Source organism: Phyllostomus discolor, chromosome 9 (genome assembly GCF_004126475.2).
Source record: "Phyllostomus discolor isolate MPI-MPIP mPhyDis1 chromosome 9, mPhyDis1.pri.v3, whole genome shotgun sequence".
Lineage (NCBI taxonomy): Eukaryota > Metazoa > Chordata > Mammalia > Chiroptera > Phyllostomidae > Phyllostomus > Phyllostomus discolor.
The window spans coordinates 8299850-8540259 of record NC_040911.2 but is presented as its reverse complement, the minus strand read 5'-3'; the positions used below and the strand labels follow the sequence as shown (position 1 = coordinate 8540259).

At 46.6% G+C, this 240410-nt stretch overlaps 1 protein-coding gene across 1 annotated transcript; it reads left to right on the top strand.

Annotated features, from left to right (window-relative positions):
• The first annotated feature begins 62448 nt into the window (after positions 1-62448).
• PHLPP1 (PH domain and leucine rich repeat protein phosphatase 1) lies at positions 62449-237362 on the top strand. Its single transcript, XM_028524403.2, has 17 exons — positions 62449-64195; positions 147980-148176; positions 154620-154745; positions 171412-171578; positions 192990-193136; positions 193753-193983; positions 199471-199673; positions 201409-201469; positions 203694-203789; positions 207840-207995; positions 214976-215176; positions 217889-218051; positions 221639-221769; positions 226715-226819; positions 229574-229768; positions 232740-232968; positions 235387-237362. The coding sequence occupies exons 1-17, from the start codon at positions 62722-62724 to the stop codon at positions 236512-236514; spliced, it is 5010 nt and encodes a 1669-aa protein (XP_028380204.1). The 5' UTR covers positions 62449-62721; the 3' UTR covers positions 236515-237362.
• Positions 237363-240410: the final 3048 nt, after the last annotated feature.

Genomic DNA, 240410 nt, shown 5'->3' with positions numbered 1-240410 from the left:
CTGGACTAGCGAGCTGTGAGTGACCCTCGGGACTCCACTCAACAGAAAAGAGGGAAGGCCCATGGAAGAGACGGTAAACTTTTTGTAGACATGCCGAGAATCAGTAAAAGAATGGTCATTTCCCAGCTTGTTCATGAATGTATTGCCGGTCCAATAGATACTTTCTTTTTTACAAAAATCAACACGGTAACCAAAAATTCAGGTGCTCTGGGAAAGGGCAGGAGTTACGGAGGGACAACAGGGCTGTGTGACGTGTCGTCACCTGGGGACCCAGGCAGCGTCCACCCCGTGACCCTGACATCCTCGCTGTGTGGCCGCAGGCGGGGACGCCAGGGCGGATTACACAAGGGGAACTTCTTACGGGCCAGCCTTGGCCGACCTCACGTCAGGCTATACTCGGCGGAACACAGCCCCGCCCTCTGCAGGGGAGGCTGGGAAGCCTCTCTCCCTGTGCGCCCAGGAGAAGGGAAATGATTGCACTGTGTCTGCCGCGGTGCCCCCTGCTGGTCGCCGAACCGTCTCGTCCCTACTCCCACACTCAGACACACCCACCCCTTCTCTCGTGAGACAGCCCAGCGACGCCTCCAGGGTGTCCGGGCCTGTGCCTGCCTCCCGCCCGCTCTGCTCTGACCTCTGAGGACACACCCCTGCCCCGTCCTTTTCACTCCATGGCCCCAGGCTTCCTTCTCCTTTTCCCGTGCCTCCCCCTGGGGAGCCAGCCCTTCTCCTTGTCACTGTCCTGTTCCGGGAGCGTTCTTCCCACCACGGAACCCCAAGGGCTGTCTTAGGTCTGCCACAGTGAAAGATGTCTGGGGTGACTTCGTGAGGGTTCTAGCTGTAATGGTCTCAGAAAGCGAGCAAGTGGAGTGGAAGAGAGGAAATGCTGGGGCTGTGCAGGTTTGAGACGCCCGTGGGAAGTCTAGGTGGGCCCAGGAGCCGGGCCACTGGGGGGCCCTCCAGGCTGAGGGCATAGTTGTGGGGCACCACCACGTGACTGGCATTCATCAGGAGGCTCCCCCACAGAGACAGAGGAGAGAAGGGACCCAAAGGCCCAGCCCTGGGTCCCTGCAGCGGCCAGAGATGTGGGGGAGGCACAGGCCAGCAGACGGGAAGGAAGGGCTTTGGGAGGCAGGTAAAACCCCAAAGAGCAGGATGTCTGTGAGGCCAGAGAACGAGTGTCCGGGAGGAGGGTGTCCGCCCCTGATTCCGTGGTGCTGAGCACTAGGGAGGCAAGCACTGAGGACGGACAACCGAGTGAGGCCGCTGCTGCGACTTTGGCCAGAGCTGTTTCGCTGGAGGAGGGGAGCGAGTCCGACTGAGTGGTTTCGGTCACCAGGGGAGGCAGGAGGTGAGTGAACGTGACCGTGGACAGAAAGGTCTCACTGTGAAGGGGAGCAGACACAGGGGACCCCAGGCCCAAGTGGCGCAGGAGAGCTCACTCAGTGCACCCTGGGACAGAGCAGGGGACGTGGCCGGCGATGCTGGGAGACAAGAGGCCCAGCACAGAGGGAAGTGAAATGTGCAGAGTAAATCAGAGCCAGCTCAGCAGCTGAGAGGAGGCTAAAGAGGCAGTTTGGGGGGTGGGGGAGAGAGGTAGGCGTGGTTGGGGAGAGGGGAGGGGCCGGGGAGGGGCCGGGGAGGGGGCATGGTCCCTGGGCAGTGGGAAGGGCCCCCAGGGTGCTAGTGGTCACGTACTTAAGGAGAGACCACCCCATCCTGACCATGTGTCTTTCCTCAGCCAAGCACAGCCCGGTGAGCAGTGGAAGGAGCAGGCAGAGAACTGGACTTGGCCACGGCTGGAGTTTCTGCCGCCTTTGCCTCTCCTGGTTCTGGGGTCTTCAGGGTCGGACCGGAACAATGATACCCACTACCCGGGCCTCCGGGCGGCAGAGGGCAGATCATGGGACTTTTCAGCCTCTGCAGTGGCATGAGCCAACATCTCTGAATAAATCTCTCTGCGTGGCTACGTCTGTCCCATTGGCTCTGTTTCTCTGGAGAGCCCTGACTAATACAAGGCGTGTGGGGGGAGGGGAGGAGGGAGAGTTCTGGAAGTGCGAGGAGGAGCCGGGGGAAAGCTGGCCCCTGCTGGCCCAGAGGCAAGAGGACAGGCCTCACTGGGAGGCCCCGGGGTGGGGAGCGGGCAGTGCTGCCCCCAGGTGCGGGCTGGGCCAGGACGGTGCAGACAACTGTCAGAGAAGAGGCTGCGGATCCGGAAGCCTCGGGTCTGGGTGGGGTAGGAAATGCTCCCAGAAGCCTTCGGGCCTGTGGTGAAGGGGTTTGATCTTGGATATTTTGTGAGTGCATTTGTCCCTGCTTGGCCGATACGACACCCACCCAGAGCCGCAGGACGGCCAAGGGACGGGGCTCTCTCCTCTGACCCAGGCTGCTCAGGGGGAAACACAGGGACTGCCGCCCATCTCCCGTCCCAGCAGCAGTTCCTGGGTCTCCGGCCGCCTTTTCTTTCCTATCAAAAAGATGGTTTTTCACCCTTCTGGGCTCACTGATCTCTTCCAAATGCTGGATGAAATCTGTGGATTTTTTCCCAGAAAAACACACATGTCCACAGGGCGTCACCTGCCATTTCTAGGGGTCAGAGACTCTGAATCCCAGCCAGTGCCGTCAGGTCAACGCCCCTGCCCGAGGGCCTGCGCCTCTCTGGACAGGCAACCACGGAGAGCCAGCAGTCTGGCCCGAAACGGGAAACAGCAACAGGCCCTGGCGAGGCCACCATGACAGCACCCAGTTCTGAAGAGCCAGGGCCCCCCACCGCCCAAAGTGTTCCCACACCCCGCTGCCTGGTCAGCCGTCCCCTGGGCCGTTGCCTGGACAGCAGGACAAAGGAGGAGGCATTCGGAGGGCACCTGGGGGTGGGGGTGGGTTGGGGGTGGGGAAGGCTGGCCTCCTCAACAGGGAGCCTCTGCTGCGGCACCTCCAGGTGCGGCTCCTCCCCACTCAGGGCTCACACAGGTGCCTCCTGCTGCCGCTAAGTAGGCCACCTGGCCCGCTCAGGCGCCCCTCGGGGGTGTGCCGTCCATCTGCTGCTCAGCCCTGTCTGGAAGCCTCCAGGGGCTCCCCTTGCGTGGACACAAAACACAGCTCCAACGAACCAGGCCCCAGGGGTGGGGTGCTGCCGGGACCTCCTTGCTCCCCCAGCCCCTCAGGAGAGACCCGCCAAGCGCTGCCTCGCGCTCTTGCCCAGTCTCCAAAGGAACAGCCGTCTCTAGCTGCGGACGGTGTCTTAGTTAGGCCTGTGAGGAGGGCAGGAAGGGCGGCCTGCCCAGCGGCCCCGGGCTCCCAGGGCAGTGACTCTGCCAGGCAGTGGGGTATAGCCGAAGGGAACCTGCATGTTCCAGGAGGTGCTGGGGGCCTCCAAGAAGTCTGTGACACCCCGGGGAATTTGCAGAGCCTTGAATTAGTTCACTGGCCGGAAGCGCCCACTTCCCTGGAACCCCCCAGGGGGGCCTGAATCCTTCTGCATTTCCAGTGGGTGCCGGAGGGACCCAGCCCTGGCTCCAAGCTCGCTTCTTCCCCTGGGAAGGACACGAGCCGTTTGCTTCCTCCCTCTCTCCATTTTTCACGTTGGAACTATGGAAACCGTCCAAGCACAGCAGAAAGCAGCCCTCGGATGACCACTGGAATGAGGGCCGTCCACCGGAAGCAGTGCTTGTAGCCATGGGGGTGTTGCCAGGGACTCGGGGGGGGATGTCCTGAGAAAGCAGGACCCTTCGTGTCTGGGGGGCAGCAGGGAAGGCCCGACTTCTAGGCCCTTGCTGGCGACTTCTGTCCCCCACGCAGAGCAGGGCCATTTCCTGGACGACGGGGGCCCACACTATCTGCTCCGTCTGACAGTTGGGCTCTTTTCACGGTGAGAGTCTTACGTCACTGAAAAGAAACAAGAAGCGCGTGTTTCGGGGTCCCCCGTGCTGAGCGAGCATTGGCGAGGATGCTGGCGGGGTTGGAGGGCCCCGAGTGCCAGTCGGCAGTCCCCACCTCTCCAGAGTCTCCAGTGGGGACTCTCTGAGTCCCCACTTCTCCCCAGACACCCTCATGGCCATCCTCTCTCCGCTCCCCCAGCTTCCTCTGGGCTCCCGGGCCCTGCTTGCTCAGCAGGGAGCCCACCAGCCTCTCCAGACTGGTGCCCATCCCAGAGACTGCCTCCTTCTCGTCTCTTCACTCCGATTCCCAGCACAGAGATGGGGCCTGCCCTTGTGTCAGTTTGCAGGCCCTGCCATAACAGCACTCCACAGACTGGGCGGCTTACAAGAAGAGAAATGCCTTCTCTCCCGGCTGTGAAGCTGGGGGTCCAAGACCAGGGTGTCCCCAGAGTCGGTTCCCGCCGCGGGAGGCTCTGTCCCAGCCTCTCCCCACGCCTGGGGGCTTTGCTGGCACCTTTGCTGTTCACCTGCCTCCAAGTGCATCATCGCCCGGCCCTCTGACTCCAGCCTCTCGTGGTGTTCTCTCCGAGTCTCTGTCTCTGTGTCCGAGTTTCTACTTCTTACAGGGACGCCAGTCACAGTGGAGCGGGACCCGCCCTGCTCCAGTGTGACTGCACCGTAACTAGTGACCTCTTCATTGGCCCTGCTTCCAAATAAGGTCACGTTCTGAGGCCCTGGGGGTTAGGACTCCAGCGTGGGAATTTGGGGGGTACATGATTCAGCCTACATCGGTCTGGCTTCGTGTTGGGAGTCAGACCCCATCACAGGTGGGGGGCTACGTCATTTTCCAGGGCTGCTGCAACACATTCTTATGGACCAGGCGGCTTAACCCGCACAGGTTTATCGTGTCCCCGTATTAGAGCCTCGATGTCTACAGTCAGGTGCTGGCCGGGCTCTGCTCCCCCTGGGGCCCTGAGGGGGCTCCCTCCTCGGCTCGTCTAGCTCCTGGTGCTGGTGGCACTCGCTGGCGCTCCTTGGCTTGCAGCTGTGTGACTTCAAACTCTACCTCCATTGCCTGTGGCCTTTCCCCTTATGTGTCCCCCTGTGTCTCTCCGTCCAGCTTCCCCTCCTTTCATGAAGACACCAGTCATATTGGACACTGGCTCACCCCAAAGACCTCATGTTAATGTGTGACATCTGGGATGATGTCACACATTACTTCCAAATAAGGTCGTGTTCGCAGCCCTCGGAGGTTAGGACTTCAACATATGTGTTTGGGAAACACAATTCGACCTGTAACAGTAACCGCCTTGTGCCTGGGTCCCCTGTGGGTCTGGCTACTCTGAACCCTTTCCCTTCTTCCAAAAGGTTGGGGCCACTTCAGAACCACCCTGGTCATCACAGAGCCAGCCTCCCCCCTGGTTTTGTTGGGGTCTCTTCTGGGTGTCTCTCTCCACTCTGCAGTCCATGTAGCACTTGGTTATTGTCACCACAGCCAACGTAGGTTCTCTGTGACAGTGGAGCAGAAAGGTAACAATCACAGAGAGAAAACCACCTCCTGCACTTGGCCCTGGGCCCAGAAACCCTAGGGATGCAGGGGCAGCATCGTCATTGGGACTCATCTCCGATCCGTCCTGAGCCCTGCAGACACCATCACAGCATCATTGAGTTGAATCTCCACTATGAGATCGACCACCTGTGAGTGGTGGGGGAATTGGGGGGCCCTCGTGACCTCACTTATTTGCACTGAATGTGTTCTGGCTGTGGGACCTGACTTCCGGGGCTGCTGCCTGCTGGGAGGGTTGCACGGCCTTTCAGCTAACGCCTACATTGCGGGGAGATCTTCGTGGCTTTCCAGCCCTGTCTGAAGGTTTCCAGATTCACTGAGGGACCCAGTTCCCCACATCCTTTGTTTGAGTGAGGCACACCCCACACCCCTTTTTTTAGGCTGGGGTTTTTTTTATGATGTTGCCACTGGGCACTGCCCATCGATGTCCACTCTGCGGTCTCTCAGCACCCACACGAATGCTTTGGATCTCCATGCATTTGGATCGCCACGCCCTTTGGAGTGGCCAGCTCTCAGTAGCTCCAGGTGGGCCCCCAAGGCCAGTGGGCCAAGGCCTTCGTTGCTCGGCAAGGACTTGGGCTGGCCTCCTCCTGCTCCCTGGGGGAGGGGGAGATGAGAACCTCACAGCTGGGTCCTGTTCCTCCCGGATCTGACTTTGACCTTGTTGCACAGTCATGGGCTGGACAGCTTCGTCATGGAAGTAGTTGTGGGTGGGGTAGGCACTAAGCATGCACGCTGTGGATTCTCGTTACATTATACGAAATGTAACAACATTTCAAAATAACCTCAGTGGCTTCGGCAAGCTGCCCATGGGGTGGCATTTCCATGCACGGTCCCAGTCACCCCCCACCGAGGGCTCCTGGAGGAACACACATGGCTTCCGTGACCGGGATCTCACTCAGTCCTCCACACAACCCTCGAGTCCGGTTTTAGGAGTCCCCGTCTTCTCACTGGGGAAACCAAGGCAGAGACCATTTTAGTTGGTTCAGAGTCACAGGGTGAGGGAGAGAACCCTCGTTTCTTAACTCCCAACCCTACTCTTGGCCGGCAGCTCTGTGCAGGAGGGCTGTGTCACAAGACGTGGAAGATGACATCAATAAACGCATGACAAGGTCACCCTACTGATGCCTCCAGCCTCCCCGGCTGCCTACCTACCATGGCTTCCTCTTTATCACTTTGCTTTCTTCTGTGCTCGTTAGGCAACACTCCTCAGTGGGGCGCGGGAGGGGGGAGGAATAATGAAGTCCCGGGCACTTTGCATCCTCCCTGCCTCTCTCCTCCAGAGATCAGACTCTCATCCCTTTCCCTGTTTCCTCTGATGCACGCCTTTATGGCGTACGAGAGGATGTGCCTGTCGGTTCTGTTCCAAAGACTCAGAGGTCATTTCAGTCCCTGCTTCTGTAAGGAGGAGGAGGAGGGTGGAGGGAGGCAGCCCAGCAGCCTCCCCTGCGACCCCTCCGTCTGTTTACATGTTTGCATCGTCTGTTTTCAGCAGTCATTGTCCTATATATGGAAAGACGGGCCCTTATTTTGACAGCTGGCTGTGCCCCGGATCCTGGGAGCTGTTGTGTGGGAGAATGGGGGACCACAGCAGATGAGCAGCAGCTGGGCTGCGCGGCAGCCGCCCCTGAGTGCAGCTGTGGGTGGCTGGAGTGGGACTGGGGATTGGGGGCGGGGGCGTTTGTGTCTGGTTTGTGTTTTGCCCGGTTCCCTGGGCTGGATATCATTAGGCTGCGAGCACCACACTGTTTCATTAGAACCAGGGGAGACGGAAGGAGAGGGAGCAAAGAGGCGAGGAGAGGAAAAGAAAGGAGAGCAGCAGAGAGTGGCCCGGAGGAGGGACAGAGGGAAGGGGGGGCCTCATGTGGGGGAGAGAAATCCCGGGAGGGAAAGGGGAAACCCGAGGGCAATGGGGTGCTGGGTGCACAGCGGGGCGGGGGCCGATGGCCTGAGCTGAGCTCGGTCCCGGTCCGTTTTGACTGCTAGAAGAAAGCACCGCAAACTGGGTGACTTACAAACAACTGAAACGTATTTCTCACTGTCCAGAAGCTGAAGTGCGAGGTCAGGGTGTGGGTTGGTCGGGTTCTGGTGTGAGCCCTCTCCTGGGCCGCAGACAGCCGGCGTTTTGCTCTGTCCTCACGCCGTGGAAGGAAGGGGTGCAGGAGCTCTCTGGGTCTCTTCTTATGAGGACACTAATCCCACTCATGGGGGCTCCACCCTCATGGCCTAAGCAGACCCTAAAGCCGCCCACTCCTAGAAACATCCCATTGGGGGTTAGAATCTCAACGTCAGGTTCTGGGACCCTCTGGGTCCAGATCTCCACAGGGGACCCTGGCCGAGTATACACTCATTTGGTGTACACACTGAGCCCCGCCTCCGGCCACAGCAGCAAGACAGGTATGGCACCTGCGCCTGAGGAGAAAACTTCTACGAAGGGAGTTTTCAGGAGGAAGAGTTAGGATCCACTGCAAAACTTAGCACTTATAACTGGGCTCCAGGACCCTCCCCAAGCTAGTGATGTCATTCTAAATCCCGCTGGATTGTCCATCCATGATTTGCCTTTCCCGTAGCTGGCTCAGGGACAAGATGGGACTGTGCCTGTAGGTAGAAGTGTTTCTTTGGGTGCCGCTGAGAAAACTGGGAGCAGCCTCGAGTGGGTGCGCATGTGCTTGTGACACGGTTTCTCAGTGGTCCAAAGGGGGAAAGGACCCAAATGGCATCCATGGGTGGATGGAGAAACAAAATGCAGTCTCTACACAGACTGGAATATTCTTGAGCCTCAGAAAAAGAAGGAGGTTCTCACCCATGCTACAACGTGGGTGAAACGAGGGCGTCGTTCTAACTGGTAACATTAAGCTCGAAGTAGCTTCCCCAGCTGATCCCGTGCAGTGAGCTCTCTTTCCAGGGGGTACCAAACACCGCCTCAAGCCTGCTTCACGAGCCCAGGGGTTCCCAAAGTGTGGTCTGTGGGGCGGCAGCACCACCACCCGGGTCCTAGTTAGAGGACCAAGTCCTCAGGCCCCATCCAGGACCTGCTGCGTCAGCTGCTCCTGCTCCGGGGAGGGGCCCAGCCACCCGCTGTGACCAGCCCTCGGGGTGGTCTGACTCACGCCAGCAGGAAGTTTATGAATGAACCGACCTGGGCCGCGGGGCCCCAAGTGCCGGTCTGAACATTGCCAGTAGCAGGACCACCTGGGCTCTATCAGAAATAAACTCCGGAGTCCCGCTCCCGAGGGTCCTGATTTGCCACAGCTGGCCTTGCCCTGGCTCACGGGTGATTCCGGAACGCGAGCTCTGAGGATTACTAAACCAGGTATATCTGACATCCCTTCCCAATTCTACAGCCGTGACGAAGAGGATAGGGAGGTCGTTAGCTCCTAAAGGTTGGAAAAGGACGGAGGATGAAAGAATTTTCTCCTTCAGATGAGAAGTTTATAGTAATGTGTACTATGGGTGGTGGAGCAGCCACCTCCACCACAGGTGCCCCCCCCCCCCCCCCCCGTGGGCCATTTCAGGAGCTTCAGCTCTTGTCCAAGCATTTATCCAGGGGCACCAGGTCTGCAACATGGAACATAAGGAAGAAACTTGTACCAGACTGTATCTTTCTGTGGTTCTGACGTGGAGACACCGCTGGGGTTTGATGTCCAGGCCAAGTGCTAAGAAGGGATCTTTGAGCGAAGAGGATGGCAGGAAGGAAGTCACCGAACAAACACAGATAGGAATAGCAATGGCTCCACCCCGGTGCCTGTGAGGCACTGACCTGGGGCCTGGGCGGTGACTGGGGGCCAAGGAGGGACCCGGCTGGCGGTCCAGACCAGTGGAGACACAGCCATCCCTGCACGTAAAGGTCTCGCGAATTTCTGCTCCCGGAAAGACAGTCCTGGGGAGACCCTTGTAGTTTTTTCCCTCTCTGTGAGTTGGAGGCACAACCAAAGCTGGTGCGGAGTCATCCGGAAAGTTGTCAGACTCGCTGTGTCCCGGAGCACGTTTACCAAGTGCCGTCCAGCGGTGTAAAACGCTGGCCCTGATGAGCCCGGTGACTGGGATTAGAGCCGCCCTCTCCCACTGGGCCTCGGACACGTTTCTTGACGCTTCCAGGACTCAGTGTCCTTATGTGCAACATAAAGGCCATAGCCAGACCTCCCCGATGCCAGGCGGACACCTGGCACCAACTGTGACTAGGTTTCCAACATCCCTCGGCAAAATGGAAGGAATACAGACAACGACACGCTGGCGCGCGGGGGCGTTCGGCTGCGGATGCGTTTTCCTTGCGAGCGCACGTCCTTTGCTGCTGGAAACAATGTGCGTCTCAGCGGGTCTTTTTGGTTGCGTGCTCTCTGCCGGTTTAAGTTAGTGCTTGCTTTTTTGTTCCTGGTCCATGAAATCCAAGAATCTGAGAACGTTCTTCTAAAAGGGGTGGGGGAGGCAGGAAGAGGGTGGGCGGGGCTCTCACTCGGGGCAATCCTGCCTGATGCTGCAAGGGCAGGGGCTTGGAGCGGCGGTGCCTCCTTTGCTTCTGGTGCCAACACGAGCTTCTCCTCTTGCTTCTCATGGCCTTTTTTAAAAAAAGCCTGTTCCTTGGCTAATCTCTAAGTTTCTAACCTTATTCTCTCTATTGCTTTTGCTTCAGCCCTTGGAGGGTAGCAGACTTTGTCCTCTGCCCCCAAACTATGTCACTTTAGATAAGGATTATTTTGTGCCGAAAGCAACCGAGAAGACGTAGATACAAGAAAAGCCCCTACTCACCTAAAAGCAGGACGTGAATTTAAAAAGGTGTGCCCCCCCCCATCCCCTGCCCCCTGCCTTTCTACCAGGAAGGATGGAGCGGCTTGATGGAGATAACTCGAGACCCTTGTGAAGACCCGGTCATGGGAGCCTGCGTGGCCCACTTTGCTAACTGGCCCCGGTGTCATCCCCTGACTCACTCACGTGGCTCCACCCCAGAAACTCACAGACCTTTCCCGTCACCTTGTCACTGCCATAACAGTCTTTCTTTTGCTAAGATGCCATAGGAGTCCAAGTTCAAACTGCCCCTTGCACTGTCTGTCTCCGGGTGCTCCTGTGCGCTTGTGCAACATGCGTGTTGTCAGGCTCCTTTTCGTGTTCCTGCCATTGGATCTTTTCGTCAGTCCACCAAGGAACCTGAGAAAGCAGAGGGAGGGCCCTGGCTGGCGTAGCTCAGTGGATTGAGTGCAGGCTGCGAACCAAAGTGTCGCAGGTTCAATTCCCAGTCAGAGCACATGCCTGGGTTGCAGGCCATGACCCCCAGCAACCGCACATTGGTATTTCTCTCTCTCTCTCTCTTTCTCCCTCCCTTCCCTCTCTAAAAAATAAATAAAAATTAAAAATTAAAAAAAAAGAAAGCAGAAGGAGGAAAAGCAACGGCTCTCTCTTCACCCTTCAAGTTATTTTTTCCTGCCCCAACCCCCCCCCTCCACTTTTCCGTATTCTCTCCGCCCTGTTCCTCCTCCTCCACGCACACTTCATGTCTGTTCCTGCTTTGGGTCCTGATTTTCTTCTCTAGCCACAGGTGCTGCATCCCTACGTGTGCCCGCTCAGCCAGGTGACTTCGGTGGGGGGCACGCAGGGGCTGTGTGCAGTGGGGCAGATGCTGTGCCATGACCCTTCCAGGGGGAGGTCTGTGCAGGGGACAAGATCCATCTTCCGGTCCCCAGACAGTGGCGGGCCGTAAGTTGAGCAGCTTCCTCTGAGCACCAGAGTTTGGACCCCTGCCCAGGTCCCTTCCAACAACAGGGGCCCATTCTGGGCAACGAATGTGAGGGAGAGAGGCCGGGCTCTGCACAGACTCTGAGGGTCGGAGCCGAGGGGCAGACACGAGCCTGTGATTTTAGTGGTTCCCCTGAAATCTGGGGGTGACACACTTCTCTCTAGAGAGCCAGGTGGACCAGCGAATCCTGGTCTGCTGGGGACTTCCCTGGTCTCTTGTCTGAAACCCCCACATTCTGGGAAGCCCCTGGCACCCTGGGACAGTAGGTCCCCTTAGAGCCAGTAGTGACCAATCAACCCTCTACTGGACAGTTTGTCAGTCGCTAGGCGCGGGTGGGCCTAGTTCGGAGAATGAAACCAGGGAGAAGAGATTAGGATCGTTGAACCCCGAGAAGGGGAAGTGGGGGAGTGTGGTGGGGTGGGGCCGAGGCTATTTTTGGTGACAACCTTCACGTGTGTTCCCTGGGTAGGCCAGGAGGTGTGTCCAGATGCTGTCTGTCCATCCCCACCCAAGCTCAGAGCCTGAGGAAATGGGTGTGAGTGCAGCCCGAATTTACCTCGCCGCATTTCCTGACGGAGAGTATTCTTAGGCCCTAGAGTGAGTTTCTGGGACAGATGAGGCATTGTGCTCGGAGCTCCTCAGCAGGGCAGCTTCCTAAGGGCTTTCAGCGTCTGGGTGTGGCCCGGGAGCCCCCAGAGGGGGTGGGCGAACCACCTTTCCAAGGCTCCTTCCAACCCAGGTTTCTGTGTCCGCCTATCCTTCCTCGACCGTTGTGATTATTTCTCGTGTCCTCTGTGGCCTGTAGTTAAACCTTATGACAACGAGGAAAAAGTGCTTTGGTTCCAGTCCCCTAAGGAGGCAGTGAGGCTTCCCCAAAGCGTGATGGAAAGATGTTCGTTCGTTTCCCCCAAGGATGCTCAAATAGAAAAGGTCATTTCTTGGCCAAACAACTTCATGACAACATTAGGGACTTTTAAGGCAGGGATAACAATTCCCCCAGATCCCATTACTCTTCCAGACTGAGGGGCCCAGCTTCCGCTCCTGCTCCCTGTCCTGAGCTTTCTCCAGGTTTCACTCCTGTTTGACCCATGTCCGACCTTTACCCGCTTAGGGCTCTCACCCAGCACGGTGACTGGGCCCTGGTGCACGATGAAAGTGAGAATGCAAACCAAAACAGACGAAAAAAAGAAACGAAACCTTTGTGATCTGCACTATTGCTAACATTAAAGATGAGCTTATCTTCCTTTACGGAGGTGCCCCATGTTCTGGGACATCAGGCTGAGCCATGCGGCGGATCGTTGTGGTTACAAGCGAGAGGGCTTTGGGCTTGGTGGTGAGTTCTTGTTTGAAGGATGCTCTGCACTTCACGTAAACACTTGTGTTTGTTGGCATTTGGGCACCGCTTACACGAAACCTGAGAATCTCTCGCCAGGGTGCTGTTTGTTCTGTGGTCCCTGTTGCTTATCTCCGTTCCAGCTCGCCACCCCCAAAGTCAGGAGCTGATGGCATGAACTCTTTGGCTGACATTTTTCTCATCAGCCCCTTAGGGGTGTTCCTTGGCATATTAGGATTTTCTAGAGAAACGGAACCAAAAGCAGGTGAGTATTTGGAGAGAGAGATTTATTTCAAGGAATTGGCTGGCAAGTCCACAGTCTGCAGGGTGGGCCCTTGGACTGCAGAATTTTTCCTGCTCTCAGGGGCCAGTCCTTGTCCTGTTCTGGTCTTTGGCTGATTGGATGATGCCCACCCACATTATGGAGGGCAGTCTGCTGCACTCGGATGACTTCTATGTCAATCTCACCAAAAACCACTCTCCGGAAACATCCGGAATAACGTCTGACCAAACGCCCAGGCACCATGCCCCAGCCACACACTGACACATAAATCTAGCCATCCCACTGGATTCTGTCTGCCCACGTGCTCAGCACAGTCCCTCGTCGTAACCCTGACACTGACCCCTTGCAGTTGTACAGCTTCCTATTTCCTGCGATCTAATGGCTGTGAGACAGTATCTCATTTTTAATACAGTCTGCATTTCTCCGATTATTTATGAGTCTGAGAGTCTCTTCATAGCTTTCCTGGCCATCCTGGGTTTACTTCTGTTTCTCCCGTCACACCACCACCTTTGTATTGAATTTATTGGGCTGACACCAGTTCACAAAATTATACAGGTTTTAGATGCACTATTCCACAACACAACGTCTGTACGCTGTATTGTGTGTTCACCGCTCCAACTCAAGTCTCCCTCTATCACCATCTATGTCCCCTGTGCCCTCCCCCAAGTCCTCACACTGCCCCTCCCCCCAGCAATCACCACACTGTCTTATATTTGTTATTATATAATAATATAATGTCTGTGTCTGTGAGTTTTTTCTCTCTTTTTTTTTTTGCTCAATCACCCAACCCTCTCACCTTGTGAATTTCTTTTTCATATTTTTGCCATTTTTCTATTTTTTTCTTGTGGATATGCAAGAGTTTCTTAGATATTCTATGTTTTAATCTTCTGTTCTTTTTATGCAAAACACCTTCTTCCAGCATATCTCCTGTCTGTTACCTTCGTCTAGGGTGTCTTGTGTTAAAGGAAAAGGTTTACCTGTGACGTCGTTACATCCGTTCATTTTTTTTTATTATTTGCAGTTTGTACGCTCTGTGCCCCACTCTAGTCGGCGAGCTTCTGCTGTGTAACAAAACCCTCCAAAGCACATCGGCTTAAGCCAACAGTGATGAACCTGGGGGAGCTGGCGAGTGGTTCTGCTTCCTGGGGCCGGAAGGTGGAGGGTGGCCTCGTGCTATGGGGGCCTTAGCTGGGGAGGCTGGGCCTGTCACTCCACATGGCCCCCCATCCTCCAGGAGGCTGGCCCCGGCCCGGGCTTCCTCACTCAGCCAGCAGCAGGGGAGGGCAAGCCCCAGGGGGCATGTGCAATTTTTTTACCCTCTGCTTCTGCTTCTGCGTGCTGCTAATGTCCAGGTACCAAAACAAGTCACACAGCCAAGCCCAGATTGGGAAATGGGAAGAAAGATTCCATCTGCCTCCTGATGGGAGGCGGGAGGAGCTGCAAATTGAGTGTCTGCCTGTTTTAATATGCTGTTGTTTAAAGTAGGTTTAGGCTCAGAGCAAAACGGAGCAAAGGTACAAAGATTTCCCGTGTACTCCCTGCCCCTGGCATGAGGAGACTCCCCCACTCTCCCCATGCTCCTCCAGAGCGTCAGGCACATTTGTTTCGGCCGATGACCTTCCACCGACCCAGCCTGTCACCCTGAGTCCATGGTCTCACTTGAGGGTGTATTCTCGGTGATGTACACTCGGTGGGTTTGGACCAACATAGCATACCTGGACCCATCATTGTAGTTTCATTCAGAGTAATGTCAGCACCCTAAATGTTCTCTGGGCTCCCCTTGCTTCTTTTCCCAGCCTTCCTTGTTACTCCGGGCTTATAAAGGTATTCTCCTAGATTTCCTATGAGTAGGTTTATGGTCTTAAAACTACTTGGCATTTCTTTAATATATTTAAGTTATTTAAATTTTAATACATCTCATATATAATTATATTTGTTGTTATATAATATATTAATATGATTGTATATTATATAATTATTAAAAATAGATTTTTAAAAGAATGAGCCACATTTCCTAAGATCTATTATGACATGATTTTTATTTTTTCCTCTACTCTATAATGCCAGCTCTATTATATACCAATTCCCCATATATATATATATATATGTCTATTTCCAAACTTTCTATTCTATTTAAAAATATTGTGTTAAATCCTCACCTGAAGATATGTTTATTGCTTTTTTTTTTTTAAGAGAGGGAGAGAGCTAGGGAGAGAGAGAAAGAGAGAGAGAGAGAAGAGAGAGAAACATCAATGTGAGAGAGAAACATTGGTCAGTTACCTCCTATACTCATCCTGACCGGGGATCGAACCCGCAAACTTTTGGTGTACGGGGACAACGCTCCAACCAATTGAGCCTCCTAGCCAGGGCTCTTTCTGTCTATGTCCTATGTTCATGCTTTGTAGTATGGGTTACTATATAGTAGGTCTAGTCCTTCTTTGCTTTCCTTTCTCAGAATTCTCTTGGCTATTTGTGAAGCTTTACACTTCTTCATAAATTTTACAATTGTTTTGTCTAATCAAAAAGTCGCCTTGAACTCCTAAGTGCCAGGGCTCTGAGGCACAACGTGGTGACTGGAGTTAACAGCATTGTATTATATCCTCAAAACCTGCTCTGCGGGTAGATCTTTAATTTTCTAACCATAACAACAGTAAAATGGTGATTATGTGAGGTGAAAGGTATATTACCTAACCTTATTATGGTAATCACTTCACAATACATACATATGAGTATCAAATCATCACACTGTACTCCATGAGCCTACATAATGTAATGTGTCACATCTCAATAAAGCTGGAAAAGTCATCTGGAGGTTTTGATTAAAATTACATTGATTTGGAGATTAATTGAGGGAAAATTAACATCTGTGCTATGCTAAGTTGACCCATTCATAAATGTGGAACACTCTCTCTGTTTATTTAGGTGGGCTTCTGGGTCCTTTATTAGAATTTTAATTTTCCCCTATAACTCCATGTGATTTTTTTGGTTAGGTTAATTTATACACACTTGACAATTTTTGATACCTTTTCAACAAAATCCAACAATGTTGTCTTTTTCCCCTGCCTTTTACCACACTTCAAATGCTACAGGTGTGGCCTAATGGAATTGTTGAAATGCTGTGGTGAAGCTTTGAACCTGAGGGTTATAACAATATTAATATTTCAGGTGATATCATTCATCGCACCTTTTAAAATGCACCAAATGATCAGTTTCAAAAAAGAAATCAGCTTGTTGAAGTATTCGCCCGAGAGATTTTAATAGACTTTCCCTCCCAGTAATGCAGGAGGCCAGTTCTCAGCACAGCCCACAAGGGCACAAGGTCATGAACTGCTCTCTCTGAAATCTCCTTCATTTCAACAGCTCCTCAGCGCTGGAGAGAATTAATTGCTCGACTGTAAAATCTGGGTCTCGGAGAAGTTTCAAAGGCAGCCAGATGGGAGAGTTTATGGCACACGTGGTCTTCTACCCTAGCAACCAAAAACCAGAGGCCGGGGGAAAAGCTTACATTTCCACTGTCAGCACGATGCCTTTAGTTTTTCTTTTTCTGGGGGGCAAAAATGGAGAGAGACGAGGGACGAAACTTATATGCCTGAATTTTCATAGTGCTGGGTGCTAGAGAGGGTCATCACTTGCTCAGGAAAAAGATGATAACCGCTTGTTGTTTTTGCATAGAAAAAAAAAAAGGAATACAATGAACCTTTGTAGAAACATGTTTAGCTTGGGAGTGCTTTGTCCTATGGATGTGTAAATGTATCCAGCAGAACAACGATCTGGTCTAAGGAGAAAATGCCATACGCATTTTTGAAAGATTTTCCCCCTTAATTTTGCACTTTTTGTGTTGATTGCTTTTTATTACCTCTTTAATCCTTTATTGCATTCATTTTTTAACTATCTGAATCCAGTGTAAGTCCTCTGTCAAGGAGGAGGAGGCTGGGACAGCAGACCCCAGGAGGGTCGGTTCCAAGCGCCAACCTTCCGTGGATTGGACCGTCATAGGCAAGAGCCATTTCTCTGAGCCTCCTTGGACCCACTTGCCACAGCAGGGGCTCAGGGGGTTCCATGCGTCCTTTCAGACTCTAAGACTTCGGATACCTTCTTAGGCTCTTGGCCTTTGGAGACACTTCTTGATGTTTCTATAAATGAAAGTGGAAATCAGCTACTTCTTCAAAATGGGTGAGCAGCTTGGGGACACGGTCATCGCCGTGTGTCTGAAGTCCCCCCGGGACCGAGGCAGAACCCGCCAGGACGGCGATGACAAGGAGCGAAGTGTCGACTTCATGCATCTTTCCAAAGGCCGTGTTTCTTCTAGCAACCTCTGGTGTTGCCGGGAAAATTGGAGTGGGTGAGAACTTTGGTTTGTCAACAAGATAAAAGGCTCACAGATAAGTTATCTGCCTTTTGTTCTGACCAAAAGGGGGGTTTATAAGAAATTAGGCTGAGCATCTAAGGCATTAATCTGGATGAGTGAGCTCAGGCTGACATGAAGGTGCTCCGATGCCCTTCTTAGTAAAGATGCTGAAATGGCAACAGCCTCAGTTTGCTGAGGCCACCGCAGCTGCCAGGCAAAGAGAAAGATGAGAGAGAGAGAGAGAGCGAGAGAGAGAGACACTAGGAAATCAGTCATTCCAAAGGTATAAGGTAGCAATTAATAGGCTATCTTCTTGAAAGGCCTATTTAAGCGATCTACCAACCAATATCTATTGATTGCCTGTTGATGTCAGGTCAAGACATTACATCTTGCCCTGGCCAGTGCGGCTTAGTTGTTGGGGTGTCACCCCATAACCAAAAGGTTGCAGGTTCAATCCCCAGTCCGGGTGCATACAGGAGGCAACCAATAGATGCTTCTCTCCCACATTAATGCTTCTCTCCCTTCCTCTCTCTCTAAAAGCAATGAAACAATGTCCTAGGGTAAGGATTAAAAAAAATCCACATCTTCCATCCACCATCTCTCTGCCAGGCCAACGAAGCCTAGCACCTCACTGAGCTTGCTCGGATTCTCCCACGCCACTTAGAACTAGGGGCAGCCCCTAGCCCGTGTGTCTTGGCATCATGGGATCTTTGAGTTTTTAACCCCTTTCAGTCCTCAGGCCCCCACATTGGAATCCACCCACTTGGCTTTAATTTTCAGTAGTCTGGGTCCTGGCGTATTTCTGGCTAGCTTTTTCTCATTCTTCCACCCACCTCAGTTGCTGTTACGTTGACCTTTGCCACTTCATGTTATTGTTAGCACCTAGTTCTGCTGAACTCTGCAGCCCGAGACCTTTTCTCCATCCTTCCAGGGTGACGTGGGACTCAGGTGGTCCTGGCTTCCATTTCTGCATCCTAACTGCCCCGGCAGAGTCTCGTGTGTTGACTGGAGTCACCCTGCAGTCTGTGCTCTCCTGGAACCTGACTTGTCCTTGGACCTGCAAACTTGCCTACTCACAGCTGATGCGGTTCAGGTCTCTTCTTCTCTCCCTCACTCTGCCAGGCCATGCCATCCATCACTGGGCATGTCCACCGTGGTGTCCAGGGCTGGCTTGCCAGACTTTGAGCAGAACACACCAGGGCACCGCGCCTTGCTGTAGGAAGTGCGCTCCTTTAGAACTCCCACTGAGGACTCAGATTGAGACTTTTCTTGAGTTGGAGCTGCAGAGATAAAGTCATTAGAGATAAAAGGTTCCAGATGGAGAGGAACTGCCTTCCTCCGGGAGTGGGCCATTGTCTCTGAAAGATGAGGCGTGACGACAAGAACAAACATCCGTTCTTTGATGCCTAGCCAGCGAGAGGAGGCCATTCCCAAAAGCCAACATCTGGGCAGCCCTGGGGGTTACAAAGCTTAGCTCTGGTAGGTTATCGAGGCAAGCACAGTTCAACATCAACGTCATCTTCCTCTTCCCATCATCCTTTCTCCTCGTGCGGTTGCCAGATCTGAAAACCTCCTCCTCGCCCTGTGAGAAGGCTGCTGAGTGTGTCTGTGAAAGTGTCACCCCCTACCTGTCACCTAGTTCGGGCCCTCCCTACCTCCTCATCTCTCACCTAGATCCACGAGGGAAATTCTTCCCCCTGACATTTCCACCCCCACTCTTGCTGCGCCCCTTTTGTCACTGCAGGGTAATGGCTTCCCGTTGCCTTAAGAAAGGAAGTGCACATTTCCTAACGCAGCGGTCACAGTTCTGCACAAACGGCTCTCTCCCATCATCTGTCACCGTGCTCCCTGTGAAATAAGGTAAAGGAAGGCCAGACGTTATCCTTGACCTGATCTGATGCAGCAACTCTCAATTTCCGCTCTGGCACAATAAATGCCCCTGCGTTTCCCTCTCTGGCCAAAGCTCACGCCATGCTTTTGCTTGCAGTGCCCCCCGGCACTCCCACCGTTGCTCAGGCTGATCTCAAATATCCCTGCCATCCCGCAGAGCAGAACGATGCTCCTCTTCTTGGTGCTATTATGGCATGTGGCATCTTGGATCGTGTTCCGGGTACAGTTGCTTATATGTGTTTCTTTCCTACCCGCCTGTAAGCGTTTGGGTCTAGAGAAATGGATACTCCTCTTCACGCTCATCACTGTCATCGGTCGTTGTAGGTGCTCAAAGAATGTTTGTTAAAATGGATCTGCCCAGATATGTACCCAGATGCCTGGTTCCAAAGCTTGATACATACACACGAGCACACTGGCATAGACACAGCCATACACATTCATGTTCGGGCACACACATACACTTATATGTGCATGCATGTGCATATGCACACATGCACACCTACATTCACACAACATTTATTCATGGTTGCACTTTCCTGTGCTCACATGCAAACTCACAATCTGCACACGTGCACTGGCTTGCACCACAGGCAAAGCCACACACATGTTCATATACTCACACACAAGCAAACACACATGTATGCACATGCGGGAACACGTGTGCACACTCACACTTTGTCGTCCCTGTGAAGAGGACTTTTGTCCAGAGCATCTGGAAGAGTGTGAAATGCAGAGGGACCAGAGCCTGAGGCCCAGAGAAAAGCTGAGGCACTGTAGTTGCATTTGGGGGTACACTTACTTACTCTCCACATCTGGTGGCTCTTTCAGGAAGAGGGGGCTCTATTTCTGCAACACCTGGCCTGTCTCCCTCTGCTCAGAGGAGACAGAATGATGTGGCTGGTAGGAAATTTGTAGAGGACGTACCGATGTGATCACTCAGCCCTTCCATGATTTCCTCTGCGGGAGCTACCAGAGAGCATGAGCTGAGGGGTGGGCTGCAGAAGGGCGGGGCCAGAGAGGGGGGTTGCCACGTGCCAGCCAGGCTGCTGTGCCTGGAGTTCAGCATCAGAGAGTTTGTTTGCTCATTGCTGTACAAGCTGTACCTTTAATGTCAGCTCAAGAAAGGCGAGGTAGCCTCCTTCTTTATTGCTTTGTTTCTCGATGGCCCTTATCAGGCAGGGAGGAAGACTGTTGTCTTCTGGGACCCCTCAAAGACCCTAACAGATACCGGAAACCAGGGCAGAACTTGAATAATTCACCACCTCTCTGCTCTGACCATGTGCCTTCAAATTCCTGCAAGGAAACGGGGGTGAGAAAATGCCTCTTGTTAATCAACTGGTGTGTCCACTTTCTGCTCGTGATGCAGAAGACAGCACTGCAGGGATTGACCATGTGTCTTCACACAGGCTACTCCTGTGATCCGTGATACATGCATGAGGCTTCTCAGCGCTCCAGGGCTTCGTATCTCCTTGAACACAAGGACTCATTCATATTCAGCTTCCTTTGTTTACACCGGGCTTTGCTGGCAAAGACTCTCCTGCTCCGTTGGCCCATCTCCTCGAGAAGCTGGTCTCAAGCCCCCGGGATGTTCATCTTCCTCCCGGAGGATGACGTCACTGTGTTGGCTGAGCCCCGCAGGCTTATCCGCAGGAGCTGCGTTCGCTGCACTGTAATAAGATATTTCTGCAGATATGCACAACAGCCCTGCTTTGCACCACCTGAGTATGAAATTCTGCAGTCAGATGGCCCATGGCTCGTCCCACCGTGAGGTGACATTCAAGCTGATTTCGCTTCTGTCTCCTCTGGGGTGAGACCCATTTGGAGAAGATTCTGAGATGAGGGCCGGAGTTCAGTTTTCACTCAGGGCCAGCGAGGAAAGGTTACAGGGACAACGGTTATTGGAGGAAGAAGGCTGAGGAGCCAGTTAATAACCGTGGCATCCAGGACCTTGGGAGTAATTTTACAGACTGGGTGGCCAGCTAATGTCCACCTCCACTAAGGAATGGAGAGATCATAGCCTTAGGCGCAATAGACACACTGAGTCTTGGGATGGAGGACACAGGGCTCATGGAGAGCTTTCTCTTGACAGGCTGGACCATTTGGATGGACTTGAGTTTGCCCAGGGTGGCTGGCATTAAATACGTCTCAGAAAGACAGAGTAAACCCATCACACTAAAAACACTTCACCGATGCCGCCCTCACCACAAGATGGCTTGGTTGTTTATTTGGTCGGTTGGTTTTGGTCTGGGGGACCCAGCAATTACTGCAGGCTGCTGTCTCCCCAGAATCTCCTGAATACAAGCCATACTGTGGAGCACATTGATAGGAACGGGTGAACGGTACAGTCACCTGTGTCTCCTGGCAAGGAGTGCTCCCCATCTCAGAGGGAGGCCTGCGACCACCAGCTTTGGAGGACGACTGTAGACTATCTATTTATTTTAAAAATTATACCCAAGTAAGACAGATGTTTCTGGAATTATGTGCTATTTTTGAGACTTTGAAACTGGAACGAGAATCTGAAAACGTAAAGGATGGTACAGGTCCTGTGACATGGTCCTGGTCGACGCAGATGTACCTTCAGTACCATCCCGGAGGCGTCTCTGCGACCCTCCCATCCCCCCACCCAGGGAGGCGAAGCCCCTGCTGCTCACGCCAGCTCGGGGTTTCCGAACATGTGACATATGCCACTGCTGGTGTTCGGGACCATTGCGGTGACACGAGATGGCCTTTTCTTTCTTTCCTTCTTTCTTTTTTACTGTAATACTTCTGTTTGCATTTTCTTATACATTAAATAAAAATAACCAAAAGGCAGGCTTTTTTTCCCCCCAAAAATGAGGAGAGGCTGAGGATGACATACCAAAGGAACACGGCTCCTCGTGTGTTCGGTATTTGCAAACAAGAGGAGGAAGTTGAAAGACCAGGGTTGGGGGACCAAGTTACTATAGAGGGGGCGTTAGATCAGTAGAAAACATGGAGTCTGTCAGCGGGACCCTGAAAGCAGTAATGAAGACAACCAAAGGCGTGTTGGAAATAGCAAGAACACGAGCTGTGGAGAAAACAAGACGGAACTCTGAGGTCAAGTTGCTGAACTCTCTGAACTTGATGCAGCAACGACTCCATTTATTGCTGGGATACGGGTGATCTCTAGGTCATGGTAGCATCGCAATTAATGAGATTTTCTCTAGTGGTTGTCATGTTTCTGGCAACAGCTAAATAAGTTTTGTTTTTTTTTTACATCAAACTTGTTCCTGAAAACTAGAAAAGCTGGACTGAATATAAACACATTTTTTTAAGGCACTGGAGAACTACCAAGGTACCGAGAATTTGCAATACCAATTCCAGGGTATTTTCTCTGAACATAGTGCATTGAAAAGTTATCTAAAAATAAATTCTAAATTAAAGAGAAAATCCTTGTATGTTCAACGTTAAGCAATATACTTATAAGACCCATGGGTCAGAGAAGAAATCACAATGAAATTCGAAAATATTTTGAGCAATGATTAAATTCCTACACCTTAAAACTTGAAAGATACAGGTAAAGCCATGCTTAGAATGACATTTATAGCTTTATTATGTATATATTAGAAAAATTTTAAAGCTGAAAGACCAATGATCTAAGAATCTATCTAAAGAATTTTTAAAACAAGAGGAAAATCAAATCTAACAGTGAAAAGAAGGAAATAAAGAAAATAGAAATTATTAAAACAGAAAATAAATCTAATTTCACTAAAATCAACAATGTCAAAAGTTAGTACCGTGAATTTCCCCTAAGCACTGTGTTAGTTTCACTTTATGAATTTTGATACATTGTGTTTTAATTTTCATTCATTTCAAGGTATTTTAAAATATTTCTTGAGATTTCCTTATAGATATTAGGCTACATTAAAATCATTAAAATTAGGCATTTCCATGTGTATTTTCACAAGATACCATTAAAAGAGTAAAAATACAAACAAACCATAGAAGGGGAGAACTTGCTTATCACACATATAAATGACAGAAGTCTTGGATCCAGAATATATAAAGAGCTCCTACAAATCAATAAGAAAAAGATAACCTAATAGAAATGTGGGCAAAAGACTTCACAAGAGAGGATATGGAAATAAGTATTTGAAAAGCTGTTCAACCTCAGTGGACATCAAACATGTACACATTCAAACCACAAAACACCTCCATCTGTTCACGATGGTTAACTACCAATACGAGGTGTTGGAGAGAATGAGGGTCCACGGGAACTCATAAACCGCTGGTAGGAATGGAAGTTATTACCACTCTGGAAAGCCATTTTGCAGAATCTAAAGCTGAGTATATTCATACCGTACAACTCGGAGATTCCATTCTTAGGTATACACCCCCCCCAAAATGCAGAATGTACCCCCAAAGACATGTAGATGAATCCACACAGCAGATTTATTCATAACCCTCTGCGGTGGGCTACAGCCTCCCCCCACCAAGAGTTCCACAACCTAGTCCCTGGCACCAGTAAATAACAAGCTTCTGTGGCAAAGGGACTTTGCAGATGTGATAAAGTTAAGGAAAGTGAGACAATTCTGAATTATCCAGGTGGGCCCAACGTGATCCCAAGGATTCTTGTAAGAAGGATGAACAAAGAGGGACAAAATCATAGAGAAGATGTTAAGGATGGGAGCCTCAGCAGAGAGGAGACAGGATGCTATGTTACTAGCTTTGAACATGGACAAAGGGACCACAGTCCAAAGAAGATTGGTGCCTCTAGAAGCTATAAGACAAGGCAAGGAAATCGGCTCTCATCTAAAGGCTCACAAAGCAACACAACCCTGTGGGCCCATTTTAGATGTCTAACCTCCAGAACTACAAGATAATACATCCGTGTAGTTTTGAGCCATTGAATAAGTGGTCATTTGTTCCTATAGCAATAGAAAACACACATGCTCCAAAGTGGAGACAGCCCGAATGGCCACCGGGAGCAGAGCGGATAAATAACTGGTGGTATATTCCTATAACGGAGTGGAAATGATCACTTGCAGTCTCACACAGCAGCACGACACATTCTCATGAACGTGAGCTGGAGAAAAGAAGCCAGACACAGAAGAACACACATGGTACGGCTACATTTATGTGATGTTTAAAGTGACTGCCCCCGCGGCCTACTTGGATGTTCTGCGGATGGAGGTTCTTAAAGCGAATAAAATCACAGGAAGCCTCAGTCTCGATGGCCCACTGTCCTTCCGGAGCTTGGCGGCGCTAGCTGTGGGAGTAAGATCATTTGAGCAAGTCCTGTTGGGAAGTTCTTGTTTATACTGGGCTCTTGGCTTCTTTGACGACATCTATATTCAGAGGCGGTCCTCCATAAAACTGAACAATGGAATAATAGGAGGAAAGGCTTTCCCTTTGATTGCCTCTCAGAGGTGAATAATGGGCTACGAGAGCTCACTGCGCTGCCTTCTCTCTAAACTGCCCAGCAGGAAGCGGGCCCCTGGGTGGAGCTGGCACTTCCCCACATCAAGAGGTTAAGGGAGTTTTAGCTGTTTCACAAGACATTAAGTCCTAATAATCATTTCTTAGGGTTCTCTGACAGAAGCCTTTGCAAGGTAAGGGTCCTGGAACAGATCCACCCAGGAGGAGACCCGGGCACTGCTCCTGACCACGGGTGGGCAGCACCATCACGGCTCCCCTGGCTAGGAACATGCATGCCGCCTGAGTCACCACATCTGGGAGGACAAGGTGATTAAGAATCTGCATACTCAGCCCCCACTATTCCATAGAGAAGCAGGTTTGGAGAAGGGCAGTCACTGGGCAGCCAATCTACAGTTTCTCTCTCATGCACAGAAAGGGGCAGAGGGGGGGACCCACACACTCAGGTGACAGAGGGGTTCGGTTCCCACCAAGCGGTCTCACCCATTCACGACTGCCCCCAGCAGTGAGGAGAGCACTTCAGTGCACGTCTCAGGGGCTCCCCCTTCTGCTGCCCGTCTCTCTCGCAGGCCCGACAGCTTCTGGAGGGTTCGAGGTCCATCTGTGTGCAACGTTCTCTAAAGAGTGGCCTGGATGTTTGTCCTGGACGTCCACTCCCCTTCGCCCCCATTTCTGTAGTCATCTTGTGGAATGTCAGCTTGTTTTACATTTTATTTTACAGAAAGACTGTAGATTTACCTGCTTTTAAAGATTTGTTTGTTGATGTTTCTACAATGCTGACTGTAGACCCAATGGTGGTATGAGCGAGACTTTTCTCCGGAGGCCCCCAACCTGCCTCTGGAGTCCCTCCCCCATATTTTGGGTCTGAAGCTCTTTCCCAAGCAAAACGCCCCTTAAGACCAAATCTGAAACGGAGTCGTACCAAACGCCAACAAGAGTCAACCACTCTCACATCAGCTAGTTCACGTTTCTCATTTGGAAACAGGCCCGGGCCTGACAGCAGAGGCGCCACGCACCTCCGTGTCTTAGGGAACAGCAAACAAGGGACAGAGCGTGTTACTCAGAGAAGCTTTCCTGGTGCCCCCCAGATCATATGAGAAAAGCCAATGACAGTGTAGAACGTTCCCTGCATCCCTACTTTGATATCTCAGAACAGGAAAAGGGGGATTTAAAACAACAATGACCACTCATTTGTCAGCTGGTTCAGGTCCAGGTTCCAGACAGGATGCGGCCTCCCTCGGCCCTCACTAGGGCAGCGAGCCGTGTGTATGCACCACGTCCTCTGACCATCAGACTGCCCTTCCGACAAAAAGGTACATTAAAAAAAATGGAAATGAAAAATGTTTGATTCTTATTCAATCCTCCGAAGTGCCAACTGCAGCAAGCTGAGCATGGCAAGAATTCAGAGGCTGCTTATTGGATGAATATCAGAGTATTACCCCTGCAACGGACTGTCTGTGATTGACAGGATGTCTGCCTCGACCACGGGGGGATACCATCGCCTCAGCTGAAATCCCATACGTATTATCTCTAAGGAGAAGGGAATGTGTCAGAGAAAGATACTTACCATTCTTCACCGAAATTTTGCATGTTCTCAGGCAGCCGAAAATGCCTATGTGCTTGGACTGACCTCAACTGCAGCTCTTTTAGTACCAACTGGATGTAGTGATGCCCTGCTGCCCGCAATCACATTGAACTTGATTCTTAGATTGACCTTGACATCAGCGTCGCTTTCCAATTTATTTTTTTAGCAATGTTATCTTTCTCTTTCTTGCTGTTTTGGAAATGGTAATGGTAATTAATATCAGTAAATGTTTAGACTTGAACCTTCGTGCTTTATTTCTAGTTTTTAAAAAGTCTTCACGCATATTATGGATTCCACTTTCACATATGTCTGTGCAAGAGCAAGAGGGACAAAGAGCTGAGTGTTTATCGCACAGAACATGGCATCACACATCAGCTGCTTTCCCAAGGGACCCCATTTGTGGGCGGGGTGCGGTGGGGTGGAGGAGGGGGTGAAACACTGTTAGGGAGAGGCACAGTGTTTTCCGTTTTCCCCCAGTGGAGAGATTTTTAAAAATTAGATTGTTCCAGCCCTGGCTGGCATAGCTCAGTGGATTGAGCACGAGCTGTGAACCAAAAGTGTCGCAGGTTCGATTCCCAGTCAGGGTACATACCTGGGTTACAGGCCATGACCCCCAGCAACCGCACATTGATGTCTCTCTCTCTCTCTCTTTCTCCTTCCCTTCCCTCTCTAAAAATAAATAAATAAAATCTTTAAAAAATTAGATTGTTCCTTGTTAGTTCAGTACCCTTAAGCTTTTTGAGCCAAATCTGATGGTAAAAGAAAATGTTTAAAAGAAGAAGCAATCACAGGATGAAGAGTAGTGCTTCGTTGCATACTGAGCCTCCCTCATCCTCGCCAATCTCAGCAGCTCCGGTGGCTTTGAGCTTCTGTGGACTCTCAGCCTTCACCCCCTCCTTTAGGTCACATGCCTCCCTTTCCAGTGTTTTGGCCCTGGGTCAATGATAATGGAGACACATACAGATATGTCCAACAACACCAGTCTTTAAGGAAAAACATGACCATACAGTAGTTGGGGAGTTGCCAAGGAACAGATGACATGCTGTCATAGGTTTGCATAGATCATAGCTATCTATACCTCATGGTCATGAGTGGGTATGAGTGTGACAGCCCTCAGTGGATACTGGGGGTGTGGCCCTCGGAAAGTCCTGTCGGAAAACCCTGGCTTGCTGGACCACGTCCCGTGTTGTTATGGGGCGTCCTGACAAGGTGCTGTACAAACTTACCGCTGTGACTCATAACGTCCCTCAGGGCCGCTCTGGCCCTGTGGTATCAAGAACCACAGAAATGTTCATTTCTTTCCACACAGTAATTCCATTCGCTCCTGGAAATTGGTCTCAAGAATTATGTGGTTAATTTTGAAATATTTTCACTTAAAGATTTTTGGTGTTTTTGCAGTGGGATCTATAAGCAAGGATGGGTGTGAAACAGGGGACGTATAAATTATTCAATATTTGGAGAATAGCTGTATAAATTATCCAGTAGAATTTTATGCTGAAATTGAATGTTATAATTAGGCAACACCGCAGGAGAATGTTGATAGTATAATATTCATGGAAAACAACAGAATACAACATTGTTCATGCCCTATGATTAAGGTTACACTAAAAAAAACCCCTAATGTTTGAAGAACAGAGCTTGGAAGAGAATACAGAAAATCGGAACAGATATATTCAGATGCTAGAATTGAGGTAGGATTTTTTTCCTTTCAAAATCTGCTTTATGTTATTTTTAATAGAGGCTTTATAATAAGCAAAAATAAAAAGATAAAGTGCAATGTTGGAGCTACTCCAGGGAGAGTCCAAATAAGAAGACAACAGATTGTCAGTCGCACAATTTTTTGGCCTGAGTCAGTTCTGTGACATGATTGACTATAATGCTGTTCATGTGCCATTTGTCATACTGAGTTCTCCAAAGTGAGGGGGGGACGACATACGTAATTGCTCAGTGGATGGCGGGGGTGGGGAGGCATCACCAGCATTCCATGTCCTTTAAGAAAGACATGCCCACCATAATTCTTTCTCTCCAGACTCTTGCTGTGTACTAATGAGCTTTTCACTACCTCAGACTGGATTTGGGCACCATCTCACCCTTTTTAATCCTTTAACTCTGAAGGAGTTCAGAACATGCTGCCCCAAAGTACGCCACTTTGACATGTGGGTTATTTTGAGTTAAAGGCACTTGAGAAGTAGCAGGTACAAGAAGGGCACTCTGAGCCTCCTTTCCTTCTTGAAACCCAGAGATGAAAGTCCCATGTGAAGGGCACCATCCCTGTCCCAGGAGGAAGGTAGACCTTCTTATCACCAGAGACAGGGAACCCGGCTGAGAATCCGTGTGAACAAACCTTGTTAAACCAACCCTCATCTTCCTAGTTACTGCTCCACAACTTACTACCCCTAGTCCAACCCCCTTTGCCCTGTCCTACCCCTGTACATGTATCATTATTTACTGAAGATGTCAAAAAGCTGAGGCTCTCGACTGCCATTTGGAGCTACTTCTCCTTGAGGTTTCCCCCGTGTGATGCTGGCATGTGCCTTCATCACGAGTCCCAGCTGAAAAGCAACGGTGGGCAGAGCATGCGTGTTGCTTCCCTACAACCACAAACCAACCCTAGAGGAAGTGTTTCTCGGGGAACTTCCAGATGATAAATGCCATGTGAAGCCACCACACTATTGGGATGAATGACCACGGTGCATTTGATGGTAAAGGGGACAATGGCGTGCAGTGGGGAAGGGGAAAGGAGTGGGTATGAAGGAGGGGATTTTCGGAGCCTAAACCTTGACATTGGGCCAGGGCTTCCACCGAGCAAGGTGCACAGAGCTTCCTGGGAGGAAAAACCTCAGGGGAGACCCCAGCGGCAGGGGAGCACAGAGCAGGTACGACCACCAGATCGCTGCTTTGACAGGAAGGCGAGGCATCGTCTGGTTCCCTGTTTGTTCATGACCTGACAGGTCTCGAGTCCTGGATCATTGACACCGAGTGAATTAATGATCCGGAACACACACACACACAGGACGGGCTGGTCAAGAGCGAAAGCAGGAGTCCCGGGGAAGAGTTGCAAGGACCTGTCCTCGGGCAGCGGGGGTGGGAGAAGAGTGAAGAAAAGAGGGTCAAGGGCAACAGAGCTGGTCGAATGGGCGTGGGGGGTGGGACAGGAAAGTTATGGCTAAACTCGCCCTCGAAGCTGAGAAGTAGGTGTCCTCTCACGTCAGTCTCTTCACTTGTAAAATGAAATTAAAAAGTGTAAGCACACCAAAATTTATTACAAGGTATTATTATGGCCCCATGAGACCAAGAGAAAATGAGAAGACGGGAAGAAGCATCTCCAAGGTAAGTAGTTAAAGTTGTTCAGGAATAGGAGGGCGGGGTCATTTTATGGAAATGAAGGGATCCCAGGAGTCCCTGAACACCCATAAATTGTACTGAGACACAATCTACCAGGTAGAGCCGTACCGTTGTCCTCCTCGTCTGTCGTCATGGGCCACCAATCCTGGGAGACAAGTAGCTTTGAAACAACTGACCAGATGAATGTAATTAACTCGGAAAACATAAATGGGGCCTCAGGGACCTCTCTCTGTTCGGCCAGCTTTTAAGACACCGTCACGTGACCCTCCTGCCTTCTGCTCCGCCGGAGACTCCGGTTGCTGCACGCATTTCTTCTCAAGGTGTGTATCTGGTCCTCAGATACCTTCTTGTGTGCCTGGAGATGTCTCGGCCTAGGGGTGTTTCTTTTTAAAAAACACTGATGCAGCTGTAGAAAGCTCAAGGCCAGGCATGGTGCGTGCGGAAGGGAATCCTGCTTTACAGAGTGAGAATCGGTCCATTTTTCATTTGGACACACCCCGCTATTCTTTTCTGTGTCTTTACATTTGAACTCAGGTGGAGGCTGGCCGTTGAATAAGCAGGCAGAGACCTCAGCTGTGATCCGGGCCCGTGATTCTCAAAGCATGTGCCTGGGCCAGGAGCGTGAGTCTCCCCCGGGAATGGGATGGAAGGGTGCATGCTCCGGCCCCACACCAGACCCACCAAGTTAGGCTCTCTGCAGCCCGGGGAGCTCTCTCTTAGCCATCTCTGTTGTAACAAGCTCCCCGGGGATTCTGATCCAGGCTAAGGTTTGAGGAACACCAGGTTGCAGTCCAGATAACTGTATTAGTCATGGTTTTCCAGAGAAATAGGACCAATAGGCTATATATAGACAGACACAGGAAGAGATTTATTATAGAAATTGGCTCAGCAGTTATGGAGGCTGAGAATCCCACGATCTGCCTTCTGCAAGCTGGAGAACCAAGAGAGCTGTCAGTATAATCCCGTCAGAGTCCAAAGGCCTGAGAATCGGGGGGCTGGTGGTGTAAGTCCATGCCCGAGTCCAAAAGCCGGAGAACCAGGAGTGCCCAGGTCCAAGGGCAGGAGAAGATGGCCGTCTGGTGAGAGAGAGAGAGGGAAAGAGAGGGAGAGAGGCAGAGGATGGAATAGAGAGGCCAACAGGAGTCCAGTCACGTAGGCCTTAGCAGGCCAGAGTGGAAAGTGAAATTCATTCTCTCCTTAGAGAGTTTTTAAACACAGAGGACCCATAAGCCCGGCTCTGTGTTTGCAGATGAGACCCTCGCTTCTGCAGGGAGGATGGTTTGTAAAAGAGGCGAGGGTGGGGAGCAGGGAGGCCGGTCCTGGTGGGAGGGGCGTTTCCCTGATTCATGCTGTTGAGCATCTTTTCGCGTGCCTGCCAGCCATTCCAATGCCATCTTTGAGGAAGTGTCTATTTGAGGGCTTTGCCCATTTGAGATGTATAATTTTTAATCTTTAAGTCTTTTATTTCAATTACAGTTTACATTCATCATTGTTCGGTACCAGTTCCCGGTGTACACACCAGCAGAGTGGTTAGGCACTCATACATTTTACAAAGGGTTCCCCCTGATATTCCAAGTACCCAGCTGTCACCGTACGCAGTCATTACAACATGACTGACTGTACTCCCTACACTGAACTTGGCGTCCCTGTGACTGTTTTATAACCCCTCAATGTGCTTTTCTTAATCCCTTCGTTTTTTTCCACCCAGTAGGGATGGACCTAGAGAATATTATGCTAAGTGAAATAAATCAGAGAAAAAGACAAATGCTATATGATTTTTACATATATGTGGGTCCTAAAGAACAGAATAAATAAAATAAGGTTGAAACAGACTCATAGATATAGAGAACAGACTGATGCTTTGCCCATTGAAAACAATTTTTTTTGTTACCGAGGCATAGGAGCTCCCTATGTGTTTTAGATGCTAACCCATTATCAGACTTACAGTTTGCAAATATTGTCTATAGGTTGCCTTTTCATTCTGTGGCTTGTTTCCCTTGCTGCACAGAAGCTTTGCAGTTGATGTGGTGCCACTCGTCTATTTTTTGCTTTTGTCACTTGTGCTGTTGGTGTTGCATCCAAGAAATCATTGCCAAGACCATTTGGCTTCTTAACCATATTAAGAGCAAGTGTATGATTTTTCCCAGGGTGCCATATTCCGCCAAAAAGTGCATTTGCATTTTCCCTGCAAAATCAAATCGTTTTATTTTTCACGGTGACCTTTTCAACGGACTTTATAATAGAATTGGCGATAAGGTCAGACATTTCACCTTTAAGAGAAGGGAGCTCCCCAACTTTACCTTGACTCTATGAATTGTCCGAAACTCCTACAACAAATCAGAGCCATTCCCACCAGGCTGAACTGCCCTTCTTTTTGCAGCATCCAATGACATCACGTCAAGCCACCCACATGAGCCCCGTGACCATTCTGCTCTGGCTGCCACAGCCTGCCCAGCGATCCCCTCATTTCTTGTATCTGCGAGAACACCTGAAATCAAAAGGAGCAAAATTAGCTTAGGAGAAGAGTTATTTGACATAAACGAAAAGTCATGCTTCCCAGAGTGACATGTAAGTGACAGCCACACTCGGCAAGTTGTGGGAATAACTACCGAAAATAGGAGATGCTGATTCTCCTTCGGCAGGTTTGTGCCTTCTGGATTTTGTGGTCAGCGATCCAGGTACTGCCCCCACAGTGGATGGTAAATGTCAACATGTGCGACCAAGCCACTTACGGGACCCTCTTCCCGTGTTGCCATTGAGACCAGCGCTTCTCATTCTGGTCCCTGAGTTTCCCACCTGCTTGTTCTCACTGAAGGCTTTTAGAATTTTTAAAGATCTCTACATCTTAAATTTCTATGTCTTAAATGTGATGGCTTGCCGTGAGGTTTCTTTTATTCCAGGTGCTCAGTGGGCCCTTCAGAGGTGGGAAGCCACATCTTCTGGTTTGCGAGAAAATGTTTGTTTCTGCAGTTGAGATGGCTAATGGCCTGCCTAACACATCTTTTTTTTTTTCCCCTAAGAGTTTATTTATTTTTTTTTACTTTTAGAAAGAGGGGAAGGGAAGGAGAAAGAGAGGGAGGGAAACATTGATGTGTGAGACAAACATCAATCGATTGCCTCTGGCACACTGGCCCACAACCCAGGCATGTGCCCGGATGGGGACTCGAACCGGCGACCTTTTGGTTCGCAGGCCGGTACTCAATCCACTGAGCCACACCAGCCAAGACCTAATACATCTTTCTCATTAACAGAATGTCTGCACACAGGATGACAATGTGCCTGACTAGGGTGTCCCAGCCACTCTCGTCAGTAGCCCCAGTCATGTGACATAGCTCAGTCCAGTGAGATGTAAACTGGAATCACAGCTGACATAAATGATGTTACCTCTTCTCTTCCCACTAGAAACAGAGTTGCCAGGCTGGAGATGGGCAGAGGGTGGGCAGAAGCTAACCAGCTCCCCCCGGACCATCTCGTGACCTGGCTCCAGGGGGCACCGTTCACATCGTAGTCTGTGGAGGGATGGTGCCTGGTCCTCAATGCAGTGACAGCAGAGAAAGCCATGTCCCCGTTCACTGTCTCAGGGTGGGGGGGTGGGAGATGGGGGTAGCCTGTCATATACAACCCCTGGGAGCCTTACTCTTTTCTGTAAGTGTGTGTATTCCTGCCCTCTGCTCTGCGTCATGTCCCCTAGGTCAGAACGTCTCCGGTTCACCCTCTTCTGCCAGCAAACCTGTCATCTGCTGGATGATACAGGAGCCATAGCCCCCAGCCGTACGGGGCCAAGAACATCTGGGGCCCGCGCTCTGTCTCAGACAGACTTCCGGGTGAATGCTCTTATTTTCAGCCTCACTGCGACCCCTGCCTTCAGAGACATCCGGGGCTTCCAATCCCCAGCCTTCTGAGGGTTCACGGTGGATTCAATGTACGTTTTGTTGGCTTCGCCTAGACACATTGCAGAACGGAGAAAGCTGAAACCAAATTTGATTCCCTTTGTCCAAACACTTCACATCTTCCAACGTTTTGTTATTTTTGCATTTCCTCTCCCGCTTGCTTCCTTCTACGTTATTTCTTTATGGCTCTCTCTGTGGGCTTGGAGAGGGGGAGAGGCAAAGGCCCGCATCCCACCTGCAGAGCTGACCGCACGTTGACGGCTGCAGGTGAGAAGACAAGCCCAGGTGAGTTTTTAGTAGAATCTGTGCTAAGAAGCCTCAGGCTTTTGGTCTGCATCCATAGCCATGAAAAAGAATGGGAAGTTATGAAGACAAACACTGATCTACTTCACATTTATTTAGAGGTGCCTAAGCCTAAATAAACAAATGCCTAAAATAATGACCAAGTCTCTGTTGGAATGACCAACAAAGCAGCTGCTATGGTTACAGTAACAAGGACCACTCACTGTGCTCCCCACCATCGGACTCCCAGCCCCCACCATCAGACTCCCAGCCCGCTGTCTCTCCCACACCCCACCGTGCCTCTCCCAGACGCTGCTGCTGCTGCTGCTGCAGATGAGGGCGGCCAGGATGGCAGCAGACACTGACTTGACATTATTAGCCCGGGCCAAGCACTTTGAATGGTTTAATCCTCACAACCACCATTTCCTACAGTTCCTATGGCTATCCCCAGCGGGATGGTAAAGCGCAGTGCAGCTAAGTAACTGGCTACAACAGAGCAAATAGACTGAGTGGTCAATACTTCGGACACCGCGGGTCTTTAAATAACATTGTTTGGCTCAACGTCGTTTCATTGTAACATTGATGAGATGACGTAGGAACTTGACTTTTGTTTCTATCTGTTAGCCTGTGGTGCAGTGGGTTTTGATATATGCCATCTCACTTAATGTCACAAAACTTATTGACAATGTTGAAGTGAGGGCTCACTATGGAATAGAACGTTTCAAATCCAGGATGTGTACCGAGGAACGACTCTAGAGTCCCAGTTTGTACAAATGCACTGTGGATCAGAACATTTGAATTTATATATCACCCTACAGCTTCCAAAGCAATGTCGCCCGGTCCTGTTTGGTCCTTGCAGTCCCATTTCACAGACGAGAAAACTGACTCCAGATAGTAAGGTAACTGACTTTCACTGGTTCATCTCGACAATCATGAGCGTACTTTTCCACAGAACTCCGAGGAGAGGCATTACAAAGGCAATATAAGTATTCTGGTACAAGTTATAAATTGTTGATTTAAACCTCAGAAAGTATTTTCCCATAGAAATAACGTGAGTCATGGTGAGTAGGTGCGTAGGCGAACCCACAAATGCCAGAGATGCAGTAACTGTTACCACAGTAACCGCAGCACTCCGGGGCCTGGGGTGGGGAGCAGCCCGGGCAGGAAGAGGATCTGGGGACAGAGGCAGGGAAGAGGCACGGAGGTGGAGGGGTATCTTCGAGGGCCTAACTCAAAGGCCAGTGACAAGCTGAGTGTTGATACAGTGGGGCGTGCTTTCTACTTGGTCCGGCTCCCCACATAGCCACGCCACTTAAGCACAAGGAGATAACATTTACCGTTTAGTCAGAGAGCTTTCCTGGAACACCACGCACTCCCCATCTAAGGGACTTCGGAATCTCAGTTTCCAGGCCAGAAGAACCAAGGGGCGGAGAGAAGCCAGTGCCAGGCCCCAGGCCAGCCGAGAGCCCTCTGTAGAAGGTCCAAATAAGGCCGCTGTCATGTAAGAATTCTGCTTCTTTCCCTCTCATCTCGGGCTCCTAGTTTAACCTACAGACCTTGTATAGCAAGAGGCTCTTTTCATCCTGGGATGACATGAGAAGAATCTCATATTCTGAGCTAACACAATCCATCATCTTTAACGAAGCCTTCTGAGATTCACAGGCTGTTAAATGAGGCATCTTTCGGGGATAAAGCACTTGCTAGCTTGACCCAGGATAAGAGCTGGCATTATTGTGCTTTGATTGATTGATCATGATAATTATAACCAAAATAATCATTCATTCATTCAGTTATTCATCCATTTCCTTTGCTTATTCTAGAAAACGTGTGAGGTGACCCAATGTGATGATGGTAGTGATGGTGATGATGATGGTGATGATGGTGATGATGGTGATGATAATGGAGGTGATGATAATGATTTTATTCCACAAATTCCTTGGAGTTTTTCTGCAATTGTAGCAAAGTAAACATTGCTATGCAGGAAGTAGGTGGTTCTTGTTGCTGGCACTCAGAGATTGTTTTATTTTCCTTTCTTTTTTCTCCTGAGAGAAATTCAACAGTTCTTACAACCCCACCTAACTCCTGGCCACAAAGTGTCCCCCTTTATGATCAGAGGGGGTCTGGTAAGAGAGCAGCCATCTCACATTCTGGAAGCTTTGTGAGACTGGACCGGAAGCTAGGCCAGGGCCTGGGGGTCAGCAGAGCCGCAGGGCCCTGTGGCTGCAGTGTCGGGAGACTAGTACCTTCGAAGGCTGTAGAATAAGCAAAATCCACTTGTGATTTTTTAAATTTCTTTTTAGCTCAAAACAAACCACAGAACACAGTTGTGATTTGAATCATCTGACCCTTGCTCAGGAGCCAGACATGCTCAGTGATGAGTCACTACTGTGGTCTGTCCATCCGTCTGTTCTCACAACAACATCAAAGGGAGACGGAGTCTTTGTATTGCTTTGTTGAGGAAATTGAGGCCATTGTCCAAGGTTTTCCCCTTGAACTTCATACTCTTCCCAGCTAGGTAGTGTTCTACAACTATAACACGTCCTGTCTTCTCTTGTCGGTTCAAGGTCAACTTTTCCACCTATGTTCTGACCCTCTATTCTTTCAGCTCCTGCATGATTATTTTTAATTTAGGTGAAATTCAAATAACATAAAGTTAGCCACTTTTCAGTGAACAGTGTGTGGTATTTAGTGCCTTCACAATGTTGTGCAACCACCCCCTCTATCTGGGTCTAAGATACTTTCAGCACCCCAAAACAAAACCCCACACCCATTGAGAAGTTATTCCCTATTTCTATGTCCTCCCAGCCCCTGACAATCACCAATCTGCTTTTCTGGATATTTTATATAATTGAAATCATATTATAGGAGACTTTTTGGGTCTGGCTTCTTTCACTTGGCTTAATGTTTTTGAGATTCACCCACACGGTAACATGTATTAGTACTTCATTTTTTAAGGCTGAGTGATGCATATACCACAATATTTTATCCATTTATCCATTGATGAGCATTTGTGTTGTTTTACCTTTGGCTATTGAGCAGTGCTGTTAATGAACCTTCTTGTACAGTATTTGTTTAAGTGTTTGGGATACATACGTAAGAGTAGAATTGGTGCATGATATAATAATCCTGTTTAACTTTTTGAGGAACCACCGAAATGTTCTCTACAGCGGCTGAACCATTTTACATTTCCACCAGCGATGCACAGGTGTTGCGTTTTCCCCACATCCTCATCAATACTTGCTGGTTGGCAGTAATGTGCCCGCTTTCACTTCTAATTTTAGTTGTTTGCACTTTTTTTTTTTCTGGGTCAGTCTAGCCAAAGCTTTGTCAGTTTTGTTGATCTTTTTCATGAACAAACTTTTGGTTTCATGCGTTTTCTCTAGGGGTTTCCTATTTTTCTGTTCTAATGATCTCTACCCCAATCTTCTCATTTCCTTCCTTCTACTGGCTTTGGTTTTATTTTGCTCCTTTTTTTTTTTAGTTTCTTAAGGTATAAAGTTAGATTATTGCTTTAAGATTTTTTTAATGTAGGCATTTACAGCCGTACGTTTCCCTGTGAAACCATTTTCTCTGCATCCCACAAGTATTGGTATGTTATGTTTCTGTTTTCGTTCATTGTAAAGTATTTCCTAATTTCCCTTGTGATTTCTTCTTCAACCCCTTGCTTGTTTAAGAACATGCTGTTTAATTTACATATATTTGTGAATTTTCCAGGTTTACTTTGGTTGATTCTAACATTCAGTAGTGGTTTGAACAGCTACTTTGCATGATTTCAGTCTTTTAAAATGCACTGAGATTTTTTGTGTGTGGCCTGACATATGTTCTGTGTTGAAGAATGTGCCATGTTCACTTGGGAGGCATGTGCATGCTGCTATCACTGGTGGAGTGTCCTATAAACAAAACACCTGGGGCCAACTAAGTGAGCGTATCCTCTCCCAGTCTTTGCAGACTGGCTGAGGTACTTCTTCAGCTCTGCCTTAGCCTTCACCTCTTGCCAGCATGGAGCCCAAAGGTCAGCCAGAGGTACAAGTGTAGGGTCCATTCAGGTCTTTTCTGAGCACGCACCTGGCCCTGGGCATGTGTGTTTCATTCCAGATTCCTCAGTGTACGAGGTCTCCCTTTAAAGTTTTTATTTCTCTCCCTTCCCCCAAGAGTCTTTTGCCTCAGCCTCTTCCTTCCCAGGCTGTTGAGCCTGCCTTCCCCTTGCCTGGTCTGCCACCTCTTGCCCCAGGGATCTGTGAGCAGTGTATGCAGCTTTCCATGCCAACCAGCCACGTTTAGCCCCATCTCTTCATTTCTCTAATTTCCTCAATATTGCCCTCTCCTCTGGCGTCTTCCCTTAGACAGCAAACGAGTCTCGTCTCGCCCATCTGAAAGGAAAAGCAGCTGTCCGGTTTCTCTCTTCTCATAAGAGTTGTCTTCATTTTCCCTCTCGGCCTTCCCCTTGACCCACAAACCCCAGCATCGAGGTTTCTGTTAAACTTCTGCTCTGTAGAGACCACGTGTGACTCCCCAGTTGCTCTGAGTAGCGAGTGTCCTCAGTCCCCTTCTCGTGTCTCTCTGAGGCATCACTCACTGTTAACACACCCCTCCTTCCCAAAACGCTTGCCCCCCTTGACTTCCATGACACCCCTGGTTTGTGATGCCTGACATTTATGATAGTTCTTTCTCTTTCTCTTTTGTAGGTCTGACTTCTTTTACTCATTCCTTAAACTTGTGTCCCCCAAGGCTTTATGCTCCACTCACAGCCTCTGTTCCACTCTCTCCAGGTGACTTCATCCACAGTCACTGTGTCAAGGCCATCTGTGAATGGACAACGCCCAGATTTATTTCTGTAGCATTTTTGTTTCCCTTCTCAAGAAGAAGACTCAGCTGTCCCATTTCCTATTAGATGGATAGACAGATAAACATCTCACATATACCAAATCAGAACCTAAACCATCTCTTCCTACCTACATTCTGGACCACAGATGGGAGCATCCTCTGTCACTGGGTTAGAAACCCGAGTGTCCTTCTAAACACCTTCCTTCATCATCAACACTGACACAGTCACTCAGTATTTCTCAGGTTGGCTCAGTTTCCCCCACCCTCGGTACCCAAGTCCCAACCCAGACATGCATCATTCCCTCGTGGGTCATTGTGCCAGCATCCTCACCAGTCTCTCTGGCTCAGTCCTACCACCCCATAATTCTTCCCCTCAGCTGCCAAATGGATCGCCCTTAAAGGCAAATGTCATCACATCCCTCTGCTTTTGTTACTTTGGTGGCTGCCTATCTCACACGGCTTCTTCACCGATCAGCTCCCTACACACCTTGTCTGTTGGCACCTCCTGCCTCTGACTGCGTTAGAGCAACTTTGGACTTCAGCTGTCCCCCCTGCATGTGCCATGCCTTTTCTCACCCCCGCCTTCCTGCCCTCTCCCGCCCCCTGACTCCCACTCACACCATCCCTGGAGTCTTCCTGGGCCCCGGCGTCAAGGCCCCTGCTCTGAAGTCCTGGTATGAGCTGGGCGCTTTCCTGTGATTGCACCCTAGCAATGGTCTGCCGTGGTCTGTCTCCGTGTCTTTCTCTTTCACTGGCTTGGAAGCTCCTTCTGCCCATCGCCTGGCTCCACCCTTGCCACATTGTTGATCCTCAAAGTTAATGCAATGAATGAATGACACACAGACCTCCCGCTACTTCCTGTGGGAGAGGATTGGCAGGAGAGAAGTAAGAGGCAAACCCGAGAAACAATCATGAGAAATGTTGCAAGTAGGAAACATCACACTGCTGGTTAATCTGATTTTCTTTGAAGTCATGGTATTTAAAGTATTTTTAAATTTGGACTTTATGGAATACCAAATTGGGAGGGAGTATCAAAGGTCATCTGGCTTAATCTCCAGTTTCTAAAGCGCAATAATTAAAAAAACAAAGAGTCATTTTAAAAAACTGCCTTTAAAATTAGTTTTCTCTTCCTTAAACCATTCTCAGATGATGAGCCTTCCAGTGTCTGGACCTGCTGAACTACAACTGTAACCTGCAACACTAAAATAAACGCAAAGGATGGGAACGGAGAAGGTCTGACGTCAAGACGTGCCGTTGCCTAGTAACCGACCGGCAGCACCTGCCCCAGGCTCGCCCCTTCTGCCTGACCCGCCAGGTGGCCGGCGCAGAGAACCCGGCTTTCCCAGGTACTGATGTCTCCGTCCCCAGAAGGGCATCAAGGTCACTTGCCTTGCTCACCCATGCTGTTTAACTGACTGGGTTAATCATGACTTTAAAATGTGAGAGGTGCGGAGCACCCTCCTGGTTTTGTTCATCTGAGCCCATTTCCACAGGGCGGATGTACTCGGTAAGGACACTGGTACCTTGGTTCTCGTTGTTAAGTCGTCCCGGAACTTGTGACAAGAGCCCGAACGGACGAGCGCGGAACGATGAAGCACTTGCTCCCGCAGGGCGGCGGTGTGATTCCTGCGAGTTGGAGCCAGCGCCATGAGCCCCGAGCGAGCGCCACGTGCTGAAAGACTTTTTTTTTTCTCGTCCAAATGTGGCGAGTGCAGGGTTCGGTGAGTTCCGAAGCTGACGAGTACCGTGGTATGACTGCACTCTCCAATATCTAACACATCGGAAGGGCTCCTACATTGTTGGAGATAAAATTCTTTCGTTGCTTTTTTAAGCAGAGGGCAGAAAAGTAGAGAGATTAGAGACAGAGAAATCAAGTTGCTCCCTAGTCAAGTGACAGGGAAGGGAAGATTGATGTCTAATCTCCCAGGGATGACTAAGAAAGAAGGGCAAGGAAAGAGTGACTGGGAGAGAGAGAGGTGACCTTATGGCCCCCGGGACTGAAACACTAAGGGACCCATCTCAAAACCAGAGTCTGGGCCACTGAGCAGAGCAATAATAATAATAATAATAGTAACGGTGACCGGAGTACATAACAAACCAAGTCTGGCACACTAACCAGAAAGTCGTCTCCACGTTGAAGGAGAGCTGGTAGAGGAAAAAAGCTGTCAGTGCGTTGGATTGTGGGGCTGGAAGTAACGTGGCCCGAAGGGTGGATGTAAGAAAAGGGTCCCCTGAGGAACCAAAGAGGGCCGAAAAGTCAATGTAAGGCAGTGAGTCTTAACTGGGAGCAGTTTTGCCACCCAAGGGACATTTGGCAATGTATGGAGACATTTTTGGTCGTCACAATGGGGGTGGGGCGGTGGGCAAAAGGCGAGCAGAAGCGAGTGATGCTGCTCATCCTACAGTGCACGGGGCAAAGAGTTATCCCACACTGTGCTAAGGTTGTCCTGACCGGCGTGGCTCAGCTAGGCATCATCCCGCAAAGCAAAGGGCCACCAGTTCGAATCCCAGTCAGGGCACATCCTTGGGTTGTGGCCCTGTTCCGCAGTTGATGTTTCTCTCTCACATCGACGTTTAACTCCCTGTCTTTCTCCCTCTCTTCCCCTCTCTCTAAAAATAAATAAAGTCTTTAAAAAAACATTTACATACACTCGTGCTAAAGTTGAGAAACCCTGAAGGAAGGGAATTTTCAACCTGACAAACAGCCCCAGGGAGATCAAGTGTCCTTGCCAGGGCCACAGCACAGGTCCCGTCCTCCTGCACGTGGCCAAGGGGTGGAGGCCCCCACGCCAGCTTCCAAGATCCCTTGTCCACATTTCACAACTGCACATTGGTGGCTTGAGATAGGCTGCAGCGGCAGTATTCATACCACGGCAATTGGCACATATGACAAAGCAGGGCTTTGTGCCTCTCACGGTCTGCATCCTGGAAAACTGGTTTTGAACATTGACCACGATACCACTGCTGCTCAGTTACCAGAGGAACGAGGGCATTTCTCCCTTTTCCTCTAGCCTTCATCCCTCTCCCTCTCTCACCCTCCCTCTCTCCCTTCTCCTCCTCTCCATCTTCCTGTGTATCCAGAGCACTACCCTCCGACACACACAGGAAAGACACAAAGCCCTGCCCCCTTCCACTTCCAGCCCGAGGTCCTCAGACAGCATCAGGTTTCTGCATCACCACGGACTGCTGGGTCCCACTTCCAGAGCTTCTGACTCAGTAGGTCTGCAGGGCCCAAGACTCAGCCTTTCTCATAGGTGCCCCAGGTGATGTTGGTGCTGCTGGTCTGGGGACCAGGATTTGAGGATCACTGTCACATGCTGTCTCTGGACATGGCTTGGATGACTCGCATGACTCCGTCTTTGGGAAGCAATCCAGCGGAACTGAAGGTGACTCCCCATCTCTCAGACACTCACAGGAAGGTCACGTTGCGAGATGTGAACCATCCCCTTGTTTGGGCTGCTCGCATTTGCATTGGATTTCTGCAGCCGGGGCTCCTCTGAGGAAAGATCGTAGGACCAGTGGGCATGACAGTTGATGACGTCATCTCAAAGGTGGAGTGTGGAGCCAGAGGGCGCGTTTCCAGGCTCCTGCCAGCGACGCTCTGCGCACTGAAACCCGTGGTCTAAAAGCAGAGACGTTTTAACAAGAACATTTTCTAAAAAGCATTCTAAAGTGAAATAGTTGGAAAAAGGTTTGGAGAATGTTTACAACAGAAAAGACCGTACAAAGGTGAGTTTTCCAAGGGCCGAGGGGAAGCTTGGGGGCTTCCAGCACGCCCATGCCCGGACACGGCTCAGGACTCTGCCTTCCTTCTGTTCGCCGGCCAGGGCAGGCCAACCTGGGGCGGGGGCAAGCAATGTCAAGTTTACAGGTTGTGAGAGGGCTGACTGTGCAGGCCACTTGGCACTTCCCTCCGCAAATCCCTCCTTAGTCATCTGTTCCCAGGATTCTCTGATTGGCCTCTGGCTACGGTCTCGTCCCCCTGCCTGCCTCCTTCCTCATCGATTGTCCACACCTGCAGCCAAGTGGAGACCACGGCTGCCCTTTGCTTTGGGACACTGAACAGCTCAGCCCCGTCTCAGCTCCCTCGGGCCCAGCCACCAGCTGGCCCTGGCTCACAGATGAGCGCATTACCAAAATAGGCCACTTGCAGAGGGATTTTATCATCAGGGTCCCGGCAGGAGCAGATGGAACACTCCGAGGGGGTCAGGTGAGGGGAATTTGATGGAGGGTCCGTTTACGAAGGTGGAGGCGGGATTTCAGGAGAGCACCGTCAGGCTAGGGAGTGCGAGCTGACTTCCCACCGAGTGGCAGGCTGGATTCTAAGGTGACCTCCAAAGATGGGTCACAGCCTCGAAGAATCTCCCACCCCTGAATGTGCAGGGACCCTGTGGTTTGCTTCTAGCTGATGGACTATGACAGGTGTGATAGGCTACGTCAGTCACTCGTGTGACCGGTGTGCTGTGTGAGGGTCTGTTGTTGCAGGCTGCAGGGGAGGTTCTCCTGATGGCCGTGAGGAAGGGACCTGCAGTGCTGTGTAAGGGCCACCAGCAGGGACATGTGGGCGAGCTCCAAGGGCTGAGGGCAGCCCTCAGCTGACAGTCAGCAGGCAACCCCGCACCTCCATCCCACCACACAAGCAACTGAAGTCTGACAGTACCATGAGAGCTGAGAAAGCTCCTGGAGCTTTCCAGAACAGGGTGGAGAGGGGTGGGCAGCAGATTTCTAGGGGCACATGGATACCCATCCAGCACCAGGGGATCCCCAGGCCAGTTACAGGAAAAATAAGAGTGTTCCTTCATATTATTACCTGTACAAATGGACAGCACAAGACCAAACAAGGGAGAGTTCAGGTGTGGGTATTCCATGGTAGAATTAGTCAATAAAAGTATTCTAAGGACTAAAATGACTTAAATCCTGACATCATTAAGATAATGAGTGTAACTGGGAGTGGGTGGGGAGACTCTATTTATCTAGTTGTGCTCTCTCTGGAGTATTTGCTAAGCCATAGCTAAAAGGGGAAATCATATACAGGGTGGGGCAAAAATTGGTTTACAGTTATGAGGATGCAAAACATAGTTTATTTTTCTATTATTATTATTTTCTAAGTATTGTATTATTTCCCACACGAACAGCTGTAAACCTACTTTTGCCCCACCCTGCGTGCCACTACTGTATTTACTCTTCCTTCCAACGATGTTGGCTGCTGGGTAGGATGCTTATGTTACTATTTATGGATCTCTCTTTATTCTATTCTAATAATGTCTAGAGAGCTGAGAATAAGGTAAGCTTTTTTTTTTCTAAGTATATTACAATGGCCTCCTGGAAGGGATTCCTATAATGAAGCTATTGGTTGCTGTAGAAAGCAGGGGAGACTCCATTGACAGTATCTTGGAATTACGTGCAAGACCCCAAACATATCAGTCATTCATCTTCCCATTCTTCCCGTTGGGCCGTGGGGTCCCGGTTGCTGTTGGTACCCAGACAGCATGAGCTCTTTGTACTCAGGCTCTTCCGCCAAAGTGATGCTCTGACTTGCTTGGCCCTCCACAAGCATCCCTTTTGGGTAACTGTCTCCCCACCTCCTGCTCCTCATCACGTCTGGCTGGTCGGCCAAGCAGACCATCTAAACACATTCAGGCCTTTGCACGAAGCTGCTGTAGTGCGTTGATAGAGGATATATTTTTTAATTGGCTTGGGAGTAAAATAGGAGAAGGGGGTTCGTTATTTCCTCAAAAAATGTGTTTCTTTAATCCAGTACTTTCAAAATGAGATTTTTATTCACATTAATTGTAGCCAAAGGAGAGACTGCAAAGAGAAGCCCTCGTTAACGGCAAGGCTTCCTGCTGGTCCCCAGCAAGTCTGTTTCCAAAGCACAATGGACCCAGCCACATGAGGCTGCAGTCACATCTACTCGGAATTTTTAATCTGCTTAACGAGGAGCTGTCACACAATTCTTACATGCAGGTTCCCCCAAAGCAAAGATGCTGCGACTTTCAGAATTTGTAACTCTGTTTTCTCCCTCAGTTCAGGGAACATGAGAAAACGGAGGACAGCAGATGGGACCGCCTTATTAAGGCGGATGCTTCTAATACCTAGTTCAACAGCTTTCAGTGCCTTTGCATTTATGCCAAAATCAAACGCTCCTCAGAGAACGTCATTCTCTTCCTCCTGGCTTACCTCCCTCTCCCAGCTGTGTGACATTGAAACACGTCTCTCTCTGCGTTTGGTGGGACTGACTTCTTCAACTGAGAAGCTCTTTTCCATTTAAACAGTCACCGAATGAAGGATCGGACACTTTCCATTGCAGAAGGGACTGCATTTCAGGCCCCGTAACAGATGCACTCCAGCAAGTGACCTTGAACAAGAAGAGTCTGTGCTGAAAGAACCGGGATACCTGCTAAGGGAGGCTGTTCCTGCAGCACCTACAGAGCAAGGCTGGCCCCTTGGGTGGAAAGTAACCTCTTGTCTGACTCTCTGTCCACTGAAGACCCGAAGGGTCTGGTCATCCCTGAAAACCCTCTGATGACACTGGAATAGAACATGGCTAGATTCTAGGAAAGTCTCTCTTGTCTTTTGTTTCCAAAGCAGCCCTAGGACCAATCGAAGTCGATGGACTTGAATGCTCACCTCTCGTTTCAGGCGGGTCCTGTCGTTACACCTTTTGTCTGAAAGCATTGGAACCGATGAAAGGAGTATAGGCTGACATTATGAATGGACACCTTGCCCACAGACGAATCCTCATTTTATCTCCAGGACTGTCTACCAAGCCTCATCGGTATTTGCTAATTTCTAGTTCACGTGTGTCAACTTTATCACTCCCCCATTCATGTCCAAAATATGCATTTGTAATACTATTTCAGCTATGCTGGGCTTTACAGAAGTAAGCTCCTATGGTTTGTTTGGGAACACAGACTTGCACCGGGGGTGCTGTGGGGCATTCCGATGCTGTGCCCCAGCAACTCTGACCCTGGGGACTTGGGGACTGCTGCTCTGCCCCCAGACTATTCACTCAGTGGACACTTCATAGGGGAACTGCTAAATGCACTGGCACACACACACGCACAAATGTTTGCTAACCAGGCTGTGTGGGGGTGTTAATGGCTTCGTGTGAGTCTTAGATTTCCAAATCAATACCCTTCTTTTAACCATTTGTCCCTGTGTACGTCTGAGATGGGAGTGTCTGGACGGCAGCCACAACTGACACAAGCAAACTGGAAAATAAGCAGCAAGCACAGGGCCGCAGTGGCTTCTGAAACTCGCCAAACCACACTTCCAGTCCATCCCGCATCTGCTGGGGGCAGGGGATGGAAGTGTGTAGTGCGATCTACATGAGAAAGAGAAAATCATTCGTGGAGTGATGAGGTAACATTTGCTACCAATTATGCTGTGGGTCCCGTAGCCAAGTCCTGAATTCGATATGGCACAATAAAATAGTGAGAACTTTCACCACGTTGGCTTTCATCATAAGATGAGATTTAGGATCGGATTTGGGGTTTTGAACCTAGCCTTCGACATGCCAGCGAGGAAAAGCAGCCTCACGTGGCTTGTTTTCTTGTGCTCCCATCTTGTTTGGGGTGTCAATAACACCGTGGCCGATGACAGGCAGCTGACCGCCCGGAAAACGCAGCCAAGGAAGATGCCAGCCAAGCCATGAACTTTAGTTCAAATGCTCATCTCTGACCCAGACAATGCCTTCCCTTGTGTGGGGAAAAAAAAAGGAAAAGAAAGAAAAACAGGGTCAGAGCTTTGGATGGCCACGGTAAGGACAATATGCCCCAAGATTCACTTTCGTATTAATGCAGGGTTTGTGTGTCAGCGCCACGAAAGACAACTGTGTATTTACTGAAAACAGGGTCATGGCCATTGTGCAGTGTGCTGGAAAAATACAAGGTCATCCCCAGACCGAAAGCTTCTCTAAATTTAGGGCCCATGAAAGGGCGTGAACTTCATCCTTAGAGGAGAATACCCTCTTTAGAAATTTTTCGTTGTTTATTCTAATGGTCTGGGCCTCTCTGCGCAATCGACCTTGCTCATCCCCTCTTCCTCCCTCTGGTGGAAACTCCTGTATTCCTTGGGTTTTTTTTGATGGCTCATTTAGGGGACTCCCTTTCTCCCCCGACACTTTAAACAGCACTTACACGATGTCTGTCTTCGAGCCCTCTTCTCTTATTTCTCAACCCCATTTTTCCTATAGAGCTAATTCCCTTCCAATCTAAATAATCACCAAATCTCTGTTCCAAACCTCGTCCTGTGCTGTGGTCTTATTTCTGACCACCTGGATATCTTGCTTCTCCTGCAAAGGACACTTGGTTTTATCATCCTACCTTGCTTCCAACAAAAATTAGGACCCTTCAGATTTCTAAAATTAATTTTTGTTTTCGTCAGTGTCATACGTAATGAGTCAAACTGGCAGGTCCCCCTGCTCCTCCGCTTCCTTCTCCCTCAAGGCAAATGCATTCCATCCTTTTAGCTGTTTTGTTTGGTGTTTCCCCCTCGTCACAGAAATGCCCCGTCTGCCTGTGTCCGTTTTAGGCATCATCTCTCACACACCGCCCTGTTGCATTCTCCGTCCATGCCTTCTCCCAAAATAGTGCAGTCACAATTTTTGGCTAGATCATTTTGCAATTCTTCTTTAAAAAAAAAAAAAGATTTTATTTATTATTTTTGGACATGAGGGAAGGGAGAGAGAAGAGAGGGAGAGAAACGTCGATGTACGAGAGAAACATCCATGAGTTGCCTCCTGCAGGTGACCCCACCGCACCACCCCAGCAGAGGACTGGGCCCGTTGCCTAGGTGATGCCCTGACCGGGAGTCAGCCCGGTGACCTCTTGTTTTGCAGGACGATGTTCAGCTGAGAGCTCTGCTGCAACTTTCGACTCTGTAACTCTGTCCTGCTGAATAACATAGTATTTTTAAAACTGCTTTCCTTTCTTCTAAAACTTTGTCTTCCCTGGTGTTAATGATTGCCTTGGTTTTTTCTTTCACTTGGTTGTCTGTTTAATTATTATTAATTAAACCCCAGACTCTTCACTGGAAGAGCAAAATATCTTCTCATCGTGTCGGGCCCACGAGGCTTGTTTCCAGTTTCATCTTGTGGGAGCATCTCCCGTGGAGCCGTCTGAACTGCCCCACCAGGCAGGCTGCCCTCCCAGCCTGCCTGTCCCCCATCCTGGAGTCTTCCTTCACCATCAGCCTGGGGATTCTCCTCTCCTCTCTTGAACTGAGATCTGTTTCCTGGATCCCATGTAAGTTCCTCTCCTGTGGCCATTCATTCATTTCTCTGGAGCACATTCTCCAGGAGATGCTTGAGAAAGAGAAAGTGGTAGATAAAGTTGTCAGGACTTTGCATACCCGAGAAAGTATCTTAATCTTCCCTAACTCTTTTTTGTTCTGTGTATTCACTCATTCATTCATTCATTCATCCATTCATCCATCCATTTTGAGGAGAACATCTTTTTTTCTAGACAACATGTGTCAATTCTTACACTTTGGCTCCCTTCAGATCATAACAGTCCTTTTCTGAAAACATTCTTCTTTCAGACAGATTACTACATGTTTGCAAGACTGCAATACACTATAATCACTTTGATTGAACTTGGGTAGTTTTCAGGTTTCCATGGCAATATATTCAGATCTTACTTAGTGTGATCTATTACTACAAATATCTATTTCCAATGATTATTTATTTTAGGAGACATCATCATACTCAAATGTTGTGAGTGGGACCACCCAGTCAGTTCTGCTTGTATCCTGACGATGCTTGTCATTTGTCCACCCCAGTCCTGTTGGGAGAATCAGGGGATGTGATGTGTGGACATGAAGACTCTCCATCCATAGGAATGTGCTATAAAGATCCAAGGTATCATTTTTGTGATACATCCTGTTCTATTTATAGTCCAATGTGAAAAAAGTTTGATGGATTAGAAACTCACCTTAATCTAAAAAAATCTGTAATTTAACAGACCTTTAGCTATAAATGTAACGCAGGCTGTTTTATTACATGTAGAAGAAAACAAAAAACAGCTCGAGTTCTGTTAGTGTTCTTTCCTCCTTCCATTTTTTTTTGCAGTGGGTTTAAGATTTTTCATTTGAAAGGGACTATTTTTTTTCTCCTAATATTATTAATGAATCAAGCTTGTTTTTTGCCCAGGCCTATATAAAATTATATTTATTTTGCAACTATAATTTAAAGTAGAACTGATGTAGATTGCAGATACCATAACAAACTATCAATTAACCAATATTTAGTGTAGAGATTCTGAGTGGTTCTCAGAGTCTTTTCATTTTGTATTATGAGCCTCCAACTTAAAAAAATAAAATTTAAGTACATTAAGTAAAGCTTGTTTTATTTCTTCTTGTGTTTTCATATCACCATTAATTATAAATCTAATCAATCAACTTTGATTGTAATAATGTTTATGTACTTTCGTTTGGGAAAATACAAATACAAGCTTTCCCACACTATTATGCTTCAGTGCCACTTGTCAGACTTGTCCAACATGCATTCATTTCACAGTTAGGTGTTTGCACTTTTAAATGCAAAGTAGGTCACCATTCTAGCAAATGTATGTTAACATTAAGGTGTCAGCCTTCAAGATACAGAAAACGCATAATTAGGAAATGTTCATCCATTCTTCTCACTATTATGGGGGCAAAAAACCCTTTTGTAGTGTCAGATTTTGAGTTTTTCCTAGTTTTAATTTTTAAAAACTGTATATATAGCGTTCTAATCCAATGGAATAGTCAGCTCCTTCTTCCCTTCTTTTCTCCTTCTGCCCTGCTTTCACTGCCTCCACTCTCCTCCATCTTTCCAGATTATGTGATTCTAAAGGACAGAACTAAAGTCCAGTTTGAGACTCAAACTGGTGCAGAGTTGAGTCCATCTGTTCTTAAAGGAGCAATACTGGCTGGCAGGCAGGCATGTTCCCTTCCAAAGCTATCAGATCCAAGAGGAGAGGATCTGTGGATGATGTGGCTATCACTATATTCTTTCCTCTTGGCCAAGTGCCTGGCACATAGTAGATGCCCATTCAGACTTTTCTGGATGAGTTACTACTCAGCATAACTGGATCATCAGAATGTGGATTGTGATACTGCATTGGCCAAAGTCAATCAATACAACTCATTTTAAGTCCAGATCTCTAGGTTTACATGGAGCTCCAAGCAGAGGAAACAGGCCCTGGTTCATGTGCTTCTGCACAGAACATTCATTTCACAGGAAAAATTTAGAAATGAAGGTTCACGGACAGACAAAATTGTATGGTATACACCATTTTATTCCCTCTTCCAGATTTGGCTGCCCATTTGGCCTTGTCTGTGCATATTTGCCCCAACTTCGTCCTGCACTGGGCCTGTCTACCTGATCCAACATCCCACCTGTCTCCTACCTCACCAGCCCAGAGTTCTATGTGATGAATGTGCTAAATAAATCCAACGTTCCCTTGTCTTAATCAAAGGCAAAACCTCTTACTAAAGGATTATACATAAAGCACTCATATCACACAGATCTATGACCTTTCACACCTATAAACCACAATCCAGATTTTAAAAAATAGAATATTAACCAGAAGGCCAGAAGCCCCCTCCAGTTACGGCCCCAGGCCAAGGTTACTTTTTATTCTGACTTCCATCAGATTAGTTTTATCTATTTTTTAAAGAAATTGTATTAACATATACATAACATAAAATTTACCATCTTAACCATTTTTAAGTATATTTGCATTGTTGCATAACCAGTCTCCAGAACTCTTCATATCTCACAAAACTCAAAACTCTCTACCCATTAAACGGGTCCCTATTTCCCTTTCCCCTCAGCCCTTGGCAACCACAGTTGTTCTTCCTGTCTTTATACATTTGACTATTCTAGGTACCTCACATAAGTGAAATCACACGGCATTTGCCCTTTTGCGAATAGGTCATATCGCAGTGTTGCCCATCTTAAATTTCATCCGTATACACAGAGTCATATAATCTGTGCTGGCTGTGCCCTCGGCTCAACACAATGCCTTTAAGATTCAACTGTGTCACCACAGGCTTCAGGAGCATGTCCTTTTTATTGCTGTGTAGTATTCCATGGTGTGATTTTTTTTTTTTTTTCCTACCTCTTTCCCATTGATAGATATGTGGGTTGTTTTCCAGTTTTGACTATTTAGGAAAGAAGATGCTGTGCATATCTGTATTTCTGTGCCTATCTTTTGGTGGACACATTCATTCCCCTTGGTGACCATGCCTGGGGGTGGAACACAGCACACGTTGAGCTGTAATAGATACTGTCTGACAGTTTTCCGGAGCGGAATGTGGCAGAGTTCCAGTTGCTCTATAACTGTGCCACCCATTGCTTGGTATTGTCACTCTTAGTCTGAGCCTTTCTAAGGTACGTAGCGGTATCTTATGAAGCTTGAATTTGTATTTTCCTGATGAGTATAACAATGGTGAGCACCTTTTCCCATGCTAGCTGGCTCTTTGATATCTTCTTTTCTGAAGTGCCTGTTTAAGTGTATAACGGGCTTGCTTGTGATTTTTGAAAGGATTGCCGATTGCATTTTTCTTACTGATTTGTAGGAGTTCTTTACACATTCTAAACATAGTCCCTTTGTCTCTCTGTGGTCTGCAGCTTGCGTTTTCACGCTTAATGATGTCTTTGAAAGAGAAGTCCCCATTGTGAAAGAAGTCGAATTTACTAGTTTTCTGTTATGCTAGAGCTTTTGTGCCTTAAGGCTTTTACCTATCCCCAAGTGAATTTTAGAGGTTTTGTAATTTTACCTTTCACATCAAGAGCTAAGGTCCAGCTCGGATTAGTGTTTCTGATATGGCGTCCCATAGCATTTTAATCTTCGCTTAAGCATTGTGAGCTCTTCCTGTTACCTTCAAAGGCCTGGGTTCTCCTGTCTATTACTTTATACGAATGTGGTCATTTCAAGCCAAGCTAGGCTGGTGGAGAAGCCATGGAGGTATTTTGGGGAAGGAAAGCCTTTCTTCTCAAGACACATCTCTGAAGCGTTCACTTTTTGCAGCTTTGAACCTGTGTGTCCGATTCTGGCCTGGGACAACTCTAATGAACAAGCATGATGCAAACCTGATAACTTGTTTAAAAGTTAGGAAAATATCAGAAACTAGATTCTTCCTTCCAGAGTGAAGATGCACCAAAGTTAAACACTAGGCAAGGAAAACTTCCCTTAAGGCAATAGCAGTGAGGGAGAAGGACCAGAACTCGGTCTGACCTTAATCCCACCGCATTGGGAGCCGCAGGGTTTTTAAAGGCTGGAGTGAGCGAGTAGAAAAGTACTGGAGGATGTTAAGCCATCTGCGTTAGCTAACTGACTTTATCCAGAGGAAAAATACACTTCTCATATTTTTGGGATAGCAGGTAGTTTTACAGCTTGGATCAAGACACCCACTGACACGAGGCTCCTCATCGCCCATGGCATCTGGGAGATAGGCCCCTGTCTCCTTTTACAATGGCATTTCAAAGGGGTGGCCTCCAGGTCCTCGAAAAAGACATTGTTGGGTTAGAAAACTGGCAAGAGACTTAAAAAACTATGACACACATCTCAGAGCAGGTGGGCAATAGATGGTAATGAGTTTTCCAGAGAAAATGCTCCAAGCAGGGGAGGAGAAGGCCTGCAGTGAGGAGGCAGCCTGTCTGAAGCCGAGTCCAGCCCAGGGAATCCCTACGTCGTCTGGGTCACCTTCCCCTCTGAGACACGTAGTTAATAAGCTCCCGCGGGAGTTGCCACAGGCTTCCTGGCCAACCACCTTCTCTGCCTACGAGGTCGTTGAGCTTTGCAAGTGTGCCAGCTTGGCCTGGATGCCAGGACCCTGAACCACGTTGGGGCTGAGGGGACACAGGCTGGGTTCTGAGAACCTCAGAAGGGGAAGTGCAGCTGCAAGTTGCTGCCACGTGCTGGGTGTGAGCGGGACACCTGCTTCCCCCTGTGCGTAAGAGCGAGCCTCTGATCCCTTTGGTTCTTCTGCACTGATGTCATTGGCCAGACATGTTTTCCTGAAGTGAGGACTGGGGGCCTCCGTGGGCAGCGCTGTGGATGTCTGGGTCCTTCTCCAAAGCCCTACCACGTGCCTCACCTGGGCTGGTCACAGAGCCACGCCCACGTGGATCTCAGGAGCAGAGCCAGGGCTCGCTCATCTCTTCCTGTTTAAGTTTCGCTCAGTATCCTGCACGCACTCGCCTCCAACATCCACTCCCCTCCAACACCCACATCCACCTCTGACACCCACACCCCTCCGACAGTGCTCCCTCTGGCACCTCCTTATTTCAGGAGCGAGGGAAGTGTTGCCTTCTGCTCAAGAGAGGCAGTCAACGTCCGGCATCTGCCAAATGGCTTGTCTGGAAAGAATCCGCGTGGGGGAAAGGAAGCAGCGAGGCTGAGGAATTAATGAACAAAAGCAAGAGAGACCGTTCCCTTCATCCCGGGAGCCTGGCTGGCGCCACACTGTGTGTGTGTGTGTGTGTGTGTGTGCACGCATGCGTGTGTGTTTGAAAAACCCCATCAGCAAACAAACACACAAACACTCTCGGGGTTTCATTTGACTGTGATCAGAATGTGTGACGGGGTGAAGGGTTAGAGGGAAGGAGCCACAGCTCATTCTTGTTGCTCCGTATCAATGAGATGCCTCTTTTCTGGGCCTCCTTTTCGAATCGTGGTCAATACGTAGGTCCTGTCACCAGGGTAGAGTAGGCATTTTTACAAAATTTTTAAATTTTTATTAGTGCTTGTTTTTAACATACCCACGCTTAGGAGTGATGGGCAATTTTTAAAAAGAAACAGTGAGAGCCAGTGAAAACCTGAAACACGCTCTCTCACGGAGGGAGAGCCGGGTGCCTATTACTGAAGCAATAGGAAGGAGGTAGGGCACCAAATTGGGAGCACCGATTGCGGTGCCAGACAGCTTGAGCATCTACCCTTGCTTCGCCCCTTGCAAGCTCTGTGACTTTAGAAAAGATGCTGGACCTTTCTGAGGTCTTCTTTACAACGGGAATCGTCATGCTTAACTCTCAAAAGGGTCAAAGGGTTAAAGATAGAAGACATGCTTGATAACCATGGCAGTGCTCCTGGGGGGGGGTTGCCAGATAAAACGGAGGACACCGGGTTACATTCAAATCTCAGGGGAACAACACATGATTTTTTTCCCATATAAGTATGTCCAAATATTGCAATTACTGGGCGTCCTGTACTTTAATTTATTAAATCTGGCCACCCTACCCCGGCCTGTTAGAGGCATTTGGTAAATGTTTTCTCATTTTCACTTCCTCATAAGCTTGTCTAAATAGGACTCCAGACACTGCCCGATTTAAATGCTGCTAACTTGTGGTTGAAAGATGGGGAGATAAGGAAAGATGACTCTAGCAAAATTGACTATAACCATACTCTTATTTCCTCAAGTAGAATATTACAAAAATAGTATCTAAACACCGAGGGCCAGCATACTGTCCTACCTGATCAGTAATTCATAGCTTATGGAGAGCTTAAATAAATATGGCTCTCCCCAAATGGCCCGCTTTTATTTAGAGATCTGAAATTTTGTTTATGGTGAGTTTTTTAAAAAACATGGAAAATTGTTTATAGCATAGTTTTGGGTGAGAAAAAGGAAGATAGAAAACTGTAACTACAGGCTGATCTCAACTACATCAAAATATATAGAAAAAACGCGGGCTGTGAACCAAAGTGTCGCAGGTTCGATTTCCAGTCAGGGCACATGCCTGGGTTGCAGGCCACAGCCCCCAGCAACCGCACATTGATGTTTCTTTCTCTCTCTCTTTCTCCCTCCCTTCCCTCTCTAAAAATAAATAAAATCTTTTATATATATATATATATATATATATATATATATATATATAAACCTGGGAGGAAACGTGAAAATAACTGGGTTATTAGATTTTTGTTTTGTTTATATTTGCATCCTCAGAGTTTTCAGTATTGTCCAAGCTTTCTATAGTGAACTTATAACTCTTAGCATTAAGTTAATGTTTAAAGTTCTCTGTTAAATTACATTAATTCACCATTTATCTATGGTTTTAAATTAAAAATAAAATTCTAAATGAACTAAACAAGTGGTGGGAGACAACATCACTTTATTGGCAAAATACACAATTTGTTCAGATTGTAACAAAACCATACACTGATCTTGAAATAAAGAAACCCTTTGTTACAAAGCACAACACTAAAAGGAAAGTGTATAAAATACAGACGGACATTCTTTTTAAGACAAGACATGCAGGTGACCACCTAGGTCAAGAAGGCCCCGCATGCCCTTTCCCAGTTGGAGCCCACTCACATCTGCCTCGTTGATTTTGTGTAATTCACTTCCTTTTCTTTTCATTTCAGCTTTACCGCCTGAATCGCAACCCCCCAAAATACAGATTAGTTTGGCTTGTTCCTGAGCCTGATATAAACGGAATCGTAAGTAAGTGTTCATTGACTAAACATGCTTTTCAGAGTCATTCACGTTGCCTAGCATTGTAATCATTCATTCATTTTTGTTGCCGTGTGGGTATTTCCCCCTAGGACCACGCTCTCACTTATTTTCCATTCTGCTGTTGATGGGCATTTGGGGTGATTCCAGACGTTGGGGCATGTGGATTGTGGCCACTGTCAACCTCCCTGTCCCTGTCTCCTTGGACCACCTGTGCTGACTGGGGCTGGTGTCTTCGTTTCTGTGACTTTATGTCACACAAAGAGATTTCTGCCCATCTGTAGGCTAGAAGGGAAAACTGATGAAGACCCTGGAGTTTGGGGACCTGAAGCTGTGGATCTCGCTGTCATGGATGGGTTCTTACTCATGACAAATTCCTGTTTCAAAGGGCTGGAAACCCAGCAGTTCTCTTAAATGTCAGAATAAACCTGCTGTTATTTTCAATGCATCACAAATTCTTTTAAATGGCAAGAATCAGCCTGAGAAGCATTTTTATTTCCAATTAATAGCGTCTAAATGTGAAAGTCTCTGCTTTGTGACTAACAAAAACATTTGCCAGTATTCCAAATTAGGCAATTTTGCTCTTAGCCAGAATCAGAAAAAAAGTTTTTTGAGCTGGGAGAGATTTCAGAGACACTACCTAGCCCAGCCCCTTCACGTCTCGTAAACTAGCATGCAAAGCCTCCTTGAGGTCAGGTATTTTCCCGAGGTCATTCTTAACCAGTGTCACACCGTGACTAGAATGAGGATGTCTGACTTCCAACTTTTTGTATTATTCAACGCCCCCCAAACAGTACACAGAGCTGCCTTTTCAACGATGGAATGTGCAGAAGACTGAGAACGTTATTCTGCCGTTGTTACCATCATTACATCTGACTTATTAATACACCCGCTTAGCCTGAGCCCCCCCCCCCCCCTTGCAGGGTTTTCCCTGGCATCTCGTTTTTATCACACGTGTGTAAGATTACACATCCTCTACGGCACTGGTGCAGCGGTCATTTTTTTTTTTTTTTGTACTATGTTGATCCATATGGCAACAGACAGTGGTGGACTGTGAAGTTCTTGAAAGTCAGAGCTCTGTGTTCACCGTCACCGCTGAACGAAAAAGAGCCCCAGAGAAAGCAACTCTTTGCAGGCCCCAGTCCTGTGACTCCAAATGCCTGTCTGAGACCTGGGGCTGGTTTGGGATGGCATTGTTCTTGGTCTGTGGTTACACGGGAGGGAAAGAAAGGAAAGGACAAGGAAAGGAGTTTCTCATAAAAGTAATTTCGTTCATTTAAAGGGGCTACCTTTGATGCTGAGCCTTGTCTTTCCTACTTTTTTGTGTGTGTGTTAAAATGTACTTCTTTCTCTAACATTATTTTTTCAGGGTATTTATGGTTTAAAAATGTTTTTGAGGGCAATGCTTCCAACTGGTCTAGTCACTGTTATCTGTCCAGTCCCTTGCATTGTGACTGACATAGAACAGAGAATACATATTTAAATGAATGAGTAAAAAGTTAATCACTATAGTTTGGTCACCAATTTTTTTTTCGAGGGGTTAGGGGGTAGAATGTCACTAATCCCTGAAATGTAGAAGTCTGATACACTTCAGATTGTCCTCCTGAGGAGCACCACGGGACACTGGAGTGCCCCTGAAAACTCACATCTACCTGGAACCTCAGAATGGGACCTTATTTGGAAACAGGGTCTTTGTAGATGCAGTCAAGTTAAGATGGGATCATACTGCATCAGAAGACCCTGCTCCAAGACTGGTATCCTTATAAGAACAGGGATATTTGGAGACAGAGACACAGGGAAAAAGCCACGCGAGGACAGATACCAGAAGACCTGAACTGATGTGATGCAGCTCTAAGCCAAGGAATGCTGGCAACTGCCAGAAGCTGGATAAGGCCTGAAAAGATCCACCCCCACCCCCCATCCCCCAACCCCCCCACCCCCCCACCACCCCCACCACTGCCAGGAGCACTCAGAGGGAGCATGGTCCTGCCGACACCTTGACTTTTGGACCTCCAGCCTCCAGACCTATGAAAGAATATACATACTTCTGTTCTGAGCTACCCAGTTCATGGTACTTTGTTACAGCAGCCCTGAGAAGTGAGTAGAGTATATCCGGAAGCACAGACCAGCGGATGTCGTGGGAAGTAGAAGGAAAAAGGGCAAGAATTGTAGGGATTGGCTGTGTCTCCTATAATCGCTCTATTTGGGGGGGCCAAAAAGGAGAATACCCACGCTGCTTCTTCAGGGGATATTCAGCGGATCATTATCTGGAGGATACAGTTCCATTTTTAGCCAAGGAAGATTCAGGGAAAATGCTTTGGGATGATGTAGGAAGGATTTTTGTTAGGTATGAGTTTTGACTGAAAGAGGTATAAAGCACTTGTTAGACCCCAAAATGGGTTTCCAAAAATCTGGGTATAAGTCAATTTAAAAAAATTAATATATTTTAAATATAGTAACATTTTAGGAGCCCAGTATTTAAGGCAATTGTAGAACCAAGTCATATGTAAGAGAAATAATAAAGAATAGCTTGGGAAGAAATCTTCATATCCTGATATATAATTTACATATCTAGATGATCATATTTTCCATTTGCCTAAAACAAGAACTGTCTATACAAAAAGAAGAGGGTAGGTCAATTTAAACAAAAGATTAAAAGAAAATGACAGTTCCTATGTATAAGCTTTCTTAGGACAGGTATTTTTGTCCCTTCTATTTACTGGGGGTAAACGGCACCTGCACATAAAAGTTTACTACATACTTGCTAAATGAACATCCAGGTAATTTATATTGTTACTACCGGAAGTGCTGGCATCACATCATGTTTATGTGTTGTTGGTCTAACACTTCATTGTTGTGACGTGTTACACATGTTTATTTCTACAAGGCAGGGTAGAATGTGAGAAATAATAATAAAAAACCAACAAAGGATGATGGGATTAACAAGGGTATACTAACATCTGAAAAACTGTACAACTGTATCTATAAAATGGACAACCGAAGGTGACAGTGGCAACCTGAGCTGCCGGAGGGTCCTTAGAGGGAGGGGTAAGGCTTCAGAGTGCTCAGGAGGTCTCATCCTGCCAGTGAGCAGAAAACATATGAATTCAGTTTGGCCACCTGGGGCTCATTTAGTGCACTAGAGCAGTAATTTGCTAAATGGTTCCCTCCTAGTAAAAAAGAATGAGTAAATAGTGGGCAATTTAGTCATGGTAAACCACTAGTAGCTCAAGGGATATAAAAATGTGAAACTATAATTAGATTCCTTGTTCATAATGTACTAACTAAATGTATTACATTGTGTATTGCATCTCTCTCAGTTGATTCCTGGGCACAGCTGAGTCCTTCACAATTCAGACTGAAAGCATCCCAGCTATCAATTCATGCCTCCATTAAAATTCCAACTGCTTATACTAGAAAAAAAAATTCCAAAGATAGTTTCTTTTATCTTGGATCTGAGGATGCAGACAGGATTAACCCAGATGCAGAACACAGCAGGCCAGTAACCAATCACACAGCATAAAATAAACTGTGGCAGTACATTGAAAATTATGTTCTCTTTTTCTATACTTAACTGTGAAAATATCTTAACGAGTTGGGTTTGCAACTTTTGCATCTGTTATTTCTTTTCGGGATTATCTTTGACCATTCTAAGATGTGATTCTCTGAGAAGTGTAGCTAGTAGGAAATGTGGTATTAGATTGTACACTTGAAACACTTTAAAGGCTGGGGCGGTGTCATTCAGAGTCCCGTGGTTTTGGGATAGCGGCCTATTCCCCACTCTACTTAAAAAAAAAAAGATTTTATTTATTTATTTTTAGAGAGGGAAGGGAAGGAGAAAGAGAGAGAGAAAGAGAAACATCAATGTGCGGTTGCTGGGGGCCGTGGCCTGCAACCCAGGCATGTACCCTGACTAGGAATTGAACCTGCGATGCTTTGGTTCGCAGCCCGTGCTCCATCCACTGAGCTACGCCAGCCAGGGCTCCCCACTTTGCTTTTAAGTAGGAGAAGTTATTTCCTGGGTTTCTGAAACACTTTTGTCCTGTACTGAAATCCTTTTCTTATTCAGAGAGATTGTACCGTGTGTTGGCTCAGGTGGTGTGAATGACATTTTGCAATAGTAGTAAGCTCCAAGTACAGTGTCATGGCCCCGATCAACTCTGAGGTTTCAGACGATCTGGTGCTAAGGGCACAGCCTATTCTTGATGAACTCACATTTTCTTTCTCTCTCTCCTTTCACCCCCAAGTTGAGTTAACTTCATGGACAGTTTGGAGGTGGAACAAAGAGTGAATCACACTTGTGGACCCTTGCTCTTCTTTCCCCTCTACTCTGATTTTCATTATTCCAAGTACAAGGGCATAGGACGGTGTCTTTCAGATTATGAACACTATGCATGCAGTATGCAGTAGTTTCTTTTTGTCAAAATCATATTCTGCATTCTTTCCTTTGCCCAACGCCCCCAGCATGCTTTTTTTTTTAGGCTGGAATGTATTTCCTTTTTCATGTTGAGACACTTCAACATTACTCATTATTTCCTTTCTCCTCCCAATTTAATAATCCTTCATACCAAGTCTCACAGGTGTGTATGAGGAAATCTCCCTGCCCCCCAATACTTTGGATACTAAATTCTCTGAGCAATGCATTTTCTTTATTTTTTTTCCTCTTAGAGGAGGTGTTTGGGTTAAAATACCTTAAAAGAAGAAACAAAATTTCTAGAGAATAAAAAACCTATGTGGCTATGTAAAGCTAAATGACAAGAACCAGAGATAGATTAAGCACAGTCCTGTCATTTCTTTTTGTGGTTAGACAATCATATGCTTTATAAAGTGTTCCCCCCTGGTATTTCTAGGACCCGCCTGGCACCATACATAGTTATTCCAATAGTATTGCCTATATTCCCCACGCTGTGCTTTATATCTGTGACTGCTATGTGACTGCATATCTGTACTTCCTAATCCCTTCTCCTCTCTCACCCAGGCCCCCGACCACTTCCTCTCTGTATCTATGAGTCTGTTTCAATTTTGTGTGCTTGCGTATTTTTTCCTTTAGATTCCACCTATAGGTGAATTCATATGGTATTTGTCTTTCTCTGACTGATTTATTTCACTTAGCATAGTGCCCTCTAGGTCCATTCATTCCATTGCAAATGGTGAGGTTTCATATTTTTTTTTTTTATGACCAAGGAATATTCCATTGTATATATGTACCACAACTTTTTTTACCCACTCATCTATTGATGGGCACTTGCGTTGCTTCCTTATCTTGGCTATTGTAGACAACTCTGCAATGAACATGAGGGTGCATGTATTCTTTGGAATCAGTGTTTTGTGTTTCTTTGAATATATACCCAGAAGTGGAATTGATGGCTCATAAGGCAGTTCCATTTTTAATTTTTTGAGGAATCTCCATGCTGTTTATAACCTCTTAGAGAAGATGGCAATGGTCATTGGGTCCATGTTGATAGTATTTATGATTAGAACAAACCTTCCTTGAGTTTGTTGCATTAGCTACAGAAGCATAACTCTAGAAAGGAGATACATGGGAATTAATATACATTTCTTAATAAAGCAAAAATGAGAGGTTTGTAGGAAATCATCTAAGGAACTAAAAAATAGAAATAGTTTTAGTACTGAAATTTAACATGCTCGTTGTTTTTTAATCTTATTGAAGGAAGGCTACATTAAAATACCATTCTTTTTATTTTTAGAACTAATAGTTCCTGTTAGGGGCCGCTCCAGGCAACATATAGATTAATGTAGTTAAAATTTAACCTCAATATCATTACCTCTTTCTCTGCCTCTTGTCTTTCAGAGGTTCACTTTCCAGCAAAGTACTCAGTTTCAGTTGTTCCAGAAAATTTTATCCACATGTAGGTTTCTATTGTCTGATTTCCTGGACTAAGTCACTTCTCCTAGTTTTATTTTTGTCTTTTTCTATGGCATGTTATTTATTTTCCCCTCCCCCATATCCCTCTCATTTATTGGATATCTTTCCTTCTAATCTGTAAGCTCTGTGAGGGCAAGAACTGTGTCTGATTTATTCAAATGCTGAAACACAGTCACTGCTGGGATATAATTGTTTATAATTGCTTGTTAAATTAATTTACTTGACTATCTTTTCTCTTTGGGATAATTCACATTCTCTCTAATTTTAAAAATGAAACTCTGTGCTATCAGTCAAATTGAAATGGAATAAAATTAGTTTCATGAGGCCAGGAAGTAAGACTTCAAAAGAAAAATACAGAATGTCATTTTCAGGAATTTTAAGAGTCAAGAGAAATATTATATTTGTTCTGGTAGATTTCTTCAATTCCTTTTCAATGAGACTGTTCAGATAACCTAAGTACAACTTTCCTTGCTCTTATCAATTCCATCTTTTCAGCTACAAGTTTCAACCAATATCTCTCTGTAACCTTCCCCCGCTCGCATTCCCTACTCCCAGCTTTAGTAACTTTATTGAACTTCAGACCCTGAATAGTATACAGTCAAACAAGTCTCACACGTGAAAAACCAAGATTTATAAAGCAATCTGGGGGAGCGGTAATCCAATTAAAAAGGTTCACCAAATTCCTTTACATAGTACCTTCCTTTACATTCCTTTCCTTTACATTCCTTTTCCTTTCCTTTACTACCCTAGTCTAGTGTACAGTATTGTTTTAACTGACAAGAAAGCGCAACTTTTCAGACCACAGCTAAACACTGTACCAGAATTTTTTCCTGAATTTTTAAAGAAAAGTCAAGGAAAGATCTAAGAGTAAACACACAGAACCAGCCCATCTCATAAGCATCAAGGTCGACATTCCAATGTTGCTTCTTCCTTCCACTGCTTTCCATGTCATTAAGTGACTCCAAACATTAAGATCATTGGGAAAACAAATGAGACCCTTGCTCTAGGCCCTTTTCCTTCTCGGGTATACGCTCGAAGAGGATCGTCTCCAGGTTGCATTATTTCCACCAAGCACATTTAACAACTGTCCAAGTTAGAATAGCCAGACACTATCTCCCCTGGCCCTGAAAAAGTGGGGGAAAGTCAGCTTGCTTAGTTTGTAGATTTGTATCTCATATAATGGGACCTAGCACCGGGGACCTTTGTACCGTTTAGAGTCCCTCAAAGCCCTTACTTTCTATTAATAGGGAAAACAAGCCTTCTACGGAGCGGGAATGGGAGAGTTGTGTACACGTTAATGAACTGGAACACTCCGGGCACACAGAGTTCAACAACAGAGGGCACAATATCCACTGTCAATGACCAGCCGCGGGCTGCCAGGAGGGGCATAATGTATGGATCTCTGGGGCTTGTAGTTCGCCCGTTTCCCCCGAGCATGCCCGTCCCCACAATGGCACTACAACTCCCAGGGTGCACCGCGCAGCTCGGTTCTCCACCGCCCCCTCTCAGAGACAGGCGCAGAAGCCTCCGGAGAAACTGCCCCCGCCCCGCCCCCGTACGCACGCGTCACGGTTTGTTTACTCTGAAGCCCCGCCCCCCCTCCGTCCCCCAGCTCTCCCCACTCCTCCCAGGATTGCTGTCCAGCTAGTGATGCATATTCATGAGGCTCACGTGGAGCGCCCGCCCCGCCCGCCTCCCGCTCCCCCTGCGTGATTAATATTCAATGAGCCGAGCTCCGCGGCTGGGTCGCGGGCCTGAGGTGGGAGCGGGCGGGGCCTGCGAGCGGCGGCCTCGACCCGGGCGGGCGGGCGGGGAGGGCGTGTGTGTGTGTGTGAGGGGGGGGGCGGTGGCGGCGAGTCGGGCGGGCGCGCGGGATGGAACACCGAGACACCGTCGGAATGCTCCGAATTGCCACATAATCCCCTGGAACGGCCGCGCCGAACGCCATTGGCTTCCCCCTGCTCCCCGCGCCGCCGTCTCCCACCTCCGCCTCTCCGCTCCCTCTCTGCCCGCGGCTGCCTCCGGAGCTGGGGGGGAAGCGCGAAGCCCCACTGCAATGGAGCCCGCCGCCGCGGCCACGGCGCAGCGACTCCCAGAGACCGGCAGGGAGGACCGAGCTCCGGCTCCGGCGGCGGCGGCGGCGGCCGGGAGCGGCCGGAGCCCGGAGCCGGCGCTGACCCCCGCGGCCCCGAGCGGCGCGGCGCGGGAAGAGGCCCCCGGCCAGGCGCAGCCGGGGCCGCTGCCGGGCAGAGCGGGAGGCGCGGGTCGCAGGCGGCGGCGCGGCGCGCCCCAGCCCGCCGCCGGCGGGGCTGCTCCGGGGTCCGGGGCCGGCAGCGGCGCCAACTCCCTCCTGCTAAGGAGAGGGCGGCTAAAGCGGAATCTGTCGGCGACCGCCGCCGCCTCGTCGTCCTCGTCCTCGTCCTCGTCGTCGTCGTCGTCTTCGGCCGCTGCCGCCTCGCACTCCCCCGGCGCCGCCGGCCTGTCCGCCTCCAGCTCGGCCTCGGCGTCGCTGTGCACCCGGAGCCTGGACAGGAAGACGCTGCTCCTGAAGCACCGGCAGATGCTGCAGCTGCAGCCCTCCGACCGGGACTGGGTGAGGCACCAGCTCCAGCGGGGCTGCGTGCACGTCTTCGACCGCCACCTGGCCTCCGCCTACCTGCGCCCGGTGCTCTGCACGCTGGACACCACGGCCGGCGAGGTGGCCGCCCGCCTGCTGCAGGTGGGCCACAAAGGCGGCGGCGTGGTGAAGGTGCTGGGCAAGGGGCCCCCGGACGCCGGCCCCCGGCTCGCGCCCGCTGAGCCACCCCCCGGGAAGAGCGGGCCGGCTGCCGTCGGGGCCCCGCCGCGCGCGCCTCCCGCGGACCTGCCGCTGCCCGGGGCTCTAGGCGGGTGGGCGCCCGGCGCTTCCCGCGTCAGCCCGGCGCTCTCGGATTCCAGCCCCGGCGATCCCGGCACCCCGCTGGACTGCGCGGCCGCGGCCCGGGCCTCCGACACCGAGAGCTTCAGCCTGAGCCCGAGTGCCGAGAGCGTGTCGGACCGGCTGGACCCCTACAGCAGCGGCGGCGGCTCCTCGTCGTCGTCCGAGGAGCTCGAGGCCGACCCTGCCCCGACCCCGGCGGGAGCTCCGAGCCAGCCCTGCCCGCCCGACCGCTCCGCGCACACCCGTCCCGGAGCGGGCGCTCGGCCGCCTTCCCCGACGGCCTCCCCGCCTCCGCTGCAGCCAAAAGCCCCGACGGCCGTCGACTGCCCGGACGGGGCCACCCGGGATCCGCCCAGGGAGGAAAAGGCGACGGCAGCCTTGGCCCCTGGCCGTCCCCAGCCGATCGCGGGTGCGACCGCGGAGAAAGCGCCTTCTCCACCCACCCTTTACGTGCAGCTCCATGGAGAGACCACCCGGCGCCTGGAGGCGGATGAGAAGCCCTTGCAGATCCAAAATGACTACCTCTTTCAACTGGGATTTGGGGAGCTGTGGAGGGTGCAGGAGGAAGGCATGGACTCGGAGATTGGCTGCCTCATCCGCTTCTATGCAGGTAAGGAAACCACCTGCACTTGGACGTGTGGGGTGTCAACACTAACAGGTCCCGAACAAGGAGTCACGGCAGGGTCTGTTGACCCTCAAGTACACGCGCGACCTCGGCAGTCTTTGTTACGGCTTTACAGCTCGTCTGCTCGTCAGCTCGTTACTGCTTTACACGGGTTGTCTGTGTAATCCTCAGCCGAGCATTAATTGTTCGGTCCGCAGGTTGGGCCAGGCTTGCGGGCCCAAAGATGGGGGAGCCATGAGGAGGAGGTGGCTCCGCCACCTGGAGTCCAGGAAGCAGAGAGTCCCGAAAGAGGCGGTCGTACACTTAACCATGAACCTGCTGCCTCCAGGCCTCTCTTCCGGGGCGTGTTGGGGTTTGGGGGCAGTTTGGGCTTTCAGGTGAACTGTCACGTGCACGTCCTATCGGTAGAGGAGAAGAGCCAACAGAAATGCTGTGGGACACCCCCCGTGCGTCTGACTGCTCCCAGTTTGCCATTCCGGGCGTCGCGGACCCCCCAGGAGCTCCTTCCTGTTCACCTGCGCACCTTTAGCCCTCTGCCTTGCTCCTTTGCCCACCCAGTCTTCCTTGGAAACCTAAAAGGATGGGGTCCTTTTAGTAATACTTTCTCCCCGTTTTTTTCCTTTATCTCAGTTTTCTCTGCCAGTTTGATTCTTGCGAGAGTGATTTTTGCCTATTTCTTTCTCTCATTTCTTGCTGACAGCCTTTATGGCCAGAGCTGACCACTGCAATGTGACTGGCAGTAGGGATCACAGTAAGGCTTGTAAGTGGTTACTAGCTCTTGAGATGTTCTCTGAAATCCACCTCCTTTTTTGGTTCTGTATTTGATAGTTTTCTGTTCTTTATTTATTCCAGCTTTTTGATATAATTGGCATATAAAATTCTTAAGTAGGGGTGACTATTGTTTCTTTTTTGGTTGAAGACTTGGCCAGTAATATATTAGGGAATTGTAGAGTCTGGTTGTTACATTTGAGCTTTATAAGTTGCTTGCATTCTTTTCTCCTTCTGGTTTAAAGAATTACATTCTTACTGATAAGGAATTTTGTAAAGTTAGCATAACAAAATTAAATCAGGACAGTTAAATCCCCCCCCAACTTTATTATCCTGGATTGTGGGGGTGGGGGTGATAATCATACTTGTAACTAATCTGTAGCCATTCATAGTATTTGATATGCTTTCGGTTCAACTTGTGGCAGTTCAGTCAGTTTGAATGAAGAGATTTTTACTCCTGCATTGAAATATGTAAGACCAGTAGCATTTCTGTTGAGATCGTCCTCTGAGTTTGATTGAAGTTTTTCTTTAATTCAAGTGGATTTCTGATGGATTTTTGCCTTATAAGAAAATCACAACATAATAGTATTTGCAGTTTCTGAAGATAATATCCCAACGGAATGACATGATTTTAAAAGTTTATGGCCTAGAAAATAGGTGATTTTATTTTATATGTAGGAACAACAATTCCATCCTTTTTTTCCGGTAGCTCATCTAATTTGTAAATTACAAAAGTTAAATGGTAACCACACTTGGCATGAGAATATTTTGTTAACATGAAAATGATAAACACCAATATAACTACACTAATTACATTGAAGGAAATACACACACACACACACACACACAAGAAATATATTAGACAGTTTTGAACACATTTTGTATGGAAAGAGCTCTGCTTCCCTTGTTGTCTTCACGATTGGACATATTGATCATGATAAGTATTCATGAGAAGGTTTCGAGTGTCATGGTCATGGCATTTAAATCTTTGATTTCTTCCTTGATTGTCTCTTCAAGGATGTCTAAAATATTCGGAGTGAGTGATACACAGGCTTTGGGTTTTTTTTTTTTTAAACATCTCTAGTAAGCTGACAAATTATATTTCTGGTTAATTTTTGTGGTCTGCCTTTTTGTTCATGAAAAGCAGTACTTGTCACTTCCTTCTGAGCTTGCTTGCTTTATTTCTGTATACACACCATAGGTATGTGTGTACACCCCTGTGTATACACTCATAAAAATAGCTCATAGGAAGACACACACCGTATCCAACCTGTTCTAGAATGTGAGGCCAGTGTGCAGGTGTCCTGAACCGAAGACGCCTGATTGTTACAAAGATGTCTCATTGCTTATTTTTCTTACACAAAGTTGAGCTTATTTTAAGCCTGTGTTACGATACCAAACATCTCTGTGCTGGTAATCATTTGCAATGGAACAAAGTTTAAAATGAGTCCACTTGAACTTTTGCAAGACAGTTCAGTTATGGACAGACAAAAAGGCCTTGTTGTGAGGTGGTCTCACTTATTCTGTACGGGAACATTGTCGGAACTTTAGATGTAGCCAAGGTTCGCGCCAAGCCGGAGGCGATTCCTGGAAATTACTCTGGTGTTGCCGTGGAATGGAGGACACCCAGCTGGAAGAGTGTTAACATTTTGGGAGTAATTCTTTCCCTTAGGAAGAAGAGAATTCGCGTTTGTGTCAGATAACTCTCTTAAAGAGGGGGCTGTGTACCACATTTGCTTTTATAATTTCACCTGTAACTTACTCTTGAATGGAGTGCTGCCTGTCTTTTTGTTTACATTTGTACTTGGAATTAAGGATCGAGGAGGAAGCTACCTTTGAAGCCTTTTGAATACCTTCCTGTATTTAAATTGAGCTTGTTATCTGCTGTCTGTCTAGTTTACTTACTCAACTGTATTTTTTTTTGAGAAGTTCTTGTTTAGCAGAGTACTTTCATCCTCTTGAGGGTGACCTTTCAGTTACATTATAGTGTTTATTACCTGACGCAAGTTAGGTTTAAAAGGCCTTGAAAGCCATTTGTGGTTGCTTTGAATATTTAAATACTTATTTGGATAAAGTAATATGAAAGTCTTTAAGGAGCTAGGGGGAAGGTGTTGTACACACAAGTACCAACTACAAGGCTGTTAAGGAAACTTTAGTTTGACATTGTTACTGCATGCTATCAAGCTACATTTTTTTGTTGATTTAAAATAGGAAAAAATTTAAATGCCTTTATCTGAAGTTATTTGCCTTAAGTATGATAAGTACATGAACATTTAATTTCCTCTTAAAATCAGCCATCTTAAATTTTACCTTAAAGAGAGTCACTTTAGGTTAAAAAAATCCAGGCATTTAAGTCGCTTGAGATGAGTTATTACCTTCAAAACATTCACGAGCTTGTGTTTGGGCTCCCTGGGGGTTGTGAGTCACTGATAAGAAGCTCAGTGTTCAACTGTGTTTTTTTTTATGTTTTGGCCTTTCTACCACCTTTAAGATTTTAGCAGACTAGCTATTTTAGGTCAAATTTTCATAGTGGGAAGGATGTCCATAGAATGGGCAGCACGTCCACTGTGCAGGGTGCATCTCGGACAAGATATTTTTATGTGTGACTTCTTGGGATTGCTCAGAACGATCTCCTTACCCCTCTCATATTTCTTCTTTTTCTCTTCTGGGAATGATCAAACCTTACATGGTTTCCGACATGGAAACCAAGAAGGGGTGGCTCAGCATGAGGCCGTGATATTGACGAGCAGGCTCTTATTACTATAATTACAGCAGGATTGAGTAACGTGGTCCGAGCATGTGACACCAGCGTGTGCCCGAGCGGTCCTTTTAATTTTAAGAACAAAAGGTGTAACTTTCATTTTTTTTATGTTTAAGTTTTATGTTTGTTTTTATGTAAAGTGCCTGATGTCTTTTCCTTCACAACTGGTTTGACAATATCCATTGATATATCGGGTTTTATTTTCTTCAAACATCTTCAAGGGCTTTCACACAGATTATCTCATTTGTTCCTTCCAAAGCCATTGTCAGGGACGAGTCGGTGGCCACCCTTTTCCCACAGAGAGACTGATGCACAGAGAAATTCCACTGTTGCTTGTGGTTTTCGGTCCTGGGCAGAGCTGAGCACAGGGAGCTGGGTTACTCTGTTTTGCAATTCATATCACTTTCCATGAATCGATGCTGCATTTCATTTACACTTGAATTTTCACTTTGTTGAAAGCATTCAGGAAATACGCTGTTTTTTTGTTGGTGATGAGGTGGTATTACCCTCTAGTGCAAAGTGGCATTCATTGGGAAATGCAGAGGGCTCTATTTTTATCACACTGCCTTTAAAAAACATAAAGAACCCAAACTGGCAAATGAGTAGACACGGCAAAAAGAGTCCTAAAGTGTTCTCAATATCCAGGTTGCAAATAGTCATACTTGCGTTTAAGGTGACATGAAATAAAGCTTACCTAATGATTTTGTTTTTTTATTCAAGCGTGCCTCGTTTGTTAGACCTTAAGTCTTCATTGGGTATAGAGAATTAACACTTCATCTGGAAAGTGGGTAACTTGAGGCTGGAGGCGTGACAATGCAGTTCCTTATGAAGTATCGAAAAATAAAACCCGTTGTGAAAGATTTGCTTAAACCTTGTATTTTAAGATGGAATTATTTGTACATTAGTGATCAGTAGTACTGATCTAAGCACTCACTAAGTACTGCCTTGTTGGTGTTACTATGCTGCTGTACAGTTTTTATAATTTACACGTTGTACAGAGGTAGAGAGCAATGTTCCCTGAATTTCATAGTGATTCCTGAAACGGGGTGTCTTTTGTGCTCATTGCAGTAATTGTAGGAGAGGAGATGTGTGTGAATGAGTCTGGAAAGTGTCTACATTGAAAGGTGTATTGTTTTGTTGCTAAAAGATTGGTAAATCAACCTCCATAAATGACTGGTTATCCAAAGATTGCAGTTTTTAATAAAAGTGTAAGGTATTTTTGTTGTTTCTTACTCTCTTTCTTTTTAGAACCCTGAATTTGATTTATCAGTAACGTAACGTACATTGACATTGTGGATGACCCAAGCTTAGCATAATACTTGGCATTTTAGTGTAAACATTTGTTGAATTGAATTTGTGGAATTTTGTTAAGCAGCTGGTGGCGTGGGCCCTGACTCCTCAGCCCTCCACATTTGGGTCTCCAGGGACATGTTAAACACACACACACACACACACACACACACACACACACTCAGAGGCATTTCTCCCATGGCAGGAGATCTGAGATGTGCCACATACTATTAATATCTTCTATTGCACGTGAGTGAAGCTCTATGTGGATTTTGAGAGAGCAGTTCTCTCAAAATTTCCTCCCAGTTAACAGGTGTTCCCCACCTCCCCTTTTCAGAGGCATCTCTTCAACTTTGAGATGAATTCAATGAGGCATCTGTCAAATGAGGCGTCTTAGATTTAATGATTTTGTTATGTGCCGGGGTTGAACACAGTTCAGTCTCTCCGGACAAGAGAAGGGTTTAATTGTACTGCGAAAGTCGAGAGACCCTGAAGCCGCTCAATAGAAATGCTTTTCCTTGACAGAGACGCCTGACATTTTGAAAAAGAGAAAGAGATGTTATCAAAATGTCCAAAACAGTCTGGGAAAATGGAGCCTAAAAAAAAAAAAAATCGCCCCACCTTCTGAAAGCGACTCCACCCCTTGGATCCCAGGCATCTGGTACAACCCTGGTAATGAGGGGTTTGGAGTCTGGCCTCCTGTTCCTGGGCTCCTCGGGCGAACCTGCTTTTATTCTTACCTTTGGTTTTCTAAAGATAGTGTGATTAAAGCAAAACCAACAAATTGACGGTGTGGATTCTTTAGACATACAAAGCATTTATGACCCAAGTTTGTAGGAAATGTCAGCTCTGGTCTTTGGAATATTGCGATGAATTGAAACTCATGGATCTGGGAAGAACAGACTTGCGTGATACTTGGACTAAAGAACCTTAGGATACTTGTTTAACTATGAAGTAGCAGCTCTTTCAAATAGCATGATACTGTATCTTAGAATCAGTCATAGTAGCAGTTACTGGATTACTGAAGTGTCATACTTTGATTCAGAGAGGGGATAGTTTTGTTACATATTTTTTCTACATAGAGGGAGGGGCAAAAGCAGGTTTACAGTTGTGGGTACGCACAACACATTTTCTTCTTGTATTATTATTTATTAATCATCCCATACCAACAACTGCAAACCTGCTTTTGCCGTCACCCTGTGTAATACACCTGCCTGGTATATCTTTAAGTGTGTTAAATAAAACAAAGCATAATCATCCCAGAATGCCACAGTAATGCTTGAAGTAATCGTTTCCCTGTTGTTTGTTTACATTCAAGGTTGCTTTAATACACTGTAAAGTGCATTTTAATGATGAAGTGTGCTGTTGAGGTAGAAGTCCAGTGGCCTTTAAGTTTGGAACCTAGAAGTTATATTGGATATACTCTATTAGTAGGTTGTACACATTTTCTGAGTTTGTAAATAGCAATACTTTACCAAAAGCAAATTCAGAATTTTTTTCATATGCTTTTCCAGGTGAAGTTTATAAAAAAGTAAATTAGTCTCATTTCCAGGTACATGAAAGCATTCAGTTCATTGAAGATTGAATACAATTTGAAATATGGTATTTACTGAGCGAAATGAGTGGGACCCTGCAGTTCAAACCCTTGTTGTTCAGGGGTCAGTTGTAATTTGGTTTTGGACCATTTCAATAATGAGTGAAAAAGACTAATTAGATATTTGAACTTTGAAATAATTATAAGTTGGTTGGTTTTTCTTTTTTTTTCCTCCTGAATTCTTTTCAAGCATGGTTTCGCATTTATTGCTGTCTGTTTCTACTGACTGATAAAACTGATGAAGAGCAGTTAGAGGATGAATTTTCTCCTATATACCTGTCTTTGTTAATGATCCTAGAATGTTTGGGCTTTCTTTTCAAACATGAGGCATGTTTTTAAATACAGCAAAAGAGCATATGATCTGTCCTTGTTTTTAATGCCTATTTAATAATTATCTGGATGTTACAATCACTTCTCATTTGACACATAGACTAAAGAACATTTTATACACAGAACCAGTTTTTTACCTTTACTGTCAATTGTGAGAAGTGTATTCCTAAGAAATTCTTTGTTCCCATCCGCATATTTTGAGAGCTTGTCTGGCTGCCCTTCAGTGCTTGGATGGGAGCTACATTATGGTTCTTGACTTCAGCTGCTGTGTTCAGGGGTCAGGTGAAAGTAACCTTGTTCTCTTCAAAAACAACTTTGGGGAAAACAACTTTGTATGAGAGAAAATGGTCATGTAAAGGAACTAGTCTGAAAGTTGGGAAACTTGGTGTGACTGTGGGCGTTTGTTTTAACTTATCCTGGGCCTTGCTTTTCTCCTTAGTAAAATGGTCCGTTTGCCGTATCAGGAATCTAAGGTCTCTTCCAACTCTAAACATCCAGGGGCTCCATTAGATACCCTGCTCTTCCAGTTAGAAGAACTAAAAGCTGTAGTTTTAAGTTCTGTAAGGCCTGTCCACGGGTTTAAGACAGCCAAGTCTGCCTTTTCTCAGGAGAAAGGAGTGGCTTTGGACTGAACCTACACAAGACAGCCTGGGGTCGCCAGCCAAAGCAGACCACCTTTTGGTGTGGGTTGGGACTCATGACGGAGTAGATAATGTTTGCGTGACCTCTCCCTGCCAGCCCTTGCTCCTCAAAGTTGACCTTTGCATGCTAGAGATGCACTTAAGGAAGTACAGCCCTTTAAAAATTAAAGTAAGATTTTTAAGTTGACGTGTAAAGCAGGGTAGTTTCATAACCCAGTTTATGAAGCTGACTGTAGTGATAACGCTTGGAAGGCTCCAGATGTGCAGACCTTACCGGTTTGTTCACTTGAACTCACAGTGAGCGGTGTGCCTGGGTACGTGTGCCTAGAGTCGGTAGGAGAAAACGCACTGAAAAAAACCCCGATGTTTTTGTATTGTTATTTTGATTATGTTACCAAATTTAGGATCCCGTAGAGATTCTAAGATCTGCGTTTTGGTAGGGGGGGAAAGCTAACCCGTGGAATAAGTGTCTGGTTCAAGATCAAGTCAGTTCCAGAGCTGGGAACCACACCCAGGGTTTGGATCGTCTGTCCTGTGTTCTTCTTTCCCCTCCACGCTTGAACCTCTGTCCTTACTATCTTTGGGTCCTCCTTAGATTTAGCATTCAGAATGAAAGTTTAAAAAAATGGAACATGTTTCACACATTTCTGGTTTCTCTATGACTTCAGTGTGTTTCTAGGTTTTTTTTTTTTCATTTTAATCAGTACTTTTGAGAGGTTGCATGTCATTTTGACAGATTATAAAAGAGTGGAGCAGTTGGATATGTTAAAATAATGGAAATGTTGGAAAAAGAAATAACTGAATTTTAAAAAATATTTGGGAGAAAAATTGAAGAATAGCTTTTGAAAATTCCCATTCAGACACATGTTCATTAAAAAGATTAAGTATTCATTATATTTTTCATTTCATTTTTTATGTAAGGAAAATAATTTGTCTTCTTACAATGAAATGCACACAGATTATTCATGTACACATACACAGTTCTACTTCTGGGTGATATAAAAAATCAGAACAACCCAGTTCAGTAATCTTTGGGCTTTTGTTTGCTGGCTTTAGAAGTCTTTACCATGAAATATGCTATTGCTTTGAATATCTGTCCTCTCTCTAAAAAAAGATAGAGAAAAGGAGAAAGAAATAGCCTGCTCTTCTTAGGAAAAAGACAGTATGTAAGTATTTTTTAGGGGTGAGAGAAATTCCCCTTTTATTAAGTTCCGTTTTAATTGAATCATTTACCTGAAGCGAAAGTTTTAGCTTCCCTTTATCTACTGAGTCAATTCCTCAAAGATGACTGTTCATTTTTAAATTTAAGCATAGTTGGTATAAAATACTCTATTAGTTTTGGGTGTACAGTAGAGTGGTTCAACATTTATGTGCCTTACAATGTGATCACCACACTGAGTCACCGTGCAGATTTTTCTCAGTATTACTGACTCTATTCTCCTTCTCCGTTTTTACTCATCTCCTGAAACATACCCTTCCGGCAGCCATCAGTTTGATCTCTGTTTCTATGAATATATCTTTGTTTTGTTCTTTTTTTTTTTTAGATTCCACATATAAGTTAAACCATATAGTATTTGTATTGCCCTGACTTATTTCACTTAGCATAAAACCCTGTAGGTCCTTTCATGTTGTCACAGATGTTAAAATTTCATGCTGAGCCCTGGCTGGTGAGGCTCAGTGGATTGAGTGCAGGCCTGTGAACCAAAGGGTCTCTGGTTTGATTCCCAGTCTGGCACATGCCTGGGTTGCAGACCAGGTCCTCAGTAGTGGGCACATGAGAGGCAACCACACATTGATGTTTCTCTCCCTCTCTTTCTCCCTCCCTTTCCCTCTCTCTAAAAATAAATAGATAAAATCTTTTAAAAAAGATTTCATGCTGAATAATAGTCCATTTAATATATATATAACGCATGTTCTTATCCATTCACCTATCAGTGGGAACCTAGGTTGCTTCCATATCTTGGCTGTTGTAAATAATGCTGCAACGAACAGAGGGGTGCATGTATCTTTTCTTATTAATGTTTTTGTTTTTATGGGAAAACACCCAGAAGTGGAATCACTGGGTTGCATGCTAGTTCTATTTTTAGTTTTTGAGAAGTCTCTCTGTAGTCTTCCACAGTGGCTGCCCCAATTTGCATTCCCGCCAACAGTGCGCAAGCGTTCCCTTTCCTCCGGATCCTCCCCAACAGCCAACACGTTATTGGCTTTTGGATAATAGCTGTTCTCGTTGGTATGAGGTGGCGTCTCACTGTGGTTTTGATTTGCATTTCCCTCACGATTGTTGGTGTTGAGCATCTTTTCGTATGAGACGATCGTTCATTTTTCACACGAGGAAGGGAACTCTTTAAAGTGCAGGGCACAAAGGGTAACAATACATTGCATCTGGCACACAGAATATGTACTCCAGATGCCGCAGCCCAGGAGAACTTGATCTTAATGGTCTCTCGGAGAGGGGGTGTGGCTGGGGGCAGCTGACATTCAGTTTTATGTAATAAGAGTCTCTCATGGGGAGAGTAAACACTGTAATTGGAGCAGACTTGTTCCCTTCCTTATGCAGACCCCATTCACTTTATTGAGATGCCCGTTGTATTGCAGTGGTCTAGAACCGAACCTGCATTTCCTCCGAGGTAGATCTGTAATTGGTGTGCGTCCTTAGCCTTCTTAAGGCTTTTTTGTTGAGGGGGGGGGGGGGGGAAAGGGTGGTGAAACTATGTCAAAGAACTTTGTGAGGTTCAGATTTGGTGATAGATGTGGAAGTGCTTTGTAAACTGTCAGATGTTAAACAAATGTAGTGTGGTTTTATTATTTTTAGCAATAGTAAATTGCCACAAATGTTAATTAGAGTTAATTAGGGCTCATTAGGGAAGATGGGATATACCGTTGCTAAGTGACATGGGAGCCTATCCAGTTTCCCTCCCTCCCTCCCTTTTTTTCTCCTTCCCTCCCTCCCTTCCTCCCTTCTTTCCTCCCTCCCTCCTTCCCTCCAGTAATTACTGTATCTACTGTGTCAAAGGAGCTTTTGGTTTAAAGGTGACACATTTGAATTTTCTATGATCCCTTAAAATACTTGTAGATTTGAGGGCATGTTTGTGGAAACAAAGGAGCAAAGCCAACATTTACAGTACAAAGGTGAAGAGTGCTCCAATGCAGGCGAAACAGCCACAGAATTCAGCAGCAGCAAAGCCCAGAGGCTTCTGAGTCCACCGTGAGACTCCCTGGGAGGCCTCTGAAGCAAGCAAGCCTTGAAGAACCAGGAGTAACCAGGAGGAGTAGGCTGTTGCCATAATTCTGGCAAAAGAATTGTTTGAGGAGCAACCCTAAATTACTAGTTCAAAGTCTAGTCAGACGGAGTTTAAGGGCTGGTAATTCCAGCCGAAGGCTTTAAGGCTCACCACATAGGCATCTCGGCCTTTTCATCTCCTTGAATCATTTGGGCTCCGTTTGGTGTTGTAGTTTGTCAGGATCGGAGTTCTGGGTCAGCAGGTACTCATTTTGCTTTTTTGAAAAGAAAAATGCGAATGGCGCATGCATGCCCCAGGTTGCCCCGGATCCTGGCCAGGGGCCTAGCGTCTGCTTGGAAGGTATTCTCTCTTGCACCGGTCTTTAAGGCTGGGAGGGCTTCCCTTTCCATGAGTTTAGGAGATTGATGGGAAGAACATTGGTCTTCTGGAGGCAGGTGCTTTCTTTTAGTTTTGTGTCACATGTGAACCACGTTAGTGTGAAATTTGGAAGTTGATGAATTGGTAATAACTTGGGGGTATTATTTTTAACTTTGTCCATCTACTGTCTAGATTTTTGTCGCCAAAGGGAATTTTTTTAAACCTCTTGTGTGGACCGAGAGGGAACACAACTCTAAGTGTTCCTGTAAGCACAGAAACCTCTCCCACCTGTGGCTGTAAAACCTGCACTACACCCGTGGCAAGTTAAGTCTTGACTAATGGCCTGTTACAATGTTGTTGTTGTTTTAAGAGGAAAGTAAAATGTATCTGAAATATTGTCTTATGTAGTGATGTAACTGACAACGCTGGGGAAAAGATCTTCATTTTGCTTTTTATGTTAGTTTTTAAATTGTAACGAACATCGTGGTTAAAAATAAGTTATTCAGATCCCATCTGACTAAAAAAATAACTCATGCTTCTAATTCAAATGAAAATACTTCTAATTGAAACTCATCAACATTCAGGTTAATTACCTGTCAGTGTGTATTATCCACTGTCATCAGCACCTTTTTGCCCTCTGACAAATTTTTACAGAGACCTCAGCTAACTCACGAGCAATATACAGCACCGGAGAAGTTGATTTTCATGGGGGATATTAATAGAAATGCCACCATCAATGTAATAATACAGATAATAATTTCTGGCCCTTGTGCTTATAAAGTAGATGTTCAAAACCGATTGCTCTGTAACCAGGTCATAAGAAGGACTTGTTTTTTTTTTTTTAACCAAAATCTGAATGGTGTTATCTCACTGATAAATATATAATGTGATCACAAAAGTTCTGCAAACACATGAGTAAATCTTGGAGCAGCTTAGATAATGGCGTTTGGAAGCTACCACACAAAAGTCTATTTCTGAGAGTAGGGGTCATCTAGTGGTCCATACATTTGGGATGCTTTTACACCCCGAGTTTGCTTATAGCCCCTATTAGAGTTTGTTGCTGCCTGCTTCTGTGTACAAGGTTCCCCACCACCCCTCAACCAAACAAAACACAAACATCAAGAGTCCTTTTAGTTCTAAGAAACTGATAGATTAATCCAGATGGCACTAACCTTGAGATACTACGGATGGATAAAGGTAAGTAGTGGTGTTCGTTTATGTTTCAGGTTCTGTCAGAAGCACCCCTCTCCTTACCCCCTCGCGCCGTCACAGTGTCGGCACTGTCTTTTAAAAGCACGTGTATGATTGGAGTAGACTAAGGCACAGTTGTCTGTGGGAACCTGCTAAATGTAGTAATTGAAGAATACTTGGGAGGGTGTGGCTTTGCCATGCTTCATGGATGAAGAATTGGTGGGAAGGTCATGGATATCCCAGGGAGGGTATGGAATGTGAACACTGGAAGGGATCTGGGGGCATCTAGTCCAGTTCCTTACCTAGTGTAGGAATCTGTGCTCAGAGGATGTGTTTCTGATTGACAGCTCCTAGTGTAGAGATCCGTGCTTATACATTCCTGACCGATGGTCACCTGGCTGCTGGTTGTTGATTGCGTGCTAGGCGCACCTCATTCCAGGACAGCATCGCCGGCGTCTCCTGGGAGCATGTTGGAAAGGCAGAATCTCAGGCCCTGGCTGGCATAGCTCAGTGGATTGAGCGTGGGCTGCAAACCAGGCATTGCAGGTTCGATTCCCAGTCAGGGCACATGCCTAGGTTGCAGGCCACAGCCCCCAGCAACTGCACATTGATGTTTCTCTTTCTCTTTCTTTCTCTCTCTCTTTCTCCTTCCCTTCCCTCTCTAAAAATAAATAAAATCTTATAAAAAAAGGCAGAATCTCAGGCCCCACTCGGACTTACTGAATGGTGGGCATTTTTACAAGATCCCTAGGTGACTCATCTACACCATACAGTTTAAGAAGTTCTAGCGTTGGACTATCAGGAGTTGGGGCTGTTGGAACTGGTGGAAGGACACTTAAAGTAGGAGCTTGTGTGGTTCCGTGAGATGCCGAGGGCCTGAACTAGAGCAGTGCAGGGAAGAAAGGAGACAGATTAAATGTTATCCTAGGACTCAGTAGCTAATTGGCTGTTTTGGCAATAGAGGCTCAAAGATGGCAAGTTTGCAGTTTGAGTGATGGGAGAATTGTAGGTTCATGAAAGCAGGAAACAAGAGGTTGTGCAGGGGATATCACTAATTAACTCAGTCAAGCTTGGGGACCAGGCACTGGACTCAGGAGTTGGTGATGCAAGAATGAATGAAGGTGTGTCTCTTGCTTTTGATGGCTACAGTTATTGCGCAGCTGAGATGGCTTTACTTAGGTGAGTTGGAAATGGTAAGCCGTGTCACGCTGAGTGTGGTCCTCCCTTTGACTGGTAAATGGACCCTGCTCACCACCCAGCTCTCGGATCTCAGTGGCCCTTTTTGCTTTCCACTGCTTACCATATGTGCGGTTACTCTCAGGAAGGTGATAGAAACGTTATTTATTTACTTGGTTTTCTTATAAGAGCCTTTTTTTCACAGTCAGAATAAATGCTAGAAGAGGTCTAAAAAGAATGTTTATATTAAATTTATGAAGCTCTCAGGATGAATGCCTCTTGAATGTCAAGGCTTTCCTGTCTGCTATGTGTGTGTGGGAAATTTATATAAACAGTTATAATAAACCTTGAAGTGCCTTAATGAAGGCATTTATAGAGCGCCAGGCAAACCCAGAGAGCCCAGCAAACCCACTCTCCCCAAAAGTGGGATGGTTTGGAAAGGCCTCCTGGGAAGCAGAGACCCGACGACAGGGTTTTGTACGTCAGAGTGACTTGGGGGTTTCTGGTTGGTTGACTGTGACCCCGTTACCGACAGGCGGAGTGTAGGCAGAATGCAGAGTTGGCTTTAGGATGAGGGGAGAGCTGTGTTACATTTAAGGTGCCTGAAGGACATCCAGGTAGGTCTGAAGAGCTCAGGGACCATCCGTGCTTAGGTGGTGGGTGGAGTCCCTTGAGCAAATGAAACTGGCAGATAGAGTGGGCAGCGCGAAGCCGGGCCTCCGGGGACTGCCCTGGTCGTGGGTTACCATGAGTGAAAGAAGTCAGATATAAAGGAGACGGGCTCTGTGACCACATTCTTATGAAGGTCACTTACCAGGCAGAACGAATGTTTGGTGACTGCAGCCGTTGTTACCTTTCGGGGGTGTCTTGATGAGAGGGGCTCGAGCCCTCTGCGGGTGACAGTGTTCTGTGTAGTTTTCTGGGTTTCAGTTTCCTGGGTGTATGTATACGTGTATGGAAACATGTTGCATGCACCCTTAGGGTTTGGGTGCTTTACTGGATGTAAGTTATACCTCAGTAGAAGGAAGAAGACACATGGTCCTGAGGAACCTTGGACATTGTTTCTATCCTGAAGGGAAAGAGAGATGCTGGGTGGATGGAGAGGGAAAAATAAGCCAAGGAAGGCCCGGGAGGAAGGAAGAGGAGGTGGGATTACGAACTCCGTGGGGGAGTGTTCTGTGGGGGGGGGGGGGAAGAGAGGCATCCACTTCTCTGAGGACGGATTGGTAAAGATTCATTGAAGTGGTAATTCATGAGGTTGAGCCTCAGTTTTCATAGTGAATTAGAAGGTAAAAAGTGAAGTCCCAATAATTATTGTAATATGTATTTTCTTCCCTTTCTTATTTTTAAAAATATATTTGTAGTGAGAACAGAAGGAAGGGAGGAGAGGGAGAGAATCATTGATGTGTGAGAGATAAATTGACCAGTTGCTCTCACATACCCCCATCTGGGGACCTGGGACACAAGCCAGGCATGTGCCCCAACTGGGAATCGAACCAGCAACCTTTGGGTTTGTAGGCTGGCACTCCATCCACTGAGCCACACCAGTCAGGGCTACATTTTCTTGAGCAAACCAACTATCTAATCATAGTTTATATCTTCTTTTAGGAAGTTATGATTGTCACATCAGCCTGTGCTGAATTTTCTGTAGGGTGATCCTTTCTTGGGCTATTCTAAAGCGGAATAGGGTAGCGGAAGGGGGTGATGGATAGTCACCTGGAGGTGGAGAAATGATTATCGAAGTCCATTTTACGGGTTTGGCAGTGCTTGCATTGGGCAGGTTCGTGTCGCAGTTTCGATGGCACGGTTTTTGTTCCTTCCTGCCAGACTTTGCCTGGGTTTACTGTTTTTTTCTGGGTGGGAGGGCAGTACATACAGAGACATGAATGATGGTCAAAAAACCTTTGGAAAAGATGTAACTAGTAAATGACAAAGCTGGGATTGTACCTTCCATGATTTCTCGTCTGTTTATGAAATCACTTATGGATAATAAAACTTCTGAGATAGCTTGATTTTTTTTCCCCCCATGACCTCTTGATTTACCCTTGCAGAGATAAGAGCTGGTTCTGAAGAATGGGTTTCAATTCCTGGGTTGTTAAAAGTGACGTCGCTTGAGTCTGTTTATAAAGCGAATGTGAAGACATGATAAACTGTAAGTTGAGATAGATATAAACCAGATTGTATAGGGGGCAGTTTATTATTAAATAATAAGGACTGTTAAGAAACCACGTGAAACCTGCTGTTGTTGTTGTTCTTGTTAATTGTAATGAGCATTGGATTTCTGTTTTGTGCTCAGTCCTGGGCCAGATGCCTAGATTTCAGGTGCTGGTAATGGAAACGAATGAAAAGCTAGCATTTATGTTGTTCCTGAAGAGTATAGTTACCCAAGTATTCACTGAGGTGTCTATATTCCCTGGTTACTTTATAGTCCAGTTGCAGAGTTGTTTTCTGTGCATTTCTAATAAAGATGTTTTGGGGACCAGGGTAGAAAGTCTTGAGAAGGAATCACAGTCGGTCACTCTTCATATCCACAATGGTGAGTCGCCGAGCACCTGTACCATTCGGGGGTCGGAGGAAAGGACTGTCGCGTTCCATGTGCAGGGCCCGGTGGGGTGGCAGTGGAGTCGTTCTCATGTTTTTGTTGCTGCTGCTTTACTTGCTTAGGAACTTCATGCTGATTGGGCTGGCCGTGGTTGGCACAGCATTTTGTTGCTGTTCACACGTCACCGATCTCTGCAACAGAAATGGTTTTTATACAAGATACTGGCATTTCTCTTCTGCTCGGATGAGTCAGTCCAGGCAGGTGTGGTGTGCTTGCTTCCCAAGGTATGAGGTGCTTGGGAGCTCTGGGAGAAAGGATGAGTCAGACAGATCCTCTGCCTTTTCGGGAGCTTCAGCCAAATTGCAGGAGGAGAAAGACGGTGATAGAACAAGCGGAGGAGACGGTGCAGGGGAGTTCTCCCTAATTCCTTGCTAACAGCGTTCTTGACCTTGTGGCTGCCTCCTGCCAGTCTTGAACAAGACAGGCATGGGCCCTTGTCCCTTCACAGCAGGTAGGGAAAGACTTGTCAAACATGTAAATAATCATGTGATTGTCATTGTGGTATGTGCCACTAAGAGAAATACAGTATTTTTTTAACGGCAGTGAATCCTTGTCGTTTCAGCTGAGACCTGAGGGATAAATAGTGGGTTTGGGAGCTTGGAGTATAGGGGTACCTAGAAGGGTGGGTGTTCCAGTTGGGGGACAGTATGTGTGAAGGCCCTGAGGTGGGGGGCGCAGCATGCTTACGGACCCAGAGGAAGGACCACTGTGAGTGCAGTGTAGCAGTGAGTGACACTGAGAGCATCATGTTTCTCCGGCCGAGGCTGGAGACCCAGCCGTGGGTGTGTGTGGTCTGGGGCCATGTTCTGTTGTGTTCAGAGACCTTTGGTCTTCATTGTCCCCACCCCTTCTTAAATTGTATACAAAATAGGTAGATGGGCACTTTAGGTTATATAGGGCTGCAAGGGTCTTATAGGCCACAATTAGTGTTTGGAAATGATTTTTAGGAATAACAGGAAGCCATTCCATCGAGTTATAAAATGTCATTTAGATTTATTTCTTTCAAGGACAGGTGCCATGACTGTAATTTTATAATTTAGGAGGGATTCAGGGAAGATAAAAGTAACTTGTTTTTTCTGTATTTGCCAAGCCTCCTATTCTAGACACATGAAGAACAGCTCCTTTTCTGTCCTTCCTGTACACACGCCCCACATGTGCCTGCTGCGTCTTCCCGGTGTTCCCTGGCCACCTGCATCCCAGCCTGGCTCCATCCACTCTGCGCCGAGGACCCGGGATGCTCCCGAGTAACGTGGGCCATGGTCTGGCAGTAAAGGCACTGCCTTTTGAATGGCTTGCATTAATTTTTATAGAAAGCTTTATTTTACCCTCCCCATGCCAATCCACCCTTTTCCCCTTTCTTAGAAAAGAAACATCGGTACTTCTCATTGAGCGAGTATGAAAATACTCCCCATCGTACACCCCGTCTGCCCCTCACTCACCCCGGCAATAATAAGCAGTGCCGAACATCAAGCGTGTTTGATCAAGGAAATTAAAAAATACCAATCGGCGTGTTCTCTTGGCATTTTAGCAACCGACTTCCATTTTAATGAAACTGGAATGCGGCATTCCAGTTTTTATGTCCTGTTAGGGAGGCATTCGGTGAGATTATACCTGCTTAGGATTTCTTCTTTTGAATACTTTTTATCCGTAACCAAAAGAGGTCCCGGGGTCATTTGTGCGCAAAGTCAATTATTTTTCAGTTAAGGGCAGTTTAATTAGTTTCTTTATGGTTATTATTGAAGTGACTGTTCTCTGTTCTGCCTTCTCCCTTTCTTGGTCGTCTTTATTTTTTGAATCATTTTCCAACTTTTGATGAGATCCAGTGATAGGAGGTAGGAGACAGAGAGAAAGAATTTTTACTTAAGGATTTATTTTTAAAAAGTAGACAAAATGGTGTCCTGAATCCTGTGGACTCCTTGGTGAGCGTGAGCAACTGGCCGCTCGTGTTCGATCGCGAGCTGCTGCTTCTGCCTGGATGTTTTGAGCAAATCCTAGACGTGTAATTTCATGTATAAATTTCTCTGAACTTAAGTGTCTCTCAAATATAGGCACTGGTTTTTTCAAAAACCACCATGACAACATTATTTTTGTTAAAAAATTAACACTGATTCCTGTTTTTAACAAATATATAGTCTTCAAATTTCTAATTGTCTTAAGTTTGAATTATGATGCATATGTGGTCCATACCACGTGGTTGATTTTTCTGTGTTTTAAATTTCTTTTACTTTTAGGTTCGCCTTTCTCCCCCCTTCCACTTCTCCCCTTTCCGTGTCCACTCTCACGCTTGCCCTCTCTTTCCCTGGCAGTTTATTTGTTGAAGTAAAACATATGTTTTGTCCTGTAGGGTTTTCCCATAGTCTGGGGTTTTTTTGGTGACTACATCCGTGTGGTGTTAACAGGAGGACATTGAAAGTTGGGGTGTATAACTTTTGGAATTTCTTTTTCTTTGGAGTTTTGCTCGACTTTTCGCTGTCTGCATCCAGAGAGCTGGGCTGGATCCCCTTCTGGAGGAGTAGAACAGAACCCTGACACCAGAGCCCGCCCGCCACACGCAGCTCACGGGCCTCTTGTTTTGTGGGCACAGCCTGAGATGTTTTAAAATTAGTAAGTTAGACATCGTCAGTCTCCCCATAAAAATCAAGATTTACTTTTTTTTTTTCTTCTTTCTCTTTTGAAATCAAGATCTGGGCATAGTGGGTTTCTGTGCTGATGCCCACAGGTGTGGCTGCGAGGGGTGCCTGTCCTCCTGGGACCCCAGGGCTTCTCTGGTGGGTTTGGTGCCTGGTCCCCGAGGGTTGGTGGGTCTGCGAGCTCTGACTCAGTGCAGCAGAAACTGCCTCTATCTGTGTGGTGCCCCTTAAATTCGATGCATGGTCGTTTCCATCTCATTTTTTGCTGCATGTTTTACTCCAAGCTCGTGTTTGGGCTGTTTCACTGTCTAACAATTAATGTGTATTCACAGAAAGGTCAGAGGGCCAGCCGATGTTTCTAGGCTTTGTGTCTCTGTCATGAGGTTTATTCAGTGCATCGGAATGGGATCGATCAAGGAGTAAAACCTGAAGGTACCTCTGAATTTGACCTCTATGTAGAAATAATCTGTCCTTCTTAAGAAGGGTGGATTAAATTCTATCTAGCCAACTTCCTTCTGAAATGTTTGTGTAAGAGTAAGAACAACACCAGCTCAAGCAGGGAGATGGAGGCCATGTAGGGAGAGTCATCTGGCCTTGTTAGCGCGGCCCAGCTCCTTGGGAAAGGCTTTCGTTTGTGTGCCGCTTAATTATACTGTAAAATAAAGGACTGAATATATTAAAAAGCCAGGCCCTTTGTGTAGCTCCTGAATTCCTTTAATTTAGTGGCTGCATAGAAGCTTCATTCAGAGCGTTCAGAGTCCTGTACTATCTTTGCTGTCGAGATGCCAGGTCCTATTCATGGTGTTCTCGTTGCAGGAAGTTCTCACATTCATTTGGGGGTGGGTAGAGAGGGGAGGGGGGTGGGGGAGGGGGGAGGGCAAAGCGCTGTGTGGACCTCTCCCCCCCTCCCAGTTTCCTGCACTGCTCCTTAAAAACAAAACAAAGCCCAAAACAAAATGTAAACTTAAGAAGATAATTTATTATAAAGGACATTCTCAAGTGACTCAGTGAATTGCTAACTCCTGGAAAATCACAGAAAAGTTGTGTCTGCCTCTGGTGTCTAATTTCAAATAGTACTAAAACACCCAGAAAAAGCATTTCAGGTCAGATGAGGGTAGGAGGCACTGGAAGAATAGATGGTAATGTGTGCCAAAGGACTTACTTCTTTTGACAGAATGTATTTGAAAGGCCTCATTTTGGGGGTGGTGGATAAAGAATAGTTCTTCCCGTTGTGTGAGCAGTCCTGTCAGGTTGGGGGCTGGCAGGGAGAGCAGGAGAGGGGTTCAAGTGAACGTCTTCAAATCTAAACGGGTGTGGAACGAGGGCAGAAAGGCTTTTTATCCCCTCCTTCCCCAGAGTTTTTATTATTTTAGGTTTGGTTTTGAACCTGATAGATGCTGAACTGTTGCTTATATTTCCAACTTCTTTCATTGTGTGCCCATAAAGAAGGGAACCAGAACGGTCCGTGTTTTTCGTGTTGTTTGAGAGGCTGGTGGTGGTGGAAATAAAGGCACGATGAATATAGGGGGACTGGAGAGTAAAGAAGTAGCACACCAGTTGTGAATTGCCAGGATGCTGTCTTGATTGATGGTAGTTCTGTAACGCAAGGGAAGTTCGATCTTGTTGAGTTTTGTTTGCCTGGAAATCTTGGTGAGTGAAATGGGGAAGTTGTCAGGGGGTGGTGAAGGTTAGAGTCAATTCTTGTTCCATATTTAGTGTCTTTTTCAGGACTTTTGGGCATGTGGCATCATTTCAGTTTTCTGATCTCTTGTTTCAGTCAGTTCTTTTTGAAGCTGGCCATGCAATTTAATTAAACCAAATAAAATCAAACAACTCCTCATCTCTGTAAAGTCTTCAGTAGAAAACAGGAGTAAATAATTGGATGAAAACCAAAGGAAAGTGAAGAATGTAGTGTACTGTGAAGTACATCTTCAAATACTATAATTACAGAAACAAAACTAGCTCTTTACGTAACATGGTGAGAAGACTCCCTGTCATGTGGAACCTTCCCTGGACACATAGGGGACCAGGTAGTAGAATGGGGTGGAAACAACTGAATACTCGGTAGTTTTTATGGAGAGAGACATTGAAGGATTTTTTTTTTTTTTTTTTTGGTGAGGTGAGAATGATAATGTGGTGTAACCTTTTATTTCACTTAAACGTACAGTTAGGTAAAGTTGTCCTTTCCACTACGGGAAGCTGATACCAGGACTTCCCAGTTAAATTTGAAGTAAACGTTGCACCAGAGATTGTCCAGCAAGCATATCAGTATGCAGGTATTAAACTAATTTATGAAAGAGAAACAGGTGCTATTTTGTATATTCCCAAGCATTTTAGTTTTCATGCCTTGGGAAAATAATTTCTGAGATAAAACTGTAATGTTTAAATTAATGTCCCCCTTTGTTGTAATTAGCTTTTTCTTGATTATGTTACATTTGCTAATAAATGTTATGATTAATGAGAAACAAGATCTCAGCTAATATGTATATTCTTTATAGCTATTCATGATGTGACTTTCTTCTTCTTTTTTTGGTAGGATGTATGCTCGTATGAATGATGGTGTTTAAGTTTTAGGTTGCAACTCCGTGAAGTGTGGTTTTGCTGGCACCGATCTAGAGTGGGCATGGGACGACGAGCCCTTCTTGTCGGCTTTCCAGTCTGACGGTGATGGGACCCCATGCAGCCAGAAGCTCCGCCTGCCTCGCCCACGCTCGTACCCCCAGAGCCTGGCATAGGCATCCCGTTTACAGGGTGGAGACTTTGTTCTTATGCTCACTTTCACTTACCCCTTCCACCATGTCCCAGGCACTGTCAGGCACTGCGGAAAGGGTGCGGGCGTGTAAAAAGGCTGGGCCCCTGCTGCTCAGAACCTCCCACTGACGGTGCTCATGCAAGTGCTGTGACGGACGGAGGCACCAGGTGCCGCGAGAGCACAGAGAGGGGATGAATTGCCCAGTGTGGTATGAGATGAAGGGAATGGTGTGAAATGACACTTGGAGAGGCTGTCTGGAAGATAGTGGAATTTTGAGAGATGAAGGGAGTGCGGGTACCAGCATCGCTTTGGGGTGGAGGGGAAAACTCATGCCGTGGCCCTGAGACATCGAAAGAGAGTGTAGATTCTGTGGAAGGGGCTTAGTGTTGGGGAGGGAACGGAAGGAGATGAGGCTGGAGCCGGTTTGGTAGAAGGAGTACGTGAAGGACCCTGTCTGCCATGCTGCCGAGAGTGTGGACTTTGTTTTGCAGGCACGGGCAAGCCTTGCAGGGGGGTCTTCGTTTCTGAAGGCCCTGCCTTCACTTAGGGCAGGGTACGAGGGACAGGGGCAAGGAGACCTACCACTTAGAAGGCTGGCTGTTGCAGTTCAGTGGAGAGGGCAGGCAGTGGGGATGGACAGAGGGGATGAAGGCGATCAAGTTCACAGCCGCTCAGAGAAAGAACTGCAGGTTTTGGTAAAGATAGCGTGAGAACTTAAGAGAAAAGAAAAAAAAATGAGACTGGATTCTATTTCCTGTGGAAATGAAAGAATACAAAAGAAGCAGTTTGAGGAAGGGGGTGGAAAGGTTTAAGATACCCGTTTCCCCTTAACAGCTGAGGTCCAGAAAGGTCGAGCATCTTACTCGACACCGTCCAGGTAGGTTGGTGGCAGGGCAGGAAGGCAACCGTGGTCTTTTCCCGGAATGTGCTGCTGACTGTGTCTTTCCGGGCTGCCCACTGCTCAGCTGCAGGGGCGCCAGCCACACAGATGAGGATGTGGATTCCAGCATCGGGCAGCCCTACACTGCCGCCTCCCTGCGCCTAACACCGAAGAGGCAGAGGTGCTTTCAATGAAGTGACAACAGAATGCATTTACTTTGATGCTTTATAACATTATGTTTGGATGGGTGTAATGATTTTAAAGAAACTGAGGTCTTAGGAGTCAGTGAGTTCTGTTTTGGATACGTGGAGCTTGTTGACCACAGTAGTGTGTTCGGAGTTGATCTCTTACGCAAGAAGAGAACATACACCACTGGGGACTAGGCTACATGTTTTCTCATCTTAACTGATTCACATATTGTTTTGGATTAAGGAGGAGCCACTTGCAAATCTATTCTCAGATGAAGCAAACTTTGTTTTATGGCAGGAACTCCCTGTCTACTCTGTGGAACTCGGTTTCTCGAGAGTGTCGGAGGTGGGGGTGGGGGGGCTCTTTTCTGGTATGCCTGAACGGTCTTCCCCTGCCAGTTGAGTCGAATGTTACATCTGCTTCATGTCCGAGATGCGTCCAGGATTTGGCTCGTCTCCACTGCTGCCTCCTCAGTTCAAGTCCCGTCATCTCTCTCCTGGATTTATCATTGTAATAGCGTTTTAACATCCTGTCTCCCTGCTTCCACCCTCCCAACCCAAGGGAGCCCGGTAAAATTAGAGTCAGATCATGCCACTCTTTCTAGACCTCTCCAATGGTTTCTGTCTCTGACTAAAAGCCAGAGTCCTTACTAATTCCTAGAACAGTGCTTGGCTTGTAGTGGGCACTCAACATTTGTTGAACAAATGAACAGCTCCCACTTTAAAGAAACAAACCGAATGTTTTAGAGAATGCATTGTAAGTGTGGTTTATGCAAGAGCCATGAGTTCATGCTTGGCTCTGCATCAAAAGATTGATAAATGAATACACATTTATGCTTTATGTTAAAATGCAGTTGTTTAAGGTATTTGTGTTCACGTGATTCTAAACATTTTATTTAGTAGGCTTTTTTTGGCTATTAATCATCTGAGTCTATAGATGTCATATAAGAAGATTTTTACAATATGGTATTTACGGAATGTCTGATTAGAGGAAAATAACAGCGGGCTTTTTCTAATAATAGTAATTATAATAACTGTAATTCATTGAACACATGCAGTATTCTGTAGGCTGCATGGGCACTTTGTGTGCATTGTTGGCGTCTTGTTCTGTTCCCTGACAGATGTCTGGGTCCTCTATTCACTGCCACTAACAGTGGGGTTGGTTCTGTGTGAGGAGTGTGTGTAGCTACATTCAGGTGCCCTGCTGGGTTACTGATGGCAGTGTCAACTTCAAAACAGGACCGGCCACGCCCATGCTGTGGACCCTGATGGACGCCGCCTTACTCAGAATATGATGTGGTGTAACTGCTGTTTATATCTTTTCCAAACAATTAGATACATAAAAGAGTAGCTTCCTCAAGATAATGACCTTAAAAGTTTGGCTTTGTCCTATGCAACGATGCTTAGAGAAATTGGCTGCTTTGTAAAAATGGGCCAAAGAAAAAGACACCACAGTGATTTTTGATCCTATGGAATTGAGGCCTTTGCTTTTTCTTGAAGTCAGCTCTTTGGAGTTGAGGTAATTTCCTTGCTGTCTCCTCTGCTGACTCCCAATGAGGGTGGTGCAGTATAAAGCTTTTTGTCAGTCCTATAACTAGCCCTCGGCCTGTGGGTCCGAGCCCTCCTGCCCTAGCCCTGGCAGCTGCTCCGAGTACCTTCTCCAGGGGAGAGCGTGCCCCTTGCGCTCTGTCTTAGCTGCAGTCTCTCCCCTGTGCCCAAGCTGCTGGCGCAGCTGCCCCTGCTCTGCTGTGGAATTCCTTTCATCCCTGTGCCCCAGGCGTCCCCGTCGCTCGGCCGGCCGACGGTACGTGCTTGGGGCCAGGGCCAGGCACTTGTCGTGGGGTGTGCATGTTGGGGCGGCAGTAGGGTGTGTCTGTGCGCACGCAGGAATGTGTGCGAGGTCCCGTCGCAAGTTTGGCCCCTTTCAGAGCTGTGGAGGCTGCTGCCGCCATCCTCTCTTTTCTGAACTGTGTTCATGCCAGGGTGTCACAGTGGTAACGCGGCTGTCAAAGGAGGCTTTCTGGGAGGAGGGAGGAGCAGATTGAGGTTTGCAGGTGTGCGGAGAGTGGGGCATGGTGCTTCGGGGGGTCATGGTGGAATGGACTAAAAGACGTCTGAGAAACCTTCATCTGCTTGGTTGGGATGGACAGTGTCTAAAGGAGGCCCTCCGAATAGGTGTCAGAAGGCAGGGCTGTTGTATCCACCGGTAAGGGCCGTGGCCATTGCCCCTCTGACTTGTGAGGATACCTTAGTGACCTATGCAGTGTACCACCACAGCATTTTGAAGTAACTGATGTGGTCAAATGAACTAATCATAGCATTTTGTAGGCTACAGAAGTTAAGACCTTTTTTCTTGTCCTCTAGATAGATGATCATCGTTATAACCGTTTGATTGCATGTGCATATGGAAAAGTTAAAAGGTATTTTACTTCTAAAACTACCCAGAAGAATGTCCAAACCCTGGTCCAGTCATGCTCTGTCAGCCCACGGGCTCCTTCTGGTCCTCTCTTCAGACTCTTGCAGTCCCGGTCGTCTTCATAACAACTCCCTTTCCTCCAGTGACTTGCATGGGAAGTGGAGAAAGAGAAGTTTAGATAGAAAATTGCTGTATGTGGTGCTAGTAAGATACTTTGTAATCACTTTTGTTTTACTGAACTGGGCATTTACTGCTGGAGGTTTCTTAGAAAGTCTGCTTTTTCCAGGTGCAATTTTCTCTTAGTTTTCCTTAGCAACCTCCCCCCTTTTTTTACATCTTGGTAAGACAAATAAGCATGATTTGTAATAATACTTTTTCCTTCTATTTGTGCTAACTAGAAACTTGGATTAATGTTTCTTTCATGTGTTTTTATTTATTTATTAATAAAATGTGGGGGTGAGGGGGGTCTGCTCACCCGTATTCCTCAGGGATCCAGGCCAATGGAGCAAACGCTGTCTGGAACGTAGCTGGTTGCCATGGCAAAGGGAAAACAGAGAGTCCGAGAGGGCTGCATCTCCTGTGGCTGAAGTGACAAGGTCCCCCCCGCCCCCCCGACAGCAAGGGGGGGTCCTTTCTTTCTCTCAGCCCTGCCACCCTTGGCTGGAGCTTTGCTCTCGGTCAGAAGGTATCTGAGCAGGCTCAGGTAGTACTTCCAGAAATGATGGGAGTGCCAGAGAAGAAAAGGGCAGAGGAAGAAATGGATGCTCTTTCTTAGGAAACCTTTCCCAGAAGCCCTCATTCGATTTCTCCTGTTTTTTCTGGGAAGAATTGTCCCATGCCCGTCCTGAACCAGGTACCAAGACTGACTTAGAAACCACAGTCTGCTGTTGCAGCGAGGAGTAGGGTCAGCCTCCCCCGCAGCGCCCGCCTGCAGGCAGGAGAGGCAGGAGCTCACAGTTAAGACTGGGGACGGAGGGTGAGCCTCCTGCAGTGTCTGCCGCACGCTCTGCAGCACATGCGTGTGGTTGAGGCCTTTGTCTCTGGAGGTGATGAGAGAGATCTGTTTCTTACGGTGTGAGGTGGCGCATAGAAGGGAGACTTGAGGGGACCAGGGGTGACCCGAACTTTAAGACCTCTTTCTCAGGCAGCTCAGCAGGTACAGAGAACATGGTTGTGTTGACCCGCGTCAGCACCACGCACACAGCACTGCCGGAGGTGCCCGGCGCTGCTTTAGAGGAGAGGCGAGGCCGGGCTGTGTCAGGGTTCATGGAAGCCCTCCCTAAACAAACCGAAGCCCACCCGAAAGAAGCAAACCAGAAACAGGTTGTGGCTTTGCGTGTCTCTGAAACAGTTCGGTTTTCACTTGGATGAGAAAAAAAAACCTCTAGTGTGAATTTCATTAGTTTTCATTTCATTTCTTGCTCTCAATAGGAGATGCAATGATTCACCCTGCTGTTTTTCAAATCCGGCTTAAGTGTGTCTTTGAGGTTTTAAAAAGGTGTGTTCCACTTTCTCCTTATCTGTCAAGTGCAGGCTGGACTGGTGGTGTGTTTACCCATTTGTACGGAGTGGCCCCGTTTTAACTTCTGAGGCCCTTGTTTCCTTCTGTTCTCCCAGCGCTGAGCTTCCCTCTTCTGTCTGGTGCTGAGGTGCCTGGAAAGGGCACTGCTGATCCCTGGAACTGGCAGTGTGCTGGTGGAGATGGGCTCGCTCTCTCTATATCTTTGGAGTTTCTGTTTTTCCTTCTAATTCTTCAGCAGGACTCCTGGGGCCAGCCCCACCGTTCCTCTGCTGGCAGAGGATAGCCGGGTGCCCTGGCCCCGGCCCTGGGCCCCAGCCCTCCTCCCTGGCTTGCTCTCTCACCTGCTTGCAGACCTGTGGGAGCACTTCCTGCAGAGACAGACCTTTTTCCCATCTTGCCCCTTGGGCCTTGGGGCCTCCGGGTACTTGTTTTTATGCACGAGGCCCTTTTCATTGGTGTGTTTAGGGCTTGAAATAAATGCGTTCCATTAGTTTTCATCTGTGAAATTTTCGGATTATGGACACTTCTAAATAAAACCTCACAGATTACAGGATGGTAGAGACTGCTCACATTTGGGCCCGTGAGCTGGTTTCCATATGTATAAAATATCCCTTTCTTCAAGTACTTGAAAACTGTTCTACAAATGTGAAGTCTGTTGTTACTCCCAGAAAATCAGGAATCTTTTCCCCTTATTCAGAGAATATTTATTAAGCTTTGGATGGTAAATTTACTTGATTGCAGTGGTGAACATTTTTTTTTTTTTATCTTTTAGGGTATATTTACCGAAGTCAGTCATGCCCATGGCATCAAGGAATTAATAACATAGTTGTTTCTGTTGTTGTTGTTTTAAAGACAAAATAGAAGACCTCATTCGGGGCCAGTAAGCTGACATTTGGAAGGCGAGGAAATGGGCACGGGGAGGCGGAGGGACCCGATCCAGGCGACGCGCCGTCTGTGCCCAGCCCTGCTGTGAGACCGCGGTCGCTCTGCATTTTCCTTGGCTTCCCTTCTGTTCTTGTTGTTCTTCTGTCTTTTGACAACGGTTATCAAAACTTTGACCTTCCTCAAAGTTTTTGAGAGGAAGGTCAGAACTATATATTCCACCTTTTTGTTCCTTTAGGCTGGCGACCATTAGACCTTTTTTTAAAAAAAGATAAAACATCCCTGGCCAGTTGCTGAGGTGGTTGGAGCATTGTCCCTTACACCAGAAGGTCGCGGGTTCAATTCCTGGTCAGGGCACATACCTAGGTTGCAGGCTCAACCCCTGGTGGGGGTGCATAAGGGAGGCAGCTGACCAGTGTTCCTTTCTGTCTTGCATTGAAGTCTCTCTCTCTCTCTCTTTCTCCCTGCTTCCTTCTCTCTCTAAAATCAGTTTAAAAAACCCCAAAACACACACATATCCTCTAGTGAGGATTAAAAACAAACAAGCAAACAAACTGGAGCAAAACCTTTATGCCACAATGCATTTTGGGGTACTTACAGAAATCCATAATCGTTAAACAAAGAAAAAAACTTAGTGTTGTTGTTTTGCTCAGGTAAGGAACTTCTAGTATTTTAACTTTTTAGGTATTATTTAGTGAATTGGTCTAAGGCAGACATGAAATATCTTGTTATAACTTTATTATTTTCCTCAGTAAATCCATTGCAGAAAAGAAGATTTTGGTTAATGGCTACCTGCATTCCACATGCAAAAGCCCATGAACTATTTCCTTAAGAGTTTTTTAAAAATAAGATCTCTCAATCTGAAAAATTTTGCCTTTCAAGGATGATGAAACCTTGTTAGTTTTACATGAAACCATATGCAAATTAGTTCCTTTTCATGTGGCGCTTTCATCGATAGGAGGGTTGTAAGGTGAAATCCTTGTGCAGAATGGAGGCTCTTGTTGAACCCAAACCTTTTTAAACCAAGAAAAAGGAAAAATTTTGTTTGATGCCTATGTAATGTTTTTAGAGTTAGGCTGTTTGTGAGTTAAAAACAGGCTTTATATGGAAATGTTTACTGATTAAATTTGTGAGTCTCCTTTGTGGGAAATAGAGGGAGAGAACTATTCTTATAACTTAGAACTACTTTAAAAAATCATATAAATACGAACGATAGAAAGTGACTCAGCAGGAGTGGTGGGGCCCACCGCCATGGAGGGAGTGAGTGCTCGTCACGGTGCAGAGCGTGTCGGACGGCCATGCCGTGATCGCTGTGGAGCAGCGGGGTCAGACTCATGTTCACCGGGGGCCGCATCAGCCTCAGATTGCCTTCAAAGGGCCGAATGTAGTTTTAGGACCGTATGAATGTAACTGCTCCTTAACAGTTACGCGAGAGCTTGGCGCTGCAGCCAGGAAGGAACAAGGTGCCCGGCTGGATACAACACGGTGGAGGGCCGGATTTGGCCCGAGGGCCTTGTGTTTGCCACCCGTGTAGTAGAAGAAGCCTAGGTAACATGAACTGTCCTGGGACCGCAAATAGAATTTGGAGAAATGTTTTCTGTGGAAGCTTCAGAAATCGCCATTCACCTGTCAAATGAAAACACACTTCACCCTGAGGCCACTTTCTTCTTTCTGAGATTCTGTTGTGTTTGCAGCTAAGATGGTTTTACTTGATTCACAAAAATATCTCTTTGAAGATGCAACAGATTGAGAATACATCCCAAGATGGGACGACAAGTTACGTATATTGAGTACGTTCTCGTTTTTATCCTTGTCTCAATACTTGTGAAAGTCTCTTGAGCATGTCAAATATTTGTTTTAACGTCAAGATCTTGCTTAAAATGTAGCACACTGACATGCTTACTTCCCCTTGGCTCTGCTTCGTCGGCTAAGGTAAGAACTAATAAAAAATGACTAGACCTACCCTTTGTCGGCAAACCCACAATGCACTGCACTGGTTTGGAGGTCAGTGTCCCTCGCCCTTCTGTGTGGACCCCGTGGGTGATTGTTGCTCACTGGGTTGTTTGTGGCTTTGCCCCATGTATTTGTTTATAAACCCCGGACTGCTTTCCTCTGAAAGGTCCACAGGAACTAGTGATTTTCCCATTTTGGTTTTTTTAAAAAAAACAAACCACGTCAGGGACATGTGTTCAAAGTGAACAGCCTTCAGAATGGTGAAATAATTGGGAAATACATCAATGTAATTGGAAATTTTTCTACCCTTTTTTGATGTTTTACCCTGCCTGGTAATTAGTGTTTAGGTTATCAGCATTCTAGCCTACCAAATATCCAAATGCAAATTATAAAATAAAATTATTTTTCCCATACTGGGAATTTTGTCTTTAGCTTCCTATCTAATGACATGTTTGTTGTTGCTTCATGTCTACTGTGCATATATTTGTATGTATTTTTTCAGGAATGTCAGTCTAATTCTGAAACACGAGAAACTCACTGAGAAGGCAATATGAGCCTGGAATTGCCCACCACTACTGAAATTAATCTTCACTGAGTCAGCATTGGTGATATTCTAACAGGGTGCAGAGCAGGGATCCCCTAAAATACTCCCCAGAAACCTTGATTGGAGGAAGCGGGGAGAGCACTAATCTGCGTTTAAGATACTTTGCATAACAACGGCAAGTTAAAAGCTGTGCTGCTGCCCCAGGCGAAAGGCCTGTGTGACTTTCAGGGAGTACAGTGACTCATGACATAGCCGGGGGAGGCGGATGCATGCCCCTGTGTCACGGGGAACCTTGCCCTGACTCAAGACAGCAGCTGGAAGAAGGTGAAAGATGTGGGGGAACTGGCAAAAGTAGCTCATCCTAGGAGGGGCCACCAGATAGGAGGAGGTCACGTAGGAAGTTCCGGGCCAAACCTTTAAAACGTGGGTGGGCTGCAAGAGAAGGGGATTCCACCATGTGGCCTGGGTGGTAAGGAGAGAGGTCCTGCGGTTTGGTGTGGAGGGTTCCGCCGTGAGGTCTGAAAGAGAGGAGGAGGAAGCCATGCAGGAGGAGAGGGTGTGGGGGAGAGCTGATGCAGCTGCGCAGGCACCTGCCTCACCCAGCGCGGATTCGTGGGAGATGCTTGGAGCTGAACTGTGACCGGGAACGCAGATTTCTGCCCCTCTGAGGGACGTATGGAGCAGCCACTCTCTGGAGACACGTGTTTCCCTGGACTCCACCATGATCCAGTGTAACATGGTGCACGATTTCCTAAACCACTGCACGGAGGCTGAGGACAGCGTACCCCAGATCCTGGGGAGAGCTGCTGCGAGAGGGTGGCAACTCTGGAGCCCTCAAGAGCACATTCCAGAGGGCTGGAGACCTACTTCCACTGCCCGCTTAAGAACAGAAGGATATGGGGGACTTCTGGGTGTGGTTGTGGTTTATGCCACTCCCCTTTGGGGAGCAGGGGGAGTCCTGGGTCTTGTGGGAGGAAAGAGCTCTGAGCAGGAGTGCTCTCCCCGCCCCCAATGGGAATCCTGTGACTAAAAGCCTGTTTCCTTCAACGCTGATTACTGGGTCATGTATCACCGTGACACGTGGCCAAACCCTGGTTCTCTTGGTTATAATATCAGAGTTTCAAAACAGGTGGCTCAACTGACTCATCTGACAGTAGGTTTTTGCCTGGGCATTAAAATCATTACTATACAGTTTGTCTTCCTTCCCCCTCCCTCCCTCCCCTTTCGTTAACGTTGGGAAATTGAAAACCAGAATACTTGAGAATGTAACACATTGCTAATAGCAAATTTCAGCTTACGTCAAACAGATACAGTAATTCGTCTAACTTGATAGGCTTCCAGCTGTGTGAGGGCCCGTGCCTCCTTGCCCCTTGGGTCCCACGCTTGTCTGTTTCTGCTTCTGTTAGAAAGGACGGTAGGCCCCCAGGGACTAGTTGCTGTCTGTCACTTCAGGGACTGGATGCTAGTGGTCCACAGATTTGCATTGTTTGAGCAGCATAATGTTTAATTTTTAAAAGTTAGTTGTCAGTATTTTTTAAATGAGATTGTTTCCAGTGTCTCTTGGAAAGAACTGAGAGTGTGGCAACACCCGCGCACGAAGTGACTTTGTTTAGATGATGCAGCGTCTCCGGTTCCCCAGTTCCGTGGACTCCCCTTCATTTGCTGTTACTTGCCTGGCCCCAGGGGCATTTTCGACTTGCGGTCCTGCTCTAGAAGAATTTTAGCTACAGGTGCTTCCCCATCTTTATGGTGTTAGATTTTCTGCCTCGGTTGCTGCTGATTCTGTGCCTACTACAGCTTGTGAACTGGTGGGGGGAAAACGTATGATTTTGCAAGCCAAGTTTTGAATCCTGCTTTTACCACTTACTTAGCTGGGTATCTTTGGACCAGTTCTCCATCACCTTCCTACGCTCCAGGTTCCTCTTCTGTGTGTGTTGGGTACAATCCCCACCTCCAGGATGCACGGGAGCTCCCGGCTACGTAGGGCAGTGCCGGACTGTGTAGACGAACTGTTTGACTGAAGTGGTTGCAGTCACTTGTTTGCCACCCTCCTTCACTGCCCTGTACTGTGTGCTTCCTAAATAATTACAGCGTGTGGCCTGTAACCATGCTCTCTGACCTTCTTTGGCACTCAGGGGGAAGCAGGGTGCCACTAAGGAGAGGAGGAAGATCACGAGTGATTTCCATGCAGGCTATAAGTAGGGCCGTCCCTGGACACAAATGCCTGTCCCTAGCCACCGTTCTGCCCCTGGGTCGGGTGCAAGCATCTCGTCCACAGGAAATCACGGGCATGCTTCGTTCCACCTCGTGGAGTCTGGATAGAGCCAGTGCTGTGCACCCCATCCAGGAGCTGGGGCAGAAGGAGCACTGAGTCCACCACATAGGTGCCATTTCTGTCCCATTGCTCTCGGGTCTCCCTGGACTCTGCCGTGACTCCTGGAGTTTCTCCGTGGTCAGCCAGTCTGACCCTGCCACACGTGTGTGGCTGTGCTGAGCCATTCTCTCCTGCACGTCCTTTCCTACCTGCTCCCTGGTCTTCTGCTAGCATGCCTCTGCCTTCTCCACGTGTGGCTTTTCCCAGTGTCACAGGGTATTTTTCCCGTCGGGCAGACCTAAATTCTGTCTCAAGTTGATAAACACTTAAAGGCTCAAGTAGTCTCCATCTTAAAAAAAAAATCAAACAAAAAAGCCCCAAAATGAAAACAGTTTCCCCATTCCCTACTGTTCTGTCTTCTATCCCTCTGTGCTTTTACAAGCAAAACATTTTTTTAAACTCTTCTTTCTCAACTGTCATTCATTTGTTCTCAACCTCACCCAGTTTGGGTTTTGCCTCTACCTCGTTATGGAAGTAATTTTCTTAATGATCACCCAAATGGGGATGGTAGTAACACTAACCTCATAAGATTGGAAGGGTTAAGTGAATTAATGCTCCTAAAGCTCTCGGAACAGGGTGCCTGGCACAAGGTAAGCACTCAGATACTAGCTTTTGCTGTTGCTATTTGCCACAGCCCCTGTTGTCTTTGTCCCTTGTTTCCTTTAATTATTGGGGGTACTTGACACACGTCATACTTTTAAAATGCTTCTTCCTCCCCTTGGCTGCTATGACACTTGACTGTGCTTTTTTCTTCCCAGTGATTGACCTTTTTCAGCTGCTTCATTCATTTCTTTTTCACCTGCTTCATTCATTTCTTTTTCACTTGTCCTTTAAATGTAAATGTTTCTCAAGGATATCTCAGATCACCTAAGTGCCCTTCCCTTACCTCCCTCTCTCCCTCCCTTCTTTGGTTAATGCTCTTGCATTCTCTGAGTCACTCAGGATTTTTACCTTGAAATTCCTTTAAAATTGTGTCTTCTCCTTCACTTCCCTTCTCCAAACCATCCCCAGAACTAACCTTTTCCCCAATCCTGTGGCTCACACTTCCATCACTGCGCGCATAGCTGTGTCGTGTTCATTGCCTCTGTTCTATTTTAGGTCTTAGGTCTTTCAACCTCTTCCTCTCTATATTGCCACCAGAGTTCACGTTCTATAAAGCCTACCTCTGACGTCATTCCCCTTGCTTGAACTGAAGATCTTCAATGAGGGGTGCTGGTGTCATAGGGAATGTGCAAATAGATACAGTTGGATGTGGGAGGAAAATATGGAAACTGGTCTTTATGCTTAAATTTAGCCCTACCGATATGTGATGTGTGCATCAATACCTCCCTCGGATCTGTAAATCATTTCATCATTTGTCTTGCAGTATCCCCGGGAAAGAATGCAGGATGAGTTAATAGCCCCTTCCTTGCTTGTCACTTGTCAACATACTGTGATCTGTCACAGTTTACAGGTGCCTGCTGAAGTGGATTTATAGAGTACGTCACTTAGTTTTCCATTAAAAAAATGCTCTGTGACTTTTAAAGGTTCCCACAAAAAAGGAGGGTTGAAGACAATATTAATAATGCAAGATGGACAGGATTGAGATAGGGGAAGAGGAAAAGTGTTCCGGGGAGAACAGTGTGTGGGAACTGGGGAATGCTGTGCTGTGTTTGGGGGCAGTTTGTGGTCCCCCTGTTGCTGCGTGTTGGGTGAGACTCTCCTTCCCTCCAGTTTTGTGGTTGCTTGCCTGGGATGGGCATTCCCAAAGGTTCTGCTCCTCTCTAGGAACCCTCGCTCACTCTTCCCTAGGGCGGGAGAGGTGACTTACCGCTCTGGAGTTTGGAAAAAGGAGTCGGGCATGTCTAGTTCAGCTCACCATTTCCTGCAGGGAGCCTGCCTTCTGCCCCGCCCACTCACGCTGCGAGGTTTACAGGGGCAGGCGTCCAAGGGAGGCGTGTGGCCGGGGGAGCTGAGCCTGTGACTGGGCAGCTAAGTTGGCCTAACTCTGGGCTGAAAGATTAGCAAGACCGTTTGGCTCACTTACTTACGACACCTTTTCTAATTTAGGTTTAATTAGTAATAAAGCTGGTATTTTATCTGCATCTGTGTGGCTTCCCTGTATGTCTCTCACTGGTTTTGAAGTTGGGGGGGTGGGGATAGGGATGCTACGTACTAAGTCCTTTCCACCTCAATACAAAACCTTCATCTCTCAAATCAAGTTGCTGGTCTCCAAGTGTTAGGAGGATAAAAGATATAGAATGAAGTATTTGAAAAATAAACTATATGCAGTGTATACAATTATAAATGTTCCTGGGAATGGAAAGTAGGAACAAGCTGGGACCTGTTACTTTTATAATTAACTGCTGTCCGCAGATTAAGTCCTAGCTCCTGCCAGCCACTCCCTGCCAAATCCTTGGGTTTCACGCAGGAAGTGGAAGCGGTTCGCTGGGGTGGGGTGCGGTGAGTCAAAATAGCAAATGAAAAAGATTTTACTTCAAATATAACCTGGATATCGGGCTCTACATGATAATATTATGATATCAAGAATGTGAGAATGAGGAGATTTCAGATCAAGAAAATTAGTTTTCCAAGCAGGAATGGGGAGAGTTAAGCGATTCACAAGGAGAACACTAAAGCAGAGACGGGCTGCACTTGTCAGAAGTACCGCCACGGTGCTCGGCCCTGGAGCTGATGAACGGTGGGAAAGGTGCTTGTGTCGGATTATGGGAGCAGAAACGCAGCTTCTCCTCTGACCCGAGAAAAGTCCTAGAATTTGGAAGTACACACCTGCTACTATATTAGGGTAGAGGCCATTATTTGCAGTTTTTTTTGTCTGGGTTGATCCTTTCCCCTCTCCATGGCAAAACCCAATTCCAGTTTTGAGAGTTTTGCACGAAGTGATTTAATGGTGTGGAGCGTGATTGGTTTGAACACGGGTAAGTCATTCCCGTGGCATAGGCGTGCAGTCCTCAGTAATGACTCACGAGAATGGCTGCTACCACAGAGTCTTAGAACACAGGAGCTGAATCCTCTCTGAAAACACTTACATTTAATTACATTGCAGAGTAGGTAGGTGGGAAACAGCTGCTTGGGTCTGGTGGTAGCACTTGTCTGTGGGTCTGGAGGAGAAGGTAGAGCACACTGCTTTTATGTTAGAGACACTGTGCCCGCCCCCGGCCTGGTGTGATGGAGCACAGTAGCAAAAAACTGACCAGTGCAGGGAGTGGCCCATTTACATCTGGCCCTCGTGTCCACGGAGTGGTTTGGAAGGAAAGATGCTAAGATGCAGTGTTTGGTTGGCACTGGTTGGCCGCAGAGAGGGTAGTACAAAGAGAGTTGACGTGCGGCTCAGGTCACCTTGGGGCTCCAGGGGAGGGGTGAGAACCTGTCAGTGCCTCCCGTGTGGGCAGAGCAGAGTTGCCAAGAAGCTCTGTTTTGGAAGTTTGCTTAGTTTCTACTTTAGAGAAAGAAACTAGAGAGGGGTAAAGTTAAAAGTTTGAGAACCGCCTTATACTAGTAAAGAAACCACAGCTTGGATGAAAACATTTTTAGCTGCTGTGATTCAGGAAAAGCAAAGACGGAAAGAACTGACAAAAAGCCATCCTCCCCCGTTCCTCAAGCCCCGGATGCGTGCGTCGGAGCCTTGAGAACGGAAGAGACGGTGGAGTGCAGTGGGGAAGACCCTGGAGAAGAACCCCACATGACCCGCAGGGCAGGAAGTACCGCCGAGCCTCTGCCGAAAACGGCTCCGCGCCGATGACATTGGCTGGGGATGGAGGAGGCTGTTTTATAACTCTCTGGAAGACGAGTTTAATAACTGCATTGCTCTGTCAACAGCAGAAGCAGCACAACAATGAGAGGCTCTGGAACGCTCTCTCCTATTTGGAATATAGGCAAAACCAGGAAAATAGGCAGAAATTGTCTCTGAATGTCACGAATTGGTGGCACTAACTTGACTCAGATTTTATTTGTTTTTATTTTTTTTTAAAGATTTTATTAACCCTGGCTGGCGTAGCTCAGTGGATTGAGCGTGGGCTGCGAACCAAAGTGTCGCAGGTTCGATTCCCAGTCAGGGCACATTCCTGGATTGCAGGCCATAACCCCCAGCAACCGCACATTGATGTTTCTCTCTCTCTCTCTTCCTCCCTTCCCTCTCTAAGAATAAATAAATAAAAAAAATCTTAAAAAAAGATTTTATTCATTTATTTTTAGAGAGAAGGGAAGAGAGGGAGAGAAACATCCGGTTTTGGTTGCCTCTGGCGCACCCCCCACTGGGGACCTGGCCCACAAACCAGGCACATGCTCTGACTGGGAATCAAACTGGCAACCCTTTGATTCACAGGCTGGCACTCAGTCCACTGAGCCACACCAGCCAGGGTGAGATTTTATTATATTTAAATATGATTCTGCTAAACTTCGTGATGTGGCTATATTAGAAACACACAGTTGGAAAGGAGGCTATGCTAGACGTTGGAAGTGATGGTATCAAGCGAATGTATGTGGGTGAAGATAAAAAATTGTCATCACCTAACAGTAAAAAGGAGATAAAATAAAACTGTAGCAAGCAAATACAAGGATTTAAAATCTCCGAAGCTGTGTTCTAATTAGGATACAAGCAAACGATTTATATCTTAATAAGCCTGCAGGGATCCGAATTACAATTAAGTTGTTTAACAGACATCAAGACAACAGTTTGTAGGCTGGGGTCTCCAGGGGGCCGGGGGCTGGCGTCAGTGATGTGTGACACACTCAGCATCGTGGCTGAACAGGAGATGCACGTGAGCAAGTTTAATGTGTCACGGAGGAGAAGATTGCTAATACAATTAAGGATAATGATAACGGCTGAGTCCTTAGAAGGGCAACTCAGATGTGTAGAAAATTATTAAGAACTGCTCATTCTCTTAGTATTCTATATATGTGCAACGTTTCAGAGCTGATTATTTAGTTGAAAGAAACAAAGTAGTGAAGTGTGATTTGAAGTTGTGGATTAGAAATACACTTTAATGGACTTTTGGATATAGAGCTTGACTAAAATTTTTTTAGTATTTTGGCATCAGAAGTCTAGAAGTAGGAAGAGCTTAAACAGGATTTCATATAATCCCTGGTTTTTGCCAGGCTGTTTTTCAGTTTTAAGGCCTATCATGTTAAAGGTAAAAATTATTGATGTGTTGAAAACAATGATTTCTGATTTCAGAGTGAGTAGAATAATTATCTGTGATTGCTGGGGGAGAGAGGATAAACAACCATAATTTTAAGCAAGCTCTTGTTTAAACTTTTGTTTAGTCGTGGTAGGGTTCAAAAGTGTGTATTCTGTCTTTCCAAAAGGCATGTTTAAGACTTTCACAGGAATGTCTTGAAGCTGCTTTATCTTTCATACACTAGAAATAGTCATCACCACTTACTTGTGGGTTCGGTGACTCCTTAAAAACTCTGTGTGTGTGTGTGTGTGTGTGTGTGTAAGTCAGTTTACACATAATTTACAAGACAGTAAAGGGTTAGTGAGAAATAGCTTTATTAAGACTTTTAAAGGAAGAATTTAAAATAACAAATCCATATTCTTATTCCATGTTTTCTAGGTTCCTAAGGTATGTTCATCCAAAGAGGGTAACATTCTCTGAGTATGCTGCTTGTCAATTGTCATGGGTGAATCTAGAGATATCCAGATTTCAAATAGATATCTAATAGCTTATCATGACTCCTCTTGCCCTTGCATCATCAAGGGTCGTGCTCAAAGAATTTGTAAAGTCCTGGACAGTTCCTAGTTTTGTCGAAGAGAAGGAGGCCATCATCTTTGCCCCGTAACTGCAAGACATTTTTATCCCTGGGTTTGTGTGTGTCAGCTAGCATGGTCAGTCTGATTAATGCCTTTCATTTCCATATAGTCTTCGTTGCCCTGTCTTCAACGTGTCCATTTGCAACCCACCGATGAACTCTATGAAGTAAATTTTGATGTACAAACGTCGTAACAGACGAACAGATACTATCCCAGGCGCTTTAGCAAACTGTGTGGTGCACGTTTTTGTCAGGAAATACTGCATGTGGTACCCCTTCCCGCTGAATGGCTGTGGGGCGAGAGTAGCATCCTTTCTGTCCCTGGAAACACACTGCTTGTGCATCAGCTCTCTAATCTGGGAAAACCCATCCAGGCCATCCTCACTGGGAGACTCACAGCCTGAGGTTTTGCTTGTATGACTCGCTGCCGCCTGTTTCTTCGTGTTCATCTTCTGGTTCACCTCACGGTGCCGTGTCTTCAGTTGTCAGCTCTCTGCTCTTTGCCATTGTGGGTAGAAAGTAAAAAAATCCTGAATTCTCAACTGTGTTCCACGAATGCAAAAAGCAGACAACAAAGTGTCTTTAGTCTAAAATTTTCTTGAAAGAGCATGTAAGGCTTTGGGCAATGCAGTGAGAACACTGAAGGATGATACAGTAGTGACAGTTATTTCATTATATGATCCTTCTCTGGATGATTCAGCCGTTCTCCTGTTTTCTTATTTTAGTTGTTTTTTTTAAAGCATAGTTGGGAATAATTGATTAGTATTAAAATAATCTTAGGATGATTTGTGAGGATGAAGCATCTTGCAAAAAGCAAAGCGTTTCAAGACATAGGAAAAATAAGATCACTGAGATCTCATAATGTGTCTCAGATTTACCGAGTGGTCCATCGGACCCATCTTGTAATTCTAAGATACAATGAATTTTACTGTTTTTTTTTTAAAGATTTTATTTATTTTTAGAGAGGGAAGGGAGGGAGAAAGAGAGAGAGAAACATCAATGGGTGGTTGCTGGGGGTCATGGCCTGCAACCCAGGCATGTGCCCTGACTGAGAATTGAACCTGCGACACTTTGGTTCGCAGCCCACACTCAATCCACTGAGCTACGCCAGCCAGGGCTGAATTTTACTGTTTTTAAAAGTAATAAGTAGATTTTTTTGTTGTTCTTCAGAAGACCTCTTAGAAAGAATTAACTCATGAAATACAGTTCTTACAAAGACTTAGAACTGCTAGAAAAGGAGAGGAAAAAACAAAGTGGGTGCAGTGGACCCTGTTGGTATGATGAAGACCAGTGGAGATGGCAGGCAGTGTGCGCTGTTTTATGGAGGCGGAAGAGAAGGGATGGGTGCTGGAAAGGACGCAAGCAGGAACGGCCTGGATGCGGTCGTCTGGGTTCTGAGAGCACCTTTTCACCTTTCATTTCTGGGGTGGTGCTCGCTGGTGGATGTACTCTGGGATGCCTGTTTCACTGGTGCCTGTGTGTCAGAGGTGGTAGCTGCTGGGAGACTTCAAGAAATACAATAGGACATATGTGTCAGCTGGTCCAGGTCTCCGAGTCAGGTAGGAGGTGGGACATTGTCAGAGCCCTTCAAGGCCTGGAGCCTTGTACATCAGTGCATATAGGGTGGGGGGGGGGGTGCTTCCTATCTGTCTTGATTTAATTTGCCTTTATTTTCTCTCTGTGGCAAAGTGGTGAATTTCAGAGAACAGTATTGGCAAGAGCTTGGCTTTAGGTTAAGTTTCCTTGTTGTTCATTTATTGTGTGTCACTCTTTTATCACCACAAGTTGCCATATTTGGGGGAAGGACTTAAAATTTTTGTGGGAAGGAGGTCGGTATTCTTTTTGCTTGTTCTTAACCAAAACTAAGAGTATTTTAACTTTGAGGAAGGTCAAAGTAATGAAAAGTTGTGCCCGATGCTGCTGTGGATTTGGTAGAAAACGTCCTTGCCTTCTTGTGAAATCTGTGTTCATCCAATTGGCTGATTTTGCCTCTCTTGTCCAAAACAAATTTTGCTTGGCTAGTTTCAACGTCTTGTAAGGTGTGGTTCCAGCAGTCTTTTTTTTTTTTTTTTTTTTCCTACTGTGGGATTTGGAGAGCAGGAGTGACATCACCTGCTTTGTTTAAAAGGACAATTCTGGCCCTTTTGTGGAGAACAGCCTTGAGGAGGACGAGGCTTCCAGAGGAGAGGCCAGGGAGGGGGCTGCTGCAGCTGTCCAGCCGAGCGGAGCAGCGGTGGGGGCTGAGAGCAGCAGTCTCTCCCTTCCTACCCATCTGTCCGCTGCAGCCGAGTCCGCCGTCTTACTCCTGTGGCACTTCCACGTTCTCCGGCGCACCGTGTGCGTGGAGAAGTGCGAGGGTACTGGAGTCAGAGCAACTGCAGTTTGAGCCTTACTCTGCTGCCAAATAGATTTTTGACCTTGGGAAAGTCCGGTGATGTTTGCGATCCTCTCATTCATCTACACATGGATTGCAAAGTTGTGATGTGCACATGCCCGCAAATCTGCGAGTCTTTGACACAGGTCAGTTTGCATAGAGGCCTCTTCTTTAGCCTGACCGAGCTAATGTCATAATGGCCCCTGTCTTAAAAGGCATCACACATGCACACACTTAAAATTGCAGTAAATCTGAAAGATGCCTTGAGAATTTGTGGTATCAATTGAGATGACTATTTAAGGTAACCTTTCCTATTTGGAAACTTCCTCTTTTGTATCACCAATCCACCTACATCATGGGCTTAATTCTGACTATAAAAGCATTCAAGTTCTATTTCTATGTACAGGCAAAACAAAGTAATATGTCAGTTTGATAATAGCAAAAGCAAAATTTAAACAAAACAAAAATGCCTCCCCCCAAAAATAGAACCCTATTTATCAACCTTTCTTTCTCTAAATCGAGGTAGCTTCTTGAAAAAATAACACATAGCACTATAGTCACTTAAACATTTTTCCTTTCCTCTCCAAAACTGACTTAATTTAACTTTCCTCCTTCTGCTCCACCGAAACTGCTCTCCCTCAGCTAAGGTCACAGAGACCCAGCAGCATAATCCATGGGACACCAGGAGGCATTCGCTTCTCCACTGCCGTCTGGTTCTCATCCAGCCTGTCCCTCGTCGTTCCCACTACTTTTGTGCAGGTAACCCCCACCGCTGCATTCGGCTCAGATTTATCTCCGGAAGCCCAGACTCACATTCATTGGCTTTTCTGCGTTACCACAGAGCATCCCAGCACAACCACAGCTTAATGCGATTATAGCCGAATCCACTTCAGCATGTAGTTCTTATATTCTTAGTCTCAGCTACTGGCACCAACATTTACCCAGTGCCCAGGTGAGGGGTAATTTATTAAGGTGTGATTTAAATACTGTAATCTATACTCATTTAAGGTATGTAACTTAAGAATCTTGACATATAAACACCCATGAAACCATTTCTGTCACCCTGAAAAGTTCTCCCATAGCACTTTGCAGTCAGTTCATTGTTCCTCTGCCCTTGGCCCTAGGGAACCAGGGGTCTGTTTTCAGTCGCTATGGATTGCTTTGCATTTTCTGTACTTTATATAAATGGACTCGAGCTGTATCAATCAGGGTTCTCCAGATAAAGGGAACTAACGTTATATGTGTGTATGTATATGCTATAGATATATATATCTATAGCTATATAAAGAGATTTACTTTAAGACTTGGTTCACGTGATGGTGTAGGGGCCGTCAGGTCCCACATGCTCAGGTCGGCTGGCCGGCTGGAGACTCGCAGGACTTGGCGTTGCAGTCCCGAGTTTCACGTGTGCCAGCCAGGCCAGTCGCCAGGAAACTCAGGAGTCGATACTAGAGTCCTAAGTCTGAATTCTGCAGGCAGACTGCAAATTCAGGCAGGATTTCCATATTACAGTCTTTCGGCAGAATCCCTTCTTCTATGGGAAGCCTCCGTTTTCATTCTTATGATCTGCAACTGCCCAGAATTGGGTATCAGGTGTTGTATGTAGATCTCTCCTTCAGAAAGGCCCGCATCCCCCCGCCCCCTCCCACTGCCCCAACTACCAGCGCCCACCTTGGAGTGCAGACTGTTTTTCAAACTGTTGTCTGTGTTTAAGACTTCATTGTCTTTGACCTTCGCATTAAATGATCCTTCTCATTGATGTCCTGTGTGTGGTATCTTTCTTCTCCAATCCATTTTAATGCCATAAGTTGTCATTCTAAATCTCAATCTGTTCACGTGACTCGCAGCCGAGAAATCCTCCAGAGCTGCCCATTTCTCCCAAATTGCCTAAGTCCAGGCGACGTGACCCGGTGGGATTTTCCTGTGAGAGGAGACGGCAGATCAGCCAGTTTTTTATGGGAAGGAGTCGGGACTTGCAGGGTTTAGGCATGACTTCTGTTATTAGATTTATCACATTCTGTCATCATTATTTCTTTTATTAGCCTGCACTTTTTAATACACTGCCTTTGATGTTCTCTCTAACGCGTAACACAGACTATTGTGACATGAAAGGCTTTTTGTACCTATTTTTTTAAAAAAAACAGTATAATTAGAAAACCTTTGGGAATTTAAAATAACAGTGCAAGAGAAGTATAGACAGCCATTCATTTTTGGATGCTGTATTATTTTTTTTAAATCTTGTAGTTGTATATTTAGAAGCCCTAATTTAAAGAGAATAATCTGGAAGACTAAATATAGCCTTCAATTTAATCGGGAAGTCACTTTCGTTGAAGTGGCAGTGAAGATGTGTTGAAGAGAATAGAATGGTGAGTATCATTGATTCATTATTCCGAATTTTCTCCGACATATTGTGCACTGCGGCTTTTCTGTTAGGGTCTTGCTGTTTTGGTTTAGATAGAGATTTCTAAGCAACACGATTACATATTTTTAGACATATAGAAGCATGTGTTCAAATCGAGTTTGTTCTTTGGGGAAATGTTCTATGGAGTAACATTAGACTTCCACAGGTATGTCATGGAACTACGTCATGACTGCTATTCTAGTACATGGGCTATGAACCCAGAAGATAATTTGGCCCATGGAATAACTGTGTGTTAGTGTATTGATTTAATGTTTATAGCCTGATGGTATGGTATAGATTTTGAGTAATTTCTTAGCGTGTTTGTTCAAACTATGCTTTGGAAATATTTTAAATGAAATCTTCTGACTCTTATGGTCCAAATGAGGTTAGTTGTGGGTTTGTACGTTTTTAGTTCAGGGAATGAGAGTTGCTGGGGGTGATAAACTCCAAGGCGCGTTTAGAATTTAAAATGATTCTGTTCTATTCATAAGTAATCGGATCCTGTTGTCCTCCTATTAAAAACCTTCCAGGCGATTCCCATTGCACTTAGAATGAAATCCAAACAACCTACCAGGCCTGCAAGCTCAGGCTTGCCTGTCAGCCTTATCTCCTGTCCCTCCCCCCCTCATTAGCCTGCCTTCCTTACTCTGCCCTCCGAGCGTGCAAGTTCATTCCCTAGGCCTTTGGACTGGAGTCACCTCTGTCTGTCATCCTCTTCCTGTAGACCTTAACTGCCTTTTCAGGTCTCAGATCAAATGTCCCCTCCTCAGAGAGGTCTTCGCCCGCCCGCGTCTCCTCCTCCCCAGTCACCGTATTTGATTACACTATTTGTATTGTCTTCCTAATCCTTGTCACCTTCCCTCTAATTGGTCAGTAATCCTCAGGGGAGCCTGGCTCTGCTGTTGGGTTCCCTGCAGCCCTGTGATGGGGACAGGTAGTGCGTGCTTCCTCAGTGTGCAGAGGGATGAGTGTAATCCTTATAATCATCCTCGCTGAAATAAAGCAGTAGGTTAAAAACAACATGTGACTGAACAGGTACTAATTGGTAGGATTGTCTGTTTACTCAGTAATTGATCTTTTCATTACATAGTACAGAATTCAATTATGGTAGAAACAGATACTGTCTCTGGTGGATAGAGCTGGTATGCAGATACACGATCCTGTCTTTAATTTGTTGGGTCATGTTTTTTTCCAGTTCTTTACGAGAGATAGCTGAATAATAATTTTCTATTTTTAAGTTTATATTCTAGAGGCTTTTGGAAATTGCTGAAATGTCATTAGATCATGTGTTTTGTTTTTTTATGACATGGTGGGGTGGTGGGCTGAGCATTCTGGACTGAAGGTCAGGAGGCCCAGGCCCTGGTTTCAGTTCTGCCAGCAGCCAGCTCTCCCCATGAGTCTCTTGGCCCTCGGTTCCCTGATTTATAAAATAATAGGATTGAATGAAACGATCTTAAATGTCTGTCCTCTTTTAACAGTGTATAATTATGTAATTCCAGGCTTGAACAAGTCATTTTGTTCACCTCTGGGAATTTTTATAGGTTGTATGGGTGGGTATATGATATACATGATAGTTGTGTAGGCATCATTAGGTTTTTGCAAGAATGGAAAGTTAAATTTATTTGATTTAATGGAACGTTAAAACATCTGAAAGATTTAGAAGTGGTCTGGTTTATTTCACTTGTTTTTTAATCAGTTGTGGCAAGATACTGTACGTTGGAGGCATTGATTTTTAACTTGACAGTATTATTTAAGCGGATAATAAAGGTTTATCTTAGGATACTAATTTGGGCCTTATCACTGTTTCAGGGATCCTAGTCTTTGTCTTCTTTGGAAACCATTTAAGAATTTTACAGTTGACTTGGTTTAATGTATCTTTTTTTTTTTAAAGATTTTATTTATTTGTTTTTAGAGAGGGAAGGGGGGGGGAGAGAGAGACAGACAGACAGACAGACAGACAGACATCAATGTGCGGTTGCTGGGGTTATGGCCTGCAACCCAGGAATGTACCCTGGCTGGGAATCGAACCTGGGACACTTTGGTTCCCAGCCCGTGTTCAGTCCACTGAGCTATGCCAGCCAGGGCTGGTTTAATGTATCTTATGTCAGCATGTCAGCGTTACCTAGATTCACAGAAGTCTTCACTGACAGTAGAGACACGATCCACTTTGAGAATAGCTGTGGAACACTCTACAGCCCATTCTGCACTCTGTAGTTCACTGGTCCTCAGACTTGAGCGTGGCATCAAAACCGCCTCTCAGATTGTTGTTAGAACACACATTGCTACCCCATCCCGAGTTTCTGATTCAGCAGATCAGGGATGGGGCCTGAGAACTTGCATTTCTAACAAGTTGCCGCACGATGCCGATACTGCTGGTCTGAGACCCACACTTGGAGAACCACTGCTGTAGTTTGCCAAGTTCTTTATTTGCCCTTGCCAGCACCATCTTCATCCAGAGCATTCTAGATCCCTCCGTATTGTGTAGTGATGCATCTCAGCAGTACCAGGTGCCTCTCCCTCTTTACTTTGTGGTCACCGGGTTCCCTCGCAGTACATGGTGTCCGCAGTCCTTTGAAGACTCCCGGTAAGCATGAAACATAACAAAAGGTTAAATGCAGCTGGGACCCTTAACCACAGCATGCTGCCCGTAACTTAACCTTTTGGATTGTGTGTTTGGGAAAAATGGGAGAAACATGCGTTTAGAGGGGATGGGCAATTTATTCCTGTCTGTTTGATGACCTCCCTGGCTTTAGAATTAATAAGACCTTGGCTCAGAGATTAGCTGTACCACTTACTGGCTATTTTGAGTTTGGGAAAATTAAGTAACTTTTCTGAAGCTTTGTTTTCTTATTTCTAAAATGGGGTGGATAATATCTGCCTCACAGGATTTTTGTGAGGACCTGATTCAATTAGGCAAGTAAAGTACTTCGTAGGTACTTGATACTTGGTGGCTTTGTAAAAGGTCCTATGCCAGTCTAAGTGACCACAGCTTCCATGTAGTCTTAGACAGTGTTTGTCACTCTGAGACTCTTGTCACTGTTTGCCCTAATGTGTGTCGCTCACCTAACCTGCTTGCAGGAGCCCAGCCACGGGCAGTGTAGGCAGTTAGCTGTCCACTGTGTATACACAGAGCCCCCTTCCCTTGATTGGACGCACTCTGTCTTGTCCCCTTCTCATCTGACTCTGTGACCCTGGGCACTGAGCTCCGGCTCCTGGTGCCTGTGTCGGGTCCTTCCTGCTCTGAGGGCTGGTTGCGGCGTGTTTCTCTGACTCAGCTCCTCACTGTTCTGGGGCGATTATGCTCCTTTTTCTGGCTCCACGTGAAAACCAGTGTATTTAGAGGCACGCAGCTCTATCCCCGACCTGGAATGGGATTTGTGTGTGTGTGTCACAATATTAACCATTCTTATCTTTCAATGTCTCTCAAATGTGCGCAGATTTAAAGAAGAAACCTTTTGCATGCTTTTTAAGCCCCAGTTTTCATACTGGATGTTCATTAGATACATAACCCAATGAGAAGAACTTGGGTTTACTTGGTATCCTCTTAAAAAGAACCTACATTCACCAGATTTCGGTTAGCTTGGAGTGCATTGAGGAGATTTCCGACTATGAATTCCGTGGATCGGGACGGAGCCCCCTAAGACCCCGTTTTGGCCGCCGACCAGTGTTTGTGAGGGAGTGCCAGTCGCTCCCGTCACAGCCTACGCTCGGTGGCAGTGCTGGAGGGGTTCAGTGACTTTTCATTGTTGTTTTACATCCTTTTTTTGGATGACCATGAATTCCCTGTTGTCCCGAGGCCTATTGTAATGATGTATTTTCAGCCACATTGATGATTTCATGCTTTTCAGAAACAGAAGAGGTTTGTCTTCATTGCATATTTACACTTTGCTTCCTGTTTCCTTTCCATTGTACCGATACTCAGCTGGCCCAGTTGTGTATGTGGGGGGTGAGGGGTGCCTCGGCCAATATATATGATCCTGACTGAGCAGTTGTCTTGTAAGCATGATTTTTGCTTGCATTGGTGAGCCCGTGGCAAGCTTCGTGCACTGGACCAAGGGAGTGAGACTCATGGAGAGAGAACAGAAGCACCAGAGAGAGACCACCGTGTATTCACAGAATTAGGAAACTATATGATAGATGAATGAGACGTGTTAGTGTTACTTGTTTGAATTAGGATATTTGAATACTGGCAGAAGAATTCAGGGAGGGTACACTATATTACTGCCTAAACGGTGTGACTTAGTATGAAGGATTTAGTAATGAATACATAATGGAGCTCTCTCTGCTATTTATATATTCTTGCTTAAGACTGTTTTTAGTGCAGACATATATATGAGTTTAATTTACATGGATTCAGCCATATGCTCTCTGTCTTTTGCATAAACTCTAAGTGTTGCACACGTGAATTTATAAATGAAAGAACTTACAAGGATAACTTCCATATATGTGATATTTATCCTGTTCTTTACTAACTTTAATATCAATTCTTGACTAAGATGCAACTGAGAATGGAGGTAACAAAAATAATGACTTTCAGTGTTGTTAAATGTGGTATAGCAAAGAGCAAGATACTGGATTCTTGGCAGACTAAAATCAGATGTTTAGGGAGCTAAGTGCTGTTTGTCTTTTGACTTCCAGTGGTCTGTGTTTTTGTTTTGTTTTGTTTTGTTTTTGTATCTGTGCTGGAGGAAAAATGGATTTATTTGCTTTTATAATGTTTTGAATACTTAACATGGTTTGGTTGGTTTCAGCTCTCCTAAGTAAGTAGCTTCGGTGAAAGTTTATGAGAATCTCTTAAATGGTTTCGGGACCAATAAAACGTTATTCTTACCAGAAGATGGAGATTGTTGGAAATAGTACCCATCAAAGATACTCATGTTAAAACTTGATGAGTTAGAATATTTAAGAGTAAAAAAAAAAGTAAAGGTAAAGTGAGTCACTTCTAGTTACTATAGTTTGACACTTCGCCCCACAAGCCTTTAGGTAAGTGCTGGATTATAATGCATAATGCAGCCAGAAGCTGCTGTCCTGCACTCGGGAAGTGAGCATCTTTTCTGATCCACGAATACTAGCATTATCAAGGGGACACTTGAAGCCTGAAGAAAAGCTTTTCTTTAGTCCTTTCTTCTTGATGCATTTTTTCCTCTTAGAGCAGCTACCAATTTGTGTAGAGAGTAGATTATTAAGCAATAGTACACTCCACAGAACATGGGAGCAGGCCAGTTCCAAGCAGACATGGACTCTCAGTGACTGGAGGGACTCTGTCCTTATAGGGCCCGCATTTCCTGACTGGTTTTGGCGGGCTTTTATTGTGCACGTGCGAGTAGTTATGTTGCTTTCACGCTACTGCACATGTGGTCTCCCATGAGTTTCCTTGATTGGCCACCAGGACAGGCGGTCGCGCAGTGCTCATTTATTGTGTTTTAGAATACAGCTGAATAACTTGCCTTAAACCTAATTGTCTTTCAGATAGTGTGACGTGAGTGGCTATAGGCATGACTGTTCCTGCAATGGAAGGAAAAAGGGAATGTTTGTACTTGTCTTTTAGGAAACCCATGCTTCTCAGAATTTAGGTCTGACCTCCCTCTCAAGGGCCTGAGAGTAAGAAAGGGCGGGAGGGGGGGCCTCCTGTCTGCCTCCCAGCTCATCAGAGTCTGAGCCACCAGTACAGTAGTAACTCCAGAGCCAGGTTCATGGTCTTCAAGGTTTTTAACTTTGAAAATGTGAGATTATGGGAAGAGTCTTGAAGTTATTCTCATTCTCTGTTTATACTTCCTAATCCTAGACTTTATATAGACACAGACAATAGTGAGATATCTCTAAAGCAGCAGTTCTCGTTTGGGGCACTTTTGCCATCCAGGGGACATTTGGGGACATCTGGAGACATTTTTGGTTGTCGCACTAGGGGGATTGCTCCTGACATCTCTCATCAATGGACAGTGAAACATCCTGCAGTACACAGAACAGCCCCTCCAGAGAGAATTACCTAGCCCCAAATGCCAGTAGTTCCATGGCTGAGAAACCTACCATTAAACATTATTTCACTGGGAGAAAAGTTTCTACGGTAGTATGCACACCCCGGAGGGGAGTTCTAGGAAAGAGAGCAGGCACAGAACGCTAGTTTTAGCTCCTGCGTTAGGATGAGTATCATAGAAATTGGTGTCCTAGGGTGAGTCATGACACCGGTGTTGTGGCCTCCCCGCCAGCCCCAGTCCTCATCTTTAGAAGTGACGTTTACAGACTAAGTTAGTTCCAATTCAGGTCATGTTGCATTTGAGGGAGTAGTGCGAATTCAGAGATGACTGCAGCCACAGGTTTGTCCGTGTGCTCCAGAAATGGGGAAGCCATCACCGAGTAACCGCACGTGGCGGACAGGATGGTACACAGCTGGAGTCAGTGTGCGGCACGTTTCGGGCCTGCACGTCGCTGTCATCTCTTGCGGTCCCAGTTTGACTTTTTCAGGGCAAGCCAGAGCAGGGCGCAGATCCACTTTCACTGACACTCAAGTCAACAGAAGATTATAGGGATCTTTTTTTGGAATTTAGTAATTGTGGTTTCTTTTTTGACGTAGTTGCCACCATCGAAAAATTGAAGCGTGGCTTGCGCAGGGTAAAATGAGTCATGAAGGCAGAAAATACACAGACGTGTGTGGAAAAAGATGCGTGTGACCCAAGTGCCAGAGGAGGGGGGAGTCATGTAAAAACGCATTATTTATAACTGGAGGCAAATTAATTGCAGCTCCAAAATTGTGTTGTTATAAAACATGGAAAACCAGATAATTGGTACGTTTTCCTGTTTGACTCTCAATTTTAAAGGCCTCTAATTGGTGTGTTGTTTCTCTTGTTCGCTAAATACAGCGTTGGAGTGACGGGGGGGAGGGGGACGCGTGTGACAGCAGCACAGAGATGGGCAGTATTTCTCCCCCGAGCAGTTGCAGCGCGGCGGCTGCCAACAGTGATGTCACAGCAGATAAAGAGCCGCTTCACACTCTTTATAACTGTCATCCTTACCAGGACAGGGGGAGTTTGTGCAAAGTCCGGAGCAGCGTTAAGGTTCCTGCTGTGTTCCTTTGTTTTGTTGCCTTAAATGATGATGTTCCCAACGTTTGATTACTTATATAATTTAAAAATTATATTTAGCATCACCCAAGAAAAGGAACAGTTCCGTTTATAGGGAGCAAAACAGTAGCTCTGTGTAAGCAGAAGCAGAAACTCAAAGCAGTACTTTGGCACTGCGATAGAGAAAACAATGTTGGTTTTTAACTTGGTAATGTGGCTGTTACAGGTGGCATTGGGTAGGACTGACCTACGTAGATTGTAAAGTTTAATGCTGTTTATAGATAAGTGACGTCCCTTTGGGGAGTGGACAATGGCAATAGGCTTCAACTGTGTGGGATAAAAAACAAAGACTTTGCACAGCTAGGAAGAGCCTCACTTAAAACTAATTTTCCAAATGCCAAAGGCCTTTGCCATCAGCCGTACACTGTGCTGTTTTTGCAAGATTTTTGCTTGTCTTTTTCCTGGAGTATTACCACTCGCGTTGGACTTAGAGTTACATTAGAAAGGAGCACACCGTCTAACACTTACGCTTTAGAGATGAGGGGACTGTGCGTAGTGGGAGCAGGCAGTGTGGGGGGAGGACGGGGAGGGATGAGTCTGGAGAACTAGGGGAGTGAGTCCTTGAATTTCATGCCTGTATTTTCGTTCCATAGCTTAGTGCCTGAACTGTACGTGCTTACTCAGTAACTATGGTAATTTATAGGTAATAATGGATAAACACTTCTATACGGAGATTTCTACTTCCTAGGTATATCTCTTATCACCCTCTTTTCTCTGACTTTCTGTTCCCCATCTTAGTTCAGACCATCAGTTTGAGAGGGAGAGACAGAGAGAGAGAAATAGAGACAGGGAAGAGATAGAAAGAGAGAGGAAAAATGAGTATGAAGAGAGCAGTAAGAAAACTAAAACACCATGGGCTACCTACTTTATTTCACTTAATCCTCACAACACTTTGTGGTTTACTGGTACTACTCACAACTGATGGATGAGAAAAACTCAGGTTCGCAGATGTTGCTTCATTTATAGCAAATAACATACCTGGGATTTCACCCCAAGGAGGGAGGATTTCGAAGCAGTCCTCTTTTTTACAGTATTCTGTACCTAGTGGTGTTCAGGAATTCTACTAACAACAAGGGCTGTTATGCATCTGTGTAACTCCATAACTTACGTTTAGCTGTAGAGAAATGCAAAGAAAGTGTTAAAGGACCTGTTTTAGTCTACAAACTTGAATTTTCTTTGGAGGAACAGATAAAAAAAAAAGAAGAGTTAGCATTACACTGAAAGAGAAGTTAGCTTTGGTGGTACGTCCAGTAAGTACCTGGTAGTGGTGAGGCCCCGTGAGGAGGCAACCAGGAATTTAAGATTTTGGCCATGAGAAGGCAGGGCCATTGCATACAGACGGCGTGCCCCTGTGCACTGCACAATGACTTGGGGTGCCCCTCTCGTGTGCAGTCTGCAATGGGGCTGCTCCTGGAGCTGTGCCTTGTGGAGGGGGTGCGCTGACCTGCATGGCGAACATCCAGGTGTGTGCCGTGGGGGAGGAACACGTACCTGCTGCAGGTGCAGCTGTCTCTTTCTGCCAAAAGAAGAGGGCAATGCCTGGAAGCCTAAAAGTTGGAGTTGCTAAACAAACAGAAATAAACTCAATCAAAAATAAGCAAAGGACTTGAATAGATATTTCTCCAAAGCAGATATACAAATGGCCGGTAAACACATGAAAATGAGCAATATCACTAATATTAGGGAAATGAAAATCAAGACCCAATCCGATGCTACCTCACACTCACTGGGGTGGCTGTTCCAAAAAGTGTTGACGGGGACGTGGGAGAACTGGAGCCGTGTGCAGTGTTGGTGGGAATGTGAAAGGGTGTCGTTGCCGTGGAAAACAAAATGGCAGTTACTGAAAAAATCTTTAACAAAATTACCATGTGACCCAGCAGTTTCACTTCTCAGTATATGTACCCCAAAGAATTCAAAGCAGAGTCTCCGAGAGAGAGGTGCTCACCCATGTTCATAGCAGCAAGATTCACAGGTGGCAAAAGGTGGAAGCAACCTGTCAAAGGGTGAATGGGCAAACAAACTTTGCTACATATATACAGTAGAATATTATCATGCCTTTGAAAAGAAGGAAATTCTGACCCATGCTACAGCATGGATGAACTTCAAGGACGTTACGTTAAGTGAAAGAAGCCAGGTACAAAAGGACAAATGCTATGTGATTCCATTTATGGGAGTAAATGGCCATTTACTAGACTGGCCAAACTCAGACAGAAAGCAGAATGGTGGTTCCCAGGGGCCAGGGAAAGGAGAGGATGGCGACTTGGTACTTCATGGGGACAGAGCTGTCCTTCGGGATGAGTGAAGTTCTGCAGGTGGATTGTGGCGATGGTCGCACAACAGTGTGAGCGTACTCAGTGCCACCGAGCGGCACCGTTGCAAATGGCCAACGCGGTACCTTTTATGCTACTTTTCCACAATTAAAAAGAATAATAGTTCCCATAAGCTCTCCTGTCTTTTCTTTTTGCGACAAACTTTTCCTTTAAACATATAATTTTCTTGGTCAGTATGAAGGACAGAAAAGTCATCTGTAATTTAAGAGTGCTATTTACAAGGCAGAGGAATGAAGCATTGACTTTTCCCACGTCCACTCTTACAGAATGCCTGGGGCTGTCGCCCTCGATCGTAGCTGCCCTCGGTAGCTAGTTTGGCAGGATGGTGCTGGTGGTCCGTCCGGTCACGGTCTACTCTGACTTCCCCGCGGAACAGCCTCCTCGGAAATTTCCACAGCTGCCAGCTGTGTCAAATGGTTCGCGTTAAGGTTGTTTAGCATGCGACCTCTTATTTGATAAAATTGAAACTAGTATTTGGTTAGTTAATTGAAACAGTTGGCTAAAGCAGAGCATAAATGTTTCAAGGTAATTTTTAAGGCTTTCCCCATCCTGGACTTTGCATAGAGGCAGGGAGGTAGGGTGTGGCAAGAGCATCATGTTGCAGAAAGGGTCTGAGAGAAGCAGTGGGCGGCCGTTTCTAGTGTGCCAGCCCTGGGCCCGTGGAGTCACGGACAGCACCGTTCCTGCGTTCCTGCGTCCGAACCGGGCTACTGGATTATCATCAGTGTCCCTCTCCCCCACTCACAGCTTTTCCACAAGTCTCTTTTAATACTGTTTTATTAATTGATTTATTTCATTCACTTTCTCGAAAGAATTCAGCTTAGTTTCCATAGAAGTAACTTTTCCTTTTGTGTTCACATGTTTCTGGTCTGTGTACAAGAGAGTATAATTTCAACAAGTACAGTTGGCATCACAGCTGTCATGCTGAGCTGTGGTTTGACCCTGGCGCTCGGCAGGCGGGGACCTCACAGTGCCTTGGGCGTCCCTGGTGTATGCTGCTGCAGGAGTGGAGATGTCTGGCTCACTGGGTGGGTCAGTTCACTGGACGTCGGCTGAGGCTCTTTTCTCTGTCCAGTCTCTATCATGTCTCCTGCTTCTGAGAGAATGTTTATGGCCTTATCAAACCTCGGTGGTCTAGCATCATTCGGTGCCCTCCTGCCACACACACATTCGTTCTTTGTTCGGCTGTGTGATAGTTTTCATTAATTGTCAGTGAAGGAGTTAGGCCAGTAGCGTTTTCTTTTTGAGGCTGTGGTCTCCAGAGGTCAGCCCAGAGGCCCTCTCATGTTGTCCTTTAAATTCCTTCATTTGAGCGGGTTGTTCCAGAGAAGTCCGGGCAGCATCCCGGGGGACGGATTGTCTGTCACTGCCCCGGTGCCCTGCTGTTGGCACACGCGGACACTTCTGCGTGAGCCGGGCCCTGGGAGTGCGGGAAGCCGAGGTGGGAAGGCAGGACGGGACAGTGGGAAGAGGGAGGCATGCCTGCCCGTTGTCGGAGAGGCCGGGACTAGACAGGACCCGCAGGGGGTGCGTAGTCCCCCTGTAATTACCCGGCCGGCCTAACGTGAAATCACCCCTCCCGTTCTCACTTTTATGTTGGAATTGTGCCTTCTGGCAAAAGGGAAAAGCTTTTCCTTTTGTATGCTGTTTATAACAGAGCATCGTTTTAGGTGACTCAAGTGAGCCTTCAAGAAGAGATGGATGGTAAGAAGTGGTTTTGTTTTTTGTTTTGTTTTTAACCCGGGGGCTGTTATTGTTCAGTCTACTGTGGTACGTCTCCATAAATTATAATTAAAACTTGTTACATCTTCTGTGTTTAACAACATCAATCTTGAGTTTAAAATTACCATGCCAAGGTCTGATAAGCACAGCTTCTGTTTTTGATACTATGTGCATAAACTTAAAACGTTTAAGTGAAAAGAGTATTCTGGATTCCAGAGAAAAAACTGTTTATTCAAGATGTCCCTCCCTGTCTCCGTCCTCTCTGTCTCTCTCTCTCTGTCTCTCTCTCTCCCTCCTCCTCCCCTTTTTGTTTTTGTTTAGCAAATTGCTGTTAATTTCTGAAATATGGTTAATCCCAATTATCATTATATGGGCTATTAGGCAAGTAGAAACTTCAAGAATGTCTTGGCCACCCACCCCCCTCCCCCTACACACACTCTTTCCTTCCAGTAATTGTATATTATATATGTTCATATAGTGCAAACTAATACTAAATTTGGCCTCAGCTTCAGAAAACTCACAATGCATTAAACAGTTATTTTCTTAGAGTGTCTGAAATTTTGCATACCATCCTTTCTTCTTTTAGCATGCTCGACTGACCGTATGCAGAAACCTCTTATATCTTGCCTGACTGTTTTTGTACCTGTATGCCTACGCCTGTTTCCGTATTGTGCAGAGGGAACCAGTTCGTCCAGGCCCTTCCATCTTGGTATTAGCAGGTACGGAGAGAGCGCAGAACCTGCTTTAACCTGCTGTTGAGGTGGCTGGCGTCGTTCCCCATCACTGGAGAGGCGGACGTTGTGGCAGGGAAGCCCGTAAAGCTGAACGAAACGAGGCCACATCAAGGCTGGGGCCAAGGCCATAAACCAGGCAGGGAGCGCTGCTGCGGTGCCCTGTCCCATGAGCACACGCAGGCGTGCGGGGGAGGAAGAGAGCTGGTGTAAAAGTCCCTTAGGAGTCCGACTCTGCCGTGTAATTTCCTTAAGCAGCAGTGAGCACATGTGAGACTCTGTTGTTTGTTTTCGCAGACACAAGCCGCAGAGGACAGCTCTGTATTGGTGGGTGGCGTCACTGTCCTGAGAGAGTCACTGCTTGAAGACTGGCGTGGGTGTGCATGGAGCTGCCTGTTAATCAGCTAATAAATTAGTTGCTTTTGAGTGAAAGCAAACTCAGTACCTTTGTTTGTGAAGACACGAACACACACGTGCATCTCAGATTTTACAAAATACTGGATTTTTACTGGAGTCTCCCAGGCTACTTTTAGAAAGGTCTCTGCAGAGGTGCAATCTTGATTTTGCTCTCTGCTGTCAGTGGGCAGGGGAAGCAGGAAAGGCAGCGGCGTGAGGGGCCGTGTCCTGCACTCTTAGTCTTCTTACTCTGCAGCAGAGCCCAGGCGCCATGGGCCTGCTGTCCGGCTTCTGTGTCTTCGAGCTGCAGGTCCCTTAGGTCCATCTGGAGCCTAGCGTCCTTCTGCTGTGGCTGCCGGAATTCTGAGTGACAAAGGTAAATAGTTCCAAGCCGTACTTAGGGCCAGTTACATTCGTGCCTGTGTGTGTTGGTGAAATCTAAACAAACCTTAGCAACAGCTTGAATTCTCTGGCTGTTTCTCTTCCTTAATGAAATGGCTATAGTCCTATGTGGAAGTACACCTATTTTCCAGCTAATTTTTAAATAAATTCTGTGTGAGGCTAGCGATTTCATGGCAATCGGATGATAAAGCAGTAGCTAGGGGTAACAGAAAATGTAGATTGCGTGATATGGAGCCACTGCCTTTGTGATTTTTCTAAGACTTTGAAAAGCCAAGTCTTTGTAAATAAGAAAGTTGAATATGGGTAGTTTGGTGTTTGGGGTATGAAGCAATGTTATAAATTGTAAATACAGCTTTAAGCGAGGGGGCTAGCAAAAAAGGCCTCCACGCGGCTCAAATGGCCATGCAGAATCCAAGTGTAAGCGCTTGGGGTGTATCAGAAGAGGAGTCATAAAGTGGGGGCCAGCCGGCCTGGGACTGCAGCAGTCCTTGAAGGCAGTTTTATGAATGTCATTTATTATACCCTCACAGGTCCTTTAATTATGATGACTCAGGGCCATCAAGCAAAAATATTCATTGTTTCTATGATTTTTGACAAGGCAGGACATGTCATGGCAATATTCAAAAGTATTGAAGTGAAACTTACTGCCAAAAGAGCAAGTTCTTAGAATGAGTTCTAAAGCTCAGTAATCAAAAGTAGCATGTGATCCTTGGATGTAAGAATGCTGAGATATTATTGTTCAGAGTAGGGTTTACAGTGTTCCAGAAAACGTCATAGGCTTGAAGTGGGACAAGAAAAGGTACCCACAGCAAGTCCTAGTGGTGGTGAGTGTGCTGGTGGTGACCCTGGGAAGGAGGTGGGGGCAGAGAGAGTAGTCAGGTGGGCGTTGTAGTTAAGGAGGAAGTAGAGGGAGTTAAGGTCCAGCACCTGAACCTGAGGAGTGACAGAAAGAATGGAGAGGAAGGACTGGATGCAAAAGAGATGAAGGTGAAGCCTTCAGGATGAAGTGATTAGCTGGACTTGATTGAAAAGAGGGAGGGCGGGAAGATTTACAAGTGGCTCCAAGGTTTTGCAGTGTTTGAGTCTGGGAGAATTGTTGTTTACTACCACGGTAACGGGCCTGGCAGCTGATTTTGCAGGGAGGGAGACTGGCGTGGTTTCCGGGGTGCCGAGTGGAGGAGTTGGCCGGAGACCTGGGAGGCCTCTGGACTTGTCGGCCTGGAGCCCTAAGGAGCTCTTTTCAGCGGAGACAAGCAAGGACAGGCATGCTTTCTTTGTTGCCCTGGAAAGTGCTTAATAATTGTTGGTCCGTTTGTAGCTCTTTTGAGCTTTGTGGGATGATTGGTTTTGCTCGACAACCGACTTTGTTCAGATACACAGTTTTTACTTAAAAGTAAAAAGTCAGTAATTAGACCTGCTTACGCACTTGGAGAGTGGGAACAGAAGCCGAGGCAGGCACGCTAGGCTGACATCATCGTCAGGTCTCTTGAAATGTCATCTAAAATTTCCATTCTACTCCACGATGTTTACTTTCATGTGATTTTTAAAAGCATTAATGATAGCCATCAGTCCGAAATGAAGAGTTTCCTACCATGTTTGTCTTGTGGTTTTGCTGGGCCCTCCTTGGTCCTATGTGGGCACGCTTTGCTCCTGACTTTGAGCTGCAGAGGAAAATCTTACTTCCTGCCAGCAATGTGACAGCTCTTTTGGGCACATCACTGAAGGTTCTTGCTGTTGTTTCCATGATCTTTAGACACATAATCTAAATGATCAGAGCATTATGAAATGCTCTTAGGAAAGCAAGATAGTGCAGCTAGCGTTATTGGAACATTTTCGTGGCTGGATTTGTAATAAGGTAGAAGGTAGTAGGGAACATCTGAAGTGACTAGTTAAGCCTTCTGTTTTTATAGAAAATGGTGCTTTTTATTGAAATGGCTAATGAATAATTGCAGATACTGTCATTTAAGGCTTAAAAGTCCAAATGGTTAAATTGGTAGATGCGAGGCAAGTCAAATCTTAGGTGACTTAGACTAATACCATTTTAGAAAATTACTACCCTGCTAATTAGTAAGCTCGCTACTTTTTCCCGGAGTGAGACACATTCTTTTTGAATAAAGAAATTATAAAAATAATTTTTTTTTCAGTCTGGATATAATCAGCTTGGATTCCTATAGCCAAGGGGAAGAGTTTGTTATTGTAAGTTTAAACATACGTTTTTCTAATCAGAGCGATGAAACCAGCCCAGTCTCTCTGTGCTGCAGCCTTATTCCCGGTGAGCGCTGCAGAAGCAGGGAGCTGGACTGAGGGGGAGCGCAAGTCCCGGCCGAGCTTCAAGCTTCGTTTCCAGCCGTGGAGGGTCTGCCCCCCCTCAGAGGCTGGAGACTGGACGCCGCAGTGCAAGAGAAGTATTGTCTCAGGCCTCGCTCACGATCTAATGGTTACTTTTCGGGGTACAGCTGTAATTTACCGTCGCATTTGTGCCCCATGTGATGCGACACTGATGTGAAACGGCTGATTTTATTGCTGCTGTTCTTTCAGTGTAGCTGATTTTTCATCACTTTTTTCCCTTGGGAAACGAAGTTCCAGTTTGCTACCCTTTTCTGAGCGACTTGCTTTTGCTCTCTTCTCCCTTTCTTCTAATCTGCCCCCTTTTATCAGTGTACTTGCATTCTGATGGCTTCTCTAAATAGTCGCTTCCCCAAACCTAGTGCAAAGAACACCCATCGATACACAGGTCTTTAAAAAAAATGCCCTTCCTTTTACTATCAAGTTCTGAGTTTGAACTCTTAAAAAATAATTCAACAACCCCAATAGGTCATTTCTTCAAATTTCTTTTTTTTTTAACCCCCCCTTTTTAATAGCATGGGTTTTCCCTTATATTTAACGCTTTGCAAGTGTCACAAAGAAATTCCCTGCCATTAAGAATAAAATATACCCATTGGTGTTACGGAGGTGAGAGCGTAGTTCCAGTAGAAGATTTACATAAGGCCTAGCAAGTGCATGGGGATTGCAAGGAGGTACTGCCCTGACCTGAAAGCCAGCTAGATTTTTGCGTAGAAAACCAATTCTGAGACATTAATTGGATGGGGTTTTGTGTGCTAAGAATTACGGCTTCAGATACTTTGAAGGGACTTACTACAATACTGAGTACATGCAAAGAACTAGGTACACTTTAAAGTTTTCCCTCGGTGATGTGAAGATATTGGCCTCTGCCTGCTGTACAGCGCTGATAGCGAATCCTGTTCATTCTCTGAGTACTGTGCACGTAGAGGTGAGTGGGAGAGCCCTGCCCTGGAGAGCGTCCTCGAGCATGTGTCTCGGTGGATGAGAAGGGCGGCTAACCTGGCGAAGGACGTAAGGGAGAGCGTTCCAGGCAGAGGGGCATCAGCGAGACGTGAGAGCACGTTGGTGTGTTTGGAGGATGCGAGTGGGTCCAGTGTGACTAGAGGGATGGAAAGCTAAAGCAGATCACACAGAAAGATGGGACCGCAAAGGCCGGCGGGAATGGAGTCCTGAGAAGATCCCTTTGCTGTGCCAGGCGTTTAGGTGAGGCAGTATTGCCCAGTGGCTGAGAGAGCATGGCTCTGGGTTGTATTCCGACTGTCTGTACTCCCAGCATTCTCTGCGCCTGGGTGGACTCCCTTGGTCTCTATTGCCTCATCAATAAATTGGAGCTAATAATTGTGCCTGCCTCGTAGGAATGCCACGATTAAATTAGATGGGCCAGTGCCTGAGAGACTGCTCAATAACTGTGAGTTCCTGTTGTCGTCGACGATGTGATGATGACTGTTCCAAAGGCTGTGGGCAGTCATTCAAGGGCATTGGGTGGGAGAATAATGGGTGACATTAGTGTCTTGGAAAATGTTCTGGCCAGCAGGGCGGAGGGATGAGCATCCTGGATTAAGGGAGATGGGTAGGGATGTCATTACAGTAGTCATCTAGGTAAGACAAAGCGAGGGCCTCACGGAAGCAGGCAGGGACAGTGGAGGGAGAAAAGGGAAGGTTAGAGAGAGAAAGAATAAACGTTTGGCAGGTGGTTAAGATGATACAGATAAACCAAAGTGTCCAGATAACTAGTAGGCTTTAGGTTCGAGTAACAAATGGGGAAGCCGCGGAGGAAATATATGAGGAAGCAGCAGCTTTTAGGTCAGAAGATGGTGAGTTTAACTTGGATTTGGACTTCGTGTGCTTGGGGCTCTTTTCAGTAGAGAGGCCCAGTGCCCTGCTGGGTACTGGAGTGTGGTTCAGGGGAGGTCCGGGCTGGTCTTTAGCTGTGGAGGCTATGCGTGAATTCAGGGACGTGAGTAGGTGAACTAACAGAGGAGCCTGAGAAGCTGGACCTGGAAACACCACATGAATAGAATCCTCTCCCCACCCACCACGTATTTAAGGAACTTGATGACGGGGGCTTCCACAAGAATGGGTCCTGTGAAGAAGGTTGAAAGAGTCTGGAGAAGTAGAAGAAAACCAGAGGCGAGGGATGCCCCAGCAATCGGATGGGGCTGGGTGGGGCTGGGGAGAGTAGTTCATGAGTGCGTGTGGTACGGTCTGTGGTACGGTCCAGTGGGGGCCAGTGCGTGGGAGGCAAAGGTGGGGTCGGGCGCTCTTTGAAGAAACTTCACTCTGAAGGGAAGGAGACCCATTCATCAGTTCAGTTCCCTGCCTCAGTCAGTGCCCTACCTACTCTTTATAAAGCAGGGTCTGTCCCGTGATTGCTTTTATGACTAAACCTAACTTTGTTGGTCACAATGGGTTTTTGTTAAAGTAGATTGTTAAAAGTAAATCCAGGTTTGTAAGACTTTAGAGCACAGGTGGCAAACACAAGGCCCTCGGGCAAATCCGGCCCTCCACCTTGTTTTATCTGGCCCAGTACCTTGTTTCTACCCAGTAGCAGCGCGGAGCTCCTTGCCCCTAGTTAAGGAGCAGTTACATGTATACAGTCCTAGAATTTAATTACATTTGGCCCTTCGAAGGCAACCGCGAGGCTGATGTGTGGCCCCAGTGAAAATGGACATTACCACCATTACAGAGGCCGTAATGGTGGTAGATGCACAGTCAGTCACTGTGCCTTACATTGCTTTCACTGTTCCACATGGAGGCCACTAAGACCGAGAAAGAGAAAGTCAGTGGCACTAGGGCTGCAAACCTGGGCTGCTTGGCTTCAAAATCCGTGTTTTTGACCCTTTGTGCTGTATTGTTTCCACACTGAATTAATAGTTGAAAGAAAGACTTTGAACCTAGTAGAGAAAAGGAAGGAATTGTTCAAACATAGCTTTAACCTTCATTCCTTTTCCTGGCAAGGTCTGGGTCTCTTTGTATTTTGTTGTTTTGCCAGATAGTTTGTGAACTTGGCTGAACTTTATGGATGGAAGTATTTGAGTGTTTGAAATAGGGAAGAGTTGAAGGTTATCAGGACAGAAAAAGTCCGGCTCTTTTCAGGAGCGCAAGCAGGTGCCTGTGGATAGAGTGTGCCAGGTACTCCATCCATAAACAAGGAGAAGAGAAAGCGTTTGAACATGATTATTCATTGTGAAAATTTGTTAAAAACATCAACACAGCACTGTTTTGGTCAGCCATCTGCTGGAAGATAGAAATGAACTTGTTAAGAATTTGCAGAGAGTTGTTGATTACTGTTTGTTTATGGATTGCATATTGTCATCTGGGTTGTTACTTGCTGGGAAAGAGACATTCTTTTTTAAAAATGTTTTTATTGTGTTGTTTTTTCATTACCATTCAGTCCCCTTATACATCCCCTCACCCCCCACACTCACCACATTGTTGTCCATGTCCACGAGTCCTTTTTCCTTTTTGCTCAATCCCTACACCCCCTAACCCCCTCCCCTGCCCGCCTGCTTAGCTGTCATCCTGCTCTTCATCTATGAGTCTGTCTCCATTTTCCTTGTTAGTTCAGTTTGTTCATCAGATTCCATCTATGAGTGAAACTGTATGGTATTTGTCTTTCTGTAACTGGCTCCTTTCACTTAGCATACTGTTCTGCAGGCCCATCCATGCTGTCACAAAGGATGCAATTTTCTTCTTTTTTACAGCTGAGTAGTATTCCATTGTGTGAATGTCCCCTAGTTGTTTTATTCACTCATCTACTGATAGACACTTGGGCTGCTTCCATATCTAGAAAGAGAAATTCTATTTTCTGTTTCTTTTGTAACCCAAGCCCAAATTGCCCTTTCTTAGAATTCCGTATACAGGCAGGGGATCTATGAGTGTTGGCCAAGTGAGATACACGTCATACTGGACAATAGTTAACTTTGATCTTCACCTATTTGTTTAAGTTAATTCCTCCGATACTTAAGGTAAAGAGAGCTAATAAATGCAGTTCTTATTTTTAACCTGTTTGGTTAATAGATGATTCTTTTGTAACCGAAACATTTTTATCACAATAAAACAGATCTTCAAGATTACCCAGCCATTCACGGTGTGACTTTGTCCTGAGGTCACTGCGTGTCAGGTACTGCACGGCCTCTCAGCTGTGAACACTGTTGTAGGCGTTCGGGAGACAGCCAAGGGTAACACAGAGGTCTGTGTCCCCGTGAAGCTGACGCTGCTGCGGGGGGAGGAGTTGGTGAGCAGAGTAATAATGCAGAAGTAAGTTGTGTACTCTCAGAAGTGGTAGGTGCTGCGGGAAACAGGAACGTTGGCAGGGTGACGGGCTGGCCGCGCACCGGGAGAAGACGGGCCGTGGTGTTAGGAACGGGGTGGTCAGGGCCGGCCTCGCTGCAGTTGGAGCAGAGACCTGGCGTGAAAGAGGGGGTGAGCCAGGTGTCTGGTTAACTGTAATGCCTGTCACCTCCCCTTATTTTATTGCCACTCTTCATCTTGTGGACAGACCATGATTAATTTGAGTCCCATTTGATCCCACCAGTTATGTAACCTGCGATGGCTTCTTTAGCATCCATTGTGGAATTTTGAAGTAGCTTCCTCTGCCCTTCGCCCCCACAACCAGAGCACATAAATTAAGGCTTTCGAGTTTGTGTCACATAAATGTAATTTATTTGGGCCAACTCTATCGATTTTGTGCTTTCATTATTTTTTAGCAAATGCAGTTTTCATGTTTTAAAAACTTGCTTAGATAACTGTGCAGTGGTGGCCTCAGCGTTTTTTGTTTTTTTTTTACCTCTGGACTGATCATGTGCAATTCATACAAGCTCTCTCATTTTTCATTGTAACATCTTTCATTATGTGCAGTTAAAATTATTATTATGGGGGAGGTGCCGTGAAAGTGGTTGAAGAATGAGGCATTCTTGTGGGGAAGCATAGGAGAAAAGGCAAGGGCCTCTGTTGTAAAAGACCCTCCCATTTTGACATTTGCCTTCCTTGCAATTATTTGTTTCATTGTTTAGAGAATTCATCTTATTTCCTTATGATCCTAACAATAACTGATTGAGATACAGGGCCGTATTTTCTAGAGTGCTTTGAAGGTATTGGGTACTCAGCCGTGTTTTGTAGCAGCATCCTTTGCCTGACTTACTAGTGAGTCTTTGTAAACACAAATAGCATCGGTCCTTAGGCGTAAGAATCTCTCGTCACGTGTGGTGGTAGTAGATGTACCAAAAGAGAGAAGAAATTCAGTTGGAGTTTATTTTATGAACTCTGTTTTATTGTCTATTTTCACGTAACTGGAAATTGACCTTCTTGGTGTTTGTGCACAGTAAGCTGAATTAGAGAGTTGAATCAAAGCTCATTTCTAATATAATTGTCCAGAGCAATTAATCTTAACTGTAGCCTTGCCAGTGTGATGTGTTTTACACAGTAGGTTTGGTGTGGAGCCAAAGAGATGCATTGAACAAAATAAAACCACAGTGAGATATCATCTCACACCCATCAGAATGGCTGTCATCAATAAGTCAACACACAAGTGCTGGTGAGGATGTGGAGAAAGGGGAACCCTTTTGCACTGTTGGTGGGAATGCAGATTGGTGCAGCCATGGTGGAAGTCAGTATGGAGATACCTCCAAAAATTAAAAATAGGTCTCCCTTTCGACCTAGCTGTCCCACTTCTGGGAATATATCGAGAGGAACCCAAAACACTAATTCAGGAGAACATAAGCACCTCTATGCTCACTGCAGTGTTATTTACAATGGCCAAGGAATGGAAGCACCCAGGGGTCCATCAGTAGGTGAGTGGATAAAACGACTGTGGGGCCTTTACACAGTGGAATACTACTTGGCTATAAAAAAGAAGAAACTTTTACTGTTTGAGACAATATGGATCGACCTGAGAACATTATACTAAGTGAAATAAGCCAGTCAGAGAAAGACAAATACCATGTGATTTTACTCACCTGTGGAGTCTAATGAATGAACTGAACTAACAAGGAAAATGGGGACAGACTCATAGGCAAAGAGCAGGATGACAGCTGGTTGGGGGGAGGTTTGTGGGTAGAGAGATCGAGCAAAAACGAAAAAGGACTCATGGACATGGACAACAGTGAGGTGATTGTTGAGGGGAGGGAGATATAAGGAAACAAAATGGTAATGGAAAAAATACAATAAAGATTAAATTTTTAAAAACCTGTTTTTATACAACATATAAAACATGGTAGTTTCACTACTGAAATGACTCCTTTGGACAAGTGAGACCAGTGCATCAAAAAGGAATTACAAAGTACTTGGATAATTTAGTATTTGAGATCAGCTGCTTGAGTGAGTGTGCCAGCACTTCCTTTACCTTAAAACTGGGGCCCCAGGTCTTTGTGGCCAGCCGACTTGTGCCGTCTGTTGTGACACTGCTGAATGAGCCTAAAGGGTTATGTTGTAGCTCTTACTTTTTTAAAACAGTGAAATGAAGTCTTACTGTTTGTGTCAGTGGTGATCATATTTACTAGGCCTAATAGCTTAGTAAATTTCAGAATATTTATGTGAGCTTTATATCCTGATTTTTAAAATTGACAGCACTATACCCTGTAAAATATTAAAAAATTACGTTATTGCTAATTTTGCTTAATGTAGTAGACCAATGAGAAGAGTATTCTCTAGAGGTGTGCTCAAATAATCTTTTGTTATTGTGGCTTCTGTGTAGTGAAAAGCTCACTTTATCGGATGCTTCCCGTGTTACCCAACATTGTTCTCAGTGCTTTACATGCGTCTTACTTCATTCTCACAACAATCTGCTTTGATGTAATCTTCATTTTTATAGTTAAGGAAATTGAGTCACAGAGAGGTTAAGTCCATTCATTCATCTATTCAGTAACTATGTTTTGCGTTTATGCTGTGGGCCAGCCATTGTTCTAGGTGCTGTGAATACAGCATTGGCCAAAACATGAAAACAAAGCAGAACAGCACCAGAAATTCTGTCATTAGAGAGTGGAGAAGGGGTCCGCCCCAAGTTGCACGGTTCCTAAAGGCAGGGCTGTGGTGCCAGCATCTGGTCCCACTACGTGTGGGAACATCCCATTCATTCTTACGTCCGTACTTCCCCTTCTTTCCCACCAAGTCCTAGGTGTTTGCCTTCCTTCATGATTTTAACACATTTTCTCACCTGTTCCTTGGCTTTTTGCATATTCCATCTTTTCTGTTTACCTTCATATCACACTCACGTTCACGTGCACTGCCTTTGATTCCTATGATTCCTAGTCTCCAGGAGCACTGTTTTCTGTGTGTTGGTGTGCTTTATGTTTGTGTCTTTTCTGTTGTTATTTCCTCTCTCCCCCTCTCCACTTCTTCTTTTCCTTTTCACCTTCCTTTTTCCTCATTTCCCTCCCTTCCTTCCTTCCTTCCTTCCTTCCTTCCAGGGTGGGTGCTAGCATCCAGAGGCAAGGAACGGCAGGGGAATCGAGCTGGGGGAGTGTGAGGTACCTGTTCCTCCGTTGTTGATGGGAAGAGAGACCCAGAGAAGAGAACAGCGGCAAACTAACCACTGGTTATGGGAGGGTGGGCTGTGTGCCCAGGGAGAGACTGGGAGTGATGGGTCTGCTGGACTGAGGACCTGAATCTCAACCCAGGAAGCATATGAGGGCAGAACCCAAGTCTTGGAGGGGGCACGTTGGGAAAGGGGGCTGATGAAATTACACAGAAGGCAAGAAGAGTGGAGCCTGAGCACGTGGGAGTTACTCCCTCCCAGGTAGAATAGGGATGTGCTAATTTGGATAACTGAAAGTGTTCTTAGCATTGCAGTTACAGTGTTGTGGCTCTAGAACATCCTACAGGTAAATAGGTAGACAATAGCAAGACATGGACTACAAAGTGCAGCTGAATTAAAGTAACTATTTCTAATCTCCTAATTAGGGCTCAATATCTTAGGTAAAATTAGCACTTAAATGCTGGTTGAATGGAAAGTAATTTTATCTCAGCTCTGGCCAGGTTAGTTGGAGTGTTGTACAGTACACCCGAGAGCTGTGGGTTCGAGCCCTGGTCAGAGCACATACTTGGATTGCGGGTTTGATCCCTGGTCTGGGCACATGTGGGAGGCAAGCAATTAGTGTTTCTCACATTAATGTTTTTTTTTTCTCTCTCTCCCCGCTCCCATCCTTTGTCTAAAATCAGTAAAATATTATCCTCAAGTGAGGATTTAAAAAAAAAAAGAAAATAATTGGGTCTTCTTCTATAACTTTTAAAAATATATACATGTGAATGTTTTCATCTTTTTACTGTGTGCCATCTTTCTGTGCATGCCGTCATCTGTGGAGAAAACAAAACAAAACCTTAAGCTCAGGAGTTTTATGTAGTGTCTCTACCCTCAGAAGTCAAGCTGTTTTGTTGAACACAAGAAATATCCTCTACCTTTGGGGTCATCATTGGCTCTGTTTACTGAATACATAGAAGAATGGAGACTTGGTAGATGAAGTTTATGTAAGTCTATCAGAAGAACCAGTCATTTCTTATTTATTTATTTATAAAATACTTTATTTATTTATTTTTAGAGAGAGGGGAAAAGAGGGAGAAAGAGAGGGAGAGAAACATCAGTGTGTGGTTGCCTTTCACGCACCCCTCACTGGGGACTTGGTCCACAGTCCAGGCGTGTGCCCTGACTGGGAATTGAACCAGTGACCCTTTGGTTCGCAGGCCAGTTCTCAACCCACTGAGCTACACCAGCCAGGGCAGAACCAGTAATTTCTATTACCTGACTCCTTTCTATTTCCAAAAAGGATTTGGTGATAGATTCAGAAAGGAAGTTACTCCTTCTATGCTATTTTCTTCTGGTATTTATTATTTGTACTTTTTTCCCCTTTCCCTGCTTTCCCCATTTTTAGGTATAAGTTGTAAAATGGTTTTAGAAGTGGGACTGGTAAGCAAGTATATTATACTTTAAGAATAGGTTAGTATTTAGAGCCCTGGCTGGTGTAGCTCAGTGGAGTGAGCACGGACCTGCGAAGCAAAGGGTCACAGGGTTGATTCCAGTCAGGGCACATGCCTGGGTTGCAGGCCAGGTCCCCAGTAGGGGACACATGAGAGGCAACCACACATTGGTCTTCCTTCCCTCTCTTTCTCCCTCCCTTCCCTTCTCTCTAAAAATAAATAAATAAAACTTTAAAAAAAAACAAAAACAAAAAAAGAATAGGTCGTTATTTGGTTAGTTGATTCTGTTGATGGGGGTCATTTATATTGGTCATAAGATTTTGAGGAAACCCCTTTCTTCCAAAGGACAGATAACATTTCCAAGGCAGATGGTTTTAGGGCAATAAAAAGATGATAAATAAGAATTTTTCAGTGTATTGTGAGTACTGTACTTTTGTAGCCAGACTATCTAAATACTGTTTTCAGTGTTGAAATGGTATCTGTGAGGATTAGCTTAACATCTGTTTTGAAATTCATAATTTCCTGTTTATCTAAACAGAGCCTTATCCTCAGATCTTAGTATGAGATTATATTCTTTTACTCTAAAGCTCTTAAATATAGTTTTATTTTTCCTATAAATTTGTTCGGGATTATATGAGTTGAAGTGTTGTCTAGAGGAGATAAGATAAAGGCAGTCAGAAGCTGTTTGAAGAAACTCCAAGAAATAAAAAACTTGAATACTCAGTTCCGCAGGAGTTAGTTTAAATCAGTATGTTACTTACCCAAAAGTTGTTAGCTTTTAGTTTAAAATCCTTTTTATTAATAATATTGCCCTCCCTCCCTTTACAATGAAATCTTTAGTGTAAGATAAATATATTAATCAGGTTTTCTTTCTTCAAGTTAATAACATTTAGGAGTGACTATAGTATACAACTGCAAAATTATTTTCCATGTTATCATATGAAAAGGAAATTCACATCTTTATAACATAGTAATTGGCAAAATATAAGTGGTAGTGATGGTGAAGAACAGTCCTTATTAATCATAATCTTAGTTTGTCTAGGAAGTTCTATGTAGGTTTATGGTTGTGAGTACATGAAACACAGTTTATTTTTATTATTTATTAATTATTATATTATTTTCTATAGGAACAACTGTAAACCTACTTTTGTCCACCCCTGATTTTTTTTTTACTGTAAAACTTGAGGACATAAAATTAAAGGACAAGCTTAAAATTTTAGGTGAGTTTTAATCATATGTATTGAAGATTTGGTGTAAGGCTTATGATTCCCGGGGAGACGCATGGACAAGACGATGCCATCGTTATTGCACTCACGTAGTTTCTAAACCGAAATAGAACTGAGACATTTGTACGTATGGGTTATTCTGATGCGAGCCTTCAGAAGCACTGACGCAGTGGTGTGTTCCAGAATGCGACTTCGGCTGTGCGGGAGGAAGGCGGGGTGGTGTTGTGTAAGTGACACACTAGGGTGGCTGCAGCGCGCTTTCACTTTCAGAGGTGAGCGACCTTTTGTCCTCTGTCGGTTGGAGAAGTTAACTCCAGTTCAGCCTGCAACCCTGGGCTCAGGTAAACCCGAAGATGAGCAGATAAGCGGAGGCCGAGGAACAGGAGCTGAGCAAATGGAAAACACTCATTCTTCCAAACCGGGGGTAAGAGAAATGGAAAGCTAGTCACAGGGCTAAGAAGTTGTTAATGCCACCCTCAAGGAGCCTGTTATCGTCAATAGCGATAAATGTGGAAAACGACAGGGTTTTTGGTGTTCATCATGATGGATGAATTTTGTCCTATTCGTAGTTTCTTGAAAAGTTTCATGCTTGTCTTTAGTCACTGTGGTATATAATTTTGTGTTCATAACTAGTTTTTCTGTGCTCCTAAAAATACAAAAAGTTGTAAATTGAAAATTTTGTGTGTGTGAAGGACAAGTTATATAATAGACTTCGTTGTACATCTACACTTCTTTCTAACCTATTCTTCACTTTATATTGCCTTTATATTTTAGGTAATTGAGGCAGCTCTTAAAATATCTAACTTATTGTTAGAACATAGCACACGTAAATTGAGTTTTTCTCACCCCTAGAAGTGGTTTTTACTTTGTTATCTCCAGTTACTTCCGTTGATTTGTTTAGACTTTATTGAATGCCTGCTGAGTGTATTTGTCATTGGTCCAGGTCCTCTGAGCATACAAAGGTGAATGGTACAAGTTTTGCTTTTGAACTAATAAAAGATAGGTTAATAATAATGAATGTGTATGCTAAATAAGTATGTTCCGTTCACTGTTTCACAGCTGGTGTGCAAATTGGTTGTACGTGCTTGGGCCTTGCAGTTCTTCCTCCCTGGGGCTTGTTTAATTCGTGCAGGGTAATTTTACTGGGAGTTGTGAGTAGGTAGCAAAAACATGTAAAGTTGTCAGGAAAAATATGTAAGGCTGTGATGGTCTGCAGGGCTCATCGTCATGGTTTTTTCAGTCCTCTTCCAATGTGGATGGTTTCTCTTGAGGATGGTTAAGTCAACACCGAGGTTTGTTTAACTTAGAAGCGAAGTTCTAGCACTGGCTGGGGTTACTAACGTGCCGACTGCTGGGCTGTCGTCAGGTCGTCGCCCTGCCACCGACCCAAAATGACCGAGTGCTTCATGTATCTGTAGTCGTGTGAATTTCCAGAGACACTGTTTAGAGACATGGTACTTTTGTCTGCTAGGGCATTGGCCTTTAACATTTAGAAGTCAAATGTCATATTGTACATTTAGAAGTCAAAATGTCATATTGTACCTAGCAATCTTTTTAGAGCTGTGCTAATAAGACTTGTTTGATATTATCACGCTGATACTTCATGATTAAGTTTTATTGTAAACATAATATACTCATTGCATTGTACTGGAAATACATTATGGCAATACTGAACAAAGGTAGTACCATTAAATGTGCCATTAGCAAATCTTAAAAAAATTGTAAGACTAGAGAAAGTTAGACTTGTTTAGATCAGAGATCAAAAGTGAGGTGGGTGTCACCCCCAAAATTCTTTTCCACCCAGAACCTAAATGTGATCTCAGGATCTTTGCAGATGTAATTGGTTGGGGTGAGGTTCTTACAAAACACAGAGGGACACCTACTAAGAACTCGATGTGAAGACAGGCAAAGATTCGAATTATGCTGCCAAAAGGACTGCCTATAACCACTAGAAGGTAGGAGCAAGGTGTGGGGTGGCTTGCGTCTGCTCAGAGCTTCCAGAAGGAATCTACTGGACTGACACCTTGATTCTGAGAAAATAAATTTCTGTCTCTTTAAGCTACCCAACTTGTTGTAGTTCACTACGGCAGACAGGGCAGCTAAACAGATAGTTGACGATTCCAAGACTGATTTTCAGTAAAAGAAGGGTCTTGTATGCGACTCTCAGAGCCACTCTGTCTGCTTTTCAAACTGCTGCTCAGAGTCACTCTTCTCAAGAACTGGCTGCCAGTACAGATCTGTAAGAAGTGCCCCCTCCCTTGTGACAGAGGGCAGGACCCATCACGGCCTTTTTCCTTTGTGTATGTCAGAGGGAGGATAGGAAATTTGGCACCCTACTTCTGCGTACCTATGGTGTTCCCAGTTGTAGGAGTTTGCTCACAGGATAGGATATTTTGTTTCAGTTCCAGTTAGGGTGATATTTGGATGTGAATACAACTGTGTGGGGGAAATTTTAGCGACTGCAACAACCAACCACGGCATTGTTACACATAACACAAGTGTCTTTTGTTCTCATGGTCAAGCCGGGCAGCTCCTTTCCAAGTGACTCAGGAACCTGGGCTCCTTCTCTCTCTGGCTCACCATCCCCCTTGCGCATCCTCAGAGAGTTCTCCTGGGCCATCTGCGTCCAGCTGGTCAGCAGCGGAGGGGCCTGTGGAAGAGCACGTGTGGGGTGGGCATGTGGAAGTGGCATATGCATCTCTGCCCACGTTTTGTTGGACAGAACCGGTGGCACGGCTCCAGCTGGATTCCAAGAGAGGATGAGAACTGGGTTGTGCATGACCGGGAGGAAGAAGCAGGGTGGTTGAACATGCCCCTCTCTTCCAAAGTAGCGTATATAGTATGTGCTGTTACATGCAAAGTAGCATTGGGTGCATTCGTATGAAAAAATCACTTCACTGTATTTTGCAGTCATGAAGCTCTTCCTTTGTTTTATCGTTTTGGATATAGGATTTAGGTTTTTTCGTGTGTGTCCTAAGCCATTCCTCTTCCCTGTGTTGTTTTGAGTCATGACATTGTGTAATTTGTGCCCCTACTGAAATCAAAACTTCTCTCTGATAATGTAGGATTGAAAAGTGTGACATGGGATCATGTTCCAGTACAGTACACCGAATTGCTTTTCTAAAGCACAGTGAAAACGAGGAGCTGGCTTTTAAATTCCTGACACAAGGTTCCACAGTACCTGGAAATTCATGTTTCTCGGGTATTTTTGTTCTTGTCACTTTATTTATAGCCTGAAGAATGAGATGGCAAATGTTCTTTTTCTATTGTCAGCAACTTTTGGAGACATATTTGATCTCTAATTTCCAGGGATACTAAAAATGATAAATGGACGTTATTTCTGTTGTGAATACAAGTCCTGTTTATCCTCCTTCCCGATTCTTCGTGGTGGGGTCCCTGACACTCATTCATTCTTTTGTCATGCCGCTCTGCGTGTGTGAGCACATGTGTATGGGTGGGCAGAGGGAGGTTTGCAGTTGTGCGTATGTGAAACAGGTTTATTATTGTACTCCTTATGTGGACGGTTTCCATATTAACAACTGTAAACCTACATGTATATATAAATTATACTCCTGATACACTTTATGATGAACGTAGGGACAGGTTATTTTTCTCAAAACTGTATGCATACTATAATTAAATCACCTGAATGACTTTTATTTGTCCTTTGAAAATATCCCCTTTCCTTTCCTTAACAACAACCAAAAAGTCTTCCCTTATATTTCTGTAAAAGAAGCTTGAAATGTTTGGCCGATAATCTTAGACACATGTTTTACTTAGTAATATAAACTAAAAGTGGTTAGAGGCTAGAAAATTTGTTTTGAGCCACACATTTTTCTCTTTTACCCTCTTTTTTTTCTAGACACGTATTTATAGATTGTATGGTTTTAATAATTTGCTGTGAACGTTGAGAAGTGGCTGTTTTCTTTGGCCCAAATACTGGAGTGCATTTATTTCTGTGGCAGAGACTTGTTGAGCGCTAAGTCCGTTCCAGATATTATGCTGGGCTTGGGACCTGCACCTTGGAAAGAGCCGTGCCCAGCAGAGCCTCCTCCGGAATCTGTAAGCAAAGGCGTGGGGTCCCTTGGAGGAATTCTAGAGCCCGGGAAGAAGAGTTTGGGGTGCTGGAAGCCTCTGAAGGTCAGAAGGCTTACTTGTTGTGGATAAATGGTTTGGTCACCCAGGACTGAAGTCGGTATCCTAGATCTGAAAGGCTGATGAAATATTTTACGACAGCAAGCACTATAAAATCCACAGTAGTCAGGTATAGCTATTTTTATTGTGCTTGTTTGGAAAAAATTTTTTTTTATCCATTGCTAAGCGCTTTGCTCCTGCTTGTAGTTACAGTCAGTGACTAAGGGCGGAGGAGCTCTCTCCCTCTTCCTGTCCCGTTTGGTGAAAGCTGTTCTTTTTTTTTTGTGTGTGGTGGGGGTAGTGGCGGCAGGGGGCTGGGTAGTTGTATGGTTGGGGGCAGAAAGGAAAAGCAGTATAGAATGCCAGATGAAATGAGAATGCTATTTGTCTGTGCACAAGCATTTTCACCAGAAAAGTTACAGGGTTTTTTTTCCTGTTACTTTTTTACCGTATTTTCTTTTCATTAGCTTTTTAAAAGTAGTGACTTCATATATGTGTCTTATTCAGACAAGCTGCTGGCATCAACAGTGTGGAACCTATTTCCATTATGGGTCATGGATGTGGGTCTATTTTTACTACTAATATAGCTTATTGTGCTTTTTATTTCCCTTTCACATGTTCTTAGGATGTCTGGGAAGGTTACTCATTCCTCTGGGGAGAATGTTCAGTAGTGCAAGTGTGCTCATTTTGGCTTACTCTAATTAATAGCTGGTTTAGAACTACTGGCTAGAAAGAACTGGTAATATTAAAGAGGGAACAGGAGTTGTTAAAGAAGTTGTGCACTTTGGTTTAGCAATTTATAGAATGAGAATTCAGAAACAGCCGTCAATAGTGGGGAGAAGTGGGTGATCAAATGATAGCTCATGGAGTATTTCCAGTTCCGTGAGCATTGAAGACTGACAGTTTGAAAAAATGTGTCTGATAATAACTTGGGTAGGTGAGAGCAGAATAGAAAGTGGTGTGCATGTTGTGATTACAAGTATATAAGTGAATTTTAAATTAAAAAAAATGGAAAAAACTCACCACACCCTTAACAATACCACAAAGAAAGTAGGATTATGGTTATTTTGTTATTTTTGTACTCCCTTTCCCTTTAATCTTTGAATAATGGGGCCATATTTAAAATAATAATTGAAAAGAATTTAAGTGGGAACTGGATTTTGTGTGTGCTCCTGAGGGTTAACATGGAGGCCCTGAAGTTTCCTATGGTAAGTCATAGGGCTGGGCTAAAGATGGGAGTGTTTGTAGTTTAATTTTAGAGATTCGTCATAAGTCGGGGGACAGTCACCTGTTTGGAATGGGTGAGTTGTAGACACTTCTGAGGTGACGGTTGTAGAAGATGGTCCTTAAGGTCAGCGTTAGAGGTTTTGAATCAAGACTTGGCCTCTTCGAGGGGATCAGCCTCCAACGGAAGAGGGTTGTCAACTGAACATCATGATCCTCATGCGGCAGAGATGGGTGAGAAGTAACATTTTTAGGAAATTGTTTCGCTCCTGAAATCTTTGTTCTTGTTTAGTAAAAGTCCCATTTCAACGTTACCAGTATGTACTGTAGAGAGGCAGGCAAACTGACCCTGTGTTAAAGAGAGAACCACCGTGGAAAAGCATTTTGAATCAGATTGTGTCCTAAGTGACTGTATAGACATTGTAACCTGGAGTCATCTTGGCTGACGTGTTCTTCACAGCAAAGGAAAATGAAATGTAGTGTTTGTTTGTTTGTTTATTTTTGAATCGTGCCTTAGGAGAGAGAAATAGTGGTGTGGATTATCCAAAAATCATTCATGCTTGACTTTAGAATTTTTATTTTGCCGTTTACTTAGGAGTGTGTGTGTGTGTGTGCCCGGCTGGAACATCACCACATTCCTTCCAAAAGCATCTCACAGTGAAAACTTGTCTCAGCTGGAGCTTGGGAGCTGCCTGGCTCCATCACCCTGATGTCCACACCCAGAGCGGTGGGCATCCCCTCTGACACAAGTCACAGTTTTTGTCTAGAGGAGTCTCGCGAGTGTGTTATGTTGAGAGCAGTTAGAGTACACAGGGGTGTTCGGGACCTCAGGCATTGTCAGAGCTGAGATTTAGTCACTCCTGAAGCCTGCAGCCCAGTGTCGTTATTTCAGCGAAATTCAGCTCTTCCCCGGTGTTCTGCACATTAACGCTTGCCCTTTGTGACACTGTTCTTTGTGGAGGAGTACACAAAATAAAGCCAGCCAGGAAGGCAGGTTATGAGAGTCCTGAGGTCTGCCAAAGTGATGGTTTTCAGCCAGAAAATAGAAGTTGTAGGTGGTTGAGGAATGTTGAATATGGCAGATGTTTAACAGACCGACCTATATGGATCTGCAGAAGTCGACCACCATCCATTATAGCGGAAAGGACAACAGAAAGTTCGTAAAACTGTTTCAGTGATTTTCCTAGCCAAGAAAAAACCTGCTCATCAAATGAGAAAGAAAACGCAAGAGGATGTGGAAAGGCTCTGAAAGCACGGTCTGAAGTGGCGCACAGGAGAAACGAGACTGTCATCTGTGGGATGCGACAGATGGTGAGGACGGTGCACTGACAAGTGACGGCTGATTTGATGAAATTTTTCAAATGTGGTTTTTTTTTTGCTAAATATGAAATTAATAAGTGATGCCACAACAGCTAACTATATATCGCTCCTGGAACTGAGCTGAAGGAGCTCATAAAGCAGGGATGGGTTGTGGTGTTCATGACTGCAAAATTATAATGAAACCCACATTCAAAAAAAAATAACTTCTCTAAATACACATCCCAAGAAGAGATGTGACCAACATATATTCAGATAACTAAGAATGTGTTTTGATGATGGAATGGGGGGACTTGAAAGATGCCTGAGAAATAAATCTAGTTCCTCATCAGGACAGGAGATAAGGGAAGGGAAAAAAAAAGTGAGCGCCAACTTGAGTTCAAGTTCATTCCCATTTGCCTCTCTCCTCTTCTCCCCAACTTGATTCACTTGCTTCTTTGGTCAAGGTTCATCAACCAAATGCTGATGGTCCATCAGGTCAAAAAGACGTTGTTAATCTAATGCTGTAACTCAGAGGGTCTCAAATTGTGGTCCTCAGACCTGCAGCCCTAGCAGAATCTCCGTCGTCGTCCCCCCACCCCCCACCCCCTGGAATTACCAATTCAGAAACTCTGGATGGGGAACCCTGAGTCTGGTTCTAGAAAGCCTTGCAGGTGATCGCGGCACATGCTAAAGCTGAGGCCCTCTGCCTTCACTGGTCTTTATTTAGCATTTTCTTTAAGCATTTTAATTTATTATGGTTTGCTACATATTAACACACGATGTCCAGTCGTGGTTATCATCTTCATTACTGTGATTTTTCAGATTTGTTAAGTTCATGGCTAATTTTACTGTAGTTTATATTAGTTACATTAGCAATATTTTTATTGCTAAAACTGTTAGCCATAGTATATTGTTTTGGTTGATCCTTTTTTCCCTTTTAAATTACTTTGGCCCTGTGTTTAAAAATCTGAAAGAGCAGGAAGGGGCAGCTCACATTTTCCAGGTATTGTTTTAATGAATAGTATAAGGGAAATTATAAGCTCCAGTGGTATGTATTCAAACAGTTAGAGATTAGAGACAGGTTCAGGGAATGGTGTTCCTCAGGCATAAGCGTCTGCAGTAATTCGGGGGATATAAATAACCCTAATCAAATTGAGTAGCTGTCAATAAAGAGCAAGATTTGCCGGGCAGTTGACTACATATTTCTTGATCCGATGCATAAATTAACCCTTCCCAAATCTATTTCACAGGTGGCTGTCATTCCCATTAGCTAAAAGCAACTAGTCTTAAATCCGTTTCAAAGCTCCTGCCAGCATGCCTTGCCGTGCAAGCTCCGCCAGCCTGCAGCTCTGAGACAGAATTCCCAGGTGCCAGGTCAGTGCGCAGGCCGGCAGACCTCGTTACAGGGGCATGTAAATCCTCCTGCCAGCTCTGGGAACAGCCCCCGGCAAGTAATTTACTTCCGTCTTTCTGTCACTGGAGGGAGTCGAGAAGGATTTACGGATTTACATGCAATAAGAAACACGCTTTAGAGTTTTATCAGCGCAAGCTGCAAAGGTGGGAGAGGTGAGGTGAGAGCTGAGCATTTTCACTGAGTCCCGGCAGTGTTCAGCTCCAGGGACGTGGTGAATTCTGTCACGAACATGCATGTAGCGATCAAATGTTCTTGGGGTTTGGTGCCTTATCATCATGGATGTTTTCATTCTCTGAAGTTTTGGAAATTTTGATTGCTTAATGTGCTGTTCTTATTCTTGGTTTTGCCTATTTCTGATTACAGTAGACTCACTAGTTTATACAAAGCCCTGTAAAGACTTTCACAGATTATGTTAGGGAAATGTAGGTTCTTAATGTTTTGCTATGTTCTGGTGAATAAAACTAAGTGAGACCAGCACAATAAAGTTGGATTAGTTATTGTGCCAACATTTAGTGGCTCAAAACACCACACGTTTGTTATCTTATAGTTTAAATCAGGAATTCAGGAGTGGCTTAGCTGGGCAGTTCTGGCTGGAGACGTCATGAAGTCCTAGGGGCCAGGTTCCCTGGGCTTGACAAGGGCTGGAGGGTCTGCATCAGGTATGGCTCGTTCACATGGCTGCTGACAAAGGGCTGCGGACAAAGGACTCTCTCTGCCCCTCGCTGGCCGTTTGCAGTGAGATTCGGCTCCGCACCTCGCTGGCCTTTTCACAGGGTTCCCAGAATGCCCTGGTCACATGGCAGCTGGCATCCCTAGAGGGAGTGATCCTAGAGAGAGCAAGGAGGAAGCTGTGTGCCTTGTTCCACCTGCCTCCCGTCTGCCACGTTCGGTGTGTGCAAGGGCAGGGCGGGGGGGGGGGTTGGAACCACACTCCACCTTTTGAAGGGAAGAGAGTTTAAAGGAATTTGTGGATCTATTTTTAAACTGCTGCAATGATCGGCACTAGGTATATTTAGCAAAGACATAATTGGCAGCAACCAAATTTGTACTTATTTCTGCGTTTTTTCCCAGTGGTCCTCTCGTTAAAACAGGTGTTTCTGCTACTATATATATATGTTCCTAAAAATTCTGAAAAGGTTTAGGAGAAAATGGAGTTGGGGTAGGGCAGAACTCTGACTCTGTGCGTCTTTATGCCCAAAGTAGTGCTAACAAAAATAATCATGGGAGTCTGAGGGGGGAGCTCAGAGCGCCTACGCAGGCAGCGTGGTGTGGCTGGAGGTCGAGCTGCCCTAGGATGTATTAAAATGCCCAGAAAAAGAGGGGCGCAAATGCTGGCTTCAGGGCATCAAGACAGAGCCTTTACTGTTTGCTTTTCCCTTTGTTTTGGAAAATCACAATTCTACCCCCATTAGTCAGGTTCCCCTGGCCTAGAGTGAACCAATACAGTATGCATATGATATTGACATTGTTCTACTCTGTACAGTTGCATATGAGCTAACTGGTATTAATACATTGTAGCAGAACAGACTGCAGCCTCCCTTATATAAGCACTCTGATCATGTTTATTCATTTATTTAGTAATATTTTCTGCTGATAGATGAGACAGAAGTAGAGTTCAGTTTCAAAAGCTCATGGTCAAAATTCTAAGTTAGTATATTCAAATTAGTGATTTTTTTTACTATAATCTTCTTCCCTCTCCAAAAGTTGAAATTCTCTCATCTTGTGGAATGATAGTTAAGCGTAGACTTTAAGTCATAGCAGAGAAGAAAGGAGAAGAGAAGAAAAAAGAGAAGAAATGAGCAAAATCCTAGGCTGTTATTTGAAAGGATGGAGGTGTTTGTCAGAGCCTCATGGTGAACTCTGTTCTTTGGTCCCGCCCCCTGTTTACACAGGGCTGGTTAGAACAGATGGCTGGGCTGCGCCCCAGAGATGCCAGTCAGCAGTACTGGGGCGGGGCCCGAGAATGTGCATTTCTGATAAGTGTGCAGGTGACTCTGGTACTGCTGGCCCTGGGGCCACACTTTTAGAACCAGTGTGTCAAGCATTTGTTAATCTGCCCCACTCCTGCCTGAGTCAACAAAGAAGACTTTTATTTAAAATTCTCAGTCAGGATTTTTCCATTAGAGTGACTCAATGCAGTTATCTGAGTTCTGTCTGTTAGGGATGAAGTTCTCATATTTGTGACAGGGTACAGAGATATATGAACTGTGCATTATTATTCTATTTATGATTTTTTTTTTTTGGAAAGATAGTGTACCAACACTCAACCAGAAGTGAATTGCTCAGAAGCCTGAACTACTTGGACTAATAATTATGAATGTGGAAGTCAAGAGGGAGCTCTGGGCGCAGAGGGAGACTGACCACGAACTTCTGTCCTTGACTCTGAAAGAGGGTGGAGCGCTAACCCTAGGCCTGTTGTTTCAGGAACGAATGTACTTAAGGCGGCAAATTAGCAGGTGCTTGTATCTCACTAGCGTCCATAACTGGGAAAGAAGAGAGGAGGTACGCTTGTACTGGAGTTGGCAGCCAATTCTGGGCAAGGGCCTTGAGCTCTTCCAGTCCACTGGTCCTACGGGCTTCTCCAAATTTCCGCATATAGTAATATGTTGACATCCAGCACTTGGAAGGAAGAAAATAATTGAAGAGTAGGTATTAGAAACTGAGTTAGATGAAAAATAATGGCACCTTGTTCCAGCCAAGATGGAGGAACAGGGACTGCTTATACTAGTTTACCCGAAACTACTAAGCATCAGATGAAACATGTGAAACAGCTCTTAGACCCTGGGCCTCAGGCAGTAGAGGACACAAAATCCCACAACAAGTGCACCACTCCTTGAGAGAGAGGAAACAAATTAAAAGACCCCCCCCCCACCTGGTACAAATGTACCAACCCATGGATGGGAGAGCGTTCCAGGCCTCGGCTGCAGAGAGGAGGAGCCCAGGCAGAGCCTGGGAGCCCACAGAGGCTCAGCGTCCTGGGTGCGCAGAGCAGAGTGCTGGGGAGACACGAGCTGCCTGGAGAGACGGGTCCTGGAGGTGTGCGAGGGGTCCTTGTGGGCCTGCAGCTGAGTCCTAATCAGTGCACGCACGGGCGTGTGTGTATGCGGGGGGGGGGGGGGGGGGGGGCGGGGCGAGAAACTGCCCAGGGTGGAGGGAGGCAGACCACAGAGAAGGAGCAGAGGGCATAGACCTTGAAGCTCGCTCAGGGCCAGGTACAGTTCACGATCCTACCAGCCACAGCGGGAAGCCTTATGATTTACAGGCTGTCAGAGCACTCAGCAGGGGACTGCTTGCTAATATTACTACTAGCTCTAGGCTTCAGGCTGCTCTGCTCTTATATGACCAATCTTAGAAAGCAAACCTCCTAAGAACTGAACTGTTTCCAACTCACTTCACTGTGTCCCAGAACAAAATGCCATAATATTTATAGAAATATAAAAATAACCAGCACTCAACAAGATAAAAGTCACAATGGCTGGCGTCCAACAAATATCACCAGGTGTGCAAAGAGGCAGGAAACTGTGACCTATAATGAGGTGAAGGCTCAGTGAAGTGAAACTGACACAGAAATGGTACCAGCGATAGGATTAGTTGACAGGGACATTTAATGGCAATTGCAGTTATGTTTCACTGTGTGTGTGTGTGTAACTGTATGTGTGTCACACACATGCACACCAGTTGAACTTCTAGAGATGAAAAGTACACTGGGTGGAATTAACAGTAGATTCCACACTGCAGACTAACTCGGGTCCACTGCAAAAACGGAAGATTGGCGAACCCGCAACCACAAGATAGCAGAATTTGTGGGATACAGCCAAAGCAGTACGTAGAAGGAGGTTTACATGGCACTTTAGTGCCTGCAGTGGTAAAAAAGAAAACCCTTAAATTGGTGACCTCAGTGTACACCTTAAGAAAGAAAAAATAAGCATAAATTAATCCAAAGATCAGGGAAAGGAGCAGTAAAGATAACAGAAATAAACGAAACCCTGAACAGAAAAAAATAGAGAATGAAACCAAAAGCTGATTCTTTGAGAAGTTTAATAAAATTGGTAGTCCTTCAACCAGATTCACCAAGAAAAGTTGGAAGGATCAAATCACCAAGCTCAGGAGTGATAGATGTGACATCACTATAGAGTCTACAGATACTAAAAGGATAGTAAGGAAAGAGTGTAAACAAGTTTATGCCAACTGTATGACATTTAAATAAAATAGACCAACTTCTTAAAAGTTAAACTGCCAAAGCTTACTCAAGAAGAAATAGATCATGGAATAGCCCTAACTATAGTAAAGAAATGGAAATTATAGTTTAAAACCTCTCTCCCTCTTCCTCCCTCTCTCATATACACACATACAAACCCAGAAAATAAGAAGACTCCTCCAGGTCCAGGTGGCTTTACTGATGTATTCTAGCAAATGTTTAGGGAAGAAATAATACCACTTTCACCCAAACTTTTCAGAAAAGTAAAGAGGAAAGAACATTTTAACTCAGTCTATGAGGCCAGCATTGCCCTGACTGATTATAAAGATTCAGTAATCAGGATAGTGTGATACTAGTTGAAAATAGACAAATAGATGAGTGGAACAGAAATAATCACAAAATTGACCCACCCAGCTGTGATCAGTGGAGTATTAATACCCGGGACAAAGCGTTTCAGTCATTAGGGAAAGGCAGGTTAAATCTGTAATGAGATCCCGCCAGGTGTGCCCTGGAACAACCAGAGGTATAGACAAGGAGTGAGAAGAACAGCCGGAACTCTCCTGACCCGGGGATGGGTATGTAGCATGGTGCAACCCGGCCCTTCCTGTTCTGCGTGTTGACCCAAGAGAAATAAAAGTATATGCTCATGTAAGAACTCGTATACCAATGTTCTGGGTCGAAATGGGCAAAAAAAAAAAATAAAAAGGAAACCATCCAAACATCCACCCACAGCTAGATAAACAGGTATATTCATGCAGTGGAATACTGCTCAGCAATAAAAGAAGAGGGGACTCCTGGCACACTGAGCAATGTGGACAAAAAGTGGCAAAAAGCAGATCAGCGGTTGCCAGAGCATGGGAGGCCCCGGGTGGGGTGGAGGGAGTGGTCACAGGGGGCACAAGGAAACTGTTACAATGATCAGTGAGCTTGTTTTCCAGCAGTGGTTTTATGGGTGTATGTATGTTCGCCCTTATCAAATTACCACATGCCAACCGAGTAAGAAAGAAAAGCGCATGTTTTAAATCACCTTCTGTTGCGGTCAGCTCTCTATCTCAAGTTTGAAATACTTGCTTTTGTTGTCCGTCTTCCTTCCTGGATCATGTCAGAAATGTCTCAAGCCTGCAGGGAATCAGAGTGACATTGCCAAAGGGAAAGTTACAACCACTGAACCAACTTTGACAGTGGCAGGCCGCGGTCACTCTGGTGTTGTCAATATTTACTCGAGTCGAGGACAGTTGGAATTCCTCTGAGTTGAGAAGTTTGAGGATTGGCCGGGAGAGCTCAGGACACTCCTCGTGTCGTGGAAGAGGGAAGCCTGCCACGCAGGAGGGTGCACCTGGGCGACTGCCCAGGTAGGTAGGCAGTGCTCATTCACCCATGTTCCCCAGATCCCAGCCGGTACACACGGAGCCTCAGAGCGCCCAGGGTGTGTCTGCTTCGGAACACCCAGGGAGGCGGCAGGCAGCAAGGATGTTGAAATTCAGTTAGAACAAAACAAGAGTGATTTATTTGATTCCAACTGGGATGTTTAGGGCTTTCCAAGGACACACTGATCTTACCATTAGTCTCCAGGACTATTCAGGCCCCTTGGGAGTTTTTCTCACTGCGGCATTTATAAAGAGCCCGCCTCTGCTGGTGTCTGTACTTTTGTACATCCCTTCCGACCTTGGCCCACTCCATCTGGGGATTTGCTCTTGGGCTTTCTCTAGGATTTTTGTGGAGTTGCAGAATTGAAGGGCTATTCCTCATGTGCCCCTGCTGTCTTTTGCTTCAGTCTCTGATTACTTACAGTGTGACAGGTTAATAAATAGGATAGTTTAACAAACAAGTATTCCTGGAGCTGCTCTCTGATGTAGCTGAATAAAATGCCTGGTGTTTTTTTTTTTTCATACATTAGTCTGTATGTAAGTGTGTGTGTGTGTGTGTGTGTGTGTGTGTGTGTGTCCATATTTAAATAAGATCCCTTGTTATAGAACGTTAGCCATGGAAATTGGATCTTGGCAATCTGAGTGCCCATTGTCCATTGTTTTTGGTCTTGCTGTTACTTCCATTTTTCCTCGGAGTCTCTTCTCTCCCCCTTCGTCCCTGCAGGAAAAGCCTCTGTCGTGCAGAAAGGAGTTCTCAGACTGGGAGCCCGGGCAGCTAGCTTCCTCGCTGGCTGTAAATGGGACAAGTCAGGGACTGTGGTCTGGCCTTCACTGGCAGCCTTGGGCGAGTCGCATTTATTTTGAAGTCTCCTGGGCTTCCTGCTGCTTTGTGGAAGGGAGCATTGGCGTTGGGTGGTGCCCTCGGGTCCCCTGGAGTGCTAGCTGTGTGGTCGGTTGTTGCTGGGTGCCAGGTTCAAGGAGGCAGCCCAGTCACACTTCATTCTGACCCGGCCCCAGCAAAAGTATGTGGTGTGCGGTACTCATTACATAAGGATTTCTGATGTACAGGGAGAAAGAAGCAGCTACATCCAAGCCTGCTGGTTTTGGTACTTGTTAGCATTTCTGCCCAGAGGTATGTGTTGGGAGGGTTCACTCTCTGGATCTTCTTGAGACCTATTTTTGGTGCTGCCCTTCTTCCAGTAGCTATTAGACATTTACCCAAAATGCTTGGTATTTATGTTAATTTTAATATTCATAAGAACATAATTTCTTTTGAGTCTGTTTCTTCTGTTAGCCCTTGGCAACTAGGCAAACCCCCACATAAATATAATATTTCTGGCTTGGGTCCTATTTGCAGACACGCACCCCTCATTTATTTCTGAGCATGGGCTTCAGGACTCTCTGATGCTATGTGTTCACTGTCCAGGACTGGAAAGTATTTTTCTCCTTGTTGACATGATTTCATCATACGGCAATCACAGTAGCTCTCCTCTTCAGTTCGCAGGCCTTGTCTAGTGTTACTCTGCCAAACGCATTTTCAGCTGGGAAACGCAGCCTCTTCAGATCTTTCTCGGCGCTCTGTTGGCCCGTGAGTCTCCGTGGACCTCTCTCTGTCTCTCTGTCCCCGCCACGCGTCCCGAGCACCACAGCACACCACAGCTTATGGTTGTAGAGCAGTGTTTCCTTGGCAGAGAAGTCATTCATGTTTTTAACTGTCTCCTTAATAGTAAATGCGGGGCGGGGGGCAAAAATGCCGGGGGGGGGGGCGGTCATTCAGATGGGAAATAATACAATCATGAATAATAACAATACAAGAATAAACTCAGTGTTTCGCGTACTCACAACTGCACACTGCTTCTGCCACACCCTGCGTGCATCAAATATCTGTTGGAGGAAGGACACCAGCAGCTAATTGCATTCACACTGGTCAGCGTCAGTGAATGCTAGATCTTGAATGTCATTTTGCTCTCTCAGTCTGTATGTTTTAACTCTCGCCATTCATAAAAACCTGTAGTTGTCTCTTTTTTAAAGGTAAAATTAAATTGTGAAGGATATGGAAGAAAATAAAACCTGGGTTACAACAGAGGAGTTAAACATAGTCTTTCCCGGGTTTTGAAGGAAAAAGCTCTTCTTCACCTAATGTTACAATACGCGTCCAGAGATGTGGTAGTTCTAACCATAATGGCATTATTTCCTGTTTCAGATTCTCTCAATTACAAATTAGATTGTTTCTCTAATGGCTCTCTGTTGTCCGAGTCCTTTATCTGGTATGCTGATGAGCAGAAAAAGGCTTGTATCTCTAAGACTAACATGTTTGCTTGCATTTGTTCCAGGAAAACCTCACAGCACCGGTAGCTCTGAACGGATTCAGCTCTCAGGAATGTACAATGTCCGTAAAGGCAAAATGCAGTTGCCGGTGAACCGATGGACCAGACGCCAAGTCATTCTGTGTGGGACCTGCCTGATAGTGTCCTCCGTGAAAGACAGCTTGACCGGGAAGATGCACGTTCTGCCCCTCATTGGTGGGAAAGTAAGTTTAAAACGAACGAGCTACCGGCGGGTCCCCCAGTGTCACCAGGGGGGCTTCCCTGGAGCCATGTCTGTAATAATGGGTGGATGGTTTTGGCTCGTCTAAAGGTCTTACTCGGTTCCTGCTGATTCCACCAGTGGACCTTGTTGGATGGTGGAGCGGTGGATAATAACAATACCTGTTGGCCCACATGAGGCCGTGGTGGTCCTCGCCTCAGTGGTAATGCGTCTCAGCTACAGGACCGAAGGCAGAGCAACTGGAATTCCAGTGCTGTGGTCTGGGCTGGAGACGATGTCGTTACTTACGAGGAGACACCTTCTGATGTCTTGAGCGGGCGGTTTGTAGTGTGTGTCCGTGACTTTACGGTCATCCCAAGCAAGCATGCTCATTGAGGGTTTGACCCTCCAGCTTGAGTCTTTGACCTCATTTTGCCGTAACTCTGTATTTGTACTTAGGGACTGGCGGGGATAGCCTTGTTAGTTCATCACTACAGCTAATCATAATTGTTGGACCTGAAGTGTTACTCATTTGGGGAAAACCTGTGCTACAGCTGATAGATATTTCTGACATTTTCCAGCTGCGCTTCTTTGGGCATGTTAACTGTTTTATTCCTATCACTTGTAAAATAAAAAGAACTAGATTGCTTAAGAAAGTGTTTTTGCCAGATCTATTTATAAATTCCAAACATTGGTAGGGGTGTCATTACTATAGGTCTTTGTATTTCCTGATTTTTAAGTGATACGATAATCTGTTAGTAAATGGAATGGTAAATTTGGATGGAGAAATGGATTTTTGGAAATTGGGGGCATATTAAAGAAATCTTTTTGTTTTAACTATTCCCCCCACCCCCTTACCCCGCCACTGAGCATGGGGAAAGGGGGCAAAATATGGAGAATATAAACAGAGGAAAAATAAGAAACAATCTTTTGTTAAAGTGAACTTTTTTTGGTTGGTAAAATTTGATTTGCTCGTTCCAGGGATTAGAAATTAAGCAGGTAAGACCAGATGTGGGCAGTAAGAAATGGAAGGTTGTTCCCTGCCATTTAGCAAGTTCATTCTTCATTCATAATTTTAAACTAGTTTTTTCTTGTGAGTAAGTAGCCCGTGTCGGTTTTTATTTCCTTGAGCCTTACACATTTCAGTTCTAAGAAGACTAATACTTGATCATTTTAAAAAATACATTGTGGCCAGGCTGCAAGGTATGTTTAGATGCATTTTAGTCTTCCAGTTTGAAACCACTGCTGCTTAACTTTTGTCTGAACATTGAAGAATTAATGGTATTTTGTTACTGAAGATTTTGTCCTTTGGATAGATTACTGAAAATTTAGTCAATGGCATTACTCCCGTAGCTCATCATTAAAAACGAGTATTTAATGTTGGATGCCCTGTTAAGTCAACAGTCTCTTTCTTCTCTCTATGATGCTAAGGATTTGCATAGGCACATTTAACGTAACTATTTATTAAATATCCTCTGTAGGGAAGCCACTTTGCTTGGCGTCCCAGAAATACCACGGCGGGTGAGTCACTGTTCCTGCCTTTGAATAGCTTGTAATTGACTCTCCAGCGATGAAGGATGGGCATAGCAGTATCTGCTCTCAGAGAGGTACAGAACAGTAGTCTGGAAGAGCAGTGGAAGGAATGCTGCATTTTGTGGGGGGACTGGAAATTTCTGGTGAAGGAGGTAGTAGTTTTTGAAGGGTGAAAGATCTGTTGACATGTGAAGAGGGTGGCGTGAAGATTTTTATGTTCAGAGAAGCAGAGGCTGGAGAGCAGTGGAATGCTCAGATAAGGTCAGAAGATCCCGTTGTAATTAACATTTTCATTCAGAGCCGGAGCCTTGTCCTGTTTCCCAGGCCTGTTATTGGATGCTCTTCTACCACCGAGTGAATGGAAAGTTAATAGCTTTCTTTTCTCACGGACAGACCTTGTAAAACCTGTTTTGCATTACGTCTTTGAAAATAATTGAGTGTGTTGAAAAATTAAGTCTCCTAAAAACCAGTTGACCAAGTTAGGAAAAATAATTCGCTCTTTGCAATCTGAGTTTCCATTCATGTTTGCCTGTTCCTTTTTTCATTCCATTGTATTCTTAAAGGGAAAACCTAGAGTAAATGGAAGAGTTTTTTAATGTAATTTTTAAAATGTGTATAAAGAAGAGCTCGTAATGAGGTGTTAGATAAATTCGTCATAACCTAGACATACTTGCTGCGATAATCAGATCTGGCACACCACTTGAACTCCATCATTTGTTTACATTTTCCATGGTGGAATTCCAAAAACGAAGTCAAGTAAAGCTCTCTTAACACTTAATTGCTAAAAAGTATTTGTGTAAGAGAGAGGTTTTTATTCGTGGTACAATTATGGTATTAGATTTAATTTGTTCTTTGGAATTTAAATAGATTTTTAGATACCTTATTTAATTAGTATTTCATTTACTCTTTGCTAAGTCATAATGCCTAATGAATTGAATGACTGTTAACCTGCTACGCAGTCAGGAGAAACAGCAGGGCCAGCACCAGTGTCGTTGCCTGTGCTCTCTTTACACCTGTTCCATTGCCACCCCACCCCCGCCCCGCCAGTATCCGCTGTCCTAGAATGGGGTCCATCATCTTCTTAAATAAGTTTTATCATATACACACGTCCTGCTGTTTTTGATCTGAATACAAATGGTATCATACTTTGTGTGGTCTTCTGTGAGTGAATTGTTTCACCCAATACCATGTTTCATAATGAGAGTCTATGTAGCTTGCTAAATGTGGATTTTATTTCTGTGTGACGTTCCACTGTGTACATGTTCTAAATTCCCATAATTTATTCAGTAGTTTTCCTGTTGATGGACATTTGGGTTGCTTCTAGTTTTTCATTATTATAAATAATGCTGCTGAAATAGTCTTATGTTGATTTGCCTCCTAGTATGCAAACAGCTTCCCTGGAACAGTAGTCCTCAACTAGATTGCGGTGCCCGGAGGGGGCATGGGGTATTATGTGCATGCGTTTTATCAAGTGATTGAACAGTCAGCATGCTCTCCGCTGATGTAAGCTAAATCATGCCGTAGTAACAACCCCCCACATCTCAGTAACTCAGCCTAGTAGTTATTTCTCCCTCACGCCACGTGTCCATTGTGGATTGGTGGAGCGTTCTTTTGTCACATAACTGTACAGGGACCCCGCCTGACAGAGGCTCTGCTCTCTTCCAATTACAGCATTTGGAACATGCGGCCTTCCTCGGTTGCTTAGACAGGGAAGAGGCAAGCGGAGGGTCGCTAACCAACTCACGTGTGTTTGGCTGCGGAAGGGACACTTGCCCTTCCTGCCCGCGGCCCCTCTGCCAGAACGAGTCACACCGCTCCGCCTGCATTGCAGGGCGTCTGGGAAATGGAGACGCAGATGAGTGTGTGGTTAAAACCGGTACTTTTGCTGCAAGGAGACACCGTTGGCACTTACAGAGCAGGGGCCCGAGAGTAGAACGTCAGGCACAGTGTTAGACAGCCCTTCATGACGTACGGCGGTTCAACCCAAAACTCCTGTGGCGGCCTCCTTGAGAGAGCCTGCTCTTGGACACCTGTTCAGAAGTGCAGTGAATTGGGCTGTAGGGCAGGTGCACCTTTACTTTTACAAAGTGATTTCAGGCTGTTTTCTGTGGTTATTACACCACTTCACACTCACATCGGTGTACAAGTGTGCGTCTTTACCAAACTTCATTGAGGCGTAATTGACATACAGTAAACTGCACACTTTGATAACATTTTCTAACTGCATAGGTCCAAGATTGCAATTTGATAGCTATACACAACCATGAAACCACCACCATAATCAAGATAGGGATTGGCCCTGGCCAGCGTGGCTCCATTGGTTGGAATGTTGTCCCATAACTCGAAGATCGCTGGTTCAATTCCCAGTCGGGGCACATGCCCAGCTTGTGGACTGAGTCCCCCCTTGGGGCACGTGCAGGAGGTGGCCAATTGGTGTTTCTTTCTCACATTAATGTTTCTCTCTCTCTCCCTCTCTCTCAGATGAAAATTAAAAAAAAAAACTTAAAAAAATAAGGAAGGTGTCACCCCCAAAAGTTTTCTTGTGTTCCTTTGCACCCTTGCCTCCCACCCTTTTCCTCTCACTTCTTCCCCAAAAATCCATAGGCCTGATTTCCATCAATATAGATTAGTTTAAATGACATTTCCTCTGTAGTGTGTAGAAATACAGTTTATTTTTGAGTATTGCTCTTATATTCGGCCCCCTTGCTCAATTTTCTTATTTGTTCTCATGTTTGTAGATTCTTTGGAGTTTACTGTGTAGCTACTCATGTCATATTCAAATAATGACAGTTAAATTTCTTCCTTAATACATTTCTTTATCTTTCTGTAATAGCCAGGACTCTAGTATGGTATTGAAAAGAAACAGTGGTTACTTGTTTAATCAGTGATTTTATTATGGTTAATAATGGTATCTTCTTAACATTGAAGTTTGCCTTAGATGTTTGATAAACACCCTTTCTCAGTTTAAGGGATTTAGTGGAGTTCCTAGTTTGCTAAGAGTTTGTACCATGAATGGTGGATGGTGGTGAACGTTCCCGCATGTTTTTCTCTGCAACTGCAGGCGTGACCATAGGGTTGTCTCCTTTAACCTGTTAATGTGATCGGTCATTTCACAGTTCCTGGGACAGTGTGAAACCATCTTTCCTTTCCTGAGGTAAAACCAACTTGTTCTTTTTTTTCTTTAAAAAAGATTTTATTTATTTATTTTTAGAGAGAGGGGAAGGGAGGGAGAAATAAAGGGAGAGAAACGTCAATGTGTGTTTGCCTTTCATGCATCCCCCGCTGGGGACCTGGCTCGCAACCCATGCACGTACCCTGACTGGGAATCGAACCTGCGACACTTCGGTTCACAGCCCACACTCAATCCACTGAGCTACGCCAGCCAGGGGCCAACTTGTTCTTGATATTTTCTTTCTATATATTACTGGATTTCAATGGAACATTTTGTTCAGGATAAGTCTTCATGACTGAGATTGGCCTGTACATTTCCTTTCTTTTACTGTTCTGATCTATTTTTGGTTGTAGTGGTCTTGTAGAATAGGTTGGGATGTTTTTCTTCATTTTTTTTTATTTGGTAGACGAGTTTGCACAAATTTGGAATGACTTGTTTCTTGTAACTTTGGTAGAACTCAACTATAAAACCATGTGGGCCTGATATATTGAGAGTTTTAAAAAATATACCCTGGCTGGCATAGCTCAGTGGATTGAGCATGGGCTGTGAACCAAAGCATTGCAGGTTCAGTTCCCAGTCAGGGCACATGCCTGGGTTGCAGGCCACAGACCCTAGTAACTGCACATTGATGTTTCTCTCTCTCTCATTCTCTCTCCCTTCCCTCTCTAAAAATAAATTTAAAAAATTAAAAATATATATATATATATATTCATTAAGTTTACAAGGTGACAGATGATTACTAGAATTAGTGGGGTGATCCCATTGTAAGGTATCAAAGTGTCAAATCACTATATTGTACACCTGAAACTGATGTAACCAATGTAAGATTATACACCAACTATACTTAAATTAAAAAAATTAATTTAATTTAAATATTCAGCCCTGGCTGGTATAGCTCAGTGGATTGAGTGTGGGCTATGAACCAAAGAGTCACGGTTTGATTCCCAGTCAGAGCACATGCCTGGATTGCAGGCCAGGTCCCCAGTGGGGGCCATGTGAAAGGCAACCACACATTGATGTTTCTCTCCCTTTCTCCCATCCTCCCCCTCTCTCTAAAAATAAATAAGTGAAATCTTTAAAAAATATTCACTCAATTTCTTAAATAGTTATAGGACTATTTAGGCCTCTTGTTTTTTTAATTCTTGATTTAGTGGTGGTAAGACATTTTTTCTAAAAATTTGCCAGAAACTTGCTGAGAAGTTTGCTTGGAAATTTTGTTTGACCACATCACTGCATTATTAGGACTTGCAAGTTCTCATAGTAGGGTTTTATTTTAGGTTAATCTTAATTTCACTTTAAATTTTGAAAAACTGACTTAACATGTTTGAAGGGCTCTTTAGAAAGAAGATTGTAATTCAGAGTAATACAGAAGTTCCATAAGTAAAAATCCACCCGATGTAAAAATTCTTAAGCAAAAATCTTCCCAAGAGGAAGTAAGAACCCTGGCATCCTGTCATGAGGATTCAGAAAGATATAAGAAAGGGAGTCTGTCCCAATTTTAAACAGGAAGAAGCATCTCGCTGTTGTGGGGAGATCTAATGGAGATCACACTCCCCTGTTTTGGTTTTCTTGTAACTTAGCTTGGTTGGTCAGACTCAGGATCTGACATGTGTTAAAGTGGTAGAAACATGTACGTAAAGGGAAAGATACAAATCTGTGCAGGCTCTCTGGTCTCAGGTATGGTTAATGAAACGTGTAGATGGTTCTGCTTTCTGACTTGGCTTGTCTGTTTGTGTTTATAGGTAGAAGAAGTGAAAAGGCACCAGCACTGTTTAGCATTTAGCTCCTCTGGACCCCAGAGCCAGACTTACTACATCTGTTTCGATACATTCACGGAGTATTTAAGGTGGCTTCGACAAGTGTCAAAGGTAAGACGCACTTACCCAAGAATTCTTCTGTTTGGCTTCTTGTTGGCTAAAGAGTTGCTTTCCGTCTGCTTTACCCAGCTTCCAAGTATGGTTACACACTCAAAACTTTTTTTTTTTCCAGATACTGCCAGTAGTTAGCAATTTTTAGGTTTTTAAAAGCTCATTTTGGCTGAAAAGTAGCTTTTAAAAACTTGTGTTTCGTTTGCCCGGTTTTGTGTAAACCTAAAAAATTCAGTGGGCAGACTGGCATCACCATAGTGATGTCGCCGATGAGGAGCACTGAGACCGCGAGCCTGGTCCAGGGAGGACAACTGCAAAACCACAGAACACCCAGAGAACCGTCACAAATTTCCCCTCGTCGGCCGTCTTTTCCCGTGAGAGTCTAATCTCATGCCATCTTCAACTTCTGCCTTTTGAATGGTTTCTTTTTTCATCTTAATGATTTTTACCACTTTGTATGATCCCTTAAAAAAAACAAGATCCCCGTGACCCAGGAAACGGGGTACTTCTGTGCGTGTGTGTGATGGAAACCAGAATAGCATGATTAATACGATGAATAAATGCTGGTATTACAGGTACTGTGTGTGAGAATGTTTCTGTATGACATTTATAGAGTCGTGTGTGAAATGGATGGGTTACAGTGCTTTGTGCCTTGGTTTGGGGTGTGCTTGTGAAATGATGAAACCTCTCTAGGGCACAAAAGCATTACCATGGAATTTGCTCTCATATTTTTGAATGTATAATCCAGTTTCTTACCCAAGTCCAGCATGATTCAGACTGCAGTATGATGTAATTATTTGTCATTCGAATAGAGAGTACCTTTGTACAACAGTTAACAGAAAATTAGAGGATTATGTCTAGTGAGTCTTTTTGAAATACTGGTTGCATTTGAATCGTCAGGTAAAGACTGTGTTCTCTGATGATGTGCTGCCCTTAGGAACTGTAGTTTCTGCCCCTTTTAGAGAAGACACTGTGGCCAGAGTGTGTGTAGGATAGGACTTCGAAGAGTCGGCCAATCTAGTAGGCAAATGGAGGATCTAAATGTACAGGGCAGCGCCCCTGCTGGAGGAAATGGGAACGACGGCACGCCTCCTTCAGACTTGTCGGTAGAACTACTGTGATATCAGAGGCGGGATGGTGCATCTGTCTTCTTCGTCTCCCTTGCTCTGTGACAGTTTTTCAGCCTTTGTGTTTTCGTGACCTTGACAGTTCTGGGGGGAGTGCTGGTCCCGTATTTCTTAGAATGTCCTATATAGAGATGTTTTGATCTTTTAGACTAGATGCAGTGTAATAGTCAGCTGCTTTGCATTCTGTTTGGAACAAATCAGAGGCATACATTCTTAAACAAATATAGGTACGTATATAAACAAAAGTATGTGTACATTGTCAGGCTTACCAGCGATGGACTGTTTGGATTCGAACAATAAAAACAAAAAGGTTAATAGGTACTGAGTTCAGTAGTGTTGTATATTAAACGCTCACACAAAGGACGAGTCACTGTTTAGAAGCCAGCAGGTGTTTATTAGGCACTGGGACACAGCAAAGAACAAGTCCAACCCCTCTCTTGGTAGGTCTTAAACTGGGTAATGTGTAGCTGCACCCAGAAATCGTAGCATAACTAGACTGTTTATATTTGCACCTTCACAACTAGTGCAGAATATACTTCTTTCTGGAGACACAGCAGAGGTGAATGAAGCGTAAGAGGTAGAATATGAAATGTGTGTTAACTAGGGTGCGGAAAATACTGGTTTCTAACTTGTTGCTGGTGATTGTAAATGTCGTATGTTAGCTGGGTTATATCCTGTCTTTGCTGGTTGGCCAACATGCCATGTCCTTGGTCTAATAGGATAGTGCCCCTGCAGTGAGGCTCTCACTCTGACTGTGCAGACCTCGCCACAGGAAGGTGGAGGATGGGGGAGAATCTCGAGGCAGAAGAGCAACTTGGTGGCAGGATAGGGGAGAGGGATGTTGGCGTGGGCTTCCCATGTCACTGATTGTTGTATTGCCTTAGAAAGCATTGGATATGCATGCGCTGAAATGCAGTACAGCTACGTGCAGAAGATAATGCACACACAGACATACTCAGGATTGCAGTTGACACTTCACACTTGCAGGTGTGGGTGAGTGCTTCCAGGTGGGGGGAGTGAGTTTGTGGTAATGGCCTTAGATTACTAGTGATAATAGTAGTTAACTGGTGTTAACTAGAATGAATTTGAATGAGGACCTTAACCTCCTTTCCCTTTAGAAAGGCTCTGACTATTTGGGAAGCAGAATGGTGTTAGGGGTAGAGTTTAAGTTTCAGAGTAAGGCAGACATGGGCTCTGCCATTCACGGGTCTGGTGACAATATCCAGGTTTCTCAGTGTCGAGCTTATTCATTTAATAAAGACAATAGTAACAGGGCTTGTATGAAATATGCATATAATGGTCATCGTGTGTGTGAGTGAGTTGGGTGTGCACTCGAGTGTGACTGCCTAAACCAGTGCATACATAATAAAAGAACTTCATGACCATCATCACTGCCATCACCACTGATTGGCCAATCTTTTTTTTAAGTATTATGTTTTTACGTTTGTTTTAAGCAGATAAAGACACAAGCATGCTTAGATTATCTGAACAAGAGAGCTCCTTCTGCTCTCAACAACCACAGCAGCCTTTTGGGGTGCAGCCATTAAGGATGGCAGACACTGGGACGAAAGATTTCTTCCTGAAAGGTCAGGAATGGGGGACGAAGGGCTAAAAGTTCTAGTAAAAGCAGGTTTTAGATACCGTATCTTCCCCCTCTGCAGTCTGAAAAACCAGATACACACAAATTTTAGTTCCTATGGTTAGTGAATCAAAGGGCAAATGTGTTGTAAGGCGTTGATTGAAGAGGTTAGATGTTATAAAAGAAATGTGGGAGAGAATGCCCCGCTTGGATCGACAATCCTGCATGAAATATGGCTGTGCCGTTCTTGAGATTTCATAGATTGTGGGTGATCCTATGAGGATATCTTTTCCTTGAACCCAGCATCCTGGGAGAGTAGGCACACATTGTGGGAATGGGTGCGTGTGGGAAGTTTGGGGCGGCAAAGCCTTGCTGTCCTCAGCCACTTCTTCTCCCAGCTTCCCCTTTCCATTGTCCTCTGCCCTTCCTCCTGTGCACACACTGGGAAGTTGCCCGTTTTAGCCACACTCAGGGTTCCTGTGGAAGCAGTTTCTTTTTCTTTTCACTAAGAAACAAAGCACTCACAGAATGGATTGTCTTTACATCCTGATATTTAAATGAGGATTCATTCATTCTGATAAGGATCTAAGAGGGAAAACCAAAAACAGAAAGAAATATCTGAGTTTCTGATTTTTAATGGCCATCCCCATTGCAGTCAGGGTAGGAAGACAAAAAGAACCAAATTCCAGTGTTTTTAAAATTAAAATGAATTCGACAGTTAATTGAAAGGAAACGGTTATTTTCAGTTTATGCTTCTAGATCTTAGCTACAAGAAAATGTTCATCTTTGTTCTGATTTGTTTCATCTTTGTTCATCTTTGTTTCATTTGATTTTGGGAAGTTTTATAAAAGATTATTAATTAGATATTTTCTATCAAGATGGGTTTTTATAAACTTATTTTTTTTAAAACTTAATCTTAGGATTTAGTACTGCTTGCCAAAAATATACCCAAGGCAGTCCCTTTAGAGTTTTTATTTTGGGTGAATGTTGCTAACAGATAACGTGGAAATAGCTCCTTTGGGAGGATTAGCATATTTATTTTCAAGTCATCCCTAAAATATTTGTGCACACCACGCTTTAAAAATTCAGTGAACACCCTGTTACCGGCAGTGTCAAAAAGGAGTCAGCATAGATTCCAGCATCCAGCATGTTTTCGAAGTGGTTGGTGGGAGGGGCAGTAATGTGTGGGGCTGAGGGTGGCAGCCGTGGGTGTTTATGGCCCAGTGTTGTAAACTGGCGCTTCCTCAGGCCACCAGCTCCTATCTCTCCTCGAGGACGGACGGCTGACGTGCTGACCCTTCTCGTGACTGTGGTTATCGCAGTGGTTATCTCTCCCCGCTGTGGCCTCTCTCTCTCGGTTTCAACCGTCGTATTTTATTTAACCTTCATCGTGTTTTTTTCCCCTTACCATGTAGTCCCCTTACACCCTTCTCCCTCCAGCAATCACCACACTGTTGTTTAGGCCATCTTTTTTTTCCTTTCTTTTTTTTTTTTTTTTTTGAAAAAACATCACTGCAATGAACTTTTGGTTAAAACGATATATTGGGTTCACCCTTAAAATGCATAATGTGGGCAAAGCAGGGCCACACTTAAAAAAATTATATGATCATTTTTATTTTTTAAATTTCTTTCCTTTTTAAGTATAGTTTATTGATTATGCTATTGCAGTTGTCCCAATTTTTCTCTCTTTGCCCCCCTTTACCAATACCCCTGTTCCCTCCAGCGGTCCCCTCCTTAGTTCATGTCCATGGGCCACATGCGTAAGTGCTTTAGCCTCTCCCTTTCCTGTGCTATTCTTGACATCCCCCCACCAGTTATGCTTCTTAATCCCTATACCATTCCCCCCTTCTCTCCCTTCCTGCTCCCAGCTGATAACTCTCCAAATGACCTCCATACCTATGATTCTGTTCCTGTTCTGGTTGTTTAGTTTAGTGTTTTGTTGTTGTTGTGGGTTTTTTTGTTTTTGTTTGTTTTTTTTTTTTAGATTCAGTTGTTGATAGTTGTGAATTTGTTGCCTTTTTAAATGTTCATGTTTTTGGTCTTTTTTTTAAAGATTTTATTTATTTATTTTTGGAGAGGGAAGGGAGGGAGAAAGAGAGAGAGAAACATCAATGTGTGGTCACTGGGGGCCGTGGCCTGCAACCCAGGTATGTGGCCTGACTGGGAATCAAACCTGCGACACTTTGGTTCACAGCCTGCGCTCAATCCACTGAGCTATGCCAGCCAGGGCTTGGTCTTTCTTTTTTTTTTTTTCCTTAAATAAATCCCTTTAACATTTCATGTAAAAGTGGCTTGGTAATGATGAGCTCTTTTAGCTTTACCTTGTGTGGGAAGCACTTTATCTGCCCTTCCATTCTAGATAATAGCTTTGCTGGATAGAGTAATCTAGGTTATAGGTCCTTGCCTTTCATGACTTTGAATACTTCTTGCTAGACCCTTCTTGCCTGTAAGGTTTCTTTCGAGAAATCAGCTGACATTCTTATGGGAACTCCTTTGTAGGTAACTCTGCTTTTCTCTTGCTGCTTTTAAGATTCTCTCTTTATGTTAAGCCTTTGGCATTTTAATTATGATGTGTCTTGGTGTGTTCCTCTTTGGGTCCAACTTGTTTGGGATTCTCTGTGCTTCCCGGACTTATATGTCTATTTCCTTCACCAAATTAGGGAAGTTTTCTTTCATTATTTTTTCAAATAACTTTTCAATATATTGTTCTTCCTCTTCTCTTTCTGGAACCCCTGTAATTCGGAGGTTGGCACGTCTGGAGTTGTCCCAGAGGTTTCTAAGCCTCTTCTCATTTTTTGAATTCTTGCTTCTTCTTTCTGTTCTGGTTGAATGTTGATTTCTTCCATATGTTCCAAATCATCGATTTGAATCCTGGCTTCTTTCCTTCCCTTCACTGTTGGTTCCCTGTGGATTTTTCTTTATTGCACATAGTGTAACCTTCATTTATTCCTTTATGTTGTTGCTGTACTCACTGAGTTCTCTGTGCTTCCTGATCACCAGTGATTTGAAATCTGCATCTGTTAGGTTTACTATTTTTGTTTCATTCAGTTCTTTTTCTGGGGTTTTGTTCTGTTCTCTCATTTGGGCCGTATTTCTTTGTCTCCTCAATTTGGCAGCATCCCTGTGTTTGTTTCTGTGTATTAGGTAGAGCTGCTTTTACTCCCTGTTGTAATAGAGTGACCTATGTAACAGCCAAGGCACCTGTAAATTGTGTGGGGTGGAGCCTTAGGTAATTGCCAAGGTGGGGAAACCCACTTCACCGCTTTGTGGTTCTTTGTGTGGTGGGGGAGGACTCAGGGAGGGACAGTGCCGATGCCTCGCTTCTGGAGATTTGCCCAGCACTCACCCCGTTTCCAGTCACTGCGCCCACTTCCTGTATGCATCCGGCACCCTGCCAAATGCTGCCCTGGTGGTGCAACCCAGACTGGGTTTGTATGTGTTCTACGTCAGTACGGGCTCTTTAAGTAGAGAAAATCCAGCAGTTTCTTCTGCTGCCCCAACCCCCACTGGTGTTTACCCCAGGGGTAACGGGGATGTCTCTTCCCAGTGCTGGAACCCTGGGCTGTGTGGTCTGGCCCGGGGCTCCCGATTTTTACCCGCTGTATGTGAATGTGGGAACGTCCATTCTGCTGCCGCCCCCGCCTCTCAACCCGTCTCCCGGACTCCGCCCCTCCTACCCACCTGGATGAATGTGGCTCCTTTCAATTCTTAGTTGTTGGACTTCCATGCAGCTCGGGCGTATGATGGTTCTGGGTGTTAATGAGTTTTGAGATCCGGATATAATTCCATCTGTGGTTGCACAAGGAGGCAAAGCTCCTCTCCTGTACCTCCGTCTTGGCTGGGAGCCTCAGGGCCACACTTCAGGCTGAATTAAAGGTCACGTGAAATGATGAGCAAATAGCACCTTTTAAATGAGATATGTGGTGAGTCACGATTGAACTTTTGGTTTTGTGTGCTTAAAAAGTCTTTTATTCAAATATTACTTAAATAATACTTCACTAACCACTTCAGTCACATCCTTCTAGTATAATAGGATTGAGGTCTTTAGCATGCAGATGTGTGTCATTAGATGTAGTTGCAAGGAACCCTTTAAGATTAGTCATCATCGGCACATATTTTGCTTGCCCCTAATCTGAAGTGCAGCTTAGGGAGTATGCTGCTTTTTGTCAGCATGTTTTGTCTCCTGTCTCGTAGGGATTGTGCTGCAGTTGTTTCCATTGGGGTCACACTGGTGAGGATGCTTTACTCTCAGTACCGTTCTGCCGGGGAGTATTGAGAGTGTCTGCTTTTTGGGAAAACCCTCACTTCCCATTTCATACCCATTCTTTTTTTTTTAAATTTAATTTAATTTTAATTGTTGTTCAAGTACAGTTTTCTGTCTTTTACTCCCATCCCAGCCCACCCCCGCAGCCTCCACCATTCTTTAGATTAAAAAGAAAAATCCAAGCCATTCAATCAAGGACAGTGTAGCAAGTCTGTGGTAGAATCTGAAGTAGAACTGAAGGTCTGAGTGACATGGATCTTAGCTTATAAAATGCCCCCCTATCCCAAGGAGATTGCTGCTGTGCTAATCCTACAGTGAAGAGTTTGGAAATTCAGTATGTGAGTTACTCGGGTACCGGAAGACTCCCAGGAAGTAAAGGCGAGCTGAGCCTTGAAGGCCGAACCGGAGTTCCCCAGAAAGACAAAAGGGGAAGGACATTTCAAGGAGATGTCAAGTGTATGCAAAGGCATAACTGTGTAAGATGTAGCGACGTTATATCACAGATGTCTGAGAAGGGTGAGAAACAGAAAAAATTAGAAGCTAGGTAAAGTAAAAAAGTACTGGGCAGTCTAGACTGTTTCCTGCTAGTTCCACTCGTTTTCTGGGGGAAACGTGACTATAACTCACCAAATTCTGCAACTAACTTTCCATTATAGTAATGGGTTTATTACATAAAAATTCACATTATGAAATCTTACCTTATTACAGATGCAAAGAACAGGTTATGAAATTCAAATTCTGTTTTGAATTTAAGCTAAAGTTGAAGTATTTTTTTAAAGATTTTATTTATTTTTAGAGAGAGGGGAAGGGAGGGAGGGAGAGAGAACATCAAAGTGTAATTGCCTGTCTCACACCCCGAACTGGGGACCTGGCCCTGAGCCCAAGTCATGTGCCCTGACCGAGAATCGAACTGGTGACCCCCTGGCTTGTAGGCTGGCACTGAATCCACTGAGGCACACCAGCCAGGGCTAAAGTTGAAATATTTTGGATTGCACTAAATTTTGTTTTCATAATACATAAAACTGTGATTAATTTAGGTAGTGAAAATATTAAAATGATCTCTTTGCAGTTATAATTATGCATCTTTTTATTTCCACATCACCAATCCCTTCTGTTATTTTTTCTTTCTGTGGTAACTACAGGTTCTGAAACCCTAGTTAATACAGCCCTAAAGAAGGGGTTTTCCTTCAGTTCTAAGTCATTTCAGTTTAAAACCATTTAATTTTATTTCCTTCTTTGTTTTTTGTCCGATATTATGCAAATAAAAAAGATAGTTTGCTCACCGTATCATAACAAAAGAAGCATGCTTTTGTGAAACAGTGCCAACTTAAATATTTACCCTTTTTAGCTCACCCCATATACCCCCATCTTCTCTCCCCCTGTCTCCTCACCCCCTCCCCCTTTTCCAGCTCTGTTAGAATCACAGCGGTGCTGCCTCCCTGCCGCTGCTCCCACCCCCCCCCTCCCCCCAGCAGGGGGAGCCAAGGAGAGGAAGGGCGGTCCTGGGAGGGTCCTCACTCCAGTCTTCCTTGCACTGGGCACTCACTCTTCTGGGCTCCACCTCTAGGGCCAGGACCTCAGCCAGTGAAAGAAATGTGTCCTCCATGTGGGTTTTATTTATAGATTATTATCTTTAATAAAATATACCTTAGGTTTCAAGTGAGGAACTTGAAGCTGTGTTTTAAAGTGGCAACATCTTATTTTAAGATTGGGAAGGGCCCTTGTAAGGTCGTGGACAAAAAGGGAGTATGACTGGAATACCTTCTGGAGTAATTGCCTTAATGATTCTTTGGTTAATTCTTTGAAAGTATTCTGTAGTTCATCCTTGAATCCTCCTCATCATCTACGTTTAGAGACTTAGGATTTAAGATCTGGAAAGGACCCTGCGGACTCCCAGGCTTCCTTCCCTCCTAAAAGAACGCCTGTACCCGGCCGGGTAGCTCAGTTGGGTGGTGCTGTTGTGGGTTTGACCCCAGGCCAGGGCCCGTAACAAGTTAATTGGTGGACACATGAATGAGTAGAGCCACAAATCATCGGTGTTTCTCTCTCTGTCTCTCCACCTTACTCTCTCTCTCTCTCTCTCTGGGGAAAAAAAAAATCAAAGTGTTCATATATTTACTTGTCTTGGATGATCCCTATATTTGTAACCCAGAGTATTGCATTTTCTACATCTACTCTGGAGTTAAATTCTTCATTCTGCTACCTACTTGTCTTATTTATAATTGTATAAAGCATGGAATGATGGAGTATTTGGAAAAAATACATGAAGTCTGTGTTTAATTCGTTGATCTTGTATGTTCGATTTGGAACTTAAGCGTTGAAGTTTTTTATTTTAGATACAAAACAAGTGGCTTGTTTCCAATGGTAGAGTTCCTTAAGTCTGTATTTATATTACTTATTTTACTACATAGGAAGTTAGCCTCTGAGTTTTTGTGGTTAGCGATGTTCCCCCTTCTCTTGTGCCAAGGAGATGCCGCCTTTGGGGAACGCGGCGTGATGGACCTCGGAGACAGGCTCAGGTGGCCACTTCTAAAGAGGTTGTTTACACATGCTTTGCCAATAAGGAAATGAGGAAGGAACTCTGAGTTCCGATTTGATCTCCACCCAAGGCGAGCTCTATTTTTCTGTTGTTACTGGGAAACACAATGGGGTTGTGTGTGTGGAGGGCAGATAACTGTCCGCGTGGCACAGTTAATGGTTCGGGGAGGCCGCTGGTGCCGTCTCCTCTGGGCCTTGAGCCGCTCACTGGACAAGGGGTGCAGCGCTGCTTGCGCCGCGTGGCGCCGTGCACGTCTCCACACAGGTGCCAGGCGTACCCACCCGTCTTGTCAAGGGAGGGGACCGTGGGTGCTGCCAGTGTCGCTGAGACTGCTGGGGTTGGTTCTCTGCTCTGGGCTCTCCCAGCACCATTGCCCGTGGGCTCCGAAGTTACAGTGTTGAGGTGTCTGTGTCCTCGAGAGCCCAAGCTTTTGAAGACCAGGAGTGCGTCTCTCCAGTGCCAAGTACAGTGCCCGGTTCTTAAAGGCACACGATAAATGTATGTGGAAAGGGGCACTCATCCCGGTCCTTCCCCTGCCCCGGCCGAGAGCGCAGGATGCCGAGGGCGAGCTCATATCCGGCGTCTCCGTACTGTGTCGTCTGTGTCGTTTTGTTTGTTGTCCTCTTTTCCAGCCGGTCGCTCTCTCCATGTGCACTCATTCTCGGGTCCCTTGATGGGGCTTCAGCTGGCACTTACAGTCTTAGTAACCCTAATCTTAAAGCCCTAGCCCCCTTCTGCCCCGAACACTGTTGCCCTCGTAGACTCCCGCCCCCACTTTTGCCCACTAGTGAGAGCCTCTCTAGGCCTTCCTGCCGTTTGTCTTCGGGAATTTGCCATTTCATCCTCTCCAGTGGTTTAGCATGGTATGTGAATTTGTGTATTTTATTTATTGTTGTTTCTCATGCCATTTAAGGCAAAGAAGTGGTAAGATACTAGAATTTCACGTAGGATTTACTAAGTCCAAAATTGGCAGCTTGATACATTCCTATCAGGACATTATTAATGCCTATAATTTTACAGGCATGTTTTCTGTCTCTCTTGTTGAACAGACTTTATAAAATGGTAGTAAGTAAAGGATCAAGGAATGAGATGTCATTGTGAAAAGGTCTGGGGTCAAGTTAAGGCATTTTTTATCTTTGTGGAATTTTTGTGAAGAGTCAACTGCATGTTGTGGAGCAGTGAGAGAATTTAAACTTTATTAAAATTGGCAGTCTTTGCTCACTATAACATATTATAAAACTTTCTTGATGAGGATGAAATTGGAAATGAGTTGTTAGAATGCTTAGCTAATAAAAATTAGTAAACTCTCCACTAAATTTACATTTCCCTACCCCTTGACTTCCCAGAGGATTTGGACTGGGCGTGGGCGGGGTTTGGGGAGAAGCGGTGCACATGAAAACTCGGTCAGCCGAGGTCAAGAATTCCGTACAGAAGTCTGGTCAACTCCCCAGAGACCACCCCTGTAGCCAGGGCATAATTTCCCAAGCCACAGAAGGCCACGCCAGAACAATTAATGACTCATAACGCCGGTTTACGACAACCTTTTACTTTACACAAGCAGGATTATTTGTGCTACTTCAGCTGCTTTCACCAAGATTTTCAGAGTGACTTTGCTTAATTTGAACACGCCATACACATAAGCAGGATAAATAGGAATTTACTCCAGTACAGCGGGGACAAATAACGACTGTTATTCTGAGCGTTCTGTTGCCTGGGAAGGAGGAGTGTCCACTCAGCGAGCAGGAAGAACAGGATGAAGAACAGAGTGGGTGACGCAGAGCGCGGCCCTGCTGCGAGGGGACCCGTTAACGTGGGGAGCAGCGTGGCGGGCGGGACAGGTCAGAGACAGGGCAGGCGTGTTGGTGTGGAAATGCCGCTCAACTAGAGCCGGAGCACAGGCGTTTTTCTAACATACGTGTGCCAGAGTTGGGCGCTGAGCGATGTGCTGAGCCGAGTGGCGTGTTAGAAACGTGTGGAAGCCCTGCAGGTAACCTGAGGAGTTCCCTTTGTGTCTTATTTTTTTTATTTGTGCCCTGCGGTGTTCCTTGGGGGGACTTTTTCATGCACGTTTCTGAGCCGTTTGGAAAAGCAGACAGGCAGCCCGAGCAGGTGGTTGGCATTCACGTTCATTTCAGGTGTATCTCCCAGCGTATGTATGTTCATGGGAGGAAAATAACCCATTGCATTTACTGACTGTGCATCATCAGCCTTAAAAGATGTCCGGTTGTTAATTCAGACTACCCCTGACTTCCCCAGGCCGGCCCTCCTGAGCTCAGTCCCTCTGCGTGTGGCTCAGCGGTGGTCTGTGGGCTGCGTGGTGGTGTGGGTTCTGCCTCTGTCCCTGTGAGCTTCGCCTGTGCGCCTGCTCCGTGGCAGGGGCAGTGGCCTGTGCTGTGATCTGTTCTTTGGTCCACAGACCGGCACTTAGTCCACTGGGCCACGCCAGCCGGGGCTGTGGTCTGTTCTCATCCTACCGATTTCTGTCATTTGCAGCTGTGGTCATTGGTTTAGGGATCCTCCGTCTGCAGAGCCTCTCCCGAGTGTTAAGTGGGCACGTTTTATTCACGGTGGCTGGTGTAGCTGGTCAGGGCACTGCTTACTCCACTTTAGAGATGGGGAACCTGAAGGGCGGGCGGGTGGAGGGACTTCTCCAGGGCCGCCCTGTAGGAAGCGGCAGAGCCATCTCCGCAGGGCGTGCGCATTGTGAGGCCCGTGCCCCTTCTCCTCTGTGTCCAGCTGCCTGGGCCTCACCTGTGTCTTCCGCTTTCTTCATGTTTGGGGCTGTGATAAAAATATAGTAGCTTTTGCCAAAAGGACTTTCTAGACTAACGTGAGGTCCTTTAGAAGTTCCTTTCTGTAACAGATTTGAGGTGATTTCTACCTGCGCCTGTTTCTTTCATTTTCTTGCCAAATTTCCGCAGCCTCCTTTTAAACTTTTCCTGTAACCTTTTAAAATGTAACGAGGTGCTTACCAGGTAGCATCATCACTGCCCAGGTGGGCAAGCCGAGTGGGGTAGGGGTGGGCCCAGCCCGTGGTGTGGCGGAGTGGTACCCCCATGGGACTGCCCCCCGCCCCCGAAGTCGGTCTGTGGTCAGCAGGTGGCCTCCTCTGCTCCTCTCCAGGAGGGCTCCTGTCTCCCTCAGTCCTCTGTCTGCATTCCCAAGGCTTAAACTTGTCCTCAGGGTGCCATCTAATCGTCTTTGCTCTGGTCTGAGGGGTTGTGTCGTCATGTTATGGTGGAAGTCAGAGGAGCCTCCTTCCCTGCAAGTCAGAAACGCACCGGGTATGGGCCCGGCTTGGCGGCCTGGCACTGGCAGCACAGGCTCTTGTTCGAGCTCGAGTCCTGCCACTGTTTCCATGTGACCTCGGGCGCCCCGTGTGACTCAGCCCAACCTTCCTCTCTGAAGTGAGAGGTCCTTTCCCCACGCAGTTGTCGTGAAGATTAAGTACGATGTCCAGGGCACTTAGAAGTGTGCCTCTCACCAGTGAAGCACCCCCTAGATGCTAGCTTTATGGCTGTTATTACGACCACTTGAAAAAAAAAAAGAAGCTAGGATAATAAAAGGCTACTTGCTGGGAGGTGTATATGAGAGCACTCCGATATATTTTTATGGCTTATTCAGGTCTTTCTTATGTTGAGAAGGATCTCAGATTTCGTAGGTGCCGTGTAGGTAACCAGCAGGTAGGCTTTTCACTGAGAGTCGAGCCAGTCCTCTTGGTGGTGGAGCCCGTGTGCCCCGGCGGGCCGGGCGGAAGCACTTCGGCGTCCCCTCTGTTGCAGGGACCGGGCCGGGCAGAGGTGCAGCCAGTGGTAGTTTCGTGGTCCGCCGGCCGGCCGCCGCCCACTGCCATCCCCACTTCTTTAACCTCTGCCCTCACCGTGGATGTTCCCCGGGCTGCCCCGACTCCCACGCACGGCTCTGGCTGGCCGTAGCGTTGTCAGTGTGGTTTCCTCCCCGCTGGAAACAGCGTGCGGTCCAGAACGAGGGACGGAATCAAATGCAGCTTGACATTTCGTCACCACTCTTGGTTGTCCGTGGAGAGGACGGAGTGTGATGCGTCCGCTGAAGTAGAGTCTGCCCTCTTCAAAGTCATCCCCACGTGGAAGGATAGCCTGGGTGGGTGGGTGGGAGGCGCCCCAGGGAGAGGGAGGGTGCGAGGAGTGCCTCGGCCATCCTTCCCGCAGGTTCTTCCTGCGGGTCCTACCGAGTGCTGAGCAAAACAGGCAGACGTGCTGCCCTCCGCAGCCCCGGTCTGGAGAGGGGACTCCTCCCAGAGCCTTCCCGCACTTCCTCCTCGGTGGCGCACGTGGAAGGCAGTCTTTACGAGGACGTAAAAGGCGCTGCAGGATCTGCTGCCCACCCGCAGAAGGGTCTGCTGACCCTGCTGACCTCCTTACAGGCCACTCTCCTTAGGCCTCCTCTCCCTGCCGTTCCTCGGAGCGTTTCCCTTTTCTTACTGACGTTTTTCTTGCAGTCACATCGTCTTTTTCTGATTACACAACGTACTGCAAAGGATGTTACAGTTTCGCAGCCTCCCCAGTTGTCAGCATGTTGACTTAATTCCGTCATAGCGTCTGTTTTTCTTGGTGGAAGTCAACGTCGCAGATGAACTCCAGAGCATGTCCTCTCCGTTCCTGTTTCCGTTTCCCTCCCCGCCCGTCTAGAGGCCGGCGTCCTGAACTTGGCACGTGACTGATGGACGGTTTATAGCTTGATTGGCCATGTGACTGTTCACACAGAACACGTGGAGTTGTGTTCGAGTGTTTTTCATAGGTGGCATTATACTGTATATAACATTCTGCTGCTTGCTTCTTTTTTTACCAATTCAGGTTGATGTGTATGAATCTAGTTTATCCGTCTTGACTGCAGCCCTCCTGTCTCCTGGCTTCAGAACATACACCTCCCAGAGAAGGCTTTGATCGGCCCAGCTTGAGTCCCGTGCCGGTTCCCCCCAGAGCAGCCTGTGGGTTCGGCAGATGGTGCATTCCGGCTGCTCCGGCCTGCGCTGTGTGCTCCAGGGGGCTGGCGGGCTTTGCTCTCGGCTCTCACCAGCGTCACACGTGTCTGAAGGGTTGTTGCAGGAAGGGAGAAGGGGGAAAGGTGTGGGGCAGATAGAGGCGCATATTTCCACTCAGGTTGCCAACTTGAGCTCAGACATCGAGCCCTCCGGGAACCCTTTCCCGAGTCCTCCAATCTCGCTCCTTGCGCGCGCCACTGGGCACCGTGCTGCAAGTGCCCTCTCTTCTCTCGGGAGGCGTGCTCATCGCGGCGGAGACCGTGTCTGTCTCGAACTGCTGTACTCGGGAAGCAGAAGGTCCAGTGTGGCTTTGCATGTTTAACACACGTTTTTAAATGAAGGGTTTTCCCAAGTGCAACTTTCAGCCGCACCCCTAAGGACAGGGTCCTGCCAGGGAGCTCTGTGTGGCTGTGCACACTGGCACTTGCCGTTTGGGCCCTTTTAAATTTTGGCTCTTTTCACATCTTTTGGTTTATTTGGATGATCTGGCTTTGTTGGGGATTTTCCTTTCTTTGTTTAATAGTGAAAATTCAAGGAAAGATGAAATTGTTACAATGCAAACTCGGACTTCCTTTGTATAAGCTTTTGAGTTGGGCCCTGCCAGGCCCTTTTCACCCCATTTTCCCCGTAGCAACATGTCATCAGGAGAATATATTTTCTGCAGACTTTAAAAAAAAAGATTTTATTATTTATTTTTAGAGAGAATGGAGGAGGAAAGAGAGGGAGAGAAACATCAGTGTGGTTGCCTCTCACACGCCCCCTACCATCAGCCTGGCCTGCAACCCAGGCATGTGCCCTGACTGGGAGTCAAACTGGCGACCCTTTGGTTTGCAGGCTGGCACTCAATCCACTGAGCCACACTGGCCAGGGCTGTTTTGTGCAGATTTAATTCTGAATACCTCCGTAGCATCAGGAGAATTTGGATCGCAGTGGATGTAAGATGGGAACCCTTCTCTTTGGAAGTAGTCATGGTGACGATATTAGCAATCATCATTTATTTAATGTGTCTTCTGTCCCGGGCATGTAGGTACAGGTGTCATCTTAATGTCTTCTGTGCAAACGAGGACACTGGAGCTCGGGCTCTCCCAGTCTTGTCCGCTCCTGAGTGGGGAGCTGGGGTGTGATCCACACACTGACACCAGAGTCACGCTCCTAAGGACCACGTCCTGCTGTCGTCTGTGACTGGGAAAGAGAAAGCTGGGGGTTGGCGATCATAGGTAAAGCTTTGGTGAAGATAAAGAGCCCGAGGGAGAATCCACCAGATGTTAGAACTGCATTCCCACGGCCTCTGTCTGGAGAGAAGGTGCCACCTGTGTGCAGACAGGGCTGCAGCCTTGCGCACTGGCCTGAGCTGGCATTGCCTGGGCACTGGAGAGGGCGTCTGAGGGCAGCAGGTTGCCCAGTGCTTTACTGGCTCCAGCAAGCATGCTCGGTCCTCAGCCCTGGGACTCTGGCCATGGGAGGGGTCATTTAACCAGGAAGGCCTGGAATATGTGGATAAACATTTAGACATAAAGTAAATTTTACTTAGAATACCAACAAGAAGCAAAGCACAGTGAATTTTTAAGCATCTTGCTGAACTTGGTGGGGGGAGACACCCGAGAAGTTTACAGCAGGCAAGCAATGGAATCTGATTATATTTCTACCATTATTATCAAAGATACGGCCAAGACTGTTAATGGTACTTTTTTTATTCCACTGTTTTAAATCAGAATATACAAGGACTTTCATAGGTTCTGTTAAGAGCCTATCTCCCAACCCTGTATTTACACTAAAGTCTTGTATTATTTAGCTCTGAATTCTCTTATCCTGGATGTTTTCAGGAAGATAACGCCAAGAGCTGGAGGTGGCCACTGATATCACCAAACTTGATAGGATAATCTGTGCTCTTTGGGACTTGCCTTCTGTACTAGGTTACTCTAAGCACCTTCCCTGCCTGGACACTGGTTTCTGCCTTTATAGCAGGTACTTGACTCGGTCGTGTACTAAGTAAATCCTCCATTGGTTTATATCTGGACTAATAATGCTACTTGCGTGTCTTTGTTCCCAAGTGCGGCTCTCTTATTTCCATCCACAGAGCGCCGTCCCCGGGTAGGTGGGCGGAACGGTAATGGAGCTGTGGTTTTGTGCCCCCTAGGTTGCATCGCAGCGCATTAGCTCAGTGGACCTCTCGTGCTGCAGCCTGGAGCATCTGCCTGCCAACCTCTTCTACAGCCAAGACCTCACTCATCTCAACCTGAAGCAGAACTTCCTGAGGCAAACTCCCAGTCTGCCCACTGCCAGGGGGCTCCGTGAACTGCAAAGGTGAGCATGCGGCAGTGGGTCACGAGAAAAGGAGTGGTGTCAGCTTCTGGTTGTCTCTGGAATATTCTGACTTAAAAAGCTGTAGTGTGTAACTTTCTCTTTCACAAGGCAAGATAATATGACTTTATTGGTGAAAACAGTTATCAGTTCTTACTCTGAAATTTTTCCAAGTTTCTGGCCTTTGAAATGAATGATTTATGATATTCATTAAAAGGGTGGATTTGTATAAGAAGAACATTTCTCTTCTTTAATTCTTAACCAGTCTACAAATGGGTCATTGAGAAGTTCGTGATGTTTCGTGTGCTACTTCTGAACTACAGGGGTTTGGGATTATTTCTTTTGAAATTTACAAAAGGTCTGGGTTTTTCCATGAAAAGACATTTCCTTAGAACTTTAAGAACTAAGGTTTAAACCCATCAACACCATCTAGGTCATCCAGGTGACTAGTGTGTAGATTTCAGGAGTCATATGTTAAATGAGTAGGGTCTACTCCTTTGTCACTAAAGAAAAAGGACTTTATATGTATCTAAAACAGATGTAAGGATTTACCATATTTATTTCCATCTGCCTTTTTGGAGCAAGGATCAGTTTTGATTCTATGGTAAACGAAGCCTCTGATACAGATATATTTGTTGTAACTATATGAGATCAACTGCAGAAGACTCTAAAATAAATAATGAATTGTTATTTGTTCTACAGTGACCAATAATGATCAGAGATCAAACTGTGGTAATTAATCATTATGATTATGTGTTTATGGTTTTAACATCGAGGAAGAATAATTCAGTAACTGTTCAGTATATAGTTTATGCAGATAGTAGGAAAAGGGAAGAGTGTTCCAGTGGTCTTTTCTGATAATTGTGAATGTTCTTTTGATACTATCCCAAAACTTGACAAGCAGTTAGTTATTAAATGCTAGTTTCAATGTGGAATCTAAAACCCGATTAGTGAACATTTAAAATTGTTTTCCATTAGGACCCATTGGTTTTTCTTGCACTTTGAATGGGTCTTGGCCCAGATGTTATTTTTCTGCATTGTATATTGGTCATTTGGAAAATACTGGTTTGTTGGGCAACACAGATATTTCAAATGTTAACACATTTCATTATGCAATTTCAAGAAATCACAGTTGTTGATATCACCACTTATCTCGTCAGAAAAATATTTATGTGTTGGAATGTTGTCAAGCTCATGGTAGAAAAAAGTTTTCCAAAATTTTAATTTTCAGTCGAAGGCTGGAAGGCCGTCCTTTGGCAACAGACGCCGTCAGTTGTCTTTCCTGAATTGACCTCCTCCCTTCGTTGTCCAGAAAGTGCCTGCCAAATCCCCACATCTGAGTAGTGAGTTTGTCGGTTGCTCTCTCGAGTGGAAGTGGTACTCCGTAAATGTGGTGACTCGTTTGGCTCACAGCTGAAGGGACCATACAAGTGTTCTCCTTGAACTGACCGTCATACTTGAGCACGCTTTATGTATGCTTCCCATTTTCTCCCCCAGAAAGTAGAGACAGGGGCTTGCAGGTCGAGAGAGAACCCAGATGACGCTTTTGCATCATCAAGAACAATTTTAAGTGAACCTGGCATTACAAGGATTGAAAAATCTCTTTGCTGCGGTTACCTGCTAGAGAAGGAGGCAGTGACGACGGGAATAGTTCCCCGGGCAGGCGGAACTCCAGTAGGGACGTCATGTTCAAGCCCACCCTTGTCGCTCCCTGGAGCTGATAGTCACGATGGAAGGAAAGCACAGCGACGCTCTGGAACTTAGGTTTTCATATGCCCATGTGCAGTGATCATGATGTTTGCTGACGCTATGAAAATAAAGTCACTATGATTTTTTTTTGGCCAAAGGGTCACATTATGATCCAGTCCGTTTTTGAGGTTTGAAATCATTTTTGAGATATTTCTGTGTGTTTCACAGCAGTATCGGCTTCTGCCTCTCAGTTTCAGAACATCCAGTACTTTTATCTCATACTGTTGAATCATGGTGTTTTAGAACAGAAAAGGGCATAGAATTCATTCAAACGACTGCCCTCATTTTTGGCGTGAGGTGCATGGAGATGTAGCCAAACTCGGGCTTATGGTTCTCTTCTGGGAGGCAGTTAGGGGAATGGGCTTGCAAAGCGGTTTGAAGAGGGTTTCAACTAAATCCATAATGCTCTTTTCTTTAAAAAAAATTAGCAGAAATGAAATAAATTAATGGCAAATGACAAAAAATTAATATTTTTAAAGATGAATAGTTGGTACTTGGACGATCACTACTGTTTTCCGTATTTTTTCTCTTTGTATATTTCATAATAAAAGGAAAAGCAGCCCTGTCCAGTGTGGCTCAGTGGGTTGGGCACCATCTTGCAAAGTGAAAGGTTGCCAGTTCGATTCCCAGTCAGGGCACATGCCTAGGTTGCCAGTTCAGTCCCCGCGCTAGGCGCATATGAGAAATTGACATTTCTCACATCGATGTTTCCCTCCCTCTCTTTCTCTCTCCCTTCCCCTCTCTCTAAAAATAAATTTTAAAAAGCCTTTTAAAAAAAAAATCAAAATGCTTCTATATTCATGGCAGGGGGGTGGGGAATAGGATGCTTCCAAAGAGCCAGTGTTTGTGGAGTAAGTGAATTCGCAGGTGGATGGGTATTTGTGGCATTGCCTTGCGTGTGCTTTCGGAGCCTCCTGATCCGTCTCCCACATCTGCTGATTCTCCACCTGTGAATGTCTGTCCCGCCCATCCTCCTTTCCCCGCTGCTCCCCAGCCCTCAACACACGCCCCGCCTGCCCGCTGTCAAAGGAAGCACTTCTCTCTCTCACCGAGAAGCCTGCGGGAGGAGTTTCGGAGAGCCAGCGTCTCCCTGTCCTTCCCGGCTGCCGGTCCCTCTCTCTGCTTTCCTTGCCTGCTGTTCTGTGCATTTCTTGCTCTGGTTTTGTCCTGTATTTTAAAAAATTGAAACCTTTCCCCCATCAAGCTCATATCCTGTAGAGATTTTTAAAAGATTTAATAAGCCAAAAGACGTTATAAGAATGGGTGCATAAAAGTCCAGTCCATCTTCACATCCAAGTCCTGTTCCCCAGGCAGCCAGCCACCCTTGAGTCTTCGTGCTGTTTTCCTCCGTCTTCCAACGCACTGTGTATGTTCTGCGTTGTGATTTTTTCCCCTTTTGGGCATTGCATGTTCACTTATTACAGTGGAAGATGAGACTTTTAACTCTTACGTGTGTCGCCCCCTTCTGCCCACCCCACATGCACCCCCCAGCTGCCCACCCCACCCCTTCTGCTTGCCCCAGGCTCTGTGTACAGGCACCAGTTTTTGGTCAGGTCGGTGTTGAGGGTTGACATTCTTTTGAGCACGGAACTGAGATTCGCAGCAAAGGCACTGACATGCAGTGATCACTTCTTCTTTCCTCCGCGTTCTCTTTCTCACGCCCGCGCTTCCCTTTCGCCCCGGTGTCCTTAGGCTCCCCGGCGGGGCTCTCCCGCTGTCCCCGGCACCTTTCTCTGGGGCGCGCCTTCCTCCAGAGCCGGAGCCAGTGCCCGTCCTGCTCTGTGGGCCTCTGCACAGCTGCTGTCCTGGGCTCACCTTTGTCATTTTCCTTGCCTGGATCCCCAATTTTCCTGTGTCTTGTGACTTCTTTTCTCGGTTTACTTCCTCTTGTTAATGGAATGTGTTCTAGGGTCTTCCTGAGAAAAGGGATGTGGGAGCAAATTTATTGGACACGTATCTGAAAATAGTTTTCCTCTCACACTCGATTGGAAATTTGGCCGTCTTCTAGATAGGAAAGCGTGTTTCCTGAGTTTTGAAGCCAGGGCACCATTGTTTTCCAGCTTCTACAGTTGTCGTTAAAAAGTGCTGTAGGTGACTTGTCCCTCCCTCTCTCTCTGTCTCTCTCTTTCTCTCTCTCTGTCTCTTTTAACCCCCAAACACTTCAGGATGTTCTTTTCACGGCACTCCTTATTTCAGCCACTGTGAGGAACACTTGGTCTGGAAAAACTGCCCTTCGGGTCTGGGATACCTTCTCATGATGTGTTTGGTGATTTCCTCCCCCTTGGTTTTCTCTTTTCTTCCTCCGAGTTCCTGCGAGGTGGGGCCTCCTTGTTTGTCCTCTGATTCTCTGATTTCCCTGTCTCCTTGTCTTAATGCCCTCCGTACTCCTCAGCAGGTTTGCTCTACTTTGTCCTAACCTTCCTGAATTTCTGCTGTCTTTCTAGTTTCTAGAAAGACATTTCTAGTATTTTTCTAGAATCTGTCTAGTTTTCATTTGTATGCACTTTCATAACATTTTCTTCCTTTTTTGTGGGGACATTTTTTTCTCTTTCTGGGGACATTTATTTATTTATGTACTTATTTACTTTCTTTTTGCACTATCTTGGTTCCCCACAACCACCACCACCACCCACTGCCCCCCATTTAGCTTTATGTTAGAAATTTGAGTTAACTACTTGGTGATCATTTGCTCTGTTCCTATTTACTGGTGAGTCACTGAAAGTGAATTGGGCTTCTCCGCCACACAGCTTCATTGTGAGGGCTGTCAGGGGCGAGCCTTGTGGTTTCATTGGGAAACTTCCAAAGACGGTATCTGTGGATCTTTTCCCTAGGGTGTGTCGTTTTACTGGAGAGGAATCCTTTGGTCTTCTGCCTGGGCAGTGCCTGCCAAGATTCAGGGAGCTGAACAGGGAAGAGAGCTGGAATCTCAAGGCTTAGTGTGTGGCTTTCTCCCTGATCCCCTTGTTTGCAGAACAGTGTTTTCTGCAATGCCTGGTGTCTGTGAGCCCGGAATTGTCTGGTTCAACTTCTTCTGGGGGATGAGCTGTCTCCTTTTGGAGCTGGGGAGAGGATACGGGTCTCACACCTCCTTATATAACCTCCTCAAAGTCTTTTTGTAGAAGCATAGCAGAAACAGAGAAAAGGCACACATTTGGGTTTACAAAGAGAACATACCGATTTAACCAGTACCTGTATTGACAACTAGAATATCACCGCAACAAAGGTTTCTGTTTCGTTTCTGTCGCTTTAAACATGGGGGAGAGGAGCCCTGGGGACGTGTTATATGGGGGCTGGGCATCAGCAAAGTGGCTGATGTACTGCCCGTTGGAAAACTGCTTTACCCACTTTCTCTTTCACCACGCACTACTATGAGACTTTTGTCCCCCGCCCCTGTTATCCGAGAGAGATTTTCTCGCTTTCAGAGTTTTCAGAGCGGTAGGTTCGCAAGCGTATGTGAGCATGCACCGGTGAGTATGTCGGTGTTTAAACATTTTGCTTCACTGACGAATTTAACTCTTTTAAATCGATCATTCATGAACGCGTCATGGTGGTAATGTCTGCGTTCAAGGTTCTGGAGACCGTAAGGCGAATAGACCAGAGCCGTTTCGTGGTGACTCCTACGCAGTGCATGATGCAAAGAGCATTGCGGAGGGCCAGCTCAGAAGCGGTGTGTTGCTTCGTCCACAGTATTTGGAAAGTTTGCCGCTTAAGCTGAAGTTAAATGTCTTCATTTTAGTTCATTTTAGTTTACTCATCGCTTCTACCTACCACTTTTAGAGATAAGCCTATATTTTAATAAATAGTCGACAAATTGATGATAATTAAAGTACACACAAATTACTTAATTCTGTGCATTGGAAATTATAAAATAATTACTATCAGAAATTGGTTTTGTTTCCGTTGTGTTGACGACTGGTGTTTCATCCATTGAGACAGGAGGTGAATCTGCCTTCTCCAGCTCCTGCTGTTTGGCATTGGAATTGGTGTCCAGAAACAGAGCCAGCTCAGCTAGAGGGTCCCCGCAAACTCTAGGAATTCAGTTACTTTTTTAATAGGAAGATGATTAACTTTAAGTAGAAATTGAGATTTCAAATTACTTGATAAATCGTGTGTCTGTAGAATTATTAATGTGCTTTTCCCATAGCAAAAAAAAGAAAAGTAAAACATACCACCGACTTTTTTTTTTACAGTCTCCTCAGGATACTGAATTTTGTTGTTGCTTTGTTATTATTGTCCCATCACAGTTTCAAATTTTATGCAATAGTTTAAAAACAACCAGTTTTAATTAGGATATAATGCTCTTCCTAGGAATAGCAGCGTTGTCTCAACTTTTAAATATTGGAGGCTACATTCAGTTTTTGAGTTACATAAATTATACTGAGTTACAGGGTAGATACTATAAGGAAAGAGTTGATTTCAGCCTGTCACCTTCATTACGTAACTGTTTTGTGTATTTTACTGTGTAGAGGGCAGAAATCAGTTCTTTCTCAGAGGGAGGACCTGTTGCCAGGTCTTGGCAAATGAACAGAACTGTGCATGGATGGTGGTGGGAACTGTGTTTCCCAACTCTGTTCAGTACACCCAACGTCTTTGCAAAAGGTATCGTATTTGTAGCAACTTGTAGAAGGAAGTGAGACTGGTAATTTATTACTTACTGTATTTCTCTTTCGTTGAAGGTAAAATGAGAAGACAGCATAGTGTGATGATTCAGAAAACATTACAGAGGAAGAGACTCATAAGAAAGAATTTCAGGTTGGAAAGAAGGCATTAGCTGGGGAAAAAAAAATCTGTGGGTCTGTTCGCCATTCTCTAAACATACTTCACATTCACTTTGCACAGAAGGTGCCGCTTGTAGCTTTTCATCCGCCAAACCCAGGCTGCACCTGGTGAATCCGACCCACCCTTCAGAGCATATTTTGTAGTGACTTTTGTTTCTTGAATCTTTTGGTTATTTCAACTCCATGTGACCTTTTTCTGTTCTGAATTGTTAGCTTTCTTGCTTTCTTTGTACTTAATGTACTTAATGAATATTTGTTGAATTGAATTGCTGTTTTTTTCCCACCACTGATGATAATCAAAAGAATGTGACCCATTTAGGAGAGAGCATCCAAAAATGCTTTGAACAGTGGAACCATTTCATATATTTAGTATTCGAGGTGACTATTTTAAGGGGACAGCAGTCATTTAGAATGATTGCCGATCAATTACTGATGTGTCATGGCTCTTGGAGATCAAGTTCAAGGAATTCAGGAGTAAGTGTGTGATTGTGTCTTACAGGACGATGGTATAAAATGAGTGTAAGGTAACCTAAAGTAAGGTAAAGGTTACCTTTTGACCAAGGAGAGAGTGAATTAAACACTTGGAGGAAAGAAGCGATCCGATCTCTGATTAGATGTGAAATTTGTTTTAGCTGAAAAGAATGAGGGAGATGGGGAGGGGCGTGGAGTGTTCAGACCAGAGGAGAGTGGGAGGGAAGGCATGAGGTTGAGCTGGGTGTGCTAGTTAGTGTGTGGGTGTAGCAGAATGAAAGTTAGGAAGAAATGAGTCCTGAGAAACTCATCATTATGCCTTGCATTTATTAAGTACCTTTCTTCTTAGAAAGCTTGATTTTTTTTTTTTTTTTACATTTTAATCCCCATGGAGTGGAAAACAAATGACCTTATTTCCTACTCTGTTCTCTTGGGGATCTGGCATTCCAGAGGCGCGGAGTTACTTATGTTAATTACTTTTCCTAACCAAAAGTTCACATTTCCAGGTCTTTATAGAAACAGAGATTCCAATCTTTGTTTTCATCAGTAATTCCTGAAAGCCCTCTTTCAATGGAAATAGTGATGCCGCATTAACATAGAAATCAGGAGTAGCTGGCTGAAATATTTTTGCAGCTCCTGTGTCGGGCCTAAACTGCAGTCCTCACAACAATTTCAGCCTCTTGGAAATACTCTGCCACAGAAAAAATTACAAGCAAACAAGAGCAGCCGACCGCTGAAGAACGTGTACAGGCCCGGGTGTAAGAGAAGAAACACAGGGCGCTGCTCCCGGGTAGCGAGAACCCCGGGGAGGGCGTCCCCCGCTGCGGGGGGTGGGGCGCTTGCCCGCTGTTGAAGGAATCCGGGGACGGATGAAGTGCCCTTCTCTCAGTTAACTCCTCCCCACACTGGAAGTTCCTTTCTTATTCCGCTTTGCTTTCAGATGGAGTCTTGATCCTCTTGGGAAGCTTTCCATTTCACACAATTTCCATTTTCCGTCCCTGAGCATTTGATCAAAGGGAAGCCTTTACTTGGTGCTCGGGGCAATGAGATTGTGTAGCCTTTGGTCCTCTCCTTGGCGGCTCCTAACCTCGTTTCTGGCAATAATAGGCTATTTTCTTCTTCCCTGTACAGTGCATCTGGAAGGGGGTGCTCAGCAAGAGACAAAAGATTTATTTATCAGCCAGACTGGACTAAATTACAGTTTGCCCTATTGACTTCTTGGGGTCCTTGAAGCTGTTCTTTAACATTTTTGTTCCCCTTAAATAAGTGGGGAGTGATCTTCAGAAGCTTTGGCTTGGTGCCAGTGAGGTTATTGTATTCTGGCCAGTTCCATTTTTCTGTTTGTTTTAGTTGAGCTCTTGCTGTACTCTCTAAGCTTTAACTTAACTGCAAGAGTCTAATGCTAAACCTCGTATTGGTACATATTTGCTGTTCTGCGCGGTAACCAGCTTCTCCCTCTGTAGATCTTAGGGGACAGTGATAAGCAGAAGCCTGCGCTGGGAGGGCCAGGGGACGCGCACTTTGCGGTTGTGGACGGCACAGGGTCATCACAACTTGGAACTCGGGGGCATAGTGACATCATTACTGATGACTTCTGAAATGACTCTTTGGCCGCTAGGGTGGAAAGCAGTAATGCTCCCCTGTCTCCCTTTCTCCTCTGCCGCAGGCCGGACACAGCCAACTCTGCAGCTCCTTCTGGCACTTACACGTGTGACTTCTGAAAATTAAAGGCCCACTAGGGTTTCTGCGCTTCCTAGGAAGGCCTGTCATTTTGACGTCACCCACCGTGCTCTCCACGGTAACTGAGCTTTGAGCGGGAGGAGCCCCACGCCTGTTGTCATTTCCCAGGGGTGGGCTCAGACCGTGATGCTCCAGCTGGCCCGCTCTCTGGCTGACCCCTACCGTGGGGCACACCCATCCCTCTCTGGTGACGTCTTTGGGACAGATAATTAACGAGAGAACCCGAGGGAAATCTGACTTTCCAAACAGTTGTTCTTAGAATTCCCTGTCAGAGTGCACACTTTCACCCCACGTAGAGAGGGGTGTGTGCATGTGTGCACGAGCGTGCATATGTGTGTGTGGGAAGTGCAACCAGGGAAGAGGAGGTGGTGTTTGACTTATGTCTACAAATCCGTGCACCCCAGGAACGATTATTTCACTCTCCATATTTAGAAATTTTCACCAGTAAATAGGAGTGTCTTCATCTGGAATTTGAAGTGCTCTGTGATTGGTTTTTAAGCATCCTTTACAACCACAAGAGTTCTTTGCTTAACAATATAGTTTGGTTACTCTTTCCCAATGGCACGAGTTGTTGCCCTCCAAATCAATGTGTCTGACAATATGACTCATGAAATGCTTGTGTCCTAGCATGTTTCGGAGACAGGGGTACTTGGTTTTCACCCTGGACCTGCCGAGTCAGAACCCCTGGTGGTGAGGCTCAGGGATCTGCATTTTCAACTGCATGCTCAAGCTTGAGACACAGCCAGGCCACCCTCTGCTCTTCGAATGCCTTCTCTTCCCATCCCCATCTGCCTGTCAAACTCTGTTCGTATCCCTTAGATAAAAGTGAGTTTTCTCTTCTGGAAGCACTCATGATATTTTTTTTCCCAGTGTGTTTCATCTTCTGTTTTGTATTATAGCAGCTTTGCTCCCAAACTGTTTCAAGTTCTGGGAGGGTGAAACCATGCCAAGTTCATCTTCGCATGCTTCACACACCTTTGTGCACAACGAGAAGTCAGAAAATGTTCAGTGATTGAATGGTTCAGGCCTAGGCTCAGACTTTTTATATTCCTAGCAACATTTTGGGTGTTGAAGATTTTCGGTTTAACTACCAGATAAACCTAGTCTATGCGTAGTATGAGCTTAAGCCACTTAGGGCACATTTTCATGGCATCATTCTTCTCCCTGGTGTTAGCTTATGTTCACTCTCCCCTTTGGTAAACTGGCCTCCTTGGTAGAGATGTTGCCCAGGGCTCGCTTTTATATGTCCTGTATGGCTCAGCTGGGGTTTTATCCAGGTGCACTGTATGCATCTTCTTTGCTTTGAAAAGAAGTGGGAATAGTGACCTTTTCTCTTCCTTTTACAGAAATCTGCTTTTTTACATTTTTGTAATTTGTTCTACTAATGTGGTCGTTAATATTAAACATCTCTTGGTGAATAGTATTTCAATTAAATTGGCCAACTATGGCAGATCTTTCAGTGAGAAAAATTTAAAAATGTAGTCATGGATAGAGTAAATAATCCATTTTCATAAGAGAGATATGTTTGAGTGTAACAGGATAACACATTTCTTACTTGTCTTCTTGATCATTATATTGACAGTCTATTAGAGCATCAGAAAATGACAGGTTTACGGTGGTTGTGACTCCTTGTTCTCATGAATCAGTGCAGGGTCACCGTGGCAGGGTCTCGTGACTGCTGTTTGCCCTTCATTACCGTCTTACGATTTACAGTGGCTTTCTGTGTGATGCATTGGGTTGGCCAAGAAGTCCATTTATTTTTTCCATAAAATAAGATGCATTTTTTAAATTTTCACCAATAACTGTATTGATTTGGATATTTCGAGTATTTCAGCTGCCTCCCGCATGGTAGAACATTGATTGTTCTCAATTGATGTCTCTATTTGATCGCTATCAACTTCAGCTGGTCTACCCGACCAGGGACCATTGTCCAGTGAGAAATCTCTAACACGAAACTTCACACACCACTTTTGACACATTTGATCAGTTTCAGCACCTTCTCCATACACTGCACAAACCTTTTTTTGTGTGTTTTAGTTGCATTTTTACCTTGCTTAAAATAATAAAGCATAATGTGCTGAAATGTGTATTTCTTTTGTCTTCAGTATTAAAAGGGGTACACCAATTTTGATAATTTGTTTTAAATGAACACTGATATGACAGCTGTTCCCATACAATCTAACAAAACTGTTTTGAATGACATTAAAGACAAGTAAGCGCTACTAGAGGCATCTTACGGGAAAAAAAAAAAACAAGCGAACTTTTTGGCCAGCCCAATACTTACTTGATTCACGGGAACCTGCCCTGCACCCCCTTCCCCTCCCCTGCAGAGACTGTTGTATCCAAAGGACCGATTTAGCTTACGGTCTGGCACAAGTAGGGAACCAATAAGTACCTCCTGTTTGAATTATTCTAAACGAAAGATTAAGATAAAATTTTCTTTCTTTAGGGAATGCTTTCATTTGCCTTTACAGCAATATGTCCATTGTAATTACTGCCAAGACTGAGTGTTCTCTATTTCCTTGATTATTATTTTGGAAAAATCATGTTTATCAGTTGTAGTTTCGGTGTACTTATTCTGCTTTTTAACATCTGCAGCAATTAAGAAAATTTTGCTCAAATCCTTTTGTGGCTGTAAATTTTCATTTTATCCAAGTAAAATGTGCATGCATTTATTTTTGTTTCCTTAGTCATACGAGAAGGTTTTATGCGTATTTTGCTTGTATGGAGAGTCATGTATGGTGGTTAGGCTTAAGACGGGCTGGTTTCTGTTTGTTTTGGCTCCAGCATTGAGAAGCTGGTCAAGTGCCACATTAGCATTTGTGTGGGCCCAGCCTCCCAGAAGACCCTGGCAGGTGCTCGGTGGGAACAAGGCCGGTGGACGGCTCAGACCTTGGAACAGAACGGCACACATAAGTTCCCGTGGATCTCATTTCAGAAGTCGTAAAGGGACAGCAGGAGAAACTGCCGAACCAAGAAACAGAGAAGTCAGCGAGGAGAGTTCACTCCCAGGGCAGTGCCGCTGGGGTGTGTGGAGAGCAGGGAGAGCTGCAAGGGGTTGAGTCATGCTTTCTGAGGCGTAGGTGTTCCCAGCAGTTCTGAAGCAGACCCGGGCATTGACATGCTCCTCATGCCACCACAACCACAGGCTCGTCCAAGAGGAACACAGGGCAAGAGATGCTCTTTTTTTCCCTTCCGCATCCACGAGAGCGAGCCTTTTAAGTCTTGTGCAAACTGTTTTGCTTTCTTACGTAACTATTACAGCACATACAGGTTGCCCTATATCATACCTGGACTGGGGCAAAACTATTAAAACATGCTGTGGGACTAAGTTCACAGGCCAGTAAAGTTCCACACAAAGGGAAACCAGGATGTGAGGGGTTCGTGGAAGATGAATCCAGCAAGTTACTGATGTCTCCTTCACTCACTCACTCACTCAACTAAGGTTTCTTGAGAGTAAGTGCATTCAATACACATTTTTAAAAGTACTTGGATACCAATCTGAAGATTTGTCTTTCTAAAGATAAAAAGCATTACTCTGTCAAAGTAATCATTTTATTAAAGCATTTTACTGGCTCAAAACCACAAAGTGGGCTCCTAGAAAGAACAAAAACACAGGCACTTGATTTTATAAGTTCTCTTGGAAAAAAGGAAAGAGCGAAAAAGTCAATGTAACTTGTTTTTGCCCAAACTTTTTTCTTTGTCTCGTTTATTTGAACAGCACCCAGTTTTCTCTGTTTTCTCTTTTTCCAGTGTGTGAAATTTATTAAAAGTGAATGGATTTTGTAAAGGATGCTTTATGTAATAAATGGTGTTGGCAGGATTAGCTACCAGGAAAAAAAAATGATGAGATTTCTACTTAACATTCCATGTACAAGTAAATGTCAAGTGAAATAGAGATCTCCATGTAAAAACTAAAATACATAAATACTAGAAGGAAATACAAGAGAACACTTGTACCACTTTGAGAGGGAATAAGGGGACCTTTTCAAGCAAGGTGAAAAACACAGACTCCATAAAGAAAAAGATTGCCAAATTTGAGCAAATAAAAATTAGTTTGTGGCCAAACCCACTTCTAACTGTGGGAAAAACAAGGCAGCCAGCTGGGAGAGTCACGTGGCCCACGCAGCGGAGACCCACGAGTGGCACAGGGCTCAGAGAAGACGACCGTCACTGAGAAGACACATGGGAAGGACCCTCTGCCTGCCGCCGTCCAGTCTGATGAGCAGCCACAGAAAGGGGGCAAAACAGCATGCTCAGGAAGGTGGGGTGGAAAGAATTCCCTCTCCTGCATTTCTGCAGCTTTTTGGTCATTTTAAAGTGTGCATTAAAATTTGAATTGTACGTGCTCTCGGATCAGTGGGTTCTACTTTTAGAAATACAGTCTCACAATCCCTTATCCCAAACTCTTGAGACCATTTGCGTTTCAGAATTCAGAGATGTGTACGTTACTGAAGACGGTTTGGTGCCTATACCCTATGTTCTGTATAACACCCCTGGCAGGGCTCGGGACAGCACTCCGTAAGCAGACATGTTCCTATTTCTACAGAGAAAAAGGGAATATTTGCATCAGGCCAGGTCAGCTTTTGCCGCCATATGAATCAATGAAAGATCTTTGAATTTTCAGAGCCTGCTGGGCTTCAGAATTATGAGTAGGGCATTGGGCACACATATCTTGCAGATAAAGTCATTGCTGCACAGGCAGACGTGCTGAGTTGTTTCTAACAGCAGAAAAACTGGGAGCCCTCCCCGTGTCAGCATGGAAGGATGGAATAAATTGTGCTACGATTTGTACTCTGTGTATTGTGCAGCTGTCAAAAGAGTTGAGTTAGATTTTTATGTCCTGACTCAGAAAGATGAGTTGTTGGTATTAAATGAGAAAACAAGTTATAGAAGAAGCGTGTGTGGGTGTGATCCCACTCAAAAAATAGGGAGGGGGGTTATCTCTATTTATGCATGTATATGTTTTAGGAGGAGGAAAAGCTTTGGAAGGATGCATGCCATGCTCTTGTCACGGGTTATCTCGGGGAGGGGGGAGGGGGTGGATTTGGAAGGAAGCTGGAGAGACTGTTCACATTTTCTTTATACGCTTCTATAGTTTGCTCATTAGAATGAGGGTGTGATGTTTCGGTAATCAAATAAAAGCAGTCTTCCTCTTCAAAGCTAATAATAGCTAGTATCACAGAGCACTGAGGGCCAGGCAACACCCCTCTTGGGTGTGGCCACTCTGAACCCTCAATGGGGAGCCTGCTCTTGAGAATTAATGGAAAGCAGAGGACTAAGCTAGGCTCACAGCTCCAGCAGGACCTTCATTCTTTAACATTGAAGCCTGATGATCTCCACAGTGTATTCGCATGTCCCCTACAGAGAAGGAAAAAAAAAAAAAACATGGCTGTTTACTACGAAACAGAAATCCCAGTCACGCTGGGAATCTTTTTTTTTTTATTTGACCCACTTGTAGTGAATGATAACTCCAGAACATAATATTGATTTTTGTTTCTCTGACTCATGGAGCAAAACAAGTATGGTTTCCTCTTCATGAGTATAATGCCTGACACTCATGTTAAGCACACTTGAAATATGTTTTAAGAAGAACTACTTCCAAAGATTCACATGGATCTAAAAGCCAATTAGTATTATGCTTCCAAATAATCATCGTGCCATGTTTACTTAGTTTTGTGTCCTAGATAGATACAGGTACAAACAGCCATTCCCTTTAGCTCAAGAGGCAGTAAGAATTTTGTACATAAGTTTTTTGAGCGTGGGCAGATGGAGTGGATACATGCTGAGAAAGGAGACAAGATTAAGCACTTCTGTGATCCTGATAAAAGCAGCCCACGTGGGGAGGCGTGTGAGAATTGGCAGCCTTTGTGCGTTTATTTATTTTTCTTAAGTTTGATATCACAGAACCTCTGCGTTTTCTCTGCTGCCCTGCAAAACATGGCTCTTCTTCATTTTCTATGCTGTTTTTTTTTAAAGCCAGAATGAAAAGCTTGTAGAGCTGAGGTTGATCTGTTTTAAAAACATATATATATATATATATATACACACACACACACACACACACACACCCCCCAATAAAGATAGGTAGATCGGGTGCATCTGCATGCTGCATTTTAACCTTTCAATTTAATGTTAGGAGTTAAACACTCTTCCTTTTTGTAGTGTTGAATAATTTGCTCAAGGGAGTAGTTGGGAAAATTACACCTGGAAATTTAGTGACTGGAGGGGAAAAATCCACTGAAAGCTACTGAAGAGTCTGAAATTCACTCACGCGGTATGGAGGACTGCTGTCGAGCTCGAAAGGGAAGCCAGACAAGTGCGGGGCAGCACTGGCGATGGCTCTGTCCCCTCAGGGGCACTTCTGAGGTGCGTGCCAGTCCTGCTTTGCTGTTCATTATTTTTGGCGGTGAAATCAGAGAAAGAAAGGAAAAGGTGAAAGCGTTAATAGATCAAACCCCTGGGTAGTTTAGCACACCTTGTGTCTAGATACAGAATCATGGTCACTATACTTCTGGCTTATAATGTAAAGGCAGGAAGAAATGCACACGAAAGAAATGTCATCTGTTCGGCAGAGCAGTGGTTCCATCAGCTCAGTGCTGCCGCCTTTGCCTGTCCGCCTGTCCGGCCTTCTGCCCCCGCAGAGCCCCCACCCTTGGGGAACGGTGATGCACTTGGTTGTATGCCCCTTAGGATACCTGCTTGTGAGCATACGCAGTTAGAGTTCTCTGTCTGTAGATCACCACGTATGTTTACTTGGTCGTACTTTTCTGTGACACTCGGTATTAGAAACAGCAGTGGTGCCTGGGAACTTGGGGTCAGACCTGAGTTCTAAAGGTGCACACAGTCCCCAGTGCCATTTGCTCGTACAGCACTGTGACTCTGCGCCGTGTGACTGCGTTTTAGGAAAAGATCACTCTTTCTTTATTCCACTCTGGCTAAATGTTCACTTGGTTCCTTTTCCCTGCTCAGAGCTCTGTTGCAGAACAAGTGTACACGGGTTGTTACATCTTTTTCCTTAAAGCACCTTGCTTGCTCTGGAAGGTGCAGTTGGTGTTCTTGGGCTGTTGGGGGTCTGGCGGCACTGGGCCCTGCCTGATCGGGTGTGAGCGTGTGTGAGCGTGTGTGAGCATGTGAGTGCACGGTGCTCGAAACATCCATTGTCCTCCATCACCAGAGATCCTCCACTCGAGTGGGAAAGAGGGGTGAGGAGTACTTTCCAGACACCGCCCTGAGGCCCCTCTTTGACCTGGGACTTGGAATTACTCGTCATCGATACCTGTTTACACTAAACTCCTTAATAAGACGGAATAAAAGAAGAGCAGGCAAGAAAGGCGGGAGATTCAGGTTGTGTGCGGAAGTCACACAGTTTCTCCGAGCCTGGTTTTTTAATCTGTTAGCTTGGGACGTGAAAGAAGATGATCTCAGAGGCCCCTTTGGGTCTCACGTTCGAGAGCCCTGAGACGTGAGGAGGATCCATACCCACTCCAAGTAACTCTCTTCAGCCTTGGTGCTGGGTGTGCAGGTCCCTGTGTCACGGGTGCTTCTTCAACAACAAGCCGCGCTGTCTTGTTCTTTTAGTCTCCAAAGCACCGGAAAGAGCCGTCCCTCGTTATTGCTACACTGACCACTGGAGCTGCTGCCATTGTCACTGAAGTAATTCTTAGTGATCTTAAATCTGGCAATATTCTCGTTCTGCTCCGCCTACCTACACTGACCAGCTGTGAGGAAATGGCTGTAGCCTGAGTGAATGTAACGAAACTTCATTTTAAGGATTCCGTTTTAAGGATTCAAAACTGTAATATTAGTTAAAATAAAACATTTTAAAGTATTTCACCAAATGTGCATTTTTTGAGGCTGTCCGGTTTTATTTTAGAATCTGGGTCCGCGCACATTTGATCTGGCTCACCTGTTTGCGGGACAGAGCTGAAAGTCTTTTCTTTTTTTAGGAGATGTGAGGATCTCTGGTCTTTTCTTTCCCGAGTGTGTTCTCACCTTGCTTTCTCCTCTGCATTCCTCTGGAAGGAAGGTGAAGGGAGGAAAGTCATCCACTCCCCCTTTGCCTCTCTTATCTCGCTCCCAACTCTAACTTGCCTCCAGGCGTCCGTTTCATCCACTTTCAGCCCTGAGGGCAGTAGGTTCTAGGAAGACCTTCCCTCTTATCTTTCTCTGAACTGGCAGATGCCCGTCATCTGACTGCTTTCCATATCTGCTAAGAAAAAGTGGGACTTGAAGGAGCCTAAGGGTTCGAGTTTCCAAAACAGCTGAGTTTTAGTGTGTTCTGATGGAGAACTTGAGTTCTCAAGGAACAGTAATGCTTTGTTTGCTAAACAAGTCTGCTGAACACCGTGTTCTCTTCTGGAAGGAGTGTGGGGGAGGGGCCTCACTGGAAGGAATACGAGGAGGAGGTAGGGAATGTGGTGAGGAGTGACAGGAATTTAAGATACCGCTTTTAAATCAGAATCAGCTCTTAAAATGTACCAGTCTAGGGCGAGAGTGTAAATGGAGGCCCCATACCATATATCTAAATACCTAAGTTGTAATCGAGCTAACAAACTGTTAAATAAAATGCAGTCTCTCCTCCTGCCTTGAAAAATACACTTTTTTGATGACTCGTGTGGAGGGGGAAGAAATTCTTCTGCCCTCAAGGTTCTTATAGCTGGTCTGACCCAAGAGAAATGAGACAGAGTGGCAAGAGAAAATAACCAACTTGAATACACACGTGTATGGGGACCCCATGTGATTGAGATTTTCGGAAAAAGAGAAAAATAGGTCCATTCGACATCCTGAGCTAGTGATGAGGTAAGGTGAATGGGGGCTTCAAAGGGTCGTCACAGGATGAGAAGAAGGGCAGATGCTTAGTAAGTAAAAGTCTGTCCTGTTCTACTGAGAAGTCAAAAGATGTTATCGTGGATACTCGTTTATTATAAGCAAGGCCTCTAACTCAGGTTCTTCCGGGCAGTTAAGGAAGGGGCAGAACAATCAGCATAACTTAGAGGCACATTCCCGGTGACCTGTCCTGAACCCCCACATCTCCAAAGCACAGATTCAGTTTAGAGTCCGCAGAGCCCTTGGGATTCCACACTGGCCATGGCAGCGTGGGGGGAGCGGACCCAATGGCTCGAATCTCTCCTCTTTCCGTTTCTAGCTCCATCCTTCACCCTGCTGGGGTGTGGGGTGCAGCTCACACGTCCAAGCTCTGTCTGTTACCGTAGGATGGGCTCAGGTAAGAGGCCCACCCACTCCAGCCCTGAAAACAGATTCGATATCATTTGGGTCCGGAGTTCCAGGGTCCTGCTTACGAATGCTTCTCCAGTGGAAATGCGATGGCAGCCACGTGATTTTAATTTTTCTGGTAGCCACATTCAAAAAGTAAGAAAAAAAAAACAGGTGAAATTTATTTTAATAATGTATCTTATTTAAATTCAATGGATCAAAATAATCAGTTCTAAGAACTTAAGAGTTTGCATTCTTTTTGTACTAAGTCTTTGAAATTCAGAGTGTGTTTTATACTTGGAGAACATCCCAGTTGGGACTAGCCCCTCTTCAGGTAAGCAGCGACCCCCTCATGCCCACAGGTGCCCACAGTTCCCCAACTTGGCAGAGCTGACTTAGGGGAAGGGGCTCAGACTCCCCGTTCTGTAAGGGTGCTGGGCCCCTGGGACTGCAGGCAGCTCTCCTCACCGGAAGGTCTGGTCGTGCTTTTGTCCTTGAGTTGCTGCAAAGAATAATCACCTGTCTTTACATTGAAAGCTGGTGGCCACTTTAAAGTACAAAAGATACATACATAAAACTAATGGAAGATACTGGTTAAGGGTTTGCTATTTTTTTTCTCTTGCCTCTCCCCTTGAAGCTTGTCAACTGCCTTTTACTCATTCAACCCACTACTGCTTTCCTTTGTTCTCAGGAGCCGTGTGGCCCTAGTAAATCTCTTTGCATAGATGAATACACCTTCTCCCCCTGTTGTTGACAGACACTTTTCTGAAAGGCCGTGCTTCCATCTCCCATCTGGAGGAATTACTGGAAAGTCTTTGTTCTTGTAGACGTAAGAAACGTCCAGACCTGTGGAGAATTTCCCTAAGCGGTTCTGTGAGCCAAATTGACGGCAGGCAGTGCTGGGAAGAAAGGGCTTGGATGCTCTGGAGAAGAACAGTTTGCAGTTTCTTCTGTGCGTAAGGAGGGAGTGGAAGGCAGGTAACATGAAGGTGGGCGAGAGGAAGGTCGGGCTTGGATTACAGGCAAGTTAGCAGTGTTACGTGCTCTCTCCAGGCTGGCTAGGCCTGCGAGGGGCCTGAAAAGTGGGCATGTCAGCGTTGTGCTGACCTAGATGGTCACCAGCAGTGGGCAGGGCTGGCTGAAGGCAGAGAGAAACCTTTACTGAAGAAGTTACTTTCCTGGGGTGTGAGTCCCCACCGCCACCTACCCAGTCAGGAATTTATGATCCGATGACGCTGGCAGGTTACTTCCTGTAGAACTTTTTCTTCATCCTCACACCTTGCTGCCTTGGATAATGTCTTGTGTTGGCCCTTCCTCGAGCAACTTTTTCCTAAAGCTCGGTTTAATTGCATGCATATTTTAACACTGTGACCAGTCCTGCCAAATGGGGAAACATGCCTAGAAAGTAGCGTGCTCTTTTCGTTTGGACTGTAATACCAGTTTCATCTATTTCAGGACAGAGTTGCCAGTTTTGGAGAGGAAAAAACAGTACCCAGTTACCCTTGAATTTCAGAAAAACAAATGAAATACTTTTTAAGTGTGTTGTGTACAATATTTGGGATGTACTTATACTAAAAAATTATTTGGTTGTGTATTGGAAATTCAAATGCAACCGGATGTCCTATTGTATCCGGTAAGCCTATTTTAGAACTCCTTTACCTTCTCAAAAATTGAGGACCCTAAGCAGCTTTTAAGTAGCAAATCTGTTTATATTTACTGATCAGAAATTTAAACTGAGAAGTACTTGAGTGTAATTTAGAAAAATAACCCATTCTTATTAACATAAATATATTTATAAAAAACAGCTATTTTCTAAAACTAAAATTGGGAGAAGAGTGTCGTCATTTTGTATTTTTACAAATCTTTCCTGTCTGGCGTGTCAGAAGGTAGTTCGGTTCTCACATCTGTCTCAGTGTCCAATCAGGTGTGGTATGGCAATGCAGGTTGCATCTGGAACTCTCCCCTGGACACCTTGATGAAAGTGAGGGTGAGAAAGGCCAAGTGACATCGTAGTGTGTTACAGAAATAAGTTTGGACTTGGGAATCTCCTATAAAGTTTTCAGGGACCTCTTCTGGGGGCCCCCAGCAGTACTTTGAGAACCCCTCCCCTAGGAATAACAGATCTTGTCATTCTCACTAGCGTTGTGTAGATCACAGACAATCAGAATTGAGGATAAGCATTCTTAGTTTTAAGAAGGCCCAGTGAATCAAATTGTAAAATATGAAACAAACTTAAAAAAATGATTATTCAGGTTTAGCAGTAATTCTTAAGTTTTTTTTTTTCTTTAAAATACCATTGGGTCTGCACTCTGCCCTCTGAGAAAATGGCTATTATGAAAAATCAAGGTAACACTTTCAACCTGTAAAATAGGCACATAACAGCTTTCTGTTTAGAATAAACTCTGTGTAGCTATTGACAGCAAAGCTTAATGCCTTTCATTATAGAGTTTAATAAATAGACCATGTGACAGTTTCTTTAAAATGCTGGTTGGATTGCATTCGATTTATTTTTAGGATTATGTCTCTGTCTAGGCGTAGCGTGTGCTGCCCGGTGTTGGGCATGGGCAGTTTCTAACGTAATTAGCACAGCGCGGTGACTCATCTGCCTCTCATCTCAAGGCAGAAATACGGAAGTTGGCAATGGGCCAAATATAGGAGTGCAAAACTCATCAGGAGAGAAGTAAAACTCAACGATTATTGGACAAGTGAGAAAGTGAAAGAGCCGTAAACAAAAATAAAACAGGGGAAAGTGCTGGGCTGGGGTGCGGTGGGCGAGGGGGCAGAGAGAGCTGTTCACAGAGCGGTAACAGGCCTCCCAAGGAAGACGGTGCTCCCTGACCGTGCGGTGGGGAGGGGGCGGCGAAGGAGAAAGCACGCAGGAGAAGCTTTGGAGCGGGCTAGGAGCTGTGGGGTCCTGGAACCACCTGTTCCGTGGGGCCTGAGCAGTGACGGCTGACACTTAAACGTGGGACGACAAATTTGCCCGCCTTAGAGAGAGTGTGGTTCTTTTGTTTGTTTTAATTTCACATTTGGGTTAGAGAGAATGGAGCAGAAAAGTGTTTGACGTGTCTGGGATGGCCCGGACATTCAGCAGGTCTGCCTGGTTTTTCCTCCCTCTCTGTTGCCATACACACGTGTGGATTAAGGTGGCCGAGGTAAAGCTAAAAAAATGTACTCGGCAGCTGACACCTCCCCGAATATTCAGCTGTAGAGTGATAAGCTTTTTTGGTTTTGTTCTTTTCTCCACAGTATTGGTATTTCAGGTAAAACACTGGCCTTTGAGTACGAAGCTCTGCATTCTAGCTCTGCCGCTTGCTGAACCTCCGAGGGCTCCGTTTCCTCCTCAGACGAATCGGAGTCTGGGCTGGGTTATCTCTAAAGCTGTGCTCAACCCGCCTGAACTTACGCCTCTATGACATCTGTCTCTTTTCTTTCCTTTTGTTTTGTTTTATTGTAATAGGTTCACCAAGTTGAAGAGTCTTAACCTTTCCAATAATCATTTAGGGGACTTCCCAATAGCAGTCTGCAACATCCCAACCCTGACCGAGCTGAACGTGTCCTGCAACGCCCTCCGAGCCGTCCCCGCCGCCGTCGGAGTCATGCACAAGTGCGTACTCGCAGCCCGCCGCGGAGTGCCCCTCGGAACCCGTGGGGGGCTGCACCGGGGCCACAGCACGTGCGATTAGTACACTGGTCGTACAAGTGTTGGCCCCAAACCAAGGTCTTGTGTAGAGTCCATTTGTTAGCTTTCATACTTCCGAGTGTCTTGTTAAAAATTAGAGCATCCCTGTTTAGAACGGAAGATCCCTACCGATGAGTGTGTCTAAACACGGGAGGAGGGGTTATTTGCTCATTTTCTGGGTTATGTTGAATTCTGAGACTTAGACGTTCATTTTAAAAAATAACAATGGAAGAGGGGTATTTTGGGCTGACTTCATCTCTGGCATTCACGCTGCAATTAGCTCACATTGTTCCCATTTATGCCTGTCCCAGTTGGGAAAATTGGTCATAATTTTTGTTTTCAATAAGCGATTAAGATGTTTATCTCTGATCTTTTCTCTCTGGTATATATATATATTCCCTCAGGCCTGCCCCCCTTCGTCTCACAAAGGAAAGCACTTTTTTTTTAAGTAATATGATCTGTACTTATGGAACTTGTATGTTGGTAATAAAGATGAGAAACGTACACATTCTCTTTATAATTCTTACATTTTCTCGAATAGCTTACAGACGTTTTTGTTGGATGGAAACTTTCTGGAGACCCTTCCTGCCGAGCTGGAGAACATGCATCAGCTTAGCTATCTCGGTCTTTCTTTCAATGAATTCGCGGACATTCCCGAGGTGCTGGAGAAGCTGACGGCTGTGGACAAGCTCTGCATGTCTGGGAACAGCGTGGAGACCCTGAGGCTGCAGGCTTTGCGAAGAATGCCCCACGTGAAGCATGTGGATCTAAGGTAACCAACCGTCTTCCAGAGGCATGTCCGTGGGAGTGGCTGGCTTATATTTGGGGGCCAGATGGTGGCCCTTTTGGCGACACTTCGCTGCCAAGGGGAATGGGGCTGCACAGTTGCTGCTGGGCCCCATGTGTCTACTTCTGCCCACAGGGAAGAGTGGTGATGAGTGGTGGGGTTTGTTCACACCTGGTGTTTGCTTCCAAAAATTTCTCCTTAATGAATGACCAGATGCATCGAAGGTTTGGCTTTGGGTTGTAGGTTTGGACCCAGTTTTAATTCGTACGAATAGGTGGAGGCCGCTGGGGGAGTTGTTTATGAAAACGAAACCCTGTCGCTAAGAGCAGAGTGGGTCTGATTCTCTTGGTCCTCCTTTCCTGGGACTGGAGGCAGTTACCGTCACTGGGCATCTCTCCCTTCTCAAATTTCTTTTCCTTCCTTGGCTTCTCTAACTGAATGTAATATGTCCATTAAATTAGGTTTCTTTCTTTGTGTAACTTATTTATGTTAGTTAATTATCTCTCTCTCCATCCAGGTGGTTCTGCCTAGTTTACTGCTCTTTACAGAAACATAGAACTCAGAATCCCTTGTTTGGCCCGAGTTTGGCTAAGACTTCCGCTCTCACCCCCTGCAAGAGCAGGGAACCTCTAGTTTGAATCCCGATCATACTGAACTCCATCTGGAAACCACTAACACAGTCCTTGCTACATCACAGATGTCCAGGAATCATCTCTTAGTATGTGAGGTTCAGTTCTGGTTTCCAGTGCAGGAAGGACCAGTATACAAGGAGAAAGCTCTTCGAAATTTCTCTATTTCAAGGAAGAATGAAAGCCTACCCTGGGATCGAACTACTGCAAAAACAACCGTGGGGCCTAGGTTTTACTACTGACTTGCCCAGGTCGAAACCTTTTCACCCAAACCCGCTTCCCCACTAGCTCGGGTTTATGACCACGTGATAGCTCTGTTCAGTCTTGGGTGAGATATTTAGTGTCTCTCTGCAACTGTGTTCTCCTCTCCAAATTACAGCTAATAGAACCTAATTCATGGCGTTTTGGGAAGAGTTGAGTTACCACTTCACCCTCCCAGCAAGTGTGATTGTGTTATTCTCGTTACCGGATTGGGGCTGCTTCGCCACTCACGGACCCTGTCATTCTTGGCTGTCGACACCTTTCTGTTTGTCAGAGGTGGTTCTCTCCATGCTTTACCGCCCACAGCTCTGTCTGGCCGTAGCCCAGACCCTCACGCAGACCTGTCGAGTTGTGCCAGGGTAAAGGAGCACCGTCTTTTGTTGTCTTTGCTGCTCCATTCACGTGGTCTGGCCTAGGAAACCCAGTCCTTCCTGTCTCACACCCCGCTTGGGTTCATTCCTCAGACCAAAGGAATCAAGCCTGTCATTCCTGGGAAAGGGATAGCAAGTTTGCAGACCAGGATTCTTAATTCAGGGAATACGATGGTCATAATAATGTACATGACTTTGAGAATGTTTGGAATTGACAAGTGAGAGAACAGAACACTTTGTCTTACTAACTTTCTTTCTAAATGGTTAATGTTACTTGCCTCTGAGTCACTTGGATTTTAAAAAAAACCTTCATATTCAAGATTTTAAGACTTTTTTTATTCAGCCACCCAGCAGTATAATAGTGGTCCTGCTGACTTCACGAACAAGCATGAGAGGATTTCTGAGTTCCTTGGTTGGTACATATAATAAAATAATCATTTTTCTTGATCTGAATTAGCTTACCAATAAGACCAGTCTAGTATGTCTAGAAGTAACTGTTCTTATTGAGAGCTTTATAAATTCTTCAGACTTCTAGTTTTAATTAGGTCTTTTTAAAAATTATTTATTTATTTTTAGAGAGGGAAGGGAGGGAGACAGAGAGAGAGAGAGAGAAACATTAATGTGCGGTTGCTGGGGGTCATGGCCTGCAACCCAGGCATGTGCCCTGACTGGGAATCAAACCTGTGACACTTTGGTTCACAGTCCGCGCTCAATCCACTGAGCTACGCCAGCCGGGACTTAATTAGGTCTTTTTAGATTAGATCAGTTACAGGATATTTAAGTGCCAGAATATTCTTTGGACACTCTGTAAACGTTGAGTGATCTTGAATAGATAACTGCTTCCCATGAGGCCACTGACCTGAGGAGAGGAAATCGGTCAGATTAACTTATAATTCTGCCTTAATAGGAATAAATTAAAAGAAGTTTCACGTAGTTTCTGTAAGCAAAGGGCAAATTGTATTCATTCATCTTTTTGTTCCTTTAGATAGAAATGTTACATCAGATTAAAAGTGATCACTTTTCTTTACATCTTTTAAAACATCTTTTACTTATTGATTTGAAAGAGAGAGAAGAGGAACAGGGAGAAAGAGAAACATCAACTTGTTGTTCCATATATATATATATATATATATATATTTTTTTTTTTTTTTTCCCCTTGGTTGATTTTCTGTGTACCCTGACCAGGGATCGAACCTGCAACCTTGGAGAATGGGGACAACACTCTAGCCAACTGACCCAGCTGCCTGGGACCTTAACCTTGGTCTTTCTCTTGTGCTGCTGTCCTCTGAGGCTGATGTTGTTTCTCCTGTGGCGCTATTAATAATTCCTCCATCTCGTCTCTGTTCCGAATGCGGGTGTTACCCACGTCCCTCGCCGCCATCACTTCTCGTTCCGTTTTCTGTCTAAGGAGGCCTGTACTCGGGCGTCATCACTCACCTCTCATCTCCTGGTTCATCATTTCCCTAACTCTTACTTCTCCTCTCGGAGCTAATTCTACTTCAACTGCAAACTGAATAAATTCACCTTGGTTCTCCCTACGGACACACCTAACCGGGTATGTGTTCAGTTTCTCTCGTCATTCAGCCAGCGCTTCCCCCGGGCTCCTGTCTGCCGACAGCAGCGCCCCTTCGTTGGTTGCTCAACACAGAACTTCCACGCTGGTTCCCGTTCCCCGCCAGATTCTATCAGCTCTCCTTGCACGGTAGTTTCTCCCCTAGCCCCTTCCTTTTCCTTCTCACTGCTGCCCTGGCCTCCTGGCGGAGCCATCTGATGCCTCACGCCACCTCCCCAGCGAGCGCAGTCTTGCTCAGAGCCTTCGGTTCTCCAGCCGGGCCGTTCAAGCTCTCCTGCCTGGTTTGCGCTCAGTGGGCTGCGAGTTCCCTGATGAGGAGGCTCCTGCTCAGAGCTGCGCCAAGTGTGGTCCTCCGTCCTGTGCAGGCAGGCCGACTGTTCGCCCCTTTTGCACAGCAAGATATGCGTAGAATTTGAGACTTAATATTTTAGAAACAGTGGTTCTGCATTGCCACACTATCCAAGTGGGCTCATGAAAGTAGAAATCTCACTGTACAGGGGAAGCGGCGTGGTGACCCGCTTGTGGTGTGACCCGTGTGCTGTCATGTGCAGTGGGACTGCATGCCAGTCTGTGATGCCGGAAGTTTAGAAAGTGGGTCCTTCACCATAGATGACCTGGGAAGCACTGCTGGTATTGATCCTTGACCCCCCAGTGTTAGGTGATAAGTACTTGATAAGTACTGGTTGATGAGCCCTGGGGGAGCCATGTTCTCTCACACACCCTGCCCTGGCCATGCATGTGCTCGTGTGTGCCCTTCCCTTGGGTCCAGCGGCCGTCCGGCTGCTTCCTCAGGACGGTTTTCTTCTCCCGTGTATGTCCTTCCAGTTCTGCCTGCGCTGGACTCAGCTGAGACGTGTCCTCTCCCATCGCATCTTTTTTCACCGGTTTCTGTGTTTCTTACAGCGTTTATATGGCACTCATCACTTACGCGGAGTCCGTATACTTTATGTATGAAAGCCTCTGTGATTTTTCCTCATGAAATTTCAAAATCTACAGAAAAACACCTTGTTTTATTAATTACTTACAAGTCAAAGCCATCGGGCGTTGTCACCATTGTCACCGTAGCCTTTCCCTGTTGCAGAGTGATGCTCAATCAGTATTTATGAAAATGACAGAATGGCTGTGTTAATTGAGGGAATCATTGGAAGGAAACTTGAACCATATTTTGTGTCTTTAAAAGTTCATCCTAAATAGTTGTATTATTGTGTGAGCCTAAAAACTTTTGATATTTGAATCCTGGTAAGACTTGGCAACGTAAACCAAACAGTGGAAATATTAACTTCCTTTTCATTATAGTTTTGTTTGGTCTCAGTAAACCAACCCTTGAATTATTTTAGTGTTAGTACAATGAAGTTGTGGGGGTAGCAGTTTCAAATGACGATGATAATGCCACATTACGAAGCCCATATAAAGTGTAGAATAGGGAGGACATGAGACATGCTTTCAATTCTTGCAGTCTTTTATATCCCAAATAATACCTGATTTTTCTTTTTATCGTGCATACATTTTCTAGAATCAAGTGAGCATTTGGAAATAGTCAGAGAGCTGGGTTGAGGCCAGTTTTTTAATCTTACAACCTGTAATAAAAGAGAAAAGGAGCCAGAAGATCCTCTTGGGGACATGCGGAGAGGCCGTTTGCCATACTTGCGGGTTGACGAGAACCAGCCCTTTGTTGTCACTCATCCTGGTGTGTTAATGGCTTTCTGCTGTTGCTATTAATAATTCAGTTACCATCATTTTATTTTAGTTTTGAAAGGTCAGAAATACATAACAGAACGTTTGGCTTTTTCCTAAGCTCCAGCTTTTCTATTAATGTCCTTATAACCCAAGTGCATGGTCTCAGCATTTCGTTGGCTTTGTAATGAGAAGTAGAGCGTTCTTATTGTTTGTAAAGAAGTTGGGCGTAGCCTAGCCAACTGGGAGTTGAGGTTTTCATTTATTTTTCTCCCCTCGGAAGCTAAATATGTCTTTGTTGTATTGGTTTCTAGTCCCTGTTCCTACTTACTTGTCTTCTTGGCAGCCCCTCTACAGTAGCGCCAGCCTCGTAGCTACCTAGACTTGTTGCTGCCCATCGACATCCTTCATTTTATAATTTCTCAGTACGCCCTAGATGCCAGATGTTAGTATTTTCTGCACATTGCTCTTTCAGGCAATATTTTAAAGATAGAGATAAACAGTTCTGGGTGCTGAGCCTGTTGAAAATCCAGATACTTACATTCCTACCTCTGGTGCATATGCAGCTACCATTTGCTATTTTTCTTTCCAAGTTTACCATTTAATTCTGTCCTTCGTGGCCACACATCTGCCTGCCTGCTTACCCTCTCTCCTTCCATAAATAGTGCTTCTTGTATTCTTTCGACCATATTCCTTGAAATTAAATGTGTAAATGGATTTTTTTCCCTCTTCAAATGAACTCAGGTAAAATCAATACACACGCTTCTCCTCCAGGCTTAGGGGTTGTAGCTAAAAATAGCCAGAGAATCTGACCCGTTAGGGAAGGCCGGAGGGTGAGATTGAAGAAGCCACGCCGGACTGGAACGCAGTGAGACGTGAGTCCCTTCTCCGTATCTCACCATGTTAGGGTGCAGCTGTTTATGCAGTTAATTGTAGCCTCTTTTTGTGTCCTTTTTCTCTCCAGACTGAACAGAATTAGGAAGCTGATAGCAGACGAGGTGGACTTTCTCCAGCACGTCACTCAGCTTGATCTGCGCGACAACAAGCTCGGCGACCTGGATGCTATGGTCTTCAACAACATCGAAGTTCTACACTGTGAAAGGAATCAGCTGGTGACACTGAACGTCTGTGGCTATTTCCTAAAAGCCCTCTACGCCTCTTCCAACGGTATGTGACGGAGACCGCGGCAGAGCGGCGTGCCTGGCTCCGAGAGCTCACGCGGTGCCATCGTCTCCGCTGGGCTGTGACAGTTCTTTCCTCGTTTAGGAAAGTGTGCCACGTTCTGCTAAGATAAAAATCATAGAAGAAGAGTTCTGGTTTGCTACCTAAAGGGATCAAAAGGGGGGTTTATAGTTCCTAACTCATTTTTCTCATGTCGCGATTACTGAGAGAAGTTACTCCCACTTTTGACTGGGAGCCTCTGCTTGAAAGGGGAGTGTAGGAAGGGCGAACTGATTCTTGGGCTGCCTTGTTAGGAACAGTCAGCCTGGAACCTTGATCGGACCCTGGAGCGTGAAAGTGAGAGGATCCATCCTGGATCCCATTCAGGGCCTCAGATGTCCTGCTCCGCCAATGAAGGCGCTCACCTCGAGAGAACCCCACTCACAGCCCCACGGGGACGCCACGAAGCACGAGTCTTACTCATTTGTTAAGCTCCCTGTCGTAGAACTTGGAAATCACGGCCATTCTGATATGGGCATGTTTGCTACTGTGAGGGTGGAGCTCCTGCCGGCATGAGTGGAAAGTATTCCCAAGCTAAACAGATGTTAAACAAGCAGCTGTTTTGTGCATAGTGCAGTGTTTGGGTTCTGAAGGGTGAGGGATTTCTGAAAAACGAGTTTACTGCCATCTCCCTGGAGAAATAAGCCAAAGCTTAAATAGCTGTAGGTCCCCGAAGGGTCACAGGTTTGGACAGCCATGGGCTGGCACAACACAGGCGTTGGAAAGAAAGACTCAGAATGCTTGCTTGGCAGGTGGAGGAAGACAGGGATTCTGAACTGCAGGTGCTGGCTGGGGTTGGGGCAGGGAGTAGTAAGAAGTAATGATGGGATGCATGGCTTGGAGTTTTGAGGAGGTGTGTGGCAGACGTGATACAAAAAGCCTGTTCACATGACAGTAGTGTGCACAGTGCATTCGTGGGAGCAGAGTGGGGCCGCCCCACTCCCCGCCAGATCCAGGTCATTGTAACGGTCTTCACGGAAGCTGATGATTTGCCATCAGGAGTGCAGGTGTTGATTTGGGACTCCGAGGTGACACCTGAAACCGTGGAAGTGAGGTAACTGGAAAAAAGAATGTGGCAACAGCAGACTTACACACCCTCCTGGGTGGCCGGTGCCAGAGTGGGCAACCGGGTAGGACCCGACTCTGTGATTAGAGACTGCTCTGTCCCAGAGACAAAGCCCTCGGTGGGCCGTGGTGTCCTGTTTTATCCAGTTTTGGGGACGGGTTCCCAGATTTGAGTAGAAAGAGTCATCCCGGCCCTCGGGAGTGCTGTTTCAGTAGAGTGAAGAAGGCAAAAGCCAGGTTGCATCTGGTTTTGTTGGAAGGAACACTGAATGTTTTAAAGAAAACAGTATTTATATAGTTCACCTCCCAGGTAAAATTTAGCATGCCTAACAAGGAGAGAGCCGCAATAAGTGGATGGGAAAGAGGTGGGAAAGTAGAACAAGTGATTTATTTTCAACTCGGAGTAAGACCTCGTGATTGAATTGGAAGTTCTGTGTCCTTGCCTGTAGTTGCGGAGGAGAACAGATGGGTGTATTGTGCCTCCCAACCTAAACAGGCAGCGGGGAGCGCGGCCCAGTGACGATGTTCTGCACACACACACACACACACACACACACCCCCCGTCTCTGTGTCTCTTGAATGGTAATGCTTTTGTGGGTTTTTTTCCGCCTTCTAGAACTTGTTCAACTTGATGTTTACCCAGTTCCAAATTACCTGTCCTACGTGGACGTTTCCAGGTAAGAAGCCGCGTCCTCGGGTGCTCTGCCGTCTGCCTGAAAATTGCTTATTAGAGAATTCTGAGTGAGCACAGGCGTAAAGAACATGTTCTGTACTTTGAAGTATATAAATTCAGTGGTTTTAACTTGCCCTCTGAAAATGTGCATGAGTATCTGTCAGTTAAAACTCTGCACTTGTTTGCTGTAGCTCAAACAGAAGGTGTTGTGTTGGCGTGGACACCAGTTTGAACACCAGGCTTGAGTTTGGGAGATCAGTGGGCTGGGGGTCATGTGGCTGGAAGGCTCCGTAGTTCTTGAACTATATTAACCGCATTGTCGTGTCTTCCCCTGACATGGTGTTGGTTTCATTAACAAATATTGTGCTGTGTTTCTTTGATTTTCCCTCTTCCCCTTTGTTATTTGGTACATGTATCTCCCAGCTAAGAACCCTGGGAAAGCAGCCACCGAGCTCACCGAAGTTAAGCTTGGTGAGGATTCCCACACAGCCTGCTCCCCTTTCTCAGCTCTTTCGTGAACAGCCGGCCGTCTCCTCTTTCCTGCAGACTCACCGCTGTAGTGCGGCCGAGTCGTGCCAGTTTCCACACACACTATGGTAGACTTCTCCCGAAGACACAAAGCGTGTATTCGCATGAGTTAAACTTTAATAATCTTAACACACTCACACTGAAAACTCAGACTTTTAATGTGCTTCCAAATGAAATACCCCCAATTTTCTGAACAGCCACAGTACTTGGGAGGATGGGGTTCCCTCAAAGTGCCACTGTGAACGCATCTCAGGGTGTGAATCAGATGCGTTAATAATATTCTCAGTCATAATTATGTAAGAATGTCAGACTTTAGCTATTGTGAGAATTATTACAGTTACATTATAAAATCCTTTATGAGGAGTGCTTCACGCGCTCCCTGCTGAATTCATGTCAGACGATGTTTAATGTGCTTGAGTCAGATGTTACCTGATGGAGTTGTTTTCCTATTGGCCTTGGTTGTTATCTTCAGTTTTTAAAGTAAGAACAGTGCTGGAGCATTGGCCACAGAGTGAATTTACTTTCCCTTTATTTGTCATATGTCATTGGCTGGTGGCTCTGTCATGTATTTAGGAGTCACTGTGAGGTTCTCAGGTTCAGTTCCGCACTCACAGGACTTTTATTGCAACACTGAGGTCGCTTATAGTGAGAGGTACTTTCATTCCCCTGTCTTACCGAGATGTGTTAGGGGTTAATCACTATAAAATGAAATCAATAAGCATAGCAGTCTTTAGGGTTCCAAATCCAGAACTGTTTGTGCCTGTATGGACACTAAGCAGAAAATTGTGTATTGTTTTTTCATTGAAAAGTCAATATGATAGTGAAGAGCATGAATTTTAAATCACACATGATGCTCCCATCCTAATATTATAACTATTTTCACTTTTGCTCTAATATTCTCATCCCAAGCATTATATTTTTACAGAATTGTTCATCTGTTTTTAAAGAATTATAGTCGTAACATATTACATACCATTTTAGATTCTTTGTGCCTGGTCATTTTACATCTTTAAAAGAAAGATAAGAGGCTAAACACCTATGATTAGGGAGACATTCAAATATAGTAGATTTGTGTAAGAAGGGGCCAATTCATGTAATAATTACAGTCACAATTAGTTCAGTTCACTCATTTCTGGTAATTCCAGTGGCCACCTCACACCTCCGTAACTGTTTTCGGATAATGAATTCTGAGCCGTAAGGACCAGTGTGCCTTTGCTCTGCCGCCGTTTCCCCCACTTCTCTGTGGCTGTGCTTGCACGGTGCCCACTGGGGCTGGGAATTATTTCGGTCTTAATGCAAACTGGAAAATCAGGTTATTTTATGCCATTTGACTGTTTGACTTAACTGGAGGTGTATGCTTGTTTGTTTGTTTGTTTGTTTCCAATATAAGACCTCCTTTCCCTAAACGCTTGTGGGTTTACAGACTTTTTAGGGTGGCAGTTCTGGAAGCCAGACTTAGAAACAAAAAAAGACTGTGGAGACGATGTAACTCTGTCCTTTCCCACCTTTTCTTTACTTCTTATTCCTTACCAATATCTTACTTCTATGGTAAAGTGAATGCACGTATGCTTTTGACTTATATTCACTGTATTTTGGGATTTCATTGAGGGTCTATTAATTCTGTGTAATTATTTTGAGTTTCAAACTATATTTTAGGCCACATTCCAATCAAAGAAAAAATTGTGTATTCTTACATTTAGGAACCGCTTGGAAAATGTGCCTGAGTGGGTGTGTGAAAGCCGAAAGCTAGAAGTTTTGGATATTGGCCATAATCAAATATGTGAACTTCCTGCACGGTGAGTATTACAGACCAAGTTAGAGAACCTCAGATTCGATAAGCAGTCATAAAAATTGATGATTCAATGTTGAACTTGTTATCAGGAACCTCTAAAAGTATTACATGTATGTGTTTTTTTCCTTTTTATTGAATTTATTGGGGTGACCGTGGATAACAAAATTATACAGTTTTGAGTACACAGCTCCACAACACGGCCTCTGTACACTGTGTTGTGTGTTCGCCACCCCAAGTCAGGTCTCCTTTCATCACCATTTATCCCCCCCAGTGGCATCCTCCACCTCTCCCCAAAAAGCTTTTTTAGCTCTGGCCAGTGCGACTCATTCGGTTGGAGTGTTGTCCCATGACCAGAAGGTTGCAGGTTCGGTTCCCAGTCAGGGCACATACCTGGGTTGCAGGTTCGGTCTCTGGTCTGCACACAAGGTCCCGGGTCCAGGCATGTGCGATCCCAGTCTGGGTGGGTTTCTCTCTTCCTGTCTCTCTAGAAAGCAATGGGAGAACGTCCTTGGGTAAGGATGAAAAAACATAAATAAATTTTTTAAAAGAGTTTTTTTAAACCTAATATTTAGTATCTTTCGCTCATGCGGCGTCCTCAAGTGACAGACTTTCCTCCTGCAGTGAGGAGTGACAGGAGGCTTTGACCCTCCGCTAGACTTTTCAGGTTCATGGAGGGGGCGGTTCCTGGTGGAAATTTTTAAATAAACCAAAAGAAATGTTCAGTGTGATCGGTTTGCCTCTGTCACCTTAATTCCTTCCAAATCCTCCCCTCTGGCCCATTAACTTGACGTGTCTGCCTTAACCACAAATAGTATTTGGTTTTCCTTGAGCATAACTTTGGGAGGGGGGCGGAGATTATTAGATCATTAAACCTAGAAAGAGCAAACTGGATTCTTCTTTTATTCCATAAGTTGTACTTTAATGCCGAGATTTCTAAATCAGCCGTATGATGACGTCTAATATCCACAGATGCAGACGTCTTCACGTTGGTTGTGACACAGAGTGGTTTTGGACTGTTAGTGACCAGCCCTGAAGGTGGTGACCAGAAGAGTGGTCCATCCCTGTGCCCAGCCCATGGGACTTCCTGTGATGATTGGAATGTTCCGTACCTGTGCTGTCCAGGGGGGTCCGCTGGTCAGACATGACTTTTGGGCACTTGAAATGTGGCTGTTGTGACTAAGGAACTACATTTTAACTGTTATTTAATCTTCATTAATTTAAATGTAAATAGCCACTTGTGACTGTTGGCTGCCATGACTCAGGTCTAGCTGTTCGCACCGTTCTCAGCCAGCCATTGGGCAAAGGGAGCCAGTTGTTTCAGGCTGTGCTTATTACTCAAAATACCAGTGGGAATACTGTAGAAATATGTCACTATTTTGGAGTGAAGTTTTACTTTTGGTGCATGATCTTTAAAGGCACACGGCCGATGTTCCTCTGTTCTCCTGTAAAGAACAAAGGCCATGAACTACACATGCTCGGTCAGCCTAATAAATGTGTTGGAGTTCAGCTGTTTGATATGGTAGCTGCTAGCCATTAGCCAAGGGTCTGTTGAGCAATTGAAATGTGGTTAGTCCTAATTGAGAAGTGCTGAAGTCGAAAATATACACTGGATGCAAAATAGCTCAGTAATGCTGTATGTTAATTACATGTTAAAATAATATTTTGAGTCTGTTGGGTCAAATTAAAAGTACTGGAAGAATTAATTTACCTGTTTCTTTTCACCTTTAATTTTAAATTACATATGTGGCCCACATTAGATTCCTGTTGGCTGACACTGTCAGAATGTGGTTCTCATAAAGAAGGTCTGGGTTTACATTTTCAGTCCGTAGAAAGCTCAGCTCATTTGACCTTCTCAGCCATACATCTGTTATAACTGTAAGTCCAGGGTACACTGACCGCGCGTTTTGGTGACACAGTGCGTGCAGCCCATCGCCATTATCAGCGGAAGGCCTGGGGATGTGCCCTGTGCCAGCGTTGTGTGGGGGGTGGGGGACGCTCAGGGGACAAACAGCAAAGAGGAATACAGGCTACTGCTAAATAGGAAAGCGATTGGATGAAAAAGTTCTTGCTTGTCTGCTTTTCCGTTTTCTCTGTGCCGTTCGCCACTCCGGTCTCCCCAGTGCCCCGGACACGGCACAGTGGGGCCCAAGGCCTCCCTGTCACTGCGGGCTGCAGCACACATACTGTGTGCACATACCAACAATTAAATAATAAATGCAGGGTGACTGGTATTTCATCACGTTTTCCCCCAGAGTTAGTCTTGATTGGTTCTGTGTTAGTGCACAGGCCTTTTTTCGGGGCGGGGGGGCGGGGTGGATCTAAACAAATGTTTATTCAAAGAAAATCCCAAAATGTTCTATTGTCAAGGAATTTAAACAGCGTCCGTTTGTGTGTGTGTGGTGGGACAAAAGCAGTGTATCGTTTTGTTCTCGTTTATGGTGGCGTTTAGTCGCAGACTTTGTATTAGCCTGTCACTGATCTAACTTTCCAGGCAAGACGGTGATTCATTGGAAGTTGACTTAGTATTCGTGCTTTATTTATCTCAGGGGTGTGTATAAAGGGTTTGACAAAACAGAAATTAGTATTTCGAAGTGGAAATGTGTTAAAATGAAAAGAAGGTATTTTGTGCTTAGTGTCTAAAAGAAGCAAATCCAATAATTAGCCTTTAATTCTCATTCTCTAGTTATTAAATCTACTTTTTTATTTGGAAAAATCAGGATAAACATTTTGTCACCTGTCTTTCAGTTACCTGTCTACTCAAGGGTAAAACGTGTGTGTGTGTATAAATAATAAATAAGCCAATTCTAAATTGCACCACAAGCCCAGCAAGGCAGTAAAACTGGTGAAGCCAATCCTGAATTATTCGGTCGAAGTGACCATTACGGAGACCCGGTGTTAACTGTGACTGAATGACAGTCCCGGGTAATCCGTCTTGTCACATCGATGTCTAAACCTGCCAAGCCGGGCGCGTTCAATATCATCAGCGTTGACCCGCGTCGTCACAGCACTGCAGCGGGTTCCGGCATCTCCGTGAGCACAGCATCTCGCTCTGATGTGGAGAGCGCATAAAGGCACAGCCGTCACGCAGGGTGATTTTGACGGCTCTGGGTGCTGGTGAGAGAGGTCGGAAGGGGGAGAGCGGGCAGTGGGAGAGGAGGCCTTGCCCTGGGACGCCACGTGAATGAATCCCCGCGCCGCAGTGGTGCTGGGCACCCTGTAGCCTCCCTTCCCAGATGTCTGTGTGCAAACCCAGAGTTCGTGTCACTCCCTGCAACTGCGGGAGGCTGCCGTGGTCCTAGAGCGGACTTCCACGCAGGCGGATAACCTCCGGAAGAAACACGGCCAGGCTTCCGAAGTGCTCTTTAAGGCTCCGCAGAAAATAGTGGATGACGCGCATTCTGTTCCCTTCAGGGGAGAGTGGCTGCTTTGGTCTAGGATTAGACCAGAGAGAAAGCAAAAATGTACAGACTCAGGGAAGTGAGGAAAGGGCGAACTAATTGATTGTGCGTTTCCTCTGCATTCAGCGGAGGAAAATGCAGCAACATTTTCTCAGTTGGCATTTGTAAAAGATTAATTGGCTAGACAAATCCTGTATCGAATGTTGATCCTGTAAGATAAAAAATCCTTGACTGTATTTATTTAGAATCTGTTGTGAGTGAAACACCCCGTGTTGCGCAGCGACACAAGCCACAGGCCCTCCCTTCAGCAGCCGACACTTTTATAGCTTGCCGTGTGAACCTCAGATTGGGACTGCTGTCCTCAGAATCTTCTCCTAAGAAGCCTGTCTTCCTCATTCACTACGAAGCTTCTTTGTTAGCTATTCCTTCTCACAGTTTTTCTCACCTTCTTTTTTTTTTTGAAAGTATGGGAAATACTGAAGTGTGATCAGCTCCAAGTTGGAGCTCCTGGTAAAATGAATTTGCAGTTGCTCCGAATGCATTTGTGTGTTTTGGAGAGATCACTGCAAGTCTTCTCCTCCTCCCGTTCATTTTTCCGTCTTTGTCCCAGACGAGCGCTAAGTGAGTTTCCTTCTTCTCTGTCTCTGTTGGCACAGCCTGTTCTGCAACAGCAGTCTCCGGAAGCTGCTGGCGGGACACAACCAGCTGACGAGGCTGCCCGAGCGGCTGGAGAGCACCTCCGTGGAGGTGCTGGACGTGCAGCACAACCAGCTCCTGGAGCTGCCACCCGGCCTCCTGATGAAGGCCGACAGGTAAGGCGGCCTGGCTGGTTGGGGCAGGCATCTGGCCGTAAAAGGCCCCCTTGTTAGCACGCTTGTCTCATGGCCCCAGACCACTCGTGTGGACTTTTGGGGTGTCTGTCTCTCTGTGAGCTATGAAGAAGATGGCTTGCCGTCCACTTCTCTGGCCTGGCCATTCTGTAGGGGATGGAGTCGGGAATCACTTCTAGAGTCTTCCTTAGTCTCGCTGCCTTCTGGAGAGAAGTGGATGGGCTGAGATGCGCAAGGATGGGAAGCTGGCGGACTCTTCAGAACAATGCTGGCCGCCCAGGCTTACCTTAGTTACCGCGTGGTCTCTGTCCTGGCTGTTACAGACCCGTGTGACCCTGGGTGACAGAGATAGACTGGCCTCGAGTTTGCTTAGTTCTCTCTCTTTTTCATTTAGCCAGTTCTTATCTTTACCATAGTTTTCCCCTCACATTAAATTTACTTTTTTTAACAGAATTTTCCTAAATTTGTTTTGCTAAGTATTTAAAGAAATTACTTTGATTTGAGGAGGAGGTTAGTTCTCTCGGGCAGATAGGGTTACAAAGAGGGTGGGCAAATCAGCCCTTTCTCGAACAACATTCTTATGTTATTTTACTTGTCAGAAGATAAGAAAAACAACCTTTTACGACTGTCACCAAACTACTCGTGGCTCCTTAAAGTGTTAGTACTTCTACTGATCCCCTTTTTGAAACCTGGATTATCGAGGTTTTACTTACCTAAATTTAAATACACACACACACACACACACACACACATCACTTACATTCCAGAAAACGAGGAGACACTGCGTATTTGGTTTGTTGAATTTGGAGGAAGGGATGCACTAGTACTGAGGACTGTGGGAGCGGGTCAGCCCGGAGAACATGAACTTGAAAGTCCTGCGGAGGGAAGCTTTCAAGGGGACTGTCAGAAAAGCATGCGCTGCGGGACACAGAGCGAAGGTTCTTTCTCAGGGGTGTTTTGTTACTCTGGATCTTGGCTGCTAAAACCAGTACTGCGGGTTGAGTCACGTGAGACGGTCTGTTAAATGCTTCGGCTTCAGAACTGGTGTGGTGCTGTGCCTTGCCGGGTGGCCGGGACGTGTGTTCGGAAACCAGACAGGAGCAAGGAGGCTCCTCTGAATTGATGGCATTCACACGTCTCTTCACCTTGCTCTGAACGCCTCAGACCAGTTTTATTAAAATTCCTAGGACCGGAATCAGGAATTTCAGTTTATGGATTTACTCTCCATGTTCATCTTTGAGTTTTGTTTATTTGACTTGCTTTTTACTGGCAACTTTAAAAAAATATAGATAGATATGCAATATGATAGGGCATACGTTGCTGAAACATTGACTTTGAGTTTGACCTCATGACCAGATTGGGATTTGGTTTTGTGGGGGAACGGACAGATATTCTAATCTGGATCTTACTGGCCTAGATCTCTCCTCTTACCTCTTTTTGCTTAGAACTAAAGATTTTCTTGATGGAACCCCCCCCCCCAAAGAATGTCAGATAATCAGTTTTCATCAACAGATGGGCGAGTGTGGGGGTTGATACTCCCCGTGGGTCACCAGAGTGGATGGATGAGGTATTGCCGTCCTTCTGTTCCTCCTGAAATCCTGGCACAGTCTGCCTCCGTACCCATCTTGCGTCTGCACACTTGTTCGATGGCCGGAGAGCAGCCTCTGACAAGTGCACACAAACGAACAGAGCCCCCTGAAAGGGGAGTTACGGGTCCCCTTTAACTGATGTCGTGGGAGGACATCAGGGTCTGTCTTTCTCCCCGGTTAGAACAGCGCAGGGGTGGGCACGGGGCGTGCACAGACGAAGTGCATGGTGGTTAGCAGATATCCCCCGAGTATTAGTCACTGTACAGATCACGCGTTTCGGTGACTCAGACAGAGCATGTGTGAGGATCGAGGGTCTAAAAGGGAACAGCAGGTCTGGGAGAGCGTGAGCGACTGACCGCGACAACTGGCGCCTTCTGGCAAAGATGGGTATTTCCGGCATTTTGAAGAGCTGAGTGGCCTACACGGGGTTTTTTTTGTTTTGTTCTTTGTTTTAAAGCTGTCTTGTGAAGGTCTGACTTTTTGAGAGCCAAAGTGGAGTAAAACAATGTTTCTCCAAACGTGGTTTTAGAGTCCTCTAGATTACTTACTCCTGACCCTTACTACTCTTCCACGGGCTCACCTGGCCAACCACCGGGATTTTTATTTCTCTAGGTTGTGAGACCTCCCTCTGACCTGCCTAATACGACCGTCTGGGGGGCTGAAGTTGAGAATCCCGTGCCTTCTGAGAGGCCGGCACAGTGTCTCTTCTGGGTATTTTTGCCAAACCATCACCTTATTCTGATGACAGTAAAACCTAAATCGAAAGATACTCTACAAAACAGCTGTCTGATACTTTTCAAATGTGTGTCAAGGTCCCTTGAGACACACGAGGCTGATTAGAGGAGACTAAGAGGGTGTGGAAATGAAATGCCACCTGGGTCCCTGGATCGGCTCCTGGACCGGATAGAGTCGGACATCATTGCAGTAATTGAAGAAATTAGGATACGGTCTTAAATAATTATACATAATTTTTGAAATTAGTTTTTTTCAAGTTCTTATTTAACAATTCTTATATTTGTGTAATTTTTGTTCCCTTATGTAATTGCCTTCGGATCTTTTTTGCCCAAGCCAGGCAGATTTTCAGACCTTCCAAGATAATAGTGTATGAGGTCTGCTGGACCGGTACTCACACATCCTTCACTTGCCATCCCCACCATTAGGTGGTGTTCCTGGGTGGTTAATAATGGGGCTTCTTCTTCAGACTCATTAGTGGAGTACAACATATAATCTACCAGCAGTTACAGAAAATTAAATAGCATAGAGAATACCAGTGTAAGAGTGAAGTTAAATATAGTTTCGAGAAACTTTTGTTTCAGTACACATACACATTTTGCATGTGTACTGTACTGGGTGGTCATGTGAAATGTATTGTGTACTCTTGGTTACCATCATAAAAATTTTGAAAGCCCTTGCTTTTAAGAGCTGCCAGCCTCATGAAGTGGATGAACGTGTCAGAAGTGCTGTGTTGTAAAAGATGGTTGAGCTGGAGGTGGCGAGCACACAGTGCAATGCACAGCCCTGGTGTTGTAGAAGTGTACGCTTGAAACCTCTATGATTCTGTTAACCGGAGTCACCCCAATACATTTAATAAGAGTTAAAGAAAAAAAGACAAGCGGTAGGGAATTCAGATTGTTTTTGTTTGACATTTCTGGAACATTTTGGGACCAAAAATAAAAATAGAAGAGTTTTGCTCGGCTTAGAATCGTAACCTTTTGTATTTTTAATAGACTGCAAGTCCCAGTACTGATCTCCTGGAAAAAAATATTTAAATGCGGAGTGCCCGGTGTGCCTACAGATAGGTTAATCTGTTGCACTAAATCCAGCGCTTTGTTTCAAGGATAGTTTGGCTGTAAAATTTACGGGTATGCTGGAAATGACTAAAAAGCAGTTAAAAACAAAACCAAACAAAATAACCGAGGTGAACCAGAGATGGGCAGAATGTGCCAAGGAAGAACAGAACTGTTGCTCAAGAAGCAAGAAGTGGATTGATCTCACTGTTCTTGTGGGCAGCTTCCCAAATGCATTAGGGTAGGAGCCGTACATGGGTGGCTTTTCTCTCCAACTTTCGCACTTCTGCTAAGGAAAGTTTTTGAGCTCCGTGCTGTTTATTAAGTTCCTGTAAGAATTGAGTTTGGAGTGTGGTTCATGTGTGGTCTTCCTGTCACCCAGCAGGCATCCTGCTTGACCTCCAGCTTTTTTGGAGAGAAGGGGCTATAAAAATGTCCTCAGGAAAATGTTTTATTATTACTATTTTTACCACTTGAATTTTGCAGAGGTCTGTTAGGGCATAGTGAACTCTTAAGACCGTAAAGATCTGTGTTTTATTTCTGGCTCTGTCACTAATTACTACTCATTGGCCAGTAATGTGACTTTTCTCAGCTTCAGTTTCTGTCCTCTGTGAAACAGGAGGGGCACGTCTTTAGGAAGATGGGAGAATCAAGTGAAATAGAAAATAGGAACAAGCTGTGGTTTCTAGAAAGCACATTGCAAATGAAAGTGGCGAACATGGTATTCTTTTTTTCTAACTAGTAGAAGAGGGTTACACAGTAAGGGTTGTATGGGTGAACCATCTCTTGGCACATAAAACAGTATTTTATACAAAAGTCTGTAAGAAGAAGCTTAATGAGGTTATCACATCCTATTGAGGTTGAGACCAAATTCAGTGCTTTAGGATTTTAGTTGAAAGCAGGGGGTGGAGTTATATACCCTTTATATTGAGTAAAACTATTAAATTTTGCAAAATTAAAGTAGTTGTTCATTCTGGTGGAAATATAACACCTACGTGAAACCCATTTAATTTGTGTCCATTGTAAGGTTGTGGGACAAGTGTTTTCTGTTTAAAAAAATGAGTACTGAATTTAATTTTCCCGAGACCATTATAATAAAAAATCTCTTTAGCCCAGTTATTTGCCTTCTGCCCATCAACTAACAAGGTGACTTGGTCGGGCTGTGTTCAGCACAAATGAAATCCTTTGGAGCCAGCCAGTGTGGCTCCCACTTAGTTTTATTCCTGGAGTGGTCGGAGGTGAGCTTCTTTCCCCCTTGGTTTCCCAGGAAGGGTCCATAGCTCCTTCAGCACAGGCAGATTTCAGCAAGGTGAGAGGTCAAGTCTTTCTGGAAGTCACTGTCTTGCCTTCATTCAGGTGGTGTGAATGGTTTTTAAAGTGCCTTCTGCAGCTTTCTAGATGAACACTCACCAATCTTTTCTCCTTTCAAAAGAATACTTCCTCTTTTTCTGGCCTAAACATATGTAAACATTTATAAATCAATTTCTCTCACTCTCTTTTTTTCCTGTTGTCTGTAACTACATGTTTCCTAGAGAATTATGTTTTAATGAGATTGTCAGTTTCCCAGCCAGCTCCAGTTGGTGATATTTGGGGACAATACATTTTAACTTTTTCTAATTCTGTACCAAAGAAATTCCTAACAGGGCACTGAAGCCAGGTGGTATAAAGGGGACCCAAAGACACAGCCTCATAAAAATCCTCGGAAGAGCTGGGGTGCTGAAACTGGTTTCCTTCCTAGTTCAAAACCATTTCAGAAACTGCACGGATGACCTTTATTTTCTTCTCTGCTGCACACACGACTGTAATTTCCCATGACTATTTATGGCCTGTACAGCCCTTTTCTAACTTCCTTTTTTTTTTCTTTAATGTCAACAGAATACGTGTCTCTTTAATGGAAAATGTTCTATTTTGGGGAAGCTGCTTTTCCTCGGACAGTAGTGGAGTTGGGTGTGCGCGTGTGTAAGCCAGGAGGGGTTGTGAGGCTGGGGACCCTGAAGGTAGGGGACTGAGAGCTTGGAGGCAAAGACTTCTTTCTGTCCAAGACTAAAAATAACTGCACCTAGCCCTGGCTGGCATAGCTCAGTGGATTGAGCGCGGCCTGCGAACCAAAGCATCGCAGGTTCGATTCCCAGTCAGGGCACATGCCTGGGTCGCAGGCCATGACCCCCAACAACCGCACATTGATATTTCTCTCTCTCTCTCTCTTTCTCCCTCCCTTCCCTCTCTAAAAATAAAAAAAAAAATCTTTAAAAAAATAACTGCACCTCGTATTCCATTTTTTTTTTCTTAAGGAAGATTTTATTATTTTCCCCAAACATGTGGCAGGACAGTCCTGAATTGGATGCTGAAAATTTCAGACCCAGGTTATTTTAAAACAAGAGAGTGGAGGTTCATTGCCAGGGTAGTTGTAGGTGAGGAGGCAGGGCAGCTTTGACCTTGCGAGTGTGGCCGGTGGGTCCTGTGGGCTGAACACTCTCCCTGTGCCGGTGGCTGCAGCTTCCCAGTGGGGCACACATCGCGGAGACCCAGTGCGAGGCGACCTGCAGGCCGCACACAGTTCCTGCTGTGTCCTCCCCTTCCCTTCCCAGCGATGTGGTCGGATCCCTTCTGGCCACAGCGAGGGGTCTGTTTCTGTTCTGCAGCTTTGCATTTTGCATTTATCTGTGCCTCACAATAACAGCAGGATCACTGTTTTTGATAGTTTTAGTTACGTATGAAAACATTCTTGTTCATGCTAGCATTTGGATAACCAGCTGCATGTATACGGTACATAGATGTCATTTACTTGTTTTAATGTAAAGTTTTTGAAGACTGTCGATACAGAAAAGGGGTCAAGTTATAAGGGTAGCATGGGATGAGTTTTCTCAAAGGGAGCACACTCGTGTGCCCAGCACCCAGGTCAAGACCGAGGATATGACGTTGGAAAAACCAAAAGCCCTCTCCTAGGCGCTGCATCCTTGCCCTGTACTTCTAGTGCCGCGGATTCGCCTGGCCTGGTTCTCCGCTCTGTAGGGACAGCCTCACGCAGCGAGCTCATCCTTTGTTCTGTTCTCGGGCTTCTTCCCTCAGCGTTGCATGTGTGAGACGCGCCCCGTTGATTGTGTAGTTGTGCTTCTTTATCACCCCAGCTTCGTGGGGTTTGATCAATCATCAGAGCAGATCAGCTCCTGCACTCGTGAGTCTAGTGAAATGTAACAACATGCTGACAAGGGCTTAGTCACTATGTGACTTACTTGTGACCTGATGTCTCATTGATTTATTACTTTGAGGTCTTTAAAAAAATAGGTGATTGTTTTCCTCTTCCTAAAGACAAAATATTTGCTTTAGCATGCTCCCTTCCACTCCCCATGAGCTATAAAATTAGTTACTTCCTCTCTCCTTTGTGCTTCCACAAAGACTGATGTCTCTCTCTCTCTGTATGTAACCCACACAGGTAGCCAGGTCAGGTACCCACATGCCTGCTAAAGGCGGGTCCTGTCTTTAACCTCCTGCTTCCAGCCCCAGTTTCCAATGTGCCAGGTTTCTGGGGCTTCTGGGCCAGAGCTCTGGCTGATCAGTGGGCCTTGGTTGCGTTTTGTCCTCACAGCCTGAGGTTCCTGAACGCATCTGCGAACAGACTGGAAACCCTCCCCCCAGCCACGCTGTCCGAAGAGACGAGCAGCATCCTGCAGGAGTTGTACCTGACAAACAACAACCTCACGGACAAGTGCGTGCCCTTGTTAACCGGACACCCCCACCTGAAGATCCTGCACTTGGCCTACAACCGACTCCAGAGCTTCCCAGCAAGGTGAGCATCCAGCGTGGTGCTTTTCACTGTGCTTCTGGGAGGGAATTCTCGGAGGGAAAGGCGAAAGCCAACACGTTCGTTTCCCAGATGATGTCGGGCTTGTAGCTTCCTGATTCCTCCTCACAGCCGTCTGTTCCGTGAGCCGCGGTCGCCATCGCCCACAACAGAAATGTGTTGTGTTTTGAATATGAGTGCATCCAGAGGCCCCCTCACTAGCACATTCTTAGGGCTTTGAAATAACGTAATGTAGCCAATGTATTTTTTCTTTTGCTTCTTTTTAACCAGTCAAATTAATTTTTAAAAAATTAATACAGCGTGTGGTGGTATTTAGAACATAAACAAGGAACCTGAAGGTCCGTAATTAGCTGCCCGCTTTTGTGCTTGTGCTCATGGTACAGGAAGCAGTGGTGGCCTGTGCAGCCGTACAAACTGCGCGACGTCACCGACGAGGTCTGGCTCTCAGAAGGTTCCATTTTTAATAATGTTTTGAGGTTGATGTCTAGCATCTACGGCCAGCCACACCGCGTCCAGCTTTGAGGGAACCCACGCACTGAGCCTGCCATGAAGGACTCGCTCCCCTTCCGTGCCGCGGGCATGCACTCAGCTCACAAGCTGGGTTTTGGAGCACAGGCCCACACATCGAGACGCAAACACTAACCCCTCTGGGATTCTGCAAACTGCAGCCAAGCCCTGGGCCAAAGCACAGCACTGGCACAGCCTGCCTCTGGGCCGTCGAGACTGCCCGTTTGTTCAAACCCTCACTAAGGAGGGAGGCCCAGATACAATCCACTTAAAGTGTGCTCTCTTGTTCGTGGTCTGTATTCATTTCTGTAGTCTTTCCCTTCGTTTCATGGTAACGATCCGGTATTTTTTTAAACTTCTGTGTACCTAACCATGGAATGAGGAGGTGACATATTGGCGAGAAAACATGACAATCACGTAAGATAATATTTCTGAAAAGGCTCGTTGTCCTATTTCAGATAGCGAATGCGTGAGCCCTCCAGGAGAAATGATTGTCAGACTCAGATTCTGGGGGTGTTCCCCAGAGCCCCACATCAGTTGTAATCACCTGAAGCACAGAGAGTTTTTGTATGCACCCCACGCAAACCCATCTGGCCTTATTAGTCCCTGCCTCCCTGGGGGCCGTGCTGTGGCACAGGAGCTGCCCTGCAGACAGGCCTGGGATGGACCTGACTCCTGGGCCTCCTGCCCCGCGGGAGGCCTGGCCTCGGGTCACTCAACCGGTGGAACGTGCTCTGACGGTCAGGGTCGTCCTTCCACCTGGAGGGACATCGCTTTCTGTGACTTGTTCTTGGGCCTGATTTCTGTGCTTTCGGTCATTTCTCACGCCCCGTGACCCACTGATTCCTCCGCATTTCTTTTCAGAGTAGTCTGATAACACATTCAAAGAACAGCCTTACAAATTCAGGCTGCTATAAAAGGATTGCTTCAGTCTTTGTATGTAATGTTGTTTGTGGCATGTCCTAATACTGTGTTGGATATTGATGCAATTAAAAGATCTGATTTCATAAGACAAAAACTTAGTTCCTGTTGTATCCTGGGCATATATTTATTTTCAGGGTAAGCAAATAATATAACTGTTATATGTGAGCGATGACAGAAAAGTAATAAGGAGTTTCTTGCCAAAGTGTGTAAAGGTTTATTGTGGCACATAAAGCCACAGTGAGCAGGGGAGCCACCAACAGCTGTGGCCTAAACCACCCAGGTTACACGTGTGAGTGACGCGCACTGGGCACCCGGCACCCCCAGTGGTGGGGACAGGGAGCGGCGGCTCTGTGTCGGGAGGCGCGTGTGCCACGGGCTGTGGAGGTGGAGGGTGTTTTCCTCCAAATGTGCAAAAACACACAAGACCCCCTAACTCAGCAGTTTCCCTGTGTTTGGCTGCCGTGATGATCGATTCATGTTACTAAGATTAAACATAGGTTAAGAGTGGACAAGGAAAAGCGTTGTGTAATGAGAGCGTTGGGTGACGTCAGTCGCCGAGATCAGGTCAGAGGGATTCCTCTTCGTGGGAGTGTGGGAGGAGCTGGGAGGACTCTCTTCGGGGCACAGCTTAACTTCGGGCACTGCCAGCTGCTGGAGAGGGATGACTCAGACGACCTTCCCCATCCGCTCCCCCACAGCCAGCCGGCAGCTGTCGTCGCGGTGACGGCCGGGGAATTGGGGAGGGGGCTTTAAGGCAGAATGCACCTTCATACGAGCTATAACCCTCCCCTCCCCCTGTCCCCTGAGGCTTCAGGGCCAATACAGAGGACATCGTACTCTCCAGCTAATAGCTCTTTCCAAGCACTGATATCAGATGAATGCTGACTTTTGACCTGTTTGAGCAGGATTTTCATTGGCTTTTAGGCTGAGCTGCACGGCAAGGGGATTGTGGCCAGGCGAACTCAGTTCACACACACAGTTCTCAGTGGACAAGGATAACTGTCATTCTTCCTGTTGCCGACTTAAAGAGTTCAGGTTAATAGTTTTTGTTCTGTAGTAGGAAAGGAGAAGTTAAAATACTTGGATACTCACAAGCAGTAGTGAAAACAAGTCACGTTTGCTAGAAGGACCATTACAAGGGAATCTTTAAGGAATCTTTAAAGTCACAGTCAATTCCCCTTTCACTTTTATTACGTAGCATTTTCTTTTTAATCTGCCTCACCATTCTCTCTGGGCTCCCCGCCCCGTGGGCTTCCTTTTTCGTAGTAAAATGGCCAAGCTGGAGGAACTGGAAGAAGTCGACGTCAGCGGGAACAAGCTGAAAGCCATCCCCACGACCATCACCAACTGCCGGCGCATGCACACCGTGGTCGCCCACTCCAACTGCATCGAGGTCTTTCCCGAGGTGATGCAGCTCCCGGAGATCAAGGTGTGTGGTCGGACCAGGTGCCCCTCAGCCTTCGGGTCGGCCAAGGGAACGTCTGGCACTCAGTCACCGAGGCGCTTGCACTGTGGCTGGGCTTCGTCAGCACGGAGACTCCCAGCTGTCTTTGCTCCGCCCTTTCTAGCCGCTGCGCTACACTGTTGGGTGCTCTACACTGTTGGGTGCACTACACTGTTGGGTGCACTACACTGTTGGGTGCTCTACACTGTTGGGTGCTCTACACTGTTGGGTGCTCTACACTGTTGGGTGTACTGCACTGTTGGGTGCTCTACACTGTTGGGTACACTACACTGTTGAGTGCTCGGAGGGTAAAAACCCCCAGAAGGAAAAAACACCATGCTGGGGCAGGGAAAACTGTGTCCCGGGCCCTGCCCACTACCCGCGGTGTGACCTGAGGCCAGCTGCGTAGCCACCAAGCTCTTCCTGTCTGTCCAGTGGTCTCACACCCTGGCGTCCAGCTCAGAGACGGGATCAGGTGCGACAGCAGCGGGAAAAACGTAACGTCATGAGGGCACACCCGCCCCCTCACTGAGTAGCATCCACCAGAGCGCCTGACACATAGGGATCCCCTGTGCGGGCACCGCAGCGTCAGTTCGCTCCAGGGTAACGGAACGGACGGAGCAGACCTTCCCGTCTGACGGGCGGGGGAGCACGGGGAGGGAAGCCACCTCACCACTCTTTATTCGTGTGTGTGTGTGTGTGTGTGTGTGTGTGTTGGTGCAAAAGTACAGATTTTTTATAGACGTGAAATGTAGTTTTTCATTTGCCCCCTAGCACATCCTGCTTTTCATCCGTTTTACTCTTGATGGGAGAATACCTCAGTGGGTTACAGACTCTGCAGCATCGGCTAGTCTCCGAATAGGGAGCCAGAGCTGGCCCACTTAGCCGTTCCCCACTTTCCCGGCACCTTCTGGTACAACCCTGATGCACCCGACTTTTGAAGATACTTGAAATAGCATGCATAATTTTTTATGTCAGCAGTTCTTATACATTCCCCTGGTTGACATGAGCCTCATGTGACATCCTGAGGCGCTCGGTGGCAGGGTGAAGGGCAGGAGGAGTGGGATCGGATGGAGCAGACCACATCAGAGAACCACCGTGACAGCAGCACGGTGACGAGTGGGTCAGAGGCAAGGGGGACTGGACACACGAAGCTAGGAAGCGCTCACAGTCCTCCAAGGGAACCGGATGGGGCAGGAGCAGGGATGGGGGGGGAGTGGGAGGGGAGCTGGCTGCAGTGAGGTCCAGACTGGTGACCGGACGGCCCTGGGCAGGGGTCGGGGCGTGAGCCCCAGCCCTGGGAGGCCCTGCTCCGCCTTCGCCGGTGCTGCCTGTGTGAGTAAGTAGCCCGTGCCCCTCAGCCCGTGGTCCGGTCATTTCAGGCAGGAGCCCTTGACATCGGCAGAACCCTGCATGTTTAATAAATCTTCAGGTCACATAATAAAATATTGCTAACCAATTTTATCAAATTCGGTAACGTTCTAAAATGTCCTTCATCGTTTCCCATAAGGCAGGCTGTGGCCTCTGAATTTATTTCTGTCAGCCTCTCGTGTTTTAGGTTATCCGTGCCTGCCAGCGCTTTAGCTCAGGCTTCAGGATTGCCCCATAGAGTTTATGTATACCATTCATCATCTTATCTGTGATGTGTGCTGGCTCTACCAGCAGAACAAACTGTTATTAACCAGTATTTTCAATTTTCCATTGAAGTTGAGTTGACTATTTGTGAACCCATTATTTGTTATTAGAAAAACAAAATTAAAATGAGGTGACCACTTCCTATTAGGAATGTTTGGGTTAAGTGAATTATTGTCCTTAAATTCAAATTATTAAGGCTACCGAAGGCATGGGAGTGGAGACATGGGATGAGTGAAATGCAATGAAACTGTACCTACATATATGATTCCTAAAGTTTTTTAATATTAACAATAAGCCTCCAAGAAAAAAAATACAATGTTCACACTAGTAGTGGTAGGGTGCTAAATTTAAGGGTGAGTTTTCTAAGCTTTTCTGTTTTCCAACTTTTCGTAATAGGGTTATAATGCTCTTGTAATAAAGAGTAATTATTTAAAATTGCAGTATAACCTTATATCATGGCTACTATTTGGAAACGAGAGCATGAAGCAATGTTTGTGGAACATTATATTGTTTGAAGTCAGTTAACAATGTATTTCTCCAAAAACAAAGGTTCTCATTTTACCCAGTCTCCACCTCTCCCCAGTCCATCATACATTTAACTTCTCTAAGAATTTTTCCAGATAAAGACGATTTGGGCTACTCTAAAGATTCTGAAATTCTTGGATACAATCGGCTTTCAAACTGTCCAAAGATTTTTAATAGGCTCTTTGGGGCATTTTTTAAAATTAGAGAAAGAAGGTGCCAGCCCAAGCCAGATAACTGAGCGCTTTCCACTCCGCCCTGCTGAACTGTGGGCCCTGCTCTCCTGTCCAGGAACACCACCAGCAGCTCTGGCTCTTCCAGGAACACCGCCAGCCGCTCTGGTTCTTGCAGGTGCACAGTGAGCCTTCCGCCTGGCTCCCTGCTCCCTGAGCAGAGGCGCAACACCCGCTGCTAGTGGGGCTTTCCTCCCTGGGGCCTGGCGTGGGTCTCCTGAGGAAGGAGGTATACCCATGCACAGAGCACAGGAAATTCGTGTTCTTTAAAAAAATTTTTTTTTAATGTTGTATTATAGTTGTCCCAGTCCCCCTCCCCCACCCCCCACCCCCACTGCCTTGCTCGCCCCTGCCCTGCCAGCCCCTGTCCCTCCCACAGTCAGCCCCCACCCCAGTGTCCGCGTCCGGGGCCGTGCATGCGTGTCCTTGGCTAGACCCTTCCTCTCCCCACCTCCCCTCTGGTCACTGTCGGTCTGTTCCTCTCTCCGTGCCCCTGGTTCTGGTTTGCTTGTTCGTTTGTTTGTTTGTTTGTTTGTTTGTTTTGTGTTCTGGTCAACCTGCTGACTCTGTTTGTGCTTGTTTCTAAGCGAGAGGAGGCGGGAGTTGCCAGAGGGAGGATCCAGGTGTGCAGTGCCTGGAGGTCGGGGCCCATATTCGATTCAAGCCCTTTTCTCTCACATCCAGTAGACGGCCCATCTGCGGTCCATCTGCTCGTCTGTCTTCCACCAGTTCCTTCGTTTCGAAGTATCTCCTTTTGAGTAGTGGTGCCCTGCCTTTTCCTCGTTTTGCGTGTTTTTGTTTGTTGTCGTAACAAGTTCATTTTCGATGCTGTGACCCTGACCCTCACGGCCACACCAGGTGCACAGATCTGTCAGCACCAAGGAAAACCGTCCTTAGGATCTTTCAGTTAATACTTCTAAAATGTAGAGATAAAACTTAGAAGGATAAAGATGGGGAGAATAAAGAGCATGGAATATTTTTTTTTTCTTTCTGGCATTATTCAAAGAGAGTGAAAATTTAAACCACATTGAGCAACATCCGCGTCCCACATCTCTTGGCCAGGCAGCAGCCGCCCTGCCGTGGGGCAGGACCGTGTCTCGGATGGTCATCCGGGCTGTGCTTTGCCATGTGGGGGACAGAGCGCCGCCTGACCTTCTGTCCTTGTCTCCTCTCGTCCCACAGTGCGTGGACCTGAGCTGCAACGAGCTCAGTGAGGTTGCCTTACCAGAAAACCTGCCCCCCAAACTGCAAGAGCTGGACCTGACGGGGAACCCCCGGCTGGCCCTGGACCACAGGACCCTGGAGCTGCTGAAGTAAGTGCTGGGCGCGGTGGCACCGGTCCTGGGGCTGCAGCCCAGCGAGCGCGTCTGCCAGCCTGAAGCGTCCCTGACTTACCAGCGGTGCCTGCATGTGCCGGGAGGGGTTGGCAAGTCCGTTCTTCACCCAAAACACAGGGCCAAGAAAAGTTCCAGTAGTGGGATGCTCGCGTGTCCTTCTGGACATTTTTGTAGGAAACACCCAAACAGAAAGCAACGAGGCTGCTGATTTCAGAGGGGGGCACAGGAGGTAAAGGCCGTGGGAGGGAGGGAGGGAGTGACCAGGCCGCAGCCGTGTACCTCGGCGGCCACTGGTGTCACGGGCGACGTGCGGTGCGGAGGTTCCCGCGGGTGACGTGCGGGGCTCGGAGAGAGGTGAAGGACGTGGTGGGAGGAGCGGTTTGAGAGTAAAACCCCAGTTACTGAGACAAAGCTGGGAGTGTGGAGGGGTAGGTCCTGTGCAGTTCTCTTCGTGTTTTGGGAAGGAGTTCCTTGGTCCTGTCTCTTTCTCGATGCTGGTGGAGAATTCCAGGGTCACGCTCTCTGTAACACGCTGAAGGGAACCTCATCAGAGCAGGCATCTCCATGGGGATGTGATCACGGAACGCTGGGCGTCTAAAAATAGAACTGTGCCCCACCGTGGAATGTTGTACGGCCATCAGAAACAGCGACTTACAGTGGTGATATTACTACTCAAGGTCTGCCTGGTGTAATGTCACGTGAAAAAATCGTTACGGAAGAAACTTGTAGAGTATCATTCCACTTTTTGCCCAGTAAATTTCTGTGCCCTGGGTGGTATGGCTGCATGTGTGTGCTCATGCACGCCTAGAAAGATGCCCGAAAGGACATTTTAAAACATGTTAAAATAGTATTATTTTCAGCGTCATAGGATTCGGGGTGGCCTTAACTTTCTTGAAGCCTGTCGGAGTGTTTGGACTTTGTGGCTGTGTGTCCCAGTAACAGCCTTGGACGCGGGCGACCGTGATGGGTGCCTCGCGTGCTCACACCTGCGGGCGTGTCTGCAGCTGAAGAGTGTCCTCCGCGACCTTGGGAACAACTGAGAAGGGAGGGTGGAATGTGGCAGAGAAAAGCAGTACGAATACTACTTTTGTGCCACTAAAGCCGTCCTAACCTCTGGTGCAGACCGGAATTTGAAAATCGTTCGAGGTGATTCTGGATGCAGTTGGCCCCATTCATGCCGCTTTGCTGCCCTTTTAAGAACTTAATGAGAATGTTGACTCTGATGTGTGACTGAAGACACTGGCTGGGTAGAGTGTCCCTGGGAAGCCGAGGGGACGAGGTTGTCCCCGCCGTCCCGGGCCCGGGCTGTGCAGCCTTGGCCCAGGGGCCCAGTCTGTCCGGGCCTCCGTTTCCTCATCTCCAGGCCCAGGAGGGTGAGGCGTACCCCAGAAGGTGCTTCTCAGATCAGAGAGTCCCCATATTCTCAACACACATTCCATATGTATCCAGACAACTTTTGAGTAGTTTCACAAATACCACATGAAATTTTGTTAAGAATGAGCACATCAAACTCTGTTAATGAATGCAGCTAGCCTTTCGGAGAAATAGAAAAGTTGAATTCTTCTCTCGCCCCAAAATGAACTCCAGCAAAATTAAAGAGTTAACTCTCTAAAATGAAATAATATTTGAAAGTAAGAAGAGATCAGCCTTGGCTAGTGGGGTTCCATCATTGGCTGGAGTGTCATCCCAGAGACCGAGGGGTCGTAGGTGTGGTTCCCAGTCAGAGCACGTGCCCAGGTTGCAGGTTTGGTCCCGGGGTAGGGCCATGTGCAAGAGGCAACCCATGGATGCTCTAGCATCAATGTTTTTCTTCCTCCCATGTCCTCTCGTAAGGATAAATAAATGAGTATGTAAACAAACCTGAAAAGAAATCACATGAATATATTCACAAGCTAGAAAAGGACTTTTTAGTCCAAAAAGGGGCAGAGGGAACACAAGAAGAGAAATCAATATATGTAGATGTACTTTGATATTTATGTTTGGTATATTTATATATAAAAATACTTTTTATGCATAAAAGACTTAAATGTACTCCAAAAGCTACCAAGAGTAAATCTAAAAGGAATGACAAACTAAGAAGAAACTTTGGCAAAAATATGAAAATAAAAGCATTAATATTTAATAGAAAATGTTCTTATAGGTCAGTAAAAAAATACTCAAAATAAGTGAAGAACATTAACATTGAAGAAAAGAAATACAGATGGTAACATGAAGAGAGCGTGTTCAACTTTATTGGTACATCAAGGAACTATTCAGTATTTAAATGGCAATGACTCTCTCCCTCCAGCTGGTGCTCCCAGGGGACTGTGAGTGCATACAGCCTTTCTGAAGGCCATTGGCTCTGTGTACCAGGCTTCCTGAAATATTCCCATTCTGAGACCAAGGTTTTCTTCTCTGGCAAAAACTTACTCTAAAGGATAATCAGAAGTGTGTTTATTTTGGATACAGTATAATCAAGATATTTCAAACTTTATTTAGGGTCAATGTAAAATGATAGAAAGTGTCCATGATTTAACCAGAAAAAAAGACGCAGAGCCGTAGACAGATGGACAGACAGACCCCCGACCCATGTTGTGTGTGCATCAGACAGACCCCCGACCCATGTTGTGTGTGCCTGAGACAGACCGACCCCTGACCCATGCTGCGTGTGCCCTGGAGACCCTCTATCTGCTTGTCGGATTCTCTGCAGTGAGCACTTGTTGCCAGAGTGGCCGAGCTGCCGTAGGGAAGCCCCTGTGTGCTGTCAGGTGTTAAAAAAAGGAACAATGAAATCGCGATACGCTCACGTGAAAACGTTACCTTCTGTTTCACATCTAGAAGACGGTGGCTGTTTAGCAGCAGGGGAGTCTCCGTAGCTAGCGTAGTGCTGGCGCTTTTGGAGGCTGGGCCTGCCTGTGCTGTGAGAGCCGGGGTGAGTGCGTCTGGCGACCCTTCTGTGGGGACGGAGCTCTGGCTCCCAGACTGCCTGGGACTCACTGAAGGATGCGCAGGAGTCAGCCTGCGGGTCGCTGGGGACAGCTGCTTAGCCAGGCTGTGTTCAGCGAGGCCGAGACTGGGAAATTGCTGCTTCACGGGAAAGGATCATGGGGGAGTTGGAGGATTCTGTACTCCCTCCTCATCGGGCTAGGAAATGGAATTACTTCTTTGAAGGCTCAGTGTTCCATCTGCAAACAGTAGAAATGTCTTCAGAAAGGAGCCTGCAGCTTTCCCCTGGAACTCGGAAGGTGGTAGTGTCACAGCGAGAGTGAGCCTCTGGTGTGCACTGTGAGAAGCCACCGCTCTGCTCAGCATCACATCGCACACGGGCAGCACCTGGCTGCGGCCGTGCGCAGCGCTGAAACGGCAGCCTGTCCTTCCCAGCGTCCTCCCCACTGGCAGCCTGTCCTTCCCAGCGTCCTCCCCACCGGCGGGGCTGGGAACGTTGAAGAGAGGGGAGGTGTATATATCTCCGGACTGTAAAACGAGGCACTGATTCGATTTGGGGGTTTTCTGTTGGTATCGTCTGTGATTTTCATGTTGTCCAGCTTTTGGAGGTAAAGGGACAAGTGAATGTTGGCGGGTAGTTGAGAGCAGAAACCCTGCTTTCACGAAATGATTTTCCGTTTCAAGGAAAGGGCCACCAACTGTGTCTGGAGTTAAAGCAAATGCGGTTTGATACCAGTTTACTTCTTGGAGCTGAATGGTTCTTCGGAGAGGCATTCAGTGTTTTTTGTATCTTAGCGTAAATGGATGCCAACGGAGCATCAAAACTCTCCCAGTCACATGACGAGTGTTTGGGTGTTGTTTAAGTTGAGAGATCAGACAGATGCGTTTTCCTCTGTTGAAGTAAGGGGGAGGGCCAGTGGCAATTTACAAGTAGGAAGGATTTGTTTCGCCATGTGGCAGCCAGCCTTTTAAAAACTCTCCTTCACATCTGTGTGACTTCCTGTGGGGGGCACCGAGCGCTGTCTGGGGGGCTGGTTTTTAATGAACCCCATTTGGGAGGTGGCCCTTTTTGTGTTTCTGTTGTGGGTCCTCTGGAGCCGGTCACAGCATATGGGGGCAGAGGTGAGGTAGGAACTTGGCTTCCAGTTTAAATATACGTAGCTAACATGTGATTTGTTGAAATGCTCTTTGTTTACTTTGTAATTCTGTTGTATCAGCCTTAGCATAGATAGATGGCTGTGCGGTGAGGAGAGAGGTGGAATCTTCAGGGGATGGCAGGTCCTCGGGAATACTTAGGAAATACTTGAAGCAGGGATGTGGGCAGGACCTGTTGTTGAGGAGGGATGTTGCAGAATTGTCTCCCACCCATCCAGACACAATGTAATTGTGACTCAGGTTTTGATCTTTCCAAATCTGGGTGTTCGTGTTATAAGAATGCACACAACTTGATAGTTACATTTCCTTTTCCCACGCCGAGGTTGAGAGCGGGTCTGTTCACTCCCAGGGGAGAGCAGCTGGCCAGTGCGAGGTGTGTGGAAGTCTCTGGTAACTGACGTGGAAGTGGAAGCCGACAGAAACAAATTTTCATGCTCCGGATGTTTGCCCCTTGGTTTCCATTGTGAATGTAGTAGCTAGTTATTGTTGCCGATAAATGTTTCAGGCACCTTAGGCCCTGGCTGGGCAGCTCAGGTGGTTAGAGCATCATCTCAGTACACCAAGTTTAAAGGTTCAAGCCCCAGTCAGGGCACGTACAAGAATCAACCAACAAATGCATAGATCAGTGGAACAACAAATTGATGATGTTCCCCCCCTTCCCTTTTCTCTCTTTAAAAAGAAAAATCAATCAATAAAAATTTTTAAAAAATATTTCAGACACTTAAACCAGTAAGAAATGGTAAGTACAGAGTACTGAACAGGTATTTTTTATTTCTCAGATAAAGGTAGCAACTTGTGCATGTTTGGTTTTAACTCCTGCTCCTTCTGTCTCTCCTGTTAGCAATATCCGCTGTTTCAAGATCGACCAGCCTTCGGCAGGAGACGCCTCCGGAGCCCCTGCCGTGTGGAGCCATGGCTACACCGAAGCTTCGGGGGTGAAAAACAAGTGAGTGGGCGGAGCTCTGAGGGACAGCCCTCCTTCCCCCCCCCCCCCCCCCCCCCGCTGCCCTTCTGTAGTGGGGTGCACACAAACCCGGTGCTGGCACCTGCCTGCCTCGTGCGCCACTCACTGAGCATGTTCCCCCAGAGTCAGGCCACCTCGTGACGGAGGTGCGTTTGCACAGGAAGCACAGCCTTGCTTGGCTTCGCAGACTCGCCCTTTGTGAGGGAGGTTGCTAGGATACCGTGTAACTGACACATTATATCTGTGTGAGGCTCCCGGGTTTGCAGGAGGCATAAGTACTGAAATGCATCCCTGCTCTTTTGAGAAGCCCCTTTCTCCTTCTCTGAAGCCTGCTTGCCCGGCGGAACGGGATCATTTTAAAGAAGTACCCTCCATGGTCCATATTCGAGATCCCTTCCGTGCTGACCAGCCAGGGCTTCCAGGGAGCCGTTTCTGCGGCCGAAACGAGCTTGGCAGGTGTAGGGTGGCTGTTTTCTGTCACGTCAGCTGCTCGTCCTGCCGCCTGGATGTGTCCTTCGAAATTTGTTTCTCTTCCCCGTCTCAGATGGCAAATGTTGATTTTCCCGAGAACGGTAATCAGGCTCTTCGAGCTTGCTTGCTTTTCGTCAAGAGATGCTAATAACTAGCACTGGAAAAGTAAAGAACCCTATACATTCTAATAGCCATAATCTAATTAGCTGTGGCGCAAGGACACGGCGAACCGAGGGGAGGGGAGAACAGAGAGGAGGACAATCCGGTGACAGCTGGCACGGGCACTCGACCCGTGGTGCGCACGGGACCTGCTCAGATGGCAGATTCACCACGGTGTTCCCACCGAGCGAGGGCCGTGGAATCAGAACGGTGTGCAGGCCCCGCCAGGTGGTTCTGGTGCGCATCCAGGTTTGAGAGCCACGGACCAGCTGAACACCCTTCACGGAAAATGAGAGATGGACGCATGGGCGCCACGCTGCCTGCTTGCTTCGGGACGCAAGACAGAGTCAGCCTGCGATTCAGACTGGTGGCACCCTGACCCTTCTCTCTCTCAGAGGGAGCGGTGTTGTGTGGACCAGAGGAGAGGCGGTCCCTGCCCCCACTCCCTGCCCCGTTGGCCCTGGGTGGAGCGTGGGCCCCGGCTGTCACGTGGTTTCTGCGCACTTTGAGCCATGCGTCCTTGTAGCTGGGGGAGAGGGGAAGGAATACGTTCTGTGGGGCACTCGAAGTTCCCTCCTGGAGGTCTGTCTTTTTAGGTTAAAAGGCCTTGTGTCTTGCTTGCCAACACTCGTATATAAAGGTGCTTTCGAATTCACGAACACCAGTGTAAAACCCAAGACTGGTTTTTAAACATCTCTGGGTATTAAAATGTTATCTACTTATATACATATATGAATGAAACAATGACCAATTAATCTTTTTGCATAATTCCTCCTTCCACAATTACTTTCTGAAAACTTTTGTTGGACCAAAGTATAGTGTTAAGTGCAGAAAAGTGTGTAAATGATAAGCACACAGCTCTGTGTGTCGTCCTAAAGTCACCCCACCTGCAAATCACCACCTCGATCACAACGTAGAATGTTACCAGCACCTCGGAAGTCCCACGCCACCGGGCCCTCACTTTGTTTCGTTTTCTTTTTACCTTCGGCTTTGCCAGCAGAAGCTTCTCAAGGATCTTCTCTTTGACTTGTCGACAGTGTTTTGTAAACAAGGAGCTTGCTGCTTGCCATCTGGAGGGGAGGCCGGAACTGAGGTCGCCCCTGCCTCCATGTCTTGGGAGACGGCTGTTCTCCCCCTGCCCCCTGCCCCGGGGGTGCTGTGTTGCCTTCCTGTCGGTCATTGCCGATCCTTTGGGGAAACCCACGCTGGCAGCTTCGGTTGGATGAGTTAGGCTCCTCCTCACACTAAAGCAACAAGCAGGAAGCTTCAGCAGAAGAGAAGAATCACTCCCGTACTTTTAAAAAACACATCTTTTTTTTTACACTCCCCTCCCCCACTTTGACTAGCAAGGGGAGCCTACAGAAGGAAAGGGACAGTACGAGATGACCTGATAGTACAGTATGAAACTGCACTCGGCCACTGGTTGCCAGGGAACTTGGGCTGGCAGACTCTCCTTAGTGACCGGAGGCAAGGACGGGACGGAGCTGACATGGGGTCCGACTGCCTGGCCTCGAGTCGGGGCTCTGTGCTTGGTCGCTGAATGACCTCAGGCCGTGACTCAGCCCCTCTTTGGCTTAATTTCCCCATCTGTAAAATGGCACAAAAAATACTGCCTGTCTTCATGGGTTTGTTGTCAAGATCCCCTGAGTTACAGACAAATGGGTAATTCTTAGACCTGTCGTACGTCTCTGTGTGCTTTTCCTCTATGTTTTCGTGTTTTCCGATGCTTTAGTGGCTACTCCGTTTTTGCCTGATGTGGCAGTTCTCCCGAACAACGTTTTGTGGGGATGAACACACGGACCTGTGGCTGTGTTATTTCCCATGTCTCTCATTCTCTTTCTGCCACCGTTTAAAATAGCGTCATCAGAGGAAGAGGGTCCGGAAGCCACATGTGTGACTTACGCATACATGTTGGTCTTTCTTCTTCACGTACAGACAGTAGTTGGTAGAAATGAACTGGGGTCAGTTGACCTAATTTCACTCTGTCGGGGGTCCCGAGGGAAGAGACAAGCCAGGGGCGGAGAGACCCGAAGGGAAACACAGTCTGGCTGGGCGTGGAGACGGGAAGCGTGGATGCGGCCCCAGCATGTGCTCGCTGTGTTGCAGGCTGTGCGTCGCGGCGCTGTCGGTGAACGAGTTCTGCGACAGCCGGGAGGCCCTGTACGGCGTGTTCGACGGGGACCGCAACGTGGAGGTGCCCTACCTCCTCCAGTGCACCATGAGCGACATCCTGGCGGAGGAGCTGCAGAAAACGAAGAACGAGGAGGAGTACATGGTCAACACCTTCATCGTCATGCAGAGGTAGGGCTCGGAGCCTCCGCTGTGCACGTGTGTGTATGTGTGTGTGTATGTGTTCTCGCTCCCCTCCGAGTGCTGGCCCTTCCGCTGGAAAACCAGGCGATCCACCGTGCCCGAGCGTTGGGGCGGGACCGTGTTGTGTCAGAGACACGCTGACGCTGTGACAGCTCTGTGGGGGTCCGCGACAGGAATTCCCTTTCTTAGCACTGGCTGCCACAGGCCCGTCAGGAGTCCCGGTTTTCGCAGCTGGGTACCACACCGTCCCCTCCCCCTCCAGGTAGTGCGCACCAGCAGGCCCCAGGCCTCTCGGTGTGCAGGCTCCTTTGAACTGGACTGTCCTGGCTCGGGTGGCTCACCCTTACGAAACGCTGTCGCTGGCTGGAGACGGTGCAGTCCTTCGTAAACCAGCGACGGTCCTGTTTTAAGCCAAAACTCTGGTCCTTCTTCAGCTGCTGTTTTCCCCTTTATGAAATGTTCAGGTCAGCGTTGCCAGCAGGGTCCTAGGCCGCTGCCTGGCGCTTATGGTCACCCCAGAAATTTTGGAACGTGTGTGCCTCTTAGTGCTGAGTGTGATGAGCGTTCCCTCATTCAGAGGACTGCCCCCGCCCCCCTTTGTCGCTTCCCTGGCTCCGCAGGCTGTAGAGACATGGCCTGCCTGGTCATGCTGCTCTGCAGACACCTGCTTGTGCGGGACCAGGAGGTGGAGGGTGCCCTAAAGGTCACGGGAACAGTGGCTGTCTTGTCTCTCTCCTCTTTCTCTTCTGGGGTATCTGCTGGAGGAAGTATCTCTGTGAAGCGGGGAGAGGGGTCTCAGCCAAGGACTGCTGGCTTGGAGAAGCCTTTCAAGTCCCCCCACGTCCTGAAGAGCTCAGCACAGGCAGGCCCAGGCGGGGGGGGGGGGGTGGGGGGCTCTGCTGCCAGACTCAGCGCTGTCTCTCAGCTTCTCAGTGGGCCCGCTACTCGCAACTAATGCTTAATGAGCCTTTTAGATGTCCTGGTCATTATTCCAGATACCTTACTGCCATAAACCATACCCAGGGGGTATGGCTCTGTTATTGGGCATGTTTTACTGATGGCAAACTCGGCCACAGAGAGACGAGGCACGCTGTGCCGAGAGCCCGTAGAGGGTGCAGCCAGATGGGACCTGAGGCAGTAAGACCCCAGAGAATGTGCCGGCCACCAGGGACACCTGCCTACCTCTCTGTTTCCACCCACACCTTGTCCTGCGAAAAGACAAGCAGATAACATCCACACACATGCACACCACCCCGCACATGCCCTTCACACACCTGCAAGAAGTCTGCTTGTTATAGACCCTCTAGCACTGGCTAAGAACTAAAAATGTGAGAACCTTGAACTCTGATTATTCACTTACTGGCCCCAGGACAGTGATGCAGACACCGGCCCACGGTGTCTGTGTCATTATGGATGAAACGAGACATTCACACGGACTACCGAGTCTGGTGGAGGAAAAGGGACAGCATGGCTTTTCTCTCAAGGGGAGCAAAAGTCATGGCCTTTGCTGTGACAGGCCTTTATTGGGTTTCTCCCCCCATTACATGATGGTCCTCATTTACTTGCACAGGTTCGCTTTAGGGGGTTACCTTTTACAGAAAACAAAGGAGCCAGTGCCGCTAATCACATCACAGAAGAGGGATATTTGCAAATGAAAAGGCAAAAGTGGGTGAACCAGTTACACTCATCTTTGGAAGGTTTAGCATGGTTTTGGGGAAGTTCCTTTGCAGTAAATGTCCTCAATTCAGGGTGAGGGAGTTTTAGCAAAAAGCAAGACTCATAGTGGCCTAAGTACATTGCAGGCCTGATTCCCCACGGGAGAACCTATCCGTGGGCGTGGGTCCTGTGCATCTCCGAGTGGGAGCTGGGCCCACGCCATGCAGAACGGTCTCCTGCAGGACAGCACCCCACTTCGGGCCTCGCTCAGGGCACCCACGGAGCCTCTGCGGGAAAGCAAGTGGTGGTGTGTGGGCAGTGCCTCGAGCCACACCCGGCTGTGGGTGCCCCAGAGTTGGGGTTTGAGACCCACACTGCTGGCCCATGTTCGGGGTCACTCACAGGCCTCTGGTTTTCCCTGTTTGTTAACAGGACGTGGGTGTGGGGTGGTCTTTTCTCGGGGGGCTTGGATGGGCTGGGTGCAACAGGCTGATGCACGCTCCAGGCAGCCCCAGCCTCTGTTGCTGGTGTCGTCACCGAACTTGGGCAGGGGACAGGAGCTGACGGAACCCAAGGGTCTGCGCTTGGAAACGGGCATCTGGCCTGTCCTAACCGCGTGCCCCTGCACACTCGGGATCGGCGGCACTGCCGTCTGTGGGGCCCCCCTCGACGGTCAGGCCTGCGGGTGCTCTGTGTAATGGGTCAGTGGATGGACGATGCTCACGAATGAAGGTGCCCCAGAGCTTGAATACTAGGTTGTCCTGTCTGTGAATGTTCTGGAGCTGGCATTAGTGGTCCAGCAAGTCCTCACCGTCTAGAGCAAGAATACAGAGGGCCCAGTCCAGCGGCGCTGTCCCCCCGCAGACCTCCGTGTTGCAGGGGACGGGGTGGCCAGGGGACTTGAGGTCCGTGTGTCGGCGGGTGTGGTGTCTCACACCTGCTCCTGTGGAAGTGGTCCCGTCGGTGCCCCTCTCCGGGGGAGCAGGGGGTTCAGAGACGGGTGGGGGAGCTCTCCACGCCTATTCGCCCTCCGGAGTGGGCGCTCTGGGAGCGGCGGGCTGGGCACAGCGGGGCAGGGGCCGTTTCACGGCACACGAGCTCCTCGGGCTGTGCCCCGGTGGGGAGCAGACCCCTCTTTGTGAGGGTGCGTGAGCGGGGCCTGCGGTGGTGAAGAGGCTCACTCGAACCCCGGGCTCTGTTCCCCCACCCCCCGCCCTGCCCAGCGGCCAGCCTTCTGTGCGGTCAGCGGCACGGGTGTGCGGCGGGCCGTGGGGGGTCTTCACACACTCTCTCTGGATTCCAGGAAGCTTGGGACTGCTGGGCAGAAACTCGGAGGTGCTGCTGTCCTTTGTCACATCAGGCATGACCCTGTGGACCCGGGAGGGTCCTTCACCTTGACCTCTGCTAACGTGGGCAAGTGCCAGACGGTGCTCTGTCGCAACGGGAAGCCGCTGCCTCTGTCCAAATCGTACGTCATGAGCTGCGAGGAAGAACTGAAGAGAATTAAACAGCACAAGGCCATTATCACCGAGGTGAGGGGGCGGGGAGAGAGCGCCGTTCTCCTCGGTGGGGGGCGGGACGAAGGGCCAGGGTCGTGTGGCAGAAGCCAGCCAGGGACCATTGCCCTCCGAAGAATTTCTTTAAAGCTGGTTTAAAATTGGAATTCCAAACCCCTGGTGTCACAACGCAAATCCTCTGTGTGACAGGTGTGAGGACGGGTGACACACAGAACACTGAACATTTGTTGGTGGTCTCTCCGTGTCAGGGGTTGTGCCCAGCGCCCCGTGGCGCTGACCCATCTGGTCCTCACGGACGTGCTGGTTTGGCTGCTGGTTGAGGGCTCCGCCCCTGAGATCATCGCACTGCTGGCATCCCTGTCCTCGCTCTGTTGCCGGTGGGCTATGACCTTTAAACCTGGAAGCCTCGGTTTCCTCATCTGTGAAGTGGGCATAGTAATGTATCTGCCCTGTCTAACAAGGCCTCTGTGTCAGTGGAAATGGGCTAGCTGTTCTCTTTGGGGTCGTGCCCCCTGGTCCACCTGAATAAGGCAGTGAACACTTTTCAGCCAGGGGTGACTCTGTCCCAGGAGGACATTTGCTGTCACACCCGGGGCAGAGAGTGCTGCGGGCATGAGCCAGCCTGTCAGCGGTGCCCTGGTGAGAAAGGCCCGGTAAGGCCGACTTCTGCATCCTGACAGTGCAGCCCCCTGGGGGCCCCAGCAGCCCCGCTCCAGGCGCCAGCTCCTCATACAATACTGCCACCTGCTGGACGCTGAACAATGACAGGGGACGCAGAGGTGACCCCCACAGACGCAAGGAGGTGTCCAGCCTTGCATTGTCCATAAAACCCACGGACCTTGTGGATGTCACCCAGGAGGACAGTGGGGACAGCTGGCAGTTTGCAGAGAAGAAGCCTGTTGAGTGCAGACAGGCTTTGAGAGGGACGTGAGGAAGACAGAGACGTGGGGTCCACTGTGAGTCTGGGAGGGGGTCTGTGGGGTGGTGTCAGCCCCGCCTGCCCGTCGGGAAGCAGAGCGGATCCAGACAGTAGCCTCCGTCCCGGGGAGCAGCGCCGGGTGCGATGGGCCAGGATGCGTTGGATTAAACACTCGCCGTGACGCAGAGGTTAACGGTTTCTGTGCGTGAGTGCAGACCGCTCTGTGTCCTCTGCCTCTCCTCCCCCCACTTCTGTCTGCACTGCAGAATGTGCGCCCCCTTTGGTTTCGCTACTTCTCTACTCGGAGGCGTGCCCCCAACGCACACACGTGTGCACACAGACACACACAACGCAGACGCACGACTGTGGGTTCTGCTGGGGTAACAACAGCCAGGGTAATTTCTGGCAAATCCCACACTTCAGGGAGCAACAGATTACATGAGCAGAATCAAGAGCGCTGAAAACTGCTTGAAGACTCGTTTCAGTAACTTTCCTTCCAAGAACTCTGCCTGCATGTGCGTGTGTCAGGGCAGGCTGGTCTGTGGGGCGGCACAGGGCGGCCCTAGAGTGCCAAGCAGATGCCTTGCGGAGTCCCCAGTGAGAGAGGCAGGAGGCAGAGTTGGCAAGGAGACGGCCAGTGTCTGGGAGAAGCACTAGCTTGTCAGGGAGGCGGGGAGACCATCTGTGTGACCTCATCCTAGACACACACTGAGAGTGGCACTGGTCATGATGGGGGTTCCCTGGGAGCGTTGTTAAAGATGGGGGCACGGAGAGGCACGTGATGGACTGAGACCCTCAGACTTGAACAGAGAGCCCAGCGGGCACACAGGGCCACCCCTCCCCCATCCAGCCTCAGAGTCAAGGTCTTTCACCAGCCCGCGGTCCGAAGCTTTGGCTCGTGGTTGAAATGGCATGAGCCCAACTGGACCAAAGCCGAGGGACTTTGTCTTCTCCGCTTACCACCAGCAAAGCGAGTTCTCGGAAGTGGCAGGGACTGGCCCCTCTCCCTTAGTCTCCCCACCGTGGGCGCTCTGACCCAGTGAGCCACACCGAGAGTCTCTCCACCAGTTGTGTTTTACCTTCCTAAGTTCAAAACAGGGTTGCCTCTGGGCCGTGTGGCGGACGGGCTGTCGGAGAGAAGTGTAAGGTTTGGGGCATTGTTATTCTGAGCCAGACCTGCCTCTCGTGTCTGCTAGGATGGGCTTGCGTCAGGCCCGTGCTCCCCTGTGGGCTGCAGGAGAAGCCCGCCACCCGCGTTGCTCCGGCAGGCCAGATGGTGGTTTGCTTTAGGAGCCCGTGTGAACACGGCCCTCCTCCTCCCTCCCGTGCCTGACCTGCCCAGGCCACTGCCCCAGGTTTCTCGTGACAGATGGACACCTGCCACTCATCACAGACTGCGGCGCAGTCCTTCCCTCTGTGGCCCAGCTTTCTCCCTGGGGTCCCGGCGGGAGGCCCGAGGGAAGCTGCCGCCCGTGCCCTGTGCTAACCTCTGCTTGGAAACCCTGTTCTTCCAGGACGGCAAGGTGAACGGAGTGACCGAGTCCACACGCATCCTGGGCTACACTTTCCTCCACCCCAGCGTGGTGCCCCGCCCTCACGTGCAGTCCGTGCCCCTGACCCCGCAGGACGAGTTCTTCATCCTGGGCAGCAAGGGCTTGTGGGACAGCCTGTCCATGGAGGAGGCTGTGGCGGCCGTGCGCAACGTGCCCGACGCCCTGGCCGCAGCCAAGAAGCTGTGCACCCTGGCGCAGAGCTACGGCTGCCGCGACAGCCTCAGCGCCGTGGTGGTGCAGCTGAGCGTCACCGAGGACAGCTTCTGCTGCTGCGAGCTGGGCGGGGGCGGGGCGCTGCCGCCGCCCAGCCCGGGCATCTTCCCCCCGTCGGTCAGCATGGTGATCAAGGACCGGCCGGCGGACGGGCTCGGCGGGCCGTCCTGCAGCAGCGGCATGGCCTCGGAGATCAGCAGCGAGCTGTCCACCTCCGAGATGAGCAGCGAGGTGGGCTCCACGGCCTCCGACGAGCCCCCGCCCGGGGCCCTGAGCGAGAGCGGCCCCGCCTTCCCCAGCGAGCAGCGCTGCCTGCTGCACCCCGCCTGCCTGCCCAGCTCCTTCCAGCGCCAGCTGTCCAGCGCCACGTTTTCCAGCGCCTTCTCCGACAACGGCCTGGACAGCGACGACGAGGAGCCGATCGAGGGCGTGTTCAGCAACGGCAGCCGGGTGCAGGTGGAGGTGGACATCCACTGCGGCCGCGCCAGGGACCGGGGCACGCCGCAGCCCGCGCTGCACGCGCAGGCCGAGGCCAGCGACGAGGGCATCGTCGTCAGCGCCAACGAGGACGAGCCGGGGCTGGCCAGGAAGGCGGACTTCGCCGCGGTGGGGACCTTCGGGCGCCGGCGGGCCAACGGCTCGGTGGCGCCCCAGGAGAGGAGCCACAACGTGATAGAGGTGGCCGCGGACGCGCCCCTGCGCAAGCCCGGGGGCTACTTCGCGGCCCCCGCCCAGCCGGACCCCGAGGATCAGTTCATCATCCCCCCGGAGCTGGAGGAGGAGGTCAAGGAGATCATGAAGCACCACCAGCAGCAGCAGCCGCCGCGGCCGAGCCCCGGCGACCCGCTGCCGGACTACTGTGACACGCCGCTATGACCGCCGGCGGCCCCTGAAATAAACGAACCTGGCAAGGCCGCCGCGTGGCGAGAGTCTCCGGGGCGCGCGTTCCCCAGGGGTTTGCTCCGCGCCCTTCCTCCGGACTCTCCCCGCCCGCGCGTCCCCGCCGCCAGCCTGTAGGTCCTCCCTGCCGGGGGTTTTTAAAATAATCACCACTTTTCTTCTAGTGATGCTTTACCAATATGATTTACATTTGTTAACTTCTTTTCCTAACGTATCAGATGTGTAAAGACAAAGAACAAAAGGTTTAATATATTACAGAGAAACAGTTAATGATAATGTAATATTTTTTAAAATGGCTTTTTATTGTTTTGTTTGGAAGGCAGGGCAGGTTGCCATTGCTAAAATGATTGAATAATATTGTAATTCTAGGGGGAAAGGCTTTTTTTTTTTTGTCTTGAAAATGATAGACATTTGTAGAATACGGAGACTAACTCCTAGGAGTTGCTTTACTCTGTCAGGTGACTTACGTCACTGGGATTCACTAATTTTCTCTGAGAGAACAGTTGATTGAGAAATTTCTATTGTAAATAGCTCAGTGTTGTATAGTGTTGCTTCTGATGTTTCGTAGTTTGGGCGTAAGGGCACACCGTCTAAACAACTGACGCCCCCTCCCCCCCAGGAGCCTCCCTGCCCACGCCCCCTCCCCGCCCCGCCCCCTGACTTCTGCAGACACTTGCTCCTCGTGTCCTTACTGCCGCCGCCACGGTCCGCATGGTTGTGTAGCGCTCAGCTAGGCCATTTACATACCAAGAGTTCTATTACAGCAGAATGCCCAGATGACCATGTCGTAATTTTTGTTATAATAAATACAAAATTTACAAGTACCGCACCCATCTGCTTTTGTCTCGGCAGCCAGACGTGCCTTGCAGGCGGCCACCACAGCTGGGGTTGGGCTCGGGGTGACCAGGTGGAACTGTGGTGTCACCAGACACTTTCTGACTCTGGTTTTTTTTGGAAGGGAAAAACAGCCAACAGGTTAACCTACATCAAATGAGGTAGTGACGTCGACCTTGAGATTAGCAGAAGAAGTAGTTGACCTTGTGGCCTTTCCATGTCTTGTTAGTATGTAGCCCAGGTGTTAAAGGGGGGTTAGACAGAGGTTGCAAAGAGGGGGTCTCTGGAAACCATCTCCCACAGAGCCACGCCCACTCCCAGCTCTTTGTGGGGGGCGGGGGTGAAGCACAAGATCAGGTTAATCACCTTCATCTGAACAGTGAAAATCAGAAGCTAGGCGGCTCAGTTGCCCCCCCCCCCCGCCCCCCCGCCCCGCAGGACAAGTGATGCCCGCACGGTGCAGCCCACTAGGAAGTCCAGCACTCCCCGCTGCCCGTTGGCCTCACTGACCAACCGCAGCCCGGCCCCTGTCCCCTGCCTTCCATAGTCTGCCCTGAGGTGGGCAGATCCGAGCAGGTGGACGTGAGGGGCGCTGGGGCTCACACCAGCGAAGGCCGGGCTGGCTCCCGCAGTTCTTAAACCCTCTGTGGTCCAGGCGCGCCTGCTGCCCTGGGCAGGGCCTCCCCAGACCGCCGGCCGCCCTGTGGATTGCTCTGCAGCTCCCTTTCACAGGGGCCAGCACAGGCTGCCCTCCTGGTGGTGAGCGGAGGAGGCAGCAGTCATTGGAGGAGCCCGTGATGGGTCTGTGGGGGGCCGGCCAGGGGCCCCATCAGGTGTCCTGGGGAGAGCTCCCTTGGGCGCTCACGTCTGCAGCTCACGCGCAGACGGGGCGCAGCTGGCAGGGCTGGTGTGGGCCGCGGCCCACCAGTTGCGTCATTGCCTGCTTTTCCCGTTCACAGTATCCTGACGTCACGTGGGGCATGCCCTCCGTAGGAGGTGCTGGGGGAATTAAGGACTCCATGTTTCCCTTCGGGAGCTTGGGACCAATAGGCGCACGGGCGACAGGAGAACAGAGGACCATGCCTTGCTCTTGCGTGGAAGCCTCCGGTTATTTTCTGCGGAAGAGTTTCTTTTCACTTCTCATCGCGGCAGCAGCTGATAATAGATGTAAAGTGGAATGTGCTTACTATTTGACGGCCCTGCAACCCAAGGTATCTACAGAGTGAGTACGAGCCTGAAGGGCGTCTCCCCCTGCTGGGGAGGCCAGGTAATGGGGAAAGAGCCGGAGAGGAGGGGTCGGGAGACTGTGGAGCAGATTTTAGAAGCTCTGAGAAGGCTTGTGGCCTTGCTAGTAGACTCAGCTCCTGTTTAAGGACCCTACTAGACGTGGTTTGGTGTCCGACCAACCATGTGTGTGCCCTTGGACTTTGTAGAGGGGCACCCAGAGCCCCGACTCCCAACCTGACTCCCAACCTGTCGGACCTGGCTTCTCTTGATTGCTTTTGTCACAGCACCCCCTGCTGGTGAAGTCGGACCCTGGGTGGAAGTGGCCTCCCTGCGGGTCCCTTCTTCCTCGTTCCTCCAGGTTTCCAGAAGAAACAAAGTTTATGCTACTTATGATGCATGAAAGCGATCCCAGCACTATTAAGGAGATAGAGAATTTTTTAATCCTCACCCGAGGACTTTTTTTCATTGTTCATTGTTTTTAGAAAGAGGGAAAGGGAGAGAAACATCCATGTGCGAGAGAAACATTGATTGGTTGCCTCACATGTGCACCCGGTCAGGTATGTGTCCTGACCAGGGATTGAACCCGCAACCTTTCGGCTACAGGATGATGCTCCAACCAACTGAGCCACATTGGCCAGGGCAGAGGCCAAGAATTCTAATGAAGCCCTATTGTGTTGTACCTGTGGAGGTCTGTTTTGTCAGGTGGTACAATGGATGACCGCTGGTTCCCATCATGGGCACTGTGTCCCCGGGAAGTTGACACGCAGGCATATGAAGAGGTGTAGCCGGCCACAGCCCTGACCTGGAAGAGAGGAAGTGAGCATCCCCAGCGCCCACCCAGTTCTCCAATCCCCATAGCAAAAGACACTCATGTAAAAATTTGCAATGTGCTTCGGATCCGGCAGGACAGCATCTGAGAGTCGGCCTAGTGACCAGCCCCATTTGGTCGTGTGACCCCCACGTGAACCCTCCTAGAAGGCATTGTGAGGTCACCCCAGCCCACCAGGAGATGGAGTTTGGGTGATGTGTGGGGGCTGTGGTACCTGCCCTTCCTGCCTGCCCAATGACCAAAACAGGCCACGCATTCAAGGCAGTTTGTAGATAGTAAAGCCTTATGTAAGCGGAAGTATTGTCACTGTTATAAATGAACCATTAAGGGTGGCCGGAAAGAAAATAATTGGGAACACAGCAAAAGTGCTTTTTTAAATGAAAAACTCTTACAGAACTATCTATTGAATTGTTATAGGAGAGAGAGAGAGATGCAGTAGGGAGAGAAAAATAGGCTTTTCTCATTTCGTGCTATTGAATTTCATTTTTTTCTTTCAATTCATCCTCCAACATACCTTTTGTGCAAATGAATCTCCGCAAACTTTGTTCTATTTCCCTGTAGTCATTCACCTGCCATGAACTGATCCCCATCACCGTGTGCTTGAAAGATGGTTCTAAAATCTCTTTATTCCCCACCGCCATCAAAATACCAAAATTGCCACCAAGGCCGGACAAGTTGGCAAGCCCACTACCCCGCCCATTCAGTGGCAGGTCCTGAGGGTGATGGGGTTATGCGGCTGCTGCCGAGTGTCCCCGCCTTTCTAGAAGGTCAAGGTTGAGCGCTTGGCAGCAGGCGATGGACAGGATCCCCGACTTCCGGGCTGTGTTATGAAGCAGGAAGTCACGCCGTCCCTGGCCCTGGATGGAAGAGCCCCCAACAAGTGCTGCCTTTGTTGGGCTGCGGTTCGTGAGTGCCCTCATTTTAACTCCGGACCAGAAACACAATGTTCTGTCCTATTCAAAGGGGGGACGGCAGAGCACTT

Bases quoted from the DNA above. Each gene is read 5' to 3' on its own strand.
- PHLPP1 (XM_028524403.2), top strand. From the start codon at position 62,722: ATGGAGCCCGCCGCCGCGGCCACGGCGCAGCGACTCCCAGAGACCGGC. The intron at 218,052-221,638 runs GTGTGTGGTCGG...CTCGTCCCACAG, and splicing joins TGCAGCTCCCGGAGATCAAG to TGCGTGGACCTGAGCTGCAA. The intron at 229,769-232,739 runs GTAGGGCTCGGA...TCTGGATTCCAG, and splicing joins ACCTTCATCGTCATGCAGAG to GAAGCTTGGGACTGCTGGGC.